Source organism: Vipera berus (genome assembly GCF_964194415.1).
Source record: "Vipera berus genome assembly, chromosome: 1".
Lineage (NCBI taxonomy): Eukaryota > Metazoa > Chordata > Lepidosauria > Squamata > Viperidae > Vipera > Vipera berus.
The window spans coordinates 336897355-337185712 of NC_138202.1; the positions used below are offsets into that span (position 1 = coordinate 336897355).

General features: G+C 40.2%; 3 protein-coding genes across 11 annotated transcripts in view; all 3 read left to right on the top strand.

Moving 5' to 3' along the window:
- The first annotated feature begins 5519 nt into the window (after window positions 1-5519).
- On the top strand, window positions 5520-36716 carry ASXL2 (ASXL transcriptional regulator 2). Of its 3 annotated transcripts, XR_014027126.1 has the most exons (11): window positions 5520-5624; window positions 6854-7007; window positions 15508-15623; window positions 20645-20765; window positions 21446-21586; window positions 23127-23290; window positions 24133-24229; window positions 24522-24627; window positions 25578-26229; window positions 26951-29462; window positions 35294-36716. XR_014027126.1 is itself a non-coding variant. In XM_081332888.1 (10 exons), the coding sequence occupies exons 1-10, from the start codon at window positions 5547-5549 to the stop codon at window positions 29291-29293; spliced, it is 3972 nt and encodes a 1323-aa protein (XP_081189014.1). In that variant the 5' UTR covers window positions 5520-5546; the 3' UTR covers window positions 29294-30821. The 3 variants fall into 3 exon arrangements, 2 of the variants coding, with proteins under 2 accessions (XP_081189014.1, XP_081189015.1); XM_081332888.1 differs by lacking the exon at window positions 35294-36716 and having other exon boundaries at window positions 26951-30821; XM_081332889.1 differs by lacking the exons at window positions 5520-5624; window positions 6854-7007; window positions 35294-36716 and adding exons at window positions 11951-11986; window positions 13046-13143 and having other exon boundaries at window positions 26951-30820.
- Window positions 36717-47540: 10824 nt separating this feature from the next.
- Window positions 47541-179080, top strand: DTNB (dystrobrevin beta). The gene is made up of 21 exons (XM_081315041.1): window positions 47541-47675; window positions 63829-63896; window positions 64597-64677; window positions 70387-70600; window positions 78226-78311; window positions 78864-79018; window positions 79615-79720; window positions 80925-81091; window positions 88149-88273; window positions 112602-112679; window positions 127874-127963; window positions 131208-131298; window positions 140736-140821; window positions 144851-144964; window positions 145439-145535; window positions 147700-147720; window positions 168289-168448; window positions 169514-169603; window positions 173714-173776; window positions 174489-174524; window positions 175777-179080. Exons 2-20 carry the CDS (start codon window positions 63830-63832, stop codon window positions 174491-174493), a joined length of 1896 nt encoding a protein of 631 aa, XP_081171167.1. The 5' UTR covers window positions 47541-47675; window position 63829; the 3' UTR covers window positions 174494-174524; window positions 175777-179080.
- Window positions 179081-212155: 33075 nt separating this feature from the next.
- DNMT3A (DNA methyltransferase 3 alpha) overlaps window positions 212156-288358 on the top strand; it is a 116080-nt gene continuing 39877 nt past the window's right edge. For 4 of the 7 annotated variants that reach the window (XM_081340158.1, XM_081340161.1, XM_081340162.1 and 1 more), the window contains exons 1-7: window positions 212156-212516; window positions 228738-228977; window positions 244207-244311; window positions 260337-260595; window positions 269143-269189; window positions 273026-273172; window positions 280546-280578. In XM_081340158.1, coding sequence (XP_081196284.1) covers window positions 228909-228977; window positions 244207-244311; window positions 260337-260595; window positions 269143-269189; window positions 273026-273172; window positions 280546-280578 — 660 coding nt within the window. In that variant the 5' untranslated portion in view covers window positions 212156-212516; window positions 228738-228908. Of the gene's footprint in view, window positions 212517-216304; window positions 218032-228737; window positions 228978-244206; window positions 244312-260336; window positions 260596-269142; window positions 269190-273025; window positions 273173-280545; window positions 280579-288358 lie in introns of those variants that run through there. The other 3 variants (XM_081340160.1, XM_081340164.1, XM_081340159.1) reach the window with 2 other exon arrangements.

Here is a 288358-nt window from a genome sequence, read left to right on the forward strand (position 1 = left end):
TGCCTTGGATTCGAACTGAGATCATTCTGTCATTTTGAGGATTGTATCCCAGTATTGCTTTTCCTACTCTTTTATTGACAGGCTACTCCATTTCTTCTGAGGGATTCTTGCCCGCAGCAGTATACCTGATGGTCATCTGAATTAAATTCACCCATTCCTGTCCATTTTAGTTTGCTGATTCCTAAGATGTCAAAGTTCATTCTTGTCATCTCTTGCTTGACCACGTCCAGCTTTCCTTGATTCATGGATCTTACATTCCAGGTTCCTATGGAGAAAAAATCTTTACAGCATCGGACTTTCCTTTTACCACCATATACATCCACAGCTGAGTGTCCTTTCAGCTTTGGCCCAGTCACTTCATTCTTTCTGGCGCTACTAGTACTAGCCCTCTGCTCTTCCCCAGTAGCATATTGGACGCCTTCCGACCTGAGGGGCTCATCTTCCAGCGTCATATTGCTTTGCCTTTTGGTACTGTCCATGGGGTTTTCATGGCAAAGATACTGGAGTGGGTTGCCATTTCCTTCTCCAGTGTATCATGTTTTGTCAGAACTCTCTGCTATGACCTTTACGTCTTGGGTGGCCCTGCACGGCATAGCTCATAGCTTTATTGAATTACGCAAGCCCCTTCACCACAACAAGGCAGTAATCCATGAAGGGGAAAATGGCTTTATGTTTTTTAAAAAAGATGCACAGAAAATTGAAATTACTCCATTCAGATCAGAGAACTTCTATATTTATACCTTCATTTTGTTTAAAAAAAGCTTTGTAGTGTGCACTTTTCTTCAGTTTTACTAAATAGGGTACATTTTTGGGACTGAAATATAACAGAAATTCTTAGCAATGTAGAAATCGTGTTTATAAAACAATACTTAGAACCTTTTCTTCTATTATTAGTTACTATGGGTGCTATTTTTGAAGGGCAAAGAGATTATATAGTAAACATAACTTGCTTAGAAAATAAAAATTAAGATGAGCTAAAAATTAGAGGAGTTAAAACCACTCATTGAAAATGATTAATGCTACATTTTTTTAGCGTTTAGCTTGGTCAGTTTGTCTCTGATGAGGCTTTACTGCTAAGGATTTCTAAAATGTTGTTTGTTCCATTTAAAAGTCATAATGATTTAATTTAGTTAATGCTTTTGCAGATTGAAGACACATTTTTAATTTGGGGTGGGATGGGGATAGGATTAGAGGATGTGGGAGGGGTATAATACTATCTCCAGAGGGGACAGGATTAAAATTTTCAGCCCAGTGTTTAAAAAAAAAAACTTTAAAATTTGTGGCAAGCTTTTGGGATTATGTATGACCCTGGGAACTTCCACAATGAGAGGCTAGATATTGTTTATTTCTTGCATACATGGATGAATCTTACTTAAAAATTGTTTTCTTCACCCACAAGAATTTGAGAGTGGCTTTTTTGGGGAAGCTCCCTCTTTTCTGATATTCTGCCGTTGACTGGAGATGTTGCATTTTCCAGAGATTTTGCCTTTAAAAATTGCCTGCTTTTTTGATGATTATTCTTTACTGGGTCAAGAAATGGAATTTAGGTTAAAAAATGTATTGTTTATTTTGGTTAATTATTTATTGAACTAGGTCAACTCAGATGTTTTTATTTGAAATACAAAAGAATAAAAGAAATATAGAACTTTTTAAGAAATTAGAGTAATTAAGAACATCATATTATAGTACCTTTCAGAATTTAATTGAATAAATCTGTTAGTACTTTAAAATAGAAACTATTCCCTTTCCTCAATACTTCAATTAAAAATAAGGCAGTCAGGCATGTTTTCCTTAAAGGAGATTGACTGAACAGTGTAGCTTAAGCTTCAGAATTGAAACTGTCAGAAAAATATTGCAAGGATATATCCAATGACACATAATGCTATATTTCTCCAGAATTAGCTTGATAGGTGACTTCCTGGCTCTGGTTCCAGTCTGGATCAGATACTAGAATGAATGAAATTGTGTTCAGTAGTCTCTTCAAAATGTCGGATGTTTGCGCATGATAACTTTATTGCTTTGTAAGTCTCTTGGCCATAAATCTTTCAAGCAGTTTGTTTCTGACAAGCCTGATTTCTGTGTAATGATATGGGCTTTGTTGTTTCTAGCCACAGTAATAAATAGATAGAAATAAAACAATTTCCACCAGAAATTAGGTTCAATAAAGGGACATGGGGTATTTTAAGTACATATATTTTTATTAAGTCATGCAACCAACCCACAAGAAATGTTCTTAATTACATTGGGAGGAATACGTTTGTAAAATCAATGTGGAACATGTAATTCTCAGGTGACATCTGTAATAATGGAGCAGTTTCAGCAATATTCTTTGTTCCTACCTAGAGGTAGCATTGATTCTGCAGCCTTTTATGTTACTAGATTTTTACCTTTCCTTCAGCGCTTGAACACCAAAGTAGTATCTTTTATTTATACTACCAATACTCCCACTTGAGACTTCAAAGTCTGCTTGATGAATTTGTCCAATTCTTGTCCCCTTTGTTCTCTATAATCTTAAGGAAAATGTCTTGTATGGGTTGCGTGGGTGGTTATTGGAAATATATGAAAGTATTGTTTTACTGACATACTTACATTTTCATCTTGTTTTTTCCCCCCTTTACCCATTCTCATTGTCTCTTTCAATTTGTTTTTGGGTTTCTTGGATTTCCAACTTTTGCAGAAGGTAAGAGCCACAATTAATGAATAAATTCCTTTGCAAATAAGTAATGCTACATTTATTTAGCTTGCTTTGCACGGAAGCTTAGCGATAATTTCATTGCTGTTAGGTTGAAGAATCATTTCTCTGTGTACCCAAAGCTTGTTTGTGGGAGGCCAGGGCTAACCAGATGAGGTGGGAAGAGGCTGACATTTGCCAGTCAAGTCTTTGTTCTCTTTGCCTTTGAGCAAAAGAAGCTTAGCACTGGCTCTTCTACTTGGATGATTTCGTCTCTGATTGGCTTGGCAGGGTTTTCTGAACCATCTTGTTGTTCACTCTAGGATCTGCTGAATGTTGAATTAAAATAAAGCAGAACTGGAGATCCTTTTTTGGCCCAAAGGCGGCACTCATTTAAACCCCTGCAGGGTCATGCCAGGGAGCCGTACGGAGTAAGACCATTCTCTTCCTTCTTATGCTTCCTTTCTTCCATAGCTTTTCATATAAACTGTTCCCTCCAGAGTCCCATTCCTCCACCCCTTTCCCCCACAGAGCCTTTTTATAGCAATTTAAACTTTTTAGATGCCTGAACTGCTATAGGAAAGGAAGGAATTGTTTTTCTAGAGTGGTTCCAGAGCATGAGGAATGGAGGTTTAATCTGACCTCCATTTTATCCTTGTGCAGCAGTTTCACTTTTGAAATATTTTCATTGGCAACGCCACTAAAAGCTTTTAAAACACTAATTGCTATATAGATAGAGGGGCCAGATGAGATGACAAGGGGAGTCCAGTGATATAGCTCTGGCTAACTGTTTCCTATTCAGACTACTGGCATATCTACATTGTGACTTTTAGCTACAACATACTTCTAGAAATATAAGATGCATCCCTGTGAAACATGATTTCCATACAACAAGTTAAGGAACTTTCTTATGCAACCAGCATTGTGAATTATTGCTTATTGGTTTTGCAACTCCTCCCTCACCTGTGGAGAGAAGTCACACTGAAACCACTGTCAGAAGCAGATGCATTTCCTGAGTCCATTTAAATAAGCTGTGTGCATTTATTTCCTGGTAATGTGCTCTTGGCTGAGTTTTTGGCACAATCTTTCTGCATTCTAGTTTTAAAGCAAGGGTGAGCTGCCCATGGCTTTTTGGGACCTGGAATCCCTTTTTAACTAGAATCACAGAAAATTGGTGGTGTGATTTTGTACTGTTTGAGACAGGAAGTACATAAAAATATTGTTTGAATCTTCAAATGCTTTAAAAAGACAGAGAGAATGAAACACAGCTCAACACGCCAAAAGCCAAGGGGGAAAAACAAGCACTATATCCATATGTACCATCACTTTCTCTGCAACTCTCAGGTTTTTTTCTAAATGGGAAAAATGGCCTTATTTGACTAAATGTTGCCCACTTCTGTTATAGAAACAAAGGTTTTTGTTTCTCCATAAGCAAAAGAAATGAACTTATCTCTTAGTGGTATTATAAAAAGGTAAAGGTTCCCCCACACATGTGTGCTAGTCGTTTCCAACTCTAGAGGCCGGTGCTCATCTCCGTTTCAAAGCCGAAGAGGCAGCGCTTGTCCGAGGACGTCTCCATGGTCATGTGGCCGGCATGACTAGACGCCAAAGGCCCACGGAACGCTGTTACCTTCCCACCGTAGTGGGCCCTATTTTTCTACTTGCATTTTTACGTGCTTTCGAACTGCTAGGTTGGCAGAAGCTGGGACGAGTAACAGGCGCTCACTCTGTTACGCGGCACTCAGGATTCGACCCACCAAACTGCCGACCTTCTGATCGACAAGCTCAGCGTCCTAACCCACTGAGCCACCGCGTCCCTTAGTGGTATTATAGGCCGAGGTAAATTAAGTGAATTGTCTTGTGTGAGTAAATATTAGCCAGGGTTTTTCTTATGAATTTGGTTTTGGATTAGTCTTGTGCTTAATTTAAACCCACACTTTTTGGCATAATGCAATTACAGTTTGTACATCTAGACTACATGTTTGGCAAGCTTAATGCATTGTTCATAAATGCAAGTGATTGGTTTATGAGTGTATTAGTTGTTTTTTTACTGGGTGTTGAACTGTAAACAAGCACACATTGGAATCAACTTGTAAGAGTAAAAAAACTGAACATATGAGCCCACTTTGTTCTGTAATGCTTCTTCTCAACTTTATTATGGATGCACAGCACACACTGGAATTTGCAGTTGAATTAAAAGCAACTCTTATTTTTGGTAATACTGTGAAATTGATATATTTTATTTTCAAACCAGCATGTTTTCATTTTTTTAAATGCCAGTATGTCTGAAGCAATGAAGACTCAAGTCATTCCCAGAAATATTGAAACTTTTTTTCTTAATATTTTGGTTGTCGGGGCTATAGAAATGTTTATTATCTCTGCTGCTTTTTTTTTTGGCCTGGCACTTATGTTTGGGAATGTGACAGACTATGTATGAAATGACTGAAGAAATTTCTTTCCCTTCTGGGAATTCTCTCAATAGCAAGAGCAGTTTTCTCTTATAATTAGCATGAGCGTATGAACGTTTTGTGCTATATTTTGCAGTATATGCTTGCTTATAGAGAATTTACCTGTTAAATTATATTGTCCACTGTCTCTAAAATTTCCCTTAAGTGCCATGGCCTGTAGCATCTGTGCCAATTCTTATTTCATTTTAATTTGCATATACTCAAGAATTGTTTAGAAGTTAGTTGGACTTGAGGTGAGCTCAAATAAATAAAAGTGAGCAAGGCGTTTCTTGGATCATTTCTTTTACCCTCCTGTAATGCATAAATTCCAGCTGATACAAAGTGTGATAGCTGTGCTTTGTATTGCTGGTAGCTAATATTGCATTTCTGTTTCCAGTGGAACTTCTCCACTCGCATGCCTGAATGCTATGCTGCACACCAACTCCCGTGGAGATGAGGGAATATTCTATAAGGTTCCTGGAAGGATGGGGGTCTATACACTGAAAGTAAGTGAGTCTTCCCCTTGAAATATGAAACCATCTTTTAACAAGTTAAATTATATTTCAAACCACACAGTGCCAGAATTAGAAAACTTATAATGTGGTATGCAGCTGTTTTAAACAAATGTTCCCAATGGGGCATAAGATAGTTTTTGAAAAGGTGAATAGTGACAGTATGTGATGTATGGATTTGACAGTGTTCCTGCATTAACCCTTATGACTGATTAGATCACAAACCAATTGTTAGCCATTAACTGAAAGTCTTAATTAGCTTAACAGGAAGTTTATTGAATCAAATCCATACAATCCATTGTTAGGAGATTGAGAAGCTGTTAGAAATACAAGAAACTTTCTATTGAGTTACATCATTGATTAATTTAGTTCAATATTATTAACATTGGCAATAGCTTTCCAGGCTTTCAGACATGGGTCTACATTTTTGATTGAATCTAGAAGTTCCACATGTTCTGTATTGACGAAGATAAAATGTATTATCATGAAGATTGTTTTCCAAGAATTATGGTTTTATAAACTAAAGTGAAGAAAATAGATTGAATGTTAACTATTATAGTGCCAACAATTTGGGGTATTTTGAGGTGCACAAAAGAACAGATGTGTGGTAGTCTCCTTTCCTTGGAAGTTTGGGAGGCATCTTTTGGGTATACTGAAGGATGTGGGGTAGTATGGACTGGGTAGTATTATGAGATCCACTTTTCCTCTGGAGCTGTCAAGCTAACCTGAATTCATCCATATTAAATAAAAATGGAAATTCCTCTTGAGTACAATGCCTCGTGAATTCAGAGACACATTTATTTAATTCTCTTAGGAACTATGTCAGATTGGTTTGTTACTATCTTCTTGGATTTCTTTATTTAAATTTTCCAGTCCAGTTTATTGTTCTGGGATTTTCTGGAAGTCTCCCATTCAAGTAATGATCAGATCCAAATGTGCTTAACTTTCCTAGATCAACCAAAGTTAAATAAATACCATCACTTATCTTAAATAAATACCATCACTTATCTTATGCAGATAAGATAATTGTCTTTAATGTTAATGGAGTGTGCATACACGATGTTCCTAGAAGAACACTTTCCTTCATTTTTGAACTAGTGGCATCCATTTGTTTTAGAGTTTAATTCTCCTTTATGTTAAGCTGAAATACAAAACTACACGTTACATATTAGATTCTTCTGCCTCTGGATTTGTGTGATTCTTTCTCTGTTACTTATTTGCAGAAAGATGTTCCTGATGAGCTGAAGGACTTGTCTGACGGCTCAGAAGAAAGCAGTGATATACAATCAGATTCCCCCACCTCAGAAAGCAGCAGTAGCAGTAGCAGTGACCAGAGTAGCAACAAGGAAGGAAGAAAAAGCAGGTGGCAAAGGAAAGGTAGATATGTCTAAAAAAAATGTTTCTTCTTCCATCTCATCTCCTTAACAAAGTACAGTTTATAGTCTTTCCTTCCTCTCTATTGGTTTTTATTGCAAAATCAATCAAGATGCTTTCTTAACTGCAATTGTTCATGAATTTCGTAGCTGGTTATGCAGCAGATTAAAGCCTAGTAATTGAAATTGTAGATGAAAATTAAAGCTTTTGTGGGTTGTCCTAGTATTGCTGTAGACCCCTATTTCTTAAACCTTTTCTCTCTTGAACCACTTCCCACTTTTAAAAAATTATTTAAGGCCTCAAAAGAACTTGGTTTGCATGGGTCATATTTATTGATATTCACTGTATTTAAAATTAGAATAGATGCATTTGGTGCCAAAACTGCTTCATACAATTATTTGATGGGACTTTAATAGAATTGTATTATTTTTAAATAGAGGCAGGCAGTTTTGACTTTTCAAATCTCTGGGAGTGTGAGGGACTTGGGGAAACACCAAGGATCCTAGGACCAGTTTTTAAGAAATGCTACTCTAGACAGAGCTTTGTAACTTTCCCTGGTCTGCTTCTTCTCTAAAATGCCAAAAGCCTATAAGCTTTGAAAGCATCTTTTCACAGTGGAAATGGTACAGATAGTCTTAAACTTATTGTGGCAATTTCCATCTTTTAACTAATGTGGTTGTAAAGTACGATTGCTTTGCTTAGCAACATCAATCCCTGCACTCTGGGTGGCCATCATTAATTGAATCCCATAGTTGTTAGTTGAAGCCACTTCCAGCTGGCTTCTCAGAACCAAAGTCAGTGGAGAAGTCAGTGGAGAAGTCAGCAGGAATTTGCAAGTCCCATGGTGGCAGGCAGTTGGTTGTTACCAGATGGAGGAGGGAGAGTTTAGTAAATTTACAGTATATAGCCTCCCATCTCACATAACATGACTTTGAACAGCATACAGAGTTGGTCCAGATCTCAATGCATATTGGGCCTTTCTAGAATAAATCCCTCTCCTGCTAATACACAGGGTGTCACTTTCTAATGCTATTTTTTAAATTTAGCCTGCCTTTCATGCAATGTCAACAAACAAGAGACTACACAGTCAAGATGGATGGGGGACAGGAGAAAAGGTTCAGGATAGCCACATCCTAGAATCTCTCAAGATCTATCTAGTTAGAAGAATACAGTTTAGTCTGGTAAAATGCTGTATGCAAATAAAGGTGTATGCAAATATTGATCTCAATGGGTTTTTGTTGTGTCATCTCCAGACTTGCGTCTGATACATTCACAGTTGGTATGTATAACTATTAAGTTCTATTTGTCAAATATTCAGTCACGCACATTGTTCATACCCCTGGGTTAAGAGCTGTCTTTAAGAAAAGTGATGTGTCATGGTTCCAATGCAGCTCAAAAATCTTCATCCAATCTTGTGCCACATTTGATAAAAGCGGTGAAAAAGAGCATGTGCAGTTTTTCCTCCAGTAAGGAGGTAGCAGTTCTTCCTGCTTTGATCCCCCAGTGCTACTATACTTCAGCATTAATTTGCAGTTCAGACTAATTGTTCTTTTTTGCATTGATTTTAAAAGAAGTGTTGAAGACTGAAGTTAATTTGCCTTAAACTACACCTACTTTCTCTCACTTAGTTCAATAATACACAATATTTATCCCTCTAAGCATTAGTGAATTTTAGCTCCTCTGAGCTGTAACCACATGGCCAGTGGTGAGACAAAAAGGAAATGCATTGAAGTTCTAAAAAATTATGCAAAGGGCATTTTGTTATGCAGAGAAGCTTGGTTTTGCAGAATGTATAAAATCAAGTTACTGAAAAGAGTCTGTCTTGTTCCATTAACTTTTGTACGTAAAAGAATTATATAAAGAACCTACTCAGCAAATGTCTTACATTTAAACTGCTAAACTGGAGTATTTTAAACACCATGGTTGCATCTCAGTCCTATTCTGATATTTTAACTGAAGATTGTTGAAAGTTCAAAGGGGATGTAATACAGGAAGAAGTGTCAACACACTATATGACTTTCAAGTTAGCATGTGGCTCTGGAGAGGATTGCTTTATTACGGTAAGTCTTGCTTCAGTTACAGATTGCTAACTGTTTTGAGGCTTGGTAATAAAATTAACATGCCAAGTGCTTTTTTTTTATTAGAATGGGATCTCTCCCAGTATATGCCAAAAAAATCTCAAAATTATTTTTTTCTCAGTAAGAGTATACTTGTTAGTCTTCCCTGACCCAAGGAGCTTGCAGTTGTCAAAGACACCATTTTACCATTCATAACTTGGGGGTAGATGGAAAGTGCATGAAGGATCCAGTATAGTCACACCAATTGTGTTCAGTATTCCAAACACTATACAGTAGCTTCAATTGCAGTACTGCTAAGCTATGCATATTGTTTAGCTGGTTTAGTCTATAAAGTTTGGTGTAATTCAGTAGCACACACATGAAAGAAATATACTTATGGATCATCATACAATTCAATAAACCATAATAATTCCAGGACTCAGAAATATTTTTATGCCCCTTGATACATAATTAAAGTGTTGTTGGATAGATTTAGACCTCCGCTATATAGCCTCCACTTGAATGCATTGTGTGAAAATACGTTTACAGTCACTCTTGATAATTGGAGTATTGAGATGTCCACATTTGTCCTTTCTTACATGCAGTCACACCTCAGTATTCCTTTAGGGGTATTGTATAGAATAAGGCCTTCCTTCCTTATTTTTATTTTTTTTATTTTTATTTTAAGCCCATTTTATATCCCGCCCTTCTCCGAAGACTCGGCGGCTTACAATTTAAAGCACAAATCAATGTGCTTAGCAATAGCCTTCATTCTATGTATATGCCTGCTTATTAGGGCTTTCGCCCCCCCCCAAGCGGCATTATTACAAAGTCAGCTTATTGCCCCCAACAATCTGGGTCCTCATTTTACCTACCTCGGAAGGATGGAAGGCTGAGTCAACCTTAGCCTCATGCAATGCAAGAGTATCTAGAAAGCAGCTAAACTCATGGCTCACAACCCTCCTACTATATTGGATTTTTACATGAGAAATTAAAGGAAGAATAGAAGATAGAAAAGTAAGTTGCTTCATTCTCTGATTTTATGGAATTTCCAGTGTATTCACTAAAGACAATATGATGGTGAAAATTCATGTACTGAAATTGTTTGAGTCATATGCGGTTCTTCTAGTTAAGCCGAAGTGGAAGAGCTTTAAGTTTCTGAGAGTCACATTCCATTCCAGGAGCAAACTTCTATGACAAGCTACTGCTTGTTTTTGAGAAGATAGCTATAACTGTATATCAGCATTTTTAAGATGATAGCAGCCTAAACCTGTGAGTTCATAACCCTGATCAGCAAAACTGCTATTAAATATGCCTTCTAGCCAAAATTGTAGATTTTTAACTGTAGATTTTTAATGCTATACGCTGCCCAGAGTAACTGTGTGTGAGTTGGGCAGCTATATAAAATTGTTTAATAAATAAATTTACTGTCTGAACACAGGCTAAGGGAACAACAACAGTCTGAAGTAGCTACAGTAGTTTGAATAAAACGTCAGATCAAAATGTGCAAAACTATACTTTATTGCATGACCATATAAAATTATTTAAAGGGGAGTCTACAAATACATAGTAGTAAAGTTTTCTTTGAGTCATATTTGTCTTTGGTGACCTCATGGATATATCCATGTAGCTTTCTTTGCAATAAAACAGAAGGGGTCTCTTATAACCTTATGGGGAAAACAAATTGAAATCTCCTAGAAGCAGCTATCTTTGAACAGATATATTAAGATTTTGGCAGGCTACAATGGAAACTAAATTTCCAAAAGCATATTTCATTAGTTGCAAATCTCCATGAGAAGATGTTGCAAAGACCTGGAGAAAACTGGCTTTCTTTAGAAGCTGGATCTTTCAGTCCAATGGCAAGTTGAATGTTTTTGTGGCAAGTACTTTCAAATGACAAGTTCCAGGAAAAAGTAAAGGCAGATTTGTTTCTTTTTCCATTATTGACCGAGGCCTTTAAAAGTGGTAAAAATAATGTAATGTGAGCTTCATAGAATTATGCTCATAGTAACCCTTACTTACTTATTGTTAGAAAAATTACACAAAATGTCTAAAGAAGCTCAAACTACATTTCCTAATGTGTCCTCTGAATATCTGCATTTGGTGCCAAACCACTATAGGTCACTGAGACTTCTCAAATATTGGTTTGATAATTCAAAAACTGTAGTAAAATTGGCTTCACATGGTATAAAATATAGAGACTGGCAAAAAGAATTGCTGTATTTGTCCTTTTATTCCATTCAAAAACTCAAAAGAAAAATACTCTGACTTCACTTGCTTGAGTTGTTGCAAAAATAATCTTGATAGTTATTTTACTCCTTTGGATCTATTACAGATACAACTATTACATCCCCCTTTTGTTCTTTTAAGGTGTAATACAGCTTTTAAATGTATGGATGTCTGTGGTTGGATGTGGTTAAAAAAACTTGCATAATTCTAAGTGCTTGAGCAGAGCTCAAGAAGCAAACGTAAAAGGCCAACTTGGCCTGACAGACTTGGACTCTCTTTTAAATACTTTATTTCTTTGCTGGGAAGAACTGGAACTAGAGTATCTGCACTTTGAATTTTGTATCCTTTGAGGAAAGAGGACTGGTTTTGTTGAGCTTTGCAATTTAGCTTAATGCATCATCATCGTTATGTATATATGTACAAAACAGGAAGTCTTTTCAGATCATATCAGCAAACTACTTCCTTATATGTACAAAAATAAAGTTTTCTGAAACAGCAAAGGCAAAAACTGATATTACATAGACAAGCCCCATATTTTTAGGCCTATCCAATCATGGGGCAGAGGGGGGGGGTTTAATAGCTAAGGTTGCAATTTCTTTTTCTGTGTTCCTGCAAGACCCCCAACAGGTACAAATCCAGATTGTAAGTTTTTACTGGGTGCTGTAATCATGTCCACAAATGAGATTCCTTTGCAAGGTAAGACTATATTTCCCTATCTTGAAGTGATCTTAGATAATTTTTCCCACAATATATTGCAGTGAATGCTATTCATATTGGAAGGAAAGGAGATTCTTTATGATTCCAGACAAAACCTATGGTTGTTTAATTAAAGAGCTAACATTTAATAGAGCTAGCAACTCTCTGAACAACTTCATGCTAACTGAATATTAGAGAAAAGAGAGAATACATATGTGGATTATTTTTCTGAGTCAGTTACTGATATGGGCTGTGTTCAGTTGATCAATTAAAGTGTTCCAATTTTCAGAAATCTGAATTAATATTTTTTTAACTTGCACTAGTAGAAAGGCTTTTGTTCACCATGATTGCTATTTGTTTTATTGCTGCTACAATCCTGAATCTAGGCAGTGAAATGCTTTAGAGTCTGCTTTGCAGCCAGAGGTTCTTGACTCATGGAAAGTCTTTGGACAGTTCACAAAGGGGTAGTTTCTAGTCGTGTATCCATATGCAGCTGGAAAGTTAGAAGAATAGTGTAATCCAAATCAGAAAATACAAACAGAGTTAATTGTTGGATAGATGTTATAGAAACTGAAATATGATCAGTTGCAATGTATTTGAACTGGGTAGCCAAATGATGAGTTTGGACAGTACCTTGAGATTTATATTGCTGTTTCAGATGAGTCCCTAGAGCAGGGGTCCCAGCCTCTGGTTCATGGACCGGCACCAGGCCGCGGCATGCCAGAAACTGGGCCACACAAATAAAAGAAGCCCCATCTGCAGGATGCAGGCAGCGTGCAAAACCATGCCCCCTCCAGTCATTGGAAAAACCTCTCTCCATGGAACTGGTCCCTGGTGCCCAAAAGATTGGGGGCTGCTACCCTAGAGTGGTCTACACTAAGAGCAAGGGACAGTATAGAAACATTCAGAATTCAATCTCATCCATTTATAAAATGCTTATAGGGGAGAGTGCTGTAGAAAATAAGATACTTTGGAAAGATAGTCCAGGTTTATACTTGGTGTAAAAACACTTGGTGCTTTTCTTAAAAGGCATTAGGGACCTCCCTTCTTTTATTTCAGAGATCAATACCACTCTATTGAAAGCTATAAATGCGCTGTATCCATAGATGTTTGTTATTTCAATCAGATGACTGACCTCCACAGCTTTATCTTTCCAGGTTTGTTTTATGTTTATTTTATTTGTTTTATTAGGATGTATAGGTTGTGCTTTTACCAACATACAAAATTGATGTAATAAGATTCCACAGGCAAGAACTGATAACAGTTTTACCTATTCCACAACTGGTTTCTTTCTTCTCCAGGAGATTGTTTTATCTTGATTGAGTCTCCATTTCTTAGTCCTCCTTCAGGTACCAGTTCAGAAGGTCAACAGCAGAATCCTTGGTTGTTTGCTTGCAGATGTTTCATTACCCTCCTGGGTAACATCACCAGTCAAATAGCTTTCCTATCATTAGATGACACTTACTGTCTATCAGTAATTGCTTCTTTGAGTGTCTGCACACTTTTGCTTGTATCAGTGATACAAGGAGATCTAAAGCTTTACATAGACCTAATGTCCATCACTAGGTTTTTCAGTTAGCTACATGAACACTTCTGGTACCCAATGAAAATTACATTTGTTTCTGATATGCAAATATTGAAAAATCAGGGGTTGTTGTTTACCTTTACCATGTATCTGGAAGGGATGGGATGGGATGGGAGCTGGACTTGTTGCCAGTGACTTCCAGAGTACAAGCCAAGGTCACCTTAGATATCTGATAACTATCTTTTCCATGTGGAATCTGCCCACCCAAGGAGATGGGAGTGGGTCTTCTTGGTGATGACCCCCTCTTTTTTGGAGCAGCTTTCCCCTGGAGCTGAATTCTTCTATTATTATCCTGGATAATTACTTGATTATTATTCTAAAGATCTTGCTGTTTAAAAGGGCCCATGGAGAAGGAATGTCCTGCCAAAGGAATTAGTGGAGGTATATGATTGAAATTGTTGGGGTTCTTTCTTTTGGTGGTGACAGGTTTGTTTGTTTGTGTGTGTGTGTGTGTGTGTGTGTGTGTGTGCATGCATGTCCGCGTGCGCGTCTGTGCTCTCGCTATGTTGTATACTTGTAACCTTACTTAAAATACTTAGGTTTTGTAAGTAGCCAGTCAAGAGATTGCGGCAGCATAGAAACCTTTGTAATAAATAACTAATTCAGTGTCATGGGGACTAAGGCCACATGGCTCTGTAACTGGCCAGTCTACTGTCCAAATGCCAGTAACTAATAAACAACTTCAGAACATTAGTCCTGCCTTCTTATAGTCTTATGGGTGATACGGGAATATCATTCTCCTGGACTTCTTGGAATTATGGAAATTATATATAAAATGATTTTAAACCATGGATCGTACAAATTCTCAAAACATTTCTAGTCTCTTCTTGCTCTTGGTTCATTGGACTCCTTTACAGTAATAGGCCAATTATTTGTCATAAAGAAAATATGTACTTCTTTATTGCCTACCTTTGTTTGTTTACTTATGAATGATACTTATAGCTTTCAAAACTCTAGGCTGGATACAAAAAGGCATACACATAAAGGAAAAAAAGAAGTGTACAGCATTTACATTGTTAAAAACCTTAATACCCTAAGGGAAAATCTCATAGATGCTCCATGACTGGAATTGCTTTGAGGACCAAACGTCTGGTGAATCATCACTGCTTTATGTAGGGGCCATCCATACCTCTGGTGGCAGAGTGTTTCAAAGAAGGGAGACTGCTATTGAATAGACCTATTCCTCGTCCATGTCCCATGTAACACTCAAGGGACCCGCCACAGAATTTTTCTTGAACACTGAATGGGCAGTTTCAATTCTTTGCGGTACCCTGAGATCAAATTACAGTGGTCAGGTTTTAGGGATGAGGTTGGGGAGATTTGAAGGGTGGGGATAGAAGTGATTTGACTCTGGGAAGCTGCTTTTTCTGTCCTAAAACCTCTAATAAATTGCCCCCCCCCAATTTTTTTTTGACATTTATGAGATAAATGTTAGTGAATCTGCAAAACATCAGGAAACCATATTGTGGCTCCTAGTCCTTCAAATACAGTCCAGTTTTGACTAAATATAATTCCTAAAATAAAACTAAGATAAGTTTAAAAGACAAACCCAGCAAAAAGCACAAATATTTCCGTTCCCGCTAGTGTACTTGGCATGGCCCTGCCCCTGTTATCTCTCTTCCTCAAACTGTTAAGTCCCTGAGCACCTATTGCCATTCTTGATGAAATCGGCCCTGTGACATTTTTCACTAAACGATGCCCTTTAAGAGGACATTCTGGCCACTTACAGAAAGGTTCTCCTCGGGATCCTTATGAATGATTTTTTTTTGAGCGAGCAGTTAAGGAGTATGACGTATGACTCTCAGATACTCACGAGTTTATTCCAGAGCTCCAGCATTACATTTCCAGATATCTGGTTTTCCATGTTTGCAACAAATGGTTTTATTTGTGGCATGCTTGTTTATCATCTTGTCATCTTCTGTTCTTGCTTCTTCAGTATCGGCCAGACTTTCACAAGTGTCCTCCCCACATCCAGGGTGCCCATCTCCTTCTATCCCACCAGGTAAAATCATCTCTTCATCTCAGAAGCACAGCAAAAAGGCACTTAAACAAGTAAGTGGGAGAGCATTCTGATTTGTTTATCTGACCTTTAATTTGTGCTTATCTGCATGTTACTTGGCACTAAAAACCTAACCTAACTTTGTGTCAAATTGGCTCTGTGCCTTGCTCCAATTTACATTCTCCAAAAAATTCTACCCCCTTCATGGATTACTGCCTTGTCGTGGCGAAGGGGCTTGCGTAATTCAATGAAGCTATGAGCTATGCCGTGCAGGGCCACCCAAGACGGAAAGGTCATAGCAGAGAGTTCTGACAAAACGTGATCCACTGGAGAAGGAAATGGCAAACCACTCCAGTATCTTTGCCATGAAAACCCTATGGACAGTACCAAAAGGCAAAACGATATGACGCTGGAAGATGAGCCCCTCAGGTTGGAAGGCGTCCAATATGCTACTGGGGAAGAGCAGAGGGCTAGTACTAGTAGCGCCAGAAAGAATGAAGCAACTGGGCCAAAGCCGAAAGGACGCTCAGCTGTGGATATGTCTGGTGGTGAAAGGAAAGTCCGATGCTGTAAAGATTTTTTCTCCATAGGAACCTGGAATGTAAGATCCATGAATCAAGGAAAGCTGGACGTGGTCAAACAAGAGATGACAAGACTAAACATTGACATCTTAGGTATTAGCGAACTAAAATGGACAGGAATGGGTGAATTTAATTCAGATGACCATCAGGTATACTACTGCGGGCAAGAATCCCTCAGAAGAAATGGAGTAGCCTTCATAGTCAATAAAAAAATAGGAAAAGCAATACTGGGATACAATCCTCAAAATGACAGAATGATCTCAGTTCGAATCCAAGGCAAACCATTCAATATCACAGTAGTCCAAGTCTATGCCCCAACCACTGGTGCTGAAGAGGATGAAATTGACCGGTTCTATGAAGCCCTACAGCACCTTATAGAACTAACACCCAAAAATGATGTCCTTATCATCATGGGGGATTGGAATGCTAAAGTAGGAAGCCAAAAGATAACTGGAATAACAGGCAAGTTTGGCCTTGGAATACAAAATGAAGCAGGGCACAGGCTGATAGAATTTTGTCAAGAGAATACGATGGTCATAGCAAACACTCTTTTCCAACAACCCAAGAGACGGCTTTACACATGGACATCACCAGACGGTCAACACAGAAATCAGATTGACTATATGCTCTGCAGCCAAAGATGGAGAAGCTCTATACAGTCAGTAAAAACAAGACCAGGAGCTGACTGTGGCTCAGACCATGAGCTTCTTGTTGCAAAGTTTAGGCTTAAATTAAAGAAAGTAGGGAAAAGCGCTAGGCCAGTCAGGTATGAATTAAATCATATCCCTGTTGAATATACAGTAGAGGTGACAAATAGATTTAAGGAATTAGATCTGATAGACAGAGTGCCTGAAGAACTATGGACAGAGGTTCGCAACATTGTACAACAGGTAGCAACCAAAACCATCCCAAAGAAAAAGAAATGCAAGAAAGCAAAATGGCTGTCTGAGGAAGCTTTGCAAATAGCTGAGGAAAGGAGGGAAGCGAAAGGCAAGGGAGAAAAAGAAAGATATGCCCAATTAAATGCAGAATTCCAAAGAATAGCTAGAAGAGATAAGAATGCCTTCTTAAATGAACAATGCAAAGAAATAGAAGAAAACAATAGAATAGGGAGGACCAGAGATCTTTTCAAGAAAATTGGAGAGATGAAAGGAACGTTTCATGCAAAAATGGGCATGATAAAGGACCAAAATGGCAGGGACCTAACAGAGGCAGAAGAGATTAAGAAGAGGTGGCAAAATTACACAGAAGAACTATACAAGAATGAGCTTAATGTCCCTGATAATCACAATGAGGTGGTCACTGACCTCGAGCCAGACATCCTAGAATGTGAAGTAAAGTGGGCCTTAGAAAAGCTGAGCAACAACAAAGCTAGTGGAGGTGACAGTATTCCAGATGAGCTATTCAAAATCTTAAAAGACGATGCAGTAAAAGTGCTACACTCAATTTGCCAGCAAATTTGGAAAACTCAGCAGTGGCCACAGGATTGGAAAAGATCAGTTTACATTCCAATTCCAAAGAAAGGCAGTGCCAAAGAATGTTCAAACTATCGCACCATTGCACTCATTTCTCATGCTAGTAAAGTTATGCTTAAAATTCTACAAGCTAGACTCCAGCAGTATGTGGATCGAGAACTACCAGAAGTACAGGCAGGATTTCGAAGAGGCAGAGGAACTAGAGATCAAATTGCTAACATACGCTGGATCATGGAGAAAGCTAGAGAGTTCCAGAAAAACATCTACTTCTGCTTCATTGACTATGCTAAAGCCTTTGATTGTGTGGATCATAACAAACTCTGGCAAGTCCTTAAAGAGATGGGCATACCAGACCATCTTATTTGTCTCTTGAGAAATCTATATGCGGGCCAAGAAGCAACAGTGAGAACTGGACACGGAACCACTGATTGGTTCAAAATTGGGAAAGGAGTCCGGCAAGGCTGTATACTGTCGCCTTGCCTATGTAACTTATATGCAGAGCACATCATGAGAAAGGCAGGGCTAGATGAATCAAAAGTTGGAATTAAGATTGCCGGAAGAAACATCAACAACCTAAGATATGCAGATGATACCACTCTAATGGCAGAAAGTGAAGAAGAACTAAAGAGCCTCTTGTTGCGGGTGAAGAAGGAGAGTGCAAAACTTGGGTTGAAACTAAACATTAAGAAAACCAAGATCATGGCATCTGGCCCTCTCAATTCCTGGCAAATAGATGGGGAAGAAATGGAGGTAGTGACAGATTTTATTTTCCTGGGCTCCAAGATCACCGCAGATGGGGACTGTAGCCAAGAAATTAAAAGACGCTTGCTCCTTGGGAGGAGAGCCATGGCAAATCTAGACAGCACACTAAAAAGCAGAGACATCACCCTGTCAACAAAAGTGCGTATAGTCAAGGCTATGGTCTTCCCAGTTGCAATGTATGGTAGTGAAAGCTGGACCATAAGAAAGGCTGAGCGCCAAAGAATTGAAGCCTTTGAACTATGGTGCTGGAGAAGACTCCTGCGAGTCCCTTGGACTGCAAGGCGATCAAACCGGTCAGTCCTAGAGGAGATCAACCCTGACTGCTCTTTAGAAGGCCAGATCCTTAAGCTAAAACTCAAATACTTTGGCCACCTAATGAGAAGGAAGGACTCACTGGAGAAGAGCCTAATGCTGGGAAAGATTGAGGGCAAGAGAAGAAGGGAACGACAGAGGATGAGGTGGCTGGATGGAGTCACTGAAGCAGTAGGCGTGAGCCTAGATGGACTCCAGAAGATGGTAAAGGACAGGAAGGCCTGGAGGAACATTGTCCATAGGGTCGCGATGGGTCGGACACGACTTCGCAACTAACAACAACAAAAAAAAATTCTACATAATTGAGCATATGGATACAAGGGTAAAAGTTAACTAGAATATGTGTAATAAAACAAAGCTTCTATTCATACTGAAGCCACGGAAGAACAGGCAATTTTTCTTAGGATATTTTCATAAAATTTTAAATCACTTTTCTGTGGAAATGACAACCCCCAGGATGCTAGATTTCTTTGCAGCAGTAGGCTCTAGCTATTAGCCAGATAACCTGGGTTAGCTAATAGGTATTTCATTCAGTTGCAGAACAGTTGTAAAGTAACAATTATTGCTTTTTCCTTGGCTCTCATATTTTTCCAAAATAAAATATAACTGTCCTTGGTTTATTTATTGCTTAATTTCAGTAGCCCTGTTTACTTTTTGTCTCATGCATCAGCTTGGTATGTTTTTTCCTTTCAGACAGGTGGTATTCCACTGGGACTGTGTTTGTTCTGACTCAAAATGCCCTAGCATTTTCTTCATATTGGTCTGTTTTTTTTCCCCATTTCTCATTTCTTTCACAATGATTGTTTCCTTAAGATAATCAGATTTCCAATATAATTTTGAAGAAAATTATATTTTCTCATTGCATATGCTGAATGTTTTTTTTTTAGCTTTTGGATTTTTCTCTTGAGATATTTTCTGTTTTGACTGTGATTTCTTAGACTTCCTTTCATTTCTTTTATTTAGTGCTTTGCAGAAATATGCTAGCAGTTGTTTTTCTTTTAGGAAGGTATCTCATTCTGTCAATGCAATACTTTTCTTTTATTTTAGATACCAGGGTACCGTATTTTCCGGCATATAAGACGACTTTTTAACCCATGAAAATCACCTCAAAAGTTGGGGGGTCGTCTTATACGCCCAGTCGTCTTATACGCCGGAAAATACGGTATATTTTCTTTCTTATCTCTAGCTACAGAATAGAATACAAGGTAACAGAGTTAGAAGGGACCTTAGAGGAGACACCATTATCATTTTAGACAAATTGCTGCCCGATCTCTTCTTAAAAATCTCTAGTGATGGAGCATTCTCAACACAGAGAGTTTTGATCATAACTATGAATTGTATTTGTTGCAGGGCCTACATAATATAATGTAAATTATATTGTTTCCTTACATTCTCCCGGAGCAATTGCTCTGTCTATATGGGTCAGATTTGTTCATACTTTGTAGAAGATAGCTATGTTTTGAGAAAGGTCTTCTTTGTAATTATGATAATGACTTGGATATTATCTGGATACTGGGAAATTATTTTGCTAGTGCTCATTAATCATTAACGAAATCAGATTATCCTTTAATCTTGCAACATTGTAAGATAAAATATTTTGCCAAGTATCAAAGGAGGAAAATTTTCCCCACTTCTAAATATTTAACATGAGCATTAATTTGGGAATGTCTTTGATAGCAAGATGAAATATGTTGTCTGCAAATCTGATAATAGGGAAATTATCTTATTTTGCAGTCTTCTGTTTCATTTGTTATATAAAAAGAAATCAGTAGGTTACCCAAAATCCATCTTCAGTAAAGTGCAATATGTAATAAATGGTAACAGAGCAGAAGTTCAGCCAGCCATTTCTACATCTCTGCAAGCTTTCCTGAACAAGGAATTCTGTACTACTGTATAGATTTCTCAGCTTAAGAAACTCCTGTATACATCTGACTTTCTTATTAGGCCTTGAAGCAAAAGCAACGGAAACAGCATCATTGCCGAACCAGTGTGCCTGTATCAACCAATCACCACCTCCTACAGCAGCATGTCAAGGCTCCTAACCATTCTGCTCCTGCAAAAGCCGGTATGGGCACTTTTCAGACACACCTTCTCCACACAATGCTGCTAATTGTTTTTCTCAAAAATCAGCTCATCACCCTTGACCTCTGATGACAGCAAGATGGGTTTATATTTAATTAGCCTAGACGTGAGAAATAAGGCAGTAGTTAATTCTTTTTGAAGGAAATTCTCCTTCCCCTCTTCTATCTAGGCCACCTAGTTTCCATATTAAGTTTCCACAGTGGCTGATATATATTGATAATTGATGATATTACATTTTAATATTGACAGTGTTACATTTTTAAAGTTAATCTCTGTATAGGCATCAGCAGCACTTTGTAAGTTACTGAGTTATCTTGTTTAACTATGTGCTGTATATAGAAGTCAGTGCAGAATAGCTAACTGAACAACTTCTCAGACTGCTTCTTTTCAAGCAGATACTTCATGGAAACTTCCAATTCAATCTTTACTACTATAGCACACGCACACAGAAACCACAAATAATTTGTTGTGTACCTCTGGTCCTTTTTCTTTGTTGTGGTTTTGCATTGTGCTGCAATTCATATTTCATATAGATAACCCATAGAAATCTTAAAGTTTCCAAAAATTAGAAAAGAAAACATTAAATTTGCTGCTGAACTGTTAAAGCTAGATAGTGTTACATTCAGTTAAAACAATTAAGTTTAATTATTCTTTTCCTTGCAGCTTGGGAAGGAAAACAGTCAGATGGACATTCAAGTAGCCCACAGAATTCTACTTCTAGTTCTTCTCCCTCTGTTAAAGTTGAGCCTTCCTTGCCAATCCTTGGGAAGAAACCCTTCCAGAGATCTGAGAGGCTCCATGCAAGTAAGACAACAGCTTTCTTTAAAAATATATATATATTGCCTGACACTTTATCAGGATCTGAAGCTTAGAAATATTTTACTTTTATTGTTATTTTGAATAAAACAAAATAATAAAACAAATAAACAAATACATTTGAAAATGTATTTCATAATTCATTTTTAAAATTTTAATGCTTTGGTTATTCCAGAAAAAAACAAAAATGGATTGGACAAGTTTAGAAAAAAGGCCTTTCTGTGTCCTGTATATGTGGGGTTTTCTTAGTTTTCTATTTCCTGCTAGAAGAGCAGCTGCTAAATGAATATCCTGAGTTTTCACTTCATTCGGTTTACTTCCTGTTAGTCTCTGTTTGAGATAACATTGCTGTATAGCTTGTCTAAAACCAGTGAATTTTACCATATAATCTGGATGAAGCTAGAAGCAGTCAGTACTTTTTAAATGTATCATATATGAAGTATTTAATGAAGTTGGATTAGGCTAAGGTTTATTAAGTTTATACGCCAGCTTTCTTTCTAGTAAGAAGTATTCATGGAAACTTACCGGTAAGTACAAATGGAATAGTAAAGAATGTTGGAAAATCGAAATGCTTTTGTGTTTGAAGTTCTCTTTTTTCTATTTATTTTTTTATTACATTTATATCCCGCCCTTCTCCGAAGACTCAGGGCGGCTTACAAGCTTTGTGCTCAGGGTGAGATTTTCTATCTCACAGAAAGTATTCCAAGCTCAAATATTTTGTACTCATATTCCTGATACCTTTTCTTGTCTCTTGTGAAGGATTATCTTGAAGGATTATCTTGTGAAGGGCCTCCTCAGGGTGCCACCGGTCAAAGAATGCCGACTGGTGGCCCCTAGGGGGAGGGCGTTCTCTGTGGGCGCACCGGATTTATGGAACCATCTTCCGGTCGAGCTCCGGATGGCGCCTGATCTCCGCTCCTTCCGGCGCGATCTTAAAACCCACCTTTTTGAACAAGCCGGCCTGACCTGATGGGATGGGGTTGGGTGTTATAAATTAACTTAACTTTTAATCTGTACTAATTTATTACAGGCATCGTTGTTTAATTACTTTTAATAATTTTTAATTTTTGTATCTTGTTTTTATTATGTATTGCCCTGTTCACCGCCCTGAGTCCTTCGGGAGAAGGGCGGTATACAAATTAAATAAATAAATAAATAAATAAATAAATAAATAATAAATTATGATGTGGTATAATCTGAAATGCACTGCACAGAAGCAATTTTTAGGAATTACACATAAGCAACACTTCAATAACCTAGAGTTCTAGCATCCCTGGAGATTTCACTGACTTAGTTGTGGACTTTGAGAGCTGCCATCCATCTTATTTCCTTTAACATTCTTTCTGTGTAGTAGAAGAAGAGTTGTCCTATAACATTAACATACTTAAGAAGATTTGTCAAGTGGAGTCGATTTCCAGACTCAAGTATCAGTCCTGGATAGGGACTTTCCCATTCCTTGTGAGAAACACAAGCAAAGTCTGGTAGAGCTCTTCTTCCTTGTAATGATCTTTGGTTTCTCTTTTCTTAGGGCAGCTGAAGAGGACAAAATGTGCTGAAATTGATGTAGAAACCCCAGAATCCATCTTGGTGAACACCAATCTGCGAGCTCTAATCAACAAGCATACGTTCATGGGACTACCAATTGAATGTCAGCAGAAGCTGCTCCTGCTCCTGCCAGAGGTGGACAGGCAGGTGTGTGCCCATGGAGGGAGGAGAGGAAACAAGTCAGGGCTCAACTTTGCCCCACAGTTTTATATAACAGAGCTATTGTGCAGAACTTGGACTGTGTAACAGTAAGGGCCCAATGTTCCCAATACTCAATAAAATGGTCTTCTGTGTTAGCAAATGGGTGCTCAGTTTGTGAAACTCACTTTGTTTTCTGCTTCCTTGGCCCAGAATTAAAATAATCTGTTTTCTTATTGTTGATCTGTCAACAAGAATCGACTCTCTATTGCCTCCCTGTGGTAGTTTAGAGCTCTGTAAAAGGAAGCAGTCTTTTTTTTTAGGCTCCTGGTGCTCTAATATTGGCATTTTGATGTGAGAAGTCTTAGCCTTCAATACTTTTACTGTGGTTTGATTGTGACATTTAGTGCAAAGAAGTGCAAATCCACTTTGAGAGACTTGCCAATTTAGTTATTCCCATAGCTATGTATATACATCTTCAAATATTTTAATAGGATATCCAGGCCTTCATGGGGAATGCCTTGGGACAGATGGGGGCATGCTTTTATATATATTGTATTTTTTATATGTATGCAGTATGCAAAAACACTGTTGTACTGTGCTCTTATTCCCATTTTTCCCCAGTTCCCAAAGTCTCTGCACAAATGAACAATCATTCTCAAAGGCAGAAGAGGCTAAAAGTGGCCTGTCAGAGACCATCTTACCCTAGAAAGATAAAGTGCAAGGAGTTCCTTCTTTTAGGCCGCTCTAGGATTAACCCATAGCTTTATCTGCCTGATTTTATGAATTCTTGAGGAAAGTTGAGTACGTGGCAGCATATTGTCATTCATCCTACCCCATTTGTCTTTCAGATTGGAATGGATGGCTTGATGAAGCTTAGCAGTTCTGCCCTCAACAATGAATTCTTTAATTCTGCTGCGCAAGGATGGAAGGAGCGACTGTCGGAAGGTGAGGACATTCAGAGGCAGGTCTCTAGGTTTCTGAGGATGTTTCAGAGAGGTTGGTGAGCATGAACAGATTTTTACTGAAAGAATTACTTGCGCAAAGAAGCCTGAGACCAGAGCAATAAATGAAATAACAATAACCTCCTTTGCCATTTTTAAGGTATTAATAGAAAAGAACCTTTTGAAAAGATTTGTGACATTTATGTTCTGGAAAATCAGGGCAGCAATTGAGTTTGAAAAGGCAGACATTTCTGTATCTTGCTAACTTCTTTATTTCTACTCTGTGTGTGTGGCAGGGGAGTTCACTCCAGAGATGCAGCTAAGACTACGGCAGGAATTAGAAAAGGAGAAGAAAGTGGAACTTTGGAAAGAACACTTCTTTGAGAACTATTATGGCCAGAGGTAAGGATTTAACCTGCCTTATCTAAATCAAAATACCTTTTTCTTTTCTTTCTGAGATTTTTGAGCTGATGGTATGTGGGCCTGGACTCTGAACTATACAACTGCTTCGAGGCTGCTTTGGAGGAATGCTTTATTTTGTATTGCAACATTCAGAAATGAATTATCCAAATAGTCAAAGCATTTTAAATAATTTTGGAAAGGTGTCTCAATGTTTCAGTTGAGGGTTGAAAGAGTAGTCTCTTGAGTAGTATGTCCATCGCTGATAAGATACTAAAGCTAGAACTTCTCTGTTCAAAGAATGGTCTCTTGGCTAGTGCAGTGCAAATCTCTGCTCTGTTGGTTTTTATAAGGTATATGGCTCTCGGGATAGGAGCGCCTCCTACTATTTCAACTTCAGAGGGAGGGAAGAAGGAGCTTACAGCAGTTTTAAAGGAAGGGGTCTCCACTGCCTGCCTTAAGGCCCTGATTAGTCTCTTCTCCTTTAATCTACTATGTCAGCTTTGGTCCTCCTCAATTACTGCTTTTTCATAATGAAGAAAAAGATCCTTCCCTTTGACAGTCACTTGAGATTTTCCACTATGCTTCATTCTCTTCTTCTGTCACTCTATATCTATTCATTCCTAATCTAGCTATTGCTTTAACCCATTCCCTGGGTCTGCATAAGTCGTTCGAATAACATATTAACTCACGACACAAAACTAGCAAAGAATAACATAAATCAAGCTTAGCATGTTGTGTAAATGTACCTACTAGGTATTTATTTGACCTAGGTACATATATAACAAGAACCAACCTATTACTATTCTGACAGGCTTCAATACTTGTTGCTTCCCTGTGAAAAGTTGGCACTTAACAAGAGTTTGTTATTGAATGACACTCTCTGCTTGATGACCAGGGAAGAATTGCCCTATATCTTACCAATGTCTCTGCTTTCTCTTTCTGTCTTCTAGTTCCGGCTTAAGCCTGGAAGAGTCCAAGCAATTGACATCTTATATTCCTACTGTTCAGAATCAAGCACAGGCTGGGAATCTAGCACCTCATTTACAGAAATGCATAGTAGTCCATAAAGCAGTACCTGACAAAGAACAGACCAATTCTCTGCTGGGTCCAAAGGTACAGGTTCTCCCAGCTGTAACAGCAGCCGCTAAAGGAGAAGAGATTGAGCAGCCCAAGATCGTTAAGCCAGAAGAGCTTGTAAATTCTTCTGACAACAGTGCCTCCTTCCAGAGTAGCAGCCAGATTCCTCAGAAGCTTTCCAACAGAGTTGAGGAGTTAAAAGAGGTGCCACCGCAGCCTGCTTGCCTGGAGTCCCCGGTGAGACAAATTCCAAGCAAACCAAAGAATGCAGCCATTGCTGGCACTATACCAAGCCCAGAAGTAAAAACTCAGGAGATTTCTGCAAAGGAGACTCCTGCCACTTGCACAGAACAAATGGATACTGGAAGCCGGGCTTTCAAGAGAAAATCAGAGATTCCTGAAGAGGCACTGATGACACCCGAAAAACAGCTCCATGTGACGGAAAAGTGCCCCACCAGGCTGCCTTTTCAGGGCCCACTGCAGCGCTTTCCCATCGCGCCCACACCAAAAGTCCCTCCGCTCCGGGTAAAGGAACCATATGTGTTAAGCTCATTCTGTAATGACTTCTGCAAGCTGATAAGTTCCTCTGTCGCAATCCCTGTGACAATTGTTCTTCATTTCTATTTTAAAAGCGAAAGAACACCTGTCATTGCAGATTGCTGGCTAGCTGAAGCAAATGAGAGTGGGGATGAGCTCAGTTTGGTCAATTCTGATCAGGGAGATTCAGCACAAGCGTGTTTGAATGACATCTTAACTTTCACCACTGATAATCTCATTTTAAGAGGGATCCCATGGATGAAGAGGAAAGATCTTGTTCTTAAGCCAAGCCATTTGAGTTGCTTCGTTTACTTCAGGGATCCTCTGTGTAATTTCTTTCATACACAAAGAATAAATGAATGAATGAAATAGTGAGTGAGTGGGTGGGTGAACGAACAAACAAAATAAATACTGGGAAGTTACCAGCAGTAAGGTTGATGAATTAGTAGTCTAAATTTTTGGCTCTCTGCACCTCCTTTTTATCAGAAGGAGGTACTTATTCATTTTAGCAGCCAATTGAAAGAATAGATGGGCATAAGAGAGTTCAGTGTATTCAACTTGATCTGTCTTCCAACAAGATGGTGAGTGTTTTCCTTGGGACTGACACTCATGAGACTCATTTTCTCTTGAGTCTCTTGTTCCAAGATAAGAAACATGAGTGAGAGGTGCTTTACCTTGCAGTTTATTGATGCGCTTTCCTCTCTTCTAGATCCACGTCTCCAGAATCCAAGGATCTCCAGCGTTACTGTCTGCTAGCCAGGTCTCTCCCAGGCCCCCCTTCCCGATCATCAGAAGAACAGGGGCCAGAACTTTGGCCGACGTCAAAGCCAGGGCTAGAATGGCCAGGGCCCAGCGAGCAGCTGCTGCAGCCGAAGCAGCCACAGCAGCAGCCATTGCTGCTACTGCTGCCTCCATTGTGGAAGCCATCCCGGGGCCAGGGCCAGGAGGGGGGAAAGGAGAGGACAAGAGCAGTCCACTCTCAGGGAGGCCTCACGGAGCTACATTGGACATGGCAGGCTCTGGAAGCAGGACAAGTCCAAAAAGGTTTTTTCCCTCTTGCCGAGACCCTTTCTCCCCAGCAGATTCCCCAGCTCCAAAACCAGCAGCTACAAGCAGTGCTGCTAGAACACAACTACAGCCGGCTCCCACAGCACAATCCAGAACTGCAAGCAGCAACCCAGAGATGGAGAGCGCGTCAATCTCGCAACCAGCAATAGGGAATGTCAACCGTACAAATCCCAGCCTTTTGACTGTGCCTGTCACTCAGGATGTCACAGCTGCTTTGGGCTCAACAACTGATCTTGCTTCCATGAGGGAGAAACTTAGAAATAACCCTCTTGCACTTAACCAGGTCACAAGAACATCCTGTGGATTTGAGACTGGAGTGAGCTGCAAAAATATATTGAAAACAGCTTCTGCTGCCAGCACAGGTGTTTCAGAAGACAAAGCCAATGCCTTGCTTTCTGTATCTCTTGTGTCGGCTGGACCCTTCAAGGCACCCCCTCCCCTTTCTTCTTCACCTGGCACTGTGCCCATGTCCCCCTTACCTTCTCCTTCCCATAACACTTTGTTGGTAGCCCGCAGCCCTAAGGTCCCCCCAGGCTCCTCAGGTTCAAGTGGAATTACCTCTGCAGTAAAGGCCAGCTCCAGTATACCTGCTAATAATCCTCTGGTGACTCAGCTGCTGCAAGGTAAAGAAGTCCCAATGGAGCAGATCCTCTCGAAGCCTCTGACAAGAGGTGAGATTAAGACTGTTGCCCTGCCTGTGAAGGAAGGCAAAGCAGCCACAATTGTTTCCAGGCCTGGCCCTCCAAGGGAAGGGGAAGGACAGCTGCACGTCACTTTCCCAGCAGGTAGGAAGCCAAACCTTAGTCACTGTGGACAATCCCAAGATCCTTCACCCTTACCCTCTTTATCAGGGCAGGACTTGTGGAGCAAACCTACAGACCTGTACAGTAGCCAGGAAATTTCAGGCAAGAGTGCCCAAGAACATATTCTCCAGACTGTCACGCAGAATGTCCCTGTGCAGAGCCTCCTCCCTGCTGCTCCTTCTCCCCCTCCACGTCTTCCCCTCCTCCCCCCAGACTTCCCAGTAGAGAGCAGCTCCACCAGCCAAAGTTTCACACTGGGATTCATCGGGAGAAGGACATTCAAGCCTGCCATGTCTGGCCATTACCTCCTGAATGTTTCTACCTATGGACGCTGCCCAGAGAACCTAAGGAGAAACCTTGCCCTATCCCCAGAGAGCCACCAATGCTCAGACAAGCCCCTGATGAAATTAGAGGAACAGAAGCAAACATCTAGAGATGGCATTAATAATAGTGGTGGTGAAAATGAAGGAGACACAGATGGCAATGTGACTGAACATGAAACAGCACATCTCAAGATTAAAGAGGAATTTCTGGCTCCAGGAAGAGGAGGAGGAAGGCAGGCAGCTTCAAATGTAAAACTGGAGCAGGCAGCAATAAGCCACAAGGCTGGAAGCATTTGCTTATTCCCAGCAGGTCAAGACTATGCTGAAAGCAAATCGGCAAAAGATTTTATTCAAGCAGCCCAGGAAAAAGTGGCCCAGACAACTAGAGGAGAAATGAGACCTTGCAGTGGGGAACTTCAGACTTGTGCTCCAGCAAATGTTACTCTACAGCGGCCCCTGCTGCTTTCACCCTCACCCTCTCCTCAGCTCTTTGGAAACCCTACTCCTGCACAACTTGTTGGACCAGGCTACAGTGGCACGATTAATGTTTCCACTTCTCCAGACATGCATCAAGATACTCTCCTGACTGGACTATCGGACCCCAGCCACATGGGGGATGTAGTGTCCTTCTCTGTAACTGTAACAACTATCCCTGCTAGCCAGTCAGCAAATACTGGTAGCCATGGACAGTCTCTCCGTGGCCAGGCTTTTGCAGAAGATGGTGGCTTGGAGGACTTGCCTTCAAAGTGCTACTGTCGCTTGAAAGCCATGATTGTGTGCAAAGGCTGCGGGGCCTTCTGTCATGATGACTGTATTGGCCCCTCCAAACTCTGTGTTTCCTGTCTTGTTGTGCGGTAGCAGTTTTGCTAGATGGCATCTTGTCTAGGGAGCAGGAGGGGCATGCTGCTGAGTCAAGAGTCCCTATCCTATCCCACTCCACATCTGCTTTGTTTCCTTGAGAACGAAGAAAGCACCTTGGATGAATGGCTGAACCCAGTGGGACAAGTGTGTGCACTTAAGGAATCATGTAAATATGTTGCATTGTTTTGTCTTAAAGATTATTTTTTTTCCAACCTTGAGATAAATCTATGGATGTGAACCTCATGCTCATTTTGCCTCTTGTCCTATAGTAGCAGGATTCCGGCCCAGTAGGTCCCTCCTTACCATCAATGTCTCTGTTTCCCATAGGGCCCCTGATTTGCCTCCACCTTGCTACCATCGTGGCCTCCGTGTGTTTCTTTGACTTGCCAAATGTCCTAGTGAAACACAGTGATTGTGACATTACATCAGCAGCCCTAAGCAACAGGAACATCAAAAGATGGGCAGATAGCCCACCACCCAGTTGAATTTTGTAGTGTTGCTGTTTACAGTAAACAATTATTCTTTATTGTATAAAATCACCTTGAGAAGAGGCAGCATATTGCAGATCATCAGAATCTTCAGGGCAGAATGGGGCTTGGTGGGGATAGTTTATAATTCTAAATTAACCAATTGCAGCAGTGATGATTTCCGTTTCCTGATATGAATGTGTGTGTGCTCTGGCCTTTGAATTTCAATCAGGATACAGCAGCATAAACTCTTTTGGTCCCAGGCTCTAGATTCTCATTTTTCAAGGAAAAAAAATGTCTCGGTGAGGTAAATGCTGTAGAATAGGGCAGAAGAAACATTTCAGATTTATTAACATAAAGCCATAATTTTGGGTCAGCTTGTCAGCTTCTGGAATCAGCTCTGACTCAAATAAATGAAAATTTCAAGCTGGAAAAGGTAGTGGGAGGATGTTATTCCCTTGTGTGTATTCTGTAATTGCATTCTAAAGGTGTGGACCATTATATTTAGAGGAGGAATTGATCCTGCTCAGAATCACCATATTTAAAATAAAGTGGAGTTTCTAGACCTGGATTTCACTTATGGAAAGAAGGGCATTTCCTTGGAAGTAATTTGCAGGATGCCCTATCAATTGATGGATGGAACTTAAGCTTTTAGGATGAAACCTGAACCATATAAAATTTGTTCTACACTTTCTGACACCTTATTTTGTTTGCCATCCCCTTGCCCTCCCCATGGTCATTTCTATTGCCAGAGACTCAAACTAATTGTTGATAAAGAGCTTTTAAGATTAGGCGGTAATCAGATTCCATATTCTTGGTTTGTAGAATGTAGAAAGCTGTATTTTGCTTTTTATTGGCCTTGTCAGGGTTGTGCCAAGATAGCTCTCAAAGCATGCATGGCAGGATTTTCTGTGTCTCCTATTCTTAATTCTACTAGGAAAAGACTAAATTATGAAGGTTTGATGAAACCAGCATAATTTTTTCCAGCTCCAGATTCTACTTTTTGTGAGGCTGATTTAAACTGAGTTACAGATACTTAGAGCCTCCGCAGCTTTGTTTAATAGCTCCGTTGTAGTTTGGTTGCATATAACTACAAAACTGTACATGGCAATTTGGGCTCCGGTTTCCAGTTAATGTGCAGGTTTTTAGATAAAGTACTACTCATTAAGTAATCAGAAAAGCTGTCAAGTCAGAATAAAGGAAGAGAAGAACAAGCTTTAGAAGGTAACTTAGGTAAAATATCTTCCTTTTGATAGATAAGAATAGGAAAAGATAGTTTAGCCAAGGCACACCCTCTTCATGCAAGTTGAACTATATCATTTCCAGTTTCCATCTTTCATTCTAGATAAAAGCCAATATCGATGTTTATGGCTTGAGACAGTTTCACCAAATGTGTTAAGGCACCTGACTGGAAAGCAGGAAACCAGTGCTAGTCCCACCATAGTCATGAAAGCCAGCAGGGTGGCCAAGAGCCAGTCACACACACACACACACACACACACACACACACACACACACACACCAATTTACCTCAGGGGGTTGTTGTGGGGAAAATAGGAGGGAGTTTTAGATACGTTCCCTGTTTGAGTTATTTACAGAAATAATAAAGATGGGATTAAAAAGAGAGAGAGAATTGCTTGGAAGAAAGCCAAGGACTCTATTACCCATTTCAACAAGCATCACCCATTTCTATTACTCATCATGGAAATACCACATTATAATCAGTGCTACAGGAATTGGATCACTTTTGATTTTAAATTGTGATCTGGCCTTTCCATTTTTAATAATGATCTGCCAGATATTTCCCAGCAGCCTATTGACAGAGTATAGAAGTCACTTCTCCTTCAAGTTGCGTGTGCCCCCAAAACAGCACCTCTTGGGTAAACCTATTTTCTTCCCTAAATTTGTATTATACCTTGAAGAAGGTATCAAAGGCAGTATCACATTTTGTATTGGTCAGTTCTAAAAGTTAGCCATATATTTTTTGCATGTTTTACATCTACAGTGTTTATACAGCAGTATCAGTGTGTGTTGTTCTTTTACACATAGGTAAAAACACATCAGTGTGTGTTGTGCTTTACATAGTAAAAGAGTGGTCAACATCCACAGGAAACATAATTTTTAATAGAGTTAATAAGAACCAGGAAGAAAACAAAATTTAGGTAAATTCAATTACACAAGACACGTCTTTACATTAAGAATTAAAGTAAATAAGTTAGATGGCATGAATTTCTAGTGCTTATACTTTACTCCTTTTATTCAATAGTTCATAAATGTATAAACTGGTATCAGAATCCCCTCATTCTTCAGCTATTTCTTCTATGCAAACAATCCATATTTTTAAGATTTCAGCGGCAAGAGGAAAACTGTAGCCTTTTAGTTCGTTGGCTGTCTATTTGGCATCTTTCCTTGGCATCCAAAACATCCAAATGAGGGCATATTAAATTACCATGGACCTACCCTTCATTTCAGACCTTTTCCTAATATGAAATTAGCTTCTCTTCATAATTAATGTACAGTTTTTGCATTTTCATTAAGCTAACAGGATGGCCTTAGGATAATTTTTCCGCTTAGATCTTATCAGATTCTGTTACAGAAGGGAATTTTTAATCATTATTTTTGCTTTATGCCCTCCAGCCATTTTTTAGCTCATTACAGCTGCATTTTGTATCCCCTGAATTTTCTGATACTACCTAAAAACTTGAGCAATTTACTCTTCAGCCATAACTAATCAGGGAAACAAATGCAGAGTATATAAGGACATATTAAAAAGTACAAACTCTGGGGAATTCCTTCATTCAAATTCCTCAAATTTGTTTATACTTCCTGCTTCCTGCTATTTTATCGAATATTAATCCACTAACAAGATCTAACTTGTGATTATTGACTTTTTCAGCCATTTTTATAAATAAAAAGATCTCTGCTACCCAGATGCTGATGCTTTTGAACACTTCAAAAGATTAGTAAAATGAACTTTCCTCTGCAGAAACCATGCTTATTCTTCCTCAGAAATTATTTATTATTATGCATTGTAGTGCAAGCTTTCATAATTAACTGGAGGAAATGTTAGGTGCATGTGTTTATTTTCTTTTCTGGTCTTTTTTTAATATAATGATTTTACTTCGGCTACCTTTTCATATTCAATTATGAATTGCTGTGTCACTGAAGTTTTACTGTGATGCATCAGTGGAATAATAGCCCCTGCCTTCCAATCCCAATAGCATTCAATGCCTTCTAATTTTTTTATCCAATTTCTGTTGAAGCCTTGACTTAGAGCCAAAACCACTGCAGTTGAATTATTCATTCCATCGTCATTCTATCTTTCAAGTAATGAATATTCATTTTGTGTGATTGTCCTCTTAGCAACATCTTAAAGTTACACTATAACACAACAAATGGGGAATTTTATGAATAGAATGGGTTTACTGGTTCCCATTGAGTTTTATAGAACACAAGTGAGTGGTCAAACCATGATTCTTATCTCATATATTAAAATAATTAATAGCAGATTTGTCCCCTCCCTTTCACAGTGGTGCCTCAGAATTGTTTCCCCTTTCTCTTAGGGGGCAGAATTCTGATTATAGTAATATTCATGTGCCTGGATTCTCCAGAATCCTTCAGCAGGGACATTTTACCATAAAACATGCAGAAGCACATTTCATGCTTACAGGTTCCTGCATCGTAGTTAATTTATTTTTAAATTATTAACGTAATTTATATACTATGCTAAAATCTTTGAACTGTGTTCCAAAAAAATTGGACATAAAAGTTACCTTCTATAGTACACTGTCATAACAATGACAATCATTTACTAAGCAGAAAGAACATCAATGGCCCAATTAAAAAGGAAGGTCTTGGGAGATTCCCCAAATGCCATAGTATAATTTATATACTATGCTAAAATCTTTGAACTGTGTTAAAAAAATGGACATAAAAGTTACCTTCTATAGTACACTGTCATAACAATGACAATCATTTACTAAGCAGAAAGAACATCAATGGCCCAATTAAAAAGGAAGGTCTTGGGAGATTCCCCAAATGCCAAGAATGAGAAAGTCAAGCATATATCAACAAGATGGGGGCTGCAAACAGAAAAAGCCTGTCTTCTGACCCATGCCCATCTCTCTTCACATGGTTTGTGATCTTACGGAGGAGCTTCGTTGATCTGATGAACGAAGAAAAGAATTTTGGATAAGGTGGTCCCTGAGACAGCCCACTGGATTAAGAGCCTCTTACTAATAACAAATTACAAACGGGGCTGACTAGAAGATGGGTAGAAAATTTGTAAAAAGTCAGATTAGCAGTTAATAATTGCATATAAGGCTGTGTAAAAAGCTAAGAATCGTGACTTTTCTCTAGGCTCCAAAGTTCTGAAGGAGTACTATAAATCTTGGCCATTTTTCCCCCACAGTTAAATCCACATAACTGCAATGTAAGGGTTTTCAGCATCTTCCATGGCTTATCATATGGCTAATGATTGTTTAGCAGAAAGGAGCATAGAAAAGCAGATTGTATAATTACCTTCCCCTTAGTTTAGCAGAGCTTCATGAATGGAATATAGCAATGTTGACAAAAATTTAAACTGATTCAGCCACTTCACTAAAACTAAGCAATATTCAGCTGATGAGAGGAGAAAGACTTACCTTTTGGCTAACATAAGAGTTAAACTGTTGTTGCATCTACTTTCACTTTCCATCCATGCAGTTACTAGTGCAGGATGGACCTGCCAACCTAATATAAAATAAGCCAGTTTGCTCTTTTGGCTCAACTCATGATTGTTTTTAATTTCTCTTAGCTGAAACGCTATGTATGTTTGGTTGCTTCCTTATGAATGCAACTGATGGGGCCTGAGATCCAAAAGCCCCAAGTGTTCAACAATTGAATGGGACATTTATATTCTTGGCCTTGTTGGTGGGGGATAATTGAAATCATATTTTTGGAGATGCTAGATTGGATAAATCTGGAAAGTTCTGCATAATCCTTTCTAAGCTGAACAGAAATATCAATAAGTAGAATTTTCTATGCTAGATCTGACATTTATAGCAGCATCTGATATTTTCTTTTTGTGAAAGCCCTTTTCCTTCCCTTTCCCCTTTCCTTTCCTGATATTTGTGATGATGCTTCTGGAATACTGGTAAGTATTTTCTTAAGTAGAATTACAGAATAATTTATACATGAGTACTCATGGAAGTTCAAGTAAAAAGCCAAACGGAGCACTTTCTTTCAATAGAAAGCTCATGCAAAGCAACTTTACACTGAAGTGTGTTTTTTGAAAAGGTACTTAGGTGAAGTGCAAGGAATATGAACAACACTTCTAGCAGCTGAAAGGATGGAACTCAGCTGTTAAACCCTACTGATACACACAAGGTTAAAATAGAAGATGGAAACACCCTTGATTTTGAAAGAAGTTGAGGTGGGATTTCTGAGTGGGTGATTATAAGCTTAGAAGGCCACACTCTTCAGCTGGTCCATTAAATTGCACTACAGATGGCTGTTGACTATGTTACTGGTTCTTTTATCTCATCCTCAGATTATAAGCCCCAGGACATGGCATTTTTAAATATTATTTAATGATGCAATTCACGCTGGAATTGTGTGAATGAATCAGCTATCAACATACAGCCACCCTAAACTAACACCCTGGCAAACATTGAGGTGTACAGCTTTACTTCAGAAAGGAAAGCCCACGTGCCTGTGTAACACAACATATATTATTCATCCCTTATCTTCTGATATCAGGTACTGCAGCTTTTAGAAGCCATTAAAAATGCCCAGGCAGTTTGCATTTTCTGTCAGTTGTATTTTGTGTACAAACCATAGGACCCATTGTTCATATTCTATCCCTAGGTCATTTTGCTTGCTTGCAGTATTACTTTTAAAAGACCAGTGATGTGTGTTTGTTTTGAGCCTGATGCAACTGAAATCTTTTGTAAGAATGTAAAGAATGAAAATTTACTACGTTTTCAGTGATTTTTCACCAACGTGAAAAATAGAAGCTAGGATAGTATTTCCACAGTGCACGCAGGCTCCATTACTGTGCAAATTACCTGGTACCCAAATTTCACAGTCCATGCTGATCCCACCTTTGAAGCATGGTATTAGGAAGGGTCCAGATTGGCAGCACACATGAATTGCCAGAGACACAGCCACGAAGTACCTTCATCTCTGTCAAGGTTCATTTTTAGAAACTGGTGTTTAAGCTAAAGTGGTGTATGTATGTTTCTCTGTGTGTATGGGTGAGAGAGAGACATAGATTTGTTTGCCAAGGTAGAAGGCACTATGTCTTTCTGTTATAATGACCGAAACACACTTCTCTGACTTCTACATTGTATCCTGCAGGAATGGAACCCCACACAGCCATTTAGGTAAATTAAAGAGATTTTGGCAGGGAGAATATTTTTTTTCCTTCTTTCTTTCCCCCCCCCCCCCCATGCAATACATTTGATATGATTGAAAAACAATTTTAAGAGCTTATAAGTAATATATTTTAATTAATATATATTTTAATACCTCTGTTTCAAGAATGATAAAATGATTTGTGAAATTGGTGTGTGTATGTGTATGTATGCAATTTTGAACGTGTTTTTCCCCCCATTAGGGGACCTGGTAAGCACCCCAGGTTGCAATAAAAATTGAAGAACTATATAAAAGAAGGTTTCCCAGGAATTGTTTCATTTTTATAAGCCAAGAAGTGAATAAAGATACCTTAGAGTGTACTAAACTTTAATTGTTGCCTTTTAAAAAGAAACTTAAATTGGAATTGAGAATATAGAGAAGTCAGGTTGAGACCATTTAAAAAGTCATATTTTTTCACAAATGATATAGAAACATATTTTACTTAAAAGTTTTAAGTATTTGAAATAAATATAGGTATGTAAATATACTGTATGTACTTCATATATTCTTTTATTTTACAATTTATTGTAAATGGATATTAAAATTCTTTGAACTGGTTTGGTTGTAGATTCCAACTTTTGCTAAAGTAATGGTGAATTCTGTTGATCATAGCAATATCACAGATGTTTTCACTAGTAAGTATTTCCAATATGCTCCCTTTTTTCCCATTTCTCTTTTGCTCCTTGCAGAATAGATAGAACCCAGAATCTTAAATGGCCTGGTGAAGAAATATAATCACACAGCAGAAAGCTTCAAAATTGAGTGAACTTCTCTTGAATTGATGATAGCAACAGTAATGGATAAGTTCAAAGAATGCTTAGAATGTGCTAAGTAACTTAACCATGATGTTTTTGCTGGCTGCAATTTCTGGATAATTATTAATGGGAGCCACCATTAATTCCCTTTACAGTAATATAATCTTGAAGTTATGAATACATAGGGTACTAAGGCAAGACTATCTCTGTTCAAAACAAATGGCAGTTGCCACGCTAGTCCAAAGTTTGTTACAAAAGATTTTCTAAACTCTGTGCTACCACATTTCTTCTCCAGATCAGGTATGACTCAACTATCCAGAAGACCTCAGTCTTAGAAGGATTCATCTTTACTATGTTTGCCATCATGCAGCCCACCACTTATTAGGATATAAGTCTCAGCTGTGCACAACCACATCTGGCTCAAATGTAACAAATAAGTACAATATAGATTTTTAAATATATGAGACGGAAACTGGTCCCTTGTAAAATCCTGTGGCATAATTGCCAAAAGACCAAAGCACAGCCTCTCAATGTCTTTGTTACCTTGCAGCTATATTATGGCAACATGTTCTAAATTGAAGGTCATTCAGAAGCTTCAGCTGGTGCAACATGCATCCATCTAGGTAATTATGGGTAGTCAAAGTTTGTTCATATAGCACCACTATTACTGGAATTGCAGTGGTTTCCAGTTAGCTTTTGGAATTGGTTATAATCTATAACCTATAAAGCCTTAACTGTCAGTGCCTAGATTTTTCAGTGACCACCACCCATGAGTTGAATCTGCTCATCCAGTAAAATCTGCAAAAATGGGGAATGCCATAAAAATATGGCTGTTCATAAGGCAACTGGGGACAAGTAAGATCATTCTACTCTCAAATGATGGTATATCAAAATGACTTGGTTTCCTGATGTAATTTTCAACAGTCACTCCAGATTAGAGAAATAGAGCCATCTCAACCCATGTTTCATGGAGCTAATACTGAAATGTACCATGATAGTTAGCATGAAAGCTTTCAGAGAGATGAATTGAGGGTTGCATGTTCCTTATCCTTTTCTTGGCAATAATCACCCATCAAAATGAACAAATTCATTTCATTTTGAAACTTGGCCTCAGTCCCTTTGGAATTAGAATTAGTATCCTCCAGTTTTGACCACCTTCTCCTTTACAAGTACAAAACAATGTTCACATGGAAGTACATTCAGGAATGGTTGTAAAGCAAAGCATGGAGATAAGTGAGAAATCAAAGTATCTTTGAAGCAGAATCCACCAAGAAGTTTTGAAGAAGTCTTAACTATGCATTGGGGCATTGGTATCCATTTCATTCCTGCTGAATGTACGTTTTAAGTTGAATATTTGATGTACATCCCACATTTCCTGTAGTAAGCATCCATAGCACTCTGTCCTCTCAATTTTCCCCTATAACAATCCTGTGAATTAGGTTGGGATGAAAGACAGTGCCTGGCCCAAAGTCACACTCTGAATGTCCATGATTGAGGGTAGACATCAATCTTGGCCTTCTATGTCTCTGTTCAGCGTTTTAAATTACTGTATTCTGGTGCATTGTTCTATCTTAGATTTTGGGGTTCAAAGTGTGTTCCACAGTATCTGAGGAACACCGTTTCATGGAACTGAAATTTCATCTCCATTCTCTTAATATTTTTACACAATCAAACTTCAACAATTAATTTTGAAAATATTTCTTTATTTGTGTATTCTAAGCACTCAAGGCAATTAACAAGATCTGAAACAAATAGAATAAAAACAAACAAGTAAAAAAAATGCAAATTAAACTTGTCAAGATAAATGCTAACATGTTAGCAAAAGCCTGGCAAAGAAGATGCATCTTCACAGATTTAAAACACAAAGAGTTAAACACAACTCCAAAGGAATGCATTTCATAGCCTGACAGGAACGCAAGAGAAGGTCCTCTGCCATGTCCAAAAACAGATGCTTCAAAACAGATGCTTCTGACAGTGGAGGTATCCTCATAAGGCCCTCTCCTAGATGTCTAAACAGCAGGTTGATAAAGAAAGGGGCTTTTCTTTAGACAGGGTTTAGGGCTTAAAGCTTAATATCTGTCTATCAGTGCAGCTGTTTCAAAGTATAGGCCTCATTTGGAAACACCATACTCTGCACCAATCAGTGGCCAAACTGCCTCATTTTGCACCAACTTTCAAACATTTCTCATGCATAGCACCATATAGAGCACATTTCAAGACAGGATGCAATAAAGCATAGATAACTTGCCAAATCCAACTGGCTCATAAAGGATCTCATCTGATGCTCAAAGTGTTCTTACTACAGCTGCCACCTGTACAGTATGTTGAATATGGCAACTGTGTTTGAAGGAGTACTCCCAGAGTATGTTGTTTCAGAGGAGTCTGTCTCCATTCAAAACAGGCTGAACTGAATCCTCTGAATTCTGTTTCCCATTTACTAGCATCACTTTTAACTTGGTTGGATTTCATTCCAGTTTAATTTCTCCCTCATATACAGTAGCTGATATAGTCAATATACAAGCATGCAGTTTGTTTGGAATGAGGTAGGTAATGCAGTACAATTGGGCTTACTCCCAGCCAAAGCTCTGGAGCATTTTCATGTAGATGTTGAACAAAATGGGGACAGCATGGGCATTATGGGATGCCTAATGATCTGAATACATTTTAGTAGATATCACTAAGTGGAATCACTGTAAAATATGCCAAGTCTTAATTCTACAGGTAGTCCAAAAGAACATTATTGTTCCAAACGGCGCTTGGGCCCCCACCTGCCTCCTTTGCTCACAGCTCGGTCGATGCCCTGGTGGAAGCCTGGGAAAGGGCAGCCACAGAGGCACTCAACCAAGTTGTACCCATGCGGCCCTTGACCCGACGCAGATCCCAACGGGCCCCATGGTTCTCCATGGAGCTCCGTGAGATGAAGCGTCGGAGACGGGGCCTAGAGAGCTGTTGGAGGTCCAGCCGATCCGAATCTGACCGGTTACGACTAAGGTCGTTTACGAGAACTTATCTCGCAGCATTGAGGGTGGCTAGGTCTAACCACTTTGCCACCCTCATTGCGTCCGCAGAGAATCGCCCGGCCGCCCTGTTTAGGGTGACTCGCTCTCTCCTTAATCAGGAGGTGAGGGAGGAACCCTTGCAGGGTCGAGCCGAGGAGTTTAGTCGATTTCTGTCGGACAAAATCGCTCGGATCCGGACCGGTTTGGACTCCAACTGGGCAGAGTCTGACGAAGAAGATACGGGCGGTCTTGTCGATTTAATCTGGGAAGAGTTCGATCCTGTGACCCCTGAAGAAGTGGACAAGATCATGGGGAAGCTGAGCTCCACCACGTGTTTGTTGGACCCGTGCCCCTCCTGGCTGACTTATGCAGCCCGGGATGGGACACGAGGCTGGCTCCAGGCAGTGATTACTGCTTCTTTGAGTCAGGGTAGTTTTCCCGCCACCTTGAAGGAGGCGGTGGTGAGACCCCTCCTCAAGAAGCCTGCCTTGGACCCAGCAATTTTAAACAACTATTGTCCGGTCTCCAACCTTCGCTTTTTGGCGAAGGTTGTTGAGAGCGTGGTGGCGCATCAGCTCCCTTTGTTCTTGGAGGAAGCTGACTACCTAGACCCGTACCAATCGGGTTTCAGGCCCGGGTACAGCACGGAGACGGCATTGGTCGCGCTGGTGAATGATCTCTGGCGGGCTCGGGACAGGGGTTGTTCCTCTGTCCTAGTCCTTTTAGACCTCTCAGCGGCTTTTGATACCATCGACCATGGTATCCTGCTGCGACGTCTCAGGGGGTTGGGAGTGGGAGGCACGGTTCTCCAGTGGTTCTCCTCTTACCTCCTGGGATGTTTGCAGTCGGTGTTAGCAGGGGGGCAGAGATCGACCCTGAGACCTCTCATTTGTGGAGTTCCTCAGGGATCGGTTCTCTCGCCTCTCCTGTTTAACATCTATATGAAGCCGCTGGGTGAGATCATTCGTGGTTTTGGAGTTGGGTATCATCAATATGCTGATGATACCCAACTTTTTATTTCTACCCCAAACCACCCCAGCGATGCCCTCGACGTGATGTCCCGTTGCCTGGAGGCGGTCCGGGTCTGGATGGGGAGGAACAGGCTTCGACTCAACCCTGACAAGACTGAGTGGCTGTTCGTGCCGGCATCCCGGGAAATTCCGATTATCCCATCATTGGCCATGGGGGGTGAGCTATTACCCCCCGTAGATAGGGCCCGCAACTTGGGGGTCCTTCTAGATTCACAGCTCTCTTTGGAAGAGCATATTGGAGCTGTGACTAGGGGGGCCTTTGCCCAGGTTCGCCTGGTGCGCCAGTTGCGGCCCTACCTAGACCGGGATGCCTTGCGCACAGTCACTCATGCGCTCGTGACCTCTCGTCTAGACTACTGTAATGCTCTCTACATGGGGCTGCCCTTGAGGTCCACCCGGAGACTCCAGCTGGTGCAGAATGCAGCTGCGCGAGTCGTCTTGGGAGTTTCCCGATACTCCCATGTTACACCTCTGCTCCGCGAGCTGCATTGGCTACCGGTTGCTCTCCGGGTGAGGTTCAAGGTGTTAGTTATGACGTACAAAGCCCTTCATGGCATGGGCCCGGATTACCTACGGCAACACCTGCGACCGGCGTCAACGTCCCTCCGTCCAGTGCGCTCCCACAGAGAGGGCCTCCTCAGGGTGCTGCCGATCAAAGAATGCCGATTGGTGACCCCCAGGGGGAGAGCGTTCTCTGTGGGCGCGCCAGACCTTTGGAACAGCTTACCGGTTGAGCTCCGGACGGCCCCCGACCTTCGCTCCTTCCGGCGCGATCTTAAAACATTCTTTTTCGAACAAGCTGGCCTGGTCTGACGGGATGGGGTTGGGTTTTTAAAATTAGTTTTTAACTTAATATGTATTGATTTTAAAGGCATGATGTTTAATTGGTTTTTAATGGTTTTTTAATTTTTGTATCTGATTTTTATTGTGTATTGCCCTGTTCACCGCCCTGAGTCCTTCGGGAGAAGGGCGGTATAGAAATCAAATTATTAAATTAAATTAAATTAAATTAATTGTTGGTAATGTGGAAAGCTACCAAAGAGTTCGAGGATCACATTCCACTATTTAATTTCCTGCATAGATCATCCACATTGGTAATCAGAGCAGTTTCAGCATCATATGTTTATTTGATTTATTATATTTATTTGCTGCATGTCTCGTGGTTCAAGGAAACTCTGAGCTATTTCAGCTGAAGGACTCAGAAATATCTCAGCTGAAAGACCAATTAAAATTGATCCAGAATGTAAATGAAATTCAAATGTATTTGAAACTGTGAGGCCACCACTTTTTCAATCCTCTTTACCTCAGATTGAACATTTGACACTGGCCTATAATTGTGCAGATTTCCCAAAGAAAGAGATTTATTCAATGAAATTATTACAATTTTTTTAGGCAGGGGAAAATACAAGATATTGATAATCATGGGGCCAGTCTTGCCCTAGCTGGTTCTATAAGCCATGTGCCTTCTCTTTGATACTTTTCTCAGTTTGATGAAATCATGTCCTACCTAAGCTGTTAGTTGAGAACATCAAGATAGAAGACAATGGGACAATTACAAAACATCAACCGACCTTGGCACTTTTTTGACAAGATACACTTAATTTACCGTTTGTGGTATCCACTCAGTATATAATGAGAATCCAGGATTAAAATTTAAAAAAAGCTTCCTGGTGTTTTCTTGGGAAATAAAAATGAGGTGCCCAGCTTGCTCCATAACTAACAGCAAATGACTGCAGTCAGTAAGAATTCCACTAAATAGGATTCAGGAATTCAGATTTCCTACTAATCAGGGGATCAGAGTAAACATCTTCTATAAAACTTAAGCATGTCAACAAAAGAAGTATCATACCATAATCTTATCTATCCTTGCCTCATTTGCCTCATCTTTCTCTGGGTTCAATTTTAGATTATAAGTTTTTGTGGTCAGAATCCATCTTTCCAAATAATAAGACACCACATGTAGACAGCAAGTGTCCACTGGCACCATAGCCACTCTTTGGGGCATCTTGTGAAACTCCCAAAGAACCCCCTCAAATACTTTTCAAGTCCAAAAAAAGAAGTAGTGAAGTCAACAGGGGCTTTTCACGATAGCATACTACAGTCATACTTAGTACTTGACTGCTTTGAAACTTGTCAAATTTGGTACTCGAAGCATTTTGATGAGAAAATTTTGTCCCAGTACTCAGCATTTGTTTGGTATTTGGTACATTTGTTTAGAACTTGTTGGTGTTAGTTGCCTTGTGACTCGCTACCCTTTCCAGCCAAAACAACATTAGTCATGCAGTATCTCTTGCCCTCTTGTGCTCCCAGTTGCACAAGGCCTTTGTTCTTGAAGTAGCTTCAGAGAATGCTTTTCTGTGGTCTTGGCAACTTCTGAAAATTGTGCAAAAGCATGCTCTGTTTTTGTGCAAATTTTTGAGGGTCCTGAGACTATGTGAGACCATGCTCTATTCTTGCACAATCTCCAAAATCTCTGAAAACTCTACGAAAGTAGACCTCATACAGTTTTCAGAGGCTCTAGAAGCTGCATGGGAGCAAACCCCATTCTTCCACAGCTTCTGCAGCCTCCAGAAATCACATGAGAATGGATGCATTTTCATTTATAGCTGTTGGGTGTTGGTAAATGTTAGCATGTCACCCAAAACATTGTGGTGTGCTACCTTTGACATGTATGTCATAGGTTTACCATCACTGTGGTAGATACACTTAAGAGACTATTGTAGTACCATAACTGTAACTTGATCCTTTCAATTCTCAATCATTTTGTTTCTACATTATTATGATTGTTCCACTAATTGCCATGCTTATTCTGCTGAGATTGGTTAATGAGATTGGTTTGCTTTGATTACTTGACTGTATTTACACCACTTGATGAACTCTGATTAGTAACAAAGTTGTTGTGATCATGTAACTTGCTATGCCCAAATAACATATGACATCCTGGCAATGGGTAAGTTATAATTAACAAGCTGAATCACAAATGCCCATTCTAGTATAAATCATAACCACTCATACTCTGTAATTTTTTTTTTACTTCATCTTCTTTGTGTTAGATATGAATTTCAGTTTGATGAACCTTCCATGTTACTGACATGCATCTAGGAGGGGCTTCTTCCCACCACTATATACATACCAGTTATATGAACCCTAATACTATTTTTCTCAAATATTGCCCTTTGTCACCATTTATTCCCTTTCCATCAGTATTCTGCCTTCTCAGAAATATTTAACGAACTATTCCCCATATTATTTTCACATTATCTCTTGCTACCTTTCTGTCTGCACAGGAGAAACTGAATGGCATTCTTCAAATAGTCAGGCACAGATACTTGAATACACACATAAACAAGTTGCACAGCGTATCCATAAACAATGCCTATGGATCCATATGTAAGCGTTTCTTAAGTAATTCTAATCGAATGGCAGTTTACAAACGTAGACAAGGTCATGTTGTTACTAAATAAAGGCTGACTGTTCTTTTGGAATTATGATTAGTAAGCCAAAACCTCTGTATTAGGGGCAAATTGTATGAATGAATAGTAGACAATAATGATTATTATGCTTGGTAAGAATGAATAAAATGGTAGAAAATCTATAATGATGTAATGTGGATGGAAGGGATTAAATTAAAAAAAAAATGAATTCTCAGAATGCCCCTGGAAAGTGCTGAATTATTACTAGAGACAGGTGAGATACAACATTTGTTGATACTGTCACTAGAAATAAAATCCAACTTAATTCACTCACTATTAATCTGCATAGATCCAATAGCTATCTAAAGTCTACAGCAGGAGGCTTAGTAATAGTTTTGGTAAGGTACTTAGAACTTGTTTATCGTTGACAGATTTATCTATTGCTTGGCAAACATTTGTAGATGTTGAAAGGAAATCTACCATCAATTGCATATTTGATTGCCCAGTTCACCAATTTACAGGGAAAGAATTTATCTCAATAAAATGTTTGCTAGTAGGTGTACAAAATAGTCCAGATGTGCTTTTTTAAGGTGGATATGTGAATTTTAAATACAGGATTTCACTGTATACATTCACAAAAGCTGGGTTTCCAGCCCAGATAGATAATGCATCCACCTGCTTTTCTTTCCCTCCAACCCAGCCTACAAATGGTGGGTTTTCTAGGTGTAGTTGCCTTTGTTAACATTCTATTTCCAGTTGCCCCATTAAATTAAGTGCAGCAAAAGAGAAACAAAACAGCTCCTCTGAGACTTTCTATGTTTTTGCTAGTTCTTGCTTGTGTCTCACTGATTGGTCAAATGGTCTGCAGGGGGTTCTGTATATTGCTTACTTCCTATGTTGCTTTATCATCCTGCTGCTTGTGATTATAGCTTACAACCACTGAGACTTTTTTTTGGCTCTGAACCATTAAGTTCTCGCAATATATCAACAATCTTATCTTCCTGCCATAGTTAATGGCTTTTTCTTATCCTTTTTATAACTTTGTCTTGATTAGTCTAATTTTTCCTCCCTCTCAAAACTGCTTTTACTGGCTCTTTTTCATTCTTCAGTTTGTCAATTGGGATTTCAGTTATATAGTATTAAATGGCCATAATAAATATATATAAAGCCACAGTGATAAATCTCTCTTCCTGTCTGACCTCTTCTCTGTCCATAGCACTCTCCCAACATTTATCATATTTATGTTTTATGTCCCATACAATGTAATTTTTCAGTGTAAAATATTAATGGTGTGTTTATAAATGGGTGTCACAGAATGGATTTTCCAGTCCTCCAATCAAGCATAGTAACATACACTATAATAAAACTAATGCTTCAGAACAAGAAGATGCTTTCAACAATATTTTAAAAATAAAAGTAATTATGTTGGATCAAAGAATACTTATAACAGTACTTCTATTCTTCTAGGGGTCAAACTAATACTTGCAAATGAAGGCACATATACATGTCCCAGAATAATGTTGCAGGATCCAATGTAACTCAGTCACTGAGACAAAAGTTTATTCTTCCAAGCTTTCAGGTTCATGCTGGAGCCCATCACCAGGGAATGTCTGCCAGGAATAGTTTCATTACTGCAAAATAACCAAAATGTCAAAATAGTCCTTTCCAGCTCTGTAATTCTATGAACAATAAGGTCATACATAAATCATTGGACTGTGGCCTTCTGAAACCAGTTTAGAGCATTCCCTTAGTTCTTCCACAATCCTTCAACAATAGTGCTTTCTGGACAAATGGATTCTTAAATAAAAAAAAGCATAATACAAATGTTTCAATAGAAATCACAGTTGCATGCAAAGAACTGCCATGCTGGACTTCATTTTTCTAAAATGGCTGGTTCAATTCTATCACAATTTAGTCTGGCGTATGCATAAACACAAGCCACTGACACCTGTTCTCCAGGATGCCAAATGACTTTTTAATCATACCTGGAAATGACAAGATTTCAGTTCAGTAGTGAAACCAAATGCCTTCTGCAACTTCCCAATTATAATATAGAGAGGGGCGAGGGAAGATTTCGATCGATATTTGAACGAAGGGGTTCCTGAAGTTGACTATTCACATTTATTGCGGAAACAAAATCAGGATGTGTAACACACATCAAAGACCCCCGGATTCCTCACTATACCACCCATAATATTTGTATTTACTGTTTTTAGTTGGGCATACGTTTAATTTTCTTTTAACTTTTGTATTTTTGTATTTTTTATATATCTGCCCTGTTCACTGCCCTGAGTCCTTCGGGAGAAGGGCGGTATATAAATAAAATTATTATTATTATTATTATTATTATTATTATTATTATTATTATTATTATTATTATTATTATTAATTATTATTATTAATTATTATTATTAATTATTAATTATTATTATTAATTATTATTATTAATTATTATTATTATTATTATTAATCTCTCTGGACTCGAGTAGCTTTGTTAGTTGCAAGGAATTAGCCACATATGGCTACAGTGATAAGCCAGCTCAACACCGCGATGTTTATTTTGACAGAAGAAAGACGTATATCTCCAAGCAGGAAAATGAGGAATAATTTCAGGAGAGGACTAAAAAAAAACAAACCGATCGGGCTCAAGCTCAGAAGACCGCAGGCGCGGGCTTCCTCATCACCATAGCAACGCACCGAGATTGCCTACGGCCGGGCGAAAAAAAAACACAACAGGATCGCGTAGCACAAGAGCAAATCTTGACGCGCGCAACCGAAAAATCGTGAAGCCCGCAAGAATAGACGAGTAGGTATTGAGTAGATTCACGTACGCATGCGCCAATTCTCGCCCGTGGTGGGACACTGGTGCGGCTGAAAGGAAAAAAAAAATTGAACGCGTTTTTCCTTCTCTGGCTTCTGATTGGCTTAACTGTCATGTGGTCAAAGCTGAGAGGGCGGGACTTTGCCGCCGATTTTTTTTTTTTCTTATTGGTGAAACTCTTGGCCAAGTTCCAGAAGACGGAGCTGTCCTTCGGGTTGGTTGCTCACTTATCCTCCCCTTTGTCGTGCCCCTCCCTATTGAAATCGCTGTCGGGATTGGACAGGTTGAAAAGAGGCAGGTCCTCCGCGTCGAGTGCTGAACTTGGTTGGTTAGATTGCGGGTGGCTGCGAGCGGAGTGCCTGGGGGAACCTAGAAGAGCAGGGTGGAGGCGCGCGCGCGGGCGCGCGCGGAAGCGGAGGAAGGTAGGCAGGATAGGTTGGTTGGCTCGGTCAGCCGTTCCCTCCGCCCTGCCGCGGAGAAGAGGGCCCGGTGGAAAAGTAAGTGCCCGGGATCGGCGCGGGAGGGTCCCCGAGAGATCCGGGGGAGGGAAGGGGGCCTCTCCTCCTTAGTCCGTTTATTCGCCGGGAATGCCCTGCAGCTCGATTTTTAAAAGGAGAGGCTCGAGGGGCGTCTGCTCCCTTGGTTGCTTTCGCCAATTCCCCGGAGCGTGTGGTCGTCTGCGGCGTCAACCTCGCGTCAGGTTTGCGGGGGCCAAGCCATGCTCTGTGGGCGCGCATATGCTCAGTTTGGCCATAGTGCAGGTATTCCCGCTGCAGCAGCAGCAGCAGCTCTCCAAACCAGGTCTGCAAAAGCAAGGGCAGGAATAGTTCCTTTCTCCTGGAGAAATTAACTTCTGAGCACTAGAATATGTGTTGAGTCTGGTATTGTATATTTTACGGCCGTAATCTTATGCACTCTTGTGCGTATAGTCAAGGCTATGGTCTTCCCAGTTGCAATGTATGGCAGTGAAAGCTGGACCATAATGTATGGCAGTGAATGTATGGCAGTGAAAGCTGGACCATAAGAAAGGCTGAGCGCCAAAGAATTGAAGCCTTTGAACTATGGTGCTGGAGAAGACTCCTGCGAGTCCCTTGGACTGCAAGGCGATCAAACCGGTCAGTCCTAGAGGAGATCAACCCTGACTGCTCTTTAGAAGGCCAGATCCTGAAGCTAAAACTCAAATACTTTGGCCACCTAATGAGAAGGAAGGACTCACTGGAGAAGAGCCTAATGCTGGGAAAGATTGAGGGCAATAGAAGAAGGGGATGACAGAGAATGAGGTGGCTGGATGGAGTCACTGAAGCAGTAGGCGTGAGCTTAAATGGACTCCAGAAGATGGTAGAGGACAGGAAAGCCTGGAGGAACGTTGTCCATAGGGTTGCGATGGGTCAGACACGACTTCGCAACTAACAACAACAACAATCTTATGCAAACTTGCAGCAGCCTTTTGAGGGCCATCATCAAGCGACCACTAGCACTTCTTAAAAATTCGTGTGGCGTAGCTCAGCATTTTAAGTCCTGGTTTCGTTTAATAAGTTTTTGTGACCGATCTCACATAATTTTTAGATCTGCTAGAGACATTTCTGGCCTCTCTTGGCCATAGTAATATGACACATGGTAGTTGTAATGTACAAATGGGAACGGGAATCTTCTGTGGAATAGTAGTGCTGAGGTTATATGCTTGTATGGGTTAACACATTTTGTTAAGTTGTAGTTTATTTAATAGTGGTTTACTGATTAAACCATTTTGTGATGGGTTCATATAACTTGCTAAATGATAAATCGTGATTTAGAAATCACAGGGATGCATTTCACAAAACACACAAATTAGAACAAAAGAAACCATCCCATAGTTTAACATCCTGTAATGTGTAACAGCCTGTGCATAACAGTTAAAACTTGCCAATCTAAAATTGTCTCTAATGCTGCTTTTTATTATTCCTAAGTACCGAGAGATAATTACTAAATTGAAATAGAAATAATATAAACAGTACATCTCTTCGGTTCATTTTCTGGTGTAACAATCCAAGAAAGGCAAGATGTTGCTTTATTACAAGGTAACTAATAAAGTAACTTTTAATTAGATGGCTATTAGAAAATAGCAAATCTCAAGAGGTGCAAGGCAAGTGTGTAACATATTAAAATGTCTGGCTTTCATTTGGCACAGCCAAAATGCCATGGCCTGGTCTGTGATGGAAAAAGAAGGCTGATCATCATACTTTTGCTGAGAAGGAATTTATTACATGAAGAGACTCTGCTGGGAATTGCATTATCTAAAAGACATCCATCTTGCATGATTCTTTTTTGGGTGGTGTTGGCAGCAACTCCAGTTGGAGCTGCAAAATGGAAGACAACAATATTGCAAAACTGTGCCTGAGCCATACTCCTTGGTTATTACTTGGGTAAATCAGCACCAGTTGCTGATGGACAGCACAATACATGGCTTTTTAGTTTTGCCTTTAGGAAAAGCTTTTCATTTAGGAATAAAGTGGACAGTACCTGTAAATAAGGGAGTTTTGATTTTCATCTTGTAATTGGAGTGTGGCCTTGAAAGGCATAACTTAAAACACAGTTATTTGAAAGACTGCTTATAGGTGTACTAAATGGCCTAGGCCTAGGGCTAAGGGCCACAATGAAGATCTGCTAAATAGATAGCTGCTAAATAGACCAATGAAGTTGGCAAGAACAATCAAGACCACCATTTTGCTAATATAGTAGCTCCAAAATAGAGATGGCCACATGCAATATTGTATGTGCACAGTTTTCTCATTATTTCTTATTTTAAATAGTTCCTGCTCTCAACACATTGTTTGGGGGCTGAATTTAGTTCTTTTTTGAGTATATATTTGAATGTGTTGTCCCATTTTCAATTTTTAAATAATTTTTAAAAACAAATTGTAAGATAGCTGTATAATGATTGAATTGCTCTAAAAGCCTAAGCACAAAAATGAAGAAATGAAATCAAAAGATGAGAACTGATTTTACCACTTCTTAAATGTGAAAAATAGGATCTAGATTTATTGAAATAGGCAGTTATTAAAGCTATCTGTCGTACTTACTGAAAACACATAGCTGTGTGTTGTGTTACTGAAGCTTTTAATACAGGTGCTGCAATTGTCTGGAATATTGAATTGTTCAGAGGGCAGGATAGTTTATAGTCAATACTTTTTTAAAAAAAGAAAAGATTGATTATCTCTGGACAAGAGAAGACCAGTTGATTGAGGTGAGACTCTGAGACATTGAAACAAGAAGGATCTCTTAACAAGGAAAATAAAGAAAAGGTGCGGAGTCAGCAGTGGACTAAAAGAGAGGAATGGAAGGAGAACTAAGGTGAAGGCCAGAAAAGAACAAAAGTGAGAGGACTTTAGGAACAAGAAGGAGGTACACTAGTAAGGATGGACAGGAAACATGATGTTTATTTTTTTTTTAAAAAAAGGAAATGGAACAAAGAAAGTGATGATGTAATGATTAAACAGAGAATCAAAGACTTTTGATCAAAAACAATTTTGATGTTGTCCTGCATGATAAGCAGAGATGGAATGTTGGTAGTGCTGAGTTAAGAACCTAAAATGGCATAAGATTTCTAGAGTTTTACTGGTTAAGCTTCTACTTGATGGAACTAGGTGTTTATTGCATTCATCTAATATCATGTGGAGGTTATAATTCAAGATAACTAATTGAAAATAATTTTCTGGGCTAGAAAAATGACCTTTGGTTTATCTATATTCAGAGCTGTTTTGGGATATTTTGCTGTTATTTTTGTTTACATTTATATCCCACCTTTTGCATGTATATTCCACCCTTTTTGTGAAAGCTCAAGGCAGCTTACACAAGGGGCTCCTTAATTATTACCAACATAAAACCCTAACAGATAGATTGAGCTAAAGGGACTGATTGCTTCAAAGTCAGGCAACAAACTTTGTAAATGAGTGGGAATTCGAACATGGATCTTTCCAGCATAGACATCCACATCAAACGAAAATTAGATCTGCATAGTAACATCACAATGCAAATACCACTTTTAAGTACTTGTGTCCTGACACCTCTGCCTTTTACATAAATTGTCTTATTTACTATTTGCTAGAAAATTTTAAGAAAGGCCTGTAACACACACATACACACACATAACTATCATTGTTTGTGTGAGGTATGTTATATCCAAAAAAACAATCTTCATAGGGATTTGTAATGTTTGAAATAGTCCTTGTTTCTCATTAGTTCTGGATAATCTATATGATTTTTCTTTTCACCTTATTACAAGTATTTTACAAATATTTTTACAAATATTTGAACTTATTATTTCACAGATTTAGCTAATTTTGTAATCTATAGGGGAAGTTTCCTTGTACTAATTACTGTAAAAAGGCACAGATAATGTGTCTGTAAATTACATGGTATGAGAATGAGCACGCATCTTCTTTCAGTGATAGGCAAGATTTGCTTTTAAGGTAGCATTGATCAGACTCTTGGAAGTTTGAACTTTGCTGAAATTGAAATCTTTTATATCTTTACAGTGTTTTTTATTTGACTATTTTTTAAAAAAATGCTTCCATGTCTATACTAATTAGGGAAAATTTCTTTGAAAGAAGAAGTTGAAAGTTGTATTGAAATACATCTTGTGAACTTTCGGTTGCCTTTGTTCGTGTCATTGAAAGAAGACCCATTCTAGAAGTTATTTAGAAAGCAGAGGAAAAGGTGGCAAATTGAGAAAAGTTAAATATAATTTATATGTTCTGATATTTTTTCATTGTTAAAATTATTTTGCTTTAATTATTTTTATTTTACACCACTGCAGACATGCATAAAAGGATACACAGTATACAATATTAAATGCAGTTATTTAATAAATAGCAAGTGTGGTTCCAACTCTGACTACCATTAGATTCTCATGCGGCCCCGGTATAATGCAATGCAGTGCAACGTAGTACAATATAAAGAAGCTTGTTGTTGATATACATTAACTGTATTATATATTTATATGCTGCCCAATACAATTCCTCTTTATGGCCCAGGCAAGCAAAACATTCAACATGTATGAATTAGCTGCTTTCCTACTTTAGAGAATAAAAAATTGTCCTGAAGTGACTGACTGAATTGCCCTCTCCCTTATTTCAATTGCAGTTGATAGTTATATACATAGACTGTTTTTTTTTAAAAAAAAAATTAAGGGATTGTGGGTTTTTGCATCCTTTACCCTCTGAATTTTGAAACAGTGTTGGAACTGGTAACTCTTAAGAGTTGGTTTTGTTATTCTACTTAGTATGCTGTTTTGCAATATAAACTTTAGAAGCACTGAAGCTTCTAAAAGGGACAATGGCTGCAACTGCTGTAGAAGTGTGGCAGATGTGGATATCTAAGACAGGACACCCACTTCTGAAGGAATGTTTTAATTCTATGGAGAATAAGTTCAGTAAATCAAATGAGAAATATTGTTTGGAGCTGTACACTGGCTTGAATTACAAAGAGTGGGAAGAATGGTACATTTTATGTTGAAAGGTCAAGAGTACATTTGCCCATGGCTGTCTCCCACGTAATAGCAACTCATAGGAAAGAACTTAAAGTTATTTACTTGTAGAATATCTATAATTTCCCACTGCTTTCATTTCCTGAGCAGAAGCATCACAATTTTAGACACTTGAATATATCACTGTGTTTACTTGCTCTCTATTTTATACTTTTTAATCTTACTTGTAATCCCCACCCAGAAACAAAAAGTGTTATAAAGGAGTAGGAAACATACAACTTCCCAAGATTTACTGAATTTTGCATCCTTTACTATTGATTTGATATTGCTATGATTGAGTGCTACTTGTGATTGCTAGAAACATAAACATCTATTGGGAGCAAGATGGGCCTAATTCCACAATGCAAATAATATAGGCCAGAGTTTGCCTTATGTCATGATGTCACAGTGCATTTTTTATTGTCTTTTCATCATTGCAGTTCGTAGCCAAGACTATAGCTATGAGTTATGGTTCAGCAGTGTTTGCTTACCACAGAGAATAAGAGCAACTGAGATCTGAAGCTGTGAATGAATAGAGGAGGCTGTAATTAGCTTAATTTAGATTCAGAGTCTTAAATGTATGAAAAGTGGAATGAAAACTAATTGCTTAGGTTCTCAGATCATGCAGAAATGTTAGATACTTTCTGCAATACTTTCTGCAATTTACTGCAGAAGCAGTCAGATTCAATCTACTGCAGTAGAAGCCAAATTCTTTTGGAAGAAAACAAGAAAGAAAAGCAAAGAACTAACTACTACTCCTAATTTAAATTTGCAAAGCCTACTCTGAGCATCATGCTGCAGCCCAATCATAAAAATAATGAAAGCAGTGTTTATCTAGTGCAGTGTCCTTTTTTCTATAGTGGCTAGCCAGTTGTTAAGATTCACCCAAATTAGATATGGGAACAATATCTGTTATTCACTGCATTATAACTGTTGAGATATAAGAGTCATGAATTCTTAAAAATCAGTGAAGCTTTAAAACTACTATGAGGAAGCCTTGTTTAGTGAAGGCTGTTTGTACAAAATTTTATCAATGGACATCATGCTGACAAATACTCCAAAAATTAGGTAATAAATTGAATGCAGAGTAAATATGTAATTTTATTGATCTTATTAATCAGAAATACAGGCTGCCTTGTTGTTAGTATGTTATTTCACTCTTTCTCCTGGTCCTAAATAGAAATGGATGAAACACACACACACACACACACACACACACACACACAAAATAAAGTGGGTGCTATAGGCTATCTGGAGACTTTTTCATTATATGTCTATAATTTTCTTCAGTGGTTCATCATGTCAGCTTCCATATTAATTATTAACCATTACTTTAATAACCTAATATAATGTACTGTACTGTAATAATCATAATAAATACTAATCTAATAGAGCCAGCTTAGTCTAGTGATTAAGATGGTGGACCAAGAGTGTCAGGCGCAAACAACTAGATCCCACACATGTAGAGTTCAAATTTACTACTTTATTGTTTTATGCCTATTCCACAGGAATCTCCCCAAAGTGGCAGCTTTTGCCTGGAAAAAACTAGATAAGTTCACAGGCATTGGGGGGGGTGAGACCTTGCTCTTTTGTGTTTACATAACAAGTCCAGACTAATTCCCTACTTGAGTCCTCCTCCCAACTGGGATGGTTGATTCCAACATAGAGTGGAAATTTGAAACTACCTTAGGCATGAAATCTAGCTCCGTAACCTTGGGTCAGTTACTCTCAGCTGTAGGAAGAAGGAAATGGCAAACTACTTCTGAAAACTTTATCTAGATCAGGGGTGTCAAACTGCCGGCCTGCGGGCCGAATGCATCATAGTGAAACCGCACCCACCACATTGCCGACAATGGCAAAAAAGTCACGATATCTTGCAACACATCACATGACATTTAATGCTTGGTCTCGTCAAGTGTGACCATGACAAACAAATGCAATCTCATCCTAAATGCATACCTTCTTGTGACATAAATTATTACTGATTGTGGCTCAAGTACTAGCAAATTTCTTAAATAAATGGAAGCTTATTGATATGAGCTATGGTGGTGCAGCGGTTCGAATGCAGTACTGCAGGCTACTTCTGCTGACTGCTGGCTGCCTGCAGTTTGGCGGTTTGATTCTCACTGTCTCAAGGTTGACTCAGCTTTCCATTCTTTTGGACCCCAGATTGTTGGGAGCAATATGCTGACTCTGTGAACCATTTAGAGAGGGCTGTAAAGCATTGTGAAGCGATATATAAGTCTTATTGCTATTGCTATAGAGTTCCACTTTATGTAAATGATAGTAATAGAAATTCATGAATATCAATTTCTAAAATCAGTAAAAATGCTTATTTGGGAATTTGTGGAAATGTACATTTAAGGACAAATACAAGTAGTCCTCGTCTTACAACAGTTTTTTTATTCGAAGTTACAACAGCACCGAAAAAGTGACTTACCATTTTTCACAGCTATCCCCATTGTCATGTGATCAATATTCAAATGCTTGGCAACTTATTCATATATATGACGGTTACATTGTCCCAGGATCATGTGATCACCTTTTGTGACCGTCTGACAAAGTCAATGGGGAAGCCAGTTTCATTTAACAGCTGTGTTACTAACCTAACAACTGCAATGATCCACTTAACTGTGACAAGAAAGGTTGCAAAAAAGGGCAAAACTCACTTAAAAGTCTCACTTAGCAACAAAAATTTTGGGCTCAATTGTGGTTGTAAGTTGAGGACTACCTGTAATCTCATGTACTTTTTCTAGTGGAGTTGGCAAATACAAAATATTGAACTATAACTTAAAAGGGTAGCTGAATATCATTGTGCAACCGCAGCTTTCAGTTTTGCAAAAACTTCAATATCACGTCAACATTTTGCATGTAAAGCTGATTGATTTTTTGATCACTTGCACTATAACCCTATTACCAGTCAGAGAGAGAGAGAGAGAGAGAGATCAGAAGAATTACTAGCCTATTAGTCTAAATGAAAAATAGATCATTGCAAGAATCAGGAACCCTAAAGGATATTTAAAAAGGTACAAAAGACCTATAGTTCATTTTTTTCAGACATTTTATTCTAAACTACACAATAATGGCTTACCTCAAGGGTAGGAAATGATAAACTGCTTGGTGCATAATTTACAAATGTGAGGTCTTCCCAAGAGTAAAGAAGAGTATTTTTAGGCAATGCTAATACTCTTGATGGAATCTAAAGAAAATGAAAACAAGATTTCAGGGCCAGATGGTTACAAAATAATATGGTACTAGACAACCAAAGATAACTGCTTCTTACGTTGATTAGAATAAGCTTGGAAGCAAGTATAATATATTCACTGCTAATATCAGTTCATAATAGGTATATAATAGTTTACAGGTATCTATAAACTGATATCCCCTATCACCTTTATCATTAAAAAAAAGATCATTATGATTTTTATTCAGTAAATGACTCTATCTTTACTCAGGCAATAGATTTAAGTGTAATGATGACTGCAGTTGAAAGGCAATTCAAATTGCAATGCCTAAGAAGTGAAGAAGACCTTTAGTTAGGTCCTTTGTGACTCTTCATTGGGCACAGCACACAAACTAAAAACCCCTCACCATTTTTTGATAGAATCCAGACCAGAGGTGGGAGGTGAGTTATGGGGGGTGAGTTATTACCCCCCGTAGATAGGGCTCGCAACTTGGGAGTCCTCCTAGACTCACAGCTTTCTTTTGAAGATCATTTAGTATCTGTGACTAGGGGGGCTTTTGCCCAGGTTCGCCTGGTGCGCCAGTTGCGGCCCTATCTAGACCGGGATGCCTTGCGTACGGTCACTCATGCGCTCGTGACCTCTCGGTTAGACTACTGCAACGCTCTCTACATGGGGCTGCCCTTGAGGACCACCCGGAGGCTCCAACTGGTGCAGAATGCAGCCGCGAGAGTTGTGTTGGGAGTCTCCCGATACTCCCATGTTACACCTTTACTCCGTGAGCTGCATTGGCTTCCAGTTGTCTTCCGGGTGAGATTCAAGGTGCTGGTAATGACCTTTAAAGCCCTACATGGCATGGGTCCGGAATACCTTAGGGAGCACCTGCGGCCGGCATCAACTTCCCTCCGTCCAGTGCGCTCCCACAGAGAGGGCCTCCTCAGGGTGCCACCGGTCAGAGAATGCCGTCTGGTGGCCCCCAGGGGGAGGGCCTTCTCTGTGGGTGTGCTGGATTTGTGGAACCGCTTACCGGTTGAGCTCTGGATGGCGCCTGACCTTCGCTCCTTCCGGCGTGATCTAAAGACCTACTTGTTTGAACAAGCCGGCCTGGCCTGATGGGTTTGGGTTTTATTATTGCTTTTAACGTACTGTATTTATTGTTGTTTTGTATTGGGCATTATGTTTAATCTTTTCTTAATTTTTGTATCTTTGCATTTTAGTATTTATTGCCCTGTTCACCGCCCTGAGTCCTTCGGGAGAAGGGCGGTATACAAATAAAATTATTATTATTATTATTCAGCCAGTTCACACCATTTCGGCAGAACCGGTAGCTAATTTTTGGTTGCCCAGACCCAGAATGGACTTCCGGAAGCGGCATCCACACAGAGAACTGGTTGTTCACATATTTGAATCTCACCACTGCTCCAGACTATAAATTATTTGTAACTATTCCAACAAATTCTGTTCAGTACCTATTCTAAAATGTGATCTATATCAGGTTTATCCAGTTTTCCCATGGAAAAGGAGTTTTGGAAAAGCTGGCATGTGTTATTGGATTAGGATATGTAAGGGGCATAGATTTTGTAAGTTTGAAGTATAAAATACAGCATTCTATGCAGATTTGGCATTATGGTATTTGTAATAAACAGATATCACTATTCCAAAATTATTTATTGGTTGAAATTGGGAAGCAGAGGCTCCTGCTTCCTAAAAAAGGACAATTTACGTACCTTCATAACAATGACAAAAAATGCAGAAAAACGTGTTCTGAATTCTGCTAGCATCTAGTGTCTCTCACAACTGTTCATTAAAAAAGTGTGCTAAAGTAGACTATTATAAAATAAATGAATCTGACCCAGTGCCAGATTCTTCCATGGCATAGATTTTTTTCAGTGGAATGCAAAATCTTGCTTGCATATTTTGTGATTTGAGGTCATCAGCTTTGTCTTTTTCTGCATCAATGGTCAGCACAGTGGGTAACCATTACATTACAGGTAGTCCATGACCCATGACCTAAATTGAACTTACAGTTATGGTACTAAGTCATGCCAGTTTTTAAGTGGGTCACCACATGGCCACATCTGATTTTATGACCTTTTTGCATCAATCACTAAATGAATCACCACAGTTGTTAAGCAAATGCTGTGGTTGTTAAGCAAATCCATTGTTTGCAATGAGCATTTTTTTGGAACCCAGAAATAACTATTTGTCTGAAATGGTATAGGGTTTCTTGCTTGAGCAGGGGTTGGAGTAGAAGGCCTCAAAGTTTCCTTCTGACTCCGTTATTCTATAAATGCCACTTTCTAGCAAAATAATGTAAATTGTGTTTATGATCATGGGAAGCTCCAAATGGCCATGAATGGGGCCAGTTGCTGAGTGCCCAAATGTAATCATATGGTTGCAGGAGGGTGGCCATTAGAACTTCGAATCCAGATTGTAAGTACCTTTGGGAGATCCGTTGTAACTTTTGTTATTACAACATCTTATTGGTACTCAGCTATTAACAGAAGTATGTCCAAGTACTGTCTCTACCATCTTCCTAACTGTAAAACTTCTCCTTTGTTTTCATGTTCCTAATTAGTAAACAGGAAAAATGTCAATTCCAGTTTATTTCAATTTATTAATGTTTAATATGTTAATATGTGGTTGATGAATTTCATCTTTCACTGTATAGGGCAGACATGTCAAACTTTCAACGTCACGTGACGTCGTCCGACGTATTGGAACTTTTCCCCCATTGCCGGCAATGGGGTGGGCATGGTTTCCTTGTGATGCATCCAGCCTGCGGGCCGGCAGTTTGACACCCCTGGTATAGAGCTTTCCTATGGTTATGTTTCTTATGTCTTCTTATTACCACTCTATTTCAGTTTTGTAGCTTCAGATTTTATTTTCCTGCATGGCAACATCCGCGACTAGACTCCTTTAATATAGCTGTGTCATAAATGCTGTTGGTACTTTGAAGGATCTTCAGCTCTCTCTTAGTAAGAAGTCACACTGCTCAATTAAGAGTCTTGTTGGTGACATTTCCTTTTTAAATACGCTGCAGTTGAAAATGGAACAAGAACATGTAGCAGGGATATCTAAGAATGTGATTTTAGGAAGAGTAGTGTTCCATTTCTGTTGTAAGGTAGAATATCATCTCCAGGCCAATAACTTAAGTAACTGATTAAAAAAAAGACAATAAAAGTGGGTGCTCCGTCACTGGAGGTTTTTAAGAAGAAACTGGACAGTCACTTGTCTGAGATTGTATAGGTTCTCCTGCTCGAGCGGAGGCTGGACTAGAAGACCTCCAAGGTCCCTTCCAGCTTCTATTCTATTCTATTCTATTCTATTCTATTCTATTCTATTCTATTCTATTCTATTCTATTCTATTCTATTATTCTATTCTATTCTATTCTATTCTATTCTATTCTATTCTATTCTATTCTATTCTATTCTATTCTATTCTATTCTATTCTATTATTTTCAAATAATTGCAAATTACAAGATCATTCCTTGGATGTCCAAATGAAAGTTTTTAATAAGTTCTTGAAAGTCTGACAGAAATTGGAAATTTGATTATTTGAACTACAGTTTATTTCCACAACTACTTCTTGCACTAAAACACATACATACTTTTCTGAAGGAAGATAATCGCCTTCAGATTTTGGATGTCATGTTCTGGTTTCAGTCAGTCAGAGAAAAAAGGAAGATAAATGTGTGTGATTTAAGATCATTGAGAGCATTTTGTTTGACTCTTGAACAACAATTCAATATCATACTTTGACATAAATTGAAATATTATTTTAAAGTATTCTTCAGTTCTGAAGATTATACTCTAGTTCTTTTCCAACTTTGTATGGCAAAAAGGAACTACTGTAATCTGACAGGCAGTTTTGGCCTGGTCAGCTTTACAGTAATATTTTCAAGCTGTGTCAATTGTTTCTTGTTTCTTTCTGATCTCTCTCAAAATGAATACTTTCTGAGCTGAAGCAGAATTGGGTGGGGACTCTGTAGCTCTTGAATTTTTTTTTCAACTGTTTTGGGTGTTACTTTGGCAAAATACATGACCACACGTACATATACAAAATTGAGATAAGTTTGTTCAGACTGCAGAATGATGTAATGATAAAGCAGGATTAATTTTTGCATGAATAAATTTAGAATTAAATACATGCACTATGCACACTTGAATGCAGATATTTTCTGTAAATTCCCCTGCCAAGGCATTGAAAATCTGATTGTGTGATTTATTAATTTGATATGGCTTGCACATCCAAAGAATGTGATGTGTTTGGTCGCCATATTTTTTGAATTTAAAAAAGTAGCCATGCATATATGAGTTTTACAACACTAAAAAAAGGAAGAAATTCTCCTGGAAAAAAATTATCTAGCTCTTTTGTTGTTGCAGATCAGAGCAATGTCACAAATTAGTTTGGTTAGACAATGGTAGTGGAAATACATTATTTGGAAAAATATTGCAATAGAATAAGTTAAGAACAATTGGCTCATATTCTTATACAAAAACTAAAAACAAAGCAGCAGTTATATTCCAGTTTTTTGTTCAGTTACTGTGCTTATCTAAGAAGATCTAATAAGATCTCTAGAGTAACTACATTTTTTCCCTTCTGTTCAATCATACTCGACTCTCAAGAGACTGCCTGGACAAATCCCTGAATTTTGCTTGGCAAGGTGTTTCAGAAATGGCTTTCCATTGCCTCGAGCGAGAGTGACTGGCCGAACTCACATTTTCCTGGTTTCTAGCCTTAACCATTATACCAAACTGGCTCTCAAGAGCAAATGCATGGGTGAATATCATCTAAAAGTAAACCATCAGCTTCTATCACTGTTAACTAGTTTGAAATAGGAGTAATTTGGTCTTTTTTATATGTCTGTGGGAAGAAAAGTGTACAGTAGTAGTTTTAAAAAGTGAATAGTTATGATGTCAACTAAAGTTAATTCTCAACCTACAGGTTGTGTAGGAGAATAAATGGCAATCTGTACTTAGAGTATTGTAAAATTTATTTTAAAAAAAGCAATTTAGTCATGCAGTAGCTAGTGTTCTATAAACTCAGAAGATATAATTAAGATTATACATCCTACACAGACTAAATCTTTTGCTGTTGTAAGACAAATAAACAGCCTTAAAAAGAATCAAATGCATTTGTATTTGTCTGGGACAACAGAAATATAGTTTTAATAGTATCAAAGCTCCAAGATTTGTCCAAACCAGGATCTACTGCTTCTTTTTCTTATTGTAAATCAAAATTTGAAGCCATGTTTTATGACTTGAATTTTTTTTAAAGATTGAACTATTAGTTTAAATGTTAGCTTACAAAATGCATATTCTGCTATTTAGTTCAAAAATGAAAACATATTTCACTGGACTTCAAAATAATCTCCTGTCCTATTGTAGTGCATACTATTCAGTATGTTTGGGAGGAGGTTATATTCACTGAAAGAATAGGCTGAGACTATTCTTTGATTCAACATTGTGGTAAGAAATCCAGTAACCATATTCACATTTAGGACATGCAGACAATGGTAGCCTTTCACTTAGGTACCCCATCAGCCGATCCTTGAAGTTATAGCATATCTAATCACAAAGGGAATCACATCTAATAGCTATCTTTGTAACCTTTCATTTCATGAATTTGCCTATGCATCACGCCGAAACCACACCCACATTGCTGGCAATGGGGGGAAAGTCGCGATATGTCACGTGACGTCACGTGACGTCGTGAGTTTGACATGCCTGTTGTAGTAGAAATTTAAAAAAAGTTGTTGGAAATTATTTCTATCTGTGCATGTGAGGAGGGGGATTTTAGTTATATTGGACAGAAACTGGTTCAGCTTTGTAGATTTCAAATTGTGTTCAGAATAGGCATTGGTTTATAATTGGTAGTGACTGCAACTACTTATGGTACAGATAGTCCTCATTTAATGACCAGACATTTAGTATCTATTCAAAGTTACAACAGTGCTGAAAAAAGAAAATTATGGCTGGTCCTCGCACTTACAACCATCACAGTATCCCAGCAGTCACATGATTGTAATTTGGGCGCTTGGCCACCAGTCATGTGATCAGCATTTGTGACCTTCCCAGCAAAGTCATTGCTTTTGACTGCAGCAAAAAATAGAGTAAAATCAGGCAGTTATGTGATGACTCACTTAATGACTACATCATTTAGCAACAGACTTTCCAGTCTCAATTATGGTTGTCACTGGAGGTCTACCTGTATTTATTAAAAATGCAGTAAGCCCTTTTTTTAAAAGCTTCTGTGTGAATAGGAAGGTGAGCTATTCTAGGGAACCAATTAAATTTAATGTGAATTTTAAAGCAGGCACAATTTTTTTCAGGCTCACAAGGAAATTTTTCTTGGGACATGTTAGACAATTACTAGCTTAAATCCCGAAAAGCATGCTTGTCTCACATTGCAATATGATTTCATATTGGAACACATGGAGGATTTGGATTTAGGGATTAAATCAGTGTCTTTGAATTTTTCAAAAATATTGCAAAATAGGCCGTTACCTACAGCTGATGAGCTCCAAGAAGAGCGAAACCTGTTAAAATAGGTCCTGTAGTATTGGCCTTAATGAGCAGTTCTTGGCATGGTCATATCTACCCCTGCCTTTTAAAAATTCTTCACAAATGAGCAAACCAGAAAAATTCTAAACACAGCCTGGAATCAACTATTAGTGCTGGAGTTTATTAGGACTTTACCTAGCATTCCTGTTGATCAGTAATAATAATAATCTGGATGTTCTGAGCATTTTTCTATTTTTCTGCATCATGCTTTCCTGTTTTGATGTGCAACACATTTTTCCTGATTTATAATCTTACAAGAGAAATGAGATGACAAACGTTAAATATTTTTAGGATTTAAAATTCCAAAAACATAACTGGCATATCTGAGAAAAATTTGGACAGATACCACTATTTTGGAAAAACTGTTCAGGTAGTCCTTAAGTTACAACAACCATTTATTTGGACCATAGCATTCCAAGTTACAACAACGTTGAAAAAAAATAAGACTTACAACCAGTCCTTTCACCAACCATCATTGCAACATCTGTGATCAAAATTTGGGTGCTTGGCCACCAACATGCATTCACAACTGTTGCAGCCTTTCGGGTCATATGATTGCCGTTTGCTTCTGACAAGCAAAGTCAATGAGGAACTTGGATTCTCTTAATGATTGCATGATTCACTTAACTGCAGTGATTCTCTTAATGACATTGGCAAAAAAAGGTCCTAAAATAAGGGCATGGCTCACGTAACTGCCTTGCCTGTTCACTGCCTGTTCCCAGTTGTGGTTGTAAGTTGAGGCCTACTTGCAGTATGCATGTATAAATGAATGAATGAATAACAATTGAAATTGTTACTAGTGATTTTGAATTCCAGGTTGTTGTTTTTTTAAGGAATGTGATAGTAAAAAAAGTTCTTAACTATACTTAAGGAATATCATATAACTCCTTAATCTTGATACACTCATTTCTTAAACAGGCTTCATTATTAAAAGGACCAACCATCTGTTTATAGCCGCAAGATATTTTTTCCAAAAATACCCTCACCATGAAAATTATAATTGCACCATTAGGGGCTTTATTTAATAGAAATAGAAAGAATAGCTTGTGCTCTAATGCAGTGTAGGAAGAAGCACATATTTCCCCTTTTGAATCTCCCAGCCCAACAGTATGTTAACTGTTCTTCTAGCTTGTTTGCTGGTGGTTGCGGTAGAAAGTTAATTATTATGGATCTTTATTAAAACAGAGGTGTGGAAATGTCTTTGAACTTCTGGCATTTGCTTCCTGTTCTGCATAGTTTAGCTCAGTTAATACTCTACATTTCCCAAGTGGTTTCTTTTGGTTGTTTATTTGGCTGTTTTCTGCCATAACAGATGAGTAATGAAAGAGTTGGTGAATTTCTTCTTGATATCTAAATTCTCTCCGAACAGCCTACTAAAATCCTAAATTGGTTTTTAGGATGATTGAAGAAAGTGGAAAGAGGAGGAGGACGATGGCAGAGAAAAGACAGCTCTTCATGGAAATGAGTAAGTAGAAGTCTTTAAAAGTTTGAAACTTCATTTAAAAATGTGTTGCAGCTTCTTCAAAGATGTAATCAGATCCTGTTTCTCCTAGAATTATTACATTGAAATAACAGGGTGTTGTTTCTTGAGAGTTTATGCCAGGGGTCTTCAAACTTGGCCCTTTTATGACTTGTGGACTTCAACTCCCAGAATTCCTCAGCCAGGCATGTCTAGCTGAGGAATTCTGGGAGTTGAAGTCCACAAGTCATAAAAGGGCCAAGTTTGAAGACCTCTGGTTTATGCCCTAGCTTCAGTCTTTAAATAAGGGTGGTGACCTTATATTACCTTTTCCCATTCCACATTTATTTCTCACTGTGATGATAAATTTGGATTCTAGAATGTACTATTTCATACTCCTTATGCAATGCCACATAAATGCAAAATAAATACCAAATGCAAAACTGCCACAAATAAATATTCTTTTTAATATGGTAATTAACCATACATTGTTTACTTTTTATATGGTGGAATAATTGAACACACACGAGAGAGGGTGGAGTATGATAAAGAATCAGTACAATCCAGATAAAAGTTTACAACTCCTTAAGGATTAAGTTTCTAATGTAGTTGCAGTTGCAGTTGGACATCATAATGTAATTAAAGTCCTCTTTTCATTTAAAAATTGAAATACATGTGGAGAAAGCTCTTTGCTTTTAATTTGTAGGGGCTCAGAATTTTGATGTTATCCGACTGTCAACATATCGGACTGCCTGCAAACTCAGATTTGTGCAAAAAAGATGTAATTGTAAGTAGAAAACATGACTCTGGAGGAAAGATAGAACTTGATAAAGACATGTTTCAAATTAACAGTTCAAACCAATTTTTCCATTATGATGAAAAATGTAAACATTTTGAAATGATAATAGAAAATGAAAAAAACAATCCTACTTTTTCTGTTTAGTGGAAGAATTTTCGGTTACAATGCTTTTCAGGTTTGTGTAGGATTTTCACAAAAACTAATATTCTAAACATTTTGTTGATACACTATCACTGGTTTGATACAAAATACTAAAGACTAAGCCCGAATTAACAAAACACAATATTTATTTTATATAAATGTGTGTTTATATGGTATGTTATGTTCAAGATAAAAGGTATGCTTTTTATTTGTTTATTTACGTATGTACAGGTATACCTATATTACCTATGTACAGGTAGTCCTTATTGACCATTTGTTCAATGACTGAAGTTGTGATGTCACTGAACAAGTATACTTATGACCAGCCCTTGAAGTTCTGGCCATTGCAGTGCTCCTGCAGTCACCTGAGCACCATTTAAGTGCTCATACTTCCAGCAGTTGCAGCACCTTTCCTGCTAGCTTCCTACAAACAAAATGAATGGGGAAGATGGTGGGGAAGGTTGCAAGTTGCTTTGGTAAGTTCCCCACCCTTCCTGCACCCTCCTACCTTGAGCCTTCCTGCACTCACACGTACCTACCAGCAATCTCCTTCCCAGCCTCCCTATGCTCACACGTTCCCTGCTCCCTCCTTCCCAGTCTTCCTATGTTGTACACACCCTGCACCCTTCTTCCCTGACCTTCCTGCACCTGCACACACCTTGCACCCTCCTTCTCAGGCTTCTCTATGCTTGCATGCACCCCACACTTTCCTTCTTGGATCTCCCTGCTTTTGCATGCACCCCCCCATCCCACCCCCAGGCCTCCCTTGGCTTGCAGGCATCCCACAGCCTCTTCCCTGAGCTTTGTTACATTCACATGCACCTCATATCTTTAAAAAGTCCCTTCCATCAAATCCGCAGTGAGTGCAATAAATATATAATAGCTTAACACGATGACTTGGTTCAGCCAATGGATAAACAAGCTAAATTTCTACAGTATGATGGACCTGGACTATAAACTACTGATTTACCTATTTCCTTATTTCTAGCATGTTGTAAACACTCAGTACTTCAGAAATGCTTTCTTAACCTACTGTATTCTTTAATAGATAGAGGTTGTAAATTTCCCCCTTGAAATCCTAACATATTGGCATTTTGTAAAGCTGTAATGACCTGCTTGTTCTCCTAGGCCTTGGGATAAAATGGATGGAGCACTTTGCAGGATGTGTTTTTTTTAATGTATGTGTGTATCTGTATTGTACACAGTGACCAGTTACCATCTTGTTTTGTTTTTTGTATTGTGTTTTCATATTTTATTATGTTGTGAGCAACACCTAAATTAAATTAAACGATGCAGGAACAGACCACAAGCTGCATTCATGTTGGGGGAGGTCTCCGGAAAATAAGTGGGAACTCCTCACATGTAGGCAGCTTTACATTTTTGGAGTAGCTGAAAGTATCTATTTTAGGACTAACATATTGCTTAGATGTTCCGTTTCAGAATGCTAAGAAATTATGCCTTTGGTTTTCAGTAGTCATGATCACTAGGGTCAGGCTGAGAAATGAAAACTCGGGCCGTATGCAGCGCTGGGAATGGGTTGCAGTACAGTCAGTCCTTGGTTTATGTTTATTTGTTCAGCAAGTGTTCAAAGTTACAACTATGCTTTTTAAAAATAGGTATACGACTAGTCCCCAGAGTTCTGGCCCTTGCAGCACCCCTGCAGCCACAATTTGGGTGCTCAGGTCACCAGCTTGTGATTACAACATTGCAGGGACGATGCTCATGTAGTCACCATTTGATAAGCAAGATCAATGGGAAAGCTGGCAGGGAAGATCATAGGTTGCTCCAGTAAGTCATCCTTACCCGTAGCAGCCTCCATCCACATGCAGCCTCCATCAGCCCCATCTAGGCCCTCCTCTAACTCATACATGACCTGCACCAGGCCTCCCAAATCCTTCCCAACCTCTCTCAACTCATTCATGGCCTACACTGGGCCTCCCAAGTGATTCTCTCCTTCTCTTGACTCATATGTGACTTGCGCCAGCCCTCCCAGGGCCTATACTGGCCCCCATCCCTCCAACAACACTCCCTTAGTCCTTTCTTGGGATCCCCGCCCTTCCTGCTTACCAGTCTATGCATCTCATGATTTTGATGACAACCAGGACTGCTGTGATTGTCATGCCTAAGCAATGTGGTCATATGGCATTGCACTTTATGACCATAGCACTTAGTGAGGGCAATGTCCCAACGTCATTATAAACCAAAGAATAGCAATAGCACTTAAACTTATATACCGCTTCACAGTGCTTTACAGCCCTCTCTAAGCAATTTACAAAATCAGCATATTGCCCAACAATCTGGTTCCTCATTTTACTGATTTCGCAAGGATGGAAGGCTGAGTCGACCTCAAGCTGGTCAGGATCGAACTGCTGAACGGCTGGCAATCAGCAGTTAGCAGAAGTAGCCTGCAACACTGCATATTAACTACTACGCCACCATGGCTCATACCTGTACAATTTTCTTTTTTCAAAAAAATAGGGGAGGGAAGGGGGAGGGGGAAAAATGTCTATTCTAGCTGCTGAATCTAGACAGGGGAAAGTGAAAAGAAAGGATATGAGTAATAGATTTAAACTTCATCTGTGCTATTTACAGAATTTGACAAAAGATCTGGGGTTTCTTTTAGACGCTGTTCACAGCAATCAGAATTTAGAAATATTGTCCTAACTTATCACTTGCTTCTGTTCACCTCATCTTGACTTGATTATCAGGCACTGAAAAATGCAAGTGTAACAAAGAGGGAAAAAGATACTTCCATATCGGTCAGTATAGATATCTTGAATCTTTTAAATATAATCCAAAGGATTTTTCATATGTTCCAAATTGACTGCTCTCAAATGATGGTGATGTGGAAGTTAGAGAAAATCCTCAATGTTTACATTGTTGTTAGTTGCGAAGTCATGTCCGACCCATCGCGACCCTATGGACAACATTCCTCCAGGCCTTCCTGTCCTCTACCATCTTCTGGAGTCCATTTAAGCTCACGCCTACTGCTTCAGTGACTCCATCCAGCCACCTCATTCTCTGTCGTCCCCTTCTTCTATTGCCCTCAATCTTTCCCAGCATTAGGCTCTTCTCCAGTGAGTCCTTCCTTCTCATTAGGTGGCCAAAGTATTTGAGTTTTAGCTTCAGGATCTGGCCTTCTAAAGAGCAGTCAGGGATGATCTCGAGGACTGACCAGTTTGATTGCCTTGCAGTCCAAGGGACTTGCAGGAGTCTTCTCCAGCACCATAGTTCAAAGGCTTCAATTCTTACCAAAAGGCAATGTTTACATACTTGAAAACAAAGGTGTCTGAATAATGGTAAATCCTGTGTCAGTGGAGAAAGTTTTGCCATTCATGAAATAGAAGATAGTATTCAATGAGGATTGTGTAGTCTAGTAGTGCTCAAAATACCTAAAGAAGGTGCAATGTACAATTTTGAAGATATGCTGAAAGGCAGGGCATGGAGAATATGCTAGGAGGAAGTATGTGTGAATGATAATTGCATTATGTGGTACACAGCACATTTTTGTTATATGTTAAAAATAATGTTGGAAGAAAAGGGTGTATTAATGAATACATAGTAATACAGCATCAAGAAAGTGTGGACGATGGTATCAGAGGAATAATTTGGGGTAAAACTTCTCACAATGGAGAACTCATGTTGGCATAGCCAACATGATTGTGTTCACTGAAACAAAAAAAAAGTTATCTATGGTTAATTATTAACTTTTGGAGCACAGCCTGACAGTTTCATTCATGAAGTCACAAAATTGTAAGGGTCATGGCACCGTGAATTTTAGAATGCTTATTTTAAGAAATTAATTGGTAAACATAGGTTATTTTTGTGAAGGAAATCTCTGCAATTTTTATTATTACAACATTCTTTTCTAGAATAATTTCTTTTTTAAATATATAGCTAGGATTGTAACAAAGGGTGTATCTATTAGTAGCTATAAAATCATAGAAATATAAGAGGCTGTTTAGCCCTGGAGTCCAACTTCTGGCTTACAGCAGGAGTTAATTACTAAAGCATCTTTAACAGATGGTTGTCTGGCCTCTGCTTGAACATGTGAAAAGGAACCATCACCGCCCTGGATAATTGGTACCACTGTCAAGCTGTTTTTATAGTGAGCATGCTTTTTCCTAACATTCAGCCAGAAACTCTCTTCTTGTAATTTAAACCCAGGAATGTGTAAAATTTACTGATTTGATAGTGGAATATTCTGGAGAACTTTCTCCTGGACCATGCCATTCTGGAACATCATGTCTGGGAAACTTCAAATTGCTTCTGATTTGTAGGATTTGCTTCTGGAAATCGCTAAATTATCTAGTATAGTAGATCAGAGAGGGAACGGAATGTTCGGTAGTTGAGTTTTTTTTATTTTAAATTAATCAGTTTATTTAATTTACTGAGGCATATATGTTGCTCCAATCCAACAGCTTACTATCCCTAATTAATTTATTATTCCATGAAATAATGTTTGAGATGACAGAGGACAGACCTTGACCATATGTATGACCCTCCTGTAGTCTCCCCCCCTCCCCCGAGGCTAGACATTTCCAGTTCTTTCCATTTCTTGTAAGTTTCCACTCTATGATTCTCCTATTCTCCTATCCAGTTTCTTTGCATCTTCCTGAAATAGTGGTTCTCAGAAGTGGATAAATACATCAGGTAGCCTCAGACCAATGCAGAATATATAATAGTAATATTACTTTCTGTGAATTAGAAACTATATTTCTATTGAGGCATTAAAAAGCCTCATTTTGTCTTTTTGATACCGTAGTTAAGTCACACTGCTAGTTCAGCTATAATTCTGAGGTCCTTTTCACACATTTTATTACCAAGGCAGATATTCCCCACCTTGTATCTATCTATCTACCTATCTCCTTCCTTCCTTCCTTCCTTCCTTCCTTCCTTCCTTCCTTCCTTCCTTCCTTCCTTTTTCTTTCTTTCTTTCTTTCTTTCTTTCTTTCTTTCTTTCTTTCTTTCTTTCTTTCTTTCTTTTTCCTTTCCTTTCTTTTCCTTTCCTTTCTTCCTCCCTCCCTCCCTCCCTCCCTCCCTCCCTCCCTCCCTCCCTCCCTTTCTTTCTTTCTTTCTTTCTTTCTTTCTTTCTTTCTTTCTTTCTTTCTTTCTTTCTTTTCTTCCTTTCTTACTTGATTCTGATTTTATCTATAATACTTATATCACTTGGGGCTTATATATTTTTGAGTGCCTATTCTGGGTAGAATTTGCTTGCCTAGTACAAATAAACAAGAAATTTTCCACTTATTGTAAGGTGTGGCAGCAAAATTACATGGAGCTGAACATTTTTCATTGAGCTCCCCCTCAGGTGAAAGTAACCCCCATGCTCATGGTTATTCAGAAACGTGTTGCTTTTCTAGATGACTTTTGGAATTTGATTTTGGTCTGAGTCAGACATTTTGTTCATTATTTAATGTTATTATTCTTGCTTTTGATTGTTGTACATATTGTATAATCCCTTAATTATTTACTGCTTAGAGTCCATGGATTGAAGCAATATAGAAACCTTATAATTATTTTTGTGTAATATTTTTAATATTTTTGTTTTTCCAGTACATCTTGTGGATATCTGGAATATGATTGAAGCCTTCAGAGATAATGGCCTTAACACATTGGACCATAATACAGAGATCAATGTATCTCGACTAGAAACTATCATTTCCTCCATTTACTATCAGCTGAATAAACGCCTTCCATCTACTCACCAGATCAGTGTGGAGCAATCCATCAGCCTTCTCCTCAACTTCATGATAGCAGCATATGATAGGCAAGTGGTTTTGTTCTTGAAGCAATCTATGTTTCTTCTGACCAACAATTATGTAGGCTGGAATTAGCCTGAAGTCTGTAGTACCCAAGTTGGAGCCTGGGTCAGTAGAGGCAATCTTAGCTTTTCTAGCTAGGGTTTGTTTAATCAGTTGAATAGTCAATAGTCAAAACCAAAGTTTTCAAGACAAGAATTTTCTTATAGGTAGTCCTCGGTTAACAACAGTAGTTGGGACAGAATTTCTGCTGCTAAGTGATATGGCCACATAACTGAGTTGCTTAGTGACAGCAGTTGCAGCACTTCCTCATTGCTGTCATTAAGCAGCAACTGAGCCATCCTTAGTACTTAGTGAGTACATCATGTGGTCAGTATTTGTGACCTTTTGGCTTCCCCATTGACTTTGCTTGTGAGAAGCTGGCAAAGAAGGTTGCAGATGGTGATCAAGTGATCTCTGGGATGCTGCAATGGCCAGAACTTCAAGAACTGGTCATAAGTTTATTTATTTATTTATTTATTTATTTATTTATGTATTTATTTATTTATTTATTTATTTATTGGGACTTATATGCCGCCCTATCTCCCAAAGGACTCAGGGCGGCTAACAACAGTAACATATAATAAATACAGAAGTTAAGATAAAAATTAAAATTAAAGGCCTCTGTACAATAAATTAAAATTAAAATTAAAATAAATTAAAAGTTAGAGTTAAAAATTAAAAACATAATTCAAATCCCTGTCAGTCCAGGTCAGCCAGGTGGAAAAGGAGTGTTTTGAGGCCACGGCGAAAGGACCGGAGATCTTGGGCCGTCCGAAGCTCATGGGGGAGCTGGTTCCACAGGGCTGGCGCTCCCACAGAGAAGGCCCTCCCCCTGGGGGTCGCCAGCCGACATTGTTTAGCCAACGGTATCCTGAGGAGGCCTTCTCTGTGTGAGCGTACTGGGCGATGGGAATTCGTTCCTGGCAGCAGATGATCCTGCAAGTATCCCGGTCCTAAGCCATGTAGGGCTTTAAAGGTAAGTACCAGAACCTTAAATCTCACCCGGAGGGCAACCGGTAACCAATGCAGCTCACGCAGGAGGGGTGTAATATGGGAGTATCGGGGTGCTCCCATCACTACCCGTGCAGCCGCATTCTGCACCAGCTGAAGCCTCCAGGTGGTCTTTAAGGGCAGCCCCATGTAGAGAGCATTGCAGTAATCTATACGGGAGGTAACGAGTGCGTGGGTGACTGTGCGTAGGGCATCTCGGTCCAGGAAGGGGTGTAACAGGCGTACCAGGCGAATCTGGGCAAATGCCCCCCTAGCCACGACTCCAATATGATCTTCAAAACTGAGTCGTGAATCCAGGAGGACGCCCAGATTGCGTGCTCTATCAACGGGAGGTAACATCTCTCCTCCTATAACCAAAGATGGAATCTCTTGGACTAAACGAGATGCCGGTACGTAAAGCCACTCAGTCTTGGCCGGTTTGAGCCGGAGCCTGTTCTTTCCCATCCAAATCTGTACCGCTTCTAGGCAACGGGACATCACATCGAGGGCATCACTGGGTTGGTTCGGGGTGGAGATGAAAAGCTGGGTATCATCAGCATATTGATGATACCTTACCCCGAAGCCATGGATGATCTCTCCCAGCGGCTTCATATAGATGTTGAACAGGAGGGGCGAGAGCACCGATCCCTGAGGCACCCCACAACTAAGGGGCCTAGGGGTTGACCTCTGCCCCCCTGCCAACACTGTCTGCGAATGGCCTGAGAGGTAGGAGGAGAACCACCGCAGAACGGTGCCTCCCACTCCCAACCCCTCAAGACGACGCACAAGATACCGTGGTCGATGGTATCAAAAGCCGCTGAGAGATCTAATAGGACCAGGACAGAGGAATAACCCCTATCTCGGGCCCGCCAGAGATCATTCACCAGCGCGACCAATGCTATCTCCGTGCTGTACCCGGCCCTGAAACCCGATTGGTACAGAGCCAGATAATTCAGTTTCCTCCAGAACCAAAGGGAGCTGCCGTGCCACCACGCTCTCAACGACCTTCGCAAGAAAGCGAAGGTTGGAGACAGGACGGAAGTTATTTAAAATAGCTGGGTCCAATGTAGGTTTCTTAAGGAGGGGTCTTACCACCGCCTCTTTCAAGGCGGCAGGGAAGTACCCTTCACTTAGTGAGGCATTGATAACTGCTAGGATCCAGCTTTGTGTAACCTCCCGAGAGGCATAGACCAGCCAGGAGGGACACGGGTCCAATAAACACGTGGCAGCACTTAATTTCCCCATGATCCTGTCCACTTCATCAAGTACTACTTGGTCAACCCCATTGTAAATTTGGTCACTGAACAAGTGGTCATTAAGCAAGGATCGCCTGTATTTTTCTTTTTTCTTTTCCCTTGTGTGTCTTTTAGATTGTAATACTGGTAGTGGTAACTGCTTTGCTTTTCCTTGACTGTAAACTACTATAGTAAATGCTATGCTCTCTTTATTCAGATGCCTTCTATTTAAGATATCAAATTATGTATGTACTTGGTAGCCAAAACTTTTTTTCCTATTAGTCATTGCCTGATGAGGGTGCCTTTCCTTTTTCACTGGGCAACTGGCAAACTTTCCTCCCACATAAGGGAGAAGACTTAGTAGAAGAGCAAACGGCATTGTTCTGTACAAATAATAATAATAATAATAATAATAATAATAATAATAATAATAATAATAATAATAATAATAAGAAGAAGAAGAAGAAGAAGAAGAAGAAGTAGTAGTAGTTGGAAGGGACCTTGGAGGTCATCTAGTCCAACCCACTGCTCAGGCAGGAAACCTTATACCATTTCAGGCAAATGCCTGTCCAGTCTCTTCTTAAAAACCTCCAGTGTTGGAGCATTCACCACTTCTGGAGGCAGGTTGTTCCACTGGTTAATTCACTTTCTTAGGATCTTGCGGAAGAACAGGGTAGAACAACAGCTAATGACCCTCTTTTACCGGTCTACCATAGAGAGCGTCCTCTCGTATGGTATTGTGGTTTGGTATGCTGGTCTGACAGCCGCGGATAGGAAAGTATTACAGAGGGTAGTGAGCACAGCACAAGACATTGTAGGCTGTTCCCTGACACCACTGGATGACATCGCCAGGGCTTGTTGCCTTGGAAGAGTGAGGAAGATTCTCAGGGATGACTCACACCCTGGACGGTATCTCTTTACTCTCCTACCATCCGGTAGGAGATATAGGAATATAGCCAGCCGTACCAACAGGCTGAAAAATAGCTTTTATCCGTGGGCTGTTAGGCTTTTAAATGGGACATAATCTTATGCAGAATTGACTTGGGAGGCCGGTGTGTGGTGTAGTTGGTTCACATAGTGTGGTGGGATGGAGGGTTTGTTGTCACTGTGTGTTGGGGGGAGAGAGCACAGGGGGAGGCTCAGCTAATCTCAATGTACACATGTTGTACTTTGACAATAAAGGTTTATTAATTGTTCTGTCAGGAAGTTTCTCCTTAGTTCTAGGTTGCTTCTCTCCTTGACTAGTTTCCATCCGTTGCTTCTTGTCCTGCTTTCAGGTGCTTTGGAGAATAGCTTGACTCCCTCTTCTTTGTGGCAGCCCCTGAGATATTGGAACACTGCTATCATGTCACCCCTCACCCTTCTCTTCATTAAACTACACATACCCAATTCCAGCAACCGTTCCCTATATGTTTAGCCTCCAGCCCCCTAATCATCTTTCTTGCTCTTCTCTGTACCCTTTCTAGAGTCTCGACATCTTTTTTACATCGTGGTGACCAAAACTGGATGCAGTATTCCAGGTGTAGCCTTACCAAAGCATTGTAAAGTGGTATTAGTACTTCACTTGATCTTGATTCTATCCCTCTGTTAATGCAGCTTAGCACTGTGTTGGCTTTTTTGGCAGCTGCAGCACACTGCTGGCTCATATTGAGGTGATTGTCTACTAGGACTCCGAGATCCCTCTCACAGTTACTACTATTGAGCAAGGTAACACCTATACTATACCTGTGCATTTGATTTTTCCTGCCTAAATGTAGAACCTTACTTTTTTCACCATTGAATTTCATTTTGTTAGATAGTGCTCAGTGTTCGAGTCTGTACAGATCCTTCTGTATCTTAAGCCTATCTTCTGGAGTATTGGCTATTGCTGCCAGCTTGGTGTCGTCTGCAAATTTGATGAGTTCCCCATGTATCCCCTCATCCAAGTCGTTAATGAAGATATTGAAGAGCACTGGGCCCAGAACAGAGCCCTGGGGCACCCCACTGCACACTTCCTTCCATGTAGATGCAGTTCCATTGAGGACCACACGCTGAGTGCGGCCTGTCAGCCAGCTACGAATCCATCTGGTGGTGATGCTGTCTAACCCACATTTTTCTATCTTATCAAGTAGTAGGTTGTGATCTACTTTATCAAATGCCTTACTAAAGTCCAAGTAAATTATATCTACAGCATTCCTCTGGTCCACTAATTTTGTCACTTGGTCAAAGAATGTAATAAGATTTGTCTGGCATGATCTGTTTTTGACAAACCCATGTTGGCTTTTAGTGATAACTTTGTTTGCATCAAGGTTTTCGCTGATTTGTTGTTTGATTATCTTTTCCAGAATCTTCCCAGGGGTCAGGCTGATAGGTCTGTAGTTTCCTGGATCTATTTTTTCCCCTTTTTTGAAGATGGGAACTACATCAGCTCTCTTCCAGTCCTCTGGTAGTTCCCCAGTGCTCCAGGATCTATGAAAAATATAGTTCAGTGGTTCTGAGATCACGTCTGTCATTTCCTTGAGAACTTTGGGGTGTAATCCATCTGGTCCTGGTGATTTGAACTCGTCTAGGCTGGACAGGTGTTCACTTACCATTTTTTGCCTATCTTAACCTGCGTTTCTATTCTGTTTTTTATGGCACTGGTTTTGGTAGGTTGGACTGTTTTTTCCCTTTGTGTAAAGACAGATGCAAAAAACAAGTTAAATAGTTCTGCTTTCTCCCTGTTGCTTGTCACCTTCTTGCCACTTTCCCCCACTAATGGACCAATCATTTCCTTAACTTTTTTCTTGTTTTTTATATGTTGAAAGAAGCATTTTTTGTTATTTTTTACTTTGGTCGCAAGCCTTAGTTCATTTTGAGCCTTAGCTTTCCTCACTTCATCTTTGCAGGCACGGGCTATTTGCTGATATTCTGACTTAGTTATGTGCCCCTTTTTCCAATTCTTATACTTGTCCTTTTTATCTTTCAATTTATCAGAGAGTTCTTTATGCAGCCATGCTGGTTTCTTTTGAGAGCTGTTATTTTTCTTCTTTGTTGGTATTGTACTAGACTGGGCCTTTATTATCTCACTTTTCAAAATTTCCCAAGCTTCTTGAGTTGTTTTCCCCTTTAGGATTCTCATCCATGGAATTCTTCCCATGGTCTCTCTAAGTTTATTGAAATTAGCTCTTTTAAAGTCTAAGACTCTAGTTTGGCTGTGTTCTATTGCTTGTGCCTCCAGAATGTTGAATTCCAATATTGCATGATCACTTCCCCCCAAGGTTCCTGTGGCTTCGACACCTTCTATCATTTCATCTCTGTTTGTGAGAATTAAATCCAATATGGCTAATCCCTTAGTTCCCTTCTCTACTTATTGGGAGAGAAAGTTGTCTGCTAGGTTTGACAGGAATCTGTTTGATCTTCCACTTTGTGCAGAGTTTGTCTCCCAGTTGATATCAGGGTAATTAAAGTCCCCCATTACTATTGTGATGTGCTTCTTACATACCTTAGTTAGCTGACTAGCAAAAAGTTCATCTATTTCCTCTGCTTGGTTGGGCGGCCTATAGTATACACCTATGGCAATGTCATTTTTCCCCCTTTTATATTGACCCAAATGCTTTCAAGTTTACAGTTTTCATCATTGTTGTGCTCTATTTCTGTAGAGATAAAGTTATTTCTTATATAGAGAGCAACTCCACCTCCTCTTTTGTTTAGTCTGTTTCTTTTAAATAAAGTTTATATGGTTTTTTTTAAAAGGAAAATTAAATATCCTCACTTCCCTAAGAAACATTATTGTAAGCATCTGTTTTGAAACCTGGGTTAAAAATGGCAGGAAATTATACTTTTTTCCTGATCTTTGTTCCTAGTCTGCAAATGCCTGTTTGCAGACAGACTTTTGATTTTTCACTTATTGCTCTAGCTTCCAGATGATAAAAGAGAACAGATCTGTGCCAAGCTCTGGTATGGTTTTTTTTGGATTTTTTTTTATTTTGTTGTGGAGGTGGAAGTTGAAAGAAAGAAAAATTTTCAGTTCTTGCAGAGGAAAGGAAGCAGGCTGTGAACAACTGAAGGAAGTAAAAATCAGTTTATTTACAAAGCAAACTTGCTTAAAATAAATTTGTAGTTAGTATGAAGCAGAATAGGAATTTATTGACTGGGAATTATTTGGAAGGATTCATTTGCAGGGTGAGGGATGGAAGCTAATGCTTCAATATTTAACAGCTATATTTAATTCAAGAAAGAAGTTTAAGTTTAAGTTTATTATATTTGTATACCGCCCTTCTCCCGAAGGACTCAGGGCGGTGAACAGAGCACATATAAAATACAAAGTACAAAAATTAAAAAGAGAATTAAATACAGAGCCCGAGCTAAAACAATAAATAATAATGTAAAACCACAATAAAAAACCCCAACACATCCCCCATCAGGCCAGGCCGGCTTGTTCAAATAAATAGGTCTTCAGATCGCGTCGGAAGGGGCGAAGGTCAGGCGCCGTCCGGAGCTCAACCGGCAACTGATTCCATAAGTCCGGGGCGCCCACAGAGAAGGCCCTCCCCCTGGGGGCCATCAGACGACATTCTCTGACCGGTGGCACCCTGAGGAGGCCCTCTCTGTGGGAGCGCACTGGACGGAGGGAAGTTGACGCCGGCAGCAGGGAGAAGGGAGAAACAAAAGAGATTGGTTGCATTGAGCCATCACATTTGGTCAGTTTGTTTTAGCCATAAATAACTACTGAATAAGAATATAAATCAGACTTATCCCAAAACTTCTTACAAGCTTTTTTGTTACTGTGATGTATAACAATCTGAACATACTCTTATGACTCTTACATACTAAGATCTTTTCTATAGTCTCTTGGCTTGACAGAGATATAAGAAGTACCATGCTTATAATATTTAAATTGTCACTGATTGCACATGTGCTCTTTTGATAGAGGTGCTGATATAGAAAATGACAGTATTGGTGAGGCAACCGATAGCTTCCCAAATCTACACACATCCAGCTAAGTGAAATTGTGTAAATAGGTTGGGACACTGGAGCAATTGAGAACTACAAACGGAATCTACCACAGAACTAACAGGAAAAAACTCTGCAGAATTAAAATTCCATAAAAATTATTGTAAAAGCAGAATTCTTTTTTCAGATAGAACATATGTGTGTTTTAGGTATCTGACCTTTATTAACAATCCCAGAAACTGTTTGTGTTGTATAATAGATGACCTGGATTTCTCTTCAGTTCAGTTAGATCTCTTTCCCCATAATACTATTTTTCCTAGCAGAAAAGTAACTTTTTGGATGAATGTTGTTACATGTTGAATAAAATGGTAGGTGTCCATAAATCACATGCTTTCTTACTCCAGCAGTAATTTAAAATTTCTTATGTAGTAAGTATGTTTTATCTTTTACAGTGAAGGTCATGGAAAATTGACAGTATTTTCCATAAAGGCAATGTTGGCAACTATGTGTGGTGGAAAAATTCTGGACAAGTTAAGATGTGAGTATTTTGAATATTTTAAGCTAATAATCTATTATAAAATTTTTATGGTCAAACACCAACTTTGTGACATTTAAAATGCTTACTTTCATCATTGCTTTTTTTTTTTGCTGTGGGACAGAATGAGATTATATAACATTACAGCAATAGTTATAGCACTTAGACTTATGTTATCATACTACTTCATAGTGCTTTACAGCCTTTCTAAGCGGTTTACAGAGTCAGCATATTGCCCCCCAAAAATCTGGGCCCTCATTTTACTGACCTTGGAAGGATGGAAGGTTGAATCAACCTTGAGCCAGGTAGGATCAAACTCCTGGCAGTGAGCAGACTTAGCCTGCAATACTGCATTCTAACCACTGCGCCATCACAGCTGCTTTCATTATTATCTTTTACTTTTTTCTTTCATTCAGGGAATATACTTATTTGCAAAATAATAAGATTTTACAACAAATGAACTGCCTGCTCAGTGCTGGAGTTAAATATTAAATATCTTGTAACGTATTTTCATATTTGCCACATTTTCATATTTGCCTTCGATTTGTATTTTAGATAGTTTCTCTCAAATGTCAGATTCCAATGGACTGATGATATTTTCAAAATTTGACCAGTTTCTAAGAGAAGTTCTGAAACTTCCTACAGCTGTTTTTGAAGGGCCTTCGTTTGGATACACAGAAAACTCTGTGCGAACATGCTTTCCTCAGCAGGTAAGCTTCATGTGAGAAAATACACAGGGCCTAAAATGATGACTTATATTCAGTGTCCTCCAAATTAATTTCAAAAGAAGAGTCTATGAAAGATTAATTCCTTTTCTAGTTTTCTAGAAAAACAAAGCTGCCTGGTCTGTAGGGTGAGTATATTCATTCATTTGTTCATTCCTCCTAAAATAAACACACATTTCTAAAATTTATTTTACAGAAAAGCATAGAGGACGATAGTGCCACTTTGCCTTCTAATTAAATTATAATGCAAATAACCTATTTTATAGATTTATTGTAACTGAAACAGGAAAATAAATGTTAGTATATTGAGACTAAAAACCTATCTGGTAAAAAAAACACAGTTGAATCAGAAGTTCTTTATTTTTAAATTAGTGGAGTTTGGCATGAGAAGGATGTGCTTAGTAATGTGTTTAACTTTCCCATAAAACTCAAAAATCTTAACATAGCCTTAATTCAGCTGTATTGTGTGCTTTATGGTTTATTACAAGTGTTCTGTACTGGGTAAAGATTTTTTGACTCACTTATTAGTCTAATTCTGCTTGCCTTTCCTCTGAACTTTTGTTTGTTTGTTTATTTTACAGAAAAAAGTAACGTTAAACATGTTTTTAGACACCTTAATGGCTGACCCTCCACCCCAGTGCCTTGTGTGGCTACCTCTGATGCATAGACTTGCCCATGTTGAAAATGGTATGTGGCATATACTCCTGAATTGTTCTCTACATATATGAGGTTTGTGTTTCCAAAGTTCACTGAATTATGTATTGCAACCTGGCAAGCTTGGAATGCGCAACGGAATGATATGCGTGTCTGATCATTTGGTGAACTTGTTCCTATGGAATCTCAATATTTAAGACTTCCCTAGCATTCATTATTGAGTTTTGCTTTAGGAAGAAATAAAAAAACCTCTTGTTGAATCAAATCTAGACCCAATCTAATCCAGCGTTCTACTTCTCAATATCTAGTCATTTATTTCTGAGAAGCTGAAATGTAAACTATGAGCTGACGTATTCTCCTCGACAACTGGTAGGCAACAGCATACTGCTTATGGTCTTGGAAGTAGCGTGCAGCTCTTATTGGTGTTAGCTAATTATAACTTTACATTCCATGAATTTGTCTAATTTCTTTTTAAATCTTCTATAGGGTACCTTCACAAACCGTGCTTTAAATAACCCATTCTTGTATCTGATGCCTTCCTTAGTAACGGTGACATGGACAAGTTCATTTAAATATACCTTTATTGATCTGCAGTAAGATTAATTCTCATGATTCCCCTCTTGATTTTCTAAGTCAAATTTGGTTATGATTTTTTAGGAGGGATCAGTACACCTATGTTGAACTTGATAGCAGTGTGGTTGTTATTTCCAAGAGGGCTCATTAACAGCTACACCGCATACCCAGTTATGGAGGAAGAATCTCTAATCATTTCCATTGATTGTCTCTAAGAAAATCCTAATCTCAACTTCAGCTTCCTAACTCTTAGCTTAAAATATTGCACAGTGTAGCTGGCAAAGACATAGGAGATATGAGCTGGAGGATCCCCTCCCTCCATTCAAAACTTGAATTGGCCTTGCTTCTTTCCTCTGATAAGCTTAGAGACTATTCAGTGTACCTTAGTCTCTGTCCAATATTTCATAGCTATTAAATTCTTCACTTGCTAATATTTGGGTGTGTGTGTGTGTTATGGTTTGACTTATTATCTAAAACCAGAAAACAGGAAGGAGAGAACTAGAAGATTGTAGACAATATATGGCTCCTATTTAAAGTACAGTATGTAGAATTCTCGGAGCACTAGACTTATTGAGGGCCTTTTATCCAGCTAAGGACGAAGAGGCCTGCTTTTCCTGACACAGTTCTTACTATTTCTCTTTTTTTTCCTTTTATCTCCTTCAAGTCTTCCATCCTGTGGAATGTTCTTACTGTCGGTGTGAGAGCATGATGGGCTTCCGATACCGATGCCAGCAGTGCCACAACTATCAGCTCTGTCAAAACTGTTTTTGGCGTGGCCATGCAAATGGCCCTCACAGCAACCAGCATCAGATGAAAGAGCATTCCTCTTGGGTAATCACTCTCTAATGTACTCTAGTGGCAGATCTGGTGCCTTTTTAGTACATGAGCGATAAAGCAAGAAACATTCCACAATCTGCAGCCATAATGGAGAGAATGATGGACAGACCAAACAACATGCTTTTTAGTCCCATTGGCTCTTTGATTAAAATAGAAAGCTTCACAACTTCCCTGAGGCTTGAACAATGCAGTAAAAATGTGTGTGGAATTACAATTCTGATGCACTCTGAACAGGTTGCCTTTATGGTCTATTTAGAGGCCATTTGTATGAGTTGTCTCTATAACATAGATAAGGATGGGTCTTTTTATTAGTATGCTATAACACTTGTGACCAGGGATGGCTTCTAAGGTGACAAGTATGTTAGATTTGGCTATAGTAACAAGCTGGTTATCTTTTGGTTGCTTTGCTACTCAGATGGATCCCCCTCTGGTTCCTAGATCTGGTCTCTGGGCTGGTGTCTCCTTGACTTATGATGGTGGATGATTTCAGTCTCCATGCCTTGGGCCCTGGTCAGGGAAAACTCCATAGCTGTTGTAGCAAATATAGTCTTAGCACATGTAATATATAGCCCATACATGCTATTGTCATACATTAGACCTTGTGTTTGCTTTGGAGCGGTTAAATTATAATCCTATTAGAGAGTAATACTGCATTAAGGAAATTAAGGAAGGAAACATCTCAAAAAAGTTTTATAATAGGAAGCTAATTTAACCTTTTGAGCATTATTTTTTTTTTATTGAAAAGTTTTAAAATACAATTTTCCTTTAAAAAAACCCCCCTTCCCCCTCCCTCCTCCCCCCCTACCTCCCCCCCTCCCTCCCTCCCTCCTCCCCCCCCTGCCTCCCCCCCCTCCCCCCCGACTTCCCAGAGCTGAATACAAGTTATATATATAAAAAGAAAAAAGAAAAAAGAAAGGCAAATATAAACAACCATATACTAACCTTGGCAATATTAAATATATATAAAAAACTAAAGTAAAAAAAGAAACACTTTCTAGCTTATATAGAATAAAACAAACCTTAATAATATTAAATATACATTAAAAACAAGAAAAAAAAACCCCAAAATAGAAAGAGAAAAGAAAAAAACAGAAAAAAAAGGGAAAAAAGAATTATTCAAATACTATATAATACTTCTCAACCTATACTTGTCCTAAATAGACTCCATCCATTTTGTCCATTCCATGATATAACGTTCTTACAAATAATCTTTCAAATTAACCAAAATCTTCGCCACCTCAACCAAATCAGGAAACTTTAAAGTCCACTCTTCTGTAATCGGCCGTTCCTCTTCCAGCACATCTATAATTATTCCAAACAATAAAAAAGATTGCGAACAAAACTTTAACCTCCATTTGGAAATCTTCTGTATATTCCACCAAACTTTAATCCTAAAAAACTCACCCTTTCCACAAAACCACCACATATAAAAAATATATTGCGTCTACACCCAAATCTTTTCCCACCTCCCATACTTGACTATAAATACGTCGTAAAAATTCCATAGGCTTCTGCAAATCCTGCTATTTCCTCTTCTTAGATCGTTTTGCAGCAGCACGCGTCACCCTCTGTTGTATAGAATCATCCGACGAAGTTGTATCTTGATCTCCTCCAACACCGTTGTCTTCTATCTGACCACCTTCGACCTCTTGATGCACTCCTTCTCCAGATCCCTTTTCAGCTTCCAGAAGTGTTAATGGCGTTGCATTTAAAACATTATTATAGAAATCACGCGCTTGCATCACAGTAACCAGACGGTACCTTTTACCTTCGTGCGTCACCATCAACCCAACTGGGATCTCCCATCTAAACCTTATATCTCGTTGCTTGAGCTCTTGCACAAGAAATGTAAAATCCTTCCTTCTCCTTAAAATCTTTGGAGGAATTTCTTTTAAGACCAAAACTTCTTGATTAGCAATCACAACTTTAGTGTCATAAGCAGCTCGTATAACTTCATCTCTAGTTTCCCTTTTTGCAAAATATACCACCACATCTCTAGGCAACTTTCTCTGTCTAGCAATCCATGAATTCACACGAAACACTTTATCCATGCCTCCTTTTATTTCAGATGCTGGCTGTTTCAACACTATTTCAAAAGCCTCAGAAACCAGCTGCTTTAGATCTTCCTTGGTATTCTCCTTTAAGCCTCTAACTCTAATGGCAAACTGCATCTGGTAATATTGAGCAAGACTCAGTTCCTTTTCCACTTTATCTTCATTCTCCAATACTTTTGCTTCTAATATAGCATTCTTTTGAGTCAAATCTTCTAGCTTTTCCTCCAGTTCTTCCACACAGCGAGCCACTTTACACACTGAAGACAAGATGTCTGCCTTCATCACTCTGAACTTCTGTTCCATCCTCTCCTCCATTCTCTCCTCCAATTTCTCCAATTTCTCCTCCATCTGTACAAATCTAGCATTAATTGATTCCAAAATTACCTGGGCGTGTTTTTCAAGAGCATCTTGTAAGTCCTTTGATGTCAATACATCAGGAGGATGCAGCGCCTGCAGTAATGATTGTTGCACAGGAGAATTTCCAGCACTCCGAAGAGTTCTAGGGGGTGGTTTAGCCGCCATCTTTTACCAAATGTGACGCACTTTCACTTCAGATTTATAATCCAAAAAAGTCCATCAAGCTGGAGAGTAAAGTATAATAGTCCTCTTCACCTTTCCCTCTTGTATCGCTCTGCCTGCTCCTTTAATTCATAGTCATTCCTTCAGGCAGGGGTGGTCGCAGACGGCTGAACCTTTTGAGCATTATTATCAATAATTTTACCATAATTAATAGAGCAAGATAATTTTATGCCCAACAGTTAATGACAACCTTCTCCAATGCATGTTCCATGGATTTGTCTAGTAGAATTAATTCAGTATTTTAAAAGAGAAAATATTTTCTTTGGCATCAATGACTTTTGAAGCTGGCAGGGAATGGTTGGGAGGCGGTAAATGCCTCTGGAGAGACTGAATTTTCTGTTTATTTAATAAAATTACACTGGCAGGTGAGATACCTTCCTCATAAAACTATTATTATAATAGCTTAGCCTGGATCTGAAAAAATGAGTTCAACAATATGCTGATGGTCAGTATTCCTTTTCTCAGCAAAGGATTTGAGAGAATGCCAGGTGATAAATTCAGTTATTCATAGTAAAAGCTGACTTTTGTGATCCATTTCATTTAGGCTTCAGATCTATATTTAATTATGCAAATTGTTATATGATTTTGGCAGAGACATGGCAGGTAATCGAGAAACATACTGTTAATTTTCTTGGATTGCTCAATGGCTTTTGCTACTAAACATTACCTTCTTTTCTGGCTAAGCTGTTTGAACTGTGTCTGGAAGCATCAATTGATAATTGTGCTAATTCTACTTTATTAACCATCCTGAGTATATTATCAGGATCTTAATATTTAGGGGACATTTCCCTTCTAGGGTTAAATGAATCATACAGTGCTAAATGGAAGGAATGTAAGATTTGATGGAATGCCTAATAGGGAGGGCAGCAAGAAAAATTAAGGGAGAAAACATGGCAAGCACAGAAGAAAGAGGTTTCTGAATCCAGGGGAAGGAGAATGTATAAGAAAAAGACTCAAAGTAACTCTACCTTAATTACATTAGGTTATATAAAAGAATTACTTTAATAGGCTTTCTATATTCTATTGTATTATTTTATTTATTTATTTATTTTTATTACATTTATATACCGCCCTTTCCCTGAGGACTCAGGGCGGTTTACAGGGAATTAAAAACCAACATACAAAAGTATTAACCTACTAACAATACAGTAATGGACTTTTCAGAAATCAAAGCAGTTCTTGTTGCTGTAGTTTGTCAACTTTGACAGATATTGTTATACACATGTGTGTTTGCATGTCTATATATGGATTTATCCATAGTACGGATGATGTGCATTCATAATCATAGCCATGAGCAATGGTTGCTATATTGCATAAACAAGTCTGGTTATTGGATATGAAAAATAATTTCCTTCTTGTATATAGGTTGACGTGGCAATTACATGTTGTCTTGTTTAAAGTTACAATGGACTTTATTTCATTTCAGTGCACTTACTGGCATAAGTAGAATTACAACATAATGCCTGTCCAGAAGTCACTTATTTTCCCTGTATGTTCTAAACATTTCACCACATAATAAATAACTACTTGGGCTATGATCCAGAATATCCACTTCACTTTGTGATTAGGAGAGACTAAGCTTTCTGTACTTATACAATGGCAGAACTCCGGTCATTAATATTTTAAGCTTTCTTGTGCTTAATATGAAATATTTTAGATATGCCTAAATTTATGTATGCAAGAAAAAGGCAAAGTGTTTTCAGCATTATTTCTTTGGCCATTTATAGCTAAACATTTGTTGATAGGTGATGCAAAATTGAAATATTCCAACTAAGGCTTGCTCTTCAGATATATCTGATTTATCATATGTGAGTAGTGAACTCTTTTTAATATCTATTTTTATTTAAAATAAAATGAGAGATAAATTGTTTTCACCTTAGTTACAAATGTAATATAGCATACTTAAGCCACCATAAGCAGTTATTCTGTTAGGTGACTTGAATATCTTTAACAGGTCATGATATGAAAGCAACTTTAAGAACTTGCTTTTTTCTTTCTTTCCATTCTGTTGGAGATCCTGAGAGCACTAAATAGTGCAATAAAAATACTTTCCGTAAATAAGTAAATAAATGGTAAGAATCTGATTGTGCAGTTCACTAGTTCAAATGTAACACTGGAATTGAATATAGTTTCAAAATGAACATTATATGAAAATTCTGAAGACAAGTGTAAATACAAGTATGTCAAGTACAACAAATATAAAAGGCAGTAAGTGACAAATATCTTTTCCAAACAAAAAATAAGGGGGTTAACATGACTTCTGTAGTTCACATATGAAATCCTGTTTTAACAAGTTGGACAAACAACCACCATCAGATATTGTTATAACATTAGGGTCTCGGAGTGTTAATTTTTTACAAAGTTTTTGAGTAGACGAAATGCAGATTTCTTTTTAAAATAACATCAGCAAAATTAACACATTGTGGTATACACGATAGAGCTGATTTATTAAAAATCTTCAACAAACATGTTAATATTGCTAACATTGTCCATCACAAAGACCTTCAAATTGGCTTTAAAAAGTACATGGAGAAATTGACCAGAATATGATTGTATGTATTTTTTAAATCAAAGTGCTTCTCACACTCAAACTATACACCGATTAATTACAGATCTCTGCTGGTTATCCAGGGTAAAACATCTATCGCCTCTTGTTTTCATCTATGTTAATTTATTTCTGCTACAACTAGTAAGATTTCTGTAATCTGTTAGTGGTTTTAAATCAGTTTTTTTTTAAAAAAATTGGCAAGTTTAAGATATGTGGACTTCAACTGCTGGAATTCCCCAGCCATCATCTCCCCATTTCCCCACTTATAGAAAGAGTTTATGCTGATATATCACCTCTAGCTTGATTATATTAATTCAAGTGTATCTCCTTTCTGTTTCAATTGTTGCAGGTTATTACACAATGTTGTTTTTGAAAATAGTTTAGAAACTGGTAAATCCAGCATAGTGGACCTGGAAGCAGAATTGGTATCAATGGCATAGTATCAGCCAGTTCATGTTGCCATATTTTATACTGCATGTTGAAAGGGTTTACTCTGCACCCCTTCACTAATATCAAAGCCATTTTGTGTGTTTATTTATGCCAGCAGTTTGAAGAAATATTGCAAGTAGAAACTATATAAATGCTTAAAGTGTCCGCTTCTCTCTTTTTTAAAGGAATGAGTGGAAATCCACCAATTTGTTTCATTGAGGAAAGAATCTATACAAATCTATTAAAGAAACTTTTACATTATATCATATGTTACTGTAGTGTATTTAAGCTCCATCTTCCTGTCTTATCCTTACCAAATATTCACATATTCTTAAATCCTAAACATTGCCTTAGAATTGAGTACAGTACTGTAGATTTATACTTGCTGAACTCAATGATCTTTCACACTCTGACAAGAATAACTCTTTTAAAAGAAAGATGGTTTAATCTATTTTGTACAGTGATACCATGTGCATGCATTTGTGGTTTCTCCTTTTTTTCAGAAAGTACTTTTTCAGTCAGGGGAAGAAAATTGATTTCTTAATTACATTGCTAAAATGAATCTGTAGAAATAAAACATTATGTTCCACTCTTCAAAGTTAAGAGCACACTACTTCTCCATGTTAGTCCTTGAAAATAATTTGTCTTGTTTGTAAAATAGAGGGGCTGATTATCCTGCATGGCAGAAGATCAGACAGAAAGTTGAACTGGTTTCTGTTCATTAGCAGAAGAGAATCAACCAGCTGTATTAACCATGCTGGAAACACTGTACTACCACCTGCTGTCCAGAGTAACCATCCCCTTTCCTGACTTCTGGAACACCAATCCCCTGAGATCAGGGAATCTTTAAATATATGTCTGTTTTCACGGGATGTGGGTGTCAGGAGGTTAATGAGGCCTGTGACACAAGTGCTATTGTTGTGACTACTGGTGTCCTCAGCTGCGACTAGATGTACATTCATTGTTACTGTTTTTCTAAATTTTTTAAGTATCTTTGCCACCCAGAGTTGCTGAAGTTGTGAGATGGGCAGCCATATAAACCAATTACAATAAATAATAAGTAAACCCCTTTCAGCCAATGTCCCATTTTCTCAAGAAAGACTCTAGTGCAAGGTATTGGTAAGCAAATTTGGACATGAGAAATAAGAAAGCAGAGGGAGGGTGATCTTCTGTTCATCTTGCAAAGTGATCACAGGCTACAAATTCTTGTTCTACGTGCAGTATAGTATTAAGCAAGGCTATAATGTTGAGGAGAGAGCGTAAGGTATAGACCTCTTTTAGGAAAGCCAGGTGTGTCTCCAAGGTTAGGGCTATGCTTTGAGCACTGAGGTTTGTTTCTTTTGAGGTTCAATTGCAGCTCTTATCTAGTGTGCTGCACAGATTGATCTGCTATGTTAATACTAGTCTCTATGTTTAATTCTTTCTAAAAAAAAACCAACAGAAATCGCCTGCCAAGAAGCTGAGCCATGCCATTAGTAAATCTCTTGGTTGTGTACCCACTAGAGATCCTCCTCACCCTGTATATCCGGAACAGCCAGAGAAGCCCCTTGACCTTGCCCATATAGTGTGAGTATATATCTTCATTTAAATATGATTTGTTCTGTTTGGTTTGATTGCTTTCCTGTTGGTCAGGTGGTATACTCTGAGTCTTTTTTCCCCTTTGATATACATGGTGCTTGTGTTTGGGAGAGATCTAAAAATGAATTAAGCTTTAGGCTTTTTGGAAGAAAAGTATAATTAAGATTTGGGTATACTGAAGCATCAGCAGTTGGTTTAATGAACCTTCCAATATTGATTATCAATTTGAGGCAATTAGTTCCGTTTCAAATATTCATATTATCTTAGGACTTGACTCTAATTTATTACAGGTAGTCCTCGACCACAATTGGGCCCAAAAGTTATGTTGCTAAGCAAGCCAGATCTTAAGTGAGTCATGCCCCGATTTATGACCTTTTTTTGCTATGGCTGTTAAGCAAATCACTGCAGTTGTTTACTGAATTGTATGGTTATTAAGCAAATCTGGCTTCCCTCATTTATTTTGCTTGTCAGAAGCTGGCTGGGAAGGTCACAAATGGCGATCACATGACCCTGGGATGCTGCAACTGTCTTAAATATATGCCGGTTGCCAAGCAACTGAATTCTGATCACGTGACTGTGGGGATGCTTCAATGATTGTAAGTGTGAGAACCGATCATAAGTCATTTTTTTCAGTGCCATTATAATTTTGAATGGTCACTAAATGAAAAGTTGTTAGTCAAGGACTACCTGTAGTTGGTTACATTTAGAATTTTAATTATATATTTGTTTTTCTGTAGCCAGCATTTGTAAAATTATGTCTTCCCAAACCATCTCCTAGAAGAATGAGAATGTTATGATGTCTCCCTTATTGGCATCTCTTTTTCCAATGGTCACTGTGTGAGGAAAACAAGAACTATGGACCTATTGCTAAGGGTGTTACATAATTGAACATTGCTTAATCTTCACAGCTATGTGCCTGAGGGAGAACCAATACAGAATTAGAATCCAAAACAGCCATCTAAATTAGGCCAAAAGTCCAGTTCAAAGTCTTGTTCATATGTAGCCAACCATAAGGCATTAAGGGGCTTTCTGCCTCAGGCGCTGAAAGTAATGTATTTATACTGAATATGTACCCATTATGACAAGTATTGATAGTTTTATTCTACATGAGGTTTTCTTAATCCCTTTAATGTTGTCCGGATTAGTGAATCTTGCTATACTTCGTGATGAATTTTATAGTTAAACAGATCAGTTTGACAAACTTTCTTCTATCTATGCCGAACCCCTAGTTTCATAATCAGTTTAATATCTACTTACAATATGACCATGCTTAGCTATATGCTAAGGTAAATAATACAATCCCAAATATGTAACATTTCCTTTTTGAAGATTTACTCCAGAACCTTCATCAGCTTGACTGCTCCTTTTTGCCCTTTTCAAGTTCTATTACCTTTTTTTACAAAAAAAAAATCAGAACTGTAAATAGTATTCAGTATACCATGAAAATAATTTATTTTTCTTTTGCACCAAGCAGTCCACTAAATATCATGATTTCTTTTATGTCATTACTTAGTGGTGGAATTTGGATTGGTGAAATTGGCCCCAAATTTCAGCTTGGTTTACTGAACTGTATTTACCATTCTAATGTCCATTATCCAGCATGGAGAGGTATTTTTGTACTTCATTAAATTTTTGTTTTAACCATCGATAATTTGGTGTTATCACCTAATGTACTTTCTTCTTGCTCACCTCTTTACAATAGTTACCTATATCTATTCTATGCTCAATTTTTAAAATATAAATGATATTAAAATATAAATCATATTCATACGGTGAGCCATCTCACACAATATGACTCTGGGCAGTACACAGTAAAATAATGTTAAAAGAGAATGCCATTAAAAACTTGTTATTGTTTAAAAGGCTGAAGTAAGAGTGTTACAATATTAACAATGGAGGTACTTCAGGAGATCAACATTTTCTTGAGCCCCTGAGGCCTGTTAACAGAGCCAGGCTTTGAGCGATTTCTAAAAAGACAGCAGGAAAAGGCCCAATCTCACCTTGGGAGAGAAGATGATCTATAGAGCGAATGCCACAACAGAAAAGGTCCCTTTCCTGGTTCTGCCAGATATAGCTGCTTCATAAATGGTACCTGCAGCATACCTCTTCTTCCAGATCTGATGGGATGGGCATTTGTAACTGGGAAGAGGTGGTCCCTCAAATAACCTGGTCCAAAGCCATGAAGGGTCAAACATCAAAACCAGCACCATGAGTTGGACATGGAAGCAAAGTGGCAACCAATGCAACTTGAGCAGCAGAGGTGTAATGCATGCCACTTTAGGGCGCTGCTGCATTCTGCGCCAATTGAAGATTCTGGATACTTTTAAAGGGAAGCTCCATGTAGAGTGTATTACAGTAGCCAAGTACAGTAGCCAAGTACACCTCAACCAAGAGGTGATCAGGTTATGAATTACTTTGAGCAGAGCAACAAGATCGAGGAGGGGGAAGCAACTGGCACACGACACAAAGTTGTGCAAAGGCCTTCCTAGCCATGATGGCCACATGTCCAAGCACAAATTACAAGTCTAGGAAGACTACCAAGATATGCGCTGAGTCTGTTTAGGGCAGTGCAATTCCATCCAGTACCATAAAAACATAAAAAACTGACGGTAAAAAAAGACCTAGTGGTCCATCGAGTCTGCGGTGTATTTTCCTCACCACATGGAGAGGTGAACCGGCGACATGCCAAACCTGCCTGTGCACGTGCAGAGGCTTAGGTGCATGCGCTCGCCTCTGCCTCTGCATGAGCACAGGCAGGTTCGGCATGTTGCCGGTTCGCCTCGCCCGGCCGTTCTGTGCGGTGAGGAAAATGCATCGCTGCCTGCCAAAACCAAGCTGGTAACGTGGACTCTCATGCTGCTTGCAGCATCCCCTCCTCCGGAGTGCATGGGGGTGTGAAGAGGGTGGCGGCCATTTGCTGGTCCCTTTCAGGGGATGCCTGTTTTCCTCCCTCCCTCATTACAAATATCTTCCTGCCACTCTGCTCTTAACGCTGTGTGGCTCTTGTCCACCAATTTACAGTGGCCTTTCAAGCCATGGCCACTGGCGGAACAGCCACCAGCAGTGCTGGTGGCCTGTCCCCCTCCCCTTGTCCCTTCCTGGGCACAGAGGGTGGGAGGGAAGGAAGGGACAAAGAGGGAAGGAAGGAAGGATGTTAGGAAGGAAGGAAGGAAGGAAGGAAGGAAGGAAGGAAGGAAGGAAGGAAGGAAGGAATGTGAGGGAGGGAAAGAGGAAAGGAACGAAGGAAGGGACAGTGAGGAAAGGAAGGAAGGGACAGTGAGGAAGGGAAGGAAGGAAGGAAGGGACAATGGAAGGGAGGGAAGGAAGGGACAAAGAGGGAAGGAAGGGAAGGAAGGAAGGGAAGGACAATGAGAGGGAGGCAGGGACAATGGAAGGAAGGAAGGAAGGGACAATGGGAGGGAGAGAGGGAGGGAAGGAAGGTGCCCACGCCTGTCTCACCCCCCTCCACCAGAGCCCCACGGATCCCCCCCACATCCCCACCTGCACACCCCACAGGCATCCCACAACCTGAGTGATGAGCTGGCCGCCCCCCCGCCCCCCCCGGCCATTGACTTTGCTTGTCAAAAAGTTGCAAAAGGGGATAACATGACCCTGGGACACTGTGAACGCCATAACTATGAATCAGTTGCCAAGCATCCGAATGTAAATCACATGACCCTGGGGATGCTGCAACAGTCATAAGTGTGAAAAATGGTCATAAGTCATTTTTTCAGTGCCGTTGTAACTTCAAACAGTCACTACGTGAATTGTTGTAAGTTGAGGACTACCTGTACTTTATCATTTTTTTTCCTTTTGTTTTTAGTCATCAAGTTTTTGACACCTTGCTAGGCGACTGGTGGTCACTATTATTATTATTTTAATCCCATTTATATCCCGCCCTTCTCCGAAGACTCAGGGCGGCTTACAATCTAAGCACAAATCAAATGTGCTTAGCAATAGCCTTCATTCTATGTATATGCCTGCTTATTAGGGCTTTCGTCCCCCCCAAGCGGCATTATTACAAAGTCAGCTTATTGCCCCCAACAATCTGGGTCCTCATTTTACCTACCTCGGAAGGATGGAAGGCTGAGTCAACCTTGAGCCTGGTGGGATGCGAACCTACAATAATTGCAGGCAGCTGGTGTTACTTAAGGAGGCATTAGCCCACTGCTCCACCAAGGCTCTTATCTTACCTAGCAGTTCGAAAGCACGTAAAAATGCAAGTAGAAAAATAGGGACCAATAGGCACGGAACGCTGGGAAGGTAACAGCGTTCCGTGCGCCTTTGGCATCTAGTCATGCCGGCCACATGACCACGGAGACAACCTCGGACAAGCGCTGGGTCTTCGGCTTTGAAACGGAGATGAGCACCGGCCCCTAGAGTCGGAAACGACTAGCACACATGTGCGGGGGAACCTTTACCTTTTTACAAGTGGTACAATGGGTGAAAAGGTTGAAAAGCCCCGTCCTAGATAAGGGTGATGTATTCTTTCTCCTGGGGGAAGGGCATAGTGGCAAGACAATGCGAAGCATCCAGAAGTATCCCCCTTCCCAACAGAATGGCAGCCCCCCCAAAAATGGTTACAAAAGCAAGTATACTATAAGGAGGGAAACAATACATTTCTCTGGGGACCTCACATGGGATCCTTCTCTCCCCCATCACCACTGACTGGAATCAACCAGCACAGCTCAGTGCCACCCTCTCCCTATCCAGAAGGCTACCAAGTGGTCAAACAGAGTGAGGATAGGTGAACCACCCCTATCCCGCTCTCACTAGAGATCATGTTAAAAGTGCAACCGATGTTGTTTTTGTCCAATACCCAGGCCTGAAACCAGACTGAAAAGTGTCTAGATAATCCATTTCATCCAAGATTCTGTGAAGCTGTTGTGCAGTCTTCTTCTCAATCATAAGACTTTTTAAAATCTAAATAAACAATGAAAGCCAGATAAACCCTATCTATATTTGTTAGTTAGAAAGAACTATAAAATATTGCTAAGATGTGAGTTGTAGAACCCAAGTTAATTTTTTCAACATTGTGCCTCTGATACCTGGTAATTTTGTTTCTAATATCATTTTATACCGCCATATTAATTTTATCTGGAACAGAAGTTAAGCTAATCACTCAGCAGCTTTGTAGATCACTTCTACATTTTAAAAAAATTGTATTTTCTATTTTTGACTCTGGGTGAGGTAAGAGTCTCCCAGACAATAAATTCTGGGTGCAGTTTAAGGTACTGTCGTAATCTATAAAACCTTATATAACACAAGGCCAGTCTGTTTGCAGACCACCAGAATGGGCGTACTCTCTAGGACTCTTCTCTAAAGCAGTGCCATCTAGTGGAACCCATGAAACATATCTTCTCTATTGTAACACTTCGCCTATGGAATAACATTTCTTTGGGATCCGGACAGTCCCAACCATGGTAGCCTTCCCAAAAACCTGGCTTTTTCTCAGGCTCTGCAGAGTTAAATATGTGTCTTTTTTATAAAGGTTTTTATTGAATTTTATAGGGTTGGGGAGGGGATAAGACTAGGATAGGGATTAAGGTTCGGGGTGGGGTTAGGATCGGCATTGGGGTTGGGACGGGGTTGGGAACAATATTGGGGTTGCCCCCCAAAAAACATTTTCAAGCTTTAGCAAACAAACTATTGTCCGGGTACATATGTTCAATTAATGCTAATTAATATAACAGTAAATAGCTGTAATATATATGCTAAATGATAATCATAAACGGTATCAGTTAGTGAATACATGTCATTCTCCTAATATATATTCAAAATAACATATCAGAATCATTTCTTGCCAGTAACCATTGGTAAAATTTATCCCATGTTTTAAAATAAATTGAGTTCTCTTTCTCTCTAATCTCTAAGGTTAATCTGTCCATTTCTGCACACTCTAAAATTTTCTTGATTAAGATCTCTTCAGTTGGTAGGTTTTCATTTTTCCAGTATTGGGCAAATGCTATTCTCGCTGCTTTTAATACATGCAATATTAGATACTCATTCTCCTTCTCATACTTGGCTCCAAGTATTCCTAACAGAAACAGTTCTGGTTTAAGTTCAATCTGTATTTTAGTCATCTTTTCCAACCATGTGTGTATCTTAAGCCAGAACTTTTTCGCTTTAGGACATACTCACCAGATATGGTAGTAAGTACCTGGCCTTTGTTTACATTTCTAGCAATTATTCGAAGTATTTTTAAACAATTTAGCTAATCTTACTGGTGTCATATGCCATCTATAAAACATTTTATACAAATTTTCTTTATATGAAACTGCTTTAGTCAATTTAATATTTCTATCCCATAATTTTTGCCAATCTTCCAAATGTATAGAATATCCAAAGTTTTTTGCCCATGTTATCATTGTTTCTTTTACTTGTTCTTCTTCCATATTCAAGTTTAGCAGAAATCTGTAAAATTTCTTAATCAGGTTTTCATCTGTTTTTAATAATATTTGATCAAATTCTGTCTGTTTTTTCTAAAATCCCATTGTCTTTGCATATTTTCTATATCTTGTTTGAATTTGCAAATATGGCCACCATGCTAAGTCAATACCTTGTTGATGTAAGCCTTGTCTGTCTTTCAATTTTCCTTCCTTATCTAGGATATCTTTGTAGGTAACGGCTTTGTCATAGTTAATTAAGTTTGGGTAAGCAAAAGCTTCCATTGTTGAAAGCCACTCAGGTAGTTTAGTATAGATTTTCTACTTTATTCTTTCCCATTCTGAAAGGAGTACATTCCTTATAAAGTGATTTTGGAAGTATCTATGTATTTTATTTTTCTAGAACCATAGAAAGGGATGTCAACCAATTTGTAGGTCATGCCCTCTAGGTACAATAGTCTTTTATTTCTCAGCGTAATCCATTCTTTTGCCTTGTACATTTTTTTATATCAAAGTTTTCTTTATAGTCTTTATAAATTGCATTTATAAAGTTTTTCCCCAAGTCCATTTCCATCAACTGCTGGAACATAAATTGCCAGTTTAAGTTGTCAAAAGCTTTTTGCGCATCAAGAAATATTAATGCCATCTGTTTCCCTGGATGATTTTCATCCAAAATCATTCTTAAGTTATTTTTTATCTGTCTTTTAGGTAAAAAGCCATTTTGATCTGTATGTATGAATTCAGTCAAGAATTTCTTAATTCTTTCTGCCATTATCGAAGCAAAATTTTTATAGTCCACATTTAATAACGATATTGGTCTATAGTTTTTTATATGTGCCAGATCAGTATCTTCTTTGGGTATCAAAGTTATATTAGCTTCAGTCCACGTCTTTGATATTTTGGTCTCTAAAAAGATTTCATTGCAGAGTTCTTTCAACCTCGGACCTAATACATCTTGTAATGCTACGTAAAATTCTGCAGGAAGTCCATCTGGACCCGGAGTCTTATTTTCTTTTGTCTTTTTATGGCTTCTGTAATCTCCATCATTGATATTATCCCATTTAATATATTTCTGATATTCTCCAGGATTTTTTGCAAGTCTGTTTCTTTTAAATAAGACTGTATTTTCTCTTTAGGAACTTCCTCTGCCTTATAAAGTGCCTCATAGTAGTCTTTAATGATTTTTCTCATTGCAACATTGTGGAACTGTAATTCTCCTTTTGAGTCTTGTAGCTTATTTATCAATGTTTTTTCTTTTTCTTTCTTCAATCTATATGCTAGCCATCTCCCCGGCTTATTGTCATTTTCAAAAAAATTCTGTTTAGACTTTTTAATCTTTTGTGCCATTATGTCCATCTCAGCCAGGTTTAGTTTATGTTTTATTATTTCCATTTGTTTCTTGAGGATTTTCTTTTGTGGGTCTATTAATTGGGTTATAATTCTACTGTTATACAGCCAGACTATATAGGGCTTTGGTGTAATATTGTTATACAGTATTATTTCTAGTTTTAGATTTTGTATTGTGAGCCACCTAGAGTGATCAGATTGAGATGAGGCACTATATAAATTCTATAAACAAGGAAAGAAATCATATCATATCATCCCAGTTGTTTGATAGAGAGCCTAGTGTTAAGGAAATGTAACTTCTATCTCCAGAAATTCAGCATTTTCCCATAGAAATGATTTGTCTGTCTTTTATTTATCAGTAATATCTAGAACATCTGTTGTCACTGTGTGCCTCAGTTTGTATGTTCCTAAAGAACATAGGCAGACATTAATAGTTTCTCACTGTCTTCTATGAATAGTTTAAATTTGTTGCCTTTTGATCTGTGGTGCATTTTGTTCTATTTAGGCAAAAAAATAAAAAAAAATAAAAATCCAGTTCCAAAATGAAAGTTTTCTGCAGTAATTTCCCTTTCAGTGATTAATTACATTGACGATTCTTGGAATCGATAGAGCATTTTCTAACTTGCAATATATAGATAGGTAACTTTTGTTGTCATTTTTTTACTGTGGACACAACAGCACACATCAAAAATGAAATTTAGTTGCCCGCTCATTTATTCATTTGTAATGATTTTCCCATTCAACTCCCTTCCCCATTTTTTTTTCCAAATCTCTTCAATTTGATAATGAAAGTGTGCAACCTTCATTAGCTAAAGTATCTCAAGTGCCTGAAACTATATTGTATAACATACAAGGGAATTACTCATGACTTGGACAGAAATAGGGATGTTTGGAAGAGAAACTATGTATTATGGTAGAAACTACCGTAAACAGCATTGTGTTTTCTCAGGCTGAACTTGATGACATGATGGCTGAACTCTCTGCTTATGTTTCTTACTTAGATTTGCCCTCTGTAAAGGGAAGCATAAAATATACAGCTTACCAAGCAGCATGTTTGTGAGCACTTGGATAATTATCTAATTAACAAAGTCAGCAAGGGCTTGGCGCAAGCAAATCATGCTAGATAAACTGTGTTTCTTTAACAGTAGCTTAATAGATTAGGGGAATACCAGTATATCTGGAACTACACAGTGGCTTATGAAATTTTCCATAAGATGGTAAAATATGAGCTAAATAATATGTCAATTAAATCGACTCATGGTTGGTTGAATAAATGTGCCCAAAGCAAAGTTATTTAATGGATTTACTTCAGCCTGAAGGGAAATATCAAATGTGATGCTATGGGACTCTTTCCTGAGCCCTATGCTGTTATAACATTTTTATCAATGACTTGAATGAAAAAGTTGAGAAGACAGTTTCAAATTTGGAGATGACATCAAACTAGAAGGGACAGCTAATACTACAGATGAATGAGAGAAGACTGAAAAAAAAGATCTAGACAACCTTGAACAATAGGCTGAAATTAATATAATTGAATTGAATACAAATAAATGTAAAGTTCTGCATCTGCATAGCAGAAAAGAAAGTCACAAACCTAGAATGGCAAGGACCAGGTTTGGCAGCAGTACATGTGGAAGATATCTGAGTGTCCTTCTTGGACAGAAGTTAATCATGAGCCATCAATACAATGAAACTTTTTAAAGCACTCTTGGAACACATTAACAGGAGAAAAGAAAATCAAGATCATGGCATCCGGCCCTCTCAATTCCTGGCAAATAGATGGGGAAGAAATGGAGGTAGTGACAGATTTTATTTTCCTTCGCAGCTAACAACAACAACAGAATCCTCATCATGGGAAAAATTGTTCCATCAATGTTCTTCTGACGAGTCCCATTTGGAGTTTTGTGTCCAGTTTTGGCCACCCGTGTCCAAAAAGGACAAGGAAAAATTGGAGCAAATTCAGAAGAGGCTGCCAAGTTGGTGATGGATATGGAAGCTAACATCTGTGGGGAAGCATTAAAAAGTATTGGCATGTTTAGCCTCCAGAAAAAGATGACTGAAGGGAGATAGCAGTCTTCAGATACCTGAAGAGCTGTTACCCGGAGGAAAGAGTAGAATTATTCTCAGTTGCTTCTGAAAGCAAGATTGGAATCAGCGGGTTAAAATTACGATGAAGGAGGTTCAAGCTAGACATCAGGAAATTAATAGATCAGACACCTGCCTATATGAACTATTAGCTAGTAGAACTACAGGTAGTCCTCGACTTACCATCACAATTGAGCCCCAAATTTATGTTGCTAAGTTAAACAATTGTTAAGTGAATTTTGCCCCATTTTACAAGCTTTCTTGCCACAGTTGTTAAGTGAATCACTGCAGTTGTTAAGTTAGTAAAATGATTGTAAAGTGAATCTGGCTTTCCCACTGATTTTGCTTGTAAGAAGGTTGCAAAAGGGGATTACATGACCCCAGGATACTGCAACCGTCATAAATATGAGTTAGTTGCCAAGTATCTGAATTTTGATTACGTGACTATGGGGATGCTGCAACGGACATAAGTGTGAAAAATGGTAATAAGTCATTTTTTTCAGTGCTGTTGTAACTTTGAATGGTCACCAAATGAACTGTTGTAAGTTGACTACCCGTTGTTAGCTAATGTAGCAAGCAAAGGTTTCACTGTAGAGATGTGCTAATATCTGCACTTGCTTATGATTCTGTGAAAATGAGCAGAGAGACAAGTTGGCACTGAGGTCACTTAGCAATTATTATAGATCTCTCTAGTTGTAGAGGGCATAAGGGAATGGCCTTGAAGGTCAGCAGAATCTTTATTAATTTTTAATGTTTATTTATTTAATAAGGCTGCCTAACTCCATCATGACTCTGGGTAGCATACGAAAATAAAATCATAAATAAAAAATAGAAATAAAACCATAGGCATAAAGGAAAAGTCCTAATCAATCATTCTAAAAATAACACAGCTCGGCAAGACTGGCAGACCAATCGTAACCCAAGGCCTGCAGGAAGTGCCACCCTTAAGATTTGTTTTGAACATGTCTGCTTTCCCTCCTTCCTAGATCAGTAAAATGAGGACCCAGATTGTTAGGGGCAATATGCTGACTCTGTAAACCACTTAGAAGGGGCTGTAAAGCACTTTGAAGTGGTATATAAGTCTACGTGCTATTGCTATATAGTACAATATATGTATGCATGCATCGCTTAACTGGCTGACTCATTCATTCATCCTTTCTGTCATTCCTATTCTATTTATAAGATACCAAGACTACTACTAAATCCAACCCACCAACTTCTGTAAAACATAAAAACATGGACATTGTTTTTAGCATTGAAGCATGCCCAGCAAGATATGCAGAAAGTAAACAACAAAATCATTCAAAACAATGAGTAAGAGCAGATTGGAAGTGTGCATTCTCCATTGTAGCACCTGCCCTCCAGCACAGCACCTGCTCAGACTCCCACCCTTCAGACGTTCTGGCAGTTTCTTAAGACCAAACTCTGTTCCCAGGACAGGGGTTTGGGATTGCCTCCGGCAATTTTTCCCTGGTTGTTATTTATCTTGTTTTGTTCAGATAATCATGTTTCTTCTTAAAACGATGTATCCTTTTAAATATTGGAAGCCAGAGTCCAATAAATAGATAGATAGATATTCAACAGACATAGCTATGGTAAGCACTGGACAGTGCTTGACATTCTACTACAGATAGTCCCCGGGTTGTGATGGCAAATGGGACCAGAACCTCTGTTTCTCTCATAAAGTACAATGTCAGGTGGCCCCATTGCTTAGTGATAGCAATCCCTGCCATTGTTATTATTAAGTGAGGATCATGGCTCATTAAGTGAGCACCTCTTTACAACTTCCTGCCAGTTTCCAACAAGCCAAATCAGTGGGAAAGCCAGCGGAAGGTTGCAAGTCCAAGGTAGCTTGCAAGCAGGCATGCAGGCAGGTAAGTAGCTGCTGCTGGGTGAGGGAGGAGCACATGGGTGCACAAGTGGTGGGGAAATATAGTTGTTTGGGTGTCTGCTGCCAGGTGGGAAATAGTGTGGCACGAGCACAGTGGGGCTTCAGATGGCTGCTGCAAGGTGGGAGAGGACACTTAAGTGTAATGGAATGTGTGAATGACCTTGGGGGATGAGGAGAAGACATGCTGCCTAGGAAACAATCAGACAAGAGGGAGAGGAGACCCCAGTGGATTAACTGTCATAGGAAGAAACTGAGGAAAAATCTGCTCTAATTGATCAGGCTGCAATAAGAGGTGGGGAGGGTTGTACTTTCAAGATTGATGTCAGTCCTCCTGAGTAAACCAGACAAGAAAAGCTACATTAAAAAAAATCTTGCAAGTTCAAAGCTACAAACTTCCCACTACCACTTTTAACCACTTGATCAATGGCAGAGGAGACATGGTGGAATTTTGGGTGGTTGCTGTCTGGTGGGAGAGGGTTGTGAGTAGCTGGACGGGGTGTGAAAGTGGGGGAGACTTACCTGAGCAACATACAATCTTCCCTACTGCTTCCCCATTGATTATACTTGTGGTAAACCAACAGGGAGAATTGCAAATCATGATCGCATGACTGCAGGACATGGTAACCATTGTATGAGCCGGTTACAAAATGCCTAGATTGCAATCATGTGACTGCAGTTGCTAGGATGGCTGGACTTTCAAGAACTGGTCCTAACCACTTGTTTAGCACTGTTGTAACTCCAAACAGTCACTGAATGAGTGATCATTAACCAAAGATTGCCTTCAAAATTTCAGCTTTTAGGGGAGCCTATAAGCAGGTGCTGACAAAATCTGCTGCAAGCTTGCCCATCCCACTTCAGAAAACTCCAAAGTGATTCTAATGTTCACACCTAACTGTAAAATGAATAAATAAAATCCTAATTTCTAATATCAAAAGTGTCACCCATACAATGGGGGGGTGTTGGACATTCATGGAAGAAATCATATAGGTATTTTTAAGACAAGAGGGGTTAGAAATGTGAACCTTTAAGGGAATCCTGGATGATTCTTGCTGCTATTCAAGAGACTGATGAAGAGATTTCCTCGCTTCACATAAAGGTGTTATTGTATTTGCATATGAGTAATCAAGACATTTCCTCCCTGGATAACTCTCTTACCTCTGCATCTGCAGAACACAGTTTTTGAAATTCTCTTACTGTAACTGCCACAAAGAAGGTTTTCACTATCTTGCTTTTCACTCTGTTTAAAAGCTCTTGATGACTTGATGAGGTCAGAATTTCCTTTCCCCCCCCTCTCCCCATTTTACCTTGAAAGAGTTGAGAATACTTAAGAGGCAATGGTCCATATTCACAGTTACCTAACCATGCTAATTGATATTACATTCCGTTGTTACTTTCATAATTTGTGAGAGACCGAGTCCAAGTCCTACCTTAGCTATGAAAACTACGTATGAAAGCCAGCTGGGTCAGTCACTCTCTCTCTCTCTCTCTCTCAGCACAGAGTTGTTATTCTGGAGAAAATAGGAGGAGGAAGGCTCACTTCCTTGAGTTATTTGTAAACACAATAAGGTAGAATACAAATAAATACCTCAAAATGCTTGTGTTTTGGCCTTTAATTTTGATTTCACAATCATTCTTCTCAAGATCCTATGCAAAACTTTACTTGTTTTCATGCAGTGAATCAGTAATTTGCACATTTTCTTGAATCCGCCTTATTAGGTACAGATTTCTTTTTTTCCAGTTTTGTAGTCTACATAGTCTTGTTCCAAAATTGATTGACACAGAACTGATGACATTTTCTGTTGGGAAATTCCCAGCCAGGCGAGGAGGAGGAGGAGGAGGAGGAGGAGGAGGAGGAGGAGGAGAATTCAAGCAGGGAGTTAGCTTTGAGTAGTTCTGCAGCTGCAAGAGACCTAGGACTGACCCCCTGGGTTCCATGGTACCTTATCTGTTTGTTCGCAAGAGAAGGCAAGGAGTCTGGGGAGATTCTTGTACTATAAGTAGAACACAAGAAAGTCTTGACCCTTCAGGTGTGGATCTGACACTTTAATTGCTTTGTTTCATGCTGCTTTGAAGTTCAATAATTGGTTTATGTTTCTTGAAGCGGTAGATAGCAATAAAAATAATTATCTTCACAAAAGTCTATAAGCCTATCTCTTCTTGTGCTATGCTGTTTTCCAGGCTATCTTTTCCTATGATTCCAAGTTCTTTCAGAGGGTGACTCTGAATTTCCCTTGCTCCATCCCATTACTGTACATATCTGTGTGGTATGATTTAAGTATTTGGCTTAGAGAAAGAACGTACTATGAAAAACTAGATTTCTCCCTTGCTAACTTTTTTAGATTTGATGGATGATACTGATAACATCCAGGCATAAGGCTAACCCACTCTTTGATTTTATGAATTCAAGCCTTGGGCTGTTAACCGACTTATTTCTTCTTTCATTTCTCACACACGACTGCACTTCTCCTGGTTTTGGAATTAATTAAAAAGGATCATAGCAATGGAAGAAATTTGAATTTAAAGCATCCTCAACAAATATTTAAGCTTTGCTTCAAAAAAATCTAGTGAAGTGGACCTAATCTTTTCCCTGTTTATATTTTTCCATTTTGTGCAAATCTAGAAAACTGTGGTTTGCACAGCCATAGTTTAAATGAAAAGAGTTCCCAGTCTTTGTTTATGGACATATGTGTTTTCTATAAAGACCAGAAAGGAATTTTGTAGTAACTGAAGGCCACTAAAAAGCAGAGACATCACCCTGCCAACAAAAGTGCATATAGTCAAGGCTATGGTCTTCCCAGTTGCAATGTATGGCTGTGAAAGTTGGACCATAAGAAAGTCTGAGCACCAAAGAATTGAAGCCTTTGAATTATGGTGCTGGAGAAGACTCCTGCGAGTCCCTTGGACTGCAAGGCGATCAAACCAGTCAGTCCTACAGGAGATCAACCCTGACTGCTCTTTAGAAGGCCAGATCCTGAAGTTGAAACTCAAATGCTTTGGCCACCTAATGAGAAGGAAGGACTCACTGGAGAAGAACCTAATGCTGGGAAAGGTTGAGGGCAAGAGAAGAAGGGGACGACAGAGAATGAGGTGGCTGGATGGAGTCACTGAAGCAGTAGGTGTGAGCCTAAATGGACTCCAGAAGATGGTAGAGGACAGGAAGGCCTGGAGGAACATTGTCCATGGGGTCGCGATGGGTTGGACACGACTTCGCAACTAACAACAACGAATGCCAAACCAACTTTCAGTATTATCTCTGAATTGGTCTGTTGTATATCAGTACCTTTAGCAAACTGATCGTGTAATTTGTTAAATGAAACTAATAAAACAAGCAGCCACATCTGAGGGTAATGTTCTAATGATGTGATTTCTGCATTTTACTGATGAACACTCATTAACTTAATCTTAGTTTAGGTCATGCTAACCCTAAATTGTCACAAGATTCCTTCTTTCTGTTCACATTGGGTAAAGCCTTAAAATGTATATGATACCATATCTTTTGTTAAATGGCAATTTTATGATGGAGGCAAAATTTTGAAATCATTCCTTGTTTCCCAAGGATGAAGTGGAATAATAGGTTCATAGGTGAAAGATATAATCAATCTGAATCTCAGTGAATCTCTGATGCAGTGTTATTTTGATAAACTAGAATGAAAGAAAGCCAGAAAAGATCTTTAAATCCTTTAAAATATTTAGATACTTAGTGTAGCTTAATGAAGTACTGATGACCCATTCCCATCCTGTTGATAGCGTATTTTCAATACAGGAGCTTAATGGGTCTTGTAAATGCCAGTTAATGTGTGAGCACTTTCCAGAACATGCTGAAATCTCAGATGGCTATAAAACAGTATAACTGAGCTAGAGAAGAAGGCCTCATTTTCATCTGATAACTGCCAGCTGGGTTGGTGGAATTATCATTATTCTGTGGCTATGTAACAATTCCAGTCTGAATTTCTTGAATATATACATTTACTTATTTCAAGTCCATTCCAGCACTGTCTACTCTTATTTGGCAGCAGCTCTCCAAGGCTGTTTTTGAACTGAGAAATGTTTTTGCTCCCAGGAATTAAACAACCAACATTCTAACGTTTGCATAACACACTGAACTTCTAAACTTAGGTTAATAAAACACAGATGTGCATTAACAAAACTGGTTAATGAAACACAATTACTACGCACAAACAATAGTATAGTATAATATAATGGCCCAATTAACACAATATGCTAAATCAATAATTGAGTTGTCATGCCAAATCACAAAACTACCCAACTAATCAGGTGTGTGGTATGAAGCCAGCCTGCATGAAAAACAGGTGATCTCTCCTTGAATTGAGATTCTCCCTATAATCTTGCAGGAGAGGCTAAAAGTGACCCCTGGGCCACATGCTGATTTCAGTCATTTGGCTGTGACCCTCATAGTCCTTCCAAAAAATTATGTTTAATTTTTCAGTTTGACATTATATTAAACCTTATTTGCTCAACCCATAAATTAAATCAAAGGCAGTTTTTTGTTCTACTCTCACCTCATTTTTACTTTTGGGAAGGCAACCCCTTGCATAGTGCTGTCCTTTGTCCCCAATGATGTTTAAAGACAGAATAAGTGTATGGCAGTTGTATAGGCTGAATAAATAATGGTTGCACTCTGGAGCTTTAAATCCACGAGACTACAACTGAAGTGAAAATACAAATATTTGGATAGAACTGAGACTTTAGGCTTAGGCTTCTTCATAGAGACAAGAACTGGACTGCACACATAAATAAGAGACAGCCAGTTTTATTTTCTGCTAAAACTTTGTCGACCTTACTTATGTTCTTAATGTTGTGCTGACTTTGGCACCTTCTCTGGAACTAGCCTGCTAATAATTTGTGAAGCCCAAATTTAAATTAGCTCCCTTGAATGTAAGGTAACTTCTTTTTTTATTTCTGTCCTTATTTTCATCCTCTACCTTCTCTATTTTGCTTTCAAAAAGATTCCGGGCTGTCAAAGAAATTTAATTTTAAACTGATGTAGATGAACTTCTGGCCGAGATTTGTGTGGTCTGATGTCAGAACTCTTTGTTGTTTTGTTTTCTGAGAGGGACTTAAATTCTGTGGTAATCTGGCAGTTACAAGGTTCAGTGAAAACCTGTAATTATTCAATAGAACAATAACTATGGTTTATATATTCCTCAGTAGGTTTCCTAAGAATCTGTGGAAGTAAAGACTAACAAGGAGCTTTCCCTGCCTTTTTTTTTAAATTGGGTTTATCTACAAAGCATTTTAGGTTATTTAAAGGGGCACTGCAGAAATGAATTATTCCATCAAAAGAAAAGTTAAAGTAGAAGCTGCCTCTGGCTCTCGCTCTCTCTCTCTCTGTGTGTGTGTGTGTGTGTGTGTGTGTGTGTGTGTTCCCATGTTTATTGTTGAAGGCTTCTCTTCCTTTCCATTCACCTTGACTGTGCAGAGGGACGCTAGCTAGACAATGAAGAGGGAATTACTTTGTCACTGAACTGTTGTGATGGTACCTGCTCTCCCCTGAAAGCCAGGCTTTTGCATGTATAAGTTCCTCCATCACGTGCCAGTTCTGTTTCCTTGGAGACAACAGTGGAGGAGTGTCTTTGGATGCCTCTTCGGCAAAGGAAGGCAGAGGCTTTTGCGTTGAGCACAGAAGGTTTGCTGTATTTACTTGCTTCTGTTTTTTTGTTGTGCCGCTTTAAGGCAGGAAGGTTTTTGCATGCACTTTTAGAGACTTCCTCAATAGCCAAGCAAATAATCTTTGAATGCTATTGATAAATTCTTACCTTTTCCAGTAATTCTTAGTAGCTCATGGTTATAGAGATGGATGTGAAGGATGAAGCTGTAGTAAAAGTTGCCGGGGCTTCCTTCCCCTCTAGCTATACATAGATTACAACAATGGCTGGAGACATGGGGATTCACTCAAGAGTGGTTTAATGGAATAGCTGCACAAAGCAGTAACTTCCTGCATATCTAATTTACTCTAATTTTAGAGCCAGGTTTGAAGTGTTTCAGGAATGAAGTCTTTGTGAAATAGCAGTTCATAGTCTCCTAAGCAGGCTTGGAGCAGGTGGGAAAGCAATTAGCAAAATACAAGGTCAATTGTTTATATTTCCAGTCAGCAAAAGGCAAAACTAATTCTTGGAAGAAAAATGAATGTAGATATTAACACTTGACATGAGTTAAGGAAAAATAATTCAAATGATTAAATACAAATGGCAATTTAGTGATCTCTGGTTTTTCCCCCTGTATCTGTTCTGTAGTGGATGCATCAATAGTTTACCTTCTCCTATCCACACCACTACCCCTCCTTTTTTTACTTTTTGGACATTTCGTAAAGCTGATGAAAATTTTAATCCATACTTAGTCCTTGTCTTTGGGATAAACTAACTTAATTGGGTTACCTTGTTTGTTAGCTGTAACTATAATCCTGTGTGAATATTTTTATTACTAATATTATATAAGTAGTAATATAACAATATGTGTGTGTGTGTGTATACTTGATCTTTTAGCAATAAAAACTGTTTTAGTTTTTCTTATTCCATCCCAGTGTTCGTTTAGTGTGTGTGTGTGTGTGTGTGTGTGTGTATCTGTGTATGTATATATTTGTGTGTGTGTATGTCTTTATTATCTTGTTGAAATCTTGGAAATCTGGATGCTCTCCTCTTCAGTGGAATTGAGTTTGATATGTTTGGTTGGATTACTGACGTGTGGCTTTTAAAACCTTTTAGTTCTGCTATCCAATGACAGATAGGACCATCAAGCTAGTCTAAGTGCAGAAAGCTGCTATCTGTCTGTTTCAGTGAATAAAATACTGCTCTGTTCATAGATCACTCTGATAAGCTCATGTTAGAGTAATGTCAGATTTTCTTGTTTAATGGGTAACTTTCTCAGCCCATACATCTCTCCTTTTTTATATTGCTTAGTTCTCTTTCCTGGTTAATTCACCAACTGTGATAACAAAAAGTTTTGATGTGAAGGATTCCAGAAGATAGACACTAAGCTATTGCCATATGCTGTACATACATTAAAAGGTTAGGATTTTAATCATGCCCTGAAGCCTACTTTCTTGACTTTTTTTTTACATCTTCCCCAAGTACCCCCAAAGGAGGTTTTGTGTAAGAATTGTTATGAAATGGGCATCTCTGTCCATCTAGATGTTGCTCCATATGCCTAATTCTCAGTAATACCTCAGGATTCTATTGTAGTTCCCTTATATTCTGTATATCTAAAATACCATTTTTGCGTTCTCCAACCCTGGGCTTTCTGCAGCTGGTAAGATTTAGATTTAGATTTAGATTTTATTAGATTTATATACCGCCCTTTTCCCGTAGGACTCAGGGCGGTTTACAAGGTGTTTAAAACATCAATACAATACAAAAATTAAAAAACAATTAAAAATAATTAAATTCGATCCCTGAAGTAAAAAAATATAAAAACCCCAATTAAAAACTCTCAGCCTGGGCCGGAAAGCTCAAAGAGCCAGGTCTTTAGATCCCGGCGAAATGAACAAAGGTCGGGGGCAGTCCTAAGCTCCATGGGCAGCTGGTTCCAAAGGGCAGGCGCACCCACAGAGAAGGCCCTCGCCGGCAGTCTTTTACCAGCGGCACCTTGAGAAGGCCCTCCCTGTGGGAGCGCACAGGACAAAGGGAACTTGATGCCGGCAGCAGGTGTTCCCTCAAATATCCCGGACCCAAGCCATTTAGGGCTTTATAGGTCATCACCAAGGGACGTGGTGGCTCAGTGGGTTAGGACGCTGAGCTTGTCGATCAGAAGGTCGGCAGTTTGGTGGGTCGAATCCCGAGTGCCGCGTAACAGAGTGAGTGCCTGTTACTCGTCCCAGCTTCTGCCAACCTAGCAGTTCGAAAGCACGTAAAAAATGCAAGTAGAAAAATAGGGACCACTCTGGTGGGAAGGTAACAGCGTTCCATGTGCCTTTGGCGTCTAGTCATGCCGGCCACATGACCACGGAGACGTCCTCGGACAAGCGCTGGCTCTTCGGCTTTGAAACGGAGATGAGCACCGGCCCCTAGAGTCGGAAACGACTAGCATGCATGTGCAGGGGAACTTTTACCTTTACCTTTAGGTCATCACCAGCACCTTGAATCTCACCCAGAGGGCAACCGGAAGCCAATGCAGCTCGCGGAGTAGAGGTGTTACATGGGAGTATTGGGAAACCCCCATCACAACTCACGCGGCTGCATTCTGCACCAGCTGAAGCCTCCAAGTGGTCCTCAAGAAATACTGCATGGCCCAGAATAATTTGTACCTTGACCAATGTCAAAAGCAAATGTTATGAGAGGAAGAGTGAGTTTGGTGGATTAAAGCAGGGGTTTCAAACTCGCCACGTCACGTGACGTGTCGTGATGTATCATGACTTTTTTCCCATTGCCAGCAATGGGGTGGGCGCGGTTTTCCCATGACGCATCCGGTCCGCAGGCCAGCAGTTTGACACCCCTGGATTAAAGCAACTGGGGTAGAAACCAGAAAGCAGTAAGTTCTGTGCCTGCCTTAGGCACAAAGCCAGCTGGGTGACCTTCGGCCAGTCATTTTCTCTCTCTCAGCCCTAGGAAGAAAGCAGTTTCAAACTACTCCTAAAAATCTTGCCAAGAAAACTGCATGGACTTGTCATGAATAATTGATAGTGCATAACTAATTGACAGTAGGGTTTAACTTGACTTGAAGGCACAAAAAATATTGAGACCACGGCAGTTGCAAACACAAAGCCTTGTTATCCTCGTGTCACTTGCTAGAGGCATAAAGGAAAGCCAGGGCCTGCTCTGGCTTGGCTTAAGATAAGTGGGCCATTGATAGCCCATATGTAAGTCTCAGTTTCATGAAGAGTCATACAAATTGTGTAAAATGAAAAGTGCTTTCAGTTTGGGAAGGTGGTGGTTATTTTCATTAAATTCTGAGATAAGTTAAAGCGCTGTATCCAAAAGTTGAGTAAAAAAACCCCCTGAAATTTGGAAGTAGGAGTGGATTTCTTTTTCAGCAACTTTGGCTGTATAAAACTTTCTTCAAGTTGAACTCAACTTCTGGTGATCTCATGTGTATTTTAAGATTGTGATTTTTACACAGAGAATGATTGTGTAAAAACAATACCCCTATATTCCAACCTAAATCTTCTGATGCCAGATATAGTACAAAGTGACTTTTCTTCTACTTGTTCTGGAAAGCTCTTAGGACTTTCTGCAGACTGCATTACAGAGTCCATTCCAGTTCACATGTAATCAACAAACCATTAACTTTCAGTGTTTGGGTCATCTTTTCACTTTCATTCCGACATTGTTAATGAAAATAGCTTGAGTTGAAGGAAAAATTCAATTTCTGTTGCTTTAAAAAAGCTAGAAGGCAACATAGCCTCAAACATTTCATTTTGTGTACATAGCCTTCATATATTAGCACTTTTCTTTTCAAGCTTCTTTAATAAGAAATGGAATATCTTTGACTCTTGCATTATCTTTTAAACAAAACTATTTCAACCTTTTCCTGCAAGTCTACACATGTAAATGTATTTTTAGGATGGAATCCTCCTGAGGTGGCAAACTTAATATAAAAAAATAGTACATCAAGCAGTAGAACAACCAGTAAGGTCAACAATCATGAATAATAGCATCCAAACTGTAATTCAAGAAGAAGCCTATAAAATCATCAATCAGTTTTTCTGAAGGCCCACAAAAATGGGCCTGATTAACTGCCAGCAGAAGCTAATTTAATAGATGCAGAACTTTCCAACTTAGTGACCTAAATGATCTTGGTGACAGGCAATTTGAATGGGGCTCTGCTGAACACCTCAGAATGCATGAGGTTGGGTGAAGATGACGTTTTTGGACTCTTCTTTATGCCCATTCAGAGCCAGTTTGGTGTAGTAGTCCACCAGGCTAGAATCTAGGAGACTCTGAGTTCTTGCTGTAGGCACAAAGCCAGCTGACTGACCTTGAGCCAATCAATCTCAGTTCTAGGAAGTAGGCTGTTTGTGTGTGTATTCCTATAGAGAGAGAGCATTCTATATTTAGAAATGTGTGAACTTATCTATGCAAGAGCAAAAGCAAGTTTATGAATGGTTTGGTTTATAATAACCTACATGTTTCCAGACTGCTTTGTTTGCTTTCTTAGGCAATGTCAGCTTTTGTACTAGGCTGGTGTTTATGAGTTAGAATTAAAATCTTGTAGGATGGCAATTCTGCCTTATCTGCTTGGGGTTTCTGAATGGGGCTCTTATTGCTATTAAATGGAGACTCACCACAGGTGGGTTAACAGGAGACTTCCAGAAGATTGCTTGTGTTGCTGACCTTTGGTCTTTAAAAGATAAATTCATTTGCCCTTCTAAATGATACTGAATAGTGCTGTAACTAGATGCTGATTGTGCAAATACCATTGTTCTTAATTGTTAGAAAGCAGTGATTCGCCAAACTTTTACAACAGAATGGGTAAAAGGAATCAAATCATTAATCAACTGAATTAAATAAAGGAAAAGCGTAGTGAGACAATAAGAGTAGAAGGCTAATTGTGTAGTATGTGCTGGCAATGAAATCCCTTTCTTTTTGCCAGATGTTCATTTTTAAATTTATTTCCCTTCTTATCAAGAGTTAGCAGGGATCAAAAGTCTGAAAGTCATGGGGATGTATGAATCTGGAATGGCTTGGTGATAATTCACTGTAGAATATTATAAATCAGATGCTTAAGATAAAAAGAGCAACATAAATTAGCATTTGAAGGAAACAAAGAAAGCAGTATTGGCTATTTTTCACTATTGTTCTTTCATGCCTACAGGAAACCAAACTTTCTACATGAAAAGTCCTTAATTATGTAGCAGAATAACTCATAAAGCAGCTAGAAGACACGTGATCTAAAGGATAGATTATTTTCTCATGCACATTTTTGTTAGAAGCATGCAGACTATATTTTTAATTATTTTATTGTTTCAAGTAATTGTACAAATATTTTGATTTATGGCAGGATCTATTCAACTTGTTAGCCTTTGCCTTCCCTTATTTCAGGCTTTAATTTACACTAAGCAGATTCTAATGAAATGTTAATGGAAAATATTAAGAATAAAAGTAAACAATTATTAAAGTAGCGGACTTCTCTTTGCAAGATATCTTCAAGAAAAGGCTGAACTACCTATCAGGGATATTCCAATTTCTATACCTGTGGTGAGCAGAGGGTTGAACTCAGTTGCCTAAATGCCCCTTCCAAGTCTATAATTCTATCTAATCAGCAGGAAATATTTATGTGTAAGTTCTGATGATTTTGCAACAAATTTCTGTTGTTTTTTAATTCATTTTGGAATTCTTAATTCTAGCAGAAAACAAAGTACATTTCCATAAGACAGAAAATCTTTCCTCATTAATTTCTAATGCATACATTTACAATGACATTGTTCTTGTTTCTTAATCAAAATCCATTATAGTGAAAGTAGATAGTATATAGTTTATAAGTGGTTGAACTGATTGTAGATTGATAGACGATTTGAGATTGCTGAAGAGACAATAATACTGTATTTTACATCTTGGACTTCTGGAAGGAATGCTAGTCTTAGAGGCAACTGAGGCTTCTAAATCTGACCTCTAATTTTGGGTACAAGCAATTTGACATGAGCCTTTAATATAATTACTTTTTAAAAGAGCAACCTAACGCTTGAATTTCACTTCTTCATGCATTCCTTGCATTCCTGGTTGCAATGTGGAGGGAAAAGAGATTAATCGTTGACCTGCTGAAAAAAACACATTCTTTGGTTCTATAATTGGAAGACTCTTTCAAACCCCACATAATTGACTTCAGACACGTTCCAAGATCTTTACTGAAAAAGAGAGTGGTGCATCTGTCAATTACTCTTGTGATAATATTAGAAAGTCTAAAGGACTCATTTTTCCCCAGAACTTGGTATGTCAAAAAAGATAGAAGTGAGCATGCAAAACTGTGATTTTACTTGTAAGGAAACCTAGGGTTGTGGTGGTGGTAGTGTTGTTGGGGTTGGGGTTTTTTTTTGGTCATGAACATTTTTGCAATTGCATAACTATTCTGAGCCAGGGTGAATTCCTTCCATACTTTTGTGGCCTTGATTTATGAAAGCAGAAGTTCCTTATGATACCTACTAGGGCCTGGAAAATCCCATAAGGAAGTAGAGCCTTCTCAGGTAAGTTTTCTATTTTGCCTGCATCTGAGGTGCAAAGGTGAGGTGTTTTGGGTACTTTAAATTGTTTATATTTCACCTTCCCCCATGAGTTCAATGTCATTTATCGCAAGTTCTATAATGCCTGTGAGATGAATGCCTTTCTTTGTCTGGAAATGGTCCTGATGAAACTGATGAAAAAGCGTGGCAACAACCAGGCAGGGTTCCTGTATCAGCGGTTCTTGCTTTTGCAGCAGATTAGGTAAAGAAGCCATTTCAGCAGGGCTTTTTTTGCCATAGAATGCTCAGAACGGAGTTCCGGCACCTTTTTTGGATGGAACCTTGTAGGGTAGGCAAGGCGGGTTGTATGACACGTGTGAGTTCCGGCACCTTTTTCTTTTACAAAAAAAGCACTGCATTTCAGTAACCACTAGTAAGCACTTTCCCCTTATTCTGTCTTCCTGGAGCCTAACATCCAACAAACATTGTCTATTTCAGCCCTTCTCGGCCTCTCGCTAACATGAACGATGCCATGGTTACCCATGCGTCCTCCGGAGCACCCACGCCAACAAAAAGGTAGGAATACTTGGGGATGAGTGGGCGCTGTAGGTCTTCTCTTTGAGGTATCTGCATTTGGGGGAATTGCTGCACTCAGCTCAGATATTTGCCTCTGGATTACAAAAATAGTGATGTCCTTGTATTTGAGTTTTTTGGTATATTCTAAAGCCATTTTTGAAACACTAAGTCTCTTTGGGCTTGCTACTGCACGTGGAAATGCTGACTGTGGAATAAAGCTTTGTTTTGACACTTGAATGGTTCTACCCCCACCCACCCCCCAAATATACATAAATAAGAATTTTTTAACAGGAATGAGTGAGGTCTTGAAGGAAGAAAAAGTGGAGCTTCCTGCAAGCAGAAAGTTCTCTTTACTCCTCTTCTCCCTGACTCTATTTACCATATTAAAAGGCCTTTATTAATATTACTGCATTGGCCTTAGAGTTCTTAAACTGAACTAAAACATGTTCAGTTTACAAAAATAAACAAAGAGACTATGGACACTTCTTCAGCAAGAGTGTGTGTGTGCGTGTGTGTGTGTGCGCGCGCACGCCCGTGTGTGTATGGAGGAGGAGATCTTTTTCTCATCTATGCTGAGAAGGTGTTACTGCTTACCAGCCATGAGATCTGTACGCTCTCATAATTGGAAAATCAAATTTTTATCTACTGAATTTAAGAAAACCACCTTAAGTGAACCTGCTGCTGCCTGAAAGGGCTTCCAACTGAAGAGGAGAAAAATATTTTTCACAATTTTTGTCTCTGACACAATCTTTTGTGTAATACACCTATTGTGTACTAGAGACCTTTCCTTCTTGTGAGCAAAGTTCAGTTGTACCTTCTTTTTAAATTCATTTATTATTTACTGTTAAAATTTATTGGCCACCCATCTTACCACAGGGCAACTCTGGGCAGCTTTTTATTTATATTTAACAATTACTATAAAGAGTTTTTTTTGTTCCTATTGTGTAAATAATGTATTTCTTTTTTATTTTCTCTTATATAAATTTAATTTTAAAAGTTTAAGCTGTATAGGGTAAATATCACTTGTTTCTTAATTTGCCCGGGTAGACTTGCTAGTGTAATTAGTCCTAAAGGACTATAGCAATTCTTATATATTAGAGTTAGATAGGATGAGCTGCATAAATTTCTGCCATTTCCTAGGGGTTGAAGAGACAAATACTGCCATTTTCAATTCTGTCCTGTTTAACACGAGTACCTGCTAAGAACCTCCACCAACCAGGATAAAGGGGCCTGGTGGTGGGTATTTCCTGAAGCAGCTCCCTACTTCTGAAAGAACTTGCTCCTTGATGCATGGATGGCCCCTATTCTCATGGCTTTCTAGATGCACATGAAAAACACATTAGTCTCCCAATAGGATTTTGGTGAATTTTCAGGTCACTTGAGTCATTTGACTCTGTGGGCTTACAGGCAAGAACACACAAACAATACAGTGATAAAAATTATCAAAATCTCCAGCAAATATAATTCACTAATCATAAAACAATAGTGCCAAATATAATCAAAAGTTATCACATACTCTAGTGCAGGCATGTCAAACTCATGACGTCATGTGATGTCACGCGACATATCGCGACTTCTTCCCCATTGCTAGCAATGGGGTGGGCGTGGTTTCATCATGACACATCTGGCCTGCTCTAGTATCTCTGTCCACCCTCAGTTTGGTCTCCAGTTTTTAAAACTTCATGAATGTGAGGGAGTGAGAACATGATTTTTCTATCTGCTGGGAGGCCATTCAATAGGAGGAGCCCTTCCACAAAGAATTCTCGCCTCTTAAGTTCCCTCTCCTCACATCTCCCAAAGAATGAAACAATCAGCAACTCTAAAGGCATGTGTTAGGCAAGCAGATCTTGTTTGGTGTGAGCTATTTCAAAGGTAGCCAGGATCCAGGCAATGTAGGCCTTTAAAGGGGATTACCATTTTCTTGAATTGTACCTAGAAATTATATGCCATAATGTTCCCAGGTAGGCTTCTGAAGACTGCATCTGGGTTTGTTTGTCACACACAGTACTGAACATTTTAGAATTATATCTCAGCATTGATTATAATACTCAACACTTGAATGATTTTATATGTAGATAATCCATTGTGGAAACAACTGCATTTACTGAAGATACATGATTTGATCTATGCACCAAAACACATCATAGAAGACTAGTCAACCTTGACTGGTCTTGAAAAGGTTAAGCAGGGTTGGACCAGATTTATTTTTTTTATTTTTATTTTTTATGCTGCCCATCTCCCCTACGAGGTGACTCTGGGCAGCTTACAAGTGATAAAACAGTAAATGAATTAAAATATGAAAACATTAAAATTACACAAATTAAAATATTATTAAAAACTGTGCTAAACCCAAAACTAAGAGACTACCAGATTGGTCTTTGAACAAAAGAATATCAGGAAATCCTAAGTTTTCTACTAGACTAGGAAGTTGAAAAAAAAATCAGGAATAAATGCAATGGCAAAGTATTTCTAGTAAATAGTAAATCTAGCCAGGAAGCTAAGTGCTTGCATTTAAGGAATCAGGTGGTTAGTATGAATTCAGAATGTAATTTTCCATGCCAAAGAAAACAACGGCTCTTTTTACACATAATTCTAAACCAGAGGGGGTTTTTTCCCCATTTTTTAAGGTAAGCCATAGTTAACTAGCTTGTACATAGTGCTACCATAATGCAATGTGCCCATACTAACCAATAGTAATAGTATATAGTATATGTTAATATACGTATATAGTATATGTTAATATACAAAGCCAATGCAAAAAAGCGTTAAGGCTTAAGAAGCTGTTGAACTAATTTGTTAGAGACTTGTAACTGTAAAAATAAAAAATTGAGATTTAAAAAAATCCTGCATAAATAGAAAAGTCAGCTTCAAATATTCCTGCATACAAATACGTATTTTTCTCTTACTTTTCCTACTAATAGCTTTCAAATCTCTCTACTGTGTTAAAGCTGAAATGTAGTTGATAACCTGAAGCTTTAGCATTGCTTCCAATAGCTGAATCAATAAAAGCATCCCATGATTTCTAATATGAATCTTCTTGAATTTGTCATATTTTCTCTCTTCTCTTAGCCTAATATGCCTGGACTTGGTTGTGAATCAAGAATTCAGCTAAATCCTGTGTGATTTGAAGATATTGTGAGTTTAGCTGACTTATGAAAATGTTTGTCATTTAGAATGACAAATGTTTCTTAATGATTGAGAATCTCTTTCCAGCCTTTCTACTAGTAAGAAAAGAAAAGCCATCTGTGTTTTTTTTAAATTTAGAGGCAAAAAAAGATTCTACTGACAATTATAGGAGATTCGGAAGACCTTCAGTTTTTGTAGGAATCAAATGTAGTTTCAGTGATTTTGCTAACACAGGAGTTTATTTTGCTTGCATTATAACCTGCTTGAGTCAGTGTAAATAAAGCAGAAATTACAGTCTTGAGCAAGCTCTCCTTCAAAGGAACCAAACTTTATCTTGCTGCCTCTGGATTTGTTAGTGCATGAGGAAATAGGAACCATTGATAGTGGTTGTATGATTTCTGAAAAAAAGAAGAAACATGACAATGCACGATACGTCCATATGATATACTGTACAAGGATTCAATCTACAGTGTGCTGCATAGACAGAGATCTGTATTTCACACTGAGAAAGACGATGGAGTTATCGAGATTTAAAATACATAATGCACCATTTGATTCATATATGCAAAAAAAATTGCATATTTGTTCTGCAGAAAACTTTTTAGGATCTTTAATGCCAATGTGCATCAGATGAATATGTCCAATGAACTAACAATTTCAGGCTTCTATTTCAGGAAGTCTGAAATCAGTTTTATAGTTCAGGTGCCCAATTCTATTTCAGGACTATCAAAACCATCCTGTTAACTCTTGATTTCAAAAAATTAAATATTTTTTTTTAAAAAGTATATTGAGAATATTTGAATTGCTAACAGAAACCTTATTATTATCCTATTTCCATTACTACTGAAAATTATCAGATTATGCATTACAGTTTTATGCTAACACAAATGTGTTTTAAAATTCCGAAATAAATACATACAATATTCATACAATAGCTACCTAGCATGGTGAAATTTTTTAAAAAGATATTTAAAGCTTTATTTGATAGGTATATTTTTAACCTGCAATTGGCATTCCAGTTCAAGTTCTGTTGTGCTTTTCCAAAATATTTGGAATGTACAGTATTTGTCCCCATTTTTCTTATAGCTTTCTTTTTCCCAAGCCACTCATTTTAAGGAGGCTTTCTCTTGAAATCAAATAGGAATGTATTTTAAATTATTATACTTCCATATAAATTTAATTTGGCAGCCCTATAACCATTTTTGCAATTGGTTAAACAACTATCATATTTCTGATTCCATAACTTCCTGGTTGGCTTGTTCTAGTCATTTAGAGTAGTTAGAAATGTTCCTCATTCAGTTAAATGTTAGTTTAACTACAGTGTTGCCACAGGCATGCCTTTCCATGTAGCTATAACCTGAGTTGCTATTATTCACTTAGGGAAGAACTTTGTAGTTCAAAATGGCTCAAAGTTTTATAGACCCTAGAAGCCTGAGAAATGAATGGAAATAATAGATCAAATCCTCTAAACCAGGGGTGTCAAAACTTGCCGCGTTACATGACGTGTTGTGACATATCGTGACTTTTTCCCCTTGCCGGAGCTAGGGTGGGCACAGCTTCCAGATGACGCATCCGGCCTGTGGGCCAGCAGTTTGACACCCCTGCCTAAACTGAATTTGGTTATTTATCTCAGATCCTTGCAATAGCCATTCTTATTTCTTGTCTGACTGATTATTTGTTTAAAAAACTGAAAGCTACAGTTTTGCAGATGAAGTAGCATACAGTTGTGCAAGCTGTAGGTGGTATTATTTATTTTATTTTTTACTGTATTGATTTTTCACAAAGAATGTTAACTAAAGTGGTGGGGAAAATGTTGGCTTTGCCCATCTTTTTTTTTTTATTGAAAAGTTTTAACATACAATTTTCCTTTAAAAACCCCCTCCCCCTCCCTTCTCCCTCCCCCCCTACCTCTCCCCCCTCCCCCCCTCCCCCCCCAACTTCCCAGAGCTAAATACAAGGTATATAAAAAAAACAATCATAAACAACCATATACTAACAACTATAAACTCTAAAATCCATCACTCTCTAGCTTTTATAGGATAAAACAAACCTTAGTAATATTGAATATATATAAAAAAAACTAAAAGAAAAAAAGAAAAAAAGAAAGAAGACTCATTCAAATGCTACATAAAACTTCTTAACCCTATACTTGTTCTGGATAAACTCAATCCATTTTCTCCATTCCATGATATAGCGTTCTTGCGAGTGATCTTTCAAATAGGCCGAAATCTTCGCCATTTCTGCCAGGTCGGAAACCTTTAAAGTCCACTCTTCTATGGTCGGCAGTTCCTCTTTCTTCCAATACTGACCTATCAAAAGTCTTGCTGCCGTAATAAAATTCAACATCAACTTAGTGTCCACAACTGTAGCATCTGTAATTATTCCCAACAAAAAAAGTTGCGGACAAAACTTTATCCTCTGTTTAAAAATCTTCTGCATGTTCCACCAGACGTTTATCCAAAAAGCCTTAACCTTTTTACAAGTCCACCATATGTGAAAATATGTTGCGTCTTCATCACCGCACCTCCAACATTTAGGCTGATAATTCGGATACATACTTGCAAGCTTTTTAGGATCTAGATGCCATCTATAAAACATTTTGTAAAAGTTCTCTCTTAGATTTTGAGCTTGTGTGAATTTTACGTTCCTCACCCAAATCTTTTCCCACGTGTCCATTGTGATAACTTCCTGGATGTTTTGGGCCCATTTTATCATACAATCCTTAACAAGTTCTGTTTCCGAATCAATCTCTATCAGCGCAAGATATATCCGTTTAATATGTGCGGGTCCCTGATTTCTAATTTGCTTTATCAAATTTTCATCAGTCATTGTAAAACCATTTTTCTGGTCTTCTTTCCACCTGGCCCGTAACTGAGTATATTGAAACCAGTTTTGAACAACCTTCTCTTCTCGCAAGAGGCTATATGATTTCAAACACCAGACATTTCTTTCCAAACTTAGGATCTCCTTGTACGTAGTCACATCATGTTTGAAACCAGCATGTATATTTTCTATTGCGTGTTTTGGAATTGCCCATAGTGGTATCTTGCAATCTAACTTATGTCTATACTTCTTCCAGACTCTCAGCAATGCCTGTCTTAAAATATGCACTCTAAACACATTGTCTACCTTCTTATCATACAACAAATATGCATGCCAGCCAAACAACAAGTCATGGCCCTCAAGATTTAATAATCTCTCTTGTGTCAAATTAATCCAATCACTTATTCCTACTAATGCAGCAGCTTCATAATATAATTTAAAATTGGGCATTTTAAGCCCACCTCTCTCACGAGTATCCTGCATAATCTTAAATTTAACTCGTGGCTTTTTCCCTGCCCACACAAATTTATTGATACCTCGCTGCCATTCCTCCAAATTAGAATCTTTCTTAAGAATCGGTATCATTTGAAATAAAAATAAAAATTTAGGCAGGACATTCATTTTCACTGCTGCAATCCGTCCCAACAAAGACAATTGCAATTTTTCCCAACTCTCCAATTCTTTTTGAATTCTCCCCCATAGTTTTTCATAATTATTTTTATATAACTTTGTATTAGAGGGCGACAAAAGCACCCCCAAATATTTAACCCTTTTAACAATCTCAAATCCAGTTAGTCCTTCTAAGAGAGCCTTTTGCGAAACTGTCATATTTCTGGCCAAAATTTTGGTTTTCTGTGTATTAACTTTAAATCCAGAAACCTTCCCATATTGTGTTATTATCTCCATCAGGTCCACAACAGAGTTCTCTGGCTGAGTCACTGTAACAACCAGATCATCTGCGAATGCTCTCAATCTATAATCCTGATCTCTAATTTGTATCCCCTTAATTTTTTCCGAATTCCGTATTTTAGTCAATAATATCTCTAATGTTAACACAAATAACAAGGGCGATAACGGACACCCTTGCCTTGTGCCCTTCTCAATATTACATGCTTCTGTCAAACTATTATTAACTATAATTCGGGCAGTTTGTTTTTGATATAATGCCCTGATCGGTTGCACAAAATTTTCCCCAAAATCCATTTTATCTAAAACTTTCAACAAAAATTGCCAATTCAATTGATCAAAAGCTTTTTCAGCATCTAAAAAAATTAGCGCCGCAGAGATCTGGTTGTTCCTTTCCAAAAACTCTAACACATCAACTATATGCCTCACATTATTTTTCATTTGCCTACCACTAATAAATCCTGTTTGGTCCCCATGAATCACCTGTTGCAGAACCCTCATCAGTCTATTAGCCAAAACCTTAGCAAATATCTTGTAATCTGTATTTAAAAGCGATATCGGTCTGTAATTTTTAACTTGAGTAGCATCTTGGTCTTCCTTCGGAATCAAGGAAATAAAAGCTGTTCTCCAAGACGGTGGCACCTTTCCCCCCCTCTGGATTGTCTGGAACAGTTCCTTTAACGGTTTTATCATCTCTAATTGTAAATTTTTGTAATAGGCCGCAGTCAAACCATCCGTACCTGGTGCTTTATCCACCTTCAGTTCCTTAATTGCTGTAAAAATTTCTTCTTCTGTAATCAATTGATTAATCCCCTCTTTTTGTACTTGTGTAAGAACCGGGATGCTAGCATTCTCCAAATATATATCAATGTCTTTTTCATTAATTTTCTCCTTAGCATATAGTTTAGAATAAAAATCCACAAAAGCGTCCTTGATAAGATCCTGTTGAAACACAACCCTTCCTTTATGCTCAATCTTATCTATATTAGAAGCCCTTTGTTTTTTCCTCAATCTATAAGCTAACCATCTACCTGGTTTATTAGCGTTACAAAAAGTATTATGCCTGGCAAACCGCAGATTGGTTGCCACTTGGTCAGCCATTAATTTATCAAATTGTCCTCTTAACAGTTTAATAGCCTCCTTAGTCTTCACATCCTCTGAGTTCAAAATCAAAGCCTTTTCTTTTTCCTTTATTTCATTCTCCAGTTCTTTCCTCCTAGCTTCCACAGCACGTCTATGTTTATTATTCATATATATCAACACCCCTCTCATGTAGGCCTTGCTAGCATCCCAGACCATATCCATAGAGGTACCCTTGTTCATATTAATTTCAAAAAAATCCTTCATCCGCTGTTTGCATTCCTCCACATTTCTCTGATTTCTAAACAAATTCTCATTGACGCGCCACAAGCGCCTATCCCTTTTCTCCTTATCAATCTCTAACCAAACTGGACTATGATCAGAGATAGTTCTTGCGCAAATCTTCACCTTTTTAGTCCTCAAAAAAAATCATTAGTCAACAAAATAAAATCAATCCTCGAAAAAGATTGATGTCTATCAGAATAAAAAGTGTAATCCTTTTCCTGCAAGTGTCTCTCACGCCAAATATCTCGCAATTCCAAGTCATCCTTCATTTCAAAAAAAGATTTAGGCAGTCTAGCATGACTTGGAATGCGCTTAAAAGCTCCAGCCTTGTCCATCTGTACATCCAAAACACCATTCCAATCCCCCATAAAAATAAAAGATTTATAATCCAACTGGGTAAGCTTTGTATGAAGCAAACTAAAAAAGTCAGCTTGTTGTTGATTAGGTGCATATAGTCCAACTAAAAGCGTCTTTTTACCTTCTAACAGCAGCTCTATCATAACGTATCTTCCAAGCTTATCTGCTTCAATTAAGTCTGCTGTTAAGGCACTTTTAACATAAACAACCACTCCATTTTTCTTATTCATTGCAGAAGCGACAAATTGCGTACCCAACCTTGAATTCGATAAATACTTTTGATCCAAAACTCTAATATGCGTTTCTTGCAAACATATAACATCTATCTTGAATTGTTTTAAATATTGAAAAACTTTCTTCCTCTTCTGTGGTGAATTTAGTCCATTAACGTTCCAAGTTAAAAATTTAGTTGCCATGCATATCCTCCCAAAGCTCTTGGAGCACTGCTTTGACAGGACTATCTTCTTTAGGCCGTGCTCCTCCCACTGCTTGGCTGTAAGTACGTTGTGAAAGTTCCAAAAACTTTTGCTGGTCTTGTTCTTTTATTTTCTTTGCTCGTTTTAAAGCAGCACGCGTTACCCTTTGCTCTCTAGAATCATCCAAAGAAGTTATAGCTTGATCTCCTCCAGCACCGTTTTCCTCTATTTCAACCTCCTGATGTTCTCCTTCTCCAGATCCCTTTGCAGCTTCCAGAAGTGTTAATGGGGTTGCTTTTAAAACGTTATTGTAGAAGTCACGCGCTTGCTTCACAGTAATCAGCCGATACCTTTTACCTTCATGCATCACCATCAGCCCCTCTGGAATCTCCCATCTGAACCTTATATCTCGTTGCTTGAGCTCTTGCACAAGAAATGTAAAGTCCTTCCTTCTCCTTAAAATCTTTGGAGGAATTTCTTTTAAAACCAAGACTTCTTGATCAGCAATCACAACTTTAGCATCATAGGCAGCTTGTATAACTTCATCTCTAATTTCTCTTTTAGCAAAGTAAACCACCACATCTCTAGGCAACTTTCTCTGTCTAGCAATCCATGAGTTCACACGAAACACTTTATCCATACCTTCTCTTATTTCAGATGCTGGCTGATTCAGTACCACTTCAAGAGCCTCAGAAACCAGCTGCTTTAAATCTTCCTTAGTATTCTCTTTTAAGCCTCTAATTCTAACAGCAAACTGCATCTGGTGATATTGAGCAAGACTTAATTCTCTTTCCATTTTATCTCTTAAATCTTCATTCTCCCGTACTTTTGCTTCTAATATGGCATTCTTTTGAATCAAATCATCCATTTTTTCATCCAAATCTTCCACACATTCCGCCACTTTATGCACTTTGGACAAAATGTCCACCTTCATCACGCTGCACTTCTGTTCCATCCTCTCTTCTATTCTCTCCTCCAATTTCTCCAATTTCTCCTCCATCTGTGCAAATTTATCACCCATTGATTGGTTAATTGATTCCAAAAGTACCTGGGCATGTTTATCCAGAGCATCTCGTAAATCCTTCGGTGTCAATACATCAGGAGGATGCAACGCCTGTAACGATGATTGTTGCACCGGAGAAGATCCACCACTCCGAAGAGTTTTAGGGGGAGGTTTAGTCGCCATCTTTAACTTTCAATTGTGACGCACTTTCACTTAAAGTTTAAAAAGTCCATCAAGCTCGAGAGTAAAATAAAATAATCCTCTTCACCTTTTCCTCTTGTACCGCTCTGCCTGCTCCTTTTAATCCATAGTCCTTTCTTCAGGCAGGGGTGGTCGCAGACGCCTGGCTCTGCTCCAAGAAATCCGGAGCAGAGACGCTGGCCAGCTGGGAGCAACCCAGGCTTCGGGGGAGTTCAATCCTTCAGCCGCCCAAGCTCCAAGCTCAGGCGGCCCCGGAGAACTCAACCCCTACCTGGGGCCTCACCCCCTCCTCTTCTCCCGAGGAGGGGGCTTCAAATTCGCCCAAACAGCTGATCGGCGCTGTTTCGGGCGAAAAAACACTCAGCTGAGCCGCGGGCAGCCCGGGAAGGCTGTCTCCGTCGCCGCGGAGCCACCGGAAGTCCGGCTTTGCCCATCTTGAAAAGAAATTTCACTGATGGAAGATGACATCTGTGACCAGTCCAAGAGCAATAAGTTCAAACACCTTTGCCAGAAGGAATTTACATTATGGAACTTATGGAATCATTGTTGAATGGATACCTGGAGATCATCATGCAGGGATCCATTTCCATAGCATCCCTAGAAGATAGCTATGCAGCCTCTGCTTGTATATCTCCAACAAAGAAAAGTCCACCACCTACCAGGCTGATTGGATCTTATTGTTAGGAATTTTTTCCTGATGTTCAACCAAAATCTAATTCCTTGTAATTTGAGTCTATTATTTCTTTCCCTGTTTTCTGGAACGACTCTGAGTAATATTTTTTCTTACTTTTTCCATGACAACCATTCAAATATGTGTAGATAACTGTCATGTGTCCCCAAAATCTTTTCCAGGCTAAACATACCCAACAGTGCCAACCATACCTCATAGTTTTTTTTTTCTTCCAGCCTCCTTACATCTTAGTTGCTCTCCTTTGGAGAACTCTACTTGGAGTTCTAAACTCTAAAAGGACAACTTGTATTTGTACTTGTTCCTTATTTTCCTTCTTTTGTCAATTGTTCTGCTTAAGTCCATTTGGACACAGTTCTAGTCTGAAGAGCTCACTTCTTTTCCATTACTTGTTACTGTCATTATCTCCTGACAACAAGCTCACCTCTTGGTTTTTTTAATTATTATTGGCATAGTCCAAAAAGACTTTTTTTGTTATTTCTAATTTCCTTTACAAGACTCACTTCCTTTTGTGCTTTTAGCCTTTGTAACTTACTTTCTATAGATACCAGCCTCTTATAAGTACATTTCCTTCAGGATTACACCCATCTTTCATTTTGTATATATGTCTCTCTTTACATTTCCCATAGCTGAAAACTTCTATGGATCCATATTTTTTCCTACTTATACTTAAATGCTGAAACCATTTAAACTCCATATGATTTTGTCACATGCCTTTGAATCAACTAACAACAACGAGAGGCCATATATTACAGACTCATCACTGAATCACTCAGTTGTTAACTATTTAGATAAGAGTATCTAAAAACAATATGCTTCCATATGATATTGCTGTTCTTTTAAGTTCTGCTATGGAGGCTGTTTTTATTGCCTTCGACGCTGATGTGAACAAAGACAATGGAGCTTTGTCCACGTTAGAAATAGTTAAAGAATACCTTTCTTAGAGAGGCCTGTCTGAACCAGTTTAATTGAATATTAAATGCTTTTATCTGTCCAGTTGTTCAGTGAACCAGAATTTAATTTTCAGTGAACAAGAAAGGTACACTGTGTATCTACCCTGTTTTTATTGTCTATATTCTCATTCTCCCTCACTTTAATTTTAGCTTTATAGTTATTACATATTTTTCAGCTGTTCAATTTCTGAACAGAGAGGTGGAATATTTTAATTTATTCTTGTTTTGCAAATCATCTGCAAGGTTAATCTGACTTCTGAAAATGGGATTTGTGTCTGCTAAAACCTATTATGTTCTGTCAAAATAAATTGACAATCTTTAAGAAGCCACAAGACTTTCTTTTGTGTTTCTTCTCCAAATGATATACATTGTCAGCTTAATCTACCTCACAGGATTGGTATGAAAATAACTGAACCTAAGAACATTTTTGAACTCCTTGCAAGAAAATTAATATGTGAATATGATTAAGTATCTACCATTTTTTATTACTTTAGAAAAGTCTGTAGTGTAGACATTTAAAGACATTTTCAGGACCAATGCGGAAAATGAAACACTAATATAAATGACAACTTCAGTAGATCAGGGCTACGGATTTCTTTTACCCTCAAGATGACTGGCCTATTTGTATTATTATGGACTATAATCTTTAATTCAAAGATATGGGACTTCTGTTTGAAAGGTGAGGCAAATAATGTTCCAGTTTGAGGCATTGACGTGACATGTCTCATATGTGCAGAAGTGTATAAGTGTAAATCATGCTAACATATACACTTCCAATAGTTTTATAAACATTTGTTCTGCTCTCCAGTCCAGTGTCTGTTAGAGCAGATAACAATAGAATAATAATGTTTTAAGAATTAAAAAGAGCAGTATCAAAATCATGTTAGCAAATAGTAAGTGAAATCACCCTTTATTAGTAAAAATTTCTCAGATTTTACCCAATGGAAAACTCCTTGAAGAGAGTTGTATTTCTATTCAGGAGGACCCTTGTGTTGAGCTTCCTGCCTTAAGTGAAGGGTAACTACTTTCACTGCAAAGAGAATCTTTTCTTCACTTCCAAAGAGACAAAGAGCCATATTACTTTGAAAATATTGCCAAACATTCATCAGGGTGTCTGCCTGTTTTGCATTATCCAAGAAGGAAGCTAAATTCCTTGCCTTCCAATACAGTGCTATCTGGATCTTGTGGAGGGCCTCTTAGTTTATGACAAAGAGTGGTATTCATTGTCACTAAGCTCAACTTTATGGCAAGCTTGCACAGGCAAGCCAGCTGGAAAGCGTAATGACATTAAAGCAAGATGTGGGGTCAAAGCAGAGCATTGTAAATATTCTTAGGCCATAAATGTTATTGGAAAAGGTCAGTTGCTCCAAATTGGAAAAAAGATCTGATTTTCAGCTGGGGCCGTGAGCTACACAGCCCCATGCTGCCTTGTGATGGTGAATACTCAGCAATTAATATTTTCTTCAGCCAATTTCATTACATCATAGAGAACATAGGAGAAGGAGAACAGCTGTAAAACTAGGAGATTAATAGATAATAGCCAAGTAACCAGTTACTGCAGATACCTGTCTACCTGTTTAAGTGAAAAATTCAATGTTTCATAAGCTTTCCTGAATATGGAAGTTGCCCTGAATGTTCCAATTTCAGTTAATTGCCTCTCTGTAGTGCTGATGATTAAGTCCCTTCCACTGTTGCTAGCAGCATTTTTCTTACAAAAGAATGAATTTGTGACAATGAATACTTTTTCACAATTTGGACAAAAAGAAATCAATTAAGAAACAGATTTATTGAACAACAGCATGGAGCACAATAAAGTAATCCAGCAAAATGTCATGAACCCAATCAAGCCCTTTTCAAATTAGTGAAGTAAGGCAACTTGAATTGTTTAGTAACATTATTTAGTGTCCCCAATTAACCACTAAACTTTATTTCTGTAGAAACTGCCTAACCTTGGTGTCTAAAATGAGTTCTGACTTCTTTAGGACAATTTACTCAGCTCTGACAAGCTGGCTCCTAGGCACAGCAAGATGAAGTCATCTCAAAAACAAAATATCTATATAAATACAATTCATATCTTAGAGAAAAAAGCAGTCTCCTAGTTGTTGTTTTGTAGTAGGAAATATTAGATTTTTAAAGTTCAAAATATCCCTAAAAATAACTTTAGGTACTTTTTAAGACCTTTAGCTTGTATACCCAAGATGACACTACATTCATATACAGTACATCAACCTCTGAAAGGATGGGACAGTAAAGTAGAATATCCATAATATGCATTAATCATGTTACATTTACAAACTAATGAAATGTAAAATGTCCAAAATAATTTTCCTCACCTTGCATTTCTTGTTCCCCCCCCCGTGTGTGTGTGTGTGTGTGTGTGTGTGTGTGTGTGTGTGCTTTGTGCTTTGGTTTTGGGATATCCAAAAAGTGTTTATCCCATGTCTTAATAAGTTTTCCAAGGACTCAACTGAACTGAACTGTTTTCCTCTGCTTTTTCTGAGACCACAAATGAGTTATCTATGTTCCTCTCTCCTCCACCCCGCCTTATATTAAGGCTTCTTTTATATTCTACAAAAGGAAATATATGGGAAGCAGACCCTGTCTGTCAAAGGCATCCTTTGTCTAATGAGTCCTTACTTACATTAATGGACATCCTCTACCACTTTCCGCTTATGCTATGCTCTATTTTGGAGGTCAGATGGAAGTAGTGAATTATATTCTATCTTACAGTTGAAATGGGACCTTTTTTTCAGGAGTTTGTCTAGAGGACTAAGGTAATGAAAGGACAAGGATTTGGGGTAGACCATGGAAGCCAATCTGATGCCTCAGCCTAATGACGTAGTCCTCTGAAAAAACCAAAATATGGATTTGAATATGTAGGATTGTCAAAGAAGAATGTTTTGACTGGGTATCATTTAACTGTATGTCTGTTAGAACAATGCATCTGCTAATAGTGCATACAAACAAAGGACAGGAGAGTGGTTACACTTGGGGTTTACCAAATAATAAACATCCTTGCTCTTCCATGAATTAGAACCATGTTATAGTCTGTTTTCTAGAAATGATGCTGCTAGTTTCCCGTCAGAATTGCGGACTCCAAATTAATAGTGCAGTTTCAGAAGAGGAGAGAAAAAGAATATGATGACAGGCTACCTCATTCTTCATGTCTTGTTGATCCCTTACTTCTAACAAGAGACTGCTGCCTATTTAAGTCCGTCTCCCCTACCGCCCTCTAACGTTTACATATGTTAACTATTATTTTTAATCATGTTATATTCCTCAAATAATTTACATTATTTCATTGCGTCATCTTCATTTCTGTTGAGTTTTGCTTCCTTTGCTTTCCATATCCCTAGGTTGCAGCAAAGCCTGGCCCCCTCCGATGGGCTCAGTGATGAGCATGTGCTGATAGCAGCCTATGTGAGCCAGCTACAAAGCAGCACACGGTTAGTGCTAGGCAAGCAGATTGTGTGGAAAGGGTGTGGGGTACCTAGGGTGATTTATTCTTTTCCCTTTCAGAACTTTGTTGGATGTCCTATATAGGCAGCTGGCTTGGCCCAGCCCACTAAAACAAGTGTTAGGAAGGTCTGTGATTAATCATTTTTATTTTATATATGTTTGCTTGAAAAGCATTATTGATTTTAAAAAAGGTCCGTGACTAAATGTTATGAAGAAAAAAAGAACCAATTTAAAAATGAGATGTTTGTGGATGCACTCATTGGATTTCAAACAAGATTGCTTTTGAAGGAGATTCTGTTTGTAATAATTTGATGGAAATTTGGAACAAATATCAAAATGAGGAGTTTTAACTGGGCTTCTTGCTATGGTTCAACTAAATAAATGGTGTTGGGCATGAAATGTAACAACTACGAAATATTTTAATTTCTTAAAAACCCCTAAATGTGAGGAAGCATGAATAATGTTTTCTTCTAGGCTTCAAATGATGAACTACTGAGTTGTTACAGGGATAATCAAGATTCCTACTGAGTAATTCATGAGAATGTAGTTCCAATGGATAGCTCTAGCAGTTTTATCTAGAAGTAATCCCAGGTCTTTTCTAAGTTCCTGAATTTCAGAAATTATTCTTGATTTCTTTAAAGATAGCCCTCGGATGAATATACCAGTGATAAACTAGAATGGTGCACATCTATATTATGCCACACTGATTTTGCCCATTCGTGCTAAATGCCTGATGCTTTGAGATAAAAAATGGAGTTGGGTTGCCTTATGCTGCCATACAGCTTTTTAAAAAGAATAGTATAAGGAAAAGAATTCCTTCCCACAGAGAAAACCAGTAAGCCAAAATAGGCAATGCGATACTGTCAGCACCTTTTGATCCTCTGAGTGAGATCATTTCTAGAAGGGGCACTAATTACATTGTCCTATAAAGCTATGATTTGCAAAGTGGTGTCCAATCTTCCTTCCAAAATGGGTTATGTTGTTTGTATTACTGTATATTAGAAAAATAGTTTAAAAATGGGGAGTTGCCATTTTGGAAACCAGTTTGGCCAATTTCTGGCATATTTATAAGTATGTGTCTGGCCTTCATAGTCATTCTTAAAAGTAGAGAATACACGAGGGTAATAGAAGAGATTGTGGAAGGCAATTTCAGTATTTGACTTTTGGTGAATGAATGCCTTGTAACTTGTACTTCCTTGATAGCTTCTATTTTAGGAAAGTTACACCCAATATTTCAAATGTGTCCACAAGTATTTGCCATAATATGTGGAAGCACCATAAACTGGTTTCCTTCAAAAGAAAAAAAACTGTATAAAACAACAATAATCAAATAAATAGATTGTTGTGACTTCAGCTTAAAAGAATCTGGGTTTACTTTTAGCTGATTGAGACATTAAAAAGTTTTCATTTTAATGATAAAACTTTTTTGATACATGGCATGGCATTGTTCTGGTATAAGCAACTCTGTCAGTGTGATCAGGTTTGTCATGGTACAGCCTGTTCATATTACAAAAACCAATTAGGTCTAGTGAATAAGGCACCAGGCTGGAAACCAGGAGACTGTGAATTCTAGTCCCACATTAGGCATGCAAGCCAGCTGGGTGACTTTGCCTAGTCACTCTCTCTCTCAACCCCCAATGTTAGGCTAGGCCACCAAACTGGTAGGTCAAGTCCTGTCACAGCCAATGGATCAATAAAAAAACACCCATATTCTGCACTTGGGGTAAAATACTAGGGGGGGAAAAGCCTGTTCATATTGCAGCTTTTAATCAGATTTCTGATTTAATTCCTCTTAAAAGTTAGTGTTTTTGTAGCAGCCCTGGCAACCATTTAGCAATAGAGAAAAGGATTGTCTTGTTTTGGGGTCCATCTGAGGAAGAAGACTGCTGGAAATTTCTTGCTTTGGCACCTGATGTGATAAATAGCTGCCCTCTTACTACCAGTCTGGTGGCAACCTGCAGTTATTCTGTCTTTCTTGTCTTAAAAGGCTTGAAGGCTGCAATGAAGAATTGCACAGTGAAAACTTCACTAGAAGCAGTAGTCATTTTTAATGTTCTCCAGCCATAAAAATCCCATTCACCTTGACTGGATTTTGGCATACCAAAGTATTTGATAATGTTTAATGCATTTGTCCTTGTATAAGTACAGTATAAGATGCTTCTGCCTAATACAAGGGTTTTACTTTAGATATGATTTTTGCCTCTCATGTTGTCTTTCCAAGCCATTCATATGACTTTGTCATCATGTTTCTTTTGTTTTCCCTCCCCCCATATTTCCTTTTTAGGGGACATAATGGGTTCATAGCAGAAACTCTATAAATGAAATTTCTATTAATGTTATACTACTACCTTTTTAGGGACGCGGTGGCTCAGTGGGTTAGGACGCTGAGCTTGTCGATCAGAAGGTCGGCAGTTTGGCGGGTCGAATCCCGAGTGCCGCGTAACAGAGTGAGCGCCTGTTACTCGTCCCAGCTTCTGCCCACCTAGCAGTTCGAAAGCACCTAAAAATGCAAGTAGAAAAATAGGGACCACTACGGTGGGAAGGTAACAGCGTTCCGTGCGCCTTTGGCGTTTAGTCATGCCGGCCACATGACCACGGAGACGTCCTCGGACAAGCGCTGGCTCTTCGGCTTTGAAACGGAGATGAGCACTGGCCCCTAGAGTTGGAAACGACTAGCACACATGTGCGGGGGAACCTTTACCTTTACCTTTACTACCTTTTTGAAGAAATATGGTTTCAATACGTGCATTCATGTTCTGAGCATATGAGCCAATCACCCAATCTCTATGCTGTGACACAAAGTCAGTGCAATGTTATTTTTTGTACTATTTCATATTAAAACATCTTTTACCTGTTTTTTAAAAAATGCATGCTTAAATTTAAAAAATTGATACTGGAAATAGTGAAGCTAGTAAATGACAAGGGTGAGCTTGCCTACATGAATGCAGTACTCCCCAGAAATATTGTATGGAGAATATGTTGCAGTTGTACATACACTTTTCAACAAAATGCAGTTAGAAGCCATAATTATAGAATTCCCATGAATTATTACTTTTTTATGCAAAAATGAAATTGGGCATGATTGGCTCATGAATGAAGCTTGAGAATCGGTTCCTAAGATACACTGATTTAATTCTGTACCATGTTGGACAATCACTTAGATTCCTGGTGTGATTTAATATTATAGAATTGCAAGTACCAATTGGTAAATGTGAGATCTCTTTCCTTTAGCAGTGTTTTGGACAGTCCTAGCAGACTGGATGAAGAGCATCGGTTAATTGCTCGGTATGCTGCCAGGTTAGCTGCTGAAGCTGGAAATGTGGTGAGCAATTGAATTTATTTCTTGGCATCTGAGCTTTTATCTTCTTTTCTTTGATAATCAAGGTGCAAATGTGAGATGAGTTCCCAAACGTGTGATAAGTTCCGAAATCCTTAGAAAACTAAATTAGGAGAAGGGCACTAAGCCAGGAAATCCTGAAGTCATCTTTCTTGTGTAGGGTTTCATGAGCAAAGCAGTGGCTCATGCTAGTATTGCACAGTGTTTGTTAAAAGGAATTGATATATAAAAATAACATTCATGTGGCAGGATCCTTGCAGTCTCTTTGTGGTGATGTATCACAGAGCAAATCCATAGGATAGATCCCAAAGAAGAACTCATGTCCTGATGAATCACCACTTAAGTATGAGTGAGTAGTGTTCCAAAAAGGCCAGTGCAATTCTAGGCTGCATCAATAGAGGGATAGCATCAAAATCACAAGAAATAATAGTGCTGCTCTATGTTACACTAATGAGACCACATTTGGAATGCTGCATCCAGGTCTGGTCACCACGATACAAAAAAATGCTGAGGCCCTTGAGAGAGTGCCGAGAAGAACAACAAAGATGACAAGGGGACTTCCTCATACAGTGAACTACTAGGGGAACTAGGTACGTTTAGGCTCAGGGGAGACAGGATAGCAGTCTTCCAGTACTTGAAGAGTTGTCACAGGGAAGAGGGGGTTGATTGGTTCTCTATACCGTAGTACCTGAGGACAGGACAAGAAGCAATGGTGGAAGCTTATCAGAGGGAAACTCAACCTGGACATAAGGATGAATTTCCTGATAGTGAGAATGGTTAATCAACAGAACAGCTTGCCTCCCGGAGTTGTGGGTGCTCCATTGCTGGAGATTTTCAAGAAAAAATGGGACAATAATTTGTCCAGGATGGTATAAGGACTCCTGCCTTAGGCAAGGAATTGAACTAGGAGATCTCCAAGGTCACCTCCAGCCCTATGATTCTATGAACTCCAATAAATAGTGTTGTGATATGCTATTTGTCAGGGGGAAATCAGATCAGGCTGAAATATCAGGCTGAGATATGTAGCATAGCTTTCTAGCATGGTGCTTCCATTGTTCTATCAGATAATGAAGGCCATTTTTCTGTTTCCTCATCATAACCCAGTGCTAGGTATTGAGCCTGCAGAATTCTCCATGGGTAAAATGCACAGACACTTGCACACATGCACGCACACACAAGCACTCACTTTTAAAAAGGGAAAAGTCCATGTAATTTAAAGAATGAAAAATAAACAGGAATGGTACTATTAAAAATCATGGTATGTCAGAGTCCTGATATAAAAAATGTTGAGACTCTAGGTAGAGTGCAGAGAAGAGCAATAAGATGATTAGGGGATTGAACGCTAAAACATATGAAGAACAGTTGCAGGAATTGGGTTTAATAAAAAGAAGGACTAGGACTAGCAGTGTTCCAATATCTAAGGGACAGCCACAAAGAAGAGGAGATCAACCTATTCTCCAAAGCACCTTAAGACAGGATAAGAAGCAATGGATGAAAACTAGTCAAGGAGAGAACCTTTCTAGAACAAATGAGAAAATTTCTGACCAATACAATTAATCAGTGGAATGATTTGCCTCCAGAAGTTGTGGGTACTGAAACATTGGAGGTTTTTAAGAAGAGATTGAGCAATGATTTGTCTAAAAGTATAAAGTTTCCTGCTTGAACATGGGGTTGGACTAGAAGACTTCTAAGGTCACTTCCAACTCTGTTATTCTGGTATTATTATTCCGTTACATTCTCTTGCTGGCAAGTTTAGAAATAGTATCATCCAAAGTCATCTTCCAACTGATTTATGTTTTTAGTTGCCTTGAGTGTCACTGAGCAATGTGTGTCCCGAGATGAGAAGATGGGAGGTGTTTGCATGTGACTCTATATGCTCTTGAATATGAGTGCCACTTCTCACCTCTTGAGGATGTGTGTCCTTCAGTGAGTCAGCAAGATGGATGTTTTCTATTTTTATCAGCAGCTCAATTATTGCTGTGCAGATTGCAACAACTGCTTGTGTAAACTAGAGATATAAATGGAAAATGCCATGTCCCATATCTCTGTATTAAGATATGAGAGAAGGACAGGTGTTTCCACAAAAATCACATTTTAATTGATTATTAATAAATTTTTAATTGCTAGCAATGGATTTTTTTTTCAAGTTTTGTTTCCTGAAAAGCCTTTGGGGATTAGGATAGATCACTTCAAATGGATTACAAATATAATTTCAGAATGACTACATCACATAGGAATATCGAGAATTAAGAAATTAACTTTTAATGACTATAATGTATTTAATCCCATGTTTCCAACACATTGCATGAGTTCAACAGAGCTAAAAGTGTTTCGCTGCTGATTTTTGTTTGTACTCAATGTCTGATGCATCTCACTGCATTGTCCAACAATAGTCAGCGAGCACTGATGGATTCTAGTTGTCCTCATACCATTTTTCCATTGTGACAATGTTCTGGTGAAACCTTTCATCATGATTGTCACTGACTACATGTAGATCTTTGGGAAAGAAGTCCAAGTGTGAATGTAGAAAACGAATCTTTGGTAATATATTGCGCTTTATGGTCTTCTATGCTGTAAGAAATTTGTCAATCAGCTGAATGTAGTTTAGTGCTCTGTAGTTGCCAAGAAAATTCTCAACAACACCCTTGAATGCTTTCCAAGCAATTTTCCCTGACCCTATTAACAGATCTTTGAACTGCTTGTCATGGATCTGATCTGTGGACCAACAAAAATGCCTTTCTTAATCTTCATATCCATTATTCTTAGAAACATTTGTCTCATATAACAAAAACCTTCACCTTCCTTGTTCATTTCTTTCACAAAGGTTTTATGTGAAGTGGAGGCATAAATATCTTTATTGGGTCAACAGATAGTTCATGTGCTACATTTTTCTGTCCTATCTTTCAGAGTGGCCATTTCTTTTTAATATAATGTGAGTCTCTTGCATGGCTGCTCCATTCACACATGCAATAACAGTACTTCGTATATCTGAGTTGTATTCCTTTTTTTTATTGAAAAGTTTTACAATACATTTTTATAACAAAACAAAACCCCTCCCAACCCCCTCCCCCCTCCCCAACCCTCCCCAACACCTCCCTCCCCCCTCCCCCCTCCCCGACTTCCCAGAGCTAAATACAAGGTATAAAAATACAAACAATCATAATCTACCTTATGCAAACAACAATAAGCTATTAAATCTATCACACTTTAACTCTTATAAAATAACTACAAGCTATTAGCTACTATTCCAAGGAGCAGCACCACGGCTTTTAGATTTCCACAACTGTTCCAGTTGCACTTGGTGTACTATATGTGCTTCAACAACAGTTCCATGTTTACCTATGTTTCTTTCATGTGTGCAGCTTAGCCAACAGGTACTGTAGGGTGTACATTGCCATTGTGTAACAAGACAGCCTTGAGACTTAATACTGATGGATCAGTAGAGATGCCATTAAGGAAGATGATAGCTGTTGCTTGAGGTGATTGGGAGGAGAATGCTGTAAAAACATTTTGTTACATGAGGAAGAGCAACAATAATCTTTTCTAATACTTGGCTGTAGTTGGCTGGCTAAATATTGGGAGAATATGGCTGGACAGATGTCACTGTTTTGAGCTTTTTGCAATGTATCAGGCTGAATATTTAATACTGGAGTGCCTCTGGTTAAAATCATGAGGTCGCACTGGATATGGCCCAATTCACCCTTTATGGAACTGGGATTTGTATAGTTGAAAGTCATGTTGGAATATTTGGTCAAAGTGTACTCAAAGTTTTTTTCTAAAGATTCTCTAATCATAGCCAAGAAAAAAGAACCTTTTCAAAAGAAGGTAAAATATTTTGTGGATTGAAAGAATCTTTAATTTCTGGTTCTTTTTTACCTGCATGGAGCACAATTTGTCCTCCCTTCTTTTCTTATGTACACTTTAGGGAATAATAGAATTGGTGACCATTCTTCAAAAATGACTAATAAACAGTAATTAAAAAAATACATTTCCCTACTAATGCTTTCATTTACAACAACAAAAAAACAGTGTGAAACTGATTAAGGTCTAGTCAATTCTACAAAACAAGCATCCTCTTCTTTTAATTGGGGCTGATGTTGCCTTAGATTCAGGCACTGTAGGAAAAAACTCCATCCCAATTCAGAACAGTAAAAACACAACAACTGAAGGGTGCATTGAAGGTTTATTGAATCGGGGATCATGGGGTATTCTCAACAGGAGATGAGTTTAGAGTCACGAAGGCAACTATCCCTGTTCTCTCCCCATATCAATTTCTTCTAACAAGGTGCTTCGTTGAGTTTTTCTCATTGTACATTTTTTTTCCTGCCGTTCTTGCCAGATGTTGAGAAACTGCTCATTAAGTGAGCATGGAACCAAGCAACCTTTTCTGAATTCTTTTAATTTTATCATAAGTTTTCTGAGCATGCCCAAGATGGCGGGGGGTGTTTTCTGAGCATGCCCAAGATGGCGGACGTGCAGGGCTGAGCTCCGTTAGGAGCTTCGGCAATTTTAGCAATGTGGCGACCCTGGGGAGCTTCACAGTGATATTTGGGTCCTGTGAAGGTTTTGGGTGAGGAGGAGGAGGACGAGGACGAGGGAGCTGAGCTTTGGTGCCTGCCTTAAGAACGCCTGCCTTAAGAACGCCTACATGGTTTGCCTGGCTCTGGGAGCCTGGACTCACCGAGGGCTCCGAGGGCTCCGAGGACTCCGAGGACTCTCTGAAGACTTTCTGAGGATTGCCAGCTGAGCCCGGAGGAGCCTGGAGGAGCCCGGGGGAGTTTCGGGAGTTTCTGGACGGCTTGGTGGACGTGGAGGAGCTGAACAGAGCCCCGTGTTGCGTGGCGCCGATCAGCTGTTTATCGGTGCAGCAGGGACCTGGCGAACTCCGATGGAGGCTGTTGGAGGCGGAGGAGCTGGGCGGAGCCCCGAGGGAGACTGCGGAGGCTGCTGAGGCGCCTGGAAAGACCTTGATTTTTTGCTGAAGCTCCGCTCAGTGTGGCTCTGACCGGCTGACCGTTTGTGAATCGGAGGTCCCGAGACCCCTTCCACGGAGCCTGGTGGTGTTCCTGAGATCTGTGACGCCCGGATTAATTGTTTACAGCTCGGTGATGCTCCGGAACGCCTTCCCGCTGCTTGGGGAGCTGCGTGTTGTTAGATTGACTATGAATCGCGGCTTGGAGCGGCGGGGGCGCGAAAATGCTGGAGTGGTGGAGACGTCGTTTAGCTGGTTTCCGAGATGGCTGACGGTGAAGGGAGTGGGCCTCTCTGATATGGTGACCTGGCTTGGTGGTGGAACGCGGACGCTGTTGCCTCGGACATCTGTGAGGCAAAACTTAATCTCTGCGCCGCCAGAAAATCATTGGACCATGTTGTGGTTTCCCTTCCTGACTGACTATCATCCAGTCTTTTTTTTGCAACATGGAAGTGACTTATGTAACCAGAATCTCTCCTACCATTTTGTGACCATGCCGGCTTATTAATCCTGATGTATTTCATAGATTCTTTGCTCTAACTCCCTCCCCTTCTCCCCCCTCCCCTATAATAGAAGGCCCGGGTTGTAACCACTGTGGGAGAGTGGTTAGGTTTTTACATCTGCTGCCTCCCAGAGGTGAGAGCTCTGGGGGGTATTGCTCCCCCGGTTTGTATGTATCAGGTTGCCCCCCGGCTTTGACCGCCGTGAGAGGGCGGGATTCGATCTATCCCGGGATTTCCCAGCTCCAGTGGCAGTGGAGCTGGGCTGGCTCCCTGGACACTTGCCTTCGATTTATTTATTTTGAGATCCTCCCATGTTGAGTTTGATCTGGTCTGCCTTGCTGTTTTTTTGTCGGACTTGTTAAGATCATGCGTCTGACTTATTCGAGCACGACTTTATACGCTCTCAGGGGGGCCCCCCCATCCTGGGAGCGACCCGCCTTACTTTTTACACCTCCTCTTGATGAAGGGCCCGAGTGTTGGGACCCTGAGAGATGGCTGGGCATGGGTAGGGGCCTCCGATATAAGCCAAATAGGAGGCCCCTGGTTAGTTTTTTGGTTAAATTTTTTAGGAGGTTAGGGAGGGGGGTGGGAACTTCTTTTGGTTGTTCGGATATGGGGGGCAGTCCAGCAACCATTGTTCAGGCCAGGGCCGGGATTGATCGCGGAGGGGAGGAGCGGGGGTCGGTCGCCCCCGGGGCTCCAGGGCAAGTCGTGGGAATGCCTATTCCCACGACGTTAGGGAATGGCAGCAGGTGCAGGAACAGAGGGCCGTATCGACTCCAGGGAAGGCCTCTCCGCTACTTGCAAGCGGTGAGGCGTTCCGACCCTCTTGTTCTACCCCGAGGTCCCGGGAGTGAGGATGTGCAGCCTCCTGAGCTCCGGCTGGTGTACCTGAATGCCAGGTCTGTCGTTAATAAAGCTCCTCTCGTCCGTGACTTGGTCGAGGGTGAGCAGGCGGACCTGGCTTGCATCACGGAGACTTGGTTGGGCCCAGAGGGCGGTATTCCTCTGGCTGATCTCTGCCCACCAGGTTTCCGGGTGCTACACCGGCCTCGGGCTCAGGGTAGGGGTGGGGGAGTGGCTGTTGTTATGAGGGAGACCTTAGCTCCGCGGGAGGCCACCGTTCCGCAGATAGTCGGTTGTGAGTCTCTCTTCTTGAGATGCGGCCCTGGTGCGCAGTTGGGCTTGCTGCTGGTGTACCTTTCACCTAGTCACGCAGCAGCAGCCCTGCCTGAGCTTCTCGATGTCCTCTCTGGGTTGGTGGTTGAGTTCCCGAAACTTATAGTTTTGGGGGACTTCAATCTACCATCTCTGGGAGGATCATCTGAGTTGGCTCGGGAGTTCATGGCTTCCATGACGGCCATGGACCTGACGCAAGTAATTTCAGGACCGACTCATGAGGGAGGCCACACCCTTGACCTAGTTTTCTTATCTGGGCGGTGGTTAGATGATCTTGGTGGGGGCTCCCCAATTATTATGCCCCTGTCATGGACCGATCATCATCTCCTGCGGCTGGTCTTCCGTTTTGCCATCCCCCGCCGTGGGTGTGTGGAACCAGTTAGATGGTACCGCCCCAGACGCTTAATGGACCCCGCGAGATTCCAGGCAGCGCTGGGGTCCCCACCTGCCTCCCCCACTCACAGCTCGGCAGATGCCTTAGTGGAAGCTTGGGAAAGGGCAGCCACTGAGGCTCTTGACCGAGTTGTACCCTTGCGGCCCCTGACCCGATGCAGATCCCGTCGAGCTCCATGGTTCTCCGCGGAGCTCCGGGAGATGAAGCGCCGGAGACGGGGCCTAGAGAGCGGTTGGAGGTCCAGCCGATCCGAATCCGACCGATTGCGACTAAGAACCCATATTAGGTCTTATCTCGCTGCGATAAGGGTGGCGAGGTCTAATCACTTCGCTACCCTTATCGCGTCCGCAGATAATCGCCCGGCCGCTCTGTTTAGGGTGACTCGCTCCCTCCTTAATCAGGAGGTGAGGGAGGAACCCTTGCAGGGTCGTGCCGAGGAGTTTAACAATTATCTGTCGGACAAAATCACTCGGATTCGGACCGGTCTGGACTCCGACTGGGCAGAGTCTGGCGATCAGGACGCGGGTGGTCTTGTCGATATCACTTGGGAGGAGTTTGATTCTGTGACTCCGGAGGAAGTGGACAGGATTATGGGGAGACTGAGCTCCACCACATGTTTATTGGACCCGTGCCCTTCCTGGCTGACTTATGCAGCCCGGGAGAGGACACGCAGCTGGTTCCAGGCAGTTATATCAGCTTCTTTGAGTGAGGGTAGCTTCCCTGCCGTCTTGAAAGAGGCGGTGGTGAGGCCCCTCCTCAAGAAGCCTGCCTTGGACCCAGCTGTATTGAACAACTTTCGTCCGGTCTCCAACCTTCGCTTTCTTGCGAAGGTTGTTGAGAGTGTGGTGGCGCACCAGCTCCCTTTGGTCCTGGATGAAGCGGATTATCTAGACCCGTACCAATCGGGTTTCAGGCCCGGGCACAGCACGGAGACGGCATTGGTCGCGCTGGTGAATGATCTCTGGAGGGCTCGGGACAGGGGTCATTCCTCTGTTCTAGTCCTATTGGACCTCTCAGCGGCTTTCGATACCATCGACCATGGTATCCTGCTGCGGCGTCTCAGGGGATTGGGAGTGGGAGGCACGGTTTTACAGTGGTTCTCCTCCTATCTCCAGGGACGCTCGCAGTCGGTGTTGACAGGAGGGCAGAGGTCGACCGCGAGGTCTCTCGTTTGTGGAGTTCCTCAGGGGTCGGTCCTCTCGCCTCTCCTGTTCAACATCTATATGAAACCGCTGGGTGAGATCATTCGTGGCTTTGGAGTTGGGTATCATCAGTACGCTGATGATACCCAGCTTTTTCTTTCTACCCCAAACCACCCCAGTGATGCCCTCAACGTGATGTCCCGTTGCCTGGAGGCGGTTCGGGTCTGGATGGGGAGGAACAGACTTCAACTCAACCCCGACAAGACCGAGTGGCTTTGCATACCTTCATCCCGGGTCTATTCGGATATTCCATCTCTTTCTATGGGGGGTGAATTATTACCCCCCGTAGATAGGGCTCGCAACTTGGGAGTCCTCCTAGATTCGCGGCTTACCTTGGAAGATCACATGGTGGCCGTGACTAGGGGGGCTTTCGCCCAGGTTCGCCTGGTGCGCCAGTTGCGGCCCTATCTAAGCCGGGATGATTTATGCACGGTCACTCACGCGCTCGTGACCTCTCGTCTAGACTACTGCAACGCCCTCTACATGGGGCTTCCCTTGAGGACCACCCGGAGGCTCCAACTGGTACAGAATGCAGCCGCGAGAGTTGTGTTGGGAGTTTCCCGATACTCCCACGTGACACCTCTGCTCCGTGAGCTGCATTGGTTGCCAGTTGTCTTCCGGGTGAGATTCAAGGTGCTAGTAATGGCGTTCAAAGCCCTCCATGGCATGGGGCCGGAGTACCTCAGGGAACATCTGCTGCCGGCATCAAGCTCCCTGCGCCCTGTGCGTTCCCACAGAGAGGGCCTCCTCAGGGTGCCACCGGTCAGAGAATGCCGTCTGGTGGCCCCCAGGGGGAGATCCTTCTCTGTGGGCGCCCCGGAGCTATGGAACCAGTTACCGGTTGAGCTCCGGACGGCGCCCGATCTGCGCTCCTTTCGCCGCGATCTGAAAACATACTTGTTCGAGCAAGCCGGCCTGGCCTGAGGGGGGATTGGTGGGGTTTTTTATCATTTTTATTGGGGTTTTTATTATGTATCAATTGTATTTTAATCGGGCATGCATTTAATTATTTTTTAATTTTTGTAAATTTCTGTGTTTTATTCTTGCCCTGTACACCGCCCTGAGTCCTTCGGGAGAAGGGCGGTATAGAAATGATAATAAATTAAATTAAATTAAATTGTGTGTCTCTAGAATTGAGTCAGCTTATTTAAATGTTGCCTGTTTTTCACCAGACACGGCCACCAATAGATCTGGGGTTCAATTTTGATGCCAACAAACAGCAAAGGCAACTGATAGCAGAACTGGAAAACAAGAACAGGTAAGATATTGGAGTGGGAGGGGGAGTGAATAACAGCTTTTATGGGCTCTTAAGGAAGCAAACTTTCTTCATCCCTACCTAATTGGCTGAGCTTCTCACTTACTGCTGTAGTTCTGATCTCTCTCTCTCTCTCTCTCTCTCCTTCTTTCTTTATCATCTCAGGTTCAAAGTGACTATATTTTGGGGAGATAGAGCTGGTTTGGTGGTTTTTTTCTGGGGTCCAAGCCCAAAACAGCTAGATGCTAATTGTAATCAGTGGGACAGGTTTCTCATGTTTCCTGATAAGCCATGTGCAAAACCAATCACTTTGATGATATGATTTCAGCCATTTATATTCATTTCTTTAAAAGTTTTGTATGGCTGCCTATCTTAGAGCACAGCTCTAGGCAGCTCCATTTTTTTTTAGATCACAGGTGTCAAATTCGATCACGTATCGTGACGTATCACGATGTTTTTTGCCTTTGCGGAGCCGGGCATGACCTGCACATGACACATCCGGCCCACAGGCTGCCAGTTTGACACCTGTTTTAGATGGAAAACTTAAAACAAATATGCTTTATATGTTTTATATTTTAAATATGCCTTATAAGCATATTTATGCTTATAAGGCATATTTAATATGCTTATGCCTTATAAGCATATTAAAACAATAGCAAATTTATGCCTCTAAAGCTTGAGAGAGGGGGGAACCTGGATTATCCCATTTGCATGATGGGATCACTTCCTCACCTAGTATTTTCATCTCCTTACTCACTGTGCCTTGTTCTATTCCTCCCTAAAACATTAAGTGCAACTTCCAGCCGTGAGTTTACCATTTTCAATGCAACATTGCAACCATAAATATCACGATGTTTTTTGCCTTTGCGGAGCCGGGCATGACCTGCACATGACACATCCGGCCCACAGGCTGCCAGTTTGACACCTGTTTTAGATGGAAAACTTAAAACAAATATGCTTTATATGTTTTATATTTTAAATATGCCTTATAAGCATATTTATGCTTATAAGGCATATTTAATATGCTTATGCCTTATAAGCATATTAAAACAATAGCAAAATTATGCCTCTAAAGCTTGAGAGAGGGGGGAACCTGGATTATCCCATTTGCATGATGGGATCACTTCCTCACCTAGTATTTTCATCTCCTTACTCACTGTGCCTTGTTCTATTCCTCCCTAAAACATTAAGTGCAACTTCCAGCCGTCAGTTTACCATTTTCAATGCAACATTGCAACCATAAATAGTTTTACAAAACAGCAAATATTTAGAGAACAAGACCCCACAAGCTTGTAATGTTCATACATCTAATTTTCCTTCTGTTTTTCTTGTATTAAGAAATAATCTTTCTATAGCATTACAGAATCTTATGCTTAATGGGGTGTCTGTGCTATAAAAAAGTGATCATTTTCCTATAAGCTTTCTTAGATAAATGTACTTGTTCCTTGGGATGTTTGAGTTCCTATGGTAAGAAAGGGATACATATAGTATAAAAAGAGTCCTGCTGGATCAGGCTGCCGGCTCATCTAGCCCAACATTCTGTGTCACACAAAGGTCTACTAGCTGTATTTGGGAAGCTCACAAATCTGGAATGAATCAAAAGACCTCTTTTTTATTGAAAAGTTTTAAAATATATTTTGAATACAAAGAAAAAAACCCCTCCTCCCCCCCTCTCCCCAACCCTACCCTCCCCCTCCCCGACTTCCCAGAGCTGAATACAGGGTATAAAAATACAAATACACATAATCTAAAATATGCTAACAACAATAAAACATTAAATTCTATCGCACTTTAACTCTCCATCGTCTGAATAATAATAAAATAACTACAAACATCATATAGATCCACTACTTATTCAAATGCTAAATGAAACTTTTTAGTCCCATATTTGTTCTGGATATAATCAATCCATCTCCTCCATTCCACAATGTATCTCTGTTGCGATTGATCTTTCAAATATGCTGAAATCTTCGCCATTTCCGCCAAGTTAGAAACTTTTAAAGTCCACTCTTCTATAGTCGGCAGTTCTTCCTTCTTCCAATATTGCGCTACTAAAAGTCTTGCTGCCGTAATTAAATTCAACATCAACTTAATATCTATAACAGTAGTATCTGTAATAATACCCAATAAAAACAATTGCGGAGAAAACTTTATCCTTTTCTTAAATATCTTTTGCATATTCCACCAAATTTTAATCCAAAAAGCTTTAACCTTTTTACAAATCCACCATATATGAAAATACGTTGCATCCTCACAACCACACCTCCAACATTTAGGCTGGCAGTTCAGATACATACTTGCTAATTTTTTAGGATCTAAATGCCATCTATAAAACATTTTATAAAAGTTTTCTCTTAAATTTTGGGCCTGTGTGAATTTAACATTTCTAACCCAAATCTTTTCCCAAATATCCATTGTTATAACTTCTTGAAAATTCTGAGCCCACTTTATCATACAATCTTTAACAAGTTCCGTCTCTGAATCAATTTCTATTAATGCATTATATACCGGTATCCTTTTTATATGTGCTTGACCTTGATCTCTAATTTGCTTTACCAAGTTTTCATCAGTCATCGAAAAACCAGTTTTCTGGTCCTCTTTCCATCTAGCCTGTAATTGCCCATACTGAAACCAAGTTTGTACAATCTTTTCTTCTTTTAAAATATTATATGGCTTTAATTGCCATACATTCCTTTCTAAACTTAAGATTTCCTTATATGTAGTCTCATCATGTTTAAATCTCACATTTATATTTTCTATTGCGTGTTTAGGTATTGCCCAAATGGGTATCTTGTAGTTTAACTTATGTCTATACTTTTTCCAAACTCGCAACAGAGCATACCTTAAAATATGTATCTTAAACACATTATCCACCTTCTTATCATACAATAAATATGCATGCCAACCAAATAACAAATCATGACCCTCAAGATTTAATAATCTCCCTTGTGTTAAATTAAACCAGTCACTTATCGCTGACAAAGCAGCAGCCTCATAATATAATTTAAAATTCGATTAAAATTATAAACAACCAAACTGAATAACTTTTAAAAGGGAGCTGAATATCAGTTTATCAGTAACCATTAATATTGACGACTGCTCCCTGCTCCCTAAAGAGGCAGTAGACATTATTCTATTTTATTATTTTTTATTTTTATTATTATTTTTTTTATGCTGCCCATCTCTCCCATAAGGTGACATTATACACTGGTTGTTCTCGAACAGCCAGTATAAGAGGTCTAAAAGAACAACCGAGAACAACCAGTGTATAATGGAAGGTACACAACCAGTGTATAATGTCACCTTATGGGAGAGATGGGCAGCATAAAAAAAATAAAAATAAAAATAAAAAACAATAAAATAGAATAATGTCTACTGCCTCTTTAGGGAGCAGGGAGCAGTCGTCAATATTAATGGTTACTGATAAACTGATATTCAGCTCCCTTTTAAAAGTTATTCAGTTTGGCTGTTTATTGCCCCCAATTGCTGCCCCCGGGTTTTGCAGTTTAATTGTGCGCTATGTGAGAAAATATTACCTTCTTTTTGTCTTGCAGTTATTTTCAATACACGACCTTGAGTTTTAACACTGTAACAGAGGGAAAACTCCTCCATGTTATCTAAACCGTGCAAGATTATATGTATCTGTATTATACATCGCTTTATTCTCTTTTCCAATCTAAAGAGCCCCAGGTGTTGTAATCTCCCCCTGTAGGGAGACATTCGTCTAATCATTAGTTGCCCTTTTTTGCACATTTCATAACACTATAATACTCTTTGTAAGGTGCAGTGATCAGAACTGAGCACAATATAGCAAATGTGATCGCAGACCATAGATTTCTATAATAACATTATTGTATAGACATTTCTGTTTCCAGTTCCCTTCCTAATGGTTTCAACCATTAGACTCTATTAATGTATAGGAGGATATCTTTGGGGTATTAACTGGCCCTTTCAAACTCCAGAAAGCACATCCGTGGTATTTGAGTGAAAAAGAAGAATTGTGTTTAACTAATTTCACATTTATTTTTCTAGAGAAATACTGCAAGAAATTCAGCGCCTCAGACTAGAACACGAACAGGCTTCCCAGCCAACACCTGAAAAAGCCCAGCAGAATCCAACTTTACTGGCCGAATTAAGGCTATTGCGGTAATCAACCAACCTTTGCCAAATTAATTTAGGGCAGACATGTCCAACACAAGGCCCGGGGGCCAGATCTGGCCCGCGAAGTGGTTTCATGTGGCCCGTGAAGCCATCCTGGAAACAGTGAGGGAACGGCCCCCACTGCCTTGGCCCTGGCCCAGAGACCCTCCTGGCCAGAGACCCTCAGATCTGTCCCACTCATGCCCAGGCCCCCATAGGCACCCTTGATGAGAACGATGTAGAGCTGGCCATGCCCACCCAGTAGCCATACAAACTCTAGTCACGCACACCCAGTAGGCCACGCCCACCCTGCCATACCCACCCGGCCCCCAGAGGGCAACCGCAATGCTGATGCGGCCCTCAATGAAATTGAGTTTCACACCCCTGATTTAGGATATTGAATACAGAAGCAGTGATAATCAGAACAGAAAGAGCAAGATAACAAACTCATGAAATTATCCTTTTATTAAACTTGAATAGGCAAAGGAAAGATGAACTGGAACAACGAATGTCTGCTCTTCAGGAAAGCCGAAGGGAACTGATGGTACAACTGGAAGGACTCATGAAGCTGCTCAAGGTACATCATGTCTGCATTATCCTATGGCCATTGTAACTGCAGTGCTAATTGGCCATTTGTGTTGTGACCTTCTTATTTCACTTCTTGGAGCATGCTTTTTTAACTGAACTTTTTTTATCTGACATTTGAAGGGATTGGATTTGTTGCATAGAGAGATGAATGAGTGTTCTGTACCAGCCTGCTACCGGCCCTGCAGAAAAGGCAGGGACAACCCCCTTTTACAAGAAGGCAAGAGGCTGGAACTAAGCCTACCAAATTTATGGATACAAAAGCAAACAAGACACAAACCATGAAACAGGAGCTATTCAAGCGGTTGCCTTCAGCAAACCAGCCCTCCCACGCATTCCCCTTTTATACAGTTCAGGGCGTGGCTTCTCTCTGCCTCCTTCCGAGGTGCCCCATTGCCTTCCTCTGTTTACTCCTGATTGACTGCCTCCTGCGTCGGGCGTCCTTGAACAGGGCCAGCTGTGGGTCATCTTCATCCACGCTGTCAGGCTCACACAGCTGGGTCTGCGTCGTGACCAGGTGGGAGGGGCCTGGCTAAGGGCTCTCATCAGCAAGCTCTCCAACCCCTCAGGAAGCTCTTCAACACCCCCCTCCTCCTCTGAGTCGTCCGACCCAACTGCCGAACCCACAGGCTGACCCTGAATCACAACAATGAGTTTGGTTGCTAAAGCATATAGGAATAGCATAGACCTGAGATAGCTCTTGTGCTAGATTTTGTCTTTGGTTGGTAGGAATCAACTGAAACTGCCTGTTCCAGTTGTCTCCCTCTCCCCATTCTTAATTGCTTCTTCCCGACCAAAAAAAAAAGTCCAGGTTTCTACTTGATGCAGGAACTCTAAAGCTAGATCAGCCCAGCATCTGCTGAAAGGTTGTTATGAGGAAGAACACGCCCTATATCTCTAACTTTAAGGAAGATTGTGTTTTTTGTCTCCAAGACTACAGTTTTTTGGCGTAATCTGTTGAGGGCTATATACTAGGGGTGGCTGGGATCAGGGCCAAACGTAGATGAGATAATCTTTGCTCTACGTGCCTCTTCCAGTGGGGAGGGATAAATTGTTTTGAAAGAGACCTGAACTAATTGCTTGCAGAGGGCTTTTGAAAGTAGGTCGAGAGCTGCATGCAACTTTAGGGGGAGAGATTTTCTACCCTACGCTACATAATTGATTTCACTGATGGTTTGCTGTTATTGACAGAAAAACCTATTGAAATCTGAAAATATATTGAAATATAATTTAAGTCCCTTATATATACAGCCATGCCCTCTGGGACAGCAGACAGCAAATCATCTTCTTTTTCTACCAGATCTTTGAAGACTACTGTCCTGACCCTACTCAATCTTTTTGGTGTGTTCTGTCAGCATTTCCTCATAGGTTTTGTCTTCCGTACTCCTGAACATTTTAGTTCCTAACGTCTGAATCTGATCCACTGTATCTATAAAACTACTTATTTGATTTAGTATTTAAATTATAACCCTCAGATGGGTTGGAATATGGGTACATTTCTGTGAGGGACTTGGAGTGTTACAATGCACTTCTTTGTGTGTGTGTGTTTTTTTCCACATATGAAGATAGTGAGGTGGAGAGTTTAATTACAAAAGTTAAAAGTAATGTTTGGGCATTTTGCATTTGCCCAAAGAATTAAGAGCATAAAAGGTTTCACAGAATTTGAGAATGTTTTTCTGAACCAACAAGATCTTTTATCATTCATTCAGATCAAGGTTCAGGACCATTAGAATTAGGATTGGAAAGGAATTTGAAAGTGGATAGCTTCATATTTGCAGGTGATAGATGGTCAATGTCAACTTGTTATATATTATACTATATATTACCTCTGATATCAAACAAAGTTGCCTTGAATAACAATTGCTGGGGAGAAGGTATAAAACCAACTAGTTGTGTTTATGATTTGTTTTGTGGACTTCCCTTACAAACATCTTGTCTGGCAAACTCTTGTGTTTTCATGGAACCATGAATCCTCCAGGTGTGAGACAAGAAAACCCCCAGGGTCTGGCAGTGTTTTATATCCTTATTCCTTGTGTCTTCATGTGTTAGGTCACATTGGTGTTCCCTCTAATACTCAACTGTGTTTTCATTTTCAAGATAACAATTGTCCTTTCTTTTTTCTTTCTCTCTCATGTTCCATTTACAATTCTCTGTAGGAAGAAGAACAAAAACAGGCAGTAAGTTAACAGCCTTGACAGTCATTTTTCTTTGATTCTGCATGAAACGACTGGGTGTTGCGTTTGTCGTGATGGGGTTGGATGCAAATAAATTGAGCAGCGTAGAGCCGCATTTTGCTATCATCTTTATTCCTCAGCAACCTTTTTGTTCCCTATTAAGCATGAGCTTATTAACCCATGACGCAACTACTTCCCATATAAAATGAAATTTGTTGCCTGACAGTATAACTAACAAGACCTTCTTCCAGGTTTTTAAATATATATATATCTGACAAAAATTAGAGGTTCAGTCCCTATTGCCTATTCTGGTAGCCTTCTTTGTCCTGAGGTCTCTGATAGCAATTTTTTCCCTTCGTGAATCTTGCATTTGCCTGATGGCCATGAATACATGCATAAAAATGACTGCTCTGGGCTTTGGAGGCCCTGAGCCTTGCAAGCTTGACAACTGCTCAGCAAAGCTCCAACTTTCAAGGGCTCAGGAGGAGGAGCATGTCGCTTCCTTCCTCAAGATGTCCTTCAACCCAGCTCAGTTTTAACTCTGAATACACTCCAGAGGGAGCCCTTTTTCTTTCCTAAGCAAGCAGCCATTACTGCAGCAGCTCTGTTTATGGCAGAATTGATTTAAGCTTCAAAGGTACACAAGATGTTAGAAACTGATTTTGGGAAAATTAGACATATTTGCTCTATCCGGAAATAAATCTTATGATCACTGAAGCAAATATACTTCCAGAAACCCTGAACTAAAAGTTTATTCTGCTGACTTGAAGCTAAGGTAACTTCCATCTGTGCTATTGGTGCAAATCTAGTGCCTTGTAATGTCTGATGGCTTCTCATTCTGCCCATTTGTTCTTATGGCCTGTGAAGGTAGAGCCAAATTGAAGGTGGTACTTTTCATCTGCCAAATGTATATGAAGGTAAAGATCAAAGAGACTTGTTTGCTACATAATACCATTGGCCCATTTGCTCTTGCCTGCTCTCTGGACAGGGTAAATACATATCAAGCAGAAAAAGAAAATGGTCTTTGCATTTTTATTTTTATTGGTTTAATTATTTTAAAATACTTATATGGCCACTCATGTTACATATGATTTCAAATTACTAACAACGATTTAACATGGTAACAATAACACAAATAAAGGAAAAATAACTATCATCACATTACAACAATATCAAACTCTCAGAAGAATAAACACAAAAACATGCAAATCATATAAACCAGGTTCATTTAACATCCCAGCTCAAAGCTTCGTAGAAATGTCAGGTCTTTAAGGCTTATAGAATACAGACTATCTGTATTCTGTGGGGAATGATGTTCCATAGGTCAGTCACAGAGAAGGCATATATCCTGGATTTCATCATTTATTTATTTTTTCCCTGACCAGAAGGTTCCAAATATTCTTCAAGGGCAGCCCATGTGATGTATATTATAGTAGTCCAGACAGGAGGTGACAGAAAATGAGTAACCATAAGACGATTTCCCAGGCTATAAGTGGGTAGAGTTAGCGCACAAGATACATTTGTGCAAAGACCCTCTTGGCTACAGTTAACACCTCCCTTTTGAACAGGAGCTACAAGTCCAGGAGGACCCCCAAGTTGCATACCAGTTCTGCTTGGGAGAGTGCATCTTCATCCAGAGTTGGAATGGAAGAAATGAAAAATCTCCAGATGCAAAAGGCCTCAAGAGCTATAGCCATTTGGTCTTGCCAGGAGTGAACTGAAGACTGTTCTTTCCCATCCAGATTCCTATAGTTTCAGTCTGAAACCCAATTGAAAAGATAATCCATTTCCTCCAGGGACCTGTGGAATTTCATGTGAACTACCTTCTCAACATCCATGAAAAGAGAAGGAGGAAACTGGACAAAAAATGTCTAGATTTATTGGATTCAGCAATGGCTTCTCGAAGAGAAGGTGGACTATTGTCTCTTTCAGAGTATAGGAACCCCTCCCTCCTTCCTTCAGAGAAGCATTTGCCATTACACAGGCCCAACCGTATATCACCTCCCATGTGGTGGTAACCAACCAGAGAAGGGACATTGATTTAAAGCAAATGTGACTGAACAAATGTGACCTTGATGGCCTTGTTCACTTCATGGGACAAATAAGCTAAAACTTTTCCAAGATAAGGAGGGAAGACTGCCTCATACACAATTACATAAATTAATCCAAGCAACTTTATTTTATAGATGTTGAATATACACCTCGCAATGGCTTTGCAGAGGTTTCTTCAGACTCTCCTTAAGTAGAACACACCAAGTCATCCTAATCAGGACTTGTGTTTGCCTGTCCTATTCCCATAAAATCGCTGAAGATTATACTACGCATCTCCTTGGGAGAGAAAATATGCATAAAAATTGAAGATTTGCTGTTCAGGCAATCTCACATGTTGATTGGCTATTCCACACGTGATGTTAACAAATCCAGAGATGAATTAATTTGTTTCCAGTATTACCAATACTCATTCAACATTATAAAAAGATCCATCTTTTAGAGCATGTTGTTTTGACATAATTTCTTTCCAGATCATGAAAGACGGGACTGTTGTTCTGAATTGCTATCTTTCCCAGCTTGCCTTTTTTTTTTTTTTGATTCCCAACTCTCTACATGGGGCTGCCCTTGAAGTCCACTTGGAGACTCCAACTGGTGCAGAATGCAGCCGCGCGAGTTGTGTTGGGGGTTTCCCGATACTCCCATGTTACACCTTTGCTCCGCGAGCTGCATTGGCTGCCGGTTGCCCTCCGGGTGAGGTTCAAGGTGTTAGTGATGACTTACAAAGCCCTACATGGCATGGGTCCGGATTACCTACGGCAACACCTGCGGCCGGCGTCAACTTTCCTCCGTCCAGTGTGCTCCCACAGAGAGGGCCTCCTCAGGGTGCCTCCGATCAAAGAATGTCGATTGGTGGCCCCCAGGGGGAGAGCGTTCTCTGTGGGCGCGCCAAACCTATGGAACCGCTTGCCGGTTGAGCTCCGGACGGCCCCCAAACTTCGCTCCTTCCGGCGCTATCTCAAAACCTTCCTTTTTGAACAAGCTGGCCTGGCCTGATGGGATGGGGTTGGGTTTTATAAATCAGTTTTAACTTTTTAATGTGTACTAATTTATTTACGGGCATTGCTGTTTAATTACTTTTTAATTTTTGTATCCTGTTTTTTATTATGTATTGCCCTGTTCACTGCCCTGAGTCCTTCGGGAGAAGGGCGGTATACAAATTAAATTAATAAATAATAAATAAATAAACTCATCCATTCACTAGCAGGCTTTTAACTCTCAAATTCTATACCCAACAAAATATGAGTCATCTTGGCTACACCTCCTAAAATAGAAGTCCCAATAACAAAAGGGCAAGGATATTTGATTTGATTATGGGGGAAATTTGTGGAAGATAGTATGTCATATATTTCCAAACTGGATTAGAAAAAAGACCTTACCCAAATCAGTTGGGGTTGGAGGGGAAGGGTTTTCAAGACTTCACTATTTTAAATCTTATGTCTTCTAGTATATCTGATATAGATTATTATTTATCGTGTCTTTAGAACCTGAAAATATGCTTTGAACCAAATGCTAAATGGTGAATCACAATGAAGGCTGATTCATCACACTAAAGTCTGCAGAAAGGTTACCTTCCAGATTAACTTGGCTGCAAAGAATTGGTCCTGGGAATTGGCTAAACAAATCAGGCATTAGCTGCTTCAAATGAAGATTATTGTCCACCCGGTGTAGCAGAGAAAGGATAACTACTTTTACTTAGACAACTAAATTAATCTGCAATGATATTACTAAAAACTTCAAGATAAAACAGTTGACATCTTAAAAAGATGGTTCATAGACTGCAGCAATCAAAGTCTGTGGAGGTTCCATCTAGAACACTTCATGAGATCTAGAGCAGTGCTTCTCAACCTGTGGTACGTGTACCACTGATGGTACTATGGCACCTGGCAGGTGATACGCATACGACGGGTTGAAAAGCACTGTAAAAAAAAAAGTGCAAAAGTGTAGCAGGGGGATGAGCTGAAGCAGCGGCAATGCCGCACAGGCCTCTGGGAGAGTCAGCAGGAGCCACGTTGTTGCAGGGGCTCTGCTGAGCTCCAAAGATCGCTGTGGGGCTCCAGCTGATTGGTGCTTCCAGAAGCTGCGGGCAGCCTCGGGGAAAGGTGTCAGCTGCAGCTGCACCGAAGAGAAAAGAAAGGGGTGAGAGGAGAGGATATAAAAGAAGCTTTTGGAGGGAAATGGAGGGGAAAAACCTAACGGGGAAAGAGGAGGGATGGAGAAAGAGAGACGGAGAAGAGGCTTCTTGGAGTCAACCAGAAGGACAGAAGGGGATAGAACAGTGCAAAGATTAATGTCAAAGAAACAAACACAAGTTTCCCATTAAAAGTGTGGTGAGTGGGTGTACAGATAGTCCTCAGCCTACAACCACAGTTGAGCCCAAAATTTGTAAGTGAGAAATTTGCTAGGTGAGAAATTTGCTAAATGAGTTTTATCCCATTTTATGACTTTCCTTGCTAACATTTGTTAATTGAATCACTGCAGTTGTTAAATGAATAACATAGTTCTTAAGTGAGTCTGGTTTCCCCATTGACTTTGCTTGTCAGAAAGTGGCAAAAGGGGGGTGACATGACCCTGGGAGACTGTGACCATCATAAATATGAATCAGTTGCCAAGCTTCCGAATGTAAATCACGTGACCCTGGGGATGCTGCAACGGTCTTAAGTGTGAAAAATGGTCATAAGTCATTTTTTTCAGTGCCATAGTAACTAAGAATGGTCACTGTTGTCAGTCGAGGACTACCTGTACTTTATCACTTTTTTCCTTTTGGGGGGGGTCATCAAGTTTTTGACACCTTGCTAGGCAACAGGTATATTTGAATATTGCCATATCCTAAAAGTGGTACAATCTGTGAAAAGGTTGAAAAGCATTGAGCTAGAGAGTCCTTCTTGATTCCTGGAAAGTACAGTCTTGCAGTTTTAAACCCTTCAAAGATACTCCACAGAAGCTTTTAATAAATGTGTTAGTCTGTAAGGTGCTAGAATAGTACTGTTTTTGCCCTGTGTTGTTTTTCCAGAGTCTTTGCTATTTCTGTAGGGCAAACTTCAAATCACATAATAAGAATTATTATTCTTTTAAGAGGAGGTTGGATAGCCATTTGTCCAGAATAGTGTAAGATTTCTTGCAGGATAGAAGACCTCTAAGATCCCTTCCAACTCTGTTATTCTGTAATTCTGTGATATTCCTAGATGCTTGCTTTTGCTTGCTACTTCTCTCTAAGTATGGTGCTACCCTTGGCAAAAAAAGAGCTGCATTTAAACTTTTTTTAAAAAAAAATGTTTGGACATTTTTATGGAACGTTGCATTATCGATCAGACAAGGGTGCTGGATCCCCCACAGTAGGAGAGAGGCTTGGGATCATTTGATTTTCCAGGTGTTAAATGTGTCATGGAGGCAGAAGTTAGGAGCTGCTTCAGTGAGCTAACTGGTTGCTGGAGACTGTAGTTCTATATCCCACCCCACGCACATACAAGCCACTCATTTGCATTTTGGGGAAAATACCTTTGCCATTTTTTGTAAGGCATTATAGATAACTATATCCAGATTCTGGGTCTTGGCTTACATAGATTGGATGGTTCCAAGGATCTCATTTCCTTTGAAAAAGATGGCCATTATCTTCTTGAACTGACGTCCATATTTGTATTCAGGAAGGTGACTTTTTAAATTTGTTTTCTTGATAGCTTCAAGTGAATTACTAGGAAGTAGACATAGGCGGAATGTTGTCATCCCTGTTAGATAAAAGTAGAACTACCATATTGGCTTGAACAGGTGTCTTCTTTCTGTTGACCTGAAAGGGTGTTGCCTTATTTACTGGGAAAGGGATGCAGCCTGGCTCTGGATAATTGTGGATAGTACTGATGAGTGGAACAAGGAATAGGTTTGTATAGCTCTGTGGTTCTTCCCAGGTTGGATGAAGTGACTCTTTTGGCCCTTCAGGATGAAGAATTGTGCCTTCCACACTGTTGTAAAATTAGCTCTGTGGAAAGGAGGATGCTGATTGCTTTTTCTCTGAGGATCCCCCCCCCTCTGTTCCTAGCCAGTCAGCAGTTCCCCCTTCACAGAAGTTAATCATTATGGTAGAGTTTGTGTTAGCTTTGCCGCAGAGTCCCACTCCCTCTCTACAAGGGAGGAGTTGTGCTAGAGGAAGCTGCCTCAGTCGTTTATTCTGGCCTGGAACTTAGCGTGCAGCCTCAAGAAGGGGGAGCAAGGTTGAGGAGGGGTCTGGAGGCACGTTTTTGCTTTTAAACAGCCCAAATAGCTGCTTTGAATTAATGCTGGGACTCTGTCAGGCATGTGCGTGCAAGCCCTTCTGCTATGTCTTTGACACACTCCGCCATCTTAGCTATTTCTGGCTCCCTTGTTCTGCATTCAAGGGAGACTGCTATATCAGCAGCCCCAACTCTAGGCTCCCCTATCACAGCTGCAACAAGGGCCTGAATGTGTGTCGGTGCACTTAATTAAATTATGCAATTCTCAACAATTAAACACAGTCTTCTGCCTTGTAATCTTGTCGATCCTGCCTGCTCTTTTTCCTCCAGCATTTGATTAGACAGCTGTGCTTTTAGGGGGAGTAGCCGGTGCCAACAGAGGCCCAAAATAGAACATATGAAATGGACGGTGCACGTCTCTCTCCCTCTACTGTACATTGCTGTCAGAGTGCCAGGAGTGCACGCTGAGGCCCCCTCTCCTGGCTGCACACAAGCACCTTTGCCTGCTGTGTTTCTATGCAGCTCTTCTGAAACCAGTAACCAAGAGGAGGATGACGTTTGTTTTGTTTAAACATGCAGCAGCGGCGGTAGAAAGCAGGGAATAGTCCACACCAGCCATCTGCTACCTGGCTGCCTTCCATGCGCTCGGAAGACAGCAGTGCGCCGATGAAGTACCTCTTTCATTCTGTTGCCATGATAACAGTCCTTCAGATTTTAGCTGGGGGGGTAAGGAGGTGAAGAGGTATTAAAGCTTTGAAAAGGTTATTAAGCTGCTAAAGTAACAAGCTTTTTAATGGGCCCCTTTATGGAGATTATTCTCAGAAGTTTTTTTGGTGATGCACAGAGGGACAAGGAAGAGCAACATTTAAAGACAGGAACAGTGACCAGTTTCCACATGAGAGTAAAGATTGCCCAGCCAATTACATAGGTTTCAGGCTGATCTAATTCAGGTATAAAGTTTTGCTTCAACATATTCATATTTACAGATCAAAGCCACGGTTGGTGAATAACATAGGGGTCTCTGTATGTTCAGAAAAGCTTTGCAGAATGGAACCAGGAAATGGGCACAATTAGCTAGCATACGTGCCACTGGTCAGCACCAAATTTGCAGTGAAGATTTTGCATTGCTGCTGTGAAACATTTTGCTGCTTTTGCTTAGTCCTTTGAAAAATATGCTTGCATGAAAAATGATTATTCCATTTCAGCTTAGAACCAATTGATGTTGCCTTTAATGCAGGAAGTAGGTTGACTTTAAACTTTCTGAAGATGGGAGAATACAACAGGAAAGGGATCATTTCAGTGATAGATGTGACTTGCCTGGAAAATTTCATGTTAGATCTCCATTAATTCTCAGACATGCAACTGGAACCTGAGCTTTCCAGGTAAAGTTTCACCTATCAGTTTTCTAACTGCAACAACTGGAGAGAAACATGTTTCTCTTAAGCTTAACCTAAGAAGCAATTTGCATTCTTGTGGGGATGTTTTGTATCCATGATCACATCAGTTTCATAGCATTCATTCATTTGAGTGTGTTTTCACCTATCGCCAGCATTTGTCAAATTTGTAGTGGATTGACTCTACTTTTAGTTTCGTGTCCAGATGTGTTTTTTGTTCACGAATGACTTGGAATGTGATGGGCAAGAGCCAATCTATAATCTAAACACATTTGTGTTCTTGATGGTTCAGCTCCCTTGCCTGTCTATGAATAGAAGGTCTTCTCTGAATCTTACTGGGGAAGAGCCTGTAGAATTATCGTATCATCTGGTTTTATTTCTTCAGCCAGTTTGCAGATGTGCCGGAATCAACATCTATCAATCAATGACTATTGGCCTTGATGGTAGAGCGACTGAAAGCCATAGGCAGGGACACTAGTGGGCTTCCTTGTGCAGTTGATTAGCCACTGTGAGAATAGACTGCTGGACTAGATGGATGGGTCCAATCCAGGAGAGCATTGCCTAGGTCAGTTTTTCTCAATCTCAGCAACTTTAAGATGAGTTGACTTCAAATTTAGAGAGTTGAAGTTCATACATCTTAAAGCTGCTGAGTTGGAGAAACACTGGCTTGGATTCTTATATTCTGCCTTTCACAACAGATTCTGAGTAACTACAATTCCTGCAGGTTTTGTATATTTTAAATATTCTTCCCTTGCCTTGTGGGGCCCTCCAGAAGTGGTGAGGGTTTCAGAGCCAGTATATATTCTATATTCTTGAACTTGTTTTGACAGAGTTTTTATTTCTTGCTTAGCTCCCTTGAATAAAGAAACAGGTAGATTATAAATTGACTATTTTTTTAAAGGAGTAAATTCGCTCTTGAACCTACAAAGAGAGGCGTCACCTTATTCTGTTTCACCTAGAAATGTAAGAAGTCAGTTTTGAGATGTCCTGGTAATAAAACCAATCAATAGTCAAATGGCAGGCAATTGTAGTTTGGCTAACTCTGGATTGAAAAGATGGTACCTATCTTCTCGCATGAATTTCCATGCCAGGAGATTTATCCATTGTTTATCATTCTGAGGAAACATCACAATCCAGGTGTAGAAAAACATTTAAAGGTTTATGGAAGTCATAAAACCAGACATAAAACGAGCATTTCCACATTACATAACAACATTGTTTTGATTCTTGTAAAGCAGCATAAAAACCCAAGATCCCAGGAGGATCTTACCTGTTGTAATCTACAATGTAATGGTAATAATGCTTGAGCAGTTTTATAGAGGGATTCATTCTTTGCAATTATTTGTCTGCCCCTCTCTCTGCAAACAAAAACAGATTTAACATTGATACCCCTTGCAGTATTTATTTCTCAGAATGGAAAACGAATTAGAATCTTGCATTGTCTCAGTGATACTTGCAGGGCAGGGAGGAGTCAGTCCCTGACAGAGAAGTCCCTGGAGTTTTCTCAGCAAGGTATTTTAGATGTGGTTTGCCATTATCTGCTTCCTAGGGGGCTGAGATAAAGTGATTGGCCCAAAATCACTCAGCTGGCTTTGTGCCTAAGGCAGAATTAGGTCCCCCAGTTTCTAGCCTGATTCCTTAACTACTGGATGAAACTATAGTGATGCTTTAACCCACGGGTGTCAAACTCACCGCGTCACATGACGTGTTGTGACATATCGTGAATTTTTTTGCACTACCGGAGCTGGGGTGGGGACGGCCTCCATATGATGCAACCGGCCTGTGGGCCGGCAGTTTGACACCCCTGCTTTAACCACTGATGCCCTAACCACTTACATGAAGCCTGCATCTAACCATTGTACAATATTGCCCAGTACTGATATTCCTTCTTGTCCCTGTGTCACTAAGTTTATCTCATTCCCCAGCCTATGACTGAGAACTTACATTCTCCTTGTTTCAGCCTTGTCCAAAGTCAGTCTTAAAGGTTTTGTTATTTCTGCAGAGAAGTCAGGGCCAGCAGTAAGTAGGAATAGTAGCATAGAATCGGCAATGGAGAAAGCTCATTTCATGCCACTATACTATACAGTACTTTTCTGCCATCTCAGTGATGATTCAAAAGCATTCTAGCTATGGGAAAGGGCATTAAACGTGCCCTAAAATTATGGTCTCTTCTTTCTTAAGGAGAAATCCCACATGAACTTGTTGCAGGTGTTAGCAGAGAAGGAGTTTGAAGTACATTCAGAGAGGAAAAAAATGTTTAGCCTTAGGCACTCTTTCTGATTCACTGTTCATTGTTTACCTTTTCCTAACATCTGAAATAAAGTTGGTTGCTCTTTAAGATCTCTATTACGGTAAATTCTAATTCAGACCTGATTGACTTTGTTCCTTAGAAGGTCATCCTACTTAAAGTCAAAATAAACAGTAGAAACAAAGGTGGCAGAGTATTAGACAGGTAGATTAACCTCGTGTTCGTCTGCTTTAAGCCTCTTAAAGTTGTACAAGACAACTGCTGTATTGTATTTTGTGTGTATGAATATAAGAAGTCTTTCTTTGCTTTTGCATTGTGATCAACTATCCTGGGCTCTTTTTAAAAACCAAGAACAATCCCAGCATTCAAAGTCATGAATTTCTTAAGTGAATTGCATGCTATGACTTAAAATTGCTTTTAAATTGCTTGATTGCTTTTCCTACAGGGGATTAAAAAGTTTTGTGGCTGGAAAATAATTCTTTCTGACAAGGAGCAAGAAAACTCCATTACTGATTTCCAATTTCTAACTGTTGTGTTACTCCATTTTGGAGAAAAGCTCCAAATAGTTTCTTTTTAATTTTTTCTCCAGATGGTGTTGGAACTTATGGAAATTTTTGGCATAACAATTGCTGGTAGTATTTCATTTTAAAATTTTCAGTGCAAATCACATCCTTCTGAAAAGTGGACTTCCAGATAGCTTACTGCTCTTCCTAAAGATCAATCGTAGCCATACAGTTTTATCATGAACAAATACAAAAAAACATTAGGTAATGCCAATTAAAGTGGTTCAACTACGCATCAGGAAAACTCTGCATCTGCCTCCAAAGATATCCCTGTATTTCTATGGTACCACCATCAATCCAGTGGTGGTTCATCAGAACTAAGCAAATCCAGCTGTTCAGCAAATATCACAAAAAAGATTTTTCTGCAACATGCTTCTGATTTATGAAGAATGTGTACCAATCTCCTGTTCTTTGCCTTTTGATTTGAGAGGGTTGACCCTCTGCCGTGTCCTATGCCTCCTAGCCTGCAAGTTAAAACCGGCAGCAAATATGATTGGCACAAAGGAAAACCATCCTGGTTTCTTTTTGATTTGGAACATTTTTTAAATGAATGGCTGTGATTAAATAGAGCTCAAAGCTGTAGAATAAAGTAGAAATGTTTTTCCATTTTCCAGTATATGTCATTAGAATATTTGTTAAAAAAATCAGCCCAGAGATTACAGATATGAAGTCTGAAGTTTACACCTGGTCTCAATGTGGGGCTTCTAAATGGAGTGCATTTGTTGCTGGTATATGTGATATTTCACCTGGCATTTGAGGACAAAGAATGTGATACTTTCCCTTAACCCTGACAGGACAAAGCCAATGTTATTGTTTGTTCCTATATATTTATTATGTAGCCTTACAGTACATAAAATAAAGCCTTATTTTTTTTCAAAACTGGGGCAGCTATGTTTGAAATTTTGAGAGCAGGTTATAGACATGTTGACAAATTGGCTGGTAATTATTAAATTTATATGCTGCCTGTCTCGCCTAAAGGTGACTTTAGGCAGCTTATAAACAGTATAAACTAGGTAAAATATTATGATCATAAATATTAACATTAATAAATAATAATAGCAATAGCACTTATATACCACTTCCCAGTGCTTTACAGCCCTTTCTAAGTGGTATACAGAGTCCGCCTATTGCCCCCAACAATCTGGGCCCTTGTTTTACCGATCTCGGAAGGATGGAAGGCTGAGTCCAAACTTTTGACATTATTGAATTGGCCCAAGAACAAAAGCTCAACCAATATAATATGAGTGGAGCAAGAGCAGAATAAAGAAAACTTCAAAGCCAATAAGATACAGTTGATATAGAAAATCTACACCACCTTTTTAAAAAATGTCAGTTTTTTGAGATGTAAAAAAATCAGACCAAGATAAATCACTTCTTTTCCCCCCACCTTTAATATAACACATATTGCAAGCTATAGAATTCAGTTAAAAAACAAACTGAAATCTCTTAGGGGGGAAATAACAATAAAAAAACTTAAAATAATGTGGTTGCATAAAGATGCGCATCCTGAAATTAACACTTTGTTGAAATGATTTGTTTTTGTGACAGCATTCTGTCTTTTGGGGTAGGAGCATGGCACATCTTGCCTTTGAATCTTTGCCTACTCTTCCTTGCAAAAGTGTGCCAAATCTGTCAAGATTGTGAGAGTATGTTCTGTTCAGGTCACCCGCAGATTTTCAATTGGATTCAAGTCCAATCTCTGACTGGGCCATTCCAAGACATTGATCACCTTTTGATTAAACCATTCTTTTGTTTTGGAGGTATGCTTTGGGTTGTCACCATGTTGGAAAGTGAAGTTCCTCTTCATCTTCAACATTCTCGCACAGGTCTGAAGCTTTTTTTTTGCCAGAATTGACAGATATTTGGAATTGTTTATAATTCCCTCCACCATAACTAGTTCCAGTTCCAGCTGAAGAAAAGCAGCCCTTAAGCAAAATGTATGTTCAGTGTTGCTATCAGGAAAGGCCTAGAGTACAACCAGAAACATCTAAAAGGATTCCAGCTCTGCCCCTGAGCGTCAAGCTGTACAGAGGCTGAAATTTGTTCAGGAAGGATAGTAGCTTAGTCCTTTGAACAAGATTGTCATCTAGCATAGAACATGAAGCTGCCAATGAGAACCTGAACAAACTGGCCATAAAACCTCAGTCATTCTTTGATTTCCCCTTAGAATTACCCTTGGTGTAAAAAGGATGTTAAAATCTTTCCAAGCCTGAGAGTATTAAATGTGAAAAAGTGCCCATTTTTCTGCCCCCAAATCCATCCTATTGGCTTTGATATGAAGAGCCCATGAAGATAAAAGGCGAAAGATGTATATTAAGAACTGAAGAGAAATATAGCAATAGCATTTAGACTTATATACCACTTCGTAGTCTTTTATAGCCCTCTCTAAGTTATTTTACACAGTCAGCATATTATATACATATAATAATGTATATATAGGTAGTCTTCGATTTACAAAAGTTTGTTTATTGACCAAAGTTACAATGGAACTGAAAACAGTTTTCACACAACCGTTGCAGCATCCCCATGGTCACATGATGAAAATTCAGATGCTTGGCAACTGACTCATGATAGTTGCAGCATCCAGGGTCATGTGATCATCTTTTGTGACCTTCTGAGAAGCAAAGTCAATGGGAAAGTCAGATTCACTTAACAACCGTGTTACTAACTTAACAACTGCGGTGATTCACCTAACAAGTGTGGCAAGAAAGATTATAAAATGGGGCAAAATTCGCTTAACAAATGTCTTGCTTAGCAACAGAATGACAGTCAAGGACCACCTGTATTGCATATTATATGTATGTATATGGAATCGGAGAAATTTAGATTGTATAAAGTTGCTTTGAATTTGTGCTGGAAATATGGAGGAAAATTTTATCATGTTTGATGGATGTGGAAAAAAGCCAAAAAAAATTGAACTCAAATATATGCACTAATTCAGAAGTTTTCAAAGACCAATGTATAATTGAAGCCAGAGACTTTTCTTTTGAAACTAATGGATAAAGAGCTGGGGGGAAAAAGTCATGGAACTTTGTTTTTGCACATTAATAACTGTAGCAAGATTATGATATGCTCAAAGTGGAAAGTTCAGCACTATCCTCAATGAAGGAATGGTTGGTAAAGATAATGGGATTTGCAGAGATGACTAAATTGAAACTTCTTTGATCAGAGAAAGACAACATCAACATTTTTTAAAGCTTTTTTAAATTCCACTTTTATTATTTTTACAAAAACTCAAGGCGGCAAACATAGCTAAGTCCTTCTACCTCCTATTTTCTTAGAATAACCCTGCGAGGTAAGTTAGGCTGAGAGAGACCGTGACTGGCCCAAAGTCACTCAGCCGGCTTTTGTGCCTAAGACATGAGTAGAATTGCTAGTTTCCTAGTTTGGTGCCTTAGTCACCAGGCCCAACTGGCTCTGTTATTGCTGATTAGAAACCCCTTAAGGAATTTTGCATGACATAGAAACAAATAACTTTGGTTTTGATGATTAGAAAATATTAGATAATAGAAAAGAGCTTTCTTGTAACAATAAGTTAAGAGATAATTATGCCATCACATTTCTATGATTTGCTGCAGAAGAAATTGGAAGCTTCTTTCTATTTCTTTTTATTGTTTCTTTTTGCATCTTAGTTCTTTCCTTTATTAGTTTTTGTTACTTTTTATCTTCTGGTTAGAACTTTTATAATTTAATAATAATTTAATAATTTGATTTCTATACCGCCCTTCTCCCGAAGGACTCAGGGCGGTGAACAGGGCAATACACAATAAAAATCGAATACAAAAATTAAAAAGCCATTAAACATCATGCCCATAAAATCAATACATATTAAAGTTAAAACTAGTTTTAAAAAACCCAACCCCATCCCGTCAGACCAGGCCAGCTTGTTCGAAAAAGAATGTTTTGAGATCGCGCCGGAAGGAGCGAAGGTCGGGGGCCATCCGGAGCTCAACCGGTAAGCGGTTCCAAAGGTCTGGCGCGCCCACAGATAACGCTCTCCCCCTGGGGGTCACCAATCGGCATTCTTTGATCGGCGGCACCCTGAGGTGGCCCTCTCTGTGGGAGCGCACTGGACGGAGGGAAGTTGACGCCGGCCGCAGGTGTTGCCGTAGGTAATCCGGACCCATGCCATGAAGGGCTTTGTAAGTCATAACTAACACCTTGAACCTGTTGTTTGTACAAAAAAGATCCCAAAAGCCCATGAAGGGATTGAATTCAGTTATTAGCTGTTATATACATCTTATTTGAAGGTCAGCTTAAAGTTTAGAAAAATAGCAACATCCACCATTATGTGACTGCCTTTGGTCTGACGGAAACAGTGGCAAACAAGGCCAGCAACTGCAGTTTCAGTGGGAGAACTTGTGCAGAGCCTGCCTGAGTTTATTCTAGTTGAAGACTTGCGTCAGGGGTCAACCTCCAAGCACTCTTCAAATTTAGCTTTGTGAAAACTGACTTCGTCTCACCTCCAAGAACCTCGGATTCCTTTCCGGACTCTGTGACAGTAAGGTTTCCATAGTAGCAAATGTGATTCAAAGGTTGGGGCTGCTTCTGGTAAAGAAAACAGAATAAAAACCAGATGAAATGACACAAACTGAATATGGGAGGATGTGCAGAGGTTATGCATGTTAATGGGTAATTACAGTATTAGTCACAAATGTTCAGTCCAAAACAACCATGAGTGTGCCTCACTATTTGTGTACACATGAAAGACAAGACTTGCAAAGTAAAGTAAACTTACTTTACGGATCAATTAATAAAAGAACAGAGTTGAAAAGGAAAGGTCAAAAAACAACTTTATAAGTAAAAGAAATGTGATCAACTTTCAATTCAAGCCTAGCAAAAGCTGAGTTCTGCATAAAAAGGGGCTCACTCCTAAAATTATTATCTAGCTGGACAAAGCGGTAAGAAAGGTCGGCGCTTGCTTCTAGTTGGGACTTGGAGATGGCAGCCTCCCAAGAGTTGAAGTGTTTTGTTCTGTATTCCTTCATATCCCTTTGGTCAGCTATAATGTCCCAGCGTGCATTCATTGCATAGCTTGGATCTTTTCCCCACCTGGAAAATCAGAAGTATTTTCATTCTCATTCAGAAGAAGTGGTTCGTAACAAAGTACGAATATCACCAATTTAATTTTCATGGTGAGTACAACTGTGGTTTCTGTCCAATCATGGCATCAGTGCTATGTTAGTGCAGGTTCGCATCCCACCAGGCTCAAGGTTGACTCAGCCTTCCATCCTTCCGAGGTAGGTAAAATGAGGACCCAGATTGTTGGGGGCAATTAAGCTGACTTTGTAATAATGCCGCTTGGGGGTGTGTGTGTGAAAGCCCTAATAAGCAGGCATATACATAGAATGAAGGCTACTGCTAAGCTTGTAAGCCGCCCTGAGTCTTCGGAGAAGGTCGGGATATAAATGGAATTAAAATAAAAATAAAAATGTTATTCAAATTATTTCTGACCAAAATAGTATATATTCATAGAGCAACATAGAATCTGTTATGCAAATCAGGTCTCAACAGTCTCTTACATCCCCCAGCCAGGCCAATGATTCAATTAATCTCCAAACTTTCTCCCCTGTGGTTTTTCACTATTACACTAACATAACTGAAGAGCTAATTCTCCAGAATCCATTCATATGTGGACAGTGAATACAATACATACAGCCCCCTTGAGAACACATTACCAGCTCTGTTTATGCATCATTTAATGCCAGCTGTACGTAATGCTGAATGTTTATGCCTTTGGGACAGAGTACGAACTTTAGTTGGGGACCTCAGATTTACTCTTCTTCACTTGATATTTGGACAATATGTCAAAGTAGAATTCAGTTTATACAACTGTAACAATTTACTGTATATACAACATGTTACCTTATAACAAACGAGAAATATTTGATATGTTCCTAATTTGAAATAAAATTAAGTAGAAAATGTTACAACAGTTAAAGCATTAATCTAGATAGCTTTAATTACACACGGAAAACTCACTTCAGGGTGCTTTTGGAATATATAAAATTCATTTAATCCCAGCAGTGCTAGTTTCCAGTTTTCCATCTTTATTCACTAGTCCAGGTAAAAGTCAGTGTGGGACCATAATCTGTAATGCTAGTAATCTGACTAAATTGATTGTAATATACAGCCAGCTTTCTGTCATTCTTTCCCGTTGTCATGTCCTTGGTGCTTTCTGAGCTTGTTTGTTTGCTTGCAGATGCCTAATCAGTGCTATTGGATATGGGATTTGCTGTCTGAGCACTACAACTTGTTTACTGGACCCATGTCCCTCCTGGCTGGTTTCGGCCGCCTGGGAGGTGACAGGGGGCTGGCTTCAGGCAGTTGTCAATGCTTCTTTGATGGAGGGTGTCTTCCCCTCCGCCTTAAAAGAGGCGGTGGTGAGGCCTCTACTCAAGAAGCCTGCTCTGGACCCGGCCTCGTTGAATAACTACCGTCCTATCTCGAACCTTCACTTTGTAGCAAAGGTTGTTGAGAGTGTTGTGGTGCGTCAGCTCCCTCAATTCCTGGATGAAGCAGACTATCTGGACCCGTACCAGTCCGGTTTCAGACCCGGCTACAGCATGGAAACGGCATTGGTCACACTGGTGGATGATCTCTGGCAGGCCCAGGACAGGGGCTGTTCCTCTGTCCTGGTCCTACTTGACCTCTCAGCGGCTTTTGATACCATCGACCATGGTATCCTGCTGCGATGGCTCAAGGGCTTGGGAGTGGGAGGCACTGTTTTACGGTGGTTCTCCTACCTCTCGGGCCACTCGCAATTTGTATTGGCAGGGGGACAGAGATCTACCCCGAGGCCCCTCACTTGTGGGGTGCCTCAGGGGTCGGTTTTTTCCCCCTCCTGTTTAACATCTATATGAAGCTGCTGGGTGAGATCATCCGTGGCTTTGGGGTGAGGTATCACCAATATGCGGATGATACCCAGTTGTTCATCTCCACCCCAAGCCAACCCAGTGATGCCCTTGACGTGATGTCCCAGTGCCTGGAGGCGGTGCAGGTCTGGATGGGAAGGAACAGGCTCAGGCTTAACCCCTCCATGACCGAGTGGCTGTGGATACCAGCATATCGTATTGTCCAACAAGTTCCATCTCTTTTGATGGGGGGGAGGTATTGCCCCGCTCAGAAAGGGCTCGCAACTTGGGTGTCCTCCTGGATTCACGTCTTAATTTGGAAGATCATCTAATGGCCGTGACCAGGGGGCCTTTGCACAGGTTCGCCTAGTGTGCCAGTTGCGCCCCTTTTTGGACCGAGATGCCCTATGCACGGTTACCCATGCCCTCGTCACTTCTCGCCTGGATTACTGCAATGCTCTTTACATGGGGCTGCCCTTGAAGAGCACCCAGAGGCTTCAACTGGTGCAAAATGCGGCCGCGCAGGTGCTTATGTTACACCACTCCTGCGCGAGCTGCATTAGCTTCCAGTTACCCGCCGAGTGCAATTCAAGGTGCTGGTAATAACTTGAAAGCCCTACATGGCTTAGGTCCGGGGTACTTGCGAGACCACCTGCTGCCATTGTCAACCTCCCATCGCCCGGTTTGCTTCCACAGAGTCGGCCTCCTCAGGGTGCCGTCGGCCAGGCAATGCCGGCTGGCAACCCCCAGGGGGAGAGCCTTCTTTGTGGGCGCGCCGACCCTCTGGAATGAGTTGCCTCCAGAGCTGCAGATGGCCCCTGACCTTCGGTCCTTCCGCCGTGACCTGAAGACCTGGTTGTTCCAACAAGCGGGCCTGGACTGACTACAGTTTTTAATTAGGCTTTTTACTGGGTTAAATTGTCTCGTAATTTTGCATTTATTGTTTAATTCTCTTTTAAATTTTTTACTCTATGTTTTTTAACTTTTATTGTTGTGAGCCACCCTGAGTCCTCAGAGAGAAGGGCGGCATATAAATTTAATCAAATCAAATCAAATCTCTTGTCCTGCCAGTGTTGGTAGGGATCTCCTTGGTAGTTCCTTAGTTAGGATATTGTTTTCTGATCATTCATTTGTCTGTTCATCCCTGTTTAGCTCACTGTTTGTTGCTGGAAAGATATGTTCCAATCTCCTTTTCCTTCTTAGCTTTTTTATTGTCTCTTTTGAAAGGTATGTAAATGTGGTTTGTCTCTATGTGTCTGTTGATGGCTGATTTGTCTGAATGCCAAGTTTGGATTTAGTTTGGTCTAGGATGTTCACAATTTTCCAGTTGCAACTATGATTGAGTCTGACCATGTATTGTGAGATTGTTTTCATTGTGTGTTCTATTAGTTGGATGCACTCTGCTAGTTTTCTCTATGTCTGTCCTGCATAATAGCTATTAAAATCCTTACACGGTGTGTTGTAAGTGACTCTTGTTTTCCTTCTTGGGCTACTAGGTGTTTCTTTTGGGTGTTTCGGAAAGCTTCAGTTGGTTTGTGTGCTATGGTGATGTCATGGCATTATAACTGTCTGTTGGTTGTTTCTGAGTTGTTTTTGATGTATGGCAGTATTATTCTTTACATAGTTTGTGTTAGTTGTAATGGGTTGAGTAGTCAAGCACTTTTTGATAAAGATGTGTAGATATTCAGTTTGTTGGAAGATGTGATATAGGTTTTCTTTTTCTAGTGTTCTGGGTTGTTGTAGTGCAGGGGTGTCAAACTGCCGGCCCATGAGCCAGTTGCATCATATGGAGGCCACACCCACCTCAGCTCCCCCAATGCAAAAAAGTCGTGATATCTCGTGACATGTCATGTGACGCGATGAGTTTGACACCCGTGTTGTAGTGCATTTATACTCATCTGAATAATATACTTATGTAGCTCCTTTTTTGGGAAGTTGGGTTGTTACTTTGGTAATGAAGCCCTTAGTTAATATGGGTTGTTTTTCAAACACTTGCATTTCTAATTGCCATTGTATCCTCTGTTGATGAGGATATTGAGGAAGGATAATGTTGTTTTCTTCTTCTTTTTTGAATTTTATTCCACTGAAGTTGTTGATTGTTTGATGTGTCTTCTCTCTAGTCACTCCCTTTGTATTATGATGAAAGTGTCATCTACATCCATACTTTTGTTGTATATGTGGAATACTATAGTTTCTAGATCCTGCATTACATTCTCTGCTAAGAGTCCTGAGAGTGAGGATCCCATGGGTGTTTCTCTGATGTGCTGATATATTTTTCCATCAAACTAAATTTGTAGTGAGGCAGAGATTGATGGGATCCATGATTCTGAGCATTTCAATCTTAGTATTTGGCTAGGTCAGGTGTGGCATAGTACTGCTGTCTCTGGTTTTTCAGATAAGCATCTTTTACCAGCTGGGTTCACACAACATGCAAGCCTTGGCTAAATGGGATTGAATTGTTTGCAGTTTACTATATTGTAGAAACACAGCTGTTTCTGCATATAGTGTGAACCAGGCCACCCATTAAGCCATACTATGCTTTATTTATTGTGGCATAGCATTTTATGTGATTGCAATTGTGTTTAGTAAATTGAGCTTTAGTATGCTGGATGATCATTGCCTTAGAGTGGAGAATAAGTATATATTGACCAATCATCTAACACAGCATGAGGTTTAGTTATAATTAGGAAAGATCCTTTCCTTAGTGATAGCATATTTACTTGCAGGCAAAAGGATTCACTTCCTAGCCAGAGTGAAACAGCTTTTAGGAAGTAGAACTATTTCTTTTTTTCCTGGTGCCTTGGTGAGCTGTGGCTGCTAGATTAAATAAACCTTCCACAACTTGGTAGACTTCACATCAGCCAACGTGGCCATTTCTGAGAAGCCTGGAAGCTACCATTTCCCATATTTGGAAGACTCCCATTCAGGGGAAAGCTGAAGTAGATCAGATTGCCCAAATAGACATGAGACAGTTGCCTTCACTCCCAGGAAATTTGGGATTGTCTTAATGCAGCCTTCTCCAATCTACGCCTTCCAGATGGACCATGTTGTCTGGAGTTGATAGGACACCAGATTGCAAAGCATGCCTTAATGGCTTACAAACTGCATGTGCCAATATTCGAGTCTGCATGCTGTATGAGACTGCATGCAAACTCTGAGAGTTTGTCACTCATCTTTGCAACATAAGCTGCTGGAGTTTTATTTTGGAAGAGCTGTTCTAGAAAGAAATGTAGCAACTGGGCTTTCCATTTATTTTAGGCTCAGGCAGCTGGTTCTCCACATACTTCCCCCACCCATGGGTCTGGCCGCTCTATGCCAATGCCAGTCAGGTCCACATCTGCTGGTTCTACCCCAACTCATGTACCCCAAGATTCACTTACCGGTGTTGGTGGAGATGTCCAGGAAGCATTTGCACAAGGTGAGCCATAATGTACATACCCTTTTGTGCATGTATACATAAAAATACGAGGGAAGGAGTGGGGAGGGGAGAAGATAAAAGCTCTAGAGTGCACAATTTATTTTTGGGAAATATTTTAAAATACACTTCTGCAGAAGAACACCAAAAGCATCCACTGTGTCCTATAAGTGCTCTGCTGCTATTCCACTGATTTCTCTGTGCTTCACATATGCAGGGCTGTTATCTAGCCAATTTTGTTTGTGTCATGCAAACTGCTTGTTAATTTTCTCTTAAGTATTTCACTCAGTGGGTGATGGAACATGCTCAGATCCACCGCACTGCCAGCCCCTGACTACCCAAGTACTTCTGGGAAGTCATCCCCATAGTCTGTTGAAAACAGCAAGCATTGACATTGCCTGGGATGTATATTAAGTCCCCACTGGGACTGCTGCTATGGCAGCCATTTCTGCTGCTGACTACCTCATTCCTTCATTGAATGGCTTCTCCAGCAACTGCAGTTGGGAGAGTTGGCAGGAGCTCTTCTGCAGCAGGCAGTGGAAGCAGCTGTGGCTGATGTTCTCTTGCTACCATATATTTTTTCTAATACTGCCCCCTTCCATCACTAGCTACCACCAGCTCCTCAAATCGCAGCTGCCTCTAGCCTCCAGGAAGGCCAATTGTTCACCTATGGAAGGCACAGAGGCTATTGTTGCTGGTGCCATGATCACCACCTTCCAAAGAACTGCCACAGCAACCATACCTCTTCTCTTGGTCAGCTTGGTCACTTTGGGATAATGAGCCAGGAGTCAAATCACTTGTTGACTAATCTACATAGTCAATTAATGTATAAGTGGGGAAACAACCTTAGGATCAGTTTTTGCATCTAAGAACGGCGCAGACTCTCACCAATATTTGCTGGAATTCAGGCCATTCTAGCAAAGGGAGAACTTATCTTTCGACTGGGGAATAAGAATAATTTCCACTTTATAGTTATTGAAGTCCACAATAACTAAAGTATTATAGTGGTGTTATAGCCACTAATTTTCTTAGAACATATTTGCATATTACTTTATCACCCTTTTTCAGGAACTCGGCGGAACCTCCGTAATGATTTACTGGTAGCAGCTGATTCCATTACCAATACAATGTCATATTTGGTGAAGGAGCTTCATTCAGGTATGCAAGAAATTTCTGTATTAATCTAAGCAAAAGACTCAAGAACATTTTGGGTGCCAGTGATGTTTCCTATAGTGAGGCTTTCAATTGAGAAATTAGTGCAAATATTAATACAATTTTCCTTAACAAAATAAGTTGAAAAGAAATATGTTGTTCCAGGGCAGTGTTTCTCAATCTCAAGCTTTTAAGATGTCGGACTTCAACTCCAACTGAAATCCACACATCTGAGATTGAGAAATATTAGCCTAGGATGTTCTTTTTGAAATAAGTAGTAGATTAAATAAGTAATGTATTTTATTTACTTAATAAAGTATTTCCTACTTTAGGGAAAAATAAATTTAATAAAGCAAATAATAAAGTAGGAAAACTCAGGAAATAAATTAAAAAATGTATTTATTTTATTTATATTTTGTCTTTGTGCTAATACCGTAAGTATCATTTTGTTTCCCGCTTGTCTGAGCACATTTATTTTATAAATAAGATAAAAGTATCTATATGCTTTGGTTTAAGGTATACATGTTCCATAATCCAACACTTGGTATCAAAACATAGAACAATGTTTGGTAGAATGGAAGGTCAGCAGGAGAAATTAATCAGTTTTAAGGATAGAGGTGAAAATATTGTAATTGCCCAAGTGGGCTGATGGAGAACGTGGAATACGTTTTTCCTGAAGAAATTTAAGTAGTTGCAGGTGACAATATGCAGTTTGCTAAATATTTAGATTCTTGATTTTCCTCCAGATGTGTTGCCTTTAATTCCCAAAGGCCCAAGGCCCACTCCACACTTGGGGAGCTTGGAGCAGTAGTCAAACAAATCTGGAAGACAGCCATAGTTTGACGAACAGAGGCCCAAAAGGTACACGCATATATCAAGAGAGCTTAGCTTTAAAGGACAACATAGACATAATTCATTGACAAATTGAAATGTATCCTCCAGGAGGAAAAGATGCCTCAGTGTAATATATTTTAGAGACAGTTTTGCAGCTGCCATTTTTTTTGAATGACTAATCATTCATAAACTACAGCTAAATAATTGAGAATCTAGACCAGTGTTTTTCAAACTTGGCAGCGTCAAGACATGTTGACTTCAACTCCCAGAATTCCCTAGCCAGCATGTTTACAGCATTTGAAAAACATTGGTATAGGCCTAACAGTTGCAAGTTAGACAAGATTAGAATCCTATTCCTGGGTTCCTCTTTAACTACCCAAACAAACGTACAAGTTTGGCTCACAAATCTGGCACATGGATAAATCTACTTTCTAGGTAGACAAAATGCTAATTATCAGCTTCCACTGGAATATTTAAATATTAAGCAGACTAGAATCAGAAATGCTGAATTTAATTTTAAAATCAAACCCTATTTAGATTTAGTTGACTAAGTTTAGGAAGAATATGAATTTTTGAAAATACTTTACAAACTCATGTTACATGGCATATTCCCGGAGCTTTACAAAATCAAGATATTTTCATTTACCAGCTGGTTGAAAGCAAAATAATTGTATTTATCTTATTTTTTTTTGGAGTAACTTCTAAAGAGGGAAATCCGGATGGAATAATTTGTTCCTTGGATGACCTGGCCACTAGGTAGTTCCTTCTGTAGCTATAGTACTGTAGTTTGAGTCATACAAGAAATCATCTGGGGTACATATGCATGTAGATTTTGATCTAGTTCTCTTTGAGCCATGGCCAAGCAAGGGAATAAGTCAGGCTAAACAGGTCAAAAAAAGGTCACAAAATGCTCTGGAAATGCAGTGCTAGAGCCTGCTCAGAATGCAAGCTCCATAGGGAGGCCAGGAAAGACATAAAGTGAGAGTCCTGTCAACTCTGTACAAAAGACTCAGATTCCATAATAGAATTCCAGTGGGTAATAATAGCAGACACCCCTCCCCCCCGAATAATTTAGTAGTGGTCACATCCTGTCATTCTCCTAGCCAAAATGGCCATGTGAACTTACATGTGATGAATACAACCAAGGAGGGTTCCTGAAGAAGAAACTAGGTTTGGTGTCAATTGGGTGCTTGCTTTTGACTAAATTGTTTCTGTGATGCCAATCTCAGAAGGGCCAAAGCGTCTCCTCAGGCCCTCTAATATTTCATGCTAGTCATATATCTATGGCCTTGTGGTACAGGTAGAATGTGATAGAATTACAGCAGCTTCCGTGCTCTGATAGAAAGCAGACTGGGGCACTCCTATGCTCTATTGTATGGTAACTAAAACAAGGGTTGTAGCAGACCAATAACTGTTCCTCACACGTCCAAATACATGGCATGTGGAGATGATACGATAATATTTTCATGGTATTCTTCAGATCTTTTTGTTTAGCTAGGAAGTTGCTGGATTTTTTTTGCAGATCCAATCCAGGCACACTTCGTCTCTGTGGACTCCAGAACTGCAGCCAATGGGTTCTAATGGTATAGAATCCTGAAGTTCTGAATTGAATTGGCCAGACGGTTCTTCTCTATTTGGGAAATGAAAAGATGCAAACAAATTGTAAAAAGTAGGATTTGTTCTACCACCAGCATCCATGTTTTGTGTATTGTACTGAGTTCTTTGCAGTTCAGGCAAATGACAGATGAAACAAACTGCAGGTACCCACTTTGATGAGAGGCAGACAAGGAGATCCTGGAAAGTATCTAACCTCTTTTCATTTGTGTAAATCAAGAGAAACAATTGGAGTTAGGGCTCCCCAGCAGCTTATGCTGAGCTGGGCAGATTAGACTCAGCCAGGAAAGCCAATAGGAGATATGACTTAAATCCAGCCCTTCTATCTCTACAAAATAAAAAGCAGATTAGTTACAATGTTGCCTCAAAGGCCATAGATCTTTTTATTTTAATAGGTCATTTTAAATGTCATCTTCCATGCTCCTAAGCAAACATATCTGATTGGTCTCAAAAGCAAGTAGTCTAGACATCTCTATAACATGCTCATCCATGCTCACTTTGGAAAGTCAGATAAGTGTGAGTTCCATGCCCTATGTTGGACCTACAGCAGCGGTGCGAAAAAGGTAACCCTAGCATCCCTTTTTATGATGCCCCCAGAGTCCCCCAGAATAGGTGGAGCTAAAATATAGGCTATTTTGCATTTTTTAAAGTTATAGTCAATTCAAGTTACAAAGTAACTAAGGAGAAATTTCCTGACAGTTAGAACAATTAATCCGTGGAACAACCTGCCTCCAGAAGTTGTGAATGCTCCAACACTGGAAGTTTTTAAGAAGAGACTGAACAACCATTTGTCTGAAATAGTATAGAGTTTCCTGCCTGAGCAGGGGGTTGGACTAGAAGACCTCCAAGGTCCCTTCCAATTCTACTACTACTACTACTACTACTACTACTACTACTACTACTACTACTACTAAAGTCAGCTCTTTAAAACTTATATAGGTTTAAGGAACCCCTTAAAATCCTGAAGCCTAAAATAACCTTACTCATTTTTGGAATATAGTCCACAATTTAAGCCAATAAAGTTGCACTTGTACACTCTTCTTACTCCTCTTCTTACTTTTCTGTATAACAGTCTTGTTCCTCTCCTCTTGTGATATATTTCCTCTTTCTTGTTCTTTCCAACTTTATGTCCACCATATTCTATTTGTACTCCAGCTCAACACCCAATTCCTTTCTGCCCTGTACTTAGGAAAGTGACTACATAGTGCACATTTTAAGAAATGAATTTTACAGTATAACTTGAAACCAACATACATGGTATATACAGAGGGTTTTTTCCTTCTGAATGAACACAATCTTTAGAATCTTGTTTAATTTATTTTGATGCAACCTCTGGTCAGGAAGGTTAAAGGGGACTGTAATGTAACCTTTGTAGAATGTACCATTCAGTTCTTTTAATTTCAGGATTCTGTTTTCTGTTAAAAGGATATTTTGGTTATCCCAATCTGGTTGAAGGTTTTTGCTTCTGGGCTTCAGATAGAGCCTGTGATCCAGACCAAAGCTGCCCTCTCTGTCTTTGTTGGTCATGCCGTCTTGAAGAAGGAATTTCACCTTGAGTCACACATGGAAAGAGTCACAGAGTTTCTTAAGTCTCCTGCCATTACAGCTCCCTGCTCCCTAGTTGCCCCCTCACTTTTTCTCATTGCCACTGGCTTTTTTCTGTCTTAGGGGGAGAGGAAGGAGGTGAGGAGGAGGAAGAGGAGGACAAAATGCAGAATGGGAAGGACCGAGGTAAAAGCAAAGCTGCCGTGACTCCTTTAAATAAGTATTTGGCAAGTTTTGGAATGTGCTAAAGAACCTAACACACTTCAAATTTAAAACTTGTCAATGATTAATCAGAAAACTCAATTTAAGCATGCATGGCACTCTTCACCTTGGTCCCAGCATTGCCATGGGTATGAGTTGGTCCTATTGCTGGGAATGTATATTTGCCGGCTGCAGCAGAGGGCTGCACAAATGACTTTTTTAGCATCTAGTTGTAATGATCAGCTAGAAAGCAAACCATTTTAATTTCCTACATTTTGGTTTAATCAGCCTTAATAGATGTAAGGTACAAAAATAGCTCTGCAAAGCCTAATATGGATGGAGACCAAAAAGAAGCATTTACAATGTTAGTTCAAACTCTTTTCAAGACACAGAATCTGTGACACTGAGGATGTCACAGGTATGATTGACTTTCATACATTTGTGCACACACATTTGCTCACCTATTGGCATATTTCTTCCACTAGACCTTTCATAGTTCTTTATTATTAGTGGAATTTACTGAACAGTGCACTACTAATTTAGTTGCCTGATTTGTCCTTGGATTACTAATTATTTTTAAGTTTGTTTTAAAAATTGACTAGGACCTAATACACATGCTTCTTTCAGAGACATAATGTTCACATTTTAAAATGAAAATGAAAATGATTTTTACCAAACTTTTCTTTGTTTCTTGCAGGTTAAATAAAAAAATCTGGACCAACCAGAGGTTTAAGTAAGTGTATGGCCATTTTGTTCCAAGCAAGCAGAAGCCATTGTAATTCTTACAGCTCAATCAGGAACATTGTCCACCATTTTCTCTTCATAGACAGACAGAGAATAAGATAATAGCAGAATAATTAATATACTGCAGGTGGGGTGGGACAAATATCCTGCTACAGAGTATTTATGTGCCTTCCTATTGGTTGATTGGTGTATTAAAGGCTGGTGATTGGTTGTTGTTTCCTTGTGTTGCCAAGCCCTTGTGTTGATTTACCACCAGCTTTTCAGGTACTTAGGAGCTGAGGGCTTGGCAGCACAAGAAAACAACAACCAATCACCAGCCATCAACACACCAATCAATAACAGGAAGGCACCAAATAAATCTGATCCACAGAATAGCCCAAAGCACATATTCCAAATTATTTTCCTTTCCCTATATGTACATCCCAGGGTTTACACCTAGCACATTTGGCACATTAAACTTAAGTTCTGCACCAGAGCTATATAATGAATGGGGACAATCTTAGTGATAACTGTCCCACGTAGTACAGGTGATATGTAGTTCAAATTGTGACATTTGTAGCAATCTTTTGGATTTCACAGAACACAGAAGTTTCTGCTGCCAACAAAGCACTAGTGTGGTTTAGGCATATTCTGACAGCATCCATTCAGAGAAACCAGATGCTTATTTCAGCATTTCATATTTATGATCAGATAGAAATCATGTTTGGTAGCTACCTCAAAGGGAATAGGATGGGAGAGGGATTTGGCATGTGAGAAATCCTAATATTGGAGACCTCACTGTGAGGAGTTTTACACACTCACTATTACAGGTCTACTAGCACTTAGTGGGATTATGCCCATCTTGCTTAAAATGCTTTGTGCTTTACTCTTGCAGTCAGCTAAGAGATCCCACTGCATTTCCAATGAAGTGCTGATTCCAAAGGAATTTTTCTTTCGTGTGGGTCTTGCAGCCCTCAAGGAATCACCTACTGGGACTATGATCTGGAAACAATTTGAAATGCCTGTAGCTTTTTAAGGAGATGCACGTGGCATGTATATGCAACAAACAGAAACTTGTTTGAAGCCTCATTTAATGTTTTTGGTTCTCTACAAAAGAACCTTGACAGTGGGAGAGAGACACAAAAAGAGGGAGTTGGCTAAATTGACCGCTGGTTAAACTAATTTTTAGTCAGATTTAAAATTCTGTGTGTATATCTCTTATAGGACAGGTGTCCTACGAGATTCTCTGTTTCTTGATGCAGGTAACAAGGTGTGAGCTCCTATACTAAAGATGTCTCCACATCCTTCAGAAGAGGCATGATCCAACTGACACATCCACCATTGTGAAGCTGTGACTAACAACAATTGCAGGGGAGCAATCTTCTTCCAACAGACACAATGGCTTTCTGGGGGGAGGGGAGGGCAGGGGCATCTCCTTAAATTTGCATGTCCTATTTCTGTAGGTGTTCAGTGCTAACTGGACAGAGCCTCATCTCTGTTTCAATGAGAAAGCTTTTTGAATAACGGCTTCTGAAAATGCAAGCCGCCTTCCTGTGAATTGTCCCCATTCTCTACCTGGGCTTCATTGTTCACACCTTATCATGCTCTGGCAGTTCCATTTGTGATCTTCAAGTCCCCCATGTGCAGACTTGCAACCAGCTGAATTTCTTCACCAAGTAACAGAGATGAATGCTGGCTGGGGATTCTGATATGGCGGCAGCTCCTCTTGGTGGCTTTTGTCTGTGAATGGCAGGTTGCTTGGGTTGTTTGTGAATGCATGTCACACAGTGCCAGTGAGAAGCAAGGTGTGCCAGATGGTGGGGCTGCCAGGAGGCAACTGACCTGGGTATCGTTAAAGATAGTTTAGTGGCAAATGGATAGGTCTGACCCACAAGGTTAATCCAACTGGAGGTTTCTCTCTGTCAGTCCTGTCAAAATGAATGAGAGCACCACTAGAGCATTATCACCACCATGCCCCTGTGCAGCTGGCTTGCTTCAGTGAGGGTGGTATAGAGTTGTGGCTTGGTAGATTGTGCCCTCAGTTTCATTTATTCAGTGGGCATTAAAATGAGGATTTTCACCATGAGCATTCTAGTGAGTCTTAACGGTTGTCCTGATATCAGGAGAAGGATGGGAGAAAGGTCCAGCATCTGGCAGCTACCTTTAGAGAATTCTCAGAACAGGTGGTTTTGCGGTTGTTGCCTTATATGATGGCTTAGTGAAAGAAAGCTGTTTTAAGCAAGTACTGCTATCACTCAATGCCCTTTCCAACATCAAATGCCAGTCAGCCTGCTGCTGTGGTGGCTGATAAAGCTTCTGTCATTCACTTCCATCCATAGTGATTCCCTTTTTCTTTCAGAAGCTTGCTGTGAGGGAAATGTGGAGTAGCCTTGGAGTGAACTCTGGCTGAGCTGGCTGGGTGTACTGGTTCTCCAGGGAGCAGGCTTACAATTTCCATATTGCCTTTTAGGGGTTAGAGAAAGTCATGCACAAATGTTCAGCTGATTGTTTTTGAAGATCTGAAACTCCAGTTTTAGGACCAAGAGCTTCACTTTTCTGAAAACCCAATTTGTACAGTCATATAGGACGTTCTACATCTGTCCTATTTTGTTAGTTCAGATTAGGTAAATGAAGTGCTGCTTAGCCTTTGTATTATAAATAGTTGCCTGTATAGCTATAAAAATACACACAGACAAATATCCAAAGCCGGGATTATTGTGCCCACAGCAAAACCTACAATCAGAAATTGGGGGATTTTTAACCATTTTGTTTAACCATTTTACCAACGCAAGCCATGCCTGACTGGAACAGATGAGAGGTTCTCCAATTCAGCAGTCATATTTAGGCTCCTCTATGGTGACTTGCCTCCATCATGTATAGTAGATGAGGAGAAAAACGTAGCTAAACCTAGTAGATGCTAATAGTGAACCATTTACGTAGATTTGCAAGAAAAATGATTTAGATATCTACATAGTCACCCAGAATGGAGTCAATTCTAGAGGCTGTTTACCTTGTTGAAAGTACAAATCATTACCATTATCAATGTACTGGTCTACTGGTCAAAATAAAAAAATCTGCCTGTAGATCCTGTTCTGTCTTCTGCTCAAGCCTGGAGCACATGACAGCATAATCCCTGCCATTCTGGAAACCATGAGGTCATGCTGGATGAGATGGTGTGTTAGATTTCACACTAGATCCTCTATGCACGAATGTGCCAACTTCAGGAGTAGAAGCAGCAGTTTTCAACCAGCCTCAAATTGCCATGTCTGTCTTTTGCAGCTGAAAAGGCCCTGCATTTTAAAGCTTCTCTTCCAGCTGTCAGCTACCTCCAGAGACCAACTCTCATACAGTTGTATCTCTGCCCTTACTTGCAATCCAGTCCAGGAAGTGATTATAACAGAAAGGCTCATTTCTGCATGAAATTCCAGGATCGGTGGTTCAGGCCATGACAAGATAAATAAGAGGTTTCTACCCTGCACTTGTGTCAGTGCCATGTGTCTGGATCACTTCATCCACAACACATTCTTTAGCCTGCAAAGTAATTAACATATGCTTCATATTACTGGAATTGAAGGGCTTCTGTATTGACTTTAAGGCATTTTCTAAGCTTTCCTGACAGGCTGAGATGCATAGAGGAGCTAATAGCTCATCCTTCCATCTGTATTACCCAAGAGCTAAGGAAGTACTTCTTTTCCCCAAACTGCCCTTCACCTCTAACACTTGGGCTTAGGAGACAGGTATATCACTGAGCTGTTGGCCAAAGTTCATCACCCACAAAGTCCTGAAGGAGGCAGTGTCAAATTGAACTGGGTTTCCTCTCTTGTACAATGAAGAATGCTCCCAAACACATATATAGTTCATCTGAGGATCCTGCGTGGCTCTGAATTGCATCTCTGACCTAGTTGAAAAGAGAAATCATGAAAAAAAATATTATTTGACAAGAAATAGGCAAAATAAAGGGTCAAGCTCTTTCTCTGCCATCCATTGCTAAGGAACATCTTGGCAATTATATTACTGAAGCTGAAGATGTGCCCAAAACTATTGGTTTAGCTAGCTGGTCTCCAGAGAATTTGGCATTGCTGTTCCAGCTGCCCATGCATGCTTGCCAAACCTTCTGGCTCGCTCTCTTCTCTAGGTATGAACTCTTGCAATTCAGGCAAAACATTTTTGGCTGCTGGGATTTGGCAAGGAGAGGAATCTGTTCCAATGCATTTTGCAGTATGCTTTTCAATATGGTGAATGTGCCTTTGAAAGCCAGGAGACAGACAGAACTCCCAACTGCAGTTGAAAAAGATCTGCTCTCGGGGCCTGTGTGCAGGGCTTAGTGCTATCTAACATTTTTGGCTGGAAGACAAAACCAGTCATCTGTTTTTCAAAATGCTGTCCAGTTGCTGCTTTCCCAGAGATCCAATGAAGTCGGGAACTTAGCTATACTTAGACTATGTTCACATGACATATAATCACAAACAAGCTAATCCAGGCTTTGGGATTAATTTATATTTCAGTGTATTGTGTGAGCCCAGAAAAATGGGTAATTGAGTAAACTATGTTTCAGGTAACCATGGATGAATATGGTGTAGTCAAAGTGTGTTACTGTAGGGGTGGAAATTTTTCACTGAATCAAAAGACATTTCTTTTGAATCTAACTTGTGGTTTTGAAATAGGTGACCAAGAAAAACCTACAGTATATTGGCTATTGGTTTATGAGTGGAGTCAGGCAAGACTGTGGGGCTGGAGTCAGATCCAAAAAGATGGCTTGTAAATGGGAAGGAACAGAGAGGCATCCATCTTCTGTATGGCACTGGAAACAGGGACAGTGCAGGCACTGAGTCACATGATAGTAAGATGGGTGGCATGTAAATGTAGCTAAGGTGAGCCTCCTCCTTCAGAAGCCACCGAGTGATTCTGCTGCTATTGGGGAAGACCAACCTTTCAGATCCATTGTGCACATCTGACCCACCGTGCTGAGACAGTAGATTCTTCACATACCATGGCATAAGTGTGGTAAAATAAATTGCCTCCAAAAAGGGATAAAGCAATAAAGCTTCTCTGAGGTTTCAGCTGGGCTGGCTAGCATTTGGAATAGAATTTAGTCTGATCCTGATAGAGAAAGGACAGAGCAGGTATGTCAGATGTAGCAAGATCTGAGAGGAACTGAGTGAAAAATCTTCCTATGTTTTGCTTCTACTGTTCTGGCAATCAGCTCTAAAGTAAAACAAGTCATTAGGATTGGGCTTGTTTTCCTGTTCCAAGGATATGTCAACAACCTGCCTTAAATTGTTACTTCAGGATCAAAAGAACTCCTTTTAAAAGGAGGACATAAGGTTTTCAGGAGCCCCTGCTTTCCAGAATGCCCTCTGTTTAGGTTAAGGTAAAGGTAAAGGTTCCCCCGCACGTGCGTGCTAGTCGTTTCCAACGCTAGGGGCCGGTGCTCATCTCCGTTTCAAAGCCGAAGAGCCAGAGCTTGTCCGAGGACGTCTCCGTGGTCATGTGGCCGACATGACTAGACGCCAAAGGCGCACGGAACGCTGTTACCTTCCCACCGGAGTGGTCCCTATTTTTCTACTTGCATTTTTACGTGCTTTCGAACTGCTAGGTTGGCAGAAGCTGGGACGAGTAACAGGCGCTCACTCTGTTACGCGGCACTCGGGATTCGACCCGCCAAACTGCCAACCATCTGATCGACAAGCTCAGCGTCTTAACACACTGAGCCACCGTGTCCCTGTCCCTCTGTTTATGTCATGTTAATTGGTGTTAGTATTGGGTAGTACAGTATTGGGGAGAGGGGGGAAACAGAGCATTGAATGAAACAGAAGATAACCAAAAAGGAAGTTTCAACCTAGCAGACTAGAGCACTTCGGGATATTGTACAGGTACAGATGCCAGTCCCCACACAAGAGTTTGTATAAAGATGTTGAACATGGGAAAGGCTCGTTAAGATAGATTAATTGAACTTTCCTCAAAATAGATGTGTATTTAAAATATTTTGGTAATGAAATGAGCCAGTCGCTGTACTCTTGTTCACTTTCTCTCTCTCTCCCTCTCTTCTCTTCCCTCCCCCCCGCCTCCACAAATGGCAAAGTTTTGTTGCTTTGCTTGGTCCACAATTAGTCCCTCAAAACCAGCTCTCTTGGAGAAGGCAAACTGAGAAGAGAACTTGGTTTTGTTTATCAGAATCACAGAATAGACAGGTGTGAATTCTCGGTGAGCTGTCCATCATCCAGACTTCTCTATGTCCAAGTAATTTGGTATGTGGGTAGAGGGCACTTTGGTAGGTATGAGAGAGTGACCAGAAAAGATAAGCAGACCCAGCGGTAGTCTGGAGGCAACAGCTTTGATAGAGCTCTGGGACAGCATGGGGAGGAGGAGGGGGGGTAATTTCTGGGTGACCTGGCTTGCAGCTGTGGGAGAGGGCAGTGGATATGCCAACCCGGATTAAAATGAAACAAGACTTCTAGCCAGCCACATAGACTCGTAGTTCAGAAAGATTTTGCTCTGTATACAGAAATTAAGCTCATTTGGGAAAGTTCCTTCTCCTCTTTAGTGTTCTCTGAAAGGAGCAACTGTCGTCCTCAGAACATTCTGGAAGGGACAGAGAAGAACTTGTGTTAGTGGAACTGGCATCAGCAGGCAAGAATTAGAGATTGGCTGTCATCATACCCCACACCTACTTTGGTTACTGATTTTTCTATAGTTCATCCAGCCCCATTTTCTAAATTCATTCAGGATGTTGACCCTAGACTAACACCATGATAAACCACATGAAACTAAAACAATGTAGCTTCACATGTTGTGCAAGTGCAGCTGCTGGGTCTTTGATCTGGCGTGTGAATACAGCCATGATGTATCTAGGCATCAAAGTGAAGTGTGATTGAGACAAGACACGCTAGATAGACCAAACAGGAGGCAGAACAGACCATTCTTCCACATAGAAACTAAAGGCAAATCAGCCAGTATTCTCCCTAGGGTGCAAAGAAGGTAGTGGAGCAAAGCTTCCCTCCCACTATTATTCAACTGGTTTGGCCCTTGCTGATTTTGGCTTGCCAATGCTGCAGTGTGACCACATTATCACTGGGGTAGGTATGATCCTGTGGAAAGATACGGAAGGCAAGCCAAAATATGCTGATTGTTACCAAGATGTAGTGGAGGATTGTGTTTTCCTGTTGAGATAGAAAACAAGCAGAATTTCTCTAGAACCGATGATGTGGAGAGCAAGGAAATTGTGCACTGTGTATGTGTGAATGTAAGTATGCATTCTCTTTTTGACACATCCTGGATCTCAAACAATACTAGCTCTACAACTGGCAGTTAATACTTCCTTGTCTACTACGCAGCACACCAAAAGCTAAGCTTGGTACAATGAAAACAAATGTGAGGATGAATGTAATAATTCCAGTTTACAACTGTTTTCTCAGTCATACATGAGTGAATGTGTACTGTATATGTGTGAGTGAGTTCCTGAGTGCGTGAATGCGAATATTTTCACTACAGTTTGTTAAAATATATGGGAGATTCTGTACATGTTGGGAACAGGTCTAATAGAAAGCTGTAAACTAGAAGCCATGTTTTCTCATCTGCCAAATATTTAATAAATGAGTCCTATCCATCTCTTCTTGTATGTGCTTGAATATCTGATGAAATTCAGGGTAAATATAGACATCAGCTCAGATCAAGTACCAAGGAACAAAATCCTCCAAAGAGAGGATGGGTTCCAAAACTAAATTGAAATTATTTTCAAAAATGTTACTCTCAGACAAGAGACTGACATTTATTTAAGACACGATTTTAGCATTTACCTTAATCTCTATTTTTGCATATATATATATATATATATATTATAAAACAGAATTTGAATAAGTTCAGTTAGAAAGCAGTATTTCTCAAAAGTCTGGAGTGACTCGGCCCCCAAAGCTGCTACTTGTGGTGGATTCCTATCCATATAGCTTCCGTGTTCTTGTGAGTCACAATGGCCAATGATGTGCCAATCTCAGCTGCAGAAGAATCTGAAGACGAAGGAAGTCCCTTAACCTGAGAAGGCAAATGTCATCTCAGGACTGGGGACAAGAGCTGCAGATTCTCATGATTGGCATAGGCCAGCTACAGCTTTCATGACTTGTTTTGCTAACAGTATTTCCTAACTACTTTTAATTGCAAAGAATCTCCTTTCTCCCTCCCCCCATCCTAAAAATATTTCACAATGAAATCAAAGAAGAAAATGATGGTAAAACCTTTCTATTCGAAGAAAAGAGAGCTAATAGCCAAAGAAGGCCAAACTAAAAAACTGCTTTTCAATTATTTAAAACCTATTGCTGTGGCAGCCTGGCACGCTGCAGAGTAGAGGTTATTCAGCAGTGGGCTATGCTGCAGGAAAGTTACTGCCATATTTCCACCAAAGAGCAAACTGAGCAGAGCAAAGAGGACACATCCTCTTGAGTAGCAGAAGTCTTGGGAAAGTGATCCAACTAAAATTGTTTCAGGTGACTTTGTCCCTATGGTTTAGCTTTAAACGCTATATCAACCGCTTGGCTCTGAATAGACTGGCAGCCAATGCAAGTTCTTTAGCACGGTTGTGTGTGAGAGAGATGATACGGCAATCTGTCAGAAACCTAGTTGTGGCATTCTGCACCACTTTTAGCTTCTGGATCAATCTCGAAGGTAGCCATGCTCAGAACATATTGTGATAATTTGCCAAAAGTCGGCAATAATCCATATTATGGAGTGGATTCTGCTGAAAATCACAAATAAATACCTTGTACAGAGAAGCACTAGCAGCAAGATTACCCTGTTTTCTTCAACTCATGTGGCGTCATGCTGCCATGATGTCCATGTAACACTAAAGACTAAAGAATGTTCTCCCCTGCTTATATTGCCTCTGCCAGTACAATAAACAATCCCTTTGTCTTGCACAACAAAAGGCAAGAAAATAAAATTGCCTCCAGCACTGGATGAATAAATAGAACAGCAGAATCTTTCTACATGTCCAGTATATGCACTCACCATTGCTCAAGATTGCATCATTCAAAGGTCAAACTCCACAGCTTCCCTACGGGTTGGGGAAGAAGGCAAAGGGGCGGGGTGGGGGTGGGGGAGAAGAAGAGCACAAAACAGCCCTTCAAATGCAGACAATGGCAGGTGTGTGAAATGTCCCGGATGTAGAGCAGCTGTTTGGGGCAGCATAGCCATAAACTGGCTCTCCCATCCCCATAGAGTTCCCTCTGGAATGTGTGGGAATTTCCATGTGTGAAGGACTCTGGAGGTGGTTTGGAATGGGAAAGAGGTGGCTGCTCTCTTACATGACTGCAGCTTACAGTAAGATGAGTATACCAGCCACAACAACAGCTGGCAGCTTTGCAAAGGAGAAGAATCAGAGGTAAGACCAGACTATTGCCAAGTGCAAAATTCTCCATCAAATTCATGAGAAAGATGTTGAGTAGTTGGGTTTCTCTTAATTCTCTTATATATTTCCTTGGGGATCCTGGGAGGCTGCAAATCACTGAAGAGATTAATATCTAATGGAAAACAGACTATTTATATGTTCTCTGTCCATGTATCTCAATAGGCAAGGAAACCATAGTCCACCAACAAGAATGTTGATACAATTCTCCTTGAACAAAATCTCTTTCATTAAATTGAACGAGAAGCAGAAGGGGGGAAATGCAGACTTCCTTGGTCCACAGCTAAGTAGAGAACTGATGTGGGATTTTCTCTGTTGGTCATCGTTTTAATGATGAGTTTTTATTAAGAAATATTTGGCAATCTTTATTTATTTATCCTATTAGTATAATCACCCATCTCCACACAAAAGTGACTCTGAGCAGAATTTTATTGTTGCCTTTTGCCTGAAGGGTAGAGTCACCATTTCCTCCATTTTTAGAGAAAGAAAGGAGAGTTGAAGCTGGAAGTGGATTACATTTCCAGTTTCTTACACTGCAGGCCTCAGCAGCCAAGTTAATAATTCACAGGATCCTAGTGGTGTGTAATACTGAATAGCCCCCATGGACAGTGATGAAAACGTTATATTTCCCAGGTTAATTAAATTTGCAAACAAAAAGTGGATTCTTTTACACTGTGCTCTTAAATAATTATCAGAAACAGCCGCAACCAGGCAGTAAAAATGATGTTCCTTTCTATCTCCAGCTGCTGACTGCAATGGGAGGAAAAGGGAAGGGTGTTGTCCTGTCTAAGAGGAGAGCTCAGATGTGTCTATTTGAAAAACCAATATTTCTTCTTCTTTCTCAAGCTTGCCCACTCAAGCAGAAATCTTCGTGATGGAGCAAAAGCTACAAGCAGAGTATTATCCCCAAATGCCACACTGGCTCTAAGAACAATCCAACCTACTTCTCCAGACCTCTCCTAAGAAACCACTTAAAGTAGAAAAGAGTTTTGTTTTTGTTTTTTTCCCCTGCTCCCCTCGGTCTTCTGCAGACAGTTGTGACTCTTTAGTCGCTGCAACAGGGAAGGAGATGATTGAGAACAAGGCCTTGGGATGGAGACCGGGCTCAAATGCCATGCAGGACTATCTTAGGGGGATGATGTGAGTTATGGATGTTACACGCTCTTGTTGTTTCTCCAGGGCAACCTGTGGTGCTTTGCTGGCTGGAGACCTGACTGCTCTGTTCCTCTCTGGTTGCAGGAAGTATTGCCTGGCTCCACTCCTGAGCCTTTATTGTCCTTGCTGGATAATTAGGGAACTCCACAAAGGGCTCCTGCAGTGTCATTGAGCATGTGTCCCTGTCTAATGAGAGACAGGCACACAGAAGCCAGGAAGCACCATCAAGTCTGGACAGTTGGGAGGTCAGCAGTGGCAGGAAAGGTCATGCTGCAGCTCAAGGTGTGTGTGTGTGTGTGTGTGTGTGTGTGTGTGTGTGTGTGTGTGTAAGAGGTGCAGTTAATTCCCCGGAGCCCTGTTTGGGAGGGAGAGGAACAAAGAGGTCAGGATGTCTTTTCCTCTTGTTGTGTGTTTGCATTGGCTTCAACAGCAGCAGCAGCAGCAGCCTGCCCAGCATGTTTTGTCTACTTCCCGGGGTTGGCAGGGTGTGTGACTGTAGAGGCCATTTCTCCTCTTTCTTCCCTCATCAAGTTCCCCATGCAGAAGAACACAGATGTCAGGTGGGGCAGGGATCTGGTCTTCTTTCCTACTTGAGGGCAATTTCTTCTCAGGTCACCTTGGTGTTCTTTACCGCTGCCTACCCCATTCCACTTCCATACAACTCACCTGGCTTTGCCTTTACATGGGAAGATAATTTGATTCTCCCTGGAAATGGCTAAGTCATGCAGGGAGACAGAGGAAGGGGTAGGTGGGGTGATGGTGGGAATAACCCTCCTGATGTTATTCATGGAATGCTGATGCCCACAAGATATGACATTCAGCTCACCAGTGGCACAGACTGTTGAGTGGCATGGGCACAGCGGTTTGCACTTGATGAAGCTGCAATGCAGCCAGTGAACTTTTAAGCATTCGAAGTAGGAAAATAAGGTTCTTTTATTAACCAAGATGCAAAAGTGGCCTAAAGTACAAAGGTGTTCTTTGCCTTACCATTATATGAGGCTTCCCTGCACCTTTGAAAGATTTCTATCCGCAAGATCAGGTGTCTCAGATGTAAGCCCCAAAGAGGCTGAGTCAACCAGATGATGGGCCTAGCGCTGACTAGATTGACACATTGCCCTGTGCCATATTTTGTGTAATCTTTGGGGTTATTTGAACACACTATGGAGTCCTGACTCATATAAAATAGTAGCCTACAGATGGTGGTGATGTTTGATTTCATACAGCCTCCTAAACTGGAGGTAAAGAAACCACATTCTAGTTAGCACATCATGCAAATCAGAGTCTTCATTTGCTGTTGGAGCCATTTTTAGAACGGGAGCCCTGCATTGCAGGTGATGGTGCTACCCCCGTAAAAGCTGAGTTGGTCCAAGGCTTTCAGCCCATTCCCCAATACAGGCAGCCCTCAATTAGCAACCAGAATTAGCACCAGCAACTTCATCACTAAGTGCATGATTGTTAAGTGAAATGTCACATGAATGCAGCTTAAGATTTTACTTCTGTCTTCTCCATTAACTTTGCATGTCACAAAGTGAAGCGCCCAAATGGCGATCATGTAACCGCAGATGCTTTGATGGTGACGATTGGTTACAAAGCTATTTTTACACTGTTGTAACTTCAACTCATCATTAAATGAGGCAGTCAGTAAGCGAGGACTCCCCATTATGCCCTGGGAAAGAAGTCAAAAATCATCCTTAGGAAGTTATGTACCTCTGTCATGCAGATAAGGAGGTTGTGGACTAGCTTCGTTCTCCAAAGTCTGAGCTAAGGAGGCCTGCTAATGAGAGAGGCCAAAGCAAAGGCTGTTTAATGCCACTAGCAACCCTGGGAAACAGGTTACCATCCTGTGTCTGCCTGGACAGTGGACTAGAAGCTGTGTATCAGCAAATGAGAGTTCAAAGGGGAGTAGGCTGCTAATCTGAGAAGATTTTGCTGCTCTTAGGGTCAAAGTGCTGCTGAAGTTGCTCTGCAGGGTGCCAGCCAGACAGGTAAAAGAATCAATGCTGAACCATGCATTAGAATTAGACCATATTCCTACCATCTTGTGGAAAGCTTGAGCAGCTAAAAAATAAGTTATGATGTGATATACTCCACTCCACCACTTGGGCATACTCTGTATTTGATTATTTCCTTGTTGCCACTTGAGGACTATCAGCTGCTAGTGGTCCAAATGGTGCAGCCTTCCTACATGTTGAAAACCTGTTTGTGCTGCTATAGCCCCAAGGTCAACCCCAAAGGTTCATTGAGCAGTAGTCTGCCATCCAGAAAGGATGACTTTTAAATTTTAAAAAAGTGCCTGAGATGGTCACGTTATTTCTGGACTTCTCACCTATTAAAGAAGCTGGTATCTAAGGTAACATAATGATATGTGGGAATGACCTTGGGAGTGGGGGGAGGGGGGGAGAGATGCTGTCTAGGTAACAATCAGATAAGAGAGGGGCATAGCCCGCAGCTGCATAATGGGCGGCAAAAAGGAATCAGAAAAGAACCCAACTTCTCAGTAAAAGAGAGGGTAGTAGATTTACACTATCAGACCTTTGCAAGATTCTGTTAATGTAGAGTTACGATAAAGTAGAATTAGCTCATCTGGTCATGTTTCTTAGCTGCTCTATCTAGGAAGGCTGACAGGTTCTGTGAACTACCAACTCAGGTAGTAGGCTGGTATAAACTGTCCTAAATCATGATGAGATTTTTTTTTTAACTTAGCTGGCTTCAATGGCAGGCAATTTGCGCTTTCTCAGTCTATCTGTTACTATTCCAGCTCCCTCCTCTCTATGACATATGATGTTAACACGCAATGAGAGCTGCATTGAATCAAAGATCCACATGATACAGCTTCCTTCTCCCTTGTGATCATCCACACACATCTTGAGAAAAGCCCTCTTCTGTTGTTGCTCTCCAGCCAGTGGTGGGATTCAAATATGTGAACAACCAGTTTTCTGTGTGGATGCCGCTTCTAGAAGTCCATTCTGGGCCTGGGCAACAGAAAATTAGCTACCGGTTCTGCCAAAGTGGTGCGAACCAGCTGAATCCCACCACTGTCTCCAGCTAATGGTGATTCAAAGGTCCATTGTCTGTTTAAAAAACAACAACAACACAACTTGCCCCTAATGACTAGCTGTCCAAGATAATCAAGCAATGAATCAGCGAAAACCTAGAGGCAATCAAATTCATTACTAAAAGCCAACATGGGTTTGTCAAAAACAGATCGTGCCAGACAAATCTTATTGCATTCTTTGACCAAGTGGCAAAATTAGTGGACCAAAGGAATGCTGTGGATATAATTTATTTGGATTTCAGTAAGGCATTTGATAAAGTAGATCACAACCTACTACTTGATAAGATAGAAAAATGTGGGTTAGACAGCAACATCACCAGATGGGTTCGTAGCTGGTTGACCGGCCGTACTCAGCATGTGACCCTCAATGGAACTGCATCTACATGGAGGGAAGTGTATAGTGGGGGTGCCCCAGGGCTGTTCTGAGCCCAGTGGTCTTCAGCATCTTCATCAACGATTTGGACAAGGGGATAGATGGGGAACTCATCTGTTATGTACTGGGCTCTTGTGAAATACCACGTAGGTTGCTGGAGCAGCTAACGGCTCTCCAGCAACCCAGACTACAAGTCTCCAGTGCTGCAATTGGCTATCTCCAGGCGGCAATGGTTGATTCAAACCTACTGGCTGCCACCTAGGGGCTAGACTATATATTGCGGCTAGTTGCAGGCATTTCCCCAGTACAGTTCCAACAAGAAATAAACAATGAGTTACCCTGTACTCAGTTCAGCGTCTTCATTCCTGCGCCAAAGAACCCGCTATTTAACATCATCAAATTTGTAGATGACAACAAGCTGGCAGGAATAGCCAACACTCCAGAAGATAGGCTTAAGATACAGAAGGATCTTGACAGACTTGAACATTGGGCGCTATCTAACAAAATAAAATTCATTGGTGAAAAAAGTAAGGTTCTACATTTAGGCAAGAAAAATCAAATGCATAGGTATAGTATAGGTGGTACCTTGCTCAGTAATAGTAACTGTGAGAGGGATCTTGGTGTCCTAGTGACAATTACTTAAATATGAGCCAGCAGTGTGCTGCAGCTGCCAAAAAAGCCAACACAGTGTTACGCTGCATTAACAGAGGGATAGAATCAAGATCACGTGAAGTGTTAATACCACTTTACAATGCCTTGGTAAAGCCACACTTGGAATACTGCATCCAGTTTTGGTCACCACGATGTAAAAAATATGTTGAGACTCTAGAAAGAGAACAGAGAAGAGCAACAAAGATGATTAGGGGACTGGAGACTAAAACATATAAAGAACGGTTGCTGGAATTGGGTATGGCTAGTTTAATGAAGAGAAGGGTGAGGGGTGACATGATAGCAGTGTTCCAATATCTCAGGGGCTGCCACAAAGAAGAGGGAGTCAAGCTATTCTCCAAAGCACCTGAGGGCAGGACAAGAAGCAACGGATGGAAACTAATCAAGGAGAGAAGCAACCTAGAACTAAGAAGAAATTTCCTGACAGAACAATTAATCAGTGGAACAACTTGCCTACAGAAGTAGTGAATGCCCCAACACTGGAAGTTTTTAAGAAGAGATTGGACAGCCATTTGTCTGAAATGGTATAGGATTTCCTGCCTGAGCAGGGGGTTGGACTAGATCAGGGCTTTTCAACCAGTGGTACAGGTACCACCTGTGGTACATTGGCACCTAGCAGGTGGTACGTGACCATGCTAGAAAAGTGGTAGCAGGGGAGGGGAATGAGCTGAACCGGTGGCAGCACTGCACAAGCCTGAGCGAGAGATGGCTGGAGCTGCAGGGCTGTCAGCTCCCAACGGAAGTACCAGGATCAGCGCCAGGCTGCAGCTGGAGCTCAGTGCTTATCCTGGTGCTTCTTCTGAGCCCAGAAGAAGCGCCGATCAGCTGGAATGTTGCAGCATCTCCAGGGTCTTGTGATTTACATTCAGATGCTTGGCAACCGATTCATATTTACGATGGTGACAGTGTCCAAGGATCATCTGAAGTGACCAAAACCTGCTGCAACCACCCAACAGAGGGTGGGGAAATAAAAACCAAACACACCCCACTCCACCCCTCAACAAAAATTCTTATAACAATGAAAACCTCGGACAGGAGGAAGAGCGCTGCCAGGTGGGCAGGCAGGTATATTGCCCGGAGGCACTCAGGGGACACTTTTATCAGTGCCATTGTAACTTTGAACAGTCACTAAACGAACTGTTGTAAGTCAAGGACTACCTGTACTTCATCCCTTTTTTCCCTTTTTTTTTGTCATCAAGTTTTTGACACCTTGCTAGGCGACTAGTGGTACTCAGATGTTGCCGTATCCTAAAAGTGGTACAAAGGGTGAAAAAGTTGAAAAGCCCTGGACTAGATAACCTCCAAGGTCCCTTCCAACTTTTTATTGTTGTTGTTGTTATGCTAGTTGCCATCATCCTCTCCAAAGTTTGTGAGCTGCATCATTTAATTACTTGGACAAAGTTATGTCTTATTTGGCTTGCTATCCTGAATTCTCTGATCCTCAAATTTAACTGGCTTCTGGGTCCGAGAAAAGTAACCATCCTCCTTCTACCTACTTTCTGCATAATGCCATCTGCCCTCATCAAATCATTTTATTTCTAGGTGAGAGAACAACGGAAGTGCCCCGCAGGGCAGAATTCAAATCTAGTCAGAAAGACATCTGCAGGATATGAAGGCAATGAGTCCTCCTGCTTCAGTGCAAGGTCTCTGGCTAATGTTTGCTGAGATGAGGTAGCAAGGGCTGAACAGGTCTGGCTGGCTTTTCTGTACTATTACAATGACTTCCTGCAAAGTTGCAGGAATCAACTTAAAGAGACGGAAACCATATAGAACAACCTGAGCAGACCCAGTAGCCTGAGAGGATGACCCTATTCCACATCTATAGTGGAAGAGGAGATTGTCGAAAGGCAGCTTCCTTAACCTGAACGTGGTTATGCTGGTTCTTCCTTGCCTGCCTGATTTAGGCAGAATTCTTTGACGTCGTCTGCAATTGCTAAGAAAAAAACAAATGAATCCCCAACCCCCTTTGTGATATGGCTGCCTTGTATGATGCCAAGGAACAGAAAGAAAATACATGGGCAGCGGAAACTCTGTAGGATTTTTCTATTTTGGCCAGTGGTTAATAAATATGAAATATGGAAGGTATATGAGTGTCTGGTGTGAAGATAGATTGCAGCCTCCCCAAAAGATGGCAAGTACCCAGCTGAATGACTCATTCCCCAATGTCCAATCCCCTATAGCAGGGGTCCCCAACCCCCGGTCCATGGACCAGCACGGCATACCAGCAACTGGGCCGCTCAAACAAGTAAAGCGCCATCCGCTGGATGCAGGCAGCACATGAAACCACGCCCCCTCTGGGTGCGGAAAAATTTTTCTCCACAGAACTGGTCCCTGGTGCCCAAAAGGTTGGGGGCCTCTGCCCTCTAGATACCTATAGACTTACTCTTTTGCTTTTCACTTCAGCTTCATGATCTACAGAGTGTGTTACACTTAATTCTGATAAATTTACTTTTTTTCCTTGAATCTTTCCATGATATCTGGCATCCCTTTTGTAATTTATACCATTTATTCATATTACTTTTCAGTATTATTGTCTCAAAGAACAGTATGAAATACTTGTGCTCTGTGTGTACATAAGGCCCAAACAATATATGTGAGAGTTCAAAAAAGTGCCTACATAATATAAAGGTAAAGGTTCCCCCGCACATGTGTGCTAGTCGTTTCTGACTAGATCAAGTTAAGGAAACCCAACTTTGTCTTAGCATGATATTGTTTGAGCATAAAATGTGAACCCAATCACCCTGCTTTAAATGCCATAGATAGCCTTCTTTTTTCCTCTCCTGAAAAGTTAACTGGAACTTGTATCCATGTGGAAGACATGACTATGTGAATAAACTGTGTATAAGTAATTAGATTTTGTAGCAACCTTTCATAAAATCCCATCTTCTCCATCTCCAGCTCTCTCCAGAACAACTCCTCAGCCACTGTTTCTCAGAGGCTCTAGGATTACCTGCTGATTTTGTCTGGATAACACCACTGCATTCCTAGGTCATCAATCATTAATGCACAGGGCTGAGAGGAAGGTCCCTGAGTGGAAAAGGGAAGTAGGCAGGTCATCTTCACAGCTTTGAATTGAAGGAAGAATTCATTTTATGATGATCGATGGGCACTAAGGAACAGATACAGCCACCTCAGGCCTTTAAATGGGATAGACAAGACAGAGGCCCATTAGCTCTGCCCTGGGTCACTAGTTCATGAAATTTCCCAGCTCAACATCACATAGGAGAGAATGGTGGTCACAGAACGGGCCCCTGGTGGCCATGCTGAGCTTTATTGAGGGGAATCATGTTCAGGCTATTGAGAAATCATTGTATGGCAGATAGAACAACTGCATGCTTCTCTTCAAGATGGTAGAACAGATAGTAGTATTGGCTTCCCTTTGTTTAGATAGTCTTTTATAAAATGGCTCTAGTCTTTCAGTTAAATAATTTCTCTACAATAACTAAATGTATAAACTGTCTTCAGGCTTAGGGTCTGTTTTATTTAGAAAAAAGCCTTATTCCCCCAGCTAATACTACATCTGTTCTTGGTTGATTCTTCCTTACCACATAAGCTATTAATTCCTCCTTGTTTTTTTCACAGAATAAACTCACATTTCACTATAAATATCCCAGACTGGCTTTATTTCATCAATATCAGAATGGCTATGTTGGCAGACCTCTGGTTAAATGAACCATGATTTAACTCAACTCAGTTGTGTGAATTGTACAACACAACTGAACCACAAGCTAAACACATAAATTGGGTCTGCATAGTATTTTAGGCCAGACTGTGGTTGACTAGTTTTTCTTTCAATGCAATGTGCAAACTTAGCCAGTCAGGAAGAGAAGCTAGAGCTCTACCTTGAAAGTGCTTATATACATGAAGCAGTAAAGCTGTATAAAATTATTTATGAAATTCATGAGCTTCTACACATTGTAATGCCATTTATGGCTGAATCTGGATTTATTAGCAAAGGGCTAGCTGTGATCCAATGGGGGTATGACTTTGATGTCCTTAGCAATTACTTCATATGCCAAAACTTAGACTATGTGAAACAGTGGGTGGGGAACAGAGAGAAATTCCAGAACATCTGGAGTTTGGGAAGAGGAGGTAAAATTAAAAGGAAATCGGGGGGGGGGGGGGGGCTGGAGAGAAATCGCTGTTCCCATATTTCTTTGATCATCCTGATTGAGAATATTCATGAACAGGCTTATCCGATTCCAAACCTTCAAGGTGAGATCTGGGCACTTCATTATGAAAAGAAAGTCAATATAAAGGATGATTATAGGGAAATTAAAAAGATACCAAAACCACCTTCCCTGATAAAAATAATAATAAACAGGGATGGTTAAACCTTGTTCTGAAGAAGAAAAGCACAGCTGATCAAGACTACCTCTCTAGTGCAGAATGTTTACATATAGAGACTATGTTCACACAACCCACTTAACCTGATTAGTAAACTAACCATTTTCTGGGTACCAGATGGATTGTTTGCACAATACACTATGCATACACAGAAAAAAAACCTTACCAAAGTTAACACTAATAATGTTTACCATGTAATATGAATGCAGCTAATCACTCTTGACCTGGCATTGTATGAGTCCAGCCAGAGACTATCAGGAGAATTATCTTTAAAGAATAAGAAGGTTAAGATAGGATACAAGAGAAGAAGTGATAGTTGAGAAGTGTTGGAAGGCCAAAAGGTTATCACATACGAGAAGAGAAAACATACTTTGAACTTCAGTTACTCATAGGGAGAAATGGGACTGGTTCTTACTGAACACTGAAGTATTTCAGTGGAGGGGTTAGAGCCTTGGTGGAGCAGTGGGCTAATGCCTCCTTAAGTAACACCAGCTGCCTGCAATTAGTGCAGTTTCACATCCCACCAGGCTCAAGTTTGACTCAGCCTTCCATCCTTCCGAGGTAGGTAAAATGAGGACCCAGATTGTTGGGGGGCAATTAAGCTGACTTTGTAATAATGCCGCTTGGGGTGTGTGAAAGCCCCAATAAGCAGGCATATACATAGAATGAAGGCTACTGCTAAGCTTGTAAGCCGCCCTGAGTCTTCGGAGAAGGGCGGGATATAAATGGAATTAAAATAATAAAAAAAAATTATTGTGTTGTAGGAAAAGGATTAATTGACTAACTCTCATAAGGATTAAATGTAGCCCAATAGAAACAACTAATACTCTGTCTTAAACTAATGCTACCTAGTCCTATAATGGGAATGCCTAAAACCAGTCACCTGACCTGCTTTGCATATTTAGTCCTCCAAGAGCAAGAACTGGAGAGAAAGAGTGGCTAAAAAACCAAAACTTTTGATGACAGAAATCTTGTCTGGCCACACATACTATAATGTACATATAGGTCAATGACAGCAGTGAGTCCTGTTAGAACTGGTTGCTGTTCAGCTTGGGGGTCAGCTCAGGATGCAGTTTTGAATCTTTAAAGCTCTGTACCATTTGGATCCAGGTTATTTGGGGGCCACCTGCATCCTCATATGAGCCTGCTTCTGTGTTGCAGTCATTTTTTATTAGCATCATATACTGTATATATGGCTTTTTCATTTTAAGTTGACATATTTTAGCTGTTTCATACACTTACATTTGTTTCAAATGACAGTATGATTTTATATGAACACCATACAGTATTGCTATTTAATTCTGTGTTTTATATTGAAACATCTTGAGAAGTCTGCAGTTTTGCATTAAGGGCACTAAAGGCATAAATACATTTTTAAAATAACTTCTTAGGTCCTATTATTTTTATTTCTCCATGGTCCTATTGTGGCAGTGCATAACAGTACATTTGCTTGAGAACTCTGGAGGACTTCTAGAAAACAGTAAAGAGATATTTCTCTCTAGTGATTGTTCACAATTTTGAAGGGCAGGACTGATAGCTCTGGACAATTGATTGTGGGCATTTACTTCCAGCCATTGTTAATGTGCACTTCTCCAGTCCTTTAGTTGGAGAAAAATATGATGGGCCCAATTTCTGCTGCTCCAGCTGCTGATGTCTAATCTTTCATCCTTATGACTTTACTGCAGGACAACTGAAGGGGAGAACCAGTAAAATTCCCCTGGTATTGTTGTTCTTTCACTTGTATCAGCAACCAACAGGGGGAAAATGTTACTACTTGTCAAGTAAGGCAGGGTGATCTTGGAGAAATGCCCTAGGGCAAAGTTTACCTGAATGACAGGCTGACAGAGTGAACTGCCTTTTGCATCAGCTGAAATTTTTAAGTTGTTCTCAGAGGCTTTAGTTTATAGCAGGGATAGGCAACCTTGGCTCTTTTATGACTCCTGGACTTCAACTTCTAGAATTCCTGAGCCAGCCATGCTGGTTTATAGCATCTATGCATTGAGGAAAGGAAACAAGTAGTATGCATATAAGTTCAGACATCCCCAGCCTGACCACTATCCAGATATGTGCACATTGAATTCCAGAACTGCCTGGCTATCATAGCTATTGCTGGGAGTTTACACATCTGAGGGTCTTGTGTCTAGTTGAGGAAGACTGACTAGGTTCTTAGTGCCACAAAGTGATGAGAGGAACAAACTGCAGCATCACCGATCAATGACTGATGGTTGTTGTTGTTGTTGTTAGTTGCAAAGTCGTGTCCGACCCATCGCAACCCTATGGACAACGTTCCTCCAGGCCTTCCTGTCCTCTACCATCTTCTGGAGTCCATTTAAGCTCACGCCTACTGCTTCAGTGACTCCATCCAGCCACCTCATTCTCTGTCATCCCCTTCTTCTATTGCCCTCAATCTTTCCCAGCATTAGGCTCTTCTCCAGTGAGTCCTTCCTTCTCATTAGGTGGCCAAAGTATTTGAGTTTTAGCTTCAGGATCTGGCCTTCTAAAGAGCAGTCAGGGTTGATCTCCTCTAGGACTGACCGGTTTGATCGCCTTGCAGTCCAAGGGACTCGCAGGAGTCTTCTCCAGCACCATAGTTCAAAGGCTTCAATTCTTTGGCGCTCAGCCTTTCTTATGGTCCAGCTTTCACTGCCATACATTGCAACTGGGAAGACCATAGCCTTGACTATACGCACTTTTGTTGACAGGGTGATGGTGCTCTTCTACATTCTTAGGACTATAAGTGGATCCCATTTCCCCATATCAAGTTACAAGAGAAGGTCATGCTACAGCTCTTGACAAGATCAAGAGAAGTCCTTGATTATAGATCCTGACCTCCTGTCCTGTTCTCTATGCCAACCAAAAGGTAAAAGCATTTCTTTACATAAAAATCATTTTAAAGCCATAATAAGATGAAGAAATATCCTGATACAGCACATCTCAAAATTTAAAAATCTTCTTTCCCTTCCTTATTGCTTTCTAACACTTTTCTACTTTCTGGATCCCCTTTCCCAATTGCTCTCCATTGACCCCCATTGGGAATTTTGTTCAATAAATAAGTCTCCCAGGTAAATGGTTGGGTAGAGGATAGCAGCCAGGTTGCCATTTGTCAATTTCCTTTTCTGGAATGTCTCACTCCCTTCATGATAACCTGATATCCGTCAGCCACACTGACCCTATCTTTGGAAAGCCTGAGGAGGAAGGCAACAGGTGAACTCTTCTGGAATTTCTAAGGATAGATAGCCTTTTAAGGTGAGGAAGGAAGGAAGAAAAGACATAGCCTTCTGCAAAGGAAGGGTAGGATAAATCCTATACTTCTTATAACTGAAGAAGGTCAAAAGACATTTATAATGCAAATTAGCATTACAGTAAATCTAGTTTTCTATTCATAGCACAATTCCCCTCCCCGATCCCATATTGTAATGCTGCCCCTCTAATATCCACCTTGAGCTCAAGGTGTGGGAAAAACGCATGAGAGGAAGATCCAAGATCTGATTGAAAGCATAGTAGTTGGCAGAGCTAATGCCCAACCACAGCCTTGGGCAAGACATGATTATATCACATTTTCCACCTGGCACTGGTCTTCCAAATATGGTGGCAGCAGTACTAGAGAAGGATCCATTGTGCTGGCACCCTACACAATCAGGACATTCTTTGGTGACCAAGATGATTGGGGTGTGTGTGTCACACCTCTTACATTATCCTAATGACTCTGAAGGAGGATCTGCACATGTGTCAAAGCTGACTTGCCTTAAGAATCTGCAACCACCAAAAAGAATTTTATCTTCCTGTTGCCACTTTTTCAGGTGCCCCTGAAGGGTTAATGAGCCAGTAAGGGGAAGCATCCCCATCCAACCCTCCCACTTCTTGATAGGCCCCAGACAATAAGCCCCAAGAGGCATTGTGGGCTCATTACTTTCACTCTGGGGTTAAGGCCCTTGCTTTTGTGTGCTCAAAGCTGCCTCATCTCTGCTCCTTTGGGGTGGGGGTAATTGGGTTTAAACACTAAACTAATGAGGTGTGAAAAGGTTAGCACAGAGAATAAACAGCTGAGGGAACCTCTGTGGGAAAGGGAGCAAGCAAATGGAACAGGAGAAGGCTACATCAGAAGATCAGCCAGCCAGGTCCAACTCATATTCCTGGGCTTTCAAAGAATTTCCTCCTGCCCCAAATGGTCCAGCTGTTATAAACAGCCTGAGCTCCACACCAGACCTCACACCCCTAAGATAACTTCACATTGTCACTTTGGAAAGCGGCACTGGAGGCAGGGCTGAAGTGATAGATGGTTATGGATCTGAAGCAGGAAGCATTGATTTCCCTCTCAAACGGATTCATTGAAGTGTGCAGCAATGCATTAAAAATCAGAAACAGTGAACTGACAACAGTGAACTGCTCTTGAGGTCAGTCACTTATTGTGAGTCCAAAATGGAACCGTGGTATTACACAAGCAAAGCAAATGGGAAGTACAACTCAAACAACAACTCAAGAAGTGTGGGAAACTCTGGAACTCTGGAACATTTGACAAAGTAGACCACAACCTACTTCCTGGTAAACTATAAAAATGTGGGAAAGACAACATTACCACCAAATGGATTTGTAACTGGGTGACAAACTGTACTCAAAGAGTAATCCTTAATGGTACTACATCTACCATTAAGAGAAGTAAGCAGTGGGGTAGTACAAGGTTCCATCTTAGGCCGAGTACTCTTCAATATCTTCATAAATGAGTTAGATGAGGGATTAGGGGAACTCATCAAATTTGCAGATGACGCTAAGCTGGCAGGCATAGCCAACACCCCAGAAGACAAACTCAGGATCCAAAAAGACCTCGACAGGCTTGGCCTTATCCAACAAAATGAAATTTAATATCGAGAAAAGCAAGGTTTTACACTTAGGCAGGAAAAACCAAAGGTACAAGTACAGATTGGGTGAAACCTGGCTCATAACTGTGAAAGAGACCTTGGAGTCCTAGTGGACAATCACTTAAACATGAGCCAGTATGTGCAGCAGCAGCCAAAAAAAGATAATACAATCCTTGGTTGTATAAACAGAGGCATAGAATCAAAATCATATAAAGTATTAATACAGCTTTATAAAACCTTAGTAAGGCCACACCTGGAATTATGCATCCAGTTTTGGTCACCACATTATAAAAAAGATGTTGAGGCTTTAGAAAAAGTGCAAAGAAGAGCAACTAAGTTGATTAAAGCCCTGGAGACAAAAATACACGAAGAATGGTTGAAGGATTTGGGTTTGGCTAGTCTAGAGGGGAAAAAAAGGACTAGGGCGGATAGCAGTATTCCAGTATTGGAGAGGTTGCCACAAAGAGGAGGGGGGTCAGCTTATTTTCCAAAGCACCAGAGGGCAGGACAAGAAACAATGGATGGAAACTAATCAAGAAGAGAAGCAATCTGGAATTAAGGAGAAATTTCCTAACAGTGAGAACAATTAACCAGTGGAACAGTTTGCCAGCAGAAGTTATGGGTGCTTCATCACTCGAGGTTTTTAAGAAGAGACTGGACAGTCACTTGGCTGAAACAGCATAGGGTCTCCTGCTTGAGCAGCGGGTTGGACTAGAACAGACATGTCAAACACAAGGCCCGGGGGCCAGATCCGGCCCGCGAAGTGGTTTCATGTGGCCCGCGAAGCCATCCTGGAAACAGTGAGGAACGGCCCCCACTGCCTTGCCCAGAGACCCTCCTTCTGCCAGACACCCTCAGATCTGTCCCACTCCTGCCCAGGTCCCCATAGGCACCCTTGATGCGAACGATGTAGAGCTGGCCATGCCCACCCAGTAGGCCATACGCACTCTAGCCACGCCCACCCAGTAGGCCACGCCCACCCTGGCCATACCACCCGGCCCCCTGAGGGCAACCGCAATGCTGATGCGGCTCTCAATGAAATTGAGTTTGACACCCCAGATCTATGCAAACTCATTTTCGCTTACTCTAATCTAGTGCATGTAGATATCCCAGCCAATGAGTCTAGGAATGCTTCCGAGATCCTGAAAAAAGATGCCTACTGTGATGTGAATTGAGTAACGATGAACTGATAGGACTCAGATATTATTTATTACCCAATCTCTGGTATACCCAGATTCTGAGCAAGAAATTGTCAGCCTGAGTCCAGCTGCAGTAAAAATTACATTCAACTCTCATCAAAGGTCAGTATTTAATTTATCAGGAAGAGGCAGAGAGATTCAAGAAGACATTTACTGCTCAGGAAATCACCCTCCCCATCACTGGGGACTTTTGGCAGATTCTTAAAGATGTGCAATGCATTATGCGATAGCATGTGTTATAAAGCCTCCTACATCTTGCTTATGCAAGAAAAGAAACTTGGGGAGTTCTTCTCTTTTCTTCTTTGCTTGCCTTCCAAAATTCACCTCTTCCAAAAGTTGCTTTTGTAATGAATGAATGAATGTGGGCTCGCTACTTTAGACAACAATGTTTTAGCTTATGTACTTTGGACCTCATAAACATGTTGCCTCTGTTTTCTTTATTGTATTCCTGAGCACTGCCACATATGACACAAAACTATAATATTGTTTATTTTGATTTAGTTTAGTATATTGGATGAACCAAGCTAATGTGGTTTGTAAGTCAGAATTTATGGCTCTGTATTCAGCCAATCCTGGCTTAGTCAATCAAGCATTTTTAATGTATAATAATCATGGCTTGGAAAAAGTACAAACACAATTATTGAAAAGATACGCTGAGCATCAGATAAATAAAAAATTGGTGTCTAAAGAGAGTCATTCCCCACTCCAAACTTGCAAATTCAAGAACAATTCAGCAGAATGTTGAACTATACAAGATTCACTGAAATGGTTGTCAAGAGCACTTGAATGTGCAGAAGTGACAATTAATTGTGGATGAGAGAAATTCTTTGATTTGCTATTTCAGTTTTATCCAAGGAATTTCAGTGTAAATTTCCAAGAGCTTTTGAAAGTGCTTGCACTGTTCATATGACACATTTAACTGGGTCAACATGGTAGGCTAGCATGTCACATAAATACTCAAAGCTGGCCAACTAATTCATCAAGTAAATCTGAGAAGGTTAAAGGAATTTCACCTGGTCAGCTGCATTTTCCAAATAATTGACCAGGGGAGTGTTATGATGATGATAGTGGGCAGTTAACTAGTTCCCTAACCTTTCATGATAATGAAATAATTTCAGCTTCCATCCTTCTCACATCTATTTCAAGCCATTTTAGTTTCCATCCTTTTCACACCCTGAAAGTTTTGTTTTGCATCTAACAGATAGAATATAGATATTCATTCATCATGTTGTACAAAACCAGTTCTGCTGTTTCCCAAAGTGGATTCAACTTATTTTGCGGCCTGAGGCATAGAACAAAGCAGACCCTTTTCCTCATCACCCTCAACCACCTAAAGCACAGTGTCCAAGGTCAGCCAAATAATTTTGGTACCCTAGGCAGAAAATTCTCACATATTTCTCCCCATCCCTGAGAATAAATGCACAATAAATAGCAAATTAAATAAGTGAGAAAACAATTAAGAGACATTTTCAAGAAAACCAAAATAAACTTGACTCTGCCAAATGGTAGATCCAACCCTAGTAAACCTTAATGAATTTGCAACAATCATGTTTTTTTCTGAGCAGATGTTGGAGACGTTGCCTGAGGGAAAATGGTTTCCAAATCTGAGGATAGGTTTGTATGCTGCAGTAGAACTTCTTTTCCAGTTTGCTTTTGAGGTGGTTAAACTTGGGCAACCATTTTCAGCTCACTTTCTTTATATCTGTATCTTGGGCTCTGTATAGTGAGTGATGTAGAGGCAGAGAGCCTGGTAGATCCAAACAATATTCAGCTGGTCAATTAGTGTTCCCAGGCATAACATTAGGGATATAGGAGAGAGTTTTGAGATTTCAGCCTTTAGCAAGTCCTTCAAGTAGTCTCCCAACAATGTTCTCCTAGACCAGGGGTAGGCAACCCTGGCTCTTTTATGACTCGTGGACTTCAACTCCCAGAATTCCTGAGCCAGCCATGCTGAGGGGAAAGGGAGAGGTTTCCAAGCTGAGCCATGCTGGCTCAGGAATTCTGGGAGTTGAAGTCCACAAGTCATAAAAGAGCCAAGATTGCTTACCCCTGTCCTAGATCATTCAGTTCTGCTGTCTAAGATGGGAACTATAATATCAAAATGAGTAAAATATATTTCTACGGTGTCAAAATTTGAGATCTCTGATGCAGAACGTTGAACCCCACCATACATTAAGTCCCAAAGGTACTTTTCAAAAGGCAACTGGACTTCCTTGTTTTTTTCTTGAAGATGTTTTGCTTCTCATCCAAGAACTGAAGAAGCTTCTTGGATGAGAAGTGAAACATCTTCAAGAAAAAAATGAAGTCCAGTTGCCTTTTAAAATTCACCTTTGGGACATGCAACTACATTATAGTTGCACAAGACAGACCTAGGATGTCCACCCTCAAGGTCACCTTCCAAAGCATGTGCTGGGCAGCATACTTTTTAGATATTTGCCTTGAATGAAGACCAATTTCTCCTCCAAGAGATATCAACAGACTGTAAAATAGGATCAGATTAGGGGAAGGGCCTGGTTATGGACACTGGTTTCAGTCTTAATAAAACCATAATCAAAATTCCATCAGATACTGTATACCAACAACATCAGACATGTCTGCTGGAAACAGAACAATGTCTTTTTCAGCCTATCATCCTGATTGCTGGAATGACAAAGGGACATTAACCTGTAATGTACTCTTTCAACTTCTGCTGCTTTCTAGGACAATTTGGACCACCACCAGTTGACAGAAGCTGAGCTGCAGGATATTAGCAATGCTGATCTGTAGAATGAAACAAGTGAATCAAGTCATCAACTGTAAAAAAAAGGCCAACCCCATTCCTTAACCTGCCTTCATCAGAACAACCCTTCACGTTTCTTTATGGCAAAGGCTGTCATCAACCAAGCCACCTCAAATCCCAGCCCCTACCAAAAAGGCACAGATTTGCTGCCAACTCTTCTGTTCTTCATTTCCCTTGGTAGCCTTAAAGGGTGACAACTACAGCAACAAGAGATAGTTGTTGGTGGTGGTGGGTGCTTCCAGAAGTGAATGACTCAACAGGAAGAGTGGGGGGCGGAGGAGGTGTGTGTCAGCAAATAATTGGGTTATTTAGTTAGCAAATGATAAGTGTTGTGTTATCTAAGTGGGGTCATTATTAGTCATTGAATTGAGCATGTGGGGATCTCAGAGCAGAGCAGCAAGGAACAAGCAGCCCACAAACAGATATTTGCAAACTTTGGTGAAGAGTCATCTGAAGAATTATGTAGGCAGAAGAAATTTTGTCACTAGCAACAGAGCGTGCAGGAATAAATAATCTGAGAAATGTGTTGGAGAAAACCAACTTTGAGAAGTCAACCTTAATTTAGATATGTCAAGTCACTTTTTTTCTTTCTCATCTCACTGGCTGAGCTCATACAACAGGCTATTCTAACTGGATTAACAACCTTCCCAACAGTAAGAGAGATTTGTTATCAGGCTTCAGATCCCCCCAGCCCCCGCTTCCCAGATCGGTTTATGAGTCCAAAAAGCTTTAGAACATCGTTATTTCCTTAGGCATTGTACTGGGTTTAAGGTGAAACCAGTTATATATTTGTATTTGTATGGTTGTATAGTTTAAGGATTTTTTTTTCAGGACTGGCTGCATTGAATTAACGTGAATGTTGTGGTTATTGTTCTGATTCAGGGAGTTTGATCAGTATGATTTTAATTATTGTTAATCACCCAGAATAGCAGAAGATAGAAAGCCCTATAAATCATATAACCCAACAAACAAATTAGACAGAGAATGGGTGGGCTCCACTCTGAACTGAATCTGTTCAAGGAGAAGCTGGCAGCTGTCTATCTGCTAGGCTTATTTTCATATGGATTTTTGGACTGAGCAAGGGAAAGCCCTTCCACCTTTACTATCTTCCCCATGACCCCAATGACGTGCTTTCTTCCAATCCTGGAGATGAGGAGTGAATGAAAACTTTTGCTCCCAATTAGGCTCTATTGCCTTATTCAAAAACAAAGCCAGCAGAGTCATTGGTCCTATAGAAAGGCTAGAGAGGCCATTTCTGCTGTTGCTGTCAGGGCATTGAGAATCAGTGAGAATCCACCCATTCTTCGTTTTCTGTATATTGTATATGTTTTTTGGTCTTTTTTTGTCTTTGCTGGTGTATGGTGTGTGTTTTTAAAATGAAATGTAAATAAAGACTTATTTATATATATAAAAAAGGGAGAATCAGGAGAAGGAACTGGGGACTCTTCCCCTTTCTGCTGTGTTTCTGATTCTCTCTGCGAACTCCAAGTGTGGATTCCTTCCCCCCCCATTTTCCCCACAAACAAATAAACACATATACCGCAATACATAAACACATACTCGTAAGTTTGGGTGCTGCTCGCCCATTTCCCCTTTCACTGTATCCACCCTCCTTCTCTCTCTTCCCTCTTCTCTACTTTCTTTTTCCCTCTCCTTTCTTTCCTACTTCCCTCTTCTTCCTCTCCTCTCCTCTTTCCCTCACCACTCCCCTCCCGTTTCTCCCCACTTCTCCTCCTCTTTCCCTCCAACCTTCCTACTTCCTTCCCCCTCCTTTACTCTCTTCCCTCTCTCCTCTCCTTTCTTCCCTCCCATTCCTCTTCCGATACAATTCAGGGATGATGTCCGAGCAGCTCCTCTCCTTAGATTTTCAATATCTATATTAGGTATGATAACATTAATTTTCTATTACGTCAATATTTCTATAAATCTGACCTTCTCGGTATTTACTTCTATAAATTTTATACTACCTTCGGTTATGCAATACTGTGTCGCCTGGGTCTCCCTCCTTATCTCCTCCTTTTTCTTCCATCTAAATTAGTGTTAGCCGTCTTTTAGGCATATTCTCTTTTTCACCCACTCATAAAATTTCCCCCAGATTTCATAATACTCTGACTCTGTCTTATCTTTAATTATCATCGTTAATCTGTTCATTTCCTCACATTCCATTATTTTCCCGATCACCTCTTCTTCTGGAGGGGATTCCTCATCACTTCTCATGTGGGAAGGAAAGAAGCTCTCAGGCCCAGAACTCACACCACTGCTTGTTTTTCAGTTATGATGCCTAACTCAAATCAATGTCTTCACTGATATGGAAGAGCATCATGGTTTTTTTCAGAGGCTCTTCAGGCCTGCCTTTCTTTTGTTGGCTGGGGCTAACAACACTCCAATTCCAATTCCAGCTGCCATGTTTCCCTTTGATGTAAGTGTGTGACTGTGTATCAGTGTGCACCACACCGCTCAATGATCAAATTTTGAAAATCCAAGAGAGGCCATTTCCTCAGAGGCATCTTAAAAGGGACCAATAATGTCTCCCAGCCCTTGTGACAAAACTATGCCTGTCTTCATTATTGTAGTGTTGGCATGGCATTAGATAGAGGGTGTTATAAATCATTACCGAGGTAATGGCCAGAGACGTTGAGGGCTGGGCCTCATGATCCCATCCCTGGGCCCCTGACACATTCAACAGCCCTTCTGGAAAACCCTAGTCCTATTTTTCTCAGCATGAGACATTTGACAAACACTATTGCTGGAAGAAGAATTGTCATGGTCCAGCTTTTAAGGATTCCCCCAGGGAGTGTGTTCTGGAAAAAGAAATAAAAGTTGGCCTCCTAATTCAGCCAAGGGAAAACCACCCACAAGCCCAACCAGCTTGCCCAGTGCTTCTCACAAACTTTTTGAGGCTACGTGAGTCTTTAGACAGCCCAGAAAAAAGGTAGGCAATGCAAAGAAACTGGTGAGCAGGGACAGCACCCCAAAATCAATTTCAATATTAAGAATGGGTGAATAAGTATAGTGCATAAGACTACTTCCTATGAATCTAATGGTGATGTGGTCATGTTAGAAAAAATACAAATTCAGCTGAAATTTTAGAAGGGGCTCTGAGAGCTCTACACTCAGCCCTTCAAGGTAGACCAGACTAAGAAACCAAACTTATGTAGGCCAACGCTACTTTTATTGTAAAGTGGCAGTAACAGAATCTTGCAAGTCTGAATGTGCTTCCTCCCTTTCTCTTCATGTGCACTAGGGAGGAACTTGTCTGAGACTTTTACTTATGCTAATTCTTGCCCTGGATTCTGGCAGTAGTTCTTCCTCTGTCCCTAAAGGCATTCTTTCTACATCTTACACCAAGAATGAAGGAGGTGGAAACTGTTCCTTCCTATCCTGAAAAGGTGATTCCTCCTACCACCTTCCATAGAATAGGGGCTTGGAGATAAGCCCATAGACTCTGAACCCTTTTGGGGACTTCACAAGATCAGAGTAGCTGAATGTCACAAAGAAGAACACAGATGCATCCACTGCACTGTAACCCTCACCTCACTGCCCCCCCACATTGTTTGGTGGGGATGCTCTTGAACCTACACATAGGTAATTCCTGTTTAGTAACTGCCTCATACAGCGACTATTTACACTTAGGACAATGATGAAAAAGTAACTTTGGGACCAATCCTTGCATTTATGACCTTTGCAGGTTCATAAACCAAAGGAAAGCTGAAATAAGATCATAAACATTGTGGTTTCACTAGCCAACACTTTGCTTAACAGCCAAGTTGCTGGTACTAATTGTGGTCACTAAGTGAGGACTACCTGTACCTCCTTCGAAATGTACTTCCAAAGTACCAGTACCATCTCCTTTTTAAAAATAATATTTTATTAATTTTCCAATTTTACATTTAAGCATTTAAAAAGCAACGTGGTGGCTGGGTTAATCAATAGTTCGGTAACCTATAAAAATCTTTAGTACAAATCTCAAGTTACAACATCAAATATTTCCTCTCTTTTTCCCTTAGTATCTACTGTCTCGTATTTAAGCTAATTCAGTTCTTACTATATCAACTCAGTAAAAACATCATTATTACATTTATTAATAAACTTTTACCTTATATATATCTTAATTAGAGGGACGCGGTGGCTCAGTGGGTTAGGACGCTGAGCTTGTCGATCGGAAGGTCGGCAGTTTGGCGGGTCGAATCCCGAGTGCCGCGTAGCAGAGTGAGCGCCTGTTACTCGTCCCAGCTTCTGCCCACCTAGCAGTTCGAAAGCACGTAAAAATGCAAGTAGAAAAATAGGGACCACTACGGTGGGAAGGTAACAGCGTTCCGTGCGCCTTTGGCGTCTAGTCATGCTGGCCACATGACCACGGAGATGTCCTCGGACAAGCGCTGGCTCTTCGGCTATGAAACGGAGATGAGCACCGGCCCCTAGAGTCGGAAACGACTAGCACACATGTGCGGGGGAACCTTTACCTTTACCTTTATATCTTAATTACTTTTTACATTCAATCTTCATAAACAATCCATATCCTGTTATTATTTCCCCCCCCCCCCAATTTTTAGTTTCCCATCCATATTCCAATTTAACATTCGATATTTATAATTTTCAGGCTTTAGGTAACCAAAATTTCCCTTATCTCAATTCATAACAAAATCTAATATTCAAAATACACATTTTATCTATTTGAATGTTATCTTGTTCTGTTTTCTAAAAGTTATCTATTTCCCACCATATTAAATCTTACTTTTATTTATTTATTTTATTTTATTTTAATTCCATTTATATCCCGCCCTTCTCCGAAGACTCAGGGCGGCTTACAAACTTAGCAGTAGCCTTCATTCCATGTATATGCCTGCTTATTAGGGCTTTCACACACACCCCAAGCGGCATTATTACAAAGTCAGCTTAATTGCCCCCAACAATCTGGGTCCTCATTTTACCTACCTCGGAAGGATGGAAGGCTGAGTCAACCTTGAGCCTGGTGGGATGCGAACCTGCACTAATTGCAGGCAGCTGGTGTTACTTAAGGAGCCATTAGCACACTGCTCCACCAAGGCTCTTTAATAATACAATAGCTCCTTTAATAAATCAAACCATTATATATATTGTCTGGGTTAATCAATAAATCAAACATATTCATAATAATTAATTTTTTTCTTTTAGGTCTGATTTTTAAATATTAAACAGATAAAATTTCCAAATATTTTAAATCTAATGACCAAAATTCCCCTTATCTCAACTTCTCCCTTTAACCCTCTAATTAGTAATATGAAATCTCCTCTAATAAATCAAAACCCCAATTTTCTTCAGCCTTATTCTGGCTTTCTTCCTTTGCCAACTAGCCTTCCATATCAATTTCTTTTAGATCGTCAAACTGATAGATCCCTCTATCATTATATATTTTATTTGAAATAAGGGAGACCATTTAGTTGCCATTGTTTTGGAATGACTAGCCCATTTGTATTCATTAAATTGTCTCCCTATTATTCCAATTGCCCTTGATTGCCCTGATATGTTTATCTTCCATTCAATCTGTTCTTCTTTCTCAAATTTCTTCTGATTTATACAGAAAGTCTTTTCCATTTTCAGTGCTGTCACTCCCTTTTCTGAATTTTCCATTAGCTGTATTTGTTGGTCAGTTGAGTCCTCTGTCTTAATATTTGATTGTTCCACTTCTTCTGATATCCTCTGCGTTGTTAGTTCTTTAGTTTTAGTCAAAATTTGAGTTTGTGTATCTAAGCTGGCATTTTGTTCTTTTATGTTAGGTCTTATTTTATCACAAGCTGAAAGAATGGTTTCATGTACTGCTTTCAACATGGAAAGGATCTTTTCCTGGTCTTCATCCATATTCTTTTAATAATGTGTTAAGCTGAGGACTTGACGTTAAAAATAATTTTATAACTAGGTATGGGATCTCTCTTTCATGTGTTTATAGATAGTCTTTATAATAGGAGTCATTTGTCAAGCAAGATTTTATAGTCCAAGGTACTTCATCTCTCATAGTAACCAACGTTCCTCAAATAAAGAGATAGGAAGGCAATTCCCCACGTATAACTCTGAAAGTTGGCAAAGGTTTACATTCATAGTTCAAATAGGCCAGTTATGCTGCCCAGATGTTCTCTTTACAGCTGAGTTTCTCACAGGTGTTACCAAGGACAAAAGAGCCTTATCTAAAGTCTGGGCTTTGAGCCAAGTCTCTTTTAGGAAATAAAAAGTTGTAATACCAAACTTCGACACAAGATGTCACCGATGGTGTTTAAAGTTTTTTAAGTCCAAAATTTTTATAATCCTTTTTCCAATTTTATTTCTTTTTTGTAGATAAAAACAAGTCTCCAATAAAAATAAGAAAATTTTTGGTCCCCAAGTTTCAGGAATATATAAATCCAATTAGATTAAAGTTGTTCTTTTAGTGCTTTAATTCCCCTGGGTAGTCAGTCGCCGCTATTCTTAGAGAGTGGGATAAAAATTCCCTTCTCACTCTCCTCACAGGGGGAAAGATACTTTGGGCAGCTTTTACAGGAAAAGAAAATACTTAGGATAAAGAGAAGATCGGATCTCACTCAGTTTCATCCGCACTGCTTTAAAAGTGCTTGGTGGCGAGTTTGACTTCGGCTGTCTGCAGCCTAGTGAGGAGCCGTATTACTATGGCCAGTCTTTCCTCCGCCGGTTTGGAGGACTGCCTCAGATCGAGCAGAAGGGGCTGCCACCCTCTTGCAATCAAGCGGGGGTCCCCACCTTGCTCGTCGCCCCTACAAGGTGACTTTCGAACCTTTCCAGGGTCCCCCAGCGGAACAAAACCAAACACAGAAGACAGAGCTTGCCTTCCAGCGGCCGCAGCAGCAGCGATGGCAAACCAGAAGTCACAAAGTACCCTCTCCTGTACGGATCCATGGAATACATTTTTGTTCTTGGAAAAACATTTCTAGAAAACCAGGAAGATGTACCTTAGTTGGTTAAAGTCATAGGCTGATCAAGTGATCCCACATTTAAATCTTTCTTCAGCTTTGGAAACTTACTGAGTAATTTTGGGCCTTTTATTGTCTCAGTTTCTCACATTTAAATATAGTTGTAGGGGAAAATGGGCTATACATACCACCCAAACTCCTAGAAGAATGATACAGGTTAACCCAACAATTTGGTTGATTGATCGATTATTTGACATTGGCTCAGCACTGACTCTTAGTGACCACTTGGAAGTGGACCAGGACATGTGCTGTTAAACAGCAGCAAGACCAATGCATAACTGCAATGCATGATATACTGCTCAATTTATTTATGCCAGTTATCAGCTGGGCTGCTGCAGTTTGGACCAACTTCAGTTTCCAAACCAATCTCAAAGGCTATGCTGCAGCATTTTGGCAAAGTTTTGACAGAAAAACCTGCATTTTGAGGAGCGAAAGGAGTGAAAGGGGCCAGGGTATTTGAGGAACTACCTTATACCTGTTTTCCATTTATGTTAACCAGGAGGATCCCATCCTTTTGTTGTTGTTGTTAGTTGCGAAGTAGTGTCCGACCCATCGCGACCCTATGGACAATGTTCCTCCAGGCCTCCCTGTCCTCTACCATCTTCTGGAGTCCATTTAAGCTCACGCCTACTGCTTCAGTGACTCCATCCAGCCACCTCATTCTCTGTCGTCCCCTTCTTCTATTGCCCTCAATCTTTCCCAGCATTAGGGTCTTCTCCAGTGAGTCCGTCCTTCTCATTAGGTGGCCAAAGTATTTGAGTTTTAGCTTCAGGATCTGGCCTTCTAAAGAGCAGTCAGGGTTGATCTCCTCTAGGACTGACTAGTTTGATCGTCTTGCAGTCCAAGGGACTCGCAGGAGTCTTCTCCAGCACCACAGCTCAAAGGCCTCAATTCTTTGGCGCTCAGCCTTTCTTATGGTCCAACTTATGGTCCATCCTTTAGGGAAGTTCATCTAATGTAGCAGTCCCCAACCCTTGGGCCAAGGCCAACTACCAGACCAGGGCTTGTTCTGACCTGGTGGGCAAGCACGTACAAGCATGCGAAGCTCCTCTTGTGTGTGGTGGTTGCTCACACTAGTGTGTGAAGCTCTCCTTACACAAATGGAGCTGTCTGCATGCCACTCACAGAGAACTATCCCCTCTTCCTCCCTGCCAGGCTGCCAAGCTGTAAAGGTTGGGGACGGCTGATCTAATGGGACTCAGGAAGTGAATCTTTTTCATAGCTGTGCCTGCCCTCCAGAACACCACATTGTTCAAGGTTCGGCTGGCCCCAACTCAGCTCACCTTCTGGAAAGCCTAATAATCTTGGCTGTTTTCCCTGGGGGGGGGGCAAGATAGTAATTGAGCCCATACTACTGGTACATTCAGAAGCTATTTTGTGTTAGTTGGTTGAAAAGTGTTTACTTTTTAAAAAAATACAAATATTTATGTTGGAGGGAGATCGTTCCGGTGAGGAGGAGAGGTCAAGCAGGGGATTAGTCTGGAATCATTATATAGGCACAAGAGGGCAGAGTAAAAACCCCCTCCCCTTGAATGACATTGAGCCATATGGGGAAAAAACTGCCGGTCTGAGAAGAGTCTAGTGAATCAGGCAATAGAACAACAAATAGCTAGTTTAAACTCTTCATGTGTGGATCTGATTCTTCAAGCCTGACAAGTTTATATTGTATTGGAATTCTTGTTAGCTGCCCAGTTGTATAGTAAAGTGGATAGCCATTTAAATTTATATAATTAAAAATATAAAGAAATGAATGAAGCTCAGACTCTCAGGTCTAACAATCTTGCTGTGTTCATTAGCTTCCTGCAAAGACTTTTATCACAAGTAACTGAAGGGGATGACACTTTTGTGATGAGCAAGAATAGAATAGGAAGCTCCCTCTTGGTAGGGTCATCCATGGAAGCTTCTCTTCACCTTGCACCCTCCAAACTCCTTGGAACTGTGAATGCTTAAAAGATGTGATCACCTCACAGGGTGAGCATGATGAAAGAAGAGACATCCAGATACTATGTTTACTTGTCATGCCAAGCTATGGTGGTTTGCTGCAACATGACATAAATACCATTGACTGGATTCAAGAACATATCAACCCACAGAGCATAATTAAAACTCATAATAGCTAGAGTCACATTGTAAGGGCTACAAACCAACTAAATACAATATGGCATAATATCCTGTAAAATTCTTACTCTTCAGGTATACATTCCTGGTTTGTGACAACAAATTGTATTTATGCTATGTAGGTGTGTGGAAGAGGCATTCTCAATTATTTGCCTAACATCTTCCTTTTTTCTAGCAGCAAAAGTAGTGAATACGTGGCTTTTTCCACAACAATCCTGTGAGGTAGATTGGGCTGAGAACTGCCTGGGCCAAGGTTACCCAGTGAGGATGGAACTGATCTTAAATCTGCCCAGGCCTAGGCAATTATTTAAGCATTTTGTTGCACCAATTATCTCTGGTAACAAAAATTGCCATATTTGATGCATGCAAAGCAAACAAAATGAACAGCTAAACTCAGATCTCAATTCGCATTTCCAATGAACTGTGATCAGTAGGAAAGGGCTGGTATCCATTGGGGTGTTTCTCAGAAACAAATGGTAATCAATTAGTAACCAAAAGGTGATATTTCCCCTAATTTCAAGTGTGTGTTTGACAGCTTTACAACAACAGACTAACCACAAAAGGCGATAGATCCGGATGAAAGGAAAGCTCTTTTTTTCAAAAGATTTTATTTATGAGCAATTCTTTTGGTTACCTGTGCTGGGATGACAACCCTCCCTTGCCCATCAGTCAGTTAGAACTCGTTTATCTGTACACAGCCCTTAAAGATACGCAGCAACTGGTGGCGAGTCTCGGAGCAACGAAAGAAACTGCCTCGTAGGCACCAGAGCTTCGCTGAGGGCCTCAGCACATTCTTTGGCAGCAGGGTAAACCAGAGAGCCTTGCTAGCGCTAGGACCGGGCCGACCAGCTTTGGCTGGCCTATCTGCCTGTCTCGCAGCGGGTACTCCCGAGCTCCCTCTCTCGTTCTCCAGTGGCCCTGCGGGCCGAGTGCGTCCGATCCGAGCCGGTCGGATCCGATTCTTGCTGCAGTGGAGACGGCGGGCGAGGCCTCCTCCACAGGCTGGGCAAGGCAAGGAGCGCGGAAGGAGGAGGAGGAGGAGGAGGATCCCCCCCTCTCGGGAAGGAAACAGCAGCTGCAGGAGGAACGCCGGGGTTCAAGGTAAAACCCCGAACAGGCCGGGGGTGCAGATGACACTTTGTACGGAGGGTCATCATGCCAGGGCCAAACCTTCCTGTATTTCCGCCCTGGGGAGGGTAATCTGCTTTGACTTGAGAGGCTGGTGCAAAGAGGCTGGCGGATGTTCTTTCCCCCCCCCCCCCCGGCCGCTTGTATTTTACAGGCATGCCAAAATTGCTGCAGCAGTCCTCCCCTACCGGGCGCTTGTTGCATTTCCTTCCATGCACAGACATTTCAGGCTCTCCTTTCTGAACTGGGGGGGCTGCTGGCATGGCTTCAGTTCCTCTCCCTCCCCCCCCCCCCTTCAAGTTTGAGGGACTCACTCTTGGCACCTGATCAGGAAAAGCGGAGGGAGAGAGATGACAGGGGCTGACCCCTCCCCCGCTAGGATTGGCCCAGCCTTAAATGCTCCCCCACCCCTGGATCTCAGCGAACTTGAACTTCACGTACCTTAAGGAGGGGGAGAGGAAAGCGGCTTGGCGTGGGGGGAAGAGCGCGGCTGCGCTGCCCCCAAGCGCGTTTGTGCAGGCAGGCTTTGCAATGTTTGCTTGTGTGTATGCATGCATGCGTGTGTGTGTGTGTGTGTGTGTGTGTCGGTAAATATATGTGCGCGTGGGGGGGAGGTTTTATTATTATTTTTCATTTTTTTTTTGCAGACGTGTCTTATCCGAGCGGGCTTACAGCGTTATTATTTATTTATTTTGCAAAGATGCATCGGGTTTTGCAAGCACAAAAGAGACACGCGCAAAGATTGGGGTGGGGGAAGCTGTCGGGGTTTTCCATTCCCCCCTCCCCTGTAGGAAATTCTCCTGCAAAGCGGAATGCTTTTGCGCTCTCTTGCGAACGGAGGAGGGCGAAGCGGCAAAAATGGCAGCCTGGCATGACCGAAGGGGGCCCCGGTGTCATCCCCCCCGTTAATCCCTGCGCGAAGGGAAGCGTTGCGCTATCGGGATAAGATTTTAGGGAAGCGGCACACAGGCAAGGAGGGATTTTATGGGGCGTGCGGGAGGGATTCTCCGGAGGCTGCAGGGCACGGCTGGGCGTTGGGGGCATCGCCCTGCTCCTCGCTTTTCCGCGCGCACACCTGTAGCTGGGACCGGGCACGGGAGAGGGCGGAGGCTAGTGCAATTATCCAGCCTCTTCTGCTACCCTTCGTTGGCTTAAGTCTCTCCCCCACTCCCGTTTGTACAATGGGGGGGGGATGATTCACAGAGATCAGGCGCTTGTTTTCCAGACATTTTGCATTCAACCCCCACCCCCGGTTGAGCGGCCTGTCCAGTGCGGGAGGCTTCGTTGCTTGGTGCAAATTCGGAGGCGGGGGGAGGCGCTGGCTGTCACTGTTCTGTGCGGGGGGGGGGGAGGGCGCAGCTGTGTCCTTGAAAGCTTTGCAGTGTTGCCGGTGAAGGGCAAGCCGAGGGGGGTGGGGTTCTCTGCCGGGCTCAATTTTTCCCCTAGGAGTAGAACAGATACGTGAGGTGGGCAGGGGCCTCCTGGGTGTGTTTTCCCCCCCCCCCGCGCGCGCAGCGCCCCCTCCCTCCGGTTTTCCATGTCTGCCACTGCCAGTCCCCCTCCTTTCCTTGCGTGCTTCGTAGCTTCAGACTGGCACGATGCCAGGCTCCTGGCTCCTCCTCCCTCCGCGGATGTCTCCTCCTCCCTTCCAGGCTGAGTGAGTGGGGGGGGGGGCTTCAGTTCCGTGGTCTGCCCTGCGCTAGCTGGCCACCCGTTGAATCGGGGCCTGGTATAGAAAAGAGTAAAAGAAGGGTAAAGGAAGGAATACCGCAAAGGAGCTGGTGCAGGGGGATGTGCTGCATCTTTATCATCAAGTGGGAGGGTTGTTTAGAGCAGCGTTTCCCAACCTTAGGAACTTGAAGATGCGTGGACTTCAACTCCCAGAATTCCCCAGCCAGCTATGCTGGCTGGGGAATTCTGGGAGTTGAAGTCCACGCATCTTCAAGTTCCTAAGGTTGGGAAACGCTGGTTTAGAGTTTGTCACTCTTTGGGGAAAATATGGCTGAAGCCCAACTGCGGGGAGGAGATCCTGAACTGTTGCTCCTTCTAAGTTCACTTTACTTGATTTCTGATGGTGCAATCATCTCCCCTTCAACTCGATTGTGATTAGTTCCAGAGAGGAGACCCTATTGCCCCTCGCCCACATTATGTTTCTTTTGTTGTGATGATTTGGCAAACCACATTACCTCTCCATAGTGAAGAGCTGGGCTTGGGGGGGGGTGTCTGTCCCACCAGGAGCAGCTGGAGGGCTCAGAGCGAAGCCAACACTGCATGCTCATTTTCTAGCATTCCCATCAGTTGAACACATTTGATGCTCAAGTGTCCATTTTTGCCACTGTTTTTAGATATTTAACAAACTTTTCTGCAGATATGGCACTACACTGCAATACTCCCAAGTTGGTGGATGTGGGCAACAAAATGGTGGCTTGCAAGTTAGTCTTTAGATTAGATATCTTATTTTGCATAGAATACCATGAGCATGTTTGGAGTAATACTGGGCTCTGGTAACTTGCACTGGCCAAAATGTATCAAAACTAACTGGCACTCTTTACCATTAAAAAAGGTTGTTGTATGTGGCACAGGTAAGACTAAGGCCGGTATAACCTAGTTAAACAGCATTATGTGAAGACCTCAATTGACCAAAGCTAATTGGCCTAATATATAACATGGCTTTGGTCAACAGGGTCCCTCAAATGATGATCATGGCATATGGAAAATTGCAGCTTGAAGTGTAAGAACAGTAAATGTTAAGCGGTATGAAAGAACGAATGAAACAAAAGGAAAACAAATTATATGTCAATGAAACTAACAATGGGGAGAATATCATACATAAATAAAATCTGAATGAAGGTGATCATCTTGTGGACTGGAGTGGATGATTCATGCAGAGAAATGAAAGTGGGCTGAATTATGACTGGGTTAACATAAGTCATAAAATATGAATCGGTGTGATTAAGTTGTAGTTTATTTGAAAGCAAGAATTCATAGATTGCGTATACCTGTTACACTCCAGTGAATGGTGATAATGGAAGAGTTAGAGATGAGTTTCTGAATGAAAGCAGTTCAGGAGAAAATATGATTCTGTTAGGTGATATGAATGGATGGGTGAGAGTGAGATGAGACAGTACAGAAAAATGATTTGACTATTTATCAACCTGAGAATGGTGACTGGTGAATATATGCTTATAGTGTAAGCATAAATCTATTCATGTACACACATGGCAAAGGAATGAACATAAATCTAAAAGTATGATGTATTAGATTGTGTATGATGAATAACTGAGAGAATTACTGAAGGATGCAAGAATGATGAGTTTTGTGTAGAGGACATATTGGTAGTGTTCAGCAGCGGATATTGGGGGAAAATGGGCATGGAAGAAAAAAAGTGGAAAGTGGGACTTTAGGAAAAAAGTATGAGTCCTATATAAAAAGTAGTAGGAGATAGCTTAATTTTCAAATAAAATGAATGAAAAGTAGATGGAGAAGCTGCCTCTTACAGAATGAAAATAGTTATATTACAGCAAGCCACATAAATGTGTGGAGTTACACTGATGGAAAATGTGAAAAAGTATGCTGGGTGCAAAGATGAAGTAAAAGAGACTGTGGATGAGGAAAAAATGAATGTAAGAGACTATTATTGTGAAAATGAGGATGAGAGAAAAAATTATTAAGAGAGCAATTAAGAGTCAAAATTAAAAGAAGCAAAACAATCATTTGATGAAAAGTTTACAAATTGTTTTGGAAATTAGTGGGCAAAAAAGTCTAAAAAAAGCACATCCAACTAAGGAATATTTGTGGGTTACTCTAGGGGTGTGTTGTTTGTGAATGTGAAAGGATGCAGATAATGTCACTCCATTGATTGAGAATCAGTAAACCCGATTCACAGAGAATATTGGATAGATTGTAGGATGCAATGAGGATAGTGGATCTAAAATTAATATATCGGAGACCAAGGTGGTTGTGTTTGACAAGAAAAAAGGAGTGAATGATTGCAAGTTATATATAGATGAGGAAAAAATGGATGAATTTATGTGTATTATTCACATGTGCAAATTTAGGGAAAAGTAATGTGGTTGGACCATAAAAAAGGCTGAGCGCCAAAGAATTGAGGCCTTTGAACTCTGGTGCTGGAGAAGACTCCTGCAAGTCCCTTGGATTGCAAGGCGATCAAACCGGTCAGTCCTAGAGGAGATCAACCCTGACTGCTCTTTAGAAGGCCAGATCCTGAAGCTAAAACTCAAATACTTTGGCCACCTAATGAGAAGGAAGGACTCACTGGAGAAGAGCCTAATGCTGGGAAAGATTGAGGGCAATAGAAGAAGGGGACGACAGAGAATCAGGTGGCTGGATGGAGTCACTGAAGCAGTAGGCGTGAGCTTAAATGGACTCCAGAAGGTGGAAGAGGACAGGAAGGCCTGGAGGAACGTTGTCCATAGGGTCGCGATGGGTCGGACACGACTTCGCAACTAACAACAATGTGGTTAGGAATGAAATTTGACAAAAGAAATGGAAATGACTAAATATTAGAATGTGCTTATGCCTACTTGGTTATTTGGAAGTTAAAATGAACATCAGGAAAAACATAAACATTAAATAATGTATGGTGAAACAAGAAGAGGTAAAGTCATGAATATGTGGATGCTGTTTGAATTGAATACAAAAAAAAAATACACAGACAGTTTGACCATTAAAGAGAATGACGGGATCATATTGTGAAACATTGGAGGAAATAAAGAGTGTCAAAATAAAGTGGAAGACTGAAAAAGCTGTAGTTACATGAAATTGGTGAGATTCTGAGAAAAAAAAGAAAGGAGAGAAAGGAAAAAGAAAAAGAAAGAAGTACCAAATTTAAAGAACAACAAAGAGTATGAAGTGATGTATATATGTGGTGGAAGCAAGAATGGCTTTCAAGTTCAAAAATATATGAAAAGATACAGTGAATGATAGCTAGGTTTAGCTACATTTCCTTTTTTCTTATGCTTTTATTTCTTTGGGTTTACTTTATTCTCTTTTCGCAGTCTATATATTGCTTACTCTGAAACAGAATAGCATAATGGATGTTACGTATGGTTCTATGCATGGATCAAGCAGTATAGGTAGGTCTATACACAGATTATAGCACACATGCTTCTTCTGTGCATAGAGCTAGAGCATGTCTCTTTGGTTAGTGCATGGATCCAGACCATGTTGTTCTGGTAGAGCCGTTCCAAAATGGGAGGCAGTTGTGGGGAAAGAAAAGATGGATCAGTCTAAATTATCTGGATTTTGCTTTGGCTGGATTATGCTTCATCTAGAATGGCCTGGCCAACTTCTAAAGCACATGTTTGCTCCATGCACAGAGTGAAATAGCGTTTCTTGCTTTATATATGCTATTTGTGATTTTTTTTGATACCAGCAGGTTGTACACAGACCTATTCCTGTTCCTTGTGGAAACCCCCCAGTTTGCTGCCTGCTGACTGTTTTGCCAGGCCTGATGTGACTGGGAAAGGTCTGTGCCCTATCATCTCTTCCTACCTATCTTGAGCTTCCTTCCTTTCTAGTTTTGGAATGAGGGTAGTTTATTGCTAGAAACCTTAAAGCCAATTCTTCAGGCCCAGCGCTTTTGAAAGGTCCAGACAATAAGGGGAGAGGGGACCAAGCTTTTGTGAGCTTTTAAAGATGGGGAATGTACTCAATAACCCCTCACATGCTGGGTCAGCTGGAAACATCCTTGCAGGAGTCTTTTTTCCTTCCAATTAGATGTCTAAAAACATTTGAGGGGATAAATGATGTGGCTTGTCTAGAATAACTCTGGTGAAGAATTGGGAGAGGGGCTTTTCATCTCCATCCCTTCAGGAAAGCAGGATTAGATTCTGGGGTGAGGCTGCCTCTTGGTTAGATAATCTCTAAATTTCTTCGTGTTTCAGAGGGAAACGAATTTGATTGTCATGACACGGGAGTGGGGGAAGGGGGGGGAAGAGATATACAAAAGGAATGTTTGCATTTAGAAACTTGGCCAACTGCTACATTTCAGTTCTGCCTTGCAAACTTGGAGGGCGAAAGCCACTTTTCTGTCTTCTTCCGGTGGCTTGTAATGATTATCATTTGAAGCCCCCAGGGATGCCAGCCTTTTCATGGGAGAACATGCAGAATTCTCCAGTGTCGTGAACAATCTGTGCCTTTCACCCTTACAGGCATTGCCTGCTTGGTTATTTTTACTGTGAAGTTCACTCAAAATAGATTACATCTGAGATCTATGTGTGCCTGTGTGTGTGTGTGTGTGTGTGTGTGTATGTGTTGGGGGGAGAGTATTTTCACAAACCTCTACAGAGTGTTTTCTCAGCCCCAAATAGGCAGCGGTCAGACAGGCTATGACCAGAGCATAGCCCTCCTGACCTTTCCACTTGTGACAAGGAAGTTGTTTGCCCTGCTCTGGCTCTGACGTCTTCCCATCGAGAGCAGTCGCCCTTGAGAAAAGATTCTGGCGGTATTTTGGGCTGAAGTTGCAAAAGAGATGATGTTACCTAGTCGGGTAATGAAATGTTGCAAACAAACAACCAAGCTCAGAAAGCACCAAGAAGTCCATAATTCACTACCCTTCACTACAGATGTTCTCTTCTATTGGAACTGAAGTTGAGCAGTACAGAGCAAGAAAATTGACTCAGAGATCAAAGGATGTTTGCAGTTATCATGTCAGTCCTAGTGAGGCCTTTAAATTTCTACATTTAATGATGTCACGGAGAGGGCATTTATTCTTTCAGATTGTTTTTTCTTTACTTCCAAATAAAAAAATTGTGCTGAGGACAGAGTACAGTTTGGCATCAACTCTAACAAAATCTAAAAATCTGATGTAAACATCTGCTTGCAGCAAATTTGGTCTGATAATTAAGATTAATCTTACGGTCACATTGCTTAAGGGGAAATGAACATACAGTACTCCAACTGAAACTTGATTTGCACAGATTTTAGGGCAAGTTAACATCTGGATATGAGTTACTATCTAGTTTCTTAGTCATTTAATTCCCATTTAAATTTTTTATCCTGCAATTCTAATATAATTTCTTGATCATAATAGTACTTTCTTATGAGAGAATAACAAACTCAATAAATGTTTATACACAACATTATTTAAAATGGAGACAAGAACATTACATCACGCAAGTGGGCAGAGAACAAAATTATGCTGTCTGTACTTTATATTTGATGAAGTATTTGATCTTGGATTTAATTTGATTTTGGAATTATGAGGTTATATAAAGTTTGCTCAGTGTATACATTGAAATCCTTGACTGTACCGTTAGTAAGCTTGTTTGCTTCAGAAATGCCTTGACCCTCATTGTTATTTGGAGTGCCGGATGTTCCCTTTTGGAAACTGCAGTAGGAAAACTCCTTTTTCCTACATGAAATCAGTTATATGATGGAAATTAATGAAGGGAGACAAAGAGAGGCTTATACATTCTCAAGCATCTTCCTAAAAGGTTTGGAAAGACTTTGTTTGTTTGTTTGATATGACTGCCCATCTTAAGCAATTCAGGGTGATGTACAATACCAGTGAATAAAATAATCATAAAACAATGTAACAATGAACAAAAATCCTGTGTCTTTATAAGTTTTCCTCAGAAATTGTATAGTTACAATTACCATTGTTGTTCTTCAGTACTTGGGAGCAAGTGCTTCTAGGGAATGTTTGGCTATGAAAAAGTATCTTGACTTCACCACTTCCTAAAAGTATGGTGTGTATCATGCTAAATCCTAGAGTAACATGACCATGACGTGCTGCCATGGGCATCCACATAGAGGCAAACAATGAAATGTGTGTTGCAACACAGCAACACAAACCCCATTCCTTTTTTACTTGTATTGCAGTATTGAGTACGAACATGTAATAGGACAGATCTTGTGTGATATCACAATGCACATTTTATTGTTTTGACAAAAAAGTAGCTTGCTGCAATATGCCCAACTTGCTACCCTTTGTCTCTGCCAGGCTCTTTTTTCTGCCACCCACCCAATGTGTTGTTACATCTCCAGGGCACTGTGCCTGCCTTTTTATTCTTGGGGGGGTACTCTACTAATTTGGATGGGTATTGTCTGTCTTGGTGAGAGGGAACAACATTGCAAAGGTATGCTTTTTTGTACCTGAAGGGGACATACAGCCTTTGGAATGCTTGACTGAGTAGTGGATGACAGATAATTGCAGTTAATCAAATTCATTTTGCAGGACAGGGTCAACATTTTTAATTGCTTGTAACTATAAATTTATTACAGATACAGTATATATCAGGAGTGATAGCAGGATGGTTGTGTCTACCCATCCCAGAGACTTGTGACACTACCTCCGTTTCATACTGGTCTTGCCTTGTGCAAGTCTCATACTCAGAACGTTGGAGGTAACGATGCCCCTTGGGTTCAACAAGACTACCCATAGAAGGATTGAGCTGGAAGCTCCACTGATAGAATTTTCTTAATCCTTATTAGCAGAGTATGCTGCCTGCAGAAGAGGGTATATGACTCAAGTGCTTCCTCTGAATTGCTGCATCGTCCTATGGGAGCTCTCTATATTCTGCTTCTCAGTGGGAGATATTCATCTCTGACTCATGAAAGCAGGAGGGGAAAGAAAGACTCAGCTGCAATAATGGGTCATCTTTTAAAACACAGGCAGTGGCTTTTCACAGCACATGATACGCTGTACGAGAGTCACTTCCGCTTTGTTTTACCTGTTCTCTGCACCAGTTTTTCTATTCTGTAACTGGCAAGCCAGACATTTGAGTGGGCTTCCTTTTGTTGAGTTGTGAGTCACCCTCTTGCGGCATAAGTCAATCTATTCTTGTTCTCAATCCTCAAAGTTATCCCTGCTCTTCCTCCGAATGATTTTGTGATCCTCAGCATATGCTGGGGTGAAAAGGGGATGAACTGGGATGGGCTTCTCAATGGATCGTCTGTACAGATAACAACTGTACATGGACTGTCTTATGGATGAATTAGGTGAAGTGAGTTGGTTCTGCTTTTAATCCTTTACATTTGTCTAGCGCTTGTCCATGCTTACCACTAGCAACTTTCATGAGAAGAAGTTCCACAAATTTGTTATTTGGCCATGTGAAGTCTATATCTTGCCTCCCATAAAGGGGGCATGTCTATTTCTTGCAATGGTCCACAGGGCCCTTGCTCCCCATTGTCTTGTCCTCATGCTGTTTTGCTTCTGAGTGGAGCTAAAGGAGCCATGGTTCCTGGCTTCCTCTGAGAGACATACTTATCCTACAGAGTTTTACATCTGGAAATAAATTTACATCTTGAGTTTGAAAACAAGTGGCAGTTGATTCCGGCTTCTCAAAATGAAGTTCTTTTCAAGAGCATCTTATATCTAATTGATCACTCTAATTGCAGAAATGTGGAATTGATGCCCACTCATTTCCTTTGCATATAAAAAAGACCACACAGTCATGATGTAGCTGTATCCTCCAATAGGAACAGCAACTGTAGGGAGGGGAAATTGGATGGAGAAGGGAAAGAAAACCTTTTTAGCAGGATCCCACCTGGGTTGGTCACCTGGACCAGAGGTTTAGTCTTCTGAGGTTTTGGACTCGTGCTGGAGCCCATCCTCAGGGAACTTCTCTCTAACCATTCTGGGCCACCCTGCAACATTATCCTGGGACAGGTATATTTGCCTTCATTCCTGTGAGCTTTTTACTTCCCTGCTGTCCTGTAAAGTTTTGCTGCAGCTTTTATAGTGCTCACTGGTTCACATTTTCTGCAACCTGTCATCTTCAAGGATAGAAGTGCTTTTTGATATAGTGTGTGATAAGTGACAGTTTCTGGAGGACAGGAAAAAAAAACACCCTTTCCTTCTCTTTGAAACCCTGAACAAGAAGAGAATTACTAACTTTATGGCTTTTTCGCTATGGTTCAGACCCTTCCCAGGGGTTGTGGGCTTGAGGACATTTTCTTCCTCACCCCCCCCTCCCTTTCTTTGGTATTATTTTATTAAAGAGATTGGATACACTTCTGTGCCCCCCCCATGTGGTCCAGAGGCAATTTGGTAAATCAAGCTGCCAGGTACAACTGCAGCTTCTTTTTGCACACACACACACACACACACACACACACACACACACACACACACACACACATATATATATATACATACATACATACATACATACATACATATATATGCAAAAAGAAGCTTCCATGTTTCCATCCATATATATATGTTGCTTTTTCCATCCATATATATATGTTGCTGCTGCTATCGTGTATTTTTTTTCTTTTTTTAAATAACATTCAGCTCAGGTTCCCAGGGGATGCAACATGCTCAAATCCTATTGGGCTTAATTAAGGAGTACATAAACATCCTTTAGAGACCAATGTACTTCTGCAACCTGTGGAGTCCTCCTACTTAGAGGGAGATGGGTAGTTTCTAAATTTGAAAAATAAAACTAAAGCTCTTCTCCCCAAATGGCCTGTGTGGAGATGTTTGTTTACCAGTGTGGGCAGTACCATTGGCTAGGCCTGGAATAAATCTACCCCATGAGTGACTTTTGAAAGCCTAACAAGTAATGACCTGTTGAGCACACAGGATTCAGATTGGGCATATACTGGATAGCGTGGATTTTGTCACGGACCCTACAGTAAAATGTGATGGATATAGCATATGTAGCATTTAATAAGGTGATTTAAATCCTCTTTGTTATTCTAAAATTTGAAAGAGGGGTGAGATGGTGAAGGAAACAAAAGGCTACAAGAGTGTGTGGCTATAGAAGATGTGGCCCTGGACTTCTGGCATATCTTGGCTTTTCAACTGTGATTTCATTTCTTCCATATTTTTCTGCATATCTCCCCATCTATTAGGATAAAATTTTCATATCCTGTTTCCTTGAAAGGGAGATCAAGAAACAGACCAAAATAACAATATTTTAAAACTAGCTCAAATGGTAAAAAGAACAAAAGTAAGAATAGCATATGGAATGCAAAGCATATGGAACATAAAGTTTTCAAAATGTTTAACCAAATGCTGTCATAGGGAGCTTACTGATTATATTGATGAAAGCTGAACAATAACATTTTTCTCCCCCAAATATTTTTAAACCCATCCTAGTTGTTAAACCATTGCCAATACAGAAAGCTGAAGGAATTAAATGCCAACCACAACCTGAACATTTGTATGTGTATTCCTATCAGAAATTGATTTTAAAAAGGGCCTATCTTGGTGTTCCTGGTGCACAGGCCTGCTTGTGGAGATGGATTAGCACAGCTGCACATATTCTGGGTCCATTTGTGCCTTGACAAACTATTTGTTACTGGATACACATCAGGAGACCATAAAATCAAGACTGGTTGAAGATATGTAGCTGCACTAGATAATTTGGGAAAGGTGCCTTGGGTTGAATGCTTATTGTGGCAAAGGAAGGAGTATTTCTTCACCCTTTATATAGTTAACAATATATTCTACACTGCCATATAATGTGTTACGCACTGGGTGTGATGGGTTTAAAAAGAGAATGGAGTTTGAAAAGACAAAGTGTGACACCATAGCTAAAAGGAATCTTTAGATCAGGGCTTCTCCCAAATTTTCAGTGCTGAAGGGAAGTGATAAAGAGTTGGCCCCTGTTTGAACCTGTCTTGTCTGCTCAGCAGGATTGAAATCATGCTTGCTCCAATGCCAAAGTTGCATCACACAAGGTTTTTAATTTGTTTCTTGCTATGGACTGCTGGTGCCTCTATTTTTTGCTCCTTTGTATAGCCATTGGGTGACTTAAGAGGGGATCTTGTGCTGTTTTGTTTTCAGGCATTACCTCAAGAACCTCTGGTAGCACTTTTTCCAACTTAGAGCTTTTATTAAGAGGCTTAATAAATAAGTTGCTGTTTGTGAGCAGCAACTCTATGCATTTGATGATCTAATGCATTTTAATAACATTTGTTAGCCAGAAAAGATGCTACCAGATGTGTTTTTATTTTTTGCCACCATTGATTCTCCTACAGTGCCCTCAAAATCCTAATGTTTCATGTTTCCAGTAAGGGTGCTGGATCCAACTGGGGGATGTGTATGAGTGGGGGATTGCCTATCCTAGGATCCATTTTGCCTTGCTGTTTTAGACTAAGCAATCTACCAAGTGCAGGAGCTTATTCTGACATTGTGCTGTGGATTTAAGCATGCCCATACCTGTAAATGCACAATAACAGTTTAATAATTTAATAATTTAATTTGTATACCGCCCTTCTCCCAAAGGACTCAGGGCGGTGAACAGGGCAATACATAATAAAAAACAGAATACAAAAATTAAAAAGTAATTAAACCATTATGCCCGTAATAACAATAATTAACAATAACACTATAACTCAAGCCAAACAGCTGTAATATATACTTCACTTGTTAGAAGTATAATAAGAATGGCTTCAGTTTAATGCATACTTTCCGGGGTAAGCCTTATTCGATTTATAAAATAGATTGCATTTACAGAAAGGATTTTTAACCAGCTGAAATAAAACTGTTTCCTTTAAATCATAAAAGCAAGTATCCTTGCATAGCAACTTTTTCATTGAAACATCAGTGTATAATAGCATGATCATTGCAGAAGAAGATAATGTCTCTTTGCTTGAACATTTTCCTCACTTTCTGACTTCCGTGGTTCTATTCAGTTGCAAACAATAATAGACTGTGAAAATGCTATTATTAATTCATTGAATGGAAGGAGCAGGTACATGATTTCAATCTACAATCACAGTCATTCATGCACTGAACATATCCCAAAGCTGCATTCTTCTGCACTTTCCCACCACAGTACACCATTGAGTAGGCTGGCTTACCTATGAGAAGGCATTTCTGTATACAGTGCTTTTTTTGTAAAAGAAAAAGGTGCCGGAACTCACACATGTCATACAACCCGCCTTGCCTACCCTACAAGGTTCCATCCAAAAAAGGTGCCGGAACTCCGTTCTGAGCATTCTATGACAAAAATGCCCTGTCTATATATGAAACAAACTCTTTGAAGTACTAAACATGGCACTTGTTCTGTATTCAATGGCTAAAATTCTTAGCAGGCTCTCCTAATGTCACCTGAATTATCAGTTGCTTTGATTTTGAGCCTCTCTGCATTAGTTGGCTACCAGAGGGCAGTTGGGGGAGAGCTAGCAGGTGCAGAGGCCTGTCAAGCACTTTCTCCTTTCCATGTGGCCGATAAAAATAAATACCCTTGTGCAGCCTCTGCAGCTAGAACAGCTGGGCATGCTCCTCCTGCATGTCCCTTCCATGTCCTTAGAGGCTGCTTTGAAGTGATTGGCAAAGTATCTTCTGTGTGGGAGCAAGTCGTGCAGTGAAGGAGCCCTTCCCTACTCCCAGCTTACTAAGCTGAGCTGTCTGGGCAACAGCCCCTCCTCTTATGCGGGCTCTGGTGAGTGGGTTCTGGTGAGTGAGCAGGAGTGGGAAGGAGACCATGGCTAGTCAAGAGGGGGCTTTGACAGAACTGTTAGTAGATTCTGGAAGAATACCGCACTGCAGACAGCCAGGAGCAGAGCAGTCCAGAAGGGAAAGAAGTGTGGTAAGATTCTGAGGCTTGCTATCGGCTCCAGTGCTACTTGAAAGACAAGCTATAGGAGGGGGTAGCAAGCATCTCCTTTCTTGCTAATGGGTGGTTGGCAGCAGGGCCCACAGAAGGGTTCTCTGCGAAGAGTTTCTGGGTGGACCTGACCTCTTCTGTCCACCTTCCCTTTTTTTTTTTACAGGATTGATTTGTGCCTGATTATTTTTAGCATCTCTTGTTGGGTAGAGATCAGTACACAGCTCTGCTGCTTTTTCCAGGGGGGAAATCTGTGCACTTTCACTATGATGGCAATTGGGCTGAGGGAGGGGAAATGGTACAGTAGCTCCTCCAGAGCAGATAGGGGCTGCTTGTTTGTGTACGCCTGTTTTGGAGAAAAGGTGTTTTATCTTCAAAACAGTAGATGACTAAATGATTATTCTCTTTGGACCTTTCCTGTAGCATAGAGGGACTTAACCGCTCCTCCTACTGCAGCAGTACAGTAGCCTCGGCTGCATCTTTGGTAGCCTTGGTCCTTCTATGGCTTGGTGGATGGAGGGCATATAGACTGTATTTATAGAAATTGTAGAATTTCTATATAAAAGTCCTATAAATTTTATAGGAAAAGGAAATTTTGGCTTTCTTCTTATTGATTAGATAGGTTTGTTGTTAATAGAAATGGCTAGTATATACTATCGTATAGAAGTAAAAAGTTGAGGTTGTAATGTTAGTATCTTCTACTGTGCCCAAGAGTTTGAAGTCAGTGCCTTTTTTTCTTTTTCCCTTCTCGACCCACATTTTTTTTTCTTTTTTCCTTTTTCCTTCCCCTAAGTTTCTGTTACTTTTTATTTTCCTTTGTATCTTATATTTTGATAAAAATTAATAAAATGTGATAATAACAAGAAATTGTTGCAAGGGAACCACGCTGTTTTTTTTGCATGGAATAAGAATGTGGAGGAAAGAGCAAAATATGCAAGGAATCCTAGAAAATACCAACATTCTATGTGTGTTTGCACATAGATGGGCATATTAGTGTGTATGTGTTTTAGAGAAAGCACGTTTCAGATGCCACTAAAATGGACTCCTAGAAGGAAGAGATAAATCCTTTGGCTGGGAAAAAATCTTGGCTAGTGTTGTTCTCTTTCTTGTAATAAGGTGCCATCCTTTCCTCCCTGCCCATCATCAACTTTGGCTGAGAGGCAACTGGCGGCTAAGCATGCAGCACAGATGCCCCTGTTCATAGATCCCATAAATAGTACTGTCAGGTAGACAGATGGTGAAAATGTGCTAAAGAGCAGTCTGGGAAGGCAAAGGTAAATACTGCAGAGGTCAAGGACCACCTGTGTGGCTTCAACATTTCCTTTGATTAAATGTTGAGTCTTACAGTTCTGTTTGCACACAATGGCATTTCAGAGCGGAGGACTTTCCTTGATAGTTTATATAGGATGTACGTGTATCGAGCAACAATGAATACAGGTTGGAATACATGGCATATTTCATTTTCATCCAGCACTGTGTATAATCTCTGTATTACTGGGTGTTGGTATAATTTGCTGCAGAAGTGTTGGGGAAAAGGTTGTAGATTCACATTGCCTGGGAGGATGAGTCTTAGATACGCAAAGGTTTTAGAGCAGAGGCAATCAAAGTAAGGGAACTTTCTTAGGAGGCAGGAGGCATCTAAACGTGCTGCAGAGGGTCTAGAGCACAGGTCTGCAACCCGCGGCTCCAGAGCCGCATGCGGCTCTTTCAGCCATCTCCTGCGGCTCCCAGTCGTCTGCCATGTGCAGTCCAAAAAAAAAAAGTGGGACTAAAAAAAGTTCAACCAATCAATTCAAATATGCAGGGTAGGTGCATATCTCGCCTTGGCTCCACTCTTCAGTCAAGCCCTGTTCTGCGCATGCACGCATGTACGTGCATGTGCACACATTTTTTTGCGGCTCCCAGTTTTTCCTTTTGTGAGGGAACCGGTTCCGAGTGGCTCTTTCACTGTTTCAGGTTGCTGACCCCTGGTCTAGAGGCTGCCCAGTGGCCATGTGTGATGGAATCTTGGGCTTGTCCCAAGATAGTTGACTCTTTGGTGCTGGACTATTGCCTAGTTTGTTTGGCAAAAAGCAAAGTTACCACAAGACTCAAACTGAGAGCCGCTTTTGTGTGCTGCGGTAAGCTAGCTTCTCCTTGTGCACTGACTTTTTTTGTGTTTGCTTGCTGGGGATCTGGGGAGAGTGACTTGCTGAAAGCTCCACTGCTTGTACCTGCCACACAGGATGAAAGTTCTGTTGGAGTGCAGTTCCACCCCGTTTTATTCTCTTCCCTTTCTTCCCCACCATGTTGGCACTAGCTTCTTTCCTCAAAAGAGGTTGTAAGAGTTCTCACCAGAGGAGGCTGCAACAAGAAGGCTTGTTCTGGATTTGTAACTTTCCCTGTAGCAACAGGTGCTGCTGTGCAAGGAAAGGGAAGTATGGTTGGGATTGCAGAGGAGGGGGAAGGTTTCTGGCCTGGGGGAAGTTGAAAGAGGAGGGTGTATCTTCTGTTGCTGAGCTGAGACTGTATGGGCTGAAGAACCAGGGGCCCAGTTTGGCTGAGTCAAGGCTGTGGCTTGTTAATGATTGCCTGCAAGTGGGGAGAGGCCCTCAAAAGTGGCTTTCCGTGCATGTATTGTGTGCCTGGGCCTCACCTTCGTCTTTCTCTTTTCCTGTTGCAGGTGGCAGGAAAACCAGAGCAGAATCATCAACAGAGGGGGGGCATTGGTTTATCGCCTTGGGCTGCTTTCCCATTATCCCTCTTCAGTTTGGGGTAAAGTTTGGATTCTTCTGTAAATTAAGCCCCAGAAGCAAAAATCTGTAGCAGCCGCCTCTGCCCCAGTTTCCCCACAATGCCATCTAATGGGCCAGTTGACACCAGCAGTCCTTCTGCAGACCGGGAGGCAGTCGATGCTCACAAGGTAAGAAAATTTCAGGTGGAGGCTGGGGTCACTGCTGGTCCTCTTTCCTATGTCTAGATGGCCCATATGTCTCCTTATGGGCCATCTAGGTTATGGGCTATCTAGGTTAATTATGGTTCACACATCATGAACCCAAGTAGGATAGAGTATTCTGTGGCTCGGCATAGTATGGGAATCCCACAATTGTCTGAGCAGGTTATGTTATCACATTAATATGCTTCATTTGTTTGTGCTTAGAATGTTCCATAAATACAGGAATTGGATTTAATTAAGCATGTTTTAATATGTTGTGTGAGGCCAATTTGTGACTGGGAATTGTTGCAGTATTTATTTACTTGTCTGTACAAAACTGGATAGCACAGGTAGCATGTGCACCATCTGCATATTGCTCTAACTGAAGTGCTGAATGTTTGGCATCTGTTTAATCCAAATATTAGGGATGGAATTTTCTGCTGTGATTAATTTTCATATCTATTAATTAGTTGAGAATTACAGAGGAAATGGTGCAGAATAGGAGGAAAGAGAGAATTCACATTTGTTGATGATGCACTTAAGATTATTTTATATCCATGTTTGATGCTTCAGAGACAAGGAAAATGTGATGAAACAAACATCCTCTAAGCATGCTTAGGGCAACCATGTTGAGCGAGAAGACCTGCCTGTTGAGCTTTCAGGGTGATCCACACAAATTCCATTGTCAGTCATGCAGACCAGGAAAGTGAAGGAAGATCTGTTTCAGTCAGATTGAGTTGAGAACTGTAGGCTAGCAAAAGAGGATAATTAGGCTTATCCTAATGTAGGGGTTGGCACTGCTGTGTGCTTTCTTTGCAAGAAAATGAGTGCACCAAGCAGCGGAGTAGTATGTGTTGGGTGATAGGGGTGTTTGAAGTAAGCAATTTGTCTCAACTCTGTGACTGCTGACATAAGCACAAAGTAGAGCCAGTTATGGAATTCAGCATGTAGTATAAACATGGAGGAAATCTTGAGTAAGGCCTGCATTTATGTATTGACTTAGCTGTCCTCCTTTGACCTCTGATGACACCAGTAAATTGAAAGCAGTGGATGCAGATTGTGAGAATCAATTAGACATTTGTCCCTTGAGGAACATAAAACAATCTCAGTTCCTGCTTGTGGGAGCAGAGATGTGGTGAAGTGGTTGTGAGAATGTGTTTGTGTCAGTTTGCATTATAGCTGAAAGGATTTACTAAGAGGGAGGAGCATGATGGGAGGAACATTGTCGCAGGTAGAGCAATTAACCTCAAATAAATGTGGAAATAGGAGATATAGAAATAACCTATTGCAAGAAATTGTTGTAAGAACTTCAGATTGTGGGGTTCTGACCCAGAGTGTTGTGTATCTAAGCTAAATGAAAATGGGATTCCCAGCGAGTATCTGAATATGGCACAGTTCAGGGTCCTTTAGATTAAACTCCAGCCCACAAAGCTGTAAGGCCTTGAACTAGTAGCATTCCTTGGTGCTGTTGAGTCACCACCTCTTACACTGTGTGCCCTGTGGTTGCCATCTCTTTATCCCACCAAGTTTGCCTATGAGACTGCATGTAAGTACAGCTGCTGAGGCTATGATTCAGACAGCTCGAGGAAAGAAACAGAGGCTGGCAGAAGCAGGATTTATTGGAAGGGTGTCATCAACCTAACTTTTTATATATTTGCTTTTATATACATTATTGTTCATCCCAGTGTATTAAACACCATCAATAGAAATCAGAGATGCAGCAATCTCAACAAATAGGATTTACTCTGGGGTTGCTGCCAGAAAGCTAATGTGATATAAAGGGTGACTAGTACCTGAGAGAAATAGATGCAAGTCTACTCTCAGCCATGGAAACCACTAGATGACTTTGGCCAATTATCTACCTCAGAGGTTTCATTAAAAAAAAGGAAGAGAAAGTACAATTATGTTGCTTTGGTTTCTGGATAAACAAATAAGAAACAATCAGATAAAGGACGAATGAGCCTAATATCTGTGCCAGCCAATTTTCATGAGGAAAAGTATCCCAAACTCAGGGATCCACCTCCGAAGGTCCTCAGCCTCTATGGAGACAACATCTGTGTGGCTGCTGACAAAAGGCAGGTTGGAATGGAAAGTTCTTCTCTTTCTAGTGTTTGTATTTTTATGCATTAAAGGTTGATCCAGACATCTTACATTCACTCAAAATATAAATAGGCAGCTAATGTAATCTTTAAAGAATTGTGGAATCTGTATATTTTTTTATTTGGATTTAGGCCCAATTTAAGAATGGTCCTACGCTGGAATGTGATAGGGATGGCTATTCCAGATGGTTTTGCTGAATGCAGTTGTGGTTTGGGATACTATAGTAGCAGGTGGCAACTAACACGTGATCTTGATAGAATTAGAAAACTGAACACATTTAGTACTTGGATAAGGGTGCAACTTGAGAATTCCAGGGTTGCAGACTAAATTGAGAAGTTCAAAAAGTAACCCATGAGGCAACAGTAGATGGATATGTGTTGGTGTAAATCAGACATGTCAAACTTGTGACGTCACGTGACATCACACAACTTATCTCTATATCGAGCTTCTCGTGAATAGTATTGAGAAACAACAACTAGTTAAAATCTAGGTATCTTGTCAGGGGTGTCCTTGGGGGAGTCATATAATGTACTGCAGGCCTGCACAAGTTGTAGAGGGGAAAGGGCCACATTAATACATTAAAAAGAATTGCAGCTGCAAAGGAATAGTTAGTGTGCTGATCAGCTAGGTGAGCAGTGCAGTGATGAACTGACCATGTCATTGAAGTGTGGAGGTGTCTTCTGAGGCAGCAGTCAGTAAAGTCAGCAGCCTGTTCTTTAGGGGGGGGGAAACAATGTTGGGGGGGCAGTAGATTTATTGAATTTTTTAAAAATGCCAATACAAGTTTTTTGGTGGGCCACGTGCAGCCTATAGTCCATATATTGTGCAGGCTTGATGTACTTGAATAAATGTTTGCTTCTGGGCATAATTTATAGTTCTGAGTTTGGCCTACCAATCCCTAAAAAGTTGCCTTGAAACAAGATGGGTAGAATAAAATAAAATAAAGATAAAAAATATATAAAAATAAAATGGTTTGATTCTGAAATAAAGGACTATTTTCCATTTGAATATGTTCATAAATTATTACCTCTTATATGAAGGTGTGTTTTATGTTTTGCTATTTGGAAAGAATAAATTGGTGTGTATTCAAGACAAAAGTTTTCCGGTAGTGGCATTTTACTTGAGGAACTTCCGACTGAGAAGATTATATTGGCTATAAAGATAATAAACCTCCTGATAAATGTTCTTTTGCTTCTCCATTTCTTAGTATTGTACAAAATTTTAATGATATGTACATTACATATTATTCTAGTAGCCTACTAAGAAGATGACAAGATTTATAAATGGTATAAGTGCATAACTAAATGAAACAAATTTAAAATATTAATTTCCAAATTCTGCACTAATTGAAGCAATTTTAAGCATCAAGCAATTTCTGCTTGTTGCTATTGTTGCTGCAAATTCTAAATGATTTTCATGTTACTCACTGTAGTAACAAATCTTTTCTCAAGTGATATCTTCATCTATTTTCACTAAATCAGTTTGCATTATAGATATGCAAAATCTGCTATTTTTATTGTTTTGTGAACTTTGCACTTTTGCTGCTTGGTGGAGGTTTGCTTACTAAGAACTTACCTGTGCTTTGTTCACCAGTGAGGATCTTCTTAACAGTGTGAAACAGTGAGAACCAGGATTTGGGGGAAGAAGTTGCAGGACTCAGATTTGTAGACACTTATTTTTATAGCTTAGCTGTCATGAGGAAGTAATTAGAGCAGAGGTGTCAAACTGCTGGCCAACAGGCCAGTTGCTAGTCATGCCGAAACTGCGCCCACCCCTTTGCCGGGCAATGGAAAAAAAGTCATGATACGTTGTACATGTCACGTGACATTGCAAGTTTGACACCCCTGAATTAGAGTGATCAAGTAGATTTGAGATGTGAGTAGGGTATAAGTGATAGAGTACTAATAAAAGAATATTTGTAGTTTAGAGTTGAAATGAGGTGTCCCTGGTGCTCTCTGAGCTTGGTTGTTTCCATGCAGATGTTTTATTCCCCAAAACTAGATAACATCCTCAGTGCTAGCATCCCAGCTTGGGTAATGAAACATCTGCAAGAAAACAACTAAGCTCAGAGAACACCCTTAAGTGATAGAATATTTGCTTTGTACCTAACAGTTTCAATTAGTGACGGGAAAAAATCTGAGATTGAGAACAGTGGGTAGAGATGAGCCCATACCAACCTAAAGTCCTGCAGATTTTTTGGGACTACATCTCCCAGGATTCCTGGACACCCATTTGGATAAACTTAAAAGAGATAATAAGCTAGACCAGGTTTCTTAAAGGGTGCCCTAGGACCCCTGGGGATCTCCCAAGACCCTCCTGCAGTGTGTGCAAAATCAAAATTATTTGCCAGCCTATGTTGAAAAATAATACAATATTAAAATCTCATGAAACAATCATGAGAAGCAGTATCAGCAGTGAATATATCAATTTTAATTTTTAATATGGTAAATACCTATAAATGTAAACCATACAAGCAGCTCTTTTGAGATCCTCCATAATTTTCAACAAAAGTGAGAAGGGGTCCTGAGAGCAAAAGATTTTAATAAACACTGTGCTAGATGAACCATAGGCCTGATAAAGTATAAGCAGCTTCATTTGTTCAGAATTTGTAATTAAAATAGTAATTAAAACTGCATATCAAGAAAGCCTGGATCAGTTATGTCTGTCAGCATTGCTGGCTTACTGCTAATCAAGGAAAAGGTAAGAGGTGTGGGGATGAATTCTATTGCCTTTTATAGTTTTTTTCCTGATTAAATTAGCTTCCTTCCTACACCCGCTTTAATTCTTTAATTGCTGGATCTTTGTTTAATTCCAGATATCATTAAGGTATTTCTGATTTTTAGGTCTGTTGTGATTACTTGAAATATGGGGAACCCATTTCAAAAACTTTAAAAATAATGCTTTTAAAAAATGATTAACCAATTACATAATGTAATTTCAGTCTTCCTAAGTTTTTAGAATCATCTGTGGATAGACTTCTTGTATCATTCTTGTATCATGTATTGTTTTGGTAAAGACCTGGAAATCCTGACCTTCCTCACATTTCATTCTCTGTTCTTATTGAAATATCTGTTTGAGCTGTGGTGGCTCAGTAGTTAGAATGCAGTACTGCAGGCTAACTCACTGCTCATTCCAGGAGTTCGATTCTGACCAGCTCAAGATTGACTCAGCCTTCCGTCCTTCCAAGGTCAGTAAAATAGGAAGCCAGGTTGTTGGGGGCAATATGCTGACTCTGTAAAGCACTTAGAGAGGAGGGCTGTAAAGCACTGTGAAGTGGTACCGTATATAAATCTAAGTGTTACTGCTATTGATCACTATCAACATCCAAAGCTCCCTCACCTGACACTACTTTCTTTTCTGACTGACAAGCTTATACATAATATTCAGAAATTTTCTAGTTTCTCCCTCAAATATATATCAATATAGTGATATCAGTCATAATAATTAATAGGAATCCAAAGATGTTTTGGTAACACTGATCAAGGTTTTTTGCCCTTATCAATTTCAGTGCAGACCAGAGAGGAAAAGTTCTGAACACAACAGAGATGGGGTAAGAAAGTCAGGAGGAAGAAGGGTGGTAATTGGTATACTAGATGTAATTATGTAAATTATTGAAGCCATCACCTACAAATCTAGTGCCAGCTGGGGATTAGGGAGTATTTTCAAACTTCTGACCGAGTGAAATTCTTTCTAGAAAAGGCTTCATCTCAATCCTAGAGTCCAGTTTTTTTTCCTTACCAGCAATACCTTTAAGTTATTTATTTATTAAATTTATATGTTGCCCATCTTGCTATCCAAAATGACTCTAGGTGGCTTATCTAGATTTAATTTCATATTTTTCCATCTAAAGCATTATTTATACTAGGAAGCATTCAAGGCTATCAGTTGCTTCTTTGGAGTTAAAAAAATAGGGAACAGTATAGCTGGGTGCCATCAGCATAATAATGTCCTTCCTTAGTAATTAAATAGCCTAGAAAACAAAGATATAATCCCAAGGAATAATGATATAGGTGCTAAATAGTCCACTGGCCCTGCCTTCTGTGTACATCCCAACTGGAAGGACTTGAACCACTGCAGAACAATAGCCCTAAAAGTCCAATTCTCATTAGATGGCTCAGAGGAATCCCATGATTGATGGTATTGAAAATTGCTGAGAGCTTCAAGACAACTAGCAGGATTGCACTTCTCCCAACTAATTTCCAACCAAGTTGGGGGCAATTAAGCTGACTTTGTAATAATGCCGCTGGGGTGTGTGTGTGAAAGCCCTAATAAGCAGGCATATACATAGAATGAAGGCTACTGCTAAGCTTGTAAGCCGCCCTGAGTCTTCGGAGAAGGGCGGGATATAAATGGAATTAAAATAAATATTAGCAAAGCAAACTAAGTAATTTCACTATCATATCCTGGAAGAACCCTCGTTGAAATGAGTCTAGAAAATATATTGTAAATCTGAAGCTATGAGGGCATATACTTTTTGTCTCCTTATCAAATAAATAACTCAGGTGGACTCACACAAGTCCAATTGTTTCAAGATACATAGAATACTTTAGAGCAATTTGCAAAGCTGGATTGCCACTGGAAGAAGGACTTGATTCTCAGTTAGCACCAACCTAACCTCACTCAGTGGGGAGGCATGAAGAATGACTTCTGCACAATATTGAAAAGACAGCAGGTGGACCTTGAGATGTCCTGCTTTGTTTAGATAAGTATCACACTTCAAATGGTTGTTGGAAAAATATAGGAAGTTGAGTCAAATCTGGAGGCAGATGTTGTAGACAATAGTCATAATTTGCATGACACTTTCTGAAACAATTTTTGCTTGGCCTTCAAAGTCAATTCCATGTATGACTTGCAGAATACATCAAATAGTTGTGTTAAAGCATTATTGAGAATTTTTCCTTTATGGTTTCTAAAGTTGAAGAGAAATTATCCGCTTTCCTTGATTCATGAAAATTCCAAAATGGGGTTAGTAACTAGGATTATAACCATAAAATTGCAACATTATTTTATTTATTCCTTTAAGGAACATTAATTCTACTTTTCAGCTACAAGTTGCTTGAGGCATCTGAGTGAAATAATAGAAAAATTAATACAAATACAAAAATATTTAGCAAAAGCAATAGTTAAAGAATGTAAATTATGCACTGATTTCCACAGGGGAAACAAAATGAAGTCAGCGGTGAGAATTCATTACTTTGGCAAGGCAAAATCTTGTCAGAACAGATCAGATTTTGGGATGTGAAAGTTCAGTAGAGAGGAACTAAGCAAGTATGTCATGGTTTACAACAGTGCAGATCTACATCATTTTCCCATCAGCACAGCTCAAGCAGGCAGCTTTTTTGCTGCTGGCTCCAAATGGGCAGTTTGATATAGGAAGAGGAGATCCTTCAAGCAAGCGTGCAGAACTTTGTGATCCTTGGATCCTCACCCCCAATCATGGTGTGAGAAATTGGCCATTTCTTAAACACTAGTGGTGTGGTTTTCCTTAGTTTTAAGTGGAAAAGAGAAATAGTTCACATTCCCTATCAGCAGAAAAATAGTAAAGAGTAAAATTGCAGCTTTGGGTTTCTGAAGGGCTAAGTGATCAGAACTGAGCTTCATGATGTTCTGCCTTGTACAAACTTATTTCTGAGCAAAAGCTTTTTCTTAGTAGTTGCAGCAAGGGGGTATAAGTGTATTATAGGATTATTTGGTAACGACAGTAAGATTGAAGAAGAAAGGGCGGGAGGACCCCTAGAGCAGGAGTCTTCAAACTTGGCCCTTTTATGACTTGTGGACTTCAACTCCCAGAATTCCTCAGCCAGGCACTCTGGCTGAGGAATTCTGGGAGTTGAAGTCCACAAATCATAAAAGGGCCAAGTTTGAAGACCCCTGCCCTAGAGGATAATTGAGCCATTTATTAAACCTGAATCACAGGTAGAGCTAATTAATGATTTAGGTATGGATGAGTCACAGATCCATCTGGAAGGAAACGCCGCACATTAGTGGAAAGAAAATAGAATGGATGCCTGTCCTTGTTTTGGAATCACACCAATCTACCATTATCAGTAGTTTACGGACCACCGTTGTTGTATATTTGTGAATGGAGGAATCTCCTTGAGAGGTTGTCCAGCTTTGGATGATTGAGCAAGTGGTGCTCTGTTTAAGAAGGGGCTTTTTCCTTTGAAAATCCTGGACTTTTAACCTACTAAGAACAGTAACTTTGGGCATTTCCACAGCTTCATAGCGCCAATGCATTTTCAAACCAACACACAATTATTTTCACTTCTGCCAGTCTTTAAAGGCAGAGTATATAGAGAAGTCATTTTGTGCTAATGGGGGGCTTCCTCCACTTGAGAGAAGGAGAGTGCAAACAGCGTTACAATATTCAGTCTCTTGGAGCAAGAAAAGGAATCATCTGACGTGCTTAGCCACCATTCCTTATTACATATAAAATCCCTCTGTGAGCAGGGGTGGTGAAATAATAAGGTATTGACAATTTTGTAACCACCCCTTGCTGCATTTGGAGTGGAGGAGACTAAACATGCAGATATGAATCTCTGTGGCACATAGTAGTAGAGTCCAGGGACTTTTCTTCCAGTCTGCGTTACCTTGCATTCGCCCTATCCTTGATTGGCAAAAAGCCTCTCCACATACATAGCTCTGCCTCTGTAGCTGACTTTTACTATATCTCAGGACAAGGGGTGATTTCTTACTTTCCTTTTCCTTTATATGCAGCACGATTAGCTGGCAGGAAATTAGCTGCCCAGTACTCACATGGCCCGGTGGCCAAGACGCCATGGCCTACAGGTTGGGGACCCCTGACCTATATTATGGTGGCTATTAATTTAGATAGACTTAAAAATTGTTTTCCCAAAAATAAGACCCGGCCTTATATTTTTTTGCTTCCAAAAGAGGCAACAGGTCTTATTTTGGAGGGATGTTTTACACTTTTACCTTAGGACCGCTGCAACCAGGCCTCCCACGCCCCAACACCTGCCTCGTCTTGGCGGCCCACTTTGATGACTGCTCACGACCACTTGCGTGTATTGCCTCTGTTTCACCATCAGAAGCCTTTCTGGAAGGCCTCTGATGGCAAAATGGAAGCCAGGGGGCACCCTGTGCATCAATCTGGAGCTCATTTCTTAGCTGTAGAGGCCTTTCTGGAAGGTCTTTGACAGCGAAACAGAAGCTGGGGGTGCCACGCATGTCAATCCGGAGCTCGTTTTTGGCTGCAGAGACCTTTCCTGAAGGCCTCTGATGGCGAAATGGAGGCTGGTGGCAATGCATGCAAGCGGCGGCGAGTGACTGCAGAAGAAGTGGGCCTGCAAGGCAAGGTAGGTTTTGGGGCTTGGGGGGGCCTGGCTGCAACTGTCCTAAGGTAAGTGGGTGTGGGGTGGTGGGGCAGCTCCACCCCCCCATCTCTGTCCTAGTTTGATGTTTAACTATGCGCCTTGCCCTACCTCATGCAACCAGGTGCAATGGAGTGGGCGGTGTCTTTAGGGCTCATTTTTGGGGTAGGTCTTATTTTCAGGGAACCAGAAGAATTGGATTGCTTCTGAATCAGTTTTATTCACACAATGGGATTCAGTCTGTTCACTTGGTTTTTAGCAAAGGCCTGAATGAAACAGCATCAACACCAATATTTAAGGCAGAAATTACTGGCATCTGAGTCCTACGGGAAAGGGCGGTATATAAATTCAATAAAATTCAAATTCAAATTCAAATCTTTTCTTCTATAATTGCCACATACTTTATGGCATCTTGAGTCAAGAGCAAGTGTACTTCTCCGGATGAAAGATGTGTTTACTTGGAGGTAAGGAGGGATGCTGACCTATTGTTAATACCCTTCCGAAATAAACTGCAAGTAACATTGCAATTCCTCTCTAAACAATGCAGCTGTGTTCATAAAACAATCTTAACCTGATTACTGATTTTTACCCATATTTTAGATTAATACAATAAACTAATTTTTGATTAATTAAATGAACTATGATCTATGTTTACAAAGCACAACTGCATCTGCACAAAAATTCTGCACCAAAATAACTAATGTTGTCTGAGTGCAACTACTTGGTTTGTAACAGGTTTGATTAAGCAAGTTGTGTTAACATAGCCATGCTTTATAGGAGTGCTTTTCAACCTTTTCACCCATTGTACCACTTTTAGGATATGGCAACATCATATCCTAAATATCTCTAAACAATGCAACACAGCTGCATTGTTTAGAGAGGAATTGCAATGTTACTTGCAGTTTATTTCGGAAGGGTATTAACAATAGGTCAGCATCCCTCCTTAAAGGTAAAGGTAAAGGTTCCCCCACACATGCGTGCTAGTCGTTTCCGACTCTAGGGGCCGGTGCTCATCTCCGTTTCAAAGCCGAAGAGCCAGCGCTTGTCCGAGGACGTCTCCGTGGTCATGTGGCCGGCATGACTGGACGCCAAAGGCGCACGGAACGCTGTTACCTTCCCACAGTAGTGGTCCCTATTTTTCTACTTGCATTTTTATGTGCTTTCGAACTGCTAGGTTGGCAGAAGCTGGGACGAGTAACAGGCGCTCACTCTGCTACGTGGCACTCGGGATTCGACCCGCCAAACTGGCAATCTTCTGGTCGACAAGCTCAGCGTCTTAACCCACTGAGCCACCGCGTCCCTTGTGTTAACATAGCCATGCTTTATAGGAGTGCTTTTCAACCTTTTCACCCATTGTACCACTTTTAGGATATGGCAACATCATTGTTGTGAGCATTTCTGTTGAGGATTGGCAGCAGGGGTGGAGTGGGGCGGTGTTTGGTTTTTATTTCCCCCCCTCTGCTGGGTGGTTGCAGCAGGTTTTGGTCACTTCACATGACCCTGGGACACTGTGACTGTTATAAATATGAATCAGTTGCCAAGCATCTGAATGTAAATCACAAGACCCTGGAGATGCTGCAACATTCCAGCTGATCGGTGCTTATTCTGGGCTCAGCAGAAGTGCCAGGATCAGCGCCTAGCTCCAGCTGGAGCCTGGCGCTGATTCTGGCGCTTCCGCTGAGCCTTGACAGCCCTGCAGCTCCAGACATCTCTCGCTCAGGCTTCTGCGGTGCTGCCACCGGTTCAGCTCATTCCCCTCCCCGGTTCAGCTCATTCCCCTCCCCGCTACCACTTTTCTAGGATGGCCGCGTACCATCTGCTAGGTGCCAATTATTATTATTATTTATTGAACTTATATACCGCCCTTCTCCCGTAGGACCCAGGGCGGTTCACAAGGCAATTAAAACAACATTACAATACAAAAAGTTAATAACCGTACCACTGGTTGAAAAGCCCTGCTTTATAGGTAGGATACAGAAAATGCAGTAGAGTTGGCTTCTCAAAATATTACATTTCTGAGTTTTCTCTGCTGCCTTTCAATCTTTTCATAGGCTTGATTTCTGCTGTTTGTGTCCTAAAACACAGCTGCAGCCCCAGTCTATCCATGCCAACTGGCAATGGCCTTTTGAAGCTTTTTATTGCTACAGGGCTGCTAACAGATTCCACCTTGTTCCTTTCTCAGAGACTTCATGTAATTTCTATTCCTTTAATCAGTGGCTTCCTGTTCACTTTAATTACCAATTAGCATTTTATAGCCAAAGCAGGTTTTAAAGCCAAAGCAGTTTTTCCATTATTAATCTTATTTTTTAAAATCAAATATTGCAAAAATATTGTCAATAAATAGCGTTTTGCCCTTTCCTTGTATCCGGGGGAGGGGTTCTACGGTGTCGCTTATAGTCATATAAACACTTAATTAAAACATTGGTATTATTATTGTTGTTATTATCATCATCATCATCCTTTGTTATTATTATTACTTTGTTTTGCATGTACACTGAGAGCTTATGCATGAGAGATAAATTTCTTGTGCATCTAATCACACTTGGCCAATAAAGAATTCTATTTGCAAGATATAGTACTACAATAAGGTTGATATATTCTATATATATGCATATCTTTTCTAGTCTTTTCTGTCATCTTTCTTTTCTAATCAAGATGACAAAAACCTCATAATATAACTATAGAAGTGTAGGTACATGAGGTTAAATTGCCCTTCACTATCCTCTGGGTTGGGGATGAAGAAAGCTTCTGTCAAACATCTCTAGGGAACACTACCCTGTATTGAAGAAGGTGAGGATAACTATTAAAGCAAATTCAGCATATCTTAAAAGCAGCAATGCAGCAAGAGCCTGCAACTTTTCATTGCTGAAACTGCAAAACTCAGCTTATAGAAATAAAAATAAATTTGCAGTAGTTGTGGCTTTAAAAAGGAAGCTGTTAAGTAAAATTACTTCTCTCTGCTAGGGGCATATTTATGCTGTTCTTTTGGGGGTCAGATTGGATTTAGCGGGTTGGTTAAGGTGCTGGATTAGGAGCGGAGAAACTTGAGACACAAAAACTAGTTGGATGACCTTGAGTTTCAGTCATTTTTTCTGTGCCCTAGGAGGAAGGCAATAAAAGAAGGAACCTGAAAATGCTGTCTGAATGACTGTATGGCCTTGTTCCTGTCCAGCCTGACTCAAAGGACAAAAATAAAAGTGATGTGGGAATTGATAAGTGAGGGCAGAACTTTGCAGAAGACCCAAAGAATATTAAATCAGGCAGGCGGGATGATTGTTATTGGCACCAAAGAACTTTTTTTTTAATTTCATGAAAAAATCAACTAAGGAAGAAAAGCTACTGTGCAGTTTCTGCTTCTGAATACTATCCCATTATAGCATAGCCAGGTTTTTCTGTTCATGTGATTTTTTTACAGAGTATCTGAGCATGGTCAAAATGTTATTCTGAGTGTTTCCCATGCTACTTCTATCTTTTTTTCAAATTTCTCACCACTACTCTTCTGTCATTGCCAAAAAGGATGTTTTAATGGACACAATGACATATTACAGAACAAACTCACTAGACGCCACAATTTCCATTTTCCCCCCTATTCATTATACCCTTTCCCCATCCCATTCTGATCCTTTAGACTGGTATTTTTTAAACGATTAGGCTGTTTTCTGATCATCAGAAAAAATACGGCACTTTTTCATTTAGTTGTAGGATTTATAAAACCCCTCACTTCAAAGACTCTAGCATATTGTTTGGGTTTTGCAAATAACAAGAGTAATACAACACTTACGTTTGGATTTTGAAAATAATAAGAATAAAAACCCTGAGAATTAATATATTTCTATAAACACTTAAATATATTTTTAAAGTTAATGATACCATACTCAGCCAGATATATATAGCACATTAAGAATGTGTAAAATATACTGTCTTACTGCTCTTTAAATTGGCAGCATCAATAGCTGTAAGTTATGGTTTCATTCATATTTTATAATAAAATTGTTATCGTGTGAGTATGCAATAAATTAAATAAATTATGCCTTACCAATACCATGAGGCAAATCTGTTAAAAATAGATTTTTAAATATAGTGTGTGAGCTGAACTGCACTATTTTGTAACTTTCCCAAGCATGGATAGAACATATTGGGAGTGTGTGTATAATGACTGAAGAGTGAAAAATTGATTGAAATTTCACATGAAGCTTATACTGAATTAAACTGCCAGTTTGGAAGCATCCAAGGTAAAATTTAGCAAAGCAATCTGGGCATCAATCAGTGGAAAAATGTGTGTGTGTGTGTGTGTGTGTGTGTGTGTGTGTATATATATATATATATATATATATATATATATATATATATATATATATATATATATATATATATATATATATATATATATATATATATATATATATATATATATATATATATATATATATATATATATATATATATATATATATAATTAATATTACCTTGCTAGGCCCCAAATATGGGACAAATCTTTATTTCCTGTTTCAGCCTAACCAAAGGCCATCGACAGGCAGTAGTCACAACAGTGACAGCACATATATATGATGATACAAAGAAAAAGGATGTGGTTGTGTAACAATATGGATGAAGGAAAAGGTTGATCTAGAACAGGCATGCCAGACTGCTGCTTCACGGGCTGGATGCGTCATGCTGAAACCACGCCCACCTCATTGCCGAAATGGGGAAAAAGTCCCGATGCTACACGAGTTTGACATGTCTGATCTAGAAGATGCTAACAGTAGTAATATGGTATTCATCAATTGATCTCCAGCCTTCTGTAATTGCCCCTGAAAGACCTAAAACTGTGTCATGAAAGAGAACAAAAAATAAAAATGTTTGCTGCATCTATGGGTCTCATGAACTTACCCTGTGTTTCCTGGGTAACTGAAGCCTAGACAGTCCCAGTCAACTGAAAATCCTTAATATTTTACCTTGGCTGTTGTTCATAGGTTTTCTCGATGCACATTTTTGCCTTGTTTGCCATTTCATTGCCCACCCTGGACCAGATGTTTAGGAATTTGACACAATGTGTTGTAGCACAATGTGTTGTAGCCTTATTTGTTGTAGACTTCATGGGAGAGGTGAGACCATGGAAGCCATGGGAGACTGAGGTGAAGAACAAAGAAATTAAAGCCACCAAATAAAGTGTTGCTGAAGAAATAAAAAATGGAATTAAAGGATAGAAAAGACTTAGCACAAGGACATTATTGTTGAAATCCAGTGATATGAGTATTCTAATTACCCCATTAAAGTTCCGTACATGGGATTTCCCTAATTTACCCCCACAATAACCCCATGAGGTAGATTGGGTTGAAAGAGGGACCACATTTGCCTGTGATGCTTCTTTACATAGCACAAAGTTAAATAGTCACTACCAGAAAACGTCATGATGACACCAATTTGTGTAGCTTTAAAAGAAGTTCAAACTCAGTACTTCTTGAGTTCTAAATGGAGCAGGACTCTAGTGAGGCTGATGGAAAGGAACAAGATGCACAGAGGTAGGAGCACAATCTTTTCTTTAAAAAAAAGAGACAATGCTCCTTTAAAACAAAGGGTTTTTTCCCCCAAAAAAAACTTGCACAGGGGATTCTGAGGGACCTCTTGGCTCAAGAGCTAAAAAGGACATTCTCTCTCTCTCTCTCTCTCTCTCTCTCTCTCTCTCTCTCTCTCTCTCTCTCTCTCTCTCTCTCTCTCTCTCTCTCTCTCTCTCTCTCTCTCTCTCTCTCTCTCTCTCTCTCTTTTTTTTTTCTTCCTGAAAACAGGGAGAAGAAGATCCTGAGGAGAATCGGAACAAGGAGGAGAAGCCAGATCCAGGAATCCCTGTGAGGAAAGTGGGGCGACCTGGTAGAAAACGGAAACAGCCAGTGGTGAGTGAAAGCCATTGCATGTCCAGAGATGCAAGATCAGTCACCCAGGGTGTGGATGGGAAGTTACTCTGACTGAGGCCTTTAAATAGGAGAACCAGATAAGGGAGAGTTGGGTTAGATTCTCAGTGCTTTCTTTCTAAAGCTGGAGTTTCTAGAGTCAGCAATTTCTAAGAATAGCTTTGTGGCCTTTGTTGGAGGAAAACAGCTACAAGAAGAAAGCAACTGGTTGGGAAACTCTATATGTTTTTGCATACAGAAAAACCACAGATCCATATGCGCTCACACAAATACATGCTGTCACTGATGCCTGTAACTCCATTCGCAGCTCCATTCCATTTGTAATTCCATTCAAATGGGATAGAAACTAATCATGAGCTGTGGTGGCACAGTGGTTAGAATGCAGTACTGCAGGCTACTTCTACTGACTGCTGGCTGCCAGCAGTTTGGCAGTTCAATTCTCACTGGCTCAGGATTGACTCAGCCTTCCATCCTTCCGAGATCAGTAAAAATGAGGACCCAGATTGTTGGGGGCAATATGCTGACTCTGTAAACCACTTAGAGAGGTCTGTAAAGCACTGTGAAGCGGTATATAAGTCTATGTGTTAGCGCTGTTGCTATTGCTAAGAAGAAAAGCAACCTTGAATTAAGGAGAAGCTTCCTAACAGTGAGAACGATTTTCCTTCAGAAGTTGTGGGTGCTTCATCACTGGAGGTTTTTAAGAGACTGGACAGCCACTTGTCTTAAATTGTATAGGGTTTCCTGTTTGAGCAGGGGGTTGGACTAGAAAACCTCAAAGGTCTCTTCCAGTTCTATTCTGATTGAATACATGCAGCTTCAGTCTGCAAATACCTCTTGGCTGGGTATTGTGTGGACACGCCTATGACATCTGGCAAAGCACCCAGCTCTTATTAAAAACAAAACTCCTCTAGGAAAATTGCAAAGAACTATTTTGGACAGTTCAGCTATTTCTAGTAAAAGGGTTTATGTTCTTGGCTCATAAACTGATGCATCACTGACAATGGCTGAGTTTCAGCAATTTGCTGACCTAACACCTTTTCTGGGTTTGTAAGTTGGATTACAAACACGTTGCATATACACAACACACAAACTAAAACAAAACCAAGGTTAAAGCTAACCAAGCTTAGTGGCCATTATGTAAGATGTGGAATTGAAGTTGCCTGTAAATATCAATGAATGTATGCATATCTCTGTGCACACAAGTTTCTTAAACTGCCGTCTAGTGGTTAGTTCCCTGTATAAGTTGGAGATAAGGAGAGTAGAATTTTAACATATCTGAGTGTTAGATTGCGTAAAGTGATCAAATTTGCCAAGATGTTGAAAGTTCTTTAGGTGCTCCTTTGGGATTAACAGGGTACCCTTGAGAGGTTCTATTTCTGTTGCAAATTGGAATAGAACTTCCTCTACTGATAAGCTGTGTTTACCAAAACATGATTAACTAGGAGAGTTGCCTAGAACTGTATAGGGGTTGGACTAGAGCAGACATGTCAAACTCATGACGTCACGTGACATCGTGCAGTGTATCGGGATGGTTTTGCCATTGCCGCCAATGGGGTGGGCGCAGCTTCTGGATGACACGTCCGGCCCCCAGACCAGCAGTTTCACACCCCTGGACTAGACTAGAGGATTTATAAGGTTATTTCAACCTGATGATTCTGTAATTTGTACAACATGCTAAGCTAGATTAGTTTAACATTGGTTAAATTGTACATATACTGTATGCATATGTATAGGAAAGTACCTTAGGGTACTGACCCGTTCTCATATGTTTGATTCATAGTTCACTCTTTGTGCAAAGCCAGGAAATGGTAATGTTGTATCCAGCCTAAGGATGAACACACCAACAGTTCCTCCCTTCTCTAGAGTATTCACCTCATATGAACCTAATTTAGTTGTCAGTGCCCAGTCAAACCAATTTTATTTCTTCAGACCTTACATTTTTAATGGGATTGATTTTTGCTGCTGCTTGTAAGGTTTATATTGGATCTACTGTGGTTTTATGCCCTCTTCTGCTATTTATAACTTTATTATGTATATTGATTTATTGAACTCTAGGGGCATACATGTAGCCCTTGATGAGGCACACTTCCACTTTCTCATATGTTGCTTGTGACCTGGTCCATGCAATGACTGATTATTGCCTCTTCAATTGATCAGAGATTTTTAGCTCAGACCATAAGCAGTAACAGATAGAAAAAGGCATTGGTGAAATGTATCTTTCAGGATCAAGTGCAAGCAAAATACTCTTGACTGCATTGCATTTAATAGAGTTGCTAATTAATCCATTAATCCATTAGACCATAAACTAAGCAGGCAAGCTATGTTTTCCACTATGCTAAACTACAATTCTTCCAGTTAAAACTAGTTAAGCTTTTCATGTGTGCAAATGCAGGTGTTTAGATCTTTAACTGACCCTGAAGAATATAATGCTATCCTTGGAGGGGGGATACTTGTGATGGAGGACTGTCTACTACTCCTCACCCTTCCTCATCCTCCCATGAACCTCAACTGGAGAAGAATCAAGTGTTCCTGGTTTCTCAAGCAAGCAAACTAAACTTCATGGTGATAAAAAGCATGCTGGTATACTGCAGGAAAACCCAGAAGACAGGCAGTCTTCCTTTTATCTGTCACAGAGAATTCCATCCTTGTTGGCAGAATCTCATTAAGGTTTCTAGTATTTTTATCCGGTGCATGGGATTTCCTTCCGATCTCTGGTATGAGAACTCCTGATCCAGTTGGGACCTGTGCAGATTAGTTTCCCAGAAGGCTGCTTTGCCAGTTGGGCCGTGGGAATGGCTTGCCCTTTTAACCATGGGCTCTCTACAGACTCCTTCACTTTGCTCTAGTTCTCTGCCTTGCACAGCTGCAACCTGATCTCTGGCACTGCTGCCATGGCCAGGGAAGGAAGCTGGCCACCAGCCACATGTTAGGCCACTTGGAGAAGAACTGCTGCTGTTGCTATGTTGCTGGCAGCTTCCCAAAATAGAATCAGCCTGGGCGGGGAGATTGCTATGGACATGGCAGGGAGGAAAGCAAGGTTGCTGCAAGGCTTGGAAAGGACGAGGAGAGCTGGATGACAGCCAGACTGCTGTCTCTCTGCTGCCAGAGGCAGAGACTGGAATGGATGCAGCTGCTTGGTTGGATCCCCAAATTGTATTTAAAGGGCTAGCATGAAAATGTTCTGGAAGGCTAAGCGTGGGACAGGTGAAGTATCTAGAGTGGCCTGCCCTATTCACATAATTACGCAGAACCATCAGATATAAAGGACAAGTGAAGGGAAGTCTGATGCTTTTGACACAGAATCCAACACTCTTAATGTTCCACATTTTCACTTTTCAAGAATCTGGCTTTGACAGAGCCAGTTTGGTGTAATGGTTAAGGCATCAGGCTAGAAACCAGGAAACTGTGAATTTTAGTCCCACTTTAGACACCAAACCTGGGTGACCTTGGACCAGGCACTCCCTCTCAGCCCTAGGAAAGAGGCAATGGTAAATCACTTCTGAAAAATGTTGCCAAGAAACTGCAGGGATTTGTCCAGGAAGTTGGCAGGAGTCAAAATTGACTCAAAAGGATCTAACACACACACGCCACCACTCCCACAACAGAATCTACAGCATGGCAGCAATATATCTGCTTATTGCCATAGCTTGGGGGGCACCCCCAAAATAATTAAATGAAAGGTTAAGAAAATAACGTGTTGCTAGAAACTAACACTATATGAGAGCAAGAATTCATCTGCCAGATAAAATTATTTAAATGTTGAGAGGGGTGGGGAGATTTCAGCTGCCAGGAGTTTAGAAAGATGGGTGGAAAATATTTACTGTGGGGACAAAATGAGATTTCCTCTCCTCTCATTGTCTCCAAACAGAACTTGAGGAATCTGGATGTACAATACTATGATTTGCAGATAAATCATTTAGCGGCAAATAACTTTTGCTGGTAGGTGGTGTGCTAAAGAAGGCGCGTAAGGCCTAAGGAATCAGCTAATCATCTATATTTGTGCAAATTGCATGTGTCACCTTCGATGGTGACTTGGAATAGATGCAATAGGAGGGACAGGGTCCATAATGGGGCGACAGAGTTCACACCTGTATAGTTTTCTGGTGACTCAAGAATGGGTGGAGAGCACTTTTAATTTGACAGTGGGGAAAGGTTCTAACCTTGGCTCAGCTTTCTCTGTCCAGCAGAAACAGGGGCATCAGCTGTCTCTATAAGCTGGCAGGCATGGATTACTTGAAAAATTGGCAGTAGAACTAATGCTAGTAACTGTTGAAGATCTTTTGAGCTTGAGGATAAGCCACTTTTCTGCAGCTTCAACTTGAACATTGGAAATGGCCCTTTCATTGCCTTTTCTTGCTGCCCTTACGTTGGCTAACTTTCTGCTGTATTGTTCCAAATTTTAGACAGCTTACCAAACCTCAGTCACTTGGTCTTCTGTAGTCTACCCAAACAAAAAGTGGAGACTAGCAACCAAAGTAACACAGATAATGTCTAGAGCTAGGCTACAGCTTGTAAACATTCATGTGGCCTATCAACTTCTACCACCTCTAGACAGCTGGATTATTGCACACAACCTCTAATGTTTCTGTGGTACCAAGGTTTACATGGAAAAAAGACAGTTAAACCAGTTACTATTACTGCATTTACATGGCCTTGAAGTGCCCGTCTTTCAGCTGAACAAGAATGTGGGCTGATAAATTTCTATGGATATTTCCTTGAGATCCATTTTAATACGTTTTGAGTATTGTGCCTTTCCATTTGGAAATGGGGGTGACATCGCTGTACTTTACAGTTATAAAAATTTAAAAGATGGCAAAAGTTTTCCTCCTATTAATAACAGGTGCCTGTGCTTCATTATTTGAGTAATATATAGGGATAATATGGGAACCTTTGCAACAATTGAAGTCTGTCCCTGTTTCTAAGACAGAAGTGGTCTGGGTCTGCACAATTTATGACATACTTAACCTAATAGACTCCAATAAACTTGTTTTGTGATATCTTGAGGTTCCTCCATGATTTTTGAAGTTGTAGACCCATGGCAGAAAGAGAAAGAGTGTATTGCACCTCAGAGAGGCCACTTGTGTTTGGCCAAAGAACTGTATTCACCTTGCAAAATCATATAACATGGACCCAAGCCTTCTCTTTCAAAAACACTGAGGCAGTCTAATAAAAAGACAGAAAAAATTCATCTAATTTAGAGCAAGCAGGTTAATCATGCAAGGGGACCAGGATGTGTGGGGTTGATCCAGGATCAAGTCTGAATTCTCATAAATGACAGCCACAGGTCGTCCTTGATGTATGATCACAATTGAGCCTAAAATTTCTCTTGCTAAGCAAGCCAGTTGTTAAGTGAATCATGCCCAATTTATGGCCTTTTTGCCATGGTTTTTAAGTGAGTAACTACAGTTGTTAAGTGAATCATGCAATTGTTAAGAGAATCTGGCTTCCCCAATTGTCAGAAGCTTCCTAGGAAGTTGCAAATGACATTCCCAGGACTTCAGGATGCTGTAGCCATCATAAATACATGTTGGTTGCCAAACACCCAAAGTTTGATCATGTGACACTATGGATGCCGCAAGGGCCATAGGTATGAGAACTGGCCATAAGTCACTGTTTTCAGGGCCATTGTAACTTTGAATGGTCTTTACATGAATGGTTTTAAGTTGAGGACTACCTGTAGTCCACTGACTTCACAAGCATGGGCCGATGTGTTTCTCCCACTCTGCTCATTTGCGAACAAGAAGTGTTATGTTTTATTTTTAAAGTTTAACTATTGGCTCATAGGAAGGCAGATTTAGAGCTGAATTTCAGCTTGCCAGCATTTATTGAGTCACCATGAATCAATCTGTGCTTTCTGAAATTTATTTTAGTCCTTCCTCTATTCATCACCTACAGAATTGCACACATGGGAACAATTCTCTTCCCTCTCAGTCAACATATGTTTAACTTCTCTTCCTTCTTTAAAAATGCCTCTTTGGTCAGTGTTAAAAGTGACCCCCACATCCATCCTTACTTTTCCATGACCTTAAAGTATCTATTGGGACAATTTCATTTCACATCTTGTGGCTAACTTCACACGACATGCCAAACCTGGGTTTACAAAGCAAGTTGCTCTGTTGATTTAAGCTGCTATGCCTAAGCAAATAAACAAAATGATTGCGGTAACAATGTCCAGATCCCTATAACAAACTGAACCACAACATAGCCTATTTTAGTTTATTGCCTGAGTTGAAATTCTTGGCGCTTTTGTGATTCACAGTTCCTTGTTTATAAAATACGAAGAACAATAGCAGAATGTTCTGGATTTTAAGGCCATCCACAGTTGAAGTTGAGCTTTGGTTTGGATATTATCTGTGCTGCTACCAACGCATGGCAGTTTTGAAGTTTCTCTGGGGCCTGCGTGTGTGTTTCAGTTTCTGAGGAAGTGTGTCTTTGATAAGGAGGGGGCCGGTTCCTCTGCAAAGCAGGACAGGAAACCTGCACTGCTAGGAGCTGGTGTGGACAGGTGGCGTGCAGAACCTTTTCTTTCTGGCTGGAGGGAGAAACCCCAAGGGCTGCTGCCGGGTAAGACACATTGACAATCTTCTTGAGTTTGTGGAGGTTTCATTCTCAGATTAAATAAGGAACACTAACAAGTTTTTAAAAGATCACTAGGAAACAATTACCTCGCACACACTCATTTGTCACTAGGGCAAGACACAAGGCTAATATATAGCTTGCCTTTCTTTCAGGAGCTTCAGGTGGCAAATAAGTCTCTCTCCTCTTAATTTCCCTATAACAAGACTGTGAAGGAGGTTGAACTGAAAGAATGACCAGCCCAAAGTCACTTAGTGACAATGATTGAAGGTGGCCTAGAATTTGGGACTGCTAGCTTTTTCTCCATCACCTTAGTCTACATTGATTCTCCTGGGCCTTGTATAGTTGCATTGTGTTGGAAGATTTTCGAGCGCAGCTGGAACAGCATCGCAAAAAGCTTAAGGCCACATGTAGTCCTAGTGCAGCTGTGTGAAACAGGGCTGGTGAAAAAAATACTGCTTAATAATACTATTAAGTAGTAATGGGGGCACAGGACATGGATCTGTCACCATGACTGTACAAGTTGTTTGTGAATCATAGCCTGCTCCTTGGGTCTAGCTCTAGAACTGCCCCGATGCTAGATCTGTGTGAGAACCTGATAGACCCATTTGTGCCTAACAGTAATCAAATATGGGTCCACCTTCCCTATTGCTGTTCCTTCATTTTGTGGGTAAAAGCTAACTTGCATAGGCACGTTCATATTCCTAGCTTTAGCAAGCATGTTGGTCTCACAAATTGTAGCACAGCCTGTTAGAAGTCAGACATTTGCAGCCTAGCTGTTACGCCTAGTTTTGATAGATAACAGCTATCCAGAGGTTTATCCATCGGTAATCCTACCTGAGGGACGCGGTGGCTCAGTGGGTTAGGACGCTGAGCTTGTCGATCAGAAGGTCGGCAGTTTGGCGGGTCGAATCCCGAGTGCCGCGTAACAGAGTGAGCACCTGTTACTCGTCCCAGCTTCTGCCAACCTAGCAGTTCGAAAGCACGTAAAAATGCAAGTAGAAAAATAGGGACCACTACGGTGGGAAGGTAACAGCGTTCCGTGCCCCTTTGGCATCTAGTCATGCCGGCCACATGACCATGGAGACGTCCTCGGACAAGCGCTGGCTCTTTGGCTTTGAAACGGAGATGAGCACCGGCCCCTAGAGTTGGAAACGACTAGCACGCATGTGCAGGGGAACCTTTACCTTTTTAATCCTACCTGAAAACCTTCTAAACCAGGGGTCTTCAAACTTGGCCCTTTTATGACTTGTGGACTTCAACTCCCAGAATGGCTGAGGAATTCTGGGAGTTGAAGTCCACAAGTCATAAAAGGGCCAAGTTTGAAGACCCCTGTTCTAAACTGATATGCTTCATGGATTGATTTGGGACCGTGTTGAGATATGCTCTCCGCCTCACTGTGTTCCCAGCTCCTCATCTTGTCCTCAGTGCTTGACAGAATGCATGCTAGTTTTCTGCACAGTTTTGGCTCAAATTTAATGAAAAACTGTTTACCGGTTCAGATAATTTATTAAGCTTATCATTGCATTTTTTCCATTGGATGTCAGTAAGGCACACATTTTGTCTCTGAACACAAGGTGGTGGTTAAGTAAACCCTAGTTTCTATGAGATAGGGTGCTGATAGATAATCTTTGTTGCAATTCTTCAAGGAAGTTTGTCATTCCTAGTGCTTGTTAACATGAGATTCAATCTATCCTGGATTACTACCATTTGAAATGGAAGGGATTGGTAGGGTGCTGTTCTGTCCTTCAAATGTTGCCACTCAAGATCCAGAGAGCCCAGTATAAAATGCAGGCTGCCAGCTCTGTCATTGTCATGAACTTGTTTGTTTGCTACTGTGAACACACAATGTTGAACTGGTATACATTTGAAGCCCTTTATGACTGCATGTCAGCATCTCTCAGCATTGTTTCCCCTTCCTGTAAAAGAAATAGGTGGAACATTTGCTGTCAGGCAATTTGCAGGGTGTTCAGTAGTCATAATATCCAATATCCTTTTTGGGTCTCTTGCTCTCCCTAAGCTACCATACTTAGGGCAAGGCCTACATTTCTCTCTAGAAGAATATGCTTTTTTAGGTGTTAGTTTTACTTCTGTTTATCTCATTAGAGCGATGAAGAGAGCAGGGGAAATTCCCTTGCAAGGTCTCTGTGTAAACTGTGGTGAGTCGTGTTATATAGTTGCCATTAATAGGTGCATGTTGGGAATTCACCACTTCAGTCTACTACTTTGTCCACATTAATATGCTTAAACATATGTGGTGTAATAATTGCTTCTTAATATTCAGATTTAGTGTTGCTTCTCCCTCCTCACAAAGATAGGGTAAGATTGCTAGAAACATTTTAGCATAGCCTTGAGATAGAACCCATGAAGGTGGTTGAAGCTTAGTCTGGCCTGATTATTTGGGATGCATTGGATCCTGATAAAATGGACAGGATTTTTGGAAATATTAGCTCAGCCACCTGTGTTGGAATCAGGTTTCTCCTGGTGAGCTAAGGTTTCCTTGGATATATCATGTTGTGAGATCCTGATAGTGGTGAATTCGTTCTTGAGAAATGAATTCCACCACTGCTTATATAGAGGCATTTGGTTAGCCCTTCCTCAAAAAACTATTGCTCAAGGCAATGATTTTGGATAATTATCATTATATACGTAGTGATTGTACAGCAGCTTCAGGAAATCCCATAGGAAATACATTATTTGGTTCCTTTTCAGTACAGTTTCAGACCTAAACATGAGACTGGAACATCATTAACTATATTTGTGGATGGTGGAAGAGGCTGGAGGTTGTCTGTGCATCCTGACTCTTGATTTGTCAGTGGTTTCTGATATCATCAATCATGGTATCTTTCTAGCCTGATTCCAGGGATTAGGATGTACATTTTTACATTGGTTATTTTTCCTTTCTCTGGGGGTGGTTCTAGTCAGTTTTGTGGGGTGCAGTGGTAGGAAGGTCCTTCAGGGCTTGATGTTCTCCCCATTCCTGTTTATCATCTACAAGGAGTCACTGGATCAAGTCATTTGATGTCATGGATGAGATATCTTCAGTATTCTGATGATACCCAGTTTTACACCATTGCCCCAGGTTAAGTAATGCTGTAGAGCAAACATGTCAAACTCGCGATGTGACGTGACGTCACGCAACATATCGGGACAGTTTTGCCATTTCCGGCAATGGGGTGGGCGCAGCTTCCATATGATGCGTCTGGCCCATGGGCCAGCAGTTTGACACCCCTGCTGTAGAGGTTCTTTTAGAATAGGAATTATTTTTTTGGGGGGGAAGAGGGAGTCTGGATGGGAAAGAACAGATCCATAAATTTTCATCTTTGGTTCTGGAGAGGGTTGCACCAGTGTATAACTTGAGGATCCTCCTGAACTCATAATTCCTGTTCTAAAAGCAGCTGGTAGCTGTGGCCAGGCGTTTTTTTTTACAATTTTGTTTTGCGCACTAGTTGCATCATTTTGTGGACCAGAAAGAACTGCTTGCAGTCACTTACGCTCCATCTCCCAAGTGGAATACTGCAACACACTTTCCATGGAACTGCCCTTGAAGGTCATCCATATGTTGTGGGTGTCCAGAATTCAGCAATGCGAAGAATTACAGGCACAGTTTGATACATGTTATATTTCTGCTATGTAAACTGCACTAGCTGTTAGTGTGTTTCCAGGTGGAATTCAAGGTGCTCGTTGTCACCTATAAAGCCCTTCATGTCATGGGACTGCATTATTTGTAGGACTCCCTGTTGTTAATTGTTTCTATCCATCCTACTGGATTTGACAGAAGGGCACATTCCAGGTCCCTTCAATTAAAGGCTATTAACTTTTGGGACTTCAGAAGTCTGCCTTTTCTCTTGCACTGACTGCCTTCTGGAAGACCACATCCCCAGAGATTAGATTTGGCCCCAATCTGACCGGCCTTTCATAAAGCTTTGAAGAACCTAGATATGCATCAGGACCTGGGGGTCAGGAGGATAGATGGCTCATTTAGAGGGCTTTGTTGATAGTTTTGTCTGGGTTTATCCTTGGTAATCAATGTTGTTTTTTAAACTCTTTGTTAATATTGTTTTAATGAGTTGTTAGCCGTTCATAGTTGCAATAGCAAGATGGGTGGTGGTATACATTGATTAGATAGACAGACAGACAGAATGTCCAGTTAGAGATTATTATGGGACCTCTGAAGGGACAGGTTGATTCCTTTACTCTCAAATGATAACAGTTTGTGAACGTGGATGAAACTCTTCATTCTCATATCAGAAAAAGTGGTAAGCGCCATGGCAGAACTTTTGTCTGTTGAACTGGCTCTGTTTTGCCTGTAGAACTGTGTGGATGGGCAGATATTATTTAATGAGTTCACTGGTTAGCAATTGTTAAGAGTTTGTCGCCTTTTATGTTGTTAGAACATGATCCAGAACTGTTATCCTGGGAGCCTTTTTCAGTGCTTGCTATGGGTTGTGTTGTGTAGGATATGTTGTATATCCTAGACATCTCCTTCCCATCACACTAAATTTAAGATAGCAAATGGAATTAAACAACAGGGAAAGGAAATGAGGGCAGCATAACTTCAAAAGCATGGAAGTTATTTGAAGATACTAGCAGCCTGCCCAAAAGTCAAAGACCATCTTCTTACAAAGTCATAGAATTACAAACTTTGGGACTCTCCCCACTTGCTCCTAACCATAGCATGAACAAGTCCCAATAACTTTTTTTCCTATTGTGTCTTCATCAAGTTGCATTCCTTTCATCTTTAACCCATACCTGAGGCAGCTTAAAGGTATCCTTAGTTCTTCTGGTGTTAAGATACAGTTTTCCCCTTTAAGCAGGCATCAAGCTATGGCAGTTTTGCCTTGGTTGTTATCTAAGGTATTTTACTAGCCACTTATCAATATCACAAAAGAAATAACCCCTAGGGTTGAGATCAATTTGGTATCGCCCATTTTAATCTGTGGTACTGTACCCTGCCCTCTGGTATCCATGCACTGTCTTGCAGGACCATTCTGCATTGGGAAATGGGATCAGCCAATTATTTCAACTCTTGCTTTCCTCCTCCATTCATAAGATCCCCAGAACAAAGGCTTAGATCAGTCTAAACAACCATTAGACCAGTGGTACCATGTCTATGTCAGCATGGTAAAGTGGGAGAGAAAACGGCTCTCTATTGTTTCATGTCTCATTCTTTCTGCAACTCAGCTAATGTTGACTGCTTTTGAACATGTCTGAGCACTTTTCTTAAATATCTCTTCTTGGGTCTTTCCCCATTTTTTTGAGTCAGTGGAAGTGTAGCTGTTCATTTATTGATCTTGAAGCATTTTGCCATCTGTCTCTTTCTGCCTCACTATGTCAACGTTTACATATCTTTTCCACCAGTTAAGAGTGTCTCATCCTATACCAATGGATTTTATTTCTTTTTTCCATTTAAATCATTTATTTCTGTTAAATTTCATCATTATTTTCAGTCCCCCTCCCTGACTTAACAAATTTTTGAATTTTGTTCGTGTTCAAGAGTATTACCTCTACGTGTATTCTAGCCATATCTGTGTTATCTGCAGATCTGATAAATGTTCTCGCTACCTCTTTATCCAAGATTAATGTGCATGTTGGAAGATTACAAGTTTGAGGATCAAACACTACTGCACCCACCTTGGTACCTCTCTCCAGTGTGCTGTAAATTATTTGGCACTCTTTGAATATGGTTTTCATGCGCACTGGGGAATCACCAAATGGATATGCCACCCAGTTCATGCTAGCTTGCAGATCAGAAAGTCATAGAGTATTTTGTGACATGCTTTGCTAAAGTTAAAATACACTATCTCTACGGCATTCCCATGATTTTCTAAGGAAGTTATCTTGTCAAAAAGGACAAGGTTAATCTGGACAAATCTATGCTGACATCCTGTGATCACCACATTATTTTCAGGGTACTTAAATCAAATTTATCTAGAGATTTCTTGGGTATTGATATCAATAGATGTCTCTTAATTAGATTTCTGTCAAGCACAAGTTGGATTTTGCTCTTCACCATTGTTAGGTGGAGTGCATGTCCTTTTTGGGAAGACTGACTCAAAATAAAAATTGTTGTAGTTTTGCGCTGTTACCAGTTAGCAGGAGGATATCTAAAGGAATGTCATATAAAGGAAAATGTTTTTTCTTATCCAAGAGGATAAAACCAATGGATTGAAACGAATGAATAATAGATTGTTAGCCCTCCTGGGTAAACCAGACAAGAAACATAACTAGATGAGCTAAATCTTTTTTGTGGTAAAGGTACATTAACAGAATCTTACAAAACTGAAGGTACAACTTGTTATCACTGTTTTAACTGTCAAATCAATTAAGGTGGATTCTTCCTAATTTTCTTTCTCTGACCATTAAGCAATTGTGAGGTCCCCCGTCTCTTGCCTGATCAATCCCTAGGCCCCCGAAGTCATTCCATTGCATAGATTCAGGTTATATATTAGGAAAAACTTCCTAACCATGAGACAGAAATGTTGTTCAACCATTTCACACATGTCACGATATCTTCCCCTTTACTGTTGGTCTTCAAGCAGTGAATGGCTAGCCTTCTATCTCAAAATATTAAGCAGAGGGTTGGGCTAGATGAATTTACCTTTTAATTCATAGAATCCTATTTAATTCCTATCTAGTGGTTAAGGCATCAGGCAAGAAATCTGGAGGCCATGAGCTTTAGTTGCAGGTTAGGTGTGAAAGCCAGCTGGTGATTTGGGCCAGTCATACTCTCTCAGCCTGACTTGTCTCATAGGATTGTTGATTTGGGAAAAATAGGTGGAGGAAGGAGTATTAGCTGTGTACTGATTTGAAATAAAGGTGGGATAAAAATTGCCATTTCTGCCAAGATTGAATATCTGGTTGAGTATATAGCATATATTCCTTCATCTCCGGAAGCCTAATAGCTTAACAGTTACCTAGTAAATACGAAGAAGCAAAAGAAGGTCTCTAGGAAGGAATTGGGGCTGATGCAGACTGACAGTATGCAAGTGATGTTTGTGCAAGATGAATCTGTGACTAGCAGCAGGAAAATGTGATTTTGAGATGATCTTAATTCACTTGGCTTTAGCAAAGGTGATTGAGAGAAGAAGGCAGCCCACGGAACTATTGCAGAAATAAATATTGTATAGATGGGGAATCCCATTTGGCTCTTGACACCAAGCAATTACTTCAGTAACATCAAACGGTTTATTTCCTCATAAAATCTAGTTTAGATCCAAAGGAAAACAAGTTTAAGAGAAAGGAACAAATGGTTAGTGATAAAAGGAGTTATCAAAGCATCCTCCAAGAATAACACTTCTCCATTTCTTTTCTTTTTCCAATGGCCGTATTCAGATAGGAGGCAATACCTTTAGGCTGACAAAACACTGCTATTCCTGCACCTTGCAAAATCCTGTTTCTCTCTCAATTGCAATGGATCTAGACGGTATTTTCCCTTGCATAAAAGTGCAAGAAGTACTTACTGTTTTTCCCCCATTAAGGGCTTAAACTGTCCTATTCAGTTTAAAGATTGCTGAGACCTCTTATATCTAAGACAGGGGTGTCAAACTCAATTTCATTGAGGGCCGCATCAGCATTGCAGTTGCCCTCAGGGGGCCGGGTGGGCGTGGCCTGGGTGGGCGTGGCCTACTGGGTGGGCGTGGCTAGAGTGCGTATGGCCTACTGGTTGGGCGTGGCCAGCTCTACATGGTTCGCATCAAGGGTGCCTATGGGGGCCTGGGCAGGAGTGGGACAGATCTGAGGGTCTCTGGCAGGAGGAGGATCTCTGGGCCAGGGCCAAGGCAGTGGGGGCCGTTCCCTCACTGTTTCCAGGATGGCTTCGCGGGCCGCATGAAACCACTTCGCGGGCCGCATCCGGCCCCCGGGCCTTGTGTTTGACATGTCTGTTCTAAGCCATGAAGGTTTTTTTTTGCAGTGTTTCATAACCAAAGGCAGCAACAGAAGACAAGTCTACGTTTTATCCATCAATCATTAATTTATGAAATGTGGGCATTCCTCAGCTTTATTCTCTATTATAAACAAACAAAAATACCCATTCTTCAATAAAGATGATTAGAGGTCTGGAGGCTAAAACATATAAGGAACGGCTGCTGGAATTGGGTATGTCTAGTTTAATGAAGAGAAGGGTGAGGGGTGACATGATAGCAGTGTTCCAATATCTCAGGGGCTGCCACAAAGAAGAGGGAGTCAAGCTATTCTCCAAAGCACCTGAATGCAGGACAAGAAGCAACGGATGGAAACTAGTCAAGGAGAGAAGCAACCTAGAACTAAGGAGAAACTTCCTGACAGTTAGAACAATTAACCAGTGGAACAACCTTCCTCCAGAAGCTGTGAATGCTCCAACACTGGAAGTTTTTAAGAAGAGACTGGACAGCCATTTGTCTGAAATGATATAGGGTTTCCTGCCTGAGCAGGAGTTGGACTAGATGACCTCCAAGGTCCCTTCCAACTTTACTATTATGATTAGTGGTAGCTGAAACAAAATCTCTTCCTTAATTTCACAGGGACTTTTAAATTGTGCTTTTTAGAGAAATCTAAACCAGTCTTTCAGATCATCTGGTCCTAAGATACATATTTAGGGCTTTAACAGTTTATTTACTTATCACATTTAGAGGCTGCCCATCTCCCTCATAGAGCCACAGTTACAAGAAGTACTTTAAATCCCCAAACAGACTGGAAGCTAGTACAATTGACAAAGCATAAACCTAACATAAATCTAATCATCCACCTTCAGTGGTTCTGTTTTTCAGAACTTTTTTTTTTAAACAAGTGAACCCTATGCAAGAGTTTAAAAGGAAAATTGTCATCACATGGGGCCAAGGCACCTCTAGTTACATACAGTTGTAGATAATTTATCAGTAAGATTTGATAAAAGGTACTTAAAAATTATTCTTTCTACATACCCATGGGAAATCTTTATTCATCTCAATTGTAATTCAAAATACACCTTGTTTCAATTTATCAATGCAAATTATTTATTGTCAGCACTTTACAGATTATTACAATGTGCTTACATTTAATCCTTAATGTAATTATATAAATATACTACCTCTTTTTCCTGAATTTCTTTCCCTCATATCTCACAGCTAACAGTAGTTTCTTTCTTATTCTCCTTACATTGTGTGAGTTTATTTAACAGCTCAGGATAACAATCCATGCAATTAATGGTGGGGGTTTGGTTTACAAAAGCATATGCTACAGTTTGTTACTCTTTGTGGTGCAGGAAGATTTGTTCTTGTTTACATGTGAAGCAAATGTTTTCTCATTAGACAGCAGGGCTTCCTTCACAAATCTGTCAAGGTTTGCCTTAGATGGGATTTATAGAAGCTTGATGGCTTCTTTTGTCCTGGGGTCTTCTTCCAGATACAGGTGTGAATGACTTCAGCTATTTTTCACACCTTTTTTTTCTTTCCTGCTTTTGTCCTTTTCAGGTGGAGACCAGCGAAATCCCCAAAGACACAGCTTCAGCACCCAAGTGCCCCCCACCTACCCACAACACCAGCCCTATGGAGCAAGTGCCCAATGGAGATGCTGAGATGGGTGCTTCTGAGAATTGCACTATGACCGATCTGAAGGGCAGGCAGCGAAGTGAAAACGAAGCCAGTGGCCCACCAGAAGGAGAGATGGGACGGGCCCTGGAAAACGGACGCTGCACCCCCAAGGACAGTCCTGATCCACCTACTAGTGAAGGTGAACCGAAAGTGTCAGCTCAGCCTCTTGTAGTCTAAGCAGGAAAGAGTTTAAAGTATCAAGGATAACTATCCTATAGGATTAGTCAAGCTCTCACATCCTAGAAATTAAAGTGAACAGGGCAGAGGAGGTTTAAGTGAGGCTATCTATGGCAAAGAAAGAAATGATATAGACCTGGAGTCTTGTAGATGTGTAGAGTCCTTGGTGATCTCTGAGCTTGGTTGTTTGTGTGCATAAGTTTCATTACCAGACTAGTGCACTGATAATATTACCTAGTCTGGTAACAAAATGTCAGCAGGCAAACAACCAAATTCAGAGACCACCAAGGACTTCACAGTTCAGCCCTGAGCTACATACTGTATATTCTCTTTTCTTGTGGATATTGTCACAGAACTATAGCTTGACGGTATGTCACATATCTTAAAGCTATGGAGCAGTTTTTGTTGTATTTTGTGTCTTTTTCTGTCAGTGGCCAAGGTTCTGCAACTTGCACAAGAACCTTCATACTAGCAGTATTAACTGTCAAGGTCTTGTTAAATCACTAAGAAGCCCCCAAAAGAACTTTGCAATTTAAAAAGTGTTGTTTTCTTTTTAAAAAATAAGGTAATGAATGAACAGATCAACATGTGTGTGAAGCGTTAATTATAAAGATAAAGGAAGGCATGCAGTTGCCTTGAAGCATGGGAGGGTTGAGACTGATTCCTGAGCCAATGTTTGATGTGCAGATATTTACAGGTGTCATTCAAATTAGGAAGACAGGTTTATCCTATGCAAAAGAGATTAAATATGAATGTTTGAATTCTTTCTTGCTTAATCGTTTAGGCCAAAAAAAGTAGGTCTGACTTAGAAATTCTTACAGGAATGAAAGTGTTTTTCTCTTTGTCTGTGATCTCTATTGAAGTAAATGCTGATGGGACTTCTCTTTGTAGGATTGAGTACAGGATTGCCTGTGAGATCCCCAAACCAATATTTCTTCTTTTGCTGATAGTGTATCATCATTAATCCAAGAGCTTCTCTGTCCCATCCAATAAGTGCTCTTGAAAATCCAGTGTTTCCCTTAGAGCATATCTAGAAAAAGTTTGTAATGGACTCTCTAGTGAACATCTGGTAGAAGTTATTCTGAAGAGTATTTCTTCCCACTTCATTTTAGGAAGGTCTTGTGGATTGCTGAGTATGAGTGTCATCTTATGGATAGGTGGGTGACTTCAGAAAATCATTTCTGAAAATGTTAAGATCCTGGAAAATGTGCAAAGAACAGCAGCAAAGATGATAACGGATCTGGAGGTTCCTTGGTGCTCTCGGAGCTTGGTTGTTTTCTTGCAAGTGTTTCATTACCCAAAGTAGGTAACATCATCAATGCTAGTGATCAGTCTAGCACTAATGTTACTTAGTTTGAGTAATGAAACCAGGGTCCCCTAATTTCAATCCTGAGTTTACAAATATTCTCCTTTATTGGATTTAGAGCAGACATGTCAAACTCTCGACGTCACATGACGTCGCGCAACGTATCGGGATGGTTTTTCCCTTGCCGGCAGTGGGGTGGGTGTGGCTTCCAGATGATGCATCCGGCCCGCAGGCCAGCAGTTTAACATCCCTGATCTAGAGGCTAAACTATATGATAGATGATTGAGGGAACTAGGTATGTCTAGTCTAAAGAGAAGGACTAGAGATGATATGATAGCAGTCTTCTACTACTTAAAGGGCTGTCACAGAGAAGGGGGAATCAACTTATTCTCCAAAGCACCTGAGGGCAGGACAAGAATTAACAAACAAAAGATTATTAAAGAGATATCCAACCTAGAATTAAAGAGAAATTTCCTGACAGTGAGAATAATGGAGCAGCTTGTCTCCTGGAGTTGTGGGTCCTTACCTGAAGGTTTTGAAGAGGAGACTGGACAGCCATTTGACTGAAAAGGTATGAGGCTCCTGCCTTGAGCAGAGGGTTGGACTAGGAGACCTCCAAGGTCCCTTCCGGCCCTATGATTCTGTGAGATAAGAAATCCACTGGCTTGGAATATAGTGAACTGCAATCACTCTCCTTTGCCTCCCACAGTCAGAAATTCTATGAGGGAGTAGCTGAGATATATCTGAGTTTTCTTTTGAACAAAAGCCTATTGTAAAGATTCTCCAGAATCTGGAACATCGTTTCCATCCCCAGGGCTTCCAAAATGCTTAATGTTCCTAGAGATCAGTTTCACATTTGGGAATTACCAGTATCAGGGTTCTCAACCCAGGTGAGTGGTTTTAAAGTTGACAGGTTTGGTTGTGTACTTTAGATGAACAGATGAAAGTAGATGGCTGTTGATGCAGAACTTGGCTCTAAAACCCACATGGTAGTCAAATAATTGTAGATGCAGCATGGCTGCCTTTGGGCGTGTTGCTAACATGTCTGCATGAGTGGAAATCTCATAGAAGAAAAAGAATGGGGGAGACATTACAACATGTGGAAAGAAGGATTGAGAGTGTTTATGAGGAAATGTACAAGAAAAGGAAAGCCTGAATATTCCAAGGAGACCATTCTTACTAAGGCATTAAAATGTGATTGAAAGTGATTTAGTTCAATTTTTTTTAGCATGCAATTAGACCTTGACTTACAACCATTCATTTAGCAACAGTTCAAAGTTACAATGGCATTGAAAAAGTGACATGACCTGTCCTCAGACTTATGATAATCACATCATCCCCATAGTCACGTGATCAAAATTTGGGCGCTTGGCAATCAGCATGTATTTGTGACCTTTCCAGCTGGCTTCCAATAAGCAAAGTCAACACTAGATTTGCTTAACAACTAAGTGATTCACTTAACAGCTGCAGTGATTTGCTTAACAACCACGGTGAAAATGTCATAAAATTGGGCACAACTCATTTAACAACCATAGTAATGGAAATTCTGGTCCCAATTGTCATAAGTCGAGGACTAATATGCTGTGAAAATGTTGCCATGTAGGATTGGTTCGGTTACAAAGTGTCTGCAGCTGAAATGAACTACTATGGAAATGAACATGGATATATGTAGGATTTGGTACAGTTTACTGGAAATATCTCTTATTCAAGTACAGACCAAGCCCCGGTGCTTCAGTTGGAAGATCTGCCTCTTTCCCTCATTAGGAAATTCCTCACCTGTCTGTCCCTGAAGTATTTGGGAAATGAGCAAGAACATAGCACTTTTGATTTAACAGAGTAACAGAGTTGGAAGGGACCTTGGAGGTCTTCTAGTCCAACCCCCTGCTCAAGCAGGAGACCCTATACCATTTCAGACAAATGGTTGTCCAATCTCTTCTTAAAAATCTCGAGTGATGAGCACCCAAAACTTATGAAGCAAGCCATTCCACTGGTTAATTTTTCTCAAGGTGAGGCTACCTCTGCTAAGGGTAGGCTAAACAAATCTTGTCGTCTTCTCTCCACTTTTCCTCAGACTTTCTAAGAGAATCTGCTTTGTCTTTCCAGTCTGGTTTTTGTTGCCTCCCCACTCTTTTTTGGGTGAGCCTGCCCCCAATATCCAAGGGACAGCCTTTGTGGAGTGGATGAGAGTGGCGAATTCCATGTTCCCAGGGAGCTTATGTTTCCTGCTGGCAGGAAGCCTGTAAAGGGGAGGGGTCTTCTTGACTGCTGCCCTGCCAAGAGCATTTGTTGGGAAGGGGCCTCCTTCAGGCTGAATCTTTGCCAGATGCAAACTCTGAAAGCAGGACCCCAAAGGGGGAGAGTGCGTGCGAGTGGCAGGTCAGAACTACCAAGTGATCCCAGAATTGTTTTGGGGTGTGTCCCCAGAATTTCTTTTGTTCCCTAGAGTATTGAGTTCTGGAAAGTCAGCCCTAGGCATCCCAGTATTGAAAGAAATGTGATAAGAAAAGGGAGTGAAGAAACAAAAAAGTTGTGAAATGTTGATGCTCTTAAGATATTTAAAGACATGGCAGGCTAAAGATGACCAAGGGCAGCAAATGTATTGTATTTCAATAAGACAAAAATAACCTAAAATCTAGTTTTAAAAATAAGAAAGGTGAACAACGGTCTTTTATACACTCAAATATTTTAGACATAGGGAAAAAATAAATAAAGCCAGGACCGTAGAGTTTGGTCAAGGCATTTTGCCAATTGGCTTATTGGCTGCTTATATGTCATCTCAGCAATGCTTGGCTTGGCTGCATTGCTTAGTTTCCAGAAACTCTAAACTCTTGCTGCAATGTTGTCTGGCCTGATCTGAATAAAGTGAGATTCTCTTTGTGGAGCTTGCTGGCCCAGAGGGGGTAGACATGCCAAAGTTGTGGTTATAGTGCAGTTTTATTGATTAAAGTAGCTTTTGCATTACTTCAAAAGTGAGACATCTTAAAATAGTAAATAAAATAAAATAGTATTTAAAATGAAGATGTAATAATTCAAAAATCCAACAAACTATTTAAAACGTTAAAAAGAGGAACGGGAACTCATCACAATTCCCAGTTAAAATGCTAACGTTGAGGTGTGTCAATTAAAAATAAAGTGTAGCCCCATAGCAGAGGAATGCAAAAGTGTACCTGATTCTGAACTGTTTAAGTAATTCACATCTGGTGGACATCACTAATTTCTACCCAGATTCAATATCAATCCCTAGCTAATAAGAGTTGGAACGGACCATTAAGTCATCACCATCCCCCTCTTTCCACCTGCATGTTTTATGCATCTTTGAATAAGCTATGTGTTTTGTTCTGATGCATGGCTTTTTCCTCCCTTTCTGAGGCCCCTCAAGTCTGCTTTCCATTCTGTCCCTTCTCCCCATAGCCAAAATAGTACATTGGATGCTGTGGTACTCTGACGTAAGCCTGCAAGGAGGTGAGTTCTCATAAGAAAAAGATATAAGCAAGAGGTGAACAGCAAGAGATGAACAGAAGAGACTGAGCTGACTCATCACAGGACAAAGTAGACAGAATGGGGCTCTTTCCTCTTACCCTCCCCGTGTTAGATTGTATTTGCCAGCTTGCACAGGCCTCAGATTTGATTTGCCTGCTGGGCTTTTCCTGAGTGCTCACCTGTATTTCTCCAAGTCTTCTAAGAGGCTCCCCAGCAAGTGAAGGGAGCTGTGTTTCCTAGCTCTTCAGCTCTTTAGAATGAACATTGTCAGCCTTTTACTTACTTCATTTGTTTAGTCAAGTTACACCTTATCTTTTTGCACAGCAAGCATTCTGTTAAATTTACAAAGTTAAAAAAGCTAAAGAATTTTAAAATTGTAAAGTACGAAGATTACTAAAATGAACCCTAACATCAATTGACAATGAATATTTTGTTGGGAGAGGTGCATCTTTACGGATTGTGCATCCTGCAGCAGGGCCTCTCCTTAAGGGTCAGATGGTTCCATGACTTAAAAATAGCAATAGCACTTAAGACTTGTATACCACTACATAGTGCTTTATAGCCCTCTCTAAGAGGTTTACAGAGTCGGCATATTGCCCCCAATAATCTGGCTCCTCATTTTACTAATCTTGGAAGGATGGAAGACTGAGTCAATCTTGAACTGGTCTGAATTGAACTATGGCAGAGCTATCCTGCAATACTGCATTCTAACCATTGCAGTGCAAAATCCTTTTGACTGGTGCCAGAGCAAAGAGAGAGATGAAGGCATCAAAGTCAGAAAAGGTGGGATCTGGATGCTTCTGTTATTCATGATTAGTAGTTTCTTCAACAGAATGAGTTGGTTTAGGAGGATTTGGGATGTTTCAGCGATTTGTAAAGGAAATGACAGGAAACTTAGCTTCCTTCCTTAACCAAGTACTTCTCAGACTTTAAAGGTAAAGGTAAAGGTTGCCCCGCACATGCGTGCTAGTCGTTTCCGACTCTAGGGGCCGGTGCTCATCTCCGTTTCAAAGCCGAAGAGCCAGCGCTTGTCCGAGGACGTCTCCGTGGTCATGTGGCCGGCATGACTAGACGCCAGAGGCGCACGGAACGCTGTTACCTTCCCACCGTAGTGGTCCCTATTTTTCTACTTGCATTTTTTACGTGCTTTCGAACTGCTAGGTTGGCAGAAGCTGGGACAAGTAACAGGCGCTCACTCTGTTACGCGGCACTCGGGATTCGACCCGCCAGACTGCCAACCATCTGATTGACAAGCTCAGCGTCGTAACCCACTGAGCCACCGCGTCCCTTCTCAGACTTTAGCTCCCCTCATTTTTAGCTGACATAGGTAGTGGCTCTACAGAGGGTCATCAGATCACAAACTTTTATTTAGCAACCATTCAAAGTTACACCTGCTATAACAGCCTGTTGTGGGATGATCTCTTCTGGCAGCTACTCTTACAGTTTCTTATCACATCATTGATTGACCTTTGTTTTTCTCTTTTCCTTCTGCCCACCTGGTGGTTTTTCAAAATGCCCTACAAGGTTTTTGTTTTATAGTTTTAGCTGCCTGTTGTTTGTATCTTGTTGTGATCTATTGCAACTTTATTACTACTATTTTTTTTTCCTTTTCTAATCTGTATACTACCCAACAAGTCTCATCAGATGGTGGAACCCAGATTATCTTTTTTGGGCTGAGAAATTAAATAGGTTTGGACCTCTAGTATTTGGATAGGAGAACCTCAAGGTATCACAGTTGGAGGCTAAAGTATACAGTAAAAGAAACCCCCAAAAGACAGCAATGGTGGTCCCCTGCCATATTGTTGCCAAGGAAATTGTGAAATCATTAGGATTCAGCCTTGACTTTAAGAAGACTACATTGACTTTATTGCCCAATGACTAAAATTGTAAATTACATTGTTCCCATAATGTAATACAATAAAACCTGTATTGAATTCTTTATAATACTACTGCAGAATGAAGGCTCACAACCTGGAAAAATATAAAAAGAACAAGGATAGATTTCAAAACAAAACAAAAAAGATTTGAAAACTTGTGGGACAGAGAATCTTCACTGAAGCTGAAGACAGTCAAGTGGGAATGTCTTCTGGGGAAGACATTCCAGAGCAGGAGCATAGCTACTGAAACAGCATCCTAGTTTTCCAGGATTTTCCATGAAGAGGAGAGTGGAGAGGTGGAAGGACAAAGGAAAACAGTATATATACAAAAGAACGATCAATATCCTTCTAATTCCAAAAATACGAATCTAGCTTAGCCAGTGCTTTTTTTGTATAAGAAAAAGGTGCTGGAACTCACACATGTCATACAACCCGCCTTGCCTATCCTACAAGGTTCCATCCAAAAAAGGTGCCGGAACTCCGTTCTGAGCGTTCTATGAGAAAAAAAGCCCTGAGCTTAGCATCCTGTACCCTCTAGACAAGAATGGAAAATGTTTTCTTAATTGTCTTGCACAGTTTGCTTTCCATAGTATCCTTGTTTCTTTTTTTAAAAAATTTTTTTAAAAAATATACTTTATTAACAAGAACATTATTACAAAGTACTGAAAAGTGCGTCAAATAAAAAAACACCAAAACATCCTATACACCAAAAAACAAAAACAACAACATTAAACAAGACCGGGGAGTGTAATACTACCCCTAATTTTCTTTTTCTCGTACATCCCAGGCTAAGTAACCTTTAATTACCAAATATTAGAAATCTATAATTGTATATATCTCCAGATTCTATACCTCAAATAATAATACACAATCATCTGGTATTTCCCCCGTCATAGTATCTTTAATTGTTTCAATAACAATTTATATTTCTGCAAGTATGAAGAAACATTATATTTTTCCTGGAATATTATATTATGCACAGTACTTAAGGCTCACTAACTAACATGCAGGATAGGCTCAGCATACAAAACAAGGCTGTTCTCAAAGCCCCAAAAGCTCAGAAGGCCCTGTTTCTTCCTTGCTGTGATCATATAAACTATTCTTACAGTAACATTTTTAAACGGGGTAGGAACTGAGCTTGGCTCTGTTTCACACTCACTGGCCACCATCTTACATTACCCCAGACTATCTATGCCAGAGAAACAGAAACTGACAATTAGAGTGTTCAAGGTGCAAATCATCATCACATTTTCCATAAGAGAGCCAGCTTGATGTAGTAGTTAAGGTGCTGGACTAGGACCTTGTCAGCTGGGAATTCTAGTTGTTTCTTTAACTTGAAAGCTGGCTGATTGACTTTGCCTACTAGTTGCTTAGATTCTAAGAGGTAGAAGCATTAGGTACATCACATTGAGTTGTAAAGAAATAAAGATGGGATATAAATCTAATAAGTACAAATAAAAGTTGAATTTTCAAGAAGAAACATTTTAGTGCATGTTACTGAGAGTCTTTGCTAAATGGATGTTTTGAGTATATGTGATATGAGAATCTTGGCCAAAAGGAATGGTTGTGTAGACTAAAGTACTTGTATTGTATTTCAGTGTTAACTCTGAAACTCTGTGTTACTATTTACTATACTCCATTCTACTCCGATAATTGGGAAAACAGTACCTCTGATGCTCAAAGGAGTTTAATATGCAGGTAGTCCCATATTATCTATCATTTGATATGACCAAGACACCCTATGTTGGAGGTAAAGTGCTCCAAGTACATTTGATCCCAACAGAAACCATATGTTTGGCTTTTTGTAAGGCCCCATACTAATTCTAACCTCTCTTTGTTTTTTTAGGCAAAGAAGACAAGGAAGAAAACCACTACAACTCACTAAAAATGGAGGCAAGTATTGTATGAGAATTTCATGGGTTGAGGATAATGTTACTTCTATTCCAAAGGCAGCAGTTGTTCTATGGGAAAATAATTCAGAAGTTGAATTGCACGTTTATGCAATAGTTATAAAAATCAGCATTCTTTAACTATGTCTGCCCTTAGTGGATATAGATCGCATAGTGACCCCAGTGTAGTGTGCTGGTCCCAGTTGCTTTCTTAATTCAGTGAAGGCAGGTAAGTTAGCTCGGTCTTGTAAAACATTGTTTGTTGAAGGCTAAACCATTTGTTGTGCTCCAAGTCATTGCTGTAGTTTTAGGGGGATATAAAGATGGCCAAATGGGCAGGGTTCAGGATTTGCTCATATTTATAGGCATCCTCACTCCTGAGTTTGTGCTGTGCAACAGTGAAGCAAGAATAGTTTTGAATCCTGTCAGTATCCAAGGATAGATAAACATGAAAGCCTCACCCTTCCTTTGGCAAATAGAATGCCTTTGTAATACTTCCAGAATGTTCTCTTTGACTTTGAAAGAGAAGGGATGCTGGCAGCTGCTGAGAACAATTCAAAGACTGCATTCCTACAGAATGCTTAACCTGCTTTCTGTGTTCTCCAATTTTCTGGGTTTGCACAGCAAATGAGCCCTTGCAGACAGACAAAGAGCCCTGGTTTAGGGAAGGATGAGTCCCCTTTTGATCCAAGGTTGTCATAACATATGCAAAAGTCCATCAGAATTGGGTGGCTATAACATTTATAAACAAACTGTATATTTGTGAAGTGCTAATAGATTTGTATAAGTTCCATAACCTGAAACTTCTGTTTTAAGCCAATTGCTTTTTTCCCAAAATTTGTAGATTGTAGAAGAGAATAAAAAAACAAAAAAAGCAGCATGGAACAAACAGTTCTTGCTGCTCTGTTGCTATTTTATTCTGTTCATTTTCTGTTATTGTGCATATAGGAAGAGAAGAATAGATTTGTAGTGAAAACAGCCTGGATCAAGCTTGGGGGCATTTCAGAACTTTCCAGAAAATTTACCAATCTGAAAAGTTAAACCTGAAAGTTTAAAACCTGAAAAAAACACACATCTGGAAGTATTCTTCTATTAACCAAATGGGCTGGATTTGCACAATGTGATAAGCCACCCCACAATTAATCACGTTTAACCAAATAAACTGTATAAACACAACCACTTGCTTGTTCCACGTGAACAATGTTTGTTCACTTAGTCTAGAAGAAATCATGAACCTGGGCTTCAGGAAATGGCACTGCAAGCATAAATGGACTATAGATCAGCTGTGGTAAAATATGTCATATCACTTATGGCAGACATGTCAAACACAAGGCCCGGGGGCCGGATCCGGCCCACGAAGTGGTTTCATGCGGCCCGCAAAGCCATCCTGGAAACAGTGAGGGAACAGCCCCCACTGCCTTGGCCCTGGCCCAGAGACCCTCAGATCTGTCCCACTCCTGCCCAGGCCCCCATAGGCACCCTTGATGCGAACGATGTAGAGCTGGCCACGCCCACCCAGTAGGCCATATGCACTCTAGTCATGCCCACCCAGTAGGCCACGCCCACCCTGGCCATACCCACCCGGCCCCTTGAAGGCAACCGCAATGCTGATGCGGCCCTCAATGAAATTGAGTTTGACACCCCTGACTTATGGCATCGTGCATCTAAGCAAAATAAGATCTGTCTCTTTTCCCATCTTGCTCTGTTATTTGATAGGCAACCTACCAGACTTAGCATCTCGCAGAGTTCCTTCTCCAATAGCCTATAAGCTCTGCATCCCTTAAAAAAAATAGCATACAGGTAGTCCTTGATTTATGACTGGTGGCTTAGCAACTGAAGTTACTCCAGACACTAAAAAAGCTACTAATGACCCAGATTTGAAGTTTTGATGTCTGCTCTTCCCAAAGTGACCACATTTTGGACTTGGAAATTGGCCAGCATTTACAACTGTTTGAAGCATTCTGTGGTCCCTTTACTGCAATATTTTTTGCCAGAAACCGTGTTCACTTCCAGTTTCCAGCAAACACTACCCCACAACAAACAATGGATTCACTTAACAAGCACCATAAAAAAGGTTGTAAAATTGGGTCTGGTCATGCATGTGGTGACTTGCTTTACGACTGTGATGACCTGTGGCTGAAATTGTGGGCTTAATTATGGTTATAAGTCGAGGACTACCTGTTTATGTTATTCATTGGCTGTATTCACACAATACACCAATCTTCAAATTTATAGAAAAGAATGACCCCTAAAGTAACCACAATCACAGATTGATTGAATCTGTGAGTATAGTATATTTAACCTGGTTACTGAATTAACCCATTTTCTGAGTATTGGCAACCTTTTAGAGCTTAAATATCAACAAAACCTCATCTTGCACAAAGGTAGCGATTGCATTTTTAACAGAACTTGTGGAGGCTGTTGTGTTATCCCATTCATTCAGTACTTTCACCACATAAACAGCACAGATAGTCTTCAACTTGGGATCAGAATTTCTATTGCTAAATAAGGCAGTTAAGTGAGTTGCCCCCAATTTTACTTCCTTTTTTGCCATAGTTAAGTGAAACAAGCAGTCATTAAGTGAATCCAGTTTCCTCCACTGACTTTGCTTGTTGGAAGCCAGCTGGGAAGGTCACAAATAGCAATCATATTACCCCAGGATGCCAGTTGCCAAGTGCCTGAATATTGAACACGGGGTATGGCAATAGTCATTAAGTGCAAGGGTCAATTGTAAATCATTTTTTTCACTGCCATTGTAACTTTGAACCATCGCTTAGCAAATGATTGTAATTTGAGGACTACCTGTAATCAATTCTTCAACAAAATCAACTTAAACTTGAAAATCTGCTCCTGAAAATGGTAGAAAAGGATTATTGTGAAGTGTCTGCTCCAGACAGGCCAGTAAAAAAATGTGCTTCTATAGAACCATTTCTTCTAGTCTCAATTTCTTCAGAGAACTTGGCATTTTCCAACTAAAACATGATTTGTGCAGATGCTCCATTTGCTTCTCCTGCTGCTGAAATATCCAGCTTTTGGGTGCCCAATAAAGGTTGCTTCTGTATTTATTTGGAAATGTCAGGCAGAAGAGGGTTGGATGAGGTTATAAGACTAAATTAATTAGAAATCTAGTCTTCCATTCAGTGCTCTGAGGTACACTGTAATTATCAATCACATTTGAAATTTGAAGAGAGTCTAAGAAAGGATTGCCTAAAATGTTTGCATTTATACAACACACTAAATCCTAAATCAGGACTAGTAAACCATAGCTGCTATGTTCATGTAACTCTATGTGATTAAAGAAATAACATTTTCGATACACACAACAATTTGGTTCAATGAATATAATACAACTCATGTTTTTACAACTCACAAAACCACAAACTAACCCTCTAGTAGTTCATTGTGTAAACACAACTAAAAATAGGTAAGATTTTTTTGTCCTTGATGGACACCATTACCATAGCTATTCTTCATTATACGACATGAATGCAGTTAAGACTTGATTTATTTGTGCCCTTGGATCGCACACCCTGAACTGGAAATCCAGAAACGTGAAATGAGTATGAGAATCTTAGCTTTCATTTTGGCTTAGTAAAATTAATTATTGGTTCTTTGGACTGTTTAGAGAAGTTTGGAAGCTGTAAACAATACTAGGCAAGTAGTAAACAAACCAGGACTTTCCTCAAAGCTGTATCTTCAAGGTTCAGTATGATCATTCCTCATGACCAGCAGAAGCAAAATAGGTGCAGCTTTCTTAATTACCCAAAATATATTTTTTCTACACACATGTCCAAGCTAGCTTTGAAGTAGCCATTCTTTATATTTCCCTCCTCCTGTTAGGGATCTCGTGGCCGTCTGCGTGGAGGACTGGGTTGTGAGTCCATCCTTCGCCCGAGGCCAGTGCAGCGTCTGACCTTTCAAGCTGGAGACCCCTACTACATCAGCAAGAGGAAGCGGGATGAGTGGCTGGCCAGGTGGAAGAGGGAGGTGAGGAAGCGCATCGGTATAAATGTCCTTAGCTATGAAGGAAAACCTCCAAATGCCAATGAGATCTTAATTTTTCCTCACAATCTCCTCTTGAGAAATGATTGCTGTTTCATGCTGATGGATATGTATTTATTTGTAATGTTAAAATACACAATTAGGAGAGTTAGATCTACATAAGGACTTGATATTGACCTGTGGATGGTTTGAGAATGCCCAAGGTACTTTTCTGAATAGTTCCAGGATTCTCTATGGAAGATAAACAAATCTTTATAACAAATGGCTACTAACTGGGTGAGACAGGATTATACATCAAACTTGAGAGATTTAAGACTTGTAGACAGTTGCTTCCTCATTGTGTAGCTTGGTGAGCGAAATGGCTGGGTCAGCTGAATGAGATAAGAAGATAGTTATCCTCTTCCCTTGATAGGGAATTTCCAAGTTTGTATGAATATATATATTTCTTTTTATTCCTCATATTACAGCTTATTTATTTCTGTGGGGAAAGCCATGGTGGTGGTTTAAAGGAGACCAACCTATGAAGCAACACTGTTGTGGAAAGCAACAATAATATGACTCTATGCATATAGTACAGTGAAGGGTTGTGTTTGAGGCATAGGAAAACTGCTAGAATTGTGAGTGATTTCCCTCAGATTTGGGCAATAAAGTGGGAAGCCATTTTGTGCAATAAGGCTGGCTCTGGGGTAGGAATTCCCTTCAGCATTTACCGAAAAGATAATTGGAATGTGAGAGATGTCATTTATAAAGAGGTGGTAGTGTGCATGGCTGCCAAGGATGTAGGGAGGGCTAAGTTGACTATAGAGGGAAAAGTCTTAGGAGGGTCCTAGTATCTGCCTAACATTAGTTTTTACAAAATGTAGTTATGATTCTACAGTGTAAAGGGATACTTTAATATGCCAGGGGAGCATAAGGAGTTTCTGGAGAAATCTGGCATAAAGCAGAACTCTGAAAAGTTCTTGGTCCACATTCTTACCAGGTAACTTGCTTTCATGTAAATGAGGATAATTATTGTAGACTAGGTGAATAGGTAGATTTGTGAGTGGGTGGGTTTTGATGATGTAGCGTGATGGGCTGGGTGGCTTGGTGGAAAGTTCTTCCAGTCTTGCTTTTTTTTTTTTTGCTGGAAGCCAACTGTCCTTACGTACTCTGCAAGTTATCCTGATGAGTCACAGATCCTCTGTTCTCATGTACTACCATTCTGTAGAGTCTCTGTTCCCCTTCTATGCTTGTTTGTGGTCCTGACCTAATAGCTAAGCCAACCATGTATGTACCCAAATAAATATATACACCAAACTGGTCTAGCCTCTCCTGCAATTGTCAGGAATGGTAACATTAAAGCTAGATCCCTTTGGATGTTATCTAGTAGAAAACTGAATTGGTATCTTGTAAACAAAAGGGGGCAAGCAGGCTTGCCTGTAATTCAATTTTCTGATGCATGTTGTCCCAGCTTTGGTGCCTTTTCCCTAATTTTAAATTTTGGCTTAGATTTAATTGTGCTTCATTTAATTGTATTTTTTGTGTATGTCTGTGTGCGCTTTCAAGTCAGTCAGTCTGCATGAATAAATCCGTGCAGTTGTCTGGATCAGGTTTTTGGAAATGGCTTGCCATTGTCTTCTTCCTAGGATTGAGACAGAATGACTGGCCTAAAGTTGACATCATGCCTCAGGTGGCACTAGTATTCACAGGTTCCCAGTTTCTAGCCTAGTTCCTTGACCACTAGTCCAAACTTGCTGTTCATTGTACATATAAACAGTTGCAAATAGGCTAAAATGAAATGTCTGAGATGCCTGAATTTCATTAGCAGTTTCTGTTCAAGGAAGGGTAGGGAGGGGTACTTTTAGACAGCATCCTTAGATTCCAACTTAGGCTCTAAACTGGGGTTGCGGTCCTCTCTCTCAGTTGTCATGTCCATTTCCTTCAGTTGTTGCATGGATTTGCTCCCACTTTTCTTTGGATGCTTGTGTCAACTTATGAGAAAAATAACACTAAATCCTATGGGTTTTTTAAAAAATTCACAGCTTAATTTAAACCAATTTGGTATATACTATAAGCAATTCTCAGTCCAGGTTTTGTCATTGCCAGGTTGGAAGAGATGGATTTCTGAAGTTTGCTGGGGCTTTTATTTTTAGTTTTTTAGTTAGAATCAGGTTGGAGCCCTCCTGGAAAACTGGTGACATTCTTGTTTTTCCACCCATTTGCTTGCCAACCCTGTTTGCTGCTGATAAGATCCTTTTCTCGGCTGATCCCCCGGTAGTTGTACAGAAAGTAATATTCTGATGCCACATAACCTCATTCTTCTCTAAAACAGCTGCAGCTTATTTCTCAAGAGTTGCTTTGCAAGAGAGACAAATAACAAATACCGCCCTGAGTCCTTCGGGAGAAGGGCGGTATACAAATATAATAATAATAATAATAATAACTTTTGAAAAGAGCTTTGTAATCTTCTTAGGAGGGGTCCAGAGGGAAGTACTCTCATCAGTATGAAGAACTTCTCTTTAGAAGGCAAGAAGATCTGCCATTTACCAAAACAGCCGCTTGTGAATTAGACAGTCACCTGTAATTCCTCACCAAATGTTGAAAAAAACAACCCTCTTATTACACCTTTTCTGATTATGATGGATGTGTGGAGACTGGTTTTCAAGTACAGATTAGAATTGTGGTATATTAAGCCTGTTTTATTTTGAGCAAAACCAGTAGTCCACCTAGTTAAACTTTTATCTGCTTTGGCAGCAGCCCTCCAATATCACAAGAAAGGAGTGGTCTTTCCAGGCATCCTTTTGTCTGGAGAGTTTAGCTAATAAAGCAGGTGGTTATCGCTGAGAGACACAAACTAGAGAATATGTGAAATGTATGAATCCATATTATATATGTATCTCCATCTCAATTTTAGTCACTTTTATTTTTGCTGCAGAGGTAGAATGAGGGCAAGGGCCATGACATATGGTCTACGTCAAAGAATCCTTCAACTTCTAATTTTCAGAAACATGCTGTCTGGGGAGAAATGAACTTGAGCCTTCATAATGAATGAGCACATTACTAATTTATGAGACTCAGTTATTTGGCATTCCAAAGGATTCTGGTATGCTGGGAAGCCATAGTTTCGTATCTCTCTGTGTGTTCCGTTAAACTCTTGGTTTCACTGTAACACTTCAAGGAGACTAACCAGAAAACCTTTCCATTGCTTGTAAAACATGAAATTACTTAAGTGAATCAGTCCTCCATGCAGCCAGCAGAAGCCACTTGATGTAAAAACATTAAATTGCTGTAAACCGATGATGGCTTATAGGGAAGCTTCTTCTTATCCTGTACATTTATGAGTTCCCATCTGAATTATTAATGGTTGTGCAGAGGTAGGACAAAATTAGGTGATGCGTTGGGATGTTCTTTGAATCTAAGCTGCACTTTTAAAAGCTCTCACTAAACTAACTGTCTTGCATCTTTCAGAAATAGCATGTGGTATTTGGATATATATTTTTTTGCAGGAGCTGGTCCAGACTCTTGTCCTTCAAGGCTTTCCTGATTTCCAGGCTAAACATATGATGAGTTTTTTTCATCCATGAAAACTTGGTCCCACAGATTAAAATATTGAGGCTTGAGATTCGTTTTTAGCTAAATGCTGATATCCAGACATGGTTTTTTTGCTTTTGCATATCTGTCTTCCTTTCCAGCACTTGTGGATCAGTTCCAGAAAATACCACTAGCTACTGCTTGTGCAAAATCATAACTTACTTCTGGCACTTCTGAGAGTCCTAAGTTTAGAGCTTCATACTAGAAATAACATACTGGGCATTATAACCCTCAGGGCCCATATTTCCAAATTCTTTGATTTATTCACCAGGCCGTTTGTTTCCTGAACTTACTCCAACAATGTGCTAGATTCTTCTTCACCATACTCTAAGAGCAAATTTCCTATTTGGTTTTATTTATTTATTGGATTTTTATCCCATCTTTATTATTTTATAAGTAACTCAAGGCAGGGAACATTCCTAATACTCCTCCCTCCTCCCATGTTGCCCACAAGCACAATTCTGTGAGGTGGGTTGGGCTGAGAGGATGTGACTGGCCCAAAGTGTCACCCAGCCGTCTTTCATGCTTAAAGTGAGACTAGAACTCAGTCTCCCGTTTCTAGGCTAGCATCTTAACCACTGTACCAAACTGGACTGTTTTTCTGATCAAGTGTGTCCCTGAGTATATTTGTATATTATACAGGGTGTATATTTTATACATATATACATACATACATAAAATAACACCCACACCCACAGTCAAACAATGCATAAGATAACTGGTCATTCTGCCTCATGGAGATTGTTTCTACATTGTCCACAGGCTTTGTGGAATGTAAATGTTTCTGTGCAATTTGAATATATGTTCTCCTCACAATCCTGCTAAAAATTACTCTCCTTCATTCTTCACATACTGCTATAAAACTTAAGAAAAAAAATGAACGCATTAGAGGTGAGGGGAAAGGAGAGGGTTAATCTCCCCCTCCATTGCTCAGTTAATGGACAGGGAGCAGCTGAGAGCAGTGGGGACAGAAAAAATTTCAGCTAAAGTTATAACCCCCCCCCCCAGTTCTCCCCCACTGATTACTGTTCCCTGCCATTCTATTGAGTGATGTGGAAGGGAGAAGAAAAGGAACAGATATTTTCCTAAGCTTGAAAGCTATGGGAAGCAGTGCAAAAAAGGGGCTAACTTCCACCACCAGTCATACCCCCAGTGTCAGATTTTTTTTAATGGATGAGCAACAGAAAAATAAAGCTGCTGCAGCTATTCTTTCCCCCATTACTTATTTGTTCAGAAGAAGGGAATCATGGTCCTCACCCCAAAGCTATTCATCAGGGGAAACCTGAACAGTTGGAAAGTAGAGTGTCATATTTGTGTGCTGGATTAAAAGGATTGGGGGGGGAAGAAGAGAGAATATAGTGAAGTGTAGGGCCTATGAGCAAAGTTTTCCCTCCTTGGAGCAAAACTAAAAATGAACGTTATGATGATTCCGTGCATTGACTGCAGAATGTGCCTATTCTTCAAAGAATATACATAGTACATTTGAGGAATGTACATTCCTCAAGCTTATTGGATATTGGAGTCACCTCCAACTGCGAGAAGGGTGATATATAAATTTAATAAATAAATAGCAATAACACTTAGATTTGTATACCGCTTCACAGTGCTTTACAGCCCACTAAGTGGTTTACCGAGTTAGCATATTGCCCCCAACAATCTGGGTCCTCATTTGACCAACCTCAGAAGGATGAAAAGCTGAGTCCACCTTGAGCTGGTCAGAATCAAGCTGCTGGCAGTCAGCAGAATTAGCCTGCAACACTGCATTCTAACCACTGCGTCACCACAGTTCATAAATAAATAAATTAATATCATAAATTAATATCCTGACAGCATTTTGCATTAAGGTTCATAGAAAAGTATGTATAATGTATGGGAACTTTATAGAGTTTTTTCTTTCTGGAATGATCTTAATGTATATCTGCCATAAGAAGTGAAGAATGTGTGGGTCAACCAGTTGTTTAATTCAATATTCACTCAAAGAAAGCACGCCATTGGATCATGCAGCCTAAAGTGCATAGGTTGATAGCATGTTAAGCCTTGTTGTGAAAACAAAGATTGGGAGAGGAACTTCCTAGAAATCATTGCCTATGGTGTCCACAAAGGATAGAGGATGGGTAACCCAGCACAGATAAAAATGGTGCTTCAGTGATTGTTCTGAGACTTGCATCACAGTGATTGTTCTGAGACTAGCACGAAATACTTGTTCCTCTATATCCATTTTTTCTCATTTCTTTTTTACTCTTAATGTATTACTACCCTTCCAGAGGTCCATCTGTTTTATTTTTAATAAAATGCAACTCTGTTCAAGGCTGTTGTCCAATACAAATTTAACTGACTTTCTGATAAGCCTTTGCAGAACATCTTTAATTTAAAGGAGCAGTCAGCAAAAGTGACTCTCCTCCAGAAGACATTGCTGTGCTCCAAAATAATAGTCTTGCCACAGGGCACATTGAGATGGAAGTGCATTCTTAGACTAACAGTAATTTGAGCTGTAGCTCTCGGCTCATAAGCCATGAATAACTGTCACATCATCAGTCCTTAAACAAGACTGCAAGATAAATTCAAGCTGCTTTCTGACCTGATGGCCTGGTCTTCTGAGATCATCTGAGTCACATAGCAAGAGCAAAATGTGGAACTGCTTCCATTGAGAGGGCAATAGTTAGGCTTAGAGATCTTGCATACTTATTTGGGTTGAATTTAGGAGAGATCAGCATGGTGCCATTATCCTGTTACTCTCATTCTATCTTTTCCTCATAATTCTTCTGTGTTTTCTTGAATTTTAGAAAAGCTTGCGTTCTTTCAGTTAAAAGCAAATGGAACGTAATCTTTATAGGTGTAGGTGTTTTAGTGTACTCATTTGCCTTTTGTACTCTTTAAGGGGATTTGGTACAGGCAGTGACAAATTAGAAAAATCCAGCCTCGCATATTTATTATAAAAGGGGTGCTACCCTACTTGATGGCCCTATTCTTTTAATTAATCTTTTAATTATTTCCTGGGTAATTTTTTGTGAATGAGAGCATTAGTACAATAGCAGTATAATTCTATAATTTTCAGTTTAAAAAAATATCCAGAAATCCCTTTTAATCATAGTCAAAATCTAGAAAGATTAGGTTTTAAAAATTAGCATTACTGTGTGAATATATTAGCACACTATTAATGCTGAAATATAAACATTACAGATGTAACATTGTGGTCTAGTGTTACCTTTTCTTTAGAGAAAATTTGAGGAGATACAGGACATACCAACATAATTATAATGTTAACATTTGTATTATGGTGTTAATAGTTCTGTAACATGACTACAGTTCAGCTTTTTTTTAATTGTTGAAAAAAGGAAAACATGGGAGAGTTGATATTTTTAAAAAGTTATCATAACAGTGTTATTCTCTACAGTATACCTTTATTTAAAAAATCAGACGAGAAAATGTTTCAGCAATGATTAAAAGCAGAAATACAATGACACTTAGCAGAATAGTTATATGCTGATCTTCAAACAGCTCCATCCAGTGCAAACACCTCACATCTAGTGTGATGGACAAACATAGCATATAACTGAAGAGCCATGAGTGAGTTGCATTATAATCCTGTCACCCATCATCTGGAAGCAAAGGAGATGGATTAGGGTTTCCTTCTCAAGCAGAACAAGTGGCACCATAAAGCTTTGCCTTTTGGTAGCCCATCAGGTTTGCCCTGTTGCACCTGGGGCAGGTGGCGGATGGCATCTGAGGTGCTGATTGCTGTGGTTGTGTGTGCTAACTCCCTCCTCTCCTTTACCTTTCTCCCACAGACTGATAACCCAGCGGCAGCTCAGCTTGACAAGGTTCGTGGCACACCTTTGGGGTTTTGGGGGGAGGCGGCTTGTCTCTCATGTGGCCTTCATACCAGGCTTGTGTGCTAGGCGTGTGGATGTGCACACGCGGACATGCATTCACATCCTCCCATGCGTGTGCCCGCTGCCATAGAGTTGTATTTGCTCATGCACACCTCCAGACATGCTTTGCTTCTGTACAATGTGGTTTTGATACTGTTATGGGGGGAGTGACCTGTGACCTGTTGGCTGCTGGACTGTTAACTATGTATGACCCTTTTTCTAGGATAGCATTTTCTATTGCCCCATTCTTGCTTCCCCTCCTTTTCTCCACTCTCTCTTCTCTGCTCTCCTCCTTTCTCTCTTTCATGCAACCAAAGCCAACTTTGAGGTTTGTGTTTCAACTACTCAAATGTTCATTGGATGCCCAGGATGCTCTTATATCATCAAACCTAGTATAGAGAACTCATACTCTGGGAAAATTCATGTTTAGCAAGACATTTTTACTTGTAAGTATCAGCCACAGGTGGAAATAGGACTAAATGTACCTTGATTGGTTGTGTTCACATAATAACCTAACTATCTGTTTTCTGGGTTTACATAATAATTAAACTATTAAATAGGCTGAGTTAAAACAACATACTAGCATACAGAAAAACACATCAATATTAATATTAAGCAAGATCTTCAAATAACTTGGTTCAGAGATTGTAACAAATTTTTAATTAAACTTTTAATTTTTAATGACCCTTTTGATAGTGATTAATGCTAAATGGAATGGAAATTCTGCACTAGGATAACACATGTAACTCCTGCAAATTGGGAAGGACGAAGACCAACAGGGAGCTTTCTGATAGCTGGAAATGAATGAATGTTTGACTTTTATGAATGTACTAGGCCACAGTCAATTGCTTCCATGAATAATAATTAGTCTACCCTGGAAGTTTTCTTTTAAGCTAAACTGACATATTACTGACATTATATCAGAAATATCTTTATGCACATTTTAGGTAGCTAAACTGAAGTTGGGTAATTCATGATTCATTGTGTTAGCCGTTGTCTTAGGGCATTGTATAGTCCAGGCCCTCACATTAAACTTTACTATAATTTGTTTGTTTAGAGATAGCATGTCAGGTGAACATTTTTCTCAATTAGGTTTAGTGCATTGTATGAGCCCAGTCATAGTCTGTTTTTTCTCCTTCTGATAGTTGTTTGTGGGAATAATAGCCCTGACTGGATGAATTGTTGCAATCATCAATTAAAGGCAGAACGGTTCTTCCTCTGCCAAATAGTCTCTAGGCCTGACAACCAGCAAAGCATGGAATTTCTGAAAGGACACCACAGCCTACCAAACTCATGGTGCTATGCCAGTTTGAATGAAAAACGGTTTGAAAGGTGACTTTTTCTTCCTGTCTGCATCCAAAAATGTTGTGTGGCTTCTCTTTTAACAATAAGAGGCACCAGCAATGTAACTTTATAATGCTTAGTTTATGTAACTGTGATAATTCAGTAGCGATGTAAATTAGTATCTCAAGTTCTTGCTACGTGGAAGGTGTGAAAAAGCATATTCTTTGCATGTACAAGTTCCAGGTTCAAACCCTAGCATAAACAATTGAAAAAGAACTCAAGAAATCACAAAATAGGGAAAGCGCTCTTCCTCTAAAGCTTCTCTAGTCAGAATAGATAACTCTGATAGATGAGCTACACATTGCCTTCAATTTCATCGTTATGAAGTTCAAAAGAGAGATTTCAAAGTTCATCATTGTGGGGCAGGAAGTTATAGAATTCTAGATGGAATTCCAGACGGTTTTCTGACAGTTCCAAGGACATTTTTTATTCCAAATCTGCCAATCCCATCAAAGTCCTAATTGTGAATAATTCCTTCTATTTGCCCTCTTCTGCTTGCTAGAGCCAGGTAAGCACTGTGGTTTTCTTTGGGGCTTGATGCTAGGAAATGGCAGCTATAGGCAAGAGTAATGGGAGAAGCCCCTCAGTAGTAGGTCCACTTAGTATGCTACACTCTAACCTTATTTTAACAAAATACAATGTGATCGAGTGGTTCATATATAATATGCTTGGACAATGGCTAGGCTTGTATAGTGATCTGAGCTATAAACCACACAAACGTGTTTTAGCTTGGTCAAGTACTATATGTTGCATGAATGCATCAGTGAATCTAACCAGAAAATAGGCTAGAGACCATTGCTTTGGGGTAGAACTGGCAAAGAAATCCCTTGCTACTATTGCATCCAGTATTTGTGGGTGAGGGTGGATGGAATAATGATATTTCCATCTTAGTTCTCTTATTAACCTTTAGTAGCTTACTGTGACCAATTGGCATGATACTTTGAAGATGAAATTGCTTGTATTCATTCCAGTGTGAATTCCAGGTTGTTTGCTCAGTCAACGGATGTAGCTGAAGTGCCTGTTCTTCCAGTTTACAAAGGGATTATTTTCTGTTCCAGCAAAGGCAGCAGAGAATCTTGCAGCTCCTTAAGCTTATGCAGTGATATATCAGTTTTTAAGACTGTACAAGCATGTTTGCTACAATGGAATTAATACTGCTTGCTCCTAGGGGAGGTTTGATAGTACAAGTCTTTAGTAGCTTGGTGGCCATTTAGCCCTGAAAAGCTTATGCCCTACTATGTTTCTCAGTCTCATCTAGAATTTGACTTGTGCCTGACAGTGATGCTTTAGTCTTTGCAGATTGGGAAAGTAGACAAGATTGTTGAAGCTTGAAATGGACCATTTGTGTTCTCAGTCCTGATACTTCTTGAGTCTTCTAAAACAGAATAGGGTTATCAGTTACTATAAGCTTCAATAGTTAAACTGAATGTTCATATTGAGAAACAGTGTACCTCTGAATGCAGTGTTGTGGGATAAGAGCAAGATGAACTCCAAAATCTTTTAGCTGATCACTGTTGGTAATAGCAAACTGGATTAGATTGGATACCAGATGAAAGAATCATCTCTTTCAAACTTGGATGTTTCATAAGACCTATTGAATTTGCTTTTTGGTGCTTACTGATAAAGTTTCTCAGAAGTGATCTTTTTTGCCTAATACTCAAAAAGAACCTTTCTTTGAAAAATTGTAATTCCTAAGCTTGTTTGTTGGTAGTTGCCTGTCATCCTTGGCTTATCTCGGGATGGATAGAAGAGCACCAAGAAATCCCAAAGCTGATAGCTAGATCAGAAAGTCAGAGAAACATCTCGGAAGAAGTGGCAAGCAAATTCCATATTGTTATTAATAAAACCACATGGAAATATTCATATAGTCACCAAGAGTTTAGGGAAATATTATTAAATATGGTTTAATAGTTGATTGGATTATTCAACTAAAAGAAAGATACTAATTAATTTTAATAATAAAAATAATTGACAGCTACCATCTAATTTACCTGTATTAATTTGGATTATGTGCAATGTCTTCATTTGCCATCATTCAATACTTCAGATTTAACTCCTGATAGTTTCTTCAGTATGCGTGTGAATGTGAGTATTGCACCTATTTGCAACCCTTTAAAACAGCCTGTTTATTTACATTGATTTAAAGATTGTCCAACTTCAACTGAATTTGGGCACATTACCTAACAGAAAGCCTGACCAGTAAAATAAAGAAACAGATGACAGAAGCCCAATTTCAAGGGTCTTGCAGATTGTCATATGTGCCGTAGAGCCTCAACGAATCACAGTTGACAGATTACAAATCCCGAATCAGAGATGACAACAGCCACCTCACCACTTCCCCATGCCAAACCCAAAATACATCTCCAAGAAGGGAACTCCACTCTCCAGGTCCATCCAGGTCTCGATTATAAGTGCCAGATCATCCTTTATTCATTATTAAATCATACTATTGATGAAAACAGATTTACTACAAGCAGACCTAGCATTCAAAAACAAGAAGGTATAGGTAAATGTTTCACATTGGCATCACCCTAATTCGCACACAGTATCCAACTTGGGGACGAGAAGCGAAGAATGTAGTGCTTCAGTTGAAACCAAAACAAGTCACATCCAGAAAGCTCTCACTAGCTGACCACCTCAGCTTGCCAGCTGCCAGCCTAATCTTGCCAGCCATCAACCTCAGCACATTCAGCCAACAAGAGAAGCCACACCATATCAAACCATGGGACTCTTCCCCAGAGATCTTCCTGTGGTGATCCAATACTTAACCGTCAGCCAGATGTTTTCTAGCAACTAATGCTACTGCTGGCTTCAGGCTCCAGGATCACCATTGCCAGCTGTGGCTGCCAGAGACTCCATTGCCTCTGATTCCGAGATCTCCTGCTCCACTCTCTCTTCACTGTAGGTCTCCAGAGTCTACATAGTTGAGGAGCAATTCCAAGGGCTTCCAGGATGCCAACAAAAGTCATAACAACCACCACTTCCCATCTGCAGCCACCAGTTATTACTGCCAGATGTGCAATAAAATAAAAACAACATATAAACAAAAAATGTGAGCACCTCACAGCAACATGTTTCTGGATGCCATGGGAGGAAAGGACTCACATGAAGGACTCTTGCATTATGTGGCTGCCGTAAACTTCTGGGAAAAGACATAACTGCTTAAAAGAGATGAAGATACGTGACATGTTCACTCTTTGGTGTACTCCAAAGTAGCTTTTGGGAACCAAATTCCAAGCACTGTGTATATTTCAGGTAATCCCTGCAGAGGATATCCTGGGTATGTGTAGCATGTAGGAATTATAAGACAGGAGTCCAAGTTCCATTTTTTTCCTGTGCATACAGTAATTAGCTGATCACTGCTCTTCTGTTTCTGTATTTCTGTGGCTTTTCTGGGTTGGCTTATTAATTGCTTCTTGGTCTTTTGGCTAAGATCAAGTGTGTAGCTGTGACTTGTGGCTAAATTTCAGTCAATACCATTCTTAGATCAGTATAATAAGTACACATGGACCTTTTGTTCCCATTTGTTACACTAGGCAGGGAAAGTAGAAATGTGTAATAATATGCTCATATCCTTCCTTTGTTCACCAGTACGTAACTTCATGTTCAGCTCATATTTTATTCCTTTAGGTACCCCCAGCTGAAATGTCTGCATTATGGGAGAGGCAGAAGACTAGGAAATGCTAAAGGTTGTCAGATCTCATCAGCTTTGCTGCAGGCAAAGCCACAAGTAGAGCAGAGGTGGGGCTGTAGGTGCAGCTGTACAGAGAAAATAGCCCTCCTGCTTTCCTGTGGAGAGAGCACATGTTGAACTAGAGTCAAATTGCAATGGCCAAAGAGACATGGGAGCAATTTGTAAGCAGAACAGACTCCCAGCAACTAAAAATAAATTTGGAAGTGTGTCAATTGGAACGGATTGGATTTGCCACCATTGTGTTGTGTCATGAGCAAAGAATAAGGTGAAAGAGGGTCATAGTACTAACACATGCACCCTCTACAGGACCAGGTTTTCCCTTTGACATCGTCACTCCTTATTGTTCCAAGAACAGTTTGGGCTATTAAGAAGTGCCCGGGAAGATACTGCAATTGTGGCTAGTTCAAGCTGGCTCACAAGACTTGTTTTGTGACTTCCAAAAGAGGCTTCTGAGACAGTATCAGTAGATAACATTCAGTGCTTTCCCCCCCCCCCTTCCACACTGACTCATTTTTACAGTCAGAAATGCTTCTGTTGGAATAGGCAAGCCCAGCCTTTGGTGCCTTTCCAATAAAGCCAATGCGTCCACTCGGTCCAAGTCAGGAAGCCCTGTGAAACATCCAGCACATAAAGAAGCGCAATCCCTCCGGAGGTGAAAAATGTGGAATTGTTGATGTGTGCATATATATGGCTGCATGAAGGAAGGGCCCTGCAAATCCACAAAGGATGAGCATTTGCTGTAGCAAGAGGCAGGAAAAGATGGCAATTTGACGAAGACTTTACGATGTGGCCAGAGCTCCACTATCCCAGCCTCAACCCGTATGTTTTGTTCCCTGCCTTCCTCCATCCCTGTACTTCCTGCTGAACCACTGTGTCTCCTTAGCAACAGGTCCCCTTGAGCTTGGCTGTTCTATATATAGCTCTGCCTGACAGCTTTTTGCCATTGCACACTGTAAGCAAGTGTAAAGCAGGGGATGTACCCTGCCTCCTGAGTCAAGATAAAGAGGAGCTCTCCATGGAAGCCACCTCTCTCTGGAGCAGCAAAGGCTTCACTAAAGCTCCTGTTTATGTGGCACAATAATCCAGAAGAGATTTTTTGAGAAAGTGAGAACAATCGATGCCAAGCTACCCTTCATTTGGAGAAGGTCTGTTCCCCATAAATAGCCCGGTTCAGTAGCAAAGAGCCATCAGAAGTGCTCTGCAACAGGGGTCCCCAACCCCCGGTCCATGGACTGGTACCGGGCAACCAGTCTGCACAAACAAGCAAAGCCCCATCTGCAAGATGCAGGCAGCACCCAAAACCATGCACCCTTCAGTCCGCAGAAAAACCTATCTCCACAGAACCGGTCCCTGGTGCCCCAACTTTTGGGGACCTCTGCTCTACCGTATAGTCCTCAACTTACGATTTTAATGGAACCTGCCCATTTATGGTCATAAGTCATATGGTCGTAAAGTGTGTCACCCACATGGCTTACTTGATTTTATTAATTTTGCAGAGGTCATTAAGCAATGCCACGGTTATAAAGTAAATGTTGTACTTTTAAAGCAAACCCTTTTTTCACTATGGGCCATTTTTGCCCAAAACCAGAAGTAAATGTTGGTTTGTCGTAAAATGTGGTCACATGATTGCAGGGCACCATAAGCACTTATAAATGCAGGCTGGTTGCCAAGTGCCCAACATGTGGTCATGTGACTGTGGGGGGAGTGGTTGTTGGAACTTTGGAAGCAGATCATATGTAGCTCTGGGAAGGTCCATCAAGAATGCTAAGTGACCAGTTGTAAATCAAGGACTTTCTGTAGCAGAGAAGGATCAGAGTAGTTAATACAGGAGGGGTTCAAATGACAGTTAATATAGGAGGGAATCAAATGACAGTGAGAGATGTGGAATCGCAACTTAGGCCATTTCTTGGGTGAAACCACTTTCTTCAAGTAGTATAAAAGAGAAGCAGGGGAGGATGGCAAGTAGTGAATAATATCCTAGTGTTTTCTTTCTCAATGTGGTGCCTTCTATGTGGATTTGACTACAAATGCCTCAACACTGCTTAGCAGAAAGCATTAAGGAAAATGAGAATAGTAGTTCAACAGAATTGGAAGCAGAACACCAGGTTAAAGAAGGCAGGCTAAGGGAGTTGCAATGCCAGCAAGAGGCATACCTAAATATAGTAGTCTTGCAAGTGCCGTAACTGGCAGCAGCAATGTTCCTGGGGTTCTGATAGAAAGAAGCCTTTTGCATCTGCTGCTACCTGATCCTTTTAAATGAGGTTACATGAGACTTGCACATAATCTACCATGCATAATCAATTTGTTCCCAGTGTTGGCTTTCATTCAAAGGTTATACCTGGAAAATTCATATTCCTGTATGTTAAAAGAAGCCTGAGTTGCAAGTTTGTAAGTAAAATCAGTATTAAGAGCTGAGGGGGCATTGTCTCATTTCTATGTACATTGAGATGATAATAGTGGAAGGGACTATTTTAGATTGCCATAATTATATGTGCTATTTTGGACAGAACACTGCCAGGCTAATTATTTTTTTTAAAAATAGCCTAATCTAATTAATTTTTCTCATACAAACTCCTGGCATTAGAAAATTAGCATGTCAGACATGCTAGTCTTCCACATGAAAGGTGGTGTGGAATGGAGGGATAATTAAACAAGTAATTGGCCAATTAACATCAAGAAATATAGTATACA

Coding starts and splice junctions, on each gene's coding strand:
- ASXL2 (XM_081332888.1), top strand. CDS start 5,547: ATGCTGCACACCAACTCCCGTGGAGATGAGGGAATATTCTATAAGGTT. Junction 21,587..23,126: donor ATCTGAGAGGCTCCATGCAA/GTAAGACAACAG, acceptor CTCTTTTCTTAG/GGCAGCTGAAGAGGACAAAA. Junction 23,291..24,132: donor TGCCAGAGGTGGACAGGCAG/GTGTGTGCCCAT, acceptor TTTGTCTTTCAG/ATTGGAATGGATGGCTTGAT.
- DTNB (XM_081315041.1), top strand. CDS start 63,830: ATGATTGAAGAAAGTGGAAAGAGGAGGAGGACGATGGCAGAGAAAAGA. Junction 78,312..78,863: donor AATTCTGGACAAGTTAAGAT/GTGAGTATTTTG, acceptor TTTGTATTTTAG/ATAGTTTCTCTCAAATGTCA. Junction 145,536..147,699: donor GACTCATGAAGCTGCTCAAG/GTACATCATGTC, acceptor AATTCTCTGTAG/GAAGAAGAACAAAAACAGGC.